The following is a 288,358-nucleotide window of genomic DNA, read 5'->3' on the forward strand; positions in this document are numbered from 1 at the left end:
ATGACTTGTAAACAACATGAAACAAAAAAAAATGTGTTCATGATATAAAAAAAAATGAGAAAAAAAAACACAAAAAATCCTACTGCTTGCTTATAGCTAGAAAAAAAAAAATTGTTTTCAATTTTGAGTTCGTTATGGACAATCTTTACAACATGAAACATGTTTCAAATCATTCCTAAAATCTATCAAAATCATCAATTTAACTTAAAACATCAAAACAAGCTCTAATTTCTCCAAGAACAAAACAGTTGACTTTTGACAATTTAACTTTGACTCGCAAATTCGAATTCGTTATTAAGAATTGGAACTTGAGATTTTGCAGGAAGTTTAAGTAAATGATTCCTAACAACTCTGCATTTTTAGTTTTTGAAATTTGTTTCGAATTTACGTTAGTGTATATTACTGTGAAGAACTCAAGAACTCAAAAATTGATTTTTAGATTAAGAGTGTTATAGGTTATGATTACAACATGAATTATGTTGCAAATCATTCCTATAATCTTTATGGATCATCAAATTAACTGGAGATATCAAAACAAACTCGAATTTAATTCAAGAACGCTTAGTTGACTTTTAAAACCAAAACTTTGACTCCAAAATTAGAGATTAATAGAAAGAATTGAGGATTGAAAACTTACAGATAGTTTAGATAGATGATTCCTAACAAGACTGTATTATTACATTTTGAAAATTCATTCAAAATCAAAATATGATGAAAAAGATAAATGTACAGAGTGTGGAGCTTATTTTCTGGGTTTTTCAGTTTTATTCAATCACTGAATGCAATAGACAATATATAGCAAAGGATTTCTGTTTTGAATTGTGATTGAAGCAGACTCATAACAAACTCCGACAGATACAAAAATCATATACAGTAGGGATGTGGATGTGAAACTGAATGGTACTAGTTCTTGATTCTTTTTTTTTATAATTAAATTAATATTAATAATTGATAATATATTAATAATAATTATTATTATATAAGTACTAATGATACAAAATTCATAAAAATGATAATAATAATACTATTAATGTTAATAATAATAAATTGTATTAGTTTCTAATAATTTGTACGTTGTCACCCGTCTTACGTCCCGGTTCCGGTTTCTCGAACGAATTTTCGTATGCTTAGAAAACTGATACCTTACATTTCGCGAATTGTACCTTTATTAATAATTAGACTTAAATTAATGGAAAACTAACCCACTCAAAGTGTAACCTAATCTTTTGAGTGTTTTGGTCATTTACTTCTATAAATCATAGTCTCGTTATTTATCAAAGCATATTTAATAATATTAAATCAAAACGTTTTATGGCTAATTTGATATTATTATTCATCACTTTGTAAAATAAAAATATATTTTCATTTAAAATATAAACTTGTACATACCGTATATAATGGAAATATTAATGTAATAATATAATATTTAGTTTTTCAAAACTAATAATAGTTCAAAAGTTTATTTTAAATTCGTTTAGAAAATCTTATAACACGTAACGTTTATACTTTAAACTTAATTTGATATAATTCATTTATGCGCCAACGTTTAGTTTAATTTCCTTAAACTTTCTAAATAATATATCTTAATATCGATCAAATCAAATAACAAGTGTTGCTATCATTTACATAAATAATTTGTAATCAGATATGTATTTAATATACATAAACACATTTTAAATACACGTTGCAAGTTATTTAAATATATCTTAACAATTAATATTCAACTTACGTTATTTAACAAAGACATTTTAATAACCAAGTTATATTACATTGGAAAACGTTTTCGCACGTTTGTAAATAGATCAATCAAGTAATATGAAATTCAATTCTCCACTAACATTTGTCTGACACTAGATAAGTGATACTTTGTTTTCATTTGAAAATCACTTTATCATTTATTCCGAATACCGTTAAAAACAAACGATTTCTCAAATCAACGTGGACCTCATAACAGAGACTCGTAATCATAATTCAATGTATCTGATAATTCAATCATATGATATTATCTTTTAATTTCGTCAATAACTATATTAACTTATATTGAAACAAAAATACGTTCATGTAAAGTATTATATGTCCAATACTTTGTTAACGTTTTCAACTAATAAGTATATATTATATATACATATCAATATACACATAAATGTTCGTGAATCGTTGAGCATAGTCAAAGGGTAATTGATTACATAAATATAGATTTCAAAACTTTCGAGACTCAACATTACAGATTTTGCTTATCGTGTCGGAAACATATAAAGATTAAAGTTTAAATTTGATCGGAAATTTCCGGGTCATCACAGTACCTACCCGTTAAAGAAATTTCATCCCGAAATTTGATCGAGGTCGTCATGCTAACTATAAAAATGTCTTCATGACGAATATGAGTCAATGAATAGAGTTTTATCATCATTGAGTAATATAGATAAAACAATTTGATTACGTGAAGAGTATAAGGGAATCTATCACAGGAGAGTGAAATGAGTAACTGTATATTCATTTTAACCGATGACGTAGTTATGATTTGTTTTCGGATTTCATGGAATTTAAAGAAAATCTTTGCGATAAGATTTGGTTCTTCGGCGATTAAGGAAATTTGGATCTTCTTTGATTAAATGCAATAATTTGTTGCGATCGCTCTGTCGGATATTTTACTATAAATCCATCCCCTTTGTTTCCTTATTTTCACAACTCACAACTTTTATTCTTTCTCCTCAATTCATACTTTAAAACATTCGTCAATATGCTCCATCCCATTTTGATTCTTGATATACTCTTAACTTTCATATCTATCATTCTTCTTTTCCATCTACCAAGAATCTATTCACTTATAATATACTCTGGGTTTTATAGTGTTCTTAGTTTTCCCGTGTCTTTATATTGCTATATGCATCGATATATACGGTTTATAAATTCTGGGTGGTTGTTGGGTTTTTATATCTTTTCTTATATTTCGATGTCCCTACTTCTGTCTCCCCTAATCATTGTCATCCATTGTTAATGCTCTCTCCTATTTGCTGCGATTTATACCCCAAATTCTATTTCAGAGTTTTGTCCTTTCGTTTCTTCTTCTTGTGATTAAGCACCGCTTGTAATGGTCCAGAATTTGCAGATATGAATTTCGGAATGAACATTGTTAATGTTCTAAGAAGAAAATCGTAATGGTACGATCTTAATTTGATAAATTACCAGAATATCCGGAAAGATAAAACTATCAAGAAGATATGTTCTTAATATGTTTAGAGATTGGGTAGAATGTAAGAGTCGTGTAAATGGCACATGATGACGATATGTTCTGTGAATTATCACGTTCCATTAGAAACTCAACATGAATTACTGTAATATAATCATGTTGATCAAATGTCATTATATTATACTAACTCATGCTTCAGTTCCCAACACTACTTCAAAATCATTTATATTTTCTACTCGAAGGTTTTAGAATTTAGAAACTAAAATAGTTTCTTTTATGATGTAACACAGATAACACGAAGAGATAACCAATTTCGGATAAGAAGAGTTTTAAAAATATCCTCAGAAATATCAAAGATATTTATGATGATATTTTCAGAATTTCTAAGATCGAAGGTTGATGAAGAAAGATTTTCCACAAGATTTAATATGAGTATAGAGCAAGGTTTTCCCTAAAGATTTCATTGGATACAGAATTATCTGTATTCTTTGAATATAGGGTTTGGTCCTTGTATTTGTCCTTGGCCTCCTTCATGGTTAGCTCAATCCGTTTTCCAGTTCTAACTTTTCTGAGCTTTTCCAACATGCTATTCTTTATTATCAAACTTCTGGCTGTTAAGATCGTTTACAGTTTTTACTGCTTCATTCAGCTTTTTCAACATTTTGAGTATTGATTCGTAGACTGGGTGCTTTTCAAAATTTCAGAATGGAAGGTCATAATTCTAAGAGATAAAGGTTATATGTATACCTATAACTGTTGTTGTAGAATTGTTGCGGGATTCAAAATACTGATTGCTGATTCCCGGTAATTGGTATGATAATACTCGTTACACGATGCAGACGAATATATGATAAGGTTTTAATGAACAGATATAATGGTTCTTCGAAGGGACTTAAGACAACGTGTAATGAAGTTGCTGGTAAGTTTACTGCTAATGTGGCAGAATATAAAAGGTTCCCCAACAACGATGGTGAAAGGCATATTTATATATCAAGGCTATAATAAGGCTAATCCGAATGAAAGTCGAAGTTGACTTGCTGGAGCTGTGACAAAATTTGCTAATTGGGAAAGAGATTGCAAAGTTATTTTCGGCAATAACAACGTTAAAGGAATTAGCACAGCTACGTGTTAAATGTTTACTCAGTTTTTGAGAGTTTTCAGGTGCATAACTATACGCATCAATCTTTTCTTCCGTAGACGAAGTGCGGTTGGTTCATCCTCTCAATTGAGGTGTTTTCAAGAAATATGAAATGTTTGAACGCAGATTGGAATCGTCAAGATACAAATGAGGTTTAAGATGAAATCAAGTGGCAACTTGAAGAATTGTTTAGTTTCATAGGTTATAATCAATATTTTAATTCATTTTAATTGTCCAATGTTTTTAGTCCACAGTCGATAGTCCACAGTTAACAATCCACTGATTCATATATAGTTTAATATATAATATTCGAATTAATTAATACGTATCGTGACCCGTATACGTCTCAGACTCGATCACAACTCAAACTATATATATTATTATAGAATCAACCTCAACCCTGTATAGCTAACTCCCGCATTACTGCATATAGAGTGTCTATGGTTACTCCAAATAATATATATAGATGCGTCGATATGATATGTCAAAACCTTGTATACGTGTCCCGATATTTAAAGTGCGTAAAATAAATAACAGAAATTAAATGACGATAAATAAAGTGCGTAAAGTAAATAACAGAAATTAAATGACGATAAATAAAGTGCGTAAAGTAAATAACAGAAATTAAATGATGATAAATAAAATTGCGAGAATGTAAATTGCGATAATTAAATTGCGATAAATAAAGTGTAATCAGTTAGCTGGGAACAATTAGTTAGGAACAGTTAGCGTGGATTCTTAACAAAATTTCTCATAGTTAATTTGTTTGTTTCTAACAAATTTTATTTTGTCCAATGTTTTCTTCATTATGCCACTTGTTGGATTATGATAAATCCAAATCCAAATATGAAATTGGATGAATGTGGTTATTCTGTGGTGAACGGATTTGTATATCGGTGGACGTAAGTAGGATAGTAAACGACTGTTGAATTAGATTCGAAGAATGTACAGTGTAACTTATTAATGTGAAATCTAAATATTCCTCGGGTATTACCTACCTGTTAAAATATTGTCACCATTAACAGTTTGTACACAAGATTTTTTTTTTTATTACAATCTTTATGAAAATATATATACATATATATCTTCTTCAGATGTAATCATGGATTTAATGAGTCAATATGATATTAAACTCATTTGATTTACCATTGGAACAAGAATATATAATCTCTAAAACATTAGAGATTACATAATCGCCATGTCGAACGAAGATAAATGATGTAGAACGATACGTAGAAAGATAATAATACTCAAGGTATAGAATGAGACGTCGAGGCATGGGTTGTTGATGGCACTGGTGTTGTTATTGATGGTACTGTTGGTGCCGGTGATGTTGTTGAAGCTGGTAATTTTTGCACCATATTCTCCAGATTGATTACTCGAGCGCGAAGTTCATTGACTTCTTCTATTATTCCGGGATGATTGTCGGTCGGTACGAGCGGATGAATAAGGTTTAGAATTTTAGATAGAATACAATTGTGGTGAGATATTCGGGAAATGGGGGTGAAAATGGTGTTTCAGACTGGTTCGCCGGTAAGTGCTTCAGGTTCATTGCCAAGAGGTAAATTCGGTTGGTGGATGGAAAGGATCGCCTTCCTCTCGTCTCCATCGGTTAAGTCAACTACGAACCCATCAGATGAATTGGGGATGATTGATTGGTTGATTCATTCTGGTGACGTTGCCTCCGGAGCTTAGGTGAACATCCGTGTCGGAATAGCTGTCGGAATAACTATCGGATTAGCTATCGAAGTCTGAGGGACTCGAACTGGTTGAGGGATTCATCTCGTACAATCAGATGAAGTATTTTCGATAAGAAACAGATTATAGGATGTAGATTAGTACCCTGCAATACATAATTCACATATGCGTATACAATACTAAAATCCCATATGTTACGGAGGAATCTACGGAAGTTGTCAGACAAAGTCTACAGTACAAGATATGCTAAGATATGAATTAGCAGATACGCTAAGATACGAATTTTGTCTATACACTATTCATGCAATCATTGCAGTAAGATGTGTCTAGACTAAGAATGATAAGCAGGTAATTTCCTAAGGATGATAAATAGATGATTTTCGACAAAAAATGATAAGCAAAACTTTTGACATGCAGACACGGTCGAAGTCCAGACTCACTAATGCATCCTAACGACTATCAGTTAGACTCACTAATGCAAGACCTGGTTAGCTAAGACCACCGCTCTGATACCAACTCTAACGACCCGTCCTAATCTACAAGGACGAATACATTACATTTGGTTACATTACGAGGTACTAGACCTCTATATGATACATTTTACAAACATTGCATTCATTTTTGAAAAGACAATCTTTCATTACATCGAAAGTTGACGGCACGCATACCATTTTATAATATATCTAACTATGATTGACTTAATAATAATCTTGATGAACTCAACGACTCGAATGCAACGTCTTTTGAAATATGTCCTGAATGACTCCAATTAATGTCTCTAAAATGAGCAAGTGCACAGCGGAAGATTTCTTTCATACCTGAGAATAAACATGCTTTAAAGTGTCAACCAAAAGGTTGGTGAGTTCATTAGTTTAACATAAATAATCCTTTCCTAATTTTAATAGACCACAAGATTTCATACTTCCATTTCTCATAATCATACGTCCCATGCATAGAGACAAAAATATCATTCATATGGATTGAACACCTGGTAACCGACATTCACAATATGTATATAAGAATATCCCCATCATTCCGGGATCCTTCTTCGGACATGATATAAATTTTGAAGTACTAAAGCATCCGGTACTTTGGATGGGGCTTGTTGGGCCCGATAGATATATCTTTAGAGTTTGCATCAATTAGGGTGTCTGTTCCCTAATTCTTAGATTACCAGACTTAATAAAAAGGGGCATATTCAATTTCGATCATTCAACCATATAATGTAGTTTCGATTACTTGTGTCTATTTCGTAAAACATTTATAAAAGCGCATGCATTCTCAGTCCCAAAAAAATATATTGCAAAAGCATTTAAAAAGGGAGTGATGAAACTCACTATAATGTATTTTGTAGTAAAAATACATATGACGACATTGAACAATGCAGGGTTGGCCTCGGATTCACGAACCTATATCAAGTATTAACACATTATAGTATAAATCAATTAAGTTTATATATTTGTTATGTATTAATTATTCTTATAATATATTATGATACTTATTTGATATTTAATTAATGTTATATCAATAATATTAGTTGAAACATAATTTTTATGTAATATTAGTATATTTTATGTTATAATATATTTACATATATATCTTTTGTTTTGCAAAATTAATAATCGTAGAAATACCTGACTAAGGGTAATAATAATAATACTAATAGTATGATACTAGTAATAATAATGATAATAATGATTATCATACTTATATGGTGATAATAATATTTATTTATAATACTAATAATAACAATCATAATAACAATACTATTAAATGATCATAAATTCTTATTTTAGTAATAATAATAGTAATAATTATATTACTACTAATAATAACAATAATAATAATAATATTAATTTTAGAAATGAGAACTACCTTCAAAGAGCTTTTCTAAAAAAAACTGCCCCAAACAGGGCTCGAACTCGAGACCTCTCGCCCACCCGCAAACACCCTTAACCATTCTGCCATCCATGTTTTTCTGACTTATAAGGCAACCCAAACATATATATCTAGTATTTCTTTCATCTTAGTTCATCATCTTCTTCACCAAGTTTAAAATCAAACGGGGGCAAAAACTCAACAACAATCGAACGGGTTTTCATTTATGACTTGTAAACAACATGAAACAAAAAAAAATGTGTTCATGATATAAAAAAAATGAGAAAAAAAAACACAAAAAATCCTACTGCTTGCTTGTAGCTAGGAAAAAAAAAATTTGTTTTCAGTTTTGAGTTCGTTTTGGACAATCTCTACAACATGAAACATGTTTCAAATCATTCCTAAAATCTATCAAAATCATCAATTTAACTTAAAACATCAAAACAAGCTCTAATTTCTCCAAGAATAAAACAGTTGACTTTTGACAATTTAACTTTAACTCGCAAATTCGAATTCGTTATTAAGAATTGGAACTTGAGATTTTGCAGGAAGTTTAAGTAAATGATTCCTAACAACTCTGCATTTTTAGTTTTTGAAATTTATTTCGAATTTACGTTAGTGTATATTACTGTGAAGAACTCAAGAACTCAAAAATTGATTTTTAGATTAAGAGTGTTATAGGTTATGATTACAACATGAATTGTGTTGCAAATCATTCCTATAATCTTTATGTATCATCAAATTAACTGGAGATATCAAAACAAACTCGAATTTAATTCAAGAACACTTAGTTGACTTTTAAAACCAAAACTTTGACTCCAAAATTAGAGATTAATAGAAAGAATTGAGGATTGAAAACTTACAGATAGTTTAGATAGATGATTCCTAACAAGACTGTATTATTACATTTTTAAAATTCATTCAAAATCAAAATATGATGAAAAAGATAAATGTACAGAGTGTGGAGCTTATTTTCTGGGTTTTTCAGTTTTATTCAATCACTGAATGCAATAGACAATATATAGCAAATGATTTATGTTTTGAATTGTGATTGAAGCAGACTCATAACAAACTCCGACAGATACAAAAATCATATACAGTAGGGATGTGGATGTGAAACTGAATGGTACTAGTTCTTGATTCTTTTTTTTTATAATTAAATTAATATTAATAATTGATAATATATTAATAATTATTATTATTATATAAGTACTAATGATACAAAATTCATAAAAATGATAATAATAATAATACTATTAGTGTTAATAATAATAAATTGTATTAGTTTCTAATAATTTGTACGTTGTCACCCGTCTTACGTCCCGGTTCCGGTTTCTCGAACGCATTTTCGTATGCTTAGAAAACTGATACCTTACATTTCGCGAATTGTACCTTTATTAATAATTAGACTTAAATTAATGGAAAACTAACCCACTCAAAGTGTAACATAATCTTTTGAGTGTTCTGGTCATTTACTTCTATAAATCATAGTCTCATTATTTATCAAAGCATATTTAATAATATTAAATCAAAACGTTTTATGACTAATTTGATACTATTATTCATCACTTTGTAAAATAAAAATATATTTTCATTTAAAATATAAACTTGTACATACCGTATATAATGGAAATATTAATGTAATAATATAATATTTAGTTTTTCAAAACTAATAATAGTTCAAAAGTTTATTTTAAATTCGTTTAGAAAATCTTATAACACGTAACGTTTATACTTTAAACTTAATTTGATATAATTCATTTATGCGCCAACGTTTAGTTTAATTTCCTTAAACTTTCTAAATAATATATCTTAATATCGATCAAATCAAATAACAAGTGTTGCTATCGTTTACATAAATAATTTGTAATCAGATATGTATTTAATATACATAAACACGTTTTAAATACACGTTGCAAGTTATTTAAATATATCTTAACAATTAATATTCAACTTACGTTATTTAACAAAGACATTTTAATAACCAAGTTATATTACATTGGAAAACGTTTTCGCACGTTTGTAAATAGATCAATCAAGTAATATGAAATTCAAATCTCCACTAACATTTGTCTGACACTAGATAAGTGATACTTTGTTTTCATTTGAAAATCACTTTATCATTTATTCCGAATACCGTTAAAAACAAACGATTTCTCAAATCAACGTGGACCTCATAACAGAGACTCGTAATCATAATTCAATGTATCTGATAATTCAATCATATGATATTATCTTTTAATTTCGTCAATAACTATATTAACTTATATTGAAACAAAAATACGTTCATGTAAAGTATTATATGTCCAATACTTTGTTAATGTTTTCAACTAATAAGTATATATTATATATACATATCAATATACACATAAATGTTCGTGAATCGTTGAGCGTAGTCAAAGGGTAATTGATTACATAAATATAGATTTCAAAACTTTCGAGACTCAACATTACAGATTTTGCTTATCGTGTCGGAAACATATAAAGATTAAAGTTTAAATTTGATCGAAAATTTCCGGGTCATCACAAGTTAATCCAATAAGGTGTAGGGTGGGTTTATAAGCCCATATTCAAGAGTCCATTACACTAATCAAAGCCCAAGTTCAATAATTAACAAATAAATTCAATTAAAGCCCAAGTAACTAACTAATCACCATAGTTAATTAAAATGATTAATAAAACTAATCATGAATGTAAATAATATTCGAAAATATTATTCGTGTAAGTTTCGCGTGTCACAAAGACGTTTCGGGCAATTAAAGTCAAGTACGGTTAATCATGGCAACACGTAAATGTAATAACATACATTCGTTTAATCACACGTATTAATAATAATAATTATTAATAAATAAACATTGGAAAAATCCAGGGTCGTTACATTCATTCATACTCTTCGATTAATCGAATCATTTTATCCATATTACTCAATGATGATAAAACTCCATTTATCAACTCATATTCGTCATGAAAACATTTTTATTGTTAACCATGACCACCTCGCTCAAATTTCGGGACGAAATTTCTTTAACGGGTAGGTACTGTGATGACCCGGGAATTTTCGACCAAATTTAAACTTGATCTTAATCTATAATCGACACGATAAGCAAAGTCTGTACTGTGAAGTCTCAAAAACATTGAACTGTGTTCATGGATACATTTGACCTTTGACTATTCCCGACGATTCACGAACAATCGGATGTAAATATACATATACATATACAAATATAAATATAAGAATATTTATAATATTTTAAAAATTAATAAAGTATACTTTAATCATTAGAATTAAAATATAAAAATAATAAATGGTATTACATGAAATTACAATTTTGAATAAAATTGATATATTAATATTATTACCATTACTATCATTATTATTATTGCTATTAATGTTTGTATTGGTAATATTGTTATGTATAAAATCTGATATGCATATGATAATATAAAAGGTACCAATATTAAATTTTATATATCCTTTAACAATAATTAAACTATTACATGATTAGTGAATCATGATATATGAAATTATAATCAAAATATGGTTACAATATTATTATTAATACTTTCATTAAAATAAATATTAAGATATCAGTAATTTTATTACATCAACATAAAAAGTTGTTACATGTAATTGGTTACATTATTAATTGTATTTACTATGATTATTCTTATCATAGTATTATTATTTTATAATATTATTGATATTAATATCATCATTATTATAATAAATAGTAAATTATGAGTTTAATTATTATTAAGATGATTAATATTGTTATAACTACCATTATTATTAAAATCATATTATTATAAAAATAATACAACATGATTAATAATACTTTTCTTTTATTTATTGTTATTGTTAATTATCATTATTAATTATTGTTATTATTTATATAATTAATATTATTAATAATAATGTTATTATTAATATATTTATTTATTTACTAATACTGATTTATATAAAGAATTAGATATATACGTGGGAAATCTATATCCCTTTCAGCTTTATTTTTTTTCCTGGCTTTCCTTCCCTGCTAGTACGATCCTGTCCCCAAATTGTTACAGGTCTTAATCCAATCCAGCATACAAGATTCGATTCTTAACAGATGAAGATAAAAATCTGTTTGATGTCATTTTCCATTTTTTTTTATATATTAATTCATGTACCTGGTAAAACTATTCTGTCAAGACTCGATCAATTATAATACAAATGTACACACTTGTTAATCCATATCATTCAACTCATCAATCCTAGTATCAATTACCTCCATCTATTATTACTGCAAATGAATTTAAACAGAAACCTTTAAAGAAAAATTGACCCGTCGACTCTGTTGTGGGTATTTTTCAGAAAAACTCGAATTCAAATCGATTTTCAAAATGTTTAAATGCATTCGTCTTTAGAATCTTCTTCTCAAACTATCTGTCAAATTTCATAGTCCAATTCATCGTATCAAGGTTTAATTTTCGAGTCAAAGTTGAATTTTAAAAAGTCAACAGCTTTGTTCATCAAGAAATTCACGTTCGTTTTTGTGTTTTAGATAAAATTGATGATTTTTATAGTTTATACGAATGATTTGAAATCTTTTTTGTTTAGGAATCTTTAACTGAAACACTCTTAAACTCATGATCAAATTTTGAGTTATTTTTTTTTACGAACAGTTTTCTGTTCTTTCTGTTATTTTTTTTATATTTTGTTTTGTTGTTGATTAACATCATAATTATATGTTATTTAAATTTCAATTTCAATACGAAATCAAACAGTAATTATTATGATGAATTGTTTGATTTTGGTGACTGAATTGATCGAAGAAGAAGAAGGAAAGGGATAAACAGAAATACGGTTTTTAAATATTAAAAAGGAGATTTAAATCAAATAATAGGTTTGGCTGAATGGTTAATTGGGTTTGCGTGTTTGTGGGAGATCTCGGGTTCGAGCCTCATCTTGAGCAATTCTTTTTATGAGGCCTTTAAGAAATGGTATATATATATATATATATATTTTTTTTTCCATTACAATTATAATTATTATGATTATTGTTATTAGTGTTATTATTATTATTGTTATTATAATTATAATTAGTATTAGTATAACTATTATTATTATTATCATTATTATAAATCTTATAGGTATCATTAATGTATTATTATTATTATTATTAAAACTATCACTTAAGTGTTATTATAAATATTAACATTAATAATAAAAAGATTATTGTTATTATTATTATGATCACTAAGTATTATGTATTTTTATCAAAAGTATTATTTTTATTATTATTATTATTATCGAACTTTTCGTTTCATTTAAAACTACTGTTATTATCTTTAAGATTCGTAATAACACTAAACATTTTTTTTTTTGTATTATTTTTATATGAAGATATTAGAAAATTAGAAAGAGTGTTATGAGATAAAAATATTATCATTATCAATAAAATTATGTTATTGTTAGAAGTATCAGTATTAACAATATTATTATTAATAAAGTTATTATTATTATTAGTAAATCATTATTATCATAAAAAAAAAACTAACTTTTCAAATAGATAAATATTTTATACATAAATATATTTATTACATATACTATAATTATAATAAAAGTTCATATAACTATATATATTCAATTTATTAAGATTGTTTATATAAATACTTACAAAAGACAAACTATCGATTTTAAATGTAACCCTAAACATCTATATATATAAATATGGATGTATTAATATAACTATACAAATATTAAATTAAATTGAATATATACATAAATCAACTATACATAATATATAAATTAAAATATATTAAATATAATTATTCAATTACTATCATATATATTAATGAATATACAAATGATATAGGTTCGTGAATCCAAGGCCAACCCTGCATTGTTTAGTTGTTCAATGTCGTTATACGTATTTTACTACAAAATACAGTATGGTGAGTTTCATTTGCTCCCTTTTAAATGCTTTTGCTATATATATTTTTGGAACTGAGAATACATGCATTGCTTTATAAATGCTTTACGAAATAGACACAAGTAATCGAAACTACATTCTATGGTTGGATTATTAAACCGAATATGCCCCTTTTTAGTCTGGTAATCTAAGAATTAGGGAACAGACACCCTAATTGACGCGAACTCTAAAGATAGATCTATTGGGCCCAACAAGCCCCATCCAAAGTACCGGATGCTTTAGTACTTCGAAATTTATATCATGTCCGAAGGAGGATCCCCGAATGATGGGGATATTCTTATATGCATATTGTGAATGTCGATTACCAGGTGTTCAACCCATATGAATGATATTTTTATCTCTATGTATGAGATGTGTATTGAAATATGAAAATCTTGTGGTCTATTAAAATGATGGAAATAATTATTTATGTTAAACTAATGAACTCACCAACCTTTTGGTTGACACTTTAAAGCATGTTTATTCTCAGGTATGAAAGAAATCTTCCGCTGTGCATTTGCTCATATTACATGGAGTCGTTCATGGCATATAGAGGTCAGAACCTCGCAATGGGACCAACTGTTGAAGACTTAGTCCGGATGGATTAAGACGGGTCACTACACCATGAATGCTACTTATAATTTTAGCCCAAAGTGAATCGGCTTCGATTTTAAACCTTCACCACCACTTTTCAAGCAACGCAATATTTTTACTTTTAAGTGAGCCGATGTTTAACCCCCCATTCCTAAAAGAAGTAATGACATTATCCCATTTAACCTAAATGAATTTAGAACCCAAATCCGACCCGCCCTAAAATAATAATGTGTCACACTTTCGAGAATTTTTAACACGCAAGGCGGGGCACAAAAGAGTGAGAAGTAGTACAACGGGAGACTAGTAAGGACCAATTTAACAAGTGTCAAACGTCCCCCAAAAGACATCGAACGCATTCTCAAACTCACGAGTTTATTTTTGAACTTTTCAATTACCACACTCTAATCCTTTGCTTTCTTCATATTTGACACGATAGGCAATCCAAGATACGTGAAAGGGAATTGCCCAACTAGACAACCGACATTACTTGCTACATTAGTGAGTTCTTCCAAACTAACCCTGATTCCGTACATACAACTTTTTTGGAAGTTTATCTTCAAACCGGACGCAAATACATAACATTTAAGTAGATTTTGAAGACTAAGAATATTTGCACGACTCCATTCACCAATAAAAATGGTTTTATCCGCATGCAAATGTGATAACGGAACTTTATCACGACCAACTTCCACCCCTTTAAATAAGCACCGTTCAATTGCCGCCTTTGTCATAATATTCAAACCCTCCGTCGCGAGAATGATAAGAAAAAGTGAGAGTGAATCACCTTGTTGTACCCCTCGTTCCAATAAAAATTCTTTCTTAGGTGACCCATTAACAAGTATGGGAATCGAAGCCGAACTTAGACAAGAGAAAATCCATTTATGCCACTTATTCTCGATCCCCATTGATTTCATAACATCAATTAAAAAATCTCAATTAAGACAATCAAAAGCCTTCTCAAATTTTGTTATAATTTTTTATTTTTATTTTTTATTTTACTTATATTATAAAGTTTTATTTTATTTTAACATTTAAAAAAGGTTATTTTACAATGTAGTTTCGTTATAGTTGAATTTTAGTCAATTATTATTTTAAGGAATGATATATCTTACATTTTTACTGTATTAAATAAAGGGTAATTTAGATTTAGATTTAGATAAATCACAAACATATCATAAATCGAAAGAAAATTGTTGGGGGACATTTTTTCGAGACCAAGTGAGTATTTAGTTACTGTTTTACGTGCACTTTTGAATAAGAGGATATTTTTTTGAACCAAGACAAATCACACGGATTGTGATCCTAACTCTCTTTGAAAACCTAATCTCCACCGTTTATTCTTACCTATACCAATCGAACGTCCAATGCTCACTGGCGCTAGTTCACCCCCAAAATTTCAAATTCCCCAAAACCCCTAAATAAATACCCAAACATTCCAACTCCAAATTCACTCACAAATCATTCAAATCCACCTCACAAACCTCATCAAATTCATAATAATTAAAATTTTCTCAAAACTAAAATGGCTCGAACAAAGCAAACTGCTAGGAAATCAACCGGAGGAAAGGCACCACGAAAGCAATTGGCAACAAAAGCTGCTCGGAAATCAGCTCCGGCCACCGGAGGAGTGAAGAAACCGCACAGATTCAGGCCAGGAACTGTGGCACTACGAGAGATCCGCAAGTATCAAAAGAGTACCGAACTTTTGATCCGTAAACTTCCGTTTCAGAGACTCGTGAGAGAAATCGCACAGGATTTCAAAACAGATTTGAGGTTTCAAAGTAGCGCGGTTGCTGCGTTACAAGAAGCATCTGAAGCGTATTTGGTAGGGTTGTTTGAAGATACGAATTTGTGTGCGATTCATGCTAAAAGAGTTACCATCATGCCTAAGGATATGCAGTTGGCTCGTAGAATTAGAGGTGAAAGAGCTTAGATGATTGATTAGGTTCAATCTTTATGTTATTGTGATATGAGAAGTTATTAGGGTTTATGTTTTTGTTGACTTTATGGTCAAACTGGTTATGCTTATGGATTGTATGTTGATCGTGGTTAATGGAATTTAAGTTAATTTCTGTTTAATTTAGTTTATATATCATTCCGTTTCATTGTTGATTTTAGTTATATATGTCAAATTCAGATTTGTATTTCCTTTCAAAATGAATCGAATCGAATCAAATAAAACATGATGATTGTGTGGATGCCGATTAATTAGTACTATTACTTTCATCTTAAAAGTACAATTTTTGTTTTTCACTGTGATGACTTTAGGTGGCATGATGACTTGAATCCTACACTTGGTAAAAAAGTGACTTATGTATAATCTTGTGTTACAATTTTATTATCCACACATAAAAATTATTTAGCTTACAAATAACATTATCATTACATTCTACTTTTTATTAATTCTACCTATCTATCTATAGTATTTAAATTAAGGGTATAGTCAAATCACAAATGGATAAAAATCATGTATTTATAGAATTGCTTCCCCAATTGTTCAGCTCCCTATCGTTGACCATTATCTCTACTGATCATGTTCGACTTTACTTGCGATTCCTTCAAATTGCCAAAACTCCGTGAATAATCACTGATGTTTATGAGTGATTTGCAGAGCACATAGGCAACTATAAAATCCCAACTTGGCACCTGGATATATCTCTAAACTTAACCAGCTTCTAACATTAGAATTTAAAGTGAATCATCGTAGGTATTTCGACACCTAATTTAGACACTCATATTGAATCATACGTGGCTTGTGGCCAAAATCAACCATTATTACCGGTATAGGTGGCAAAATAACAAGTTGGACAGGTCTCAACAGGTAAACTTTTAGAGCGAGACATGTTTGGTTACACCACCATGCAGAAACTCATGTATTTTCTTTACGTACTGATTCGATCACCGACGACGTCAATATTAGCTGTCTGATTAGGAAGTCGCAAAAAATTTTCGGACAACCGACGACGTAATGGAATTTGCAAAAAGTTCTCGGACAACCAACGATGGCAATATTCAATAAGCTGTCTGATTAGGATTCTTAAATGAAACTAAAAGGGTGTTCAACTATGAAGCCTCATGTCACATGGTAAAAGAAATCTTGATGTACTTCGCTTCGGAAGACGTGAAGAAGCTGACGACAAATGTTCGATTGGTAAGGGCAATAATGATCGACTGAATATTAATCACCCGAACATTAAACATTTATTCACTGACGACCCCATCTGAAGCATCCACCCACCAATAACCGAAATTCGACCATATATATATTTTTTTCTAAAGACATCATCAGGTGCGGCGCACTGTAGGAACGATTAAACGGTATTAATCGACCAAATCAACAATATCGAGTGCGGAATTACTCGATATTTTGGATTTTATATCCAAAACAACTTAAATACTCGTGATCTGTTGAATAAACACGACTTTTAGATGTTATAGATCGATCTTGAAGAGTGCTAGACCTGCAGAGAATCACAAATATGGCTACGGTTGTGTAAAGGTTCGTAACTCCGACAACGAACCCGAAATCAACATTATATATACTCTGCTTATGTAACCGTACGGATGCATTCTGCTTTCGTGCGGTTACACAAACAGTAAGTAAGTTAACAATAAATGCATACAATTGATCGTAATCCAAATACAAAACATAATAAACCAACAACCAATTGTCCATACACTTAAAAATATCCATTGCAGTCTCGAATACATGATAATGAACTAGGGACTTACATTATGCTTTAACACGCACCATACCTTATGAAATGTCCCGTTCTTATTGATTAAAAACGTTCCATATTAATTGATTTCGTTGCGAGGTTTTGACCTCTATATGAGACGTTTTTCAAAGACTGCATTCATTTTTAAAACAAACCATAACCTTTATTTCATAAATAAAGGTTTAAAAAGCTTTACGTAGATTATCAAATAATGATAATCTAAAATATCCTGTTTACACACGACCATTACATAATGGTTTACAATACAAATATGTTACATCGAAATCAGTTTCTTGAATGCAGTTTTTACACAATATCATACAAACATGGACTCCAAATCTTGTCCTTATTTTAGTATGCAACAGCGGAAGCTCTTAGTATTCACCTGAGAATAAACATGCTTTAAACGTCAACAAAAATGTTGGTGAGTTATAGGTTTAACCTATATATATCAAATCGTAATAATAGACCACAAGATTTCATATTTCAATACACATCCCATACATAGAGATAAAAATCATTCATATGGTGAACACCTGGTAACCGACATTAACAAGATGCATATATAAGAATATCCCCATCATTCCGGGACACCCTTCGGATATGATATAAATTTAGAAGTACTAAAGCATCCGGTATTTTGGATGGGGTTTGTTAGGCCCAATAGATCTATCTTTAGGATTCGCGTCAATTAGGGTGTCTGTTCCCTAATTCTTAGATTACCAGAATTAATAAAAAGGGGCATATTCGATTTCGATAATTCAACCATAGAATGTAGTTTCACGTACTTGTGTCTATTTTGTAAATCATTTTATAAAACCTGCTTGTATTCTCATCCCAAAAATATTAGATTTTAAAAGTGGGACTATAACTCACTTTCACAGATTTTTACTTCGTCGGAAAGTAAGACTTGGCCACTGGTTGATTCACGAACCTATAACAATATATACATATATATTAAAGTATGTTCAAAATATATTTACAATACTTTTAATATATTTTGATGTTTTAAGTTTATTAAGTCAGCTGTCCTCGTTAGTAACCTACAACTAGTTGTCCACAGTTAGATGTACAGAAATAAATCGATAAATATTATCTTGAATCAATCCACAACCCAGTGTATACGTATCTCAGTATTGGTCACAACTCAAACTATATATATTTTGGAATCAACCTCAACCCTGTATAGCTAACTCCAACATTCACATATAGAGTGTCTATGGTTGTTCCGAAATATATATAGATGTGTCGACATGATAGGTCAAAACATTGTATACGTGTCTATGGTATCTCAAGATTACATAATATACAATACAAGTTGATTAAATTATGGTTGGAATAGATTTGTTACCAATTTTCACGTAGCTAAAATGAGAAAAATTATCCAATCTTGTTTTACCCATAACTTCTTCATTTTAAATCCGTTTTGAGTGAATCAAATTGCTATGGTTTCATATTGAACTCTATTTTATGAATCTAAACAGAAAAAGTATAGGTTTATAGTCGGAAAAATAAGTTACAAGTCGTTTTTGTAAAGGTAGTCATTTCAGTCGAAAGAACGACGTCTAGATGACCATTTTAGAAAACATACTTCCACTTTGAGTTTAACCATAATTTTTGGATATAGTTTCATTTTCATAATAAAAATCATTTTCCCAGAATAACAACTTTTAAATCAATATTTATCATAGTTTTTAATTAACTAACCCAAAACAGCCCGTGGTGTTACTACGACGGCGTAAATCCGATTTTACGGTATTTTTCATGTTTCCAGGTTTTAAATCATTAAGTTAGCTTATTATATAGATATAGAACATGTGTTTAGTTGATTTTAAAAGTCAAGTTAGAAGGATTAACTTTTATTTGCGAACAAGTTTAGAATTAACTAAACTATGTTCTAGTGATTACAAGTTTAAACCTTCGAATAAGATAGCTTTATACGTATGAATCAAATGATGTTATGGACATCATTACTACCTCAAGTTCCTTGGATAAACCTACTGGAAATTAGAAAAATAGATCCAGCTTCAAAGGATCCTTGGATAGCTTGAAAATTCTTGAAGCAGAATAATGACACGAAAACAATTTCAAGTAAGATTTCCACTCGAAATAAGATTGTTATAGTTATAGAAATTGAATTAAAGTTTGAATATGATTATTACCTTGTATTAGAAAGATAACCTACTGTAAGTAACAAAGGTTTCTTGATCTTGGATGATTACTTGGAATGGATTTAGAAAACTTGGAAGTAAACTTGCAATCTTGGAAGTATTCTTGATTTTATGAAACTAGAACTTTTGGAATTTATGAAGAACACTTAGAACTTGAAGATAGAACTTGAGAGAGATAAATTAGATGAAGAAAATTGAAGAATGAAAGTGTTTATAGGTGTTTTTGGTCGTTGGTGTATGGATTAGATATAAAGGATATGTAATTTTGTTTTCATGTAAATAAGTCATGAATGATTACTCATATTTTTGTAATTTTATGAGATATTTTATGCTAGTTGCCAAATGATGGTTCCCACATGTGTTAGGTGACTCACATGGGTTGATAAGAGCTGATCATTGGAGTGTATATACCAATAGTACATACATCTAAAAGCTGTGTATTGTACGAGTACGAATACGGGTGCATACGAGTAGAATTGTTGATGAAACTGAACGAGGATGTAATTGTAAGCATTTTTGTTAAGTAGAAGTATTTTGATAAGTGTCTTGAAGTCTTTCAAAAGTGTATGAATACATATTAAAACACTACATGTATATACATTTTAACTGAGTCGTTAAGTCATCGTTAGTCGTTACATGTAAATGTTGTTTTGAAACCTTTAGGTTAACGATCTTGTTGAATGTTGTTAACTCATTGTTTATTATAACAAATGAGATGTTAAATTGTTAAATTATCATGATATTATGATATATAATATATCTTAGTATGATATATATACAGTTAAATGTCGTTACAACGATAATCGTTACATATATGTCTTGTTTCGAAATCATTAAGTTAGTAGTCTTATTTTTACATATGTATTTCATTGTTAATACACTTAATAATATATTTACTTATCATTTAATATAATTAACCAAGTGTATCAATATCTTAATATGATTCATATGTACCTAGTAAGACATTGTTATAACGATAATCGTTATATATATCGTTTTCGAGTTTCTTAAATTAATAGTCTCATTTTTATGTATATAACTCATTGTTAAAATACCTAATGAGATACATACTTATAATAAAATCATGTTAACTATATATATAACCATATATATGTCATCGTATAGTTTTTAAAAGTTTTAACGTTCGTGAATCACCGGTCAACTTGGGTGGTCAATTGTCTATATGAAACCTATTTCAATTAATCAAGTCTTAACAAGTTTGATTGCTTAACATGTTGGAAAAACTTAATCATGTAAATAACAATTTCATTTAATATATATATAAACACGAAAAAGTTCGGGTCACTACAGTACCTACCCGTTAAATAAATTTCGTCTCGAAATTTTAAGCAGTTGGAGGTGTTGACGTATCTTCTGGAAATAAATGCGGGTATTTCTTCTTCACCTGATCTTCACCCTCCCAGGTAAACTCGGGTCCTCTACGAGCATTCCATCGAACCTTAACAATCGGTATCTTGTTTTGTTTAAGTCTCTTAACCTCACGATCCATTATTTCGACGGGTTCTTCAATTAATTGAAGTTTTTCATTGATTTGGATTTCGTCCAACGGAATAGTGAGATCTTCTTTAGCAAAACATTTCTTCAAATTTGAGACGTGGAAAATGTTATGTACAGCCGCGAGTTGTTGAGGTAGCTCCAGTTGGTAAGCTACTGGTCCGACACGATCTATAATCTTGAATGGTCCAATGTACCTTGGATTTAGTTTCCCCCATTTACCAAATCGAACAACGCCTTTCCAAGGTGAAACCTTAAGCATGACCATTTCTTCAATTTCAAACTCTATATCTTTTCTTTTACTGTCCGCGTAGCTCTTTTGTCGACTCTGGGCGGTTTTCAATCTTTGTTGAATTTGGATGATTTTCTCGGTAGTTTCTTGTATTATCTCCAGACCCATAATCTGTCTATCCCCCACTTCACTTCAACAAATCGGAGACCTGCACTTTCTACCATAAAGTGCTTCAAACGGCGCCTCTCAATGCTTGAATGGTAGCTGTTGTTGTAGGAAAATTCTGCTAACGGTAGATGTCGATCCCAACTGTTTCCGAAATCAATAACACAAGCTCGTAGCATGTCTTCAAGCGTTTGTATCGTCCTTTTGCTCTGCCCATCAGTTTGTGGATGATAGGCAGTACTCATGTCTAGACGAGTTCCCAATGCTTGCTGTAATGTCTGCCAGAATCTCGAAATAAATCTGCCATCCCTATCAGAGATAATAGAGATTGGTATTCCATGTCTGGAGACGACTTCCTTCAAATACAGTCGTGCTAACTTCTCCATCTTGTCATCTTCTCTTATTGGCAGGAAGTGTGCTGACTTGGTGAGACAATAAACTATTACCCAAATAGTTTCATAACCACTTGCAGTCCTTGGCAATTTAGTAATGAAATCCATGGTAATGTTTTCCCATTTCCATTCCGGGATTTCAGGTTGTTGTAGTAGACCTGATGGTTTCTGATGTTCAGCTTTGACCTTAGAACACGCCAAACATTCTCCTACATATTTAGCAACATCGGCTTTCATACCCGGCCACTAAAAATGTTTCTTGAGATCCTTGTACATCTTCCCCGTTCCAGGATGTATTGAGTATCTGGTTTTATGAGCTTCTCTAAGTACCATTTCTCTCATATCTCCAAATTTTGGTACCCAAATCCTTTCAGCCCTATACCGGGTTCCGTCTTCCCGAATATTAAGATGCTTCTCCGATCCTTTGGGTATTTCATCCTTTAAATTTCCCTCTTTTAAAACTCCTTGTTGCGCCTCCTTTATTTGAGTAGTAAGGTTAGTGTGAATCATTATATTCATAGATTTTACTCGAATAGGTTCTCTGTCCTTTCTGCTCAAGGCATCGGCTACCACATTTGCCTTCCCCGGGTGGTAATGAATCTCAAAGTCGTAATCATTCAACAATTCAATCCACCTACGCTGCCTCATATTCAGTTGTTTCTGATTAAATATGTGTTGAAGACTTTTGTGGTCGGTATATATAATACTTTTGACCCCATATAAGTAGTGCCTCCAAGTCTTTAATGCAAAAACAACCGCGCCTAATTCCAAATCATGCGTCGTATAATTTTGTTCGTGAATCTTCAATTGTCTAGACGCATAAGCAATCACCTTCGTTCGTTGCATTAATACACAACCGAGACCTTGCTTTGATGCATCACAATAAATCACAAAATCATCATTCCCTTCAGGCAATGACAATATAGGTGCCGTAGTTAGCTTTTTCTTCAATAACTGAAACGCTTTCTCTTGTTCATCATTCCATTCAAATTTCTTCCCTTTATGCGTTAATGCAGTCAAGGGTTTTGCTATTCTGGAAAAGTCTTGGATGAACCTTCTGTAGTAACCAGCTAGTCCTAAAAACTGGCGTATGTGTTTCGGAGTTTTCGGGGTTTCCCACTTTTCAACAGTTTCTATCTTTGCCGGATCCACCTTAATACCTTCTTTGTTCACTATGTGACCGAGGAATTGAACTTCTTTCAACCAAAATGCACACTTTGAAAACTTAGCGTACAATTCTTCCTTCCTCAATACTTCTAACACCTTTCTCAAATGTTCACCGTGTTCTTGGTCATTCTTTGAGTAAATAAGTATGTCATCAATGAAAACAATGACAAACTTGTCAAGGTATGGTCCACACACTCGGTTCATAAGGTCCATGAACACAGCTGGTGCATTAGTTAAACCAAACGGCATGACCATAAACTCGTAATGACCGTAACGTGTTCTGAAAGCAGTCTTTGGAATATCATCTTCTTTCACCCGCATTTGATGATACCCGGAACGTAAGTCAATCTTTGAATAAACAGACGAGCCTTGTAGTTGATCAAATAAGTCGTCGATTCTCGGTAGTGGGTAGCGGTTCTTGATGGTAAGTTTGTTCAACTCTCGGTAGTTGATACACAACCTGAATGTACCATCTTTCTTCTTGACAAACAAAACAGGAGCTCCCCACGGTGATGTGCTTGGTCGAATGAAACCACGCTCTAAAAGTTCTTGTAATTGGCTTTGCAGTTCTTTCATCTCGCTGGGTGCGAGTCTGTAAGGAGCACGAGCTATTGGTGCAGCTCCTGGTACAAGATCTATTTGAAATTCAACGGATCGATGTGGGGGTAATCCCGGTAATTCTTTCGGAAATACATCGGGAAATTCTTTTGCGATGGAAACATCATTGATGCTCTTTTCTTCAGTTTGTACTTTCTCGACGTGTGCTAGAATAGCATAGCAACCTTTTCTTATTAGTTTTTGTGCCTTCAAATTACTAATAAGATGTAGCTTCGTGTTGCCCTTTTCTCCGTACACCATTAAGGGTTTTCCTTTTTCTCGTATAATGCGAATTGCATTTTTGTAACAAACGATCTCTGCTTTCACTTCTTTCAACCAGTCCATACCGATTATCACATCAAAACTCCCTAACTCTACTGGTATCAAGTCAATCTTAAATGTTTCGCTAACCAGTTTAATTTCTCGATTCCGACATATATTATCTGCTGAAATTAATTTACCATTTGCTAATTCGAGTAAAAATTTACTATCCAACGGCGTCAATGGACAACTTAATTTAGCACAAAAATCTCTACTCATATAGCTTCTATCCGCACCCGAATCAAATAAAACGTAAGCAGATTTATTGTCAATAAGAAACGTACCCGTAACAAGCTCTGGGTCTTCCTGTGCCTCTACCGCATTAATATTGAAAGCTCTTCCGCGGCCTTGTCCATTCGTGTTCTCCTAGTTCAGGTGATTTCTAATAATGTGGCCCGGTTTTCCACATTTATAACAAACTACATTGGCATAACTTGCTCCGACACTACTTGATCCGCCATTACTCGTTCCGACACCATTTGTTCCTTTCGTTCTGTTAACCCCTGGTCCGTAGACCTCACACTTCGCCGCGCTATGACCATTTCTTTTACACTTGTTGCAAAATTTGGTACAGAACCCCGAGTGATACTTTTCACACCTTTGGCATAGCTGCTTCTGATTGTTGTTGTTGTTGCGGTTATTATTGTTGTTGGGATGATTGTTGTAGTTGTTGTTGTTGTTGTTGTTGTTGTTGTTGTTGTTGTTGTTGTTGTTGGGCCGTTTGTTGTAGTTGAGATTGATGTTGCGATTGTTGGAATAATTGTTGCGATTATTATTGTAATTGCTGTTGTTGTTGTATTGGTGATTCTTATCACCGTTTTCCTCTCACTTTCTTTTGACTTGCTTCACATTGGCCTCTTCAGCCGTCTGTTCTTTAATTCTTTCCTCAATCTGGTTCATAGTTTGTGAGCCATTCTACATGACTGTTGTATGGAGGCGGGCTCGTGTGAACTTATATCTTCTTGGATTCTTTCCGGTAATCCTTTCACAAACGCGTCGATCTTCTCTTCCTCATCTTCGAATGCTCCCGAACACAATAGGCACAATTCTGTGAATCGTCTTTCATACGTGGTAATATCAAATCCTTGGGTTCGTAACCCTCTAAGTTCCGTCTTGAGCTTATTGACCTCGGTTTTGGGACGGTACTTCTCGTTCATCAAGTGCTTGAATGCTGACCACGGTAGTGCGTAAGCATCATCTTATCCCACTTGCTCTAGATAGGTATTCCACCATGTTAACGCAGAACCTGTGAAGGTATGCGTAGCGTACTTCACTTTGTCCTCTTCAGTACACTTACTTATGGCAAACACCGATTCGACCTTCTCGGTCCACCGTTTCAATCTGATCGGTCCTTCGGTTCCATCAAATTCCAAAGGTTTGCAGGCAGTGAATTCTTTGTAGGTGCATCCTACACGATTTCCTGTACTGCTAGATCCAAGGTTATTGTTGGTATGTAGCGCAGCATGTACTGCGGCTATGTTTGAAGCTAGAAAAGTACGGAATTCCTCTTCATTCATATTCACGGTGTGTCGAGTAGTCGGTGCCATTTCCTTCAAAATAGTCAAATGGAACAAGTTAATCATACAGAATATTAAGAGTAGTTAATAGTATTTCGTAGCATAATATGAACTCATTTATAAAAGCTTTTTCTTCATATTAGCGTTTTATAAGTTTAAATTCGGGTAGTACCTACCCGTTAAGTTCATACTTAGTAGCTAATATACAATTCAACTACTACAATTCTATATGAAAAACTGATTATAATAATATTTCGCGTTCAAACTTTTATACAATATTTTACAAACTTACAATACCGCTTATTTTACATAAAGCATGAAATATAGCACACAATAACTTTGATACAAGATAGTTGTGAAGATAATTCTAGCTAGTACACAAGTCATTCAGCAAAGGCAATAAAGACACGTAATTCATACGTCCAGAAACAAATCATGCATTCTGGTTTTACTAGGACTACTTCCCATCCTTGGTCTTGTGGAACATAACCGTTATGGCCGTTGATAAGACAGCGTGTTGTAACGTCGTCAAAGGGACGAGGGTTACGTAATGACCAACAGTCTCGTAATAACCTAAAAACCTCATTTCTTACCCCAATTACCGACTCCGTCACTTGTGGGAACGTTTTGTTTAATAGTTGTAGCCCGATGTTCTTTTTCTCACTTTGGTGAGAAGCGAACATTACTAACCCGTAAGCATAGCATGCTTCTTTATGTTGCATGTTAGCCGCTTTTTCTAAATCATGAAGTCCTATATTCGGATACATTGAGTCAAAATAATTTCTTAACCCGTTGCGTAAAATAGCATTTGGGTTCCCCGCAATATATGCGTCAAAGTAAACACATCGTAATTTATGGGTTTCCCAATGTGATATTCCCCATCTTTCAAACAAAAATCTCTTATAAACCAAGACATTCTTGGAACGTTCTTCGAATGTCTTACAAACTGATTTCGCCGTAAATAGTTGTGCCGAAGAATTCTGACCGACTCTAGACAAGATTTCATCAATCATGTCTCCGGGTAGGTCTCTTAAAATATTGGGTTGTCTATCCATTTTGTGTTTTTATACTGTAAAATAGACAAGAGTTAGATTCATAAAAAAAAATACTTATTAATACAAGCAATTTTTACATATATCATAAAGCATAAGCACACTATATTACATATATTACACCACGCGAATACAACTATCTTATTCCGACTCGCTCGTTTCTTCTTCTTCAGTTTTGGTTCGTTTTGCCAAGTTTCTAGGGATATATGATGTTCTCCTAATACGAGCTGTCGTTTTCCACAACGGTTTAGAAAAACCTGGTGGTTTAGAGGTTCCCAAGTCATTGTTACAACTTAAGGGCTTCGGGGGTTGACGATACATATAAAGTTCATCGGGGTTGGAATTAGATTTCTCTATTTTTATGCCCTTTCCCCTATTATTTTCTTTTGCCTTTTTAAATTCAGTTGGGGTAATTTCTATAACATCATCGGAATTCTCGTCGGAATCCGATTCATCGGAGAATTGGTAATCCTCCCAATATTTTGCTTCCTTGGTGGAAACACCATTGACCATAATTAACCTTGGTCGGTTGGTTGAGGATTTTCTTTTACTTAACCGTTTTATTATTTCCCCCACCGGTTCTATTTCCTCCTCCGGTTCCTCCTCTTCCGGTTCTGATTCTTCTTCCGGTTCTGATTCTTCTTCCGGTTCTTCTTCGGGAACTTGTGAATCAGTCCAATATATATTCGACTCTTTGTTATTATTAGGTGAGTCAATGGGATTTGTGCTAGAGGTAGACATCTATCACACAATATCAAATATGTTAAGAGATTAATATATCACATAATATATACATGTTAATAATATATAGTTTCCAACAAAAATGTTAAGCAATCATTTTTAAAGAAAACACGGTCGAAGTCCAGACTCACTAATGCATCCTAACAAACTCGATAAGACACACTAATGCAAATTTTCTGGTTCTCTAAGACCAACGCTCGGATACCAACTGAAATGTCCCGTTCTTATTGATTAAAAACATTCCATATTAATTGATTTCGTTGCGAGGTTTTGACCTCTATATGAGACGTTTTTCAAAGACTGCATTCATTTTTAAAACAAACCATAACCTTTATTTCATAAATAAAGGTTTAAAAAGCTTTACGTAGATTATCAAATAATGATAATCTAAAATATCCTGTTTACACACGACCATTACATAATGGTTTACAATACAAATATGTTACATCGAAATCAGTTTCTTGAATGCAGTTTTTACACAATATCATACAAACATGGACTCCAAATCTTGTCCTTATTTTAGTATGCAACAGCGGAAGCTCTTAGTATTCACCTGAGAATAAACATGCTTTAAAAGTCAACAAAAATGTTGGTGAGTTATAGGTTTAACCTATATATATCAAATCGTAACAATAGACCACAAGATTTCATATTTCAATACACATCCCATACATAGAGATAAAAATCATTCATATGGTGAACACCTGGTAACCGACATTAACAAGATGCATATATAAGAATATCCTCATCATTCCGGGACACCCTTCGGATATGATATAAATTTTGAAGTACTAAAGCATCCGGTACTTTGGATGGGGTTTTTTAGGCCCAATAGATCTATCTTTAGGATTCGCGTCAATTAGAGTGTCTGTTCCCTAACTCTTAGATTACCAGACTTAATAAAAAGGGGCATATTCGATTTCGATAATTCAACCATAGAATGTAGTTTCACGTACTTGTGTCTATTTTGTAAATCATTTTATAAAACCTGCATGTATTCTCATCCCAAAAATATTAGATTTTAAAAGTGGGACTATAACTCACTTTCACAGATTTTTACTTCGTCGAGAAGTAAGACTTGGCCACTGGTTGATTCACGAATCTATAACAATATATACATATATATTAAAGTATGTTCAAAATATATTTACAATACTTTTAATATATTTTGATGTTTTAAGTTTATTAAGTCAGCTGTCCTCGTTAGTAACCTACAAATAGTTGTCCACAGTTAGATGTACAGAAATAAATCGATAAATATTATCTTGAATCAATCCACAACCCAGTGTATACGTATCTCAGTATTGATCACAACTCAAACTATATATATTTTGGAATCAACCTCAACCCTGTATAGCTAACTCCAACATTCACATATAGAGTGTCTATGGTTGTTCCGAAATATATATAGATGTGTCGACATGATAGGTCGAAACGTTGTATACGTGTCTATGGTATCTCAAGATTACATAATATACAATACAAGTTGATTAAATTATGGTTGGAATAGATTTGTTACCAATTTTCACGTAGCTAAAATGAGAAAAATTATCCAATCTTGTTTTACCCATAACTTCTTCATTTTAAATCCGTTTTGAGTGAATCAAATTGGTATGGTTTCATATTGAACTTTATTTTATGAATCTAAACAGAAAAAGTATAGGTTTATAGTTGGAAAAATAAGTTACAAGTCGTTTTTGTAAAGGTAGTCATTTCAGTCGAAAGAACGACGTCTAGATGACCATTTTAGAAAACATACTTCCACTTTAAGTTTAACCATAATTTTTGGATATAGTTTCATGTTCATAATAAAAATCATTTTCCCAAAATAACAACTTTTAAATCAAAGTTTATCATAGTTTTTAATTAACTAACCCAAAACAGCCCGCGGTGTTACTACGACGGCGTAAATCCGATTTTACGGTGTTTTTCGTGTTTCCAGGTTTTAAATCATTAAGTTAGCATATCATATAGATATAGAACATGTGTTTAGTTGATTTTAAAAGTCAAGTTAGAAGGATTAACTTTTATTTGCGAACAAGTTTAGAATTAACTAAACTATGTTCTAGTGATTACAAGTTTAAACCTTCGAATAAGATAGCTTTATATGTATGAATCGAATGATGTTATGAACATCATTACTACCTCAAGTTCCTTGGATAAACCTACTGTAAATGGGAAAAATAGATCTAGGTTCAAAGGATCCTTGGATGGCTTGAAAGTTCTTGAAGCAGAATCATGACACGAAAACAATTTCAAGTAAGATTTCCACTCGAAATAAGATTGTTATAGTTATAGAAATTGAATTAAAGTTTGAATATGATTATTACCTTGTATTAGAAATATAACCTACTGTAAGTAACAAAGGTTTCTTTATCTTGGATGATTACTTGGAATGGATTTAGAAAACTTGGAAGTAAACTTGCAATCTTGGAAGTATTCTTAATTTTTTGAAACTAGAACTTTTGGAATTTATGAAGAACACTTAGAACTTGAAGATAGAACTTGAGAGAGATCAATTAGATTAAGAAAATTGAAGAATGAAAGTGTTTGTAGGTGTTTTTGGTCGTTGGTGTATGGATTAGATATAAAGGATATGTAATTTTGTTTTCATGTAAATAAGTCATGAATGATTACTCATATTTTTGTAATTTTATGAGATATTTCATGCTAGTTGCCAAATTATGGTTCCCACATGTGTTAGGTGACTCACATGGGCTGCTAAGAGCTGATCATTGGAGTGTATATACCAATAGTACATATACATCTAAAAGCTGTGTATTGTACGAGTACGAATACGGGTGCATACGAGTAGAATTGTTGATGAAACTGAACGAGGATGTAATTGTAAGCATTTTTGTTAAGTAGAAGTATTTTGATAAGTGTCTTGAAGTCTTTCAAAAGTGTATGAATACATATTAAAATACTACATGTATATACATTTTAACTGAGTCGTTAAGTCATCGTTAGTCGTTACATGTAAATGTTGTTTTGAAACCTTTAGGTTAACGATCTTGTTGAATGTTGTTAACCCATTGTTTATTATAACAAATGAGATGTTAAATTGTTATATTATCATGATATTATGATATATAATATATCTTAGTATGATATATATACAGTTAAATGTCGTTACAACGATAATCGTTACATATATGTCTTGTTTCAAAATCATTAAGTTAGTAGTCTTATTTTTACATATGTATTTCATTGTTAATACACTTAATAATATATTTACTTATCATTTAACATAATTAACCAAGTGTATTAATATCTTAATATGATTCATATGTGCCTAGTAAGACGTTGTTATAACGATAATCGTTATATATATCTTTTTCGAGTTTCTTAAATTAATAGTCTCATTTTTATGTATATAACTCATTGTTAAAATACCTAATGAGATACATACTTATAATAAAATCATGTTAACTATATATATAACCATATATATGTCACCGTATAGTTTTTACAAGTTTTAACGTTCGTGAATCACCGGTCAACTTGGGTGGTCAATTGTCTATATGAAACCTATTTCAATTAATCAAGTCTTAACAAGTTTGATTGCTTAACATGTTGGAAACACTTAATCATGTAAATAACAATTTCATTTAATATATATATATAAACACGGAAAAGTTCGGGTCAGTACACCTTAGGTGCGGCGCACCCTCACACTGGTGCGGCATAATTAGGGACAATCGCAGCGCACCTTAACACTCAAATTTATATTTTAGATATCAGTAGCGAAATCCAAATTCTGGTATGACCCACCTTGTATTGACCCGACAAAATCGTCATTGACGGTGCCGTCTACTTAGGTCCCGTTACGTGGTCATAAGTCTTTAAAATGACGTTTGACCAAAATATGTCGCATTCATTTCAAATGTAAAGATGTTTCAAGTTTACAAAAGTACTTCAACAACTAGTGACGTTACAACGTTTTAAGTACAAATGAAACCTATGCGACACAATTTCTAAGTAAAGTCAAAAGACGCTCCATGTATGCAAGAATACTCGACATCCAAGCAAGCATCATAAAAAGAGTGCGGAAGCATGTATCACATAGCGTTCAAGGACCTGAGAAAACATATAGAAAACTGTCAACGAAAAACGTTGGTGAAATCATAGGTGTATTAGTAACGTTGTTTTTGAACCACAAGATTTAATATTTCCATAAAGTTGATTATCTATATCGTTTTCATTCCAAAAGTTGTTGCACGTTCGCGAGCACCCAATTATCAAAAATTAACTGTTTTGTACCCTGTTACGTAGTGTTAGAACATACACTATATTCGAAAATATATTTCATCTGCTAACGGTAGCGAACCGTCCGAATGAGGGCTCGTCAAGCCCATGTGATCACATAACATAAGTTCACGTTTACACCCTGCAAGTGTAACTAATGATAATTGAATTGAGGCTTTTTGTTCTAACTCGCTGTGGAATGTTTGTTTTCGTACTTGTGTTCAAAGCATAAAAGTATGGTACGTATATGTTTCTCATCCCATGATTTAAAAGTATAAAAGTTGTTGAAAAGATGGGACTATGATCTCACCTTGAGTGCACGAGTAATTAAGGTACTTCACAAAGTAAACGTGTGCAAGAACGAATGCTAGTCTTGACCTAAACAAGTAGGTCGTATCAATAACGGTAAACACGGTTGGTCAAAGTTGTTTAATTAGTCCTATGGCTCATTACGACTCGATTATATAATATGTGAATCAAGTTGTCAAGTTTCATGCAAGAATCAAGTATAAAAGAAGATTAGAACGGTCACATAAGTATTTGGTTAAGTTTGACTAAAAGTCAAACTTGGTCAAAGTCAACATCAACGGGCCGGGTCGGGTATCTGACAATTTTTCTTAAATTAGTAATCGTATATAAACATGTTGGCCAGGTTTCATGTTAATCGGAGTTGCGAGTAAGCGGAGATTAATTTTGGAAAACACAAAATAAGTTGGTCTACTTTTTCTGCACAGGAGCGGCGCACCTAAGCCAGGAGCGGTGCTCTTGAGGACCCAGAAGTGACGCTCTTGTTTTCAGGAGCGGCCCTCTTAGTGCAGAAGCGGCGCTGCTGTACCTGGGAAAATGCTGGTTCTGAATTTTAACAAGTGCACGAACCAAACTTCAAACAAACATAACTAATGAATCGTAAACATTCAAAACACGTATCTTATATCGTTGGAAAGGTAATTTAACGAGGAATACAACAAACACCTTTCATAATCAAAAAACATCATTTACAATAATCAAATCCAAGTTCAATGCTCATTTAATGTTCATCATAAATGCATTTTGGTGACTCGGGAATTAAATGCACGCATATAATACGCCGTTTCGTAGGTAATTATGCATACAATACTACAAAACACTTACAATTAACATTGCAAAGCATTCAATGCATAAAAAAAATCCATTTTACTTCTATCAAACCCTAACTCAAAATCATAAATTTAGCAATATGTTTATGGAGTCTTTCTAAGTCAACCTACACACTAAATTGAAGCTAGTGATGCTAGTAACACATTTAATACATGCACTTTTAACATCTAACAACATTTAAGCAACCAAATCTCAAGATCAAACACACCAAATCTCAAGTTCATGCTAGTTACTTAAAATAACGAGATCGAGCATATAAATCACATATTCATGTTAGACTTGAGCCATAGACACTAATGAACACTTTTATAAGTCAAAAACATCAAGAACAAAGAATCTAATGTTTTTAGAAAGTTACCCAAATGAGATGAAGTTGGTATGGAATCGAAGAGGAAGTTGCAAGGATTTCAAATATTTAATTTGTTTTGAAGAACGCTTGCTAGATCGGATTTAGATGATGATTCTTTGATTGAGTGTGTTGAGAGGAAAAGTGGAAGTATCAAGAATGAGGAGGTGGTGAATTGAAATGTCCCGTTCTTATTGATTAAAAACGTTCCATATTAATTGATTTCGTTGCGAGGTTTTGACCTCTATATGAGACGTTTTTCAAAGACTGCATTCATTTTAAAACAAACCATAACCTTTATTTCATCAATAAAGGTTTAAAAAGCTTTACGTAGATTATCAAATAATGATAATCTAAAATATCCTGTTTACACACGACCATTACATAATGGTTTACAATACAAATATGTTACAACAAAATAAGTTTCTTGAATGCAGTTTTTACACAATATCATACAAGCGTGGACTCCAATTCTCGTCCTTATTTAAGTATGCGACAACGGAAGCTCTTAATAATCACCTGAGAATAAACATGCTTAAAACGTCAACAAAAATGTTGGTGAGTTATAGGTTTAACCTATATATATCAAATCATAATAATAGACCACAAGATTTCATATTTCAATACACATCCCATACATAGAGATAAAAATCATTCATATGGTGAACACCTGGTAACCGACATTAACAAGATGCATATATAAGAATATCCCCATCATTCCGGGACACCCTTCGGATATGATATAAATTTCGAAGTACTAAAGCATCCGGTACTTTGGATGGGGTTTGTTAGGCCCAATAGATCTATCTTTAGGATTCGCGTCAATTAGGGTGTCTGTTCCCTAATTCTTAGATTACCAGACATAATAAAAAGGGGCATATTCGATTTCGATAATTCAACCATAGAATGTAGTTTCACGTACTTGTGTCTATTTTGTAAATCATTTATAAAACCTGCATGTATTCTCATCCCAAAAATATTAGATTTTAAAAGTGGGACTATAACTCACTTTCACAGATTTTTACTTCGTCGGGAAGTAAGACTTGGCCACTGGTTGATTCACGAACCTATAACAATATATACATATATATCAAAGTATGTTCAAAATATATTTACAACACTTTTAATATATTTTGATGTTTTAAGTTTATTAAGTCAGCTGTCCTCGTTAGTAACCTACAACTAGTTGTCCACAGTTAGATGTACAGAAATAAATTGATAAATATTATCTTGAATCAATCCACGACCCAGTGTATACGTATCTCAGTATTGATCACAACTCAAACTATATATATTTTGGAATCAACCTCAACCCTGTATAGCTAACTCCAACATTCACATATAGAGTGTCTATGGTTGTTCCGAAATATATATAGATGTGTCGACATGATAGGTCGAAACATTGTATACGTGTCTATGGTATCTCAAGATTACATAATATACAATACAAGTTGATTAAGTTATGGTTGGAATAGATTTGTTACCAATTTTCACGTAGCTAAAATGAGAAAAATTATCCAATCTTGTTTTACCCATAACTTCTTCATTTTAAATCCGTTTTGAGTGAATCAAATTGCTATGATTTCATATTGAACTCTATTTTATGAATCTAAACAGAAAAATATAGGTTTATAGTCGGAAAAATAAGTTACAAGTCGTTTTTGTAAAGTTAGTCATTTCAGTCGAAAGAACGACGTCTAGATGACCATTTTAGAAAACATACTTCCACTTTGAGTTTAACCATAATTTTTGGATATAGTTTCATGTTCATAATAAAAATCATTTTCCCAGAATAACAACTTTTAAATCAAAGTTTATCATAGTTTTTAATTAACTAACCCAAAACAGCCCGCGGTGTTACTACGACAGCGTAAATCCGGTTTTACGGTGTTTTTCGTGTTTCCAGGTTTTAAATCATTAAGTTAGCATATCATATAGATATAGAACATGTGTTTAGTTGATTTTAAAAGTCAAGTTAGAAGGATTAACTTTTGTTTGCGAACAAGTTTAGAATTAACTAAACTATGTTCTAGTGATTACAAGTTTAAACCTTCGAATAAGATAGCTTTATATGTATGAATCGAATGATGTTATGAACATCATTACTACCTTAAGTTCCTTGGATAAACCTACTGTAAAAGAGAAAAATGGATCTAGCTTCAATGGATCCTTGGATGGCTCGAAGTTCTTGAAGCAGAATCATGACACGAAAACAAGTTCAAGTAAGATCATCACTTGAAATAAGATTGTTATAGTTATAGAAATTGAACCAAAGTTTGAATATGATTATTACCTTGTATTAGAATGATAACCTACTGTAAGAAACAAAGATTTCTTGAGGTTGGATGATCACCTTACAAGATTGGAAGTGAGCTAGCAAACTTGAAAGTATTCTTGATTTTATGAAACTAGAACTTTTGAAATTTATGAAGAACACTTAGAACTTGAAGATAGAACTTGAGAGAGATCAATTAGATGAAGAAAATTTAAGAATGAAAGTGTTTGTAGGTGTTTTTGGTCGTTGGTGTATGGATTAGATATAAAGGATATGTAATTTTGTTTTCATGTAAATAAGTCATGAATGATTACTCATATTTTTGTAATTTTATGAGATATTTCATGCTAGTTGCCAAATGATGGTTCCCACATGTGTTAGGTGACTCACAAGGGCTGCTAAGAGCTGATCATTGGAGTGTATATACCAATAGTACATACATCTAAAAGCTGTGTATTGTACGAGTACGAATACGGATGCATACGAGTAGAATTGTTGATGAAACTGAACGAGGATGTAATTGTAAGCATTTTTGTTAAGTAAAAGTATTTTGATAAGTGTCTTGAAGTCTTTCAAAAGTGTATGAATACATATTAAAACACTACATGTATATACATTTTAACTGAGTCGTTAAGTCATCGTTAGTCGTTACATGTAAATATTGTTTTGAAACCTTTAGGTTAACGATCTTGTTGAATGTTGTTAACCCATTGTTTATTATAACAAATGAGATATTAAATTGTTATATTATCATGATATTATGATATATAATATATCTCAGTATGATGTATATACAGTTAAATGTCGTTACAACGATAATCGTTACATATATGTCTCGTTTCGAAATCATTAAGTTAGTAGTCTTATTTTTACATATGTATTTCATTGTTAATACACTTAATAATATATTTACTTATCATTTAACATAATTAACCAAGTGTATCAATATCTTAATATGATTCATATGTACCTAGTAAGACGTTGTTATAACGATAATCGTTATATATATCGTTTTTGAGTTTCTTAAATTAATAGTCTCATTTTTATGTATATAACTCATTGTTAAAATACCTAATGAGATACATACTTATAATAAAAACATGTTAACTATATATATAACCATATATATGTCATCGTATAGTTTTTACAAGTTTTAACGTTCGTGAATCACCGGTCAACTTGGGTGGTCAATTGTCTATATGAAACATATTTCAATTAATCAAGTCTTAACAAGTTTGATTGCTTAACATGTTGGAAACATTTAATCATGTAAATATCAATCTCAATTAATATATATAAATATGGAAAAGTTCGGGTCACTACAGTACCTACCCGTTAAATAAATTTCGTCCCGAAATTTTTAAGCTGTTGAAGGTGTTGACGAATCTTCTGGAAATAGATGCGGGTATTTCTTCTTCATCTGATCTTCACGCTCCCAGGTGAACTCGGGTCCTCTACGAGCATTCCATCGAACCTTAACAATTGGTATCTTGTTTTGCTTAAGTCTTTTAACCTCACGATCCATTATTTCGACGGGTTCTTCGATGAATTGAAGTTTTTCGTTGATTTGGATTTCATCTAACGGAATAGTGAGATCTTCTTTAGCAAAACATTTCTTCAAATTCGAGACGTGGAAAGTGTTATGTACAGCCGCGAGTTGTTGAGGTAACTCAAGTCGGTAAGCTACTGGTCCGACACGATCAATAATCTTGAATGGTCCAATATACCTTGGATTTAATTTCCCTCGTTTACCAAATCGAACAACGCCTTTCCAAGGTGCAACTTTAAGCATGACCATCTCTCCAATTTCAAATTCTATATCTTTTCTTTTAATGTCAGCGTAGCTCTTTTGTCGACTTTGGGCGGTTTTCAACCGTTGTTGAATTTGGATGATCTTCTCGGTAGTTTCTTGTATAATCTCCGGACCCGTAATCTGTCTATCCCCCACTTCACTCCAACAAATCGGAGACCTGCACTTTCTACCATAAAGTGCTTCAAACGGCGCCATCTCAATGCTTGAATGGTAGCTGTTGTTGTAGGAAAATTCTGCTAACGGTAGATGTCGATCCCAACTGTTTCCGAAATCAATAACACATGCTCGTAGCATGTCTTCAAGCGTTTGTATCGTCCTTTCGCTCTGCCCATCAGTTTGTGGATGATAGGCAGTACTCATGTCTAGACGAGTTCCTAATGCTTGCTGTAATGTCTGCCAGAATCTTGAAATAAATCTGCCATCCCTATCAGAGATAATAGAGATTGGTATTCCATGTCTGGAGACGACTTCCTTCAAATACAGTCGTGCTAACTTCTCCATCTTGTCATCTTCTCTTATTGGTAGGAAGTGTGCTGATTTGGTGAGACGATCAACTATTACCCAAATAGTATCAAAACCACTTGCAGTCCTTGGCAATTTAGTGATGAAATCCATGGTAATGTTTTCCCATTTCCATTCCGGGATTTCGGGTTGTTGAAGTAGACCTGATGGTTTCTGATGCTCAGCTTTGACCTTAGAACACGTCAAACATTCTCCTACGTATTTAGCAACATCGGCTTTCATACCCGGCCACCAAAAATGTTTCTTGAGATCCTTGTACATCTTCCCCGTTCCAGGATGTATTGAGTATCTGGTTTTATGAGCTTCTCTAAGTACCATTTCTCTCATATCTCCAAATTTTGGTACCCAAATCCTTTCAGCCCTATACCGGGTTCCGTCTTCTCGAATATTAAGATGCTTCTCCGATCCTTTGGGTATTTCATCCTTTAAATTTCCCTCTTTTAAAACTCCTTGTTGCGCCTCCTTTATTTGAGTAGTAATGTTATTATGAATCATTATATTCATAGATTTTACTCGAATGGGTTCTCTGTCCTTCCTGCTCAAGGCATCGGCTACCACATTTGCCTTCCCCGGGTGGTAACGAATCTCAAAGTCGTAATCATTCAATAATTCAATCCACCTACGCTGCCTCATATTCAGTTGTTTCTGATTAAATATGTGTTGAAGACTTTTGTGGTCGGTATATATAATACTTTTGACCCCATATAAGTAGTGCCTCCAAGTCTTTAATGCAAAAACAACCGCGCCTAATTCCAAATCATGCGTCGTATAATTTTGTTCGTGAATCTTCAATTGTCTAGACGCATAAGCAATCACCTTCGTTCGTTGCATTAATACACAACCGAGACCTTGCTTTGATGCATCACAATAAATCACAAAATCATCATTCCCTTCAGGCAATGACAATATAGGTGCCGTAGTTAGCTTTTTCTTCAATAACTGAAACGCTTTCTCTTGTTCATCATTCCATTCAAATTTCTTCCCTTTATGCGTTAATGCAGTCAAGGGTTTTGCTATTCTGGAAAAGTCTTGGATGAACCTTCTGTAGTAACCAGCTAGTCCTAAAAACTGGCGTATGTGTTTCGGAGTTTTCGGGGTTTCCCACTTTTCAACAGTTTCTATCTTTGCCGGATCCACCTTAATACCTTCTTTGTTCACTATGTGACCGAGGAATTGAACTTCTTTCAACCAAAATGCACACTTTGAAAACTTAGCGTACAATTCTTCCTTCCTCAATACTTCTAACACCTTTCTCAAATGTTCACCGTGTTCTTGGTCATTCTTTGAGTAAATAAGTATGTCATCAATGAAAACAATGACAAACTTGTCAAGGTATGGTCCACACACTCGGTTCATAAGGTCCATGAACACAGCTGGTGCATTAGTTAAACCAAACGGCATGACCATAAACTCGTAATGACCGTAACGTGTTCTGAAAGCAGTCTTTGGAATATCATCTTCTTTCACCCGCATTTGATGATACCCGGAACGTAAGTCAATCTTTGAATAAACAGACGAGCCTTGTAGTTGATCAAATAAGTCGTCGATTCTCGGTAGTGGGTAGCGGTTCTTGATGGTAAGTTTGTTCAACTCTCGGTAGTTGATACACAACCTGAATGTACCATCTTTCTTCTTGACAAACAAAACAGGAGCTCCCCACGGTGATGTGCTTGGTCGAATGAAACCACGCTCTAAAAGTTCTTGTAATTGGCTTTGCAGTTCTTTCATCTCGCTGGGTGCGAGTCTGTAAGGAGCACGAGCTATTGGTGCAGCTCCTGGTACAAGATCTATTTGAAATTCAACGGATCGATGTGGGGGTAATCCCGGTAATTCTTTCGGAAATACATCGGGAAATTCTTTTGCAATGGGAACATCATTGATGCTCTTTTCTTCAGTTTGTACTTTCTCGACGTGTGCTAGAACAGCATAGCAACCTTTTCTTATTAGTTTTTGTGCCTTCAAATTACTAATAAGATGTAGCTTCGTGTTGCCCTTTTCTCCGTACACCATTAAGGGTTTTCCTTTTTCTCGTATAATGCGAATTGCATTTTTGTAACAAACGATCTCCGCTTTCACTTCTTTCAACCAGTCCATACCGATTATCACATCAAAACTCCCTAACTCTACTGGTATCAAATCAATCTTAAATGTTTCGCTAACCAGTTTAATTTCTCGATTCCGACATATATTATCTGCTGAAATTAATTTACCATTTGCTAATTCGAGTAAAAATTTACTATCCAAAGGCGTCAATGGACAACTTAATTTAGCACAAAAATCTCTACTCATATAGCTTCTATCCGCACCCGAATCAAATAAAACGTAAGCAGATTTATTGTCAATAAGAAACGTACCCGTAACAAGCTCCGGGTCTTCCTGTGCCTCTACCGCATTAATATTGAAAACTCTTCCACGGCCTTGTCCATTCGTGTTCTCCTGGTTCGGGCAATTTCTAATAATGTGGCCCGTTTTTCCACATTTATAACAAACTACATTGGCATAACTTGCTCCGACACTACTTGCTCCGCCATTACTCGTTCCGACACCATTTGTTCCTTTCGTTCTATTAACCCCTGGTCCGTTGACCTCACACTTCGCCGCGCTATGACCATTTCTTTTACACTTGTTGCAAAATTTGGTGCAGAACCCCGAGTGATTCTTTTCACACCTTTGGCATAGTTGCTTCTGATTGTTGTTGTTGTTGCGGTTATTATTGTTGTTGGGATGATTGTTGTAGTTGCTGTTGTTGTTGTTGTTGTTGTTGTTGTTGTTGTTGGGCCGTTTGTTGTAGTTGCGATTGATGTTGCGATTGTTGGGATAATTGTTGCGATTATTGTTGTAATTGCTGTTGTTGTTGTATTGGTGATTCTTATCACCGTTTTCCTCCCACTTTCTTTTGACTTGCTTCACATTGGCCTCTTCAGCAGTCTGTTCTTTAATTCTTTCTTCAATCTGGTTCACTAGTTTGTGAGCCATTCTACATGCCTGTTGTATGGAGGCGGGCTCGTGTGAACTTATATCTTCTTGGATTCTTTCCGGTAATCCTTTCACAAACGCGTCGATCTTCTCTTCCTCATCTTCGAATGCTCCCGGACACAATAGGCACAATTCTGTGAATCGTCTTTCGTACGTGGTAATATCAAATCCTTGGGTTCGTAACCCTCTAAGTTCTGTCTTGAGCTTATTGACCTCGGTTCTGGGACGGTACTTCTCGTTCATCAAGTGCTTGAATGCTGACCACGGTAGTGCGTACGCATCGTCTTGTCCCACTTGCTCTAGATAGGTATTCCACCATGTTAACGCAGAACCTGTGAAGGTATGCGTAGCGTACTTCACTTTGTCCTCTTCAGTACACTTACTTATGGCAAACACCGATTCGACCTTCTCGGTCCACCGTTTTAATCCGATTGGTCCTTCGGTTCCATCAAATTCCAAAGGTTTGCAGGCCGTGAATTCTTTGTAGGTGCATCCTACACGATTTCCTGTACTGCTAGATCCAAGGTTATTGTTGGTATGTAGCGCAGCCTGTACTGCGGCTATGTTTGAAGCTAGAAAAGTACGGAATTCCTCTTCATTCATATTCACGGTGTGTCGAGTAGTCGGTGCCATTTCCTTCAAAATAGTTAAATGGAACAAGTTAATCATACAGAATATTAAGAGTAGTTAATAGTATTTCGTAGCATAATATGAACTCATTTATAAAAGCTTTTTCTTCATATTAGCGTTTTATAAGTTTAAATTCGGGTAGTACCTACCCGTTAAGTTCATACTTAGTAGCTAATATACAATTCAACTACTACAATTCTATATGAAAAACTGATTATAATAATATTTCGCGTTCAAACTTTTATACAATATTTTACAAACTTACAATACCGCTTATTTTACATAAAGCATGAAATATAGCACACAATAACTTTGATACAAGATAGTTGTGAAGATAATTCTAGCTAGTACACAAGTCGTTCAGCAAAGGCAATAAAGACACGTAATTCATACGTCCAGAAACAAGTCATGCATTCTAGTTTTACTAGGACTACTTCCCATCCTTGGTCTTGTGCAACATAACCGTTATGGCCGTTGATAAGACAGCGTGTTGTAGTGTCATCAAAGGGACGAGGGTTACGTAATGTCCAACAGTCCCGTAATAATCTAAAAACCTCATTTCTTACCCCAATTACCGACTCCGTCACTTGTGGAAACGTTTTGTTTAATAGTTGTAGCCCGATGTTCTTGTTCTCACTTTGGTGAGAAGAGAACATTACTAATCCGTAAGCATAACATGCTTCTTTATGTTGCATGTTAGCCGCTTTTTCTAAATCACGAAGTCCAATATTCGGATATATTGAGTCAAAATAATTTCTTAACCCGTTGCGTAAAATAGCATTTGGGTTCCCCGCAATATATGCGTCAAAGTAAACACATCGTAACTTATGGGTTTCCCAATGTGATATCCCCCATCTTTCAAACGAAAGTCTCTTATAAACCAAGACATTCTTGGAACGTTCTTCGAATGTCTTACAAACTGATCTCGCCTTAAATAGTTGTGCCGAGGAATTCTGGCCGACTCTAGACAAGATTTCATCAATCATGTCTCCGGGTAGGTCTCTTAAAATATTGGGTTGTCTATCCATTTTGTGTTTTTAAACTGTAAAATAGACAAGAGTTAGATTCATAAAAAAATACTTATTAATACAAGCAATTTTTACATATATCATAAAGCATACGAACACTATATTACATATATTACACCACACGAATACAACTATCTTATTCCGACTCGCTCATTTCTTCTTCTTCGGTTTTGGTTCGTTTTGCCAAGTTTCTAGGGATATATGATGTTCCCCTAATACGAGCCGTCGTGATCCACATTGGTTTAGAAAAACCTGGTGGTTTAGAGGTTCCCGGGTCATTGTTACAACTTAAGGGCTTCGGGGGTTGACGATACATATAAAGTTCATCGGGGTTGGAATTAGATTTCTCTATTTTTATGCCCTTTCCCTTATTATTTTCTTTTGCCTTTTTAAATTCAGTTGGGGTAATTTCTATAACATCATCGGATTTCTCGTCGGAATCCGATTCATCGGAGAATTGGTAATCCTCCCAATATTTTGCTTCCTTGGCGGAAACACCATTGACCATAATTAACCTTGGTCGGTTGGTTGAGGATTTTCTTTTACTTAACCGTTTTATTATTTCCCCCACCGGTTCTATTTCTTCATCCGGTTCCGATTCTTCTTCCGGTTCCGATTCTTCTTCCGGTTCCGACTCTTCTTCCGGTTCCTCTTCGGGAACTTGTGAATCAGTCCACAAATCATTCCAATTTACATTTGACTCTTCATTATTATTAGGTGAGTCAATGGGACTTGTTCTAGAGGTAGACATCTATCACATAATATCAAACGCGTTAAGAGGTTAATATATCACATAATATTCACATGTTAAAAATATATAGTTTCCAACAAAATTTGTTAAGCAATCATTTTTCAAGTAAACACGGTCGAAGTCCAGACTCACTAATGCATCCTAACAAACTCGATAAGACACACTAATGCAAAATTCTGGTTCTCTAAGACCAACGCTCTGATACCAACTGAAATGTCCCGTTCTTATTGATTAAAAACGTTCCATATTAATTGATTTCGTTGCGAGGTTTTGACCTCTATATGAGACGTTTTTCAAAGACTGCATTCATTTTAAAACAAACCATAACCTTTATTTCATCAATAAAGGTTTAAAAAGCTTTACGTAGATTATCAAATAATGATAATCTAAAATATCCTGTTTACACACGACCATTACATAATGGTTTACAATACAAATATGTTACAACAAAATAAGTTTCTTGAATGCAGTTTTTACACAATATCATACAAGCGTGGACTCCAATTCTCGTCCTTATTTAAGTATGCGACAACGGAAGCTCTTAATAATCACCTGAGAATAAACATGCTTAAAACGTCAACAAAAATGTTGGTGAGTTATAGGTTTAACCTATATATATCAAATCATAATAATAGACCACAAGATTTCATATTTCAATACACATCCCATACATAGAGATAAAAATCATTCATATGGTGAACACCTGGTAACCGACATTAACAAGATGCATATATAAGAATATCCCCATCATTCCGGGACACCCTTCGGATATGATATAAATTTCGAAGTACTAAAGCATCCGGTACTTTGGATGGGGTTTGTTAGGCCCAATAGATCTATCTTTAGGATTCGCGTCAATTAGGGTGTCTGTTCCCTAATTCTTAGATTACCAGACATAATAAAAAGGGGCATATTCGATTTCGATAATTCAACCATAGAATGTAGTTTCACGTACTTGTGTCTATTTTGTAAATCATTTATAAAACCTGCATGTATTCTCATCCCAAAAATATTAGATTTTAAAAGTGGGACTATAACTCACTTTCACAGATTTTTACTTCGTCGGGAAGTAAGACTTGGCCACTGGTTGATTCACGAACCTATAACAATATATACATATATATCAAAGTATGTTCAAAATATATTTACAACACTTTTAATATATTTTGATGTTTTAAGTTTATTAAGTCAGCTGTCCTCGTTAGTAACCTACAACTAGTTGTCCACAGTTAGATGTACAGAAATAAATTGATAAATATTATCTTGAATCAATCCACGACCCAGTGTATACGTATCTCAGTATTGATCACAACTCAAACTATATATATTTTGGAATCAACCTCAACCCTGTATAGCTAACTCCAACATTCACATATAGAGTGTCTATGGTTGTTCCGAAATATATATAGATGTGTCGACATGATAGGTCGAAACATTGTATACGTGTCTATGGTATCTCAAGATTACATAATATACAATACAAGTTGATTAAGTTATGGTTGGAATAGATTTGTTACCAATTTTCACGTAGCTAAAATGAGAAAAATTATCCAATCTTGTTTTACCCATAACTTCTTCATTTTAAATCCGTTTTGAGTGAATCAAATTGCTATGATTTCATATTGAACTCTATTTTATGAATCTAAACAGAAAAATATAGGTTTATAGTCGGAAAAATAAGTTACAAGTCGTTTTTGTAAAGTTAGTCATTTCAGTCGAAAGAACGACGTCTAGATGACCATTTTAGAAAACATACTTCCACTTTGAGTTTAACCATAATTTTTGGATATAGTTTCATGTTCATAATAAAAATCATTTTCCCAGAATAACAACTTTTAAATCAAAGTTTATCATAGTTTTTAATTAACTAACCCAAAACAGCCCGCGGTGTTACTACGACAGCGTAAATCCGGTTTTACGGTGTTTTTCGTGTTTCCAGGTTTTAAATCATTAAGTTAGCATATCATATAGATATAGAACATGTGTTTAGTTGATTTTAAAAGTCAAGTTAGAAGGATTAACTTTTGTTTGCGAACAAGTTTAGAATTAACTAAACTATGTTCTAGTGATTACAAGTTTAAACCTTCGAATAAGATAGCTTTATATGTATGAATCGAATGATGTTATGAACATCATTACTACCTTAAGTTCCTTGGATAAACCTACTGTAAAAGAGAAAAATGGATCTAGCTTCAATGGATCCTTGGATGGCTCGAAGTTCTTGAAGCAGAATCATGACACGAAAACAAGTTCAAGTAAGATCATCACTTGAAATAAGATTGTTATAGTTATAGAAATTGAACCAAAGTTTGAATATGATTATTACCTTGTATTAGAATGATAACCTACTGTAAGAAACAAAGATTTCTTGAGGTTGGATGATCACCTTACAAGATTGGAAGTGAGCTAGCAAACTTGAAAGTATTCTTGATTTTATGAAACTAGAACTTTTGAAATTTATGAAGAACACTTAGAACTTGAAGATAGAACTTGAGAGAGATCAATTAGATGAAGAAAATTTAAGAATGAAAGTGTTTGTAGGTGTTTTTGGTCGTTGGTGTATGGATTAGATATAAAGGATATGTAATTTTGTTTTCATGTAAATAAGTCATGAATGATTACTCATATTTTTGTAATTTTATGAGATATTTCATGCTAGTTGCCAAATGATGGTTCCCACATGTGTTAGGTGACTCACAAGGGCTGCTAAGAGCTGATCATTGGAGTGTATATACCAATAGTACATACATCTAAAAGCTGTGTATTGTACGAGTACGAATACGGATGCATACGAGTAGAATTGTTGATGAAACTGAACGAGGATGTAATTGTAAGCATTTTTGTTAAGTAAAAGTATTTTGATAAGTGTCTTGAAGTCTTTCAAAAGTGTATGAATACATATTAAAACACTACATGTATATACATTTTAACTGAGTCGTTAAGTCATCGTTAGTCGTTACATGTAAATATTGTTTTGAAACCTTTAGGTTAACGATCTTGTTGAATGTTGTTAACCCATTGTTTATTATAACAAATGAGATATTAAATTGTTATATTATCATGATATTATGATATATAATATATCTCAGTATGATGTATATACAGTTAAATGTCGTTACAACGATAATCGTTACATATATGTCTCGTTTCGAAATCATTAAGTTAGTAGTCTTATTTTTACATATGTATTTCATTGTTAATACACTTAATAATATATTTACTTATCATTTAACATAATTAACCAAGTGTATCAATATCTTAATATGATTCATATGTACCTAGTAAGACGTTGTTATAACGATAATCGTTATATATATCGTTTTTGAGTTTCTTAAATTAATAGTCTCATTTTTATGTATATAACTCATTGTTAAAATACCTAATGAGATACATACTTATAATAAAAACATGTTAACTATATATATAACCATATATATGTCATCGTATAGTTTTTACAAGTTTTAACGTTCGTGAATCACCGGTCAACTTGGGTGGTCAATTGTCTATATGAAACATATTTCAATTAATCAAGTCTTAACAAGTTTGATTGCTTAACATGTTGGAAACATTTAATCATGTAAATATCAATCTCAATTAATATATATAAATATGGAAAAGTTCGGGTCACTACATGAATGAGTGGAGGAGGAGAAGAGTTTGACTAGTTGACCTAGTTAAATCTTTGGCCTCTTGGCATGTAACGACCCAACTTCGTTTTACCAAAAACACGCCTTAAAAAAAAAAAATTCTGATTCAGTACATCTGGACGGCGTCCAGTTATCTGGACGGCGTCCAGTAGTGAAGACCAGGATGGTGTCCAATCAATTTGGACGGCGTCTAAATGAACTGTAAAATTCTATCCCCGAGGTCCAACTTATGCGAACGGAAAACCCGCTTCCCGACACTTTTAAACGAAATGACTTTCACAACACATCCTATTAAGTAAAACTAGGATATTTTCACAATAAAAACAAGTTTTACTACACCGGGCCCACAACGACCCGTCTTACAATAATATAGCGATTTCGACCCATTTATAACTTTAGACGGATTAGGACTCTACAACCCAACCCGATACCAAGAGCATAGTCCCGGGGACTACCAAATCCCCAATCCGCATTAACATATCCAAAAGCTACCCCATCGAGCCCAAGCGCTCCTAAGCATCTAGTCTAACAACTAGTTAGCTTCAATACACGATACCTGTAAAAGGTAAACAACGAGAGGGGTAAGCATAAAGCTTAGTGAATGCAATAATTATATATATACATATACAATTTACCTACTTGCACCCACTTACGCAACCACGCATAAAATTCCGCATATCAATGAATACAAGCTAGCATTTTAATTAGCATACCATCGCAAGTATAACGCTAAAATCTCCGATAATATAAGCTAGCACAACAATAGCATATAACGCGAATAAAACAATATGCTACACTACAACACATAAAACATTGATGTTCACAACATCCATTAGTATTCAAGTTTCAAGGCTAGCCCTACGAATGGTATCGTCAACATCGAACTTTAACCCCATTCGTCCCAATTAATGTGGTATCGTCAACATCGAACTTTAAACCCACATATGAGGTATCGTCTACATCGAACTTTAACCCCTCATCAAAATCACTACAATAGTGGTATGGCATCGTCGACATCGAACTTTAACTCCATACATGAGGTATCGTCAACATCGAACTTTAAACACTCATCCAACAAACAATAATGGTATGGCATCGTCAACATTAAACTTTAACTCCATACATTAAATAGCAACTCGCACGAGGATATGGTATCGTCAACATCGAACTTTAAACCCATACCCCACAAGTAAATAAATCATATACATACATATATAATTATTCCACTCACCTCAAAATACCCGCACAAGTCATGTATAACATGATCTCCATCCTCAAATCCGAGCAAGTAACCACCTATATCACACATAGGTACAACATACGCATAAATAGCCATTCTCTAAAAGAGAACCCGACACAAACATTCTCTTAGCTGAGGGATCAAACCTTGCTCGTCAAAACCCGCCCATTTAACGCCTAATGGACACAAACCAATTACCAATTCGGGTGGTAATTCAAACATACTCTACAAGTACAATTTAACTCTTAAAGCACTTGATCTTACAAAACCAACCCATAAGTGCAACTTGACCCAAATTGTACTTAACCATTAAAACAAGTCAAGTTCGACCCATAAGCACCATTACTAGTGATAATGTCATAAAATCACCAATTTAACACTTAACACCAATGTTTGACTCCCATTGATCGAATTAGGTTTATCTCACTTTGGCTTGTCAATATACACCCAAAGTTCCTACAATCATTAACAACTAGTGATTGTGTCTCAAAATCAACATTTGACACCAAAAATCAAGAACACTTAACCCATTTCAACATAAAACCCATTTTGACCCATATTAGGGTTTACACCCCAAAATCAAGTCAACACAACACCAAAATCACTAGTACACAAGTGTTCTAAGGTTTAACCAACACATGCAAGATCCAAACTTACAATTTCATTAATCGAAACCCTAAGTCACCCATTTAGGCTTACTTACATGAATCTTACCCAAAACCCCCAAATTTCACAATAAATGGGTTTATAACTCTAACTAACACAAACCCTAACTCAAACAAGAATCAAACACTACAATTCGGATTAGGGTTTACCTCAAGCACCAAAACGAGCTCTAGTAGCTAGAAACACTAACAAGCACCAAGAACCACTCCAATTTGGGCAAAAATCACCACCTTCATCACCATTTGAGCTTCCTCTCTCTAGAACTCTCCTCTCTTTCTCTCTCTCTCTCTCTCTCTAAGATGTGATGAGAGAGTTGTGGATGTGAAAATGATCTAAAAGTGGATCTAAAACTGATCTTAATGCCACCAATCAGTCCATAAGCGAAAAGACCAAAGTACCTCTTTTAATTTGAGTAAAATACAGCTGCTGGCCGGTCAGGCCTTTTGGGCGGCGTCCAAATTAACTGGATCAGCTTTCCGAACTTGTTTTGGTCGTAACTTTCAAACCGTAACTCCGTTTTCGATGAATCAAATATCGTTGGAAACGTAATGAGATTTCCTTTCTAATGGTAAGGTTTTAGAACATCAACGCTAACTTTATTTGGGATCCAAATATCCGCTTACATGCCTCGTAATTCGAATGACATCTAAAACAACACGTAACTGAAAAATGGGATGTTACAACTCTCCCCCACCTAAATTGGATCACGTCCCCGTGATCTCCGTCACTTTAACAAACCGGACCCACACTCAAAGGTCCTCTGACATACCTTCAAACTTGATATCAACAACGTTTCCATTAATTTGGATATTTCACCACACGCTAATAATCACTAGCGCGCATTACCGCAAAAAACGGTATCTCATACACTCAACGTCCGAATGCCCACTTAGGAAAAATACGGAAAACACCATTATCCCTTCAAGTAATCTCGGCTACAACTCGCAACAAGCTACATCCATAACTATATCACCCAACGCGATCTACTAGGTCCACTACGCCGCGAACCAAGTGTTGCATTAATCCAAATCGAGAAGGATTCATGCCGCGTCGAAACTCAGTACTTTCAACGATCCATAACCGTAGCACTCAACGATCGCACATCCGCTTATGTGCAAACATTTATTTTCCACCCCAGAAAACCCGTGATTCGCAATTTTACAAGTCGATGCCAACGGGGCAATCGACACGCTCCTCCGACTAGTACTTCTTACAGTCACCACAACCAGGTTATTCCTTCAACGAAGAAATTTTTGGTATCGCCAAATAATTTCACTGGGAACACAAACTTTCCCATCAATCGATCTGCACACGACCACCAGTCTCTGGATTAATCCAGGACGACATTAGTAAACCACGAACTAGGAAAAACATCAACACTCGACACAAGGTTTCTCCCTTAAACCCTACAACACATCTATACACTACGACTTTCTAGTACTATCATGGAAACTATTGGTGTACTAGAATTCCGTCAACAGCAAATTATCAACATAACAATTCGTAATTCGCCACACGACCCACAAAATATTCACCAACGCCGGGTGAATCCTCCTACTTAGACCGTCCATTACGGATGGCTTTGACATTTTAATGCAACCTACGGGTCACATCACTAGGGTACACACTCTCGCAACAAACAACATCCGCATGTCTCTACATGAGACAATCAGAACCGACACTCTCCGCCTCACAATCGTCCATAAAGTGGAATAATCCACTAACAATTTCCACGATCACGTTTCCCGACAGGGAAAATACAGTATCTACCCCAATGTTGAACTCGTACCCACTCAACAGTACTATCCAAGTCTCGCACCAATCCAAGTTTATATCACGAGAGCACCCGCAATGACAGTTACATTCTCTCATGTCCGATGATCTCAAACTTCACACTTGGTCTCATACCGCACATTGGTACTACACGACCACCTTACATAGAAAGTCTTACACTTCCTTCGATCCCATCATCACAATCTTCACGCATAACATTCCAGAATTGTGACTCACAATCGTAATGCACGATCTCGAGTCGACATCAAAACCCATCACTCTTCCTTGTTAGGAACTCCGAATACCTATTGAGGCTTAGCACGGTACACTCCGACACTTCGGTATACAATACGCCACCGGATCTTCCTCGGGCTGTAGTAAAAACTCCCCCACTTAGGTTTCATCTCCACATTCTAACCGCCAAGATGATAACATCCCGCGGAATCGAAATTCCACGTCACACATGATCATTCTCTTCGTTGGTCATATACTCCAAGTCACCACGAATGCACTTTAGGCTCTCAGAGCCGACATGTACCTTTACTTGAGATGTCGTACACGCGACAACATCGTACCTTCATACCACAATTACAAATAACAGTCCTTCACCGTTCGCAAAGCGAACTCCACGAAAGTCTCACGTACACCTCTACGACTAGGCATATGCCACACCGCTTAATCAGTCGCGCATCTTAGTCGAGATCCCGACCTTCCTCGCAACGAACCTTTAATAATAATTGCTCACTCTTATGGAGAAGAGTGTCCAATCCGGAGCAATAACTATATCGAATGCAATATCAACACTTCATCATAACCTTTGGCCTATCCGACCATTAAGTCCATTACCGGCTCACCGTTCATCTTTACCCATCTAACTCTTAGTAGCAACAAGATTCGCTCATCCGTCACTTCATAAGAAGTATTTACTGCAATGCTCTTAAACTTCAACTTTCATCACCGTCGAATTACTATCACCCATCGATCACTATTGTAATCTCCGCTGCTTCCCAGGGTATCTTACGGGAACCCTAAGCACAAAGTGATCACACCACTACCAGAGTTTGACATTTCACGAGCAGGTATAAAGAGGCACCTGACGCAGTGTCATGCAGACTCCCACCACAATCTACCAAAATTTAAAAACTCGATCTTTGGGTTTCATACACCCGATCTCACCCATTTCTCCACAATAATGACCCGAAGTCATACCAACCCGACAAACCTTACGGTTTATTGTCTTCTCAAAAGTTCCTAGTGATCACACGCTACCCGCAATTTTCACAAGGCCAAACGATATAGCCTCACGAAACCTTTCATCTAACACTAAAGAGATGCTTGAAAACACCAAGTCTTACACCCTCCCTCACATCGACACATCCACCACTACAAGGGATATTTCGTTTGGAATGTTATCTTATAATCCATAACACGCTAACATACTAACGCAATCGTCGTCATACGGGTCCCACTCCCATGAGTTTAATGACCCTAAGACTCCCCGATTCGCCAATTCCAAGGCGGCTCACAACTGGAATCCTTACACGATCCTCTAACCACACACTCTACCGGGTGCAACCCCAAACCACAATCATCAGACTTTTCGTATTCCATTACGGAATTTAAGTCCTCGATGCACACACACACACATACAATAATCGGTCTTCCTAGTTACGATGGGTAACTACAACCAATGACGATCTCAAATAATGCACCCACTACGCAGGGTGACTAATTATGCGCCGAACTCGTGAGTTGGCTCACTCACTTAACTAACTGAATCCACCGTAACGATTTTCGACTCACAACAAATCTGATGTGACAACAAGCACATCACCCGAGACCACTATATCCTTGGAACCAATAAAAGATTCCTACTCGTCCCGATTATACCCCAACCATGCCACGTTTCCTCCTCTCGGTACTCATCATGTCATGCTTGGTGCCAAGATACACGGTTGTAATAATGGTGATCGGTCACTATTACAATTGCGTACCTTACCATTTTCGCATGGTCACGTAAAGTACTTTACCCGGACTGACGCGACATTCATACAAGATAACACGCGATAACTCCTAGTACCCGAATGACCAAAGTCCCTACCGTGACTTGATCACTCAAACCGCCAAACATGCGAATCTCTCAAATGGATTCGTCTCTAGGACACCGCACCAATAGATACCTGTATATATATACACACCAATATACAATATAACAACAAACGCACACAAGTACACCACAACCACCAGTCAACCTACATCCTAGGTGACTATCACTAAAACACGTCCAAGTTCGCCTACTTACATTAGGCACTAGCAAACTAAGGCACTAATTTACTCACGAAATAAGGCCCCACATAATCCCGCATTCCTACAAGTCCCGCAAATAATACATAATCGTCAATAAGTCTAAGACTAGGCACCTATTCCAAGGTCACCTAATTCCCTTAGACTATGCTCTGATACCACTTGTAACGACCCAACTTCATTTTACCAAAAACACGCCTTAAAAAAAAATTCTGATTCAGTACATCTGGACGGCGTCCAGTAGTGAAGACCAGGACAGCGTCCAATCAATTTGGACGGCGTCCAAATGAACTGTAAAATTCTGTCCCCGAGGTCCAACTTATGCGAACGGAAAACCCGCTTCCCGACACTTTTAAACGAAATGACTTTCACAACACATCATATTAAGTAAAACTAGGATATTTTCACAATAAAAACAAGTTTTACTACACCGGGCCCACAACGACCCGTCTTACAATAATATAGCGATTTCGACCCATTTATAACTTTAGACGGATTAGGACTCTACAACGCAACCCGATACCAAGAGCATAATCCAGGGGACTACCAAATCCCCAATCCCCATTAACATATCCAAAAGCTACCCCATCGAGCCCAAGCGCCCCTAAGCATCTAGTCTAACAACTAGTTAGCTTCAATACACGATACCTGTAAAAGGTAAACAATGAGAGGGGTAAGCATAAAGCTTAGTGAATGCAATAATTATATATATACATATACAATTTACCTACTTGCACCCACTTACGCAACCACGCATAAAATTCCCCATATCAATGAATACAAGCTAGCATTTTAATTAGCATACCGTCGCAAGTATAACGCTAAAATCTCCGATAATATAAGCTAGCACAACAATAGCATATAACGCGAATAAAACAATATGCTACACTACAACACATAAAACATTGATGTTCACAACATCCATTAGTATTCAAGTTTCAAGGCTAGCCCTACGAATGGTATCGTCAACATTGAACTTTAACCCCATTCATCCCAATTAATGTGGTATCGTCAACATCGAACTTTAAACCCACATATGAGGTATCGTCTACATCGAACTTTAACCCCTCATCAAAATCACTACAATAGTGGTATGGCATCGTCAACATCGAACTTTAACTCCATACATGAGGTATCGTCAACATCGAACTTTAAACCCTCATCTAACAAACAATAATGGTATGGCATCGTCAACATCGAACTTTAACTCCATACATTAAATAGCAACTCGCACGAGGATATGGTGTCATCAACATCGAACTTTAAACCCATACCCCACAAGTAAATAAATCATATACATACATATATAATTATTCTACTCACCTCGAAATACCCGCACAAGTCATGTATAACATGATCTCCGTCCTCAAATCCGAGCAAGTAACTACCTATATCACACATAGGTACAACATATGCATAAATTGCCATTCTCTAAAAGAGAACCCGACACAAACATTCTCTTAGCCGAGGGATCAAACCTTGCTCGCCAAAACCCGCCCATTTAACGCCTAATGGACACAAACCAATTACCACTTCGGGTGGTAATTCAAACCCACTCTACAAGTACAATTTAACGCTTAAAGCACTTGATCTTACAAAACCAACCCATAAGTACAACTTGACCCAAATTGCACTTAACCATTAAATCAAGTCAAGTTCGACCCATAAGCACCATTACTAGTGATAATGTCATAAAATCACCAATTTAACACTTAACACCAATGTTTGACTCCCATTGACCGAATTAGGTTTATCTCACTTTGGCTTGTCAATATACACCCAAAGTTCCTACAATCATTAACAACTAGTGATTGTGTCTCAAAATCAATATTTGACACCAAAAATCAAGAACACTTAACCCATTTCAACATAAAACCCATTTTGACCCATATTAGGGTTTACACCTCAATATCAAGTCAACACAACACCAAAATCACTAGTACACAAGTGTTCTAAGGTTTAACCAACACATGCAAGACCCAAACTTACAATTTCATTAATCGAAACCCTAAGTCACCCATTTAGGCTTACTTACATGAATCTTACCCAAAACCCCCAAATTTCACAATAAATGGGTTTATAACTCTAACAAACACAAACCCTAACTCAAACAAGAATCAAACACTACAATTCGGATTAGGGTTTACCTCAAGCACCAAAACGAGCTCTAGTAACTAGAAACACCAACAAGCACCAAGAACCACTCCAATTTGGGCAAAAATCACCACCTTCATCACCATTTGAGCTTCCTGTCTCTAGAAATCTCCTCTCTCTCTCTAAGATGTGATGAGAGAGTTGTGGATGTGAAAATGATCCAAAAGTGGATCTAAAACTGATCTTAATGCCACCAATCAGTCCACAAGTGAAAAGACCAAAGTACCCCTTTTAATTTGAGTAAAATACAGCTGCTAGCCCGTCAGGCCTTTTGGACGGCGTCCAAAAAGGTTGGACGGCGTCCAAATCAACTGGATCAGCTTTCCGAACTTGTTTTGGTCGTAACTTTCAAACCGTAACTCTGTTTTCGATGAATCAAATTTCATTGGAAACATCAACTCTAACTTTATTTGGGATCCAAATATCCGCTTACATGCCTCGTAATTCGAATAACATCTAAAACAACGCGTAACTGAAAAACGGGATGTTACATGGCAAGTTTAGTCCCTCAAGTTTAAAAACGGGTGAGTGAATTAACCAAACGAATTTCCTTAAATACGTAGAGTAAACGAGAGATGTTATAATTAAATAACGGACGTTAAATTAATTAAGCGGAATGTAAACGGAAAAAGACGGGATGTTACACACCTACTCTAGGTACGGCGCACCACCTGTTGAAACTTCAGTCTCAGCATTGAAAACTCATTTTGACCCATTTCTAAAGACCCATTCCGACACTTACCGTTTAACCAAAACATAGTTCATTTTAATTACCTTTAAAGCGGCACTTCCATTAACTTTACATGATAATCAATCTACATTTAATATTAGACCGACCCGTTACAAAATCATGTGGCAAACTTGACCCATTTGATAATACTACAACAAAAAGAGCAACGCATGATTATTGGGATATATCTATCCCACCCAAGGCACCTACCAAGGCATCTAACAATCACTAAGAGCAAGAATAACCGCATTCCAATAGCATATCATGCACAAGTCAACTGTCGCACTCTTTCCTTGCTCAAACCGAAACCTATAAAAAGGTTAAACAACAACGTATAAGCGAAAACGCTTGGTGAATACAATATATGCATATTAATCAACAAAATTCATATGGATATTCAAATCGCATACTACACGAATTAAATCACAATATCATATAACACCAAACTAAGCACAATTGCATATAACACGAAACCAATCACAATTTTGTACAACACGAAACTAAGCACAATTGCATACATCACGAAACCAATCACAATTTCACATTTGATGCTAACCTATCTCAGATTTGTACGATCTTCTCGGTTGTTTCATGAATGAGTTCGGGTTCGGTGATTTGTTTGTCGCCTACCTCGGCCCAACAAAGAGGTGAACGACATTTTCGGCCATATAACGCTTCGAATGGTATGGCGTTAATACTCGCGTGATAACTATTGTTGTAGGAGAATTCGGCGAGGGGCAAGTGCTTGTCCTAAGCTTTTCCGAAATCGATAACGCAAGCTCGTAGCATGTCTTCCAAGGTTTGAATTGTGCGTTCGCTTTGTCTGTCGGTTTGCGGATGGTATGCGGTGCTCATGTCTAATCGTGTTCCCAATGTTTATTGTAAAGTACGCCAAAATCTAGAAACAAAACGGCCATCTCGGTCGAAAATAATCGATAATGGTACACCGTGACGGGCTACGATCTCTTTAATGTAAAGTTGTGTAAGTTTCTCCATTTTTTCGGTTTCCTTCATGGCAAGGAAGTGGGTGGATTTGGTGAGACGATCTACGATATCCCAAATAGTATCATAACCGCTCGTCATTCTTGGTAGTTTTGTGATAAAATCCATCGTTATTCTCTCCCACTTTCATTGCGGGATTTCGGGTTGTTGAAGTAGTCCGGACGGTCTCTGGTGTTCGGCTTTGAATTTGGAGCAAGTTAGGCACCTTCCAACATAAGTAGCAACGTCCCTTTTAATGTTCGGCCACCAATATTGTTCCTTGAGGTCGTGGTACATCTTATTGGCACCGGGGTGAATCGAATACCTTGACTTATGGGCTTCGTCTAGAATAAGGCTTCGCAAGTCCCCATAACTAGGCACCCAAATTCTCCCGGCGAAATATCGGCGTCCGGTCTCCTTAACTTCGAATCGTGAGGCGAGGACGTTCAAGCGTTCGAGAGATATGTTTTCATCCTTAAGAGCTTCATCTTGGGCTACCCGAATTTGGTTATTGAGATTGGTGTGGATGGTGATGTTTAAAGCTCGGACACGAAGAGGCACCGCTCTTTTTCTTTTGACTTAAGTCATCGGCTACTAAATTTGCCTTTCCCGGATGGTAACGAAGCTCACAATCATAATCGTTCAAAGTTTCAATCCACCGTCGTTGCCTCATGTTTAGATGCTTTTGATCTAAGATGTGTTGGAGGCTTTTGTGATAGGTGAAAATAGTACTTTTGGTCCCATAAAGATAGTGTCTCCACATTTTGAGTGCAAAGACAACGGCTCTGAGTTCGAGATCATGTGTCGTGTAGTTCCGTTCGTGGATTTTCAATTGTCGGGAGGCATAAGCAATAACCTTCTTTTGTTGCATCAATACGCACCCAAAACCATGTTTCGAGGCATCGCAATATACAAAAAACTCATCATTGCCTTCGGGAAGTGACAAGATAGGAGCTGTGGTTAGCTTTGTCTTCCAGATTTGAAACGCGGACTCTTGTTCGGTTGCCCAAATGAATTTCTTTCCCTTGTGAGTTAATGCGGTTAGAGGACGAGCAACCAAAGAGAAATCCTTGATGAATCTACGATAGTATCCAGCAAGACCCAATAATTGACGAATGTGAGTAGGAGTAGTAGGGGTTTCCCATTTGCTAATGGCTTCAATTTTTACGGGATCGACCTTAATACCTTGGTCGCTTACGACATGACCGAGAAATTGAACTTCCTTCAACCAAAATTCACACTTAGAGAATTTGGCATAGAGTCGTTCTTGTCTCAAGAGTTCGAGCACAAGTCGAAGGTGTTGTTCGTGCTCTTCTTCACTTTTAGAATAGACCAAGATATCATCGATGAATACAATAACAAACTTGTCGAGATACGGCTTGCACACGCGGTTCATAGGATCCATGAACACCGCCGGTGCGTTAGTTAGACCAAATGGCATTACAAGAAATTCGTAACTAGCATAGCGAGTTCGGAAAGCGGTTTTGGAGACATCTTCCGCCTTAACCCTTAGTTGATGATAATCCGAGCGGAGATCGATTTTTGAATATACACAAGACCCTTGTAGTTGATCAAATAGGTCATCGATGCGCGAAAGAGGATATCAGTTCTTAACCGTCAATTTGTTTAGTTCACGATAGTCGATGCACATTCGTAGGGATCCATCTTTCTTCTTAACGAATAAAATTGGAGCACCCCATGGTGAATGGCTAGGTTAGATAAAACCACGGTCAAGTAGTTCTTGGATTTAACTTTGTAATTCTTGCATTTCGGATGGAGCAAGTCTATACGGTGCACGTGCTACTGGTGCGGCTCCCGGAATAAGATCGATTTGGAATTCTACCGGTCGATGAGGTAGAAGACCCGGCAATTCGTCGGGAAAAACATCGAAAAAGTCACTAACAATTGGCACATCATCGATATGCTTCTCGTCGATCTCGACTTTCTTAACATGAGCTAGAATCGCGAAACAACCTTTACGAAGGTATTTTTCAACTTTAAGGCACGAGACGAGGTTGAGTCCAGTGCAACTAGCATCCCACACCTCAACATCACAATCTGTACCTCGGGGATCAACGTCATATGCACTGTAGATAGCAAGGTGTACCAACAACAATAACCGATGAAGTATTGATTCATAACTTCATTGGAGAAACATTCTACGGTGATTATGTAATCTTTAAAGTCTTAGAGATTATCTATTCTAACCTTAACCATAAATCAGATGCGTGGACCGAAATGATAGAAGGAAGAGTAGAAACCCTGACAGGAATGGTGCGTGATTTGCAAGCTAGACTTGTTTTACCAACAGCATCAACAGTACCGTCAGCATCACCAGTACTGTCAGTGCCGTCAGCATCGCCAGCATCAGCAACACCTACAACATCACAAGCTCCACCAGATCTATAACCACCACGAACAACATCACTAATCAACAACAAGTATGTCAAATCAACAAGTTATGAAGTATTAACTCATTCCCACTGAAGAATTTATATGTATATCTTACATATATATAAATTTTGAAAACCATAGTATATCTTTTCATATTAAGCCATTATTGAATAAGGGTAGATACTACTCGGTTAATTCATATTACTAATATGCAATGATATGCATCATTCGTTAATGACTTAACCATTATTAACTACAATCTCTGTTCCAAACTCAATGAATTCCAATTCATAATAAAACAAGTGTATTAATCAATTACATGTTTGATTTTACACTTTCAACATTCATATCTTGCGAAGTTCCTAAGAATTCTACGAGCATCAACATCCTTCATCAAGAAATATCAATAAGAATAAATAATGAAGTATTGATTACATCAGTAAAATACTCCGTGAAGATTATGTAATCTTTAATGTTTTAGAGATTATTCATTCTAATTCCAGCTGAAAATCAAATGAGCTTAATATGATATTAACTCATTAAATCTATATTACATCTGAAGAAAATATACATATATTTTCATAAAGATTGTAATAAAAAATCTCTTGTACAAAATGTTACTTGTGAAAATTTTAACGGGCAGGTAATACCCGAGAGATATATAAATTCACAATTAATATGTTACATTCTTCGATTCTAATTCAATAAACCATCAACTATACTCACTAATTTCACAACAATATACATTCTTTCATAGAAATCAAAAGAACCATTTTCATCCAAATTCGATTACATATTATGATTTTGACAGAACATAATTCAATTCGAGATATAACCAATATCATCACTCTTAGATCCCTACAGCTTTTAAAGCTATACTTTGACTTCAAAACTGTGCCAGAACATCATTTCTATTCATAGAACCCAAAAAAATATTTGTATCATTCAAAATCCTAGAACATCATATGTATATTAACAATTACAATCTGTGTTCAAACCCCTCGAAATTCCTGAAGACACTTCAAATAATGAACAATCGAGATGATGATCCAACCACATGTTACCCATCGTCATGCACCTGAAAAACTCTCGAAACCAAAGTCATAGTTTAACACGTATCCGTGTCAGATCCTTTGGCATTTATTACCAAAAATAACTTTTCAATCCCTTTTCAAAATAGACAGTTTTGTCACAGCTCCAACAAATCAACTTCAATTGCTCATTCGAATAAGCCTTATTATAATGATTACCCCTTCATCATTGTTACCGGGGAACCTTTTATATCTCGCCACATTAGCAGTAAACTTACCAAGAACTTCATCGATCTTTAAGCCTCTCCGAAAAATCACTATACTTAGTCGTTGAAACCCTATCATGTACTCACCTGCATCTTGTAATGGTAGTTGTCATACCAAAAAGCTTGAATCATTATTCTCGAATTTCGCAGCAATTCTACGCCAACAGTTATATATACATATAACATCTATCTCCAAGACTTACATACTTCGAATGTGAAGTTTCTGAAAAACACCCTAAACTGCGAACTAGTTCTCGAAATTTTGAAAAATGCTGATGAAGCAGCAAAAACTGTAAACAAATTTAACAGCCAAAAGTTTGATGATAAAGAATAGCATGTTGGGAAAACTCAGAAAAAAGAAGGTTTAGAACTGGAAAACGGATTGAGCAGACCATGAAGGAGGCTGTGGACAAATCACAAAGACTAAACCTGCCTTCAAAGAATCCAAATGATTCAATATCTGCTGAAGTCATTAACAAATACCTTACTTTTGCCTCAAAACTTTTACGGACAAATCTTCATCATCATCCATCGATGTTAGAAATTCTAAGATATCATCGTATCTTTCATTATAAATATCCTCGATATTTCTAAAGATATTTTCATAACTATTCTTATCTGAAATAGTTTATCTTTGTGCGCTATCTACATTACATCATAAAGGAAACTGTTTAGTTTCTAAATTCTGAAACCTTCGAGTTTGAAGTATGAATGTTTTCGAAGTAGTGTTGAGAGCTGAAGCATGAGTTAGTATAATATAATGACACTTGATCAACGTGATTATATTATAGTAAGTCATGCTGAGTTTCTAAATGGAACGTGATGATTCACAGATCATAACGTCATCATGTGCCATGTTACACGACTCTTGTATTCTACTTAACTTCTAAACGTATTAAGAAAATATTTTTCTTGATGATTCGGCATTTTCTGGGATATTCTGGTAATTTGACAAATCAAGATTGTGCCATTACAATTTCCTTCTTAGAACCTTAACTATGCTCATTCCGAAATTCATATCTACGAATTCTGGACCATTACATGCGGTACTAAATGAAAAGAAGAGAAAACAAAAGAATAAAGCTCCAAAATAGAAATTGGAGTATAAATCGCAGCAAATAGGAGAGAGCATTAACTGTGGATGACAATGATTATAGAAAACAGAAACAGGGACTTTGAAATATAAGGGAAGATATAAAGCCCAACAACAACACAGAAATTACAAACCATATATATCGATGCATATAGCAATATAAAGACACGGGAGAACTAAAAACACTATAAAACCAAGAGTATAGTAGAAGTAAATAGATTCTTCTGGCGGAAGATGAAAAAGAAGAATGACAGATATGAAAGTTAGGAGTATATCAAGAATCAAAACTGAATGGAGCATATTGACGAATGCTTTAAAGTATGAATTGAGGGAGAAAGAATAGAAGGGTGAGTTGTGAAAATAAAGAAATGAAGGGGGTGGAAATATAGTAAAATATCCGACATGACAATCAAAACAGATTATCGCATTTAATCAAAATGGATCCAAATTTCCTTAATTACCGAAGAACCAAATCTTATTACAAAGATTTTCTCTAAATTCTATGAATTCCGGAAATCAACCGTGACTATGTCACAGGTTAAAACTTGTAACATCCCTTTTCTATATATATGACTTAAGGTGCATGTTTAACTTTGTGTACGTTTAATATAGTATCTATGGTCATTTGTTTATAGTTTAAATGTTTGAAAATGTAGAAAATGATTCGATCAGGCCTTATGTCGCGTTTTGGGTGGTTCCATCACGTTTTGGTCTGTCGCGATACGCGACAGAGCTGGCTGGAACGCGACAGCTTCAGGACCCCTCGACCTGTCCACTTTATCATGTTTGGTTAGTGTGTGTCATGTTTGGGTGTCGCGTAACGCGACAGATTGTCGCGAAATGCGACAAATGTCTCTGTTTGACATTTTTGACCCAAATTAAATGGCATCTTTGAGGGTGTATTGGTCTTTTCACTTATGGACGGTTTTGGGGAGTCTAAAACTGGTTCAAGCTTATCCTAAACTCATTTATCACATCTTCATCTACCTAAATTCAATTTTAGAGAGAGAGTTAAGTTTCTAGTGAGAGAGAGCTCACTTGGAGAAGAAGGAGATCAAATCTCACCCAAGTACAAGTTTTAAAGTTGTTCCTTACGTCTCTAGCTACGATTTGATAGTGTTGGTTTATGGCTAGGGTTTTGGTTACTTGAGACTTGTATGACCCATTTGGGGGTTAAATGGGCGAATTTGGGTTATATGGATGAAAGGAAAACCCTAAAAGGTATAACCTAGGGTTTGGTCTTGTAGTTTGAGATTTGTAAGTGTTAATTGTGTTGTTAGGCACTAATACACTTGCTAATTGTCGAAAGTTTTGTAAATGGGTTAAGTTTGAATAAATTTGTAAGTTTAAGTGTTAAAATGAGTCAAATGGGTAATGTTGACCTAGTTTGGGCAAGATGGGTATGAAAATACCCTAGATGGTATTATTTGTTGATATTGGACTATAATCACTAGCTTTTAGTGATTTATAATGGGTCTTGGCCATTAATGGGTGGTTTGGGTGTAAATGAGTCATTTAATGCAATCGGGTCATTAAATTCTTAAGTGATAAATGTGGTGTCAAGTCCAACTAGTTTGGTGTATTGAAATTGTATTTATTGTATTAGGTACTTCACCTTGAAGCTTTCGGAGTTGTTAATTCATCGCCTAGTCTATAAGGTGAGTGGAGTAATTATACGTATGTGTATATGACGTATTTAGTTGTGAATGTTATGGTATGAACCATCAAGCCGGTAGTGCCATAGTGAAATGTCCCGTTCATATTGATTATAAATGTTCCAATTTAATTGATTTCGTTGCGAGGTTTGACTTCTATATGAGACGTTTTTCAATGACTGCATTCGATTTTAAAACAAACCATAACCTTTATTTTATCGATAAAGGTTTAAAATACTACGACGATTATCAAATAATGATAATCTAAAATATAATGTTTTGACACAATTATTACATAATGGTTTACAATAATAATACACAACAATATATGTCTTCGAATGCAGTTTTTAAACAATATTATACAAACATGGACTCCAAATCTTGTCCTTAATTTAGTATGCAAAAGCGGAAGCTCTTAATAATCACCTGAGAATAAACATGGTTTAAATGTCAACAAAAAATTGTTGGTGAGTTATAGGTTTAAATCTATATATCAAATTGTAATAATAATAGACCACAAGATTTCATCTTTCAATAACATGCAATCTGCATAAAAATCATTCCTATGTTTGAACACCTGGTAACCGACATTTACAAAATGCATCTAGAATATCCCCATAAATAATATCGAAGTACTAAAGCAGTTCAAATTCTCTGACTGGGACGTGTCAAAGCCCATAGATCTATCTTTAGGATTCACGTCAACTGGTGGCAATTATAATAAACACCAATTCTTAGGTTACCAAGTTCAACAAGGGCGATATCCGGTATAACGATTCAACATAGAATGTAGTTTCAATTACTTGTGTCTATTTTATAAATCATTTTCAAATCTGCATGTATTCTCATCCCAAAAATATTAGATATTAAAAATGAAACTATAACTCACTTTCTCAGATTTTTACTTTGTCGGAAAAAGGATTTGGCCACTGGTCGATTCACGAACCTATAACAAATATGTACATATATATCAAAGTATGATCAAAATATATTCACAACATTTTTTATTACGTTTTAACGATTTAAGTTTATTAAATTAGCAGTCCTCGTTAGTAACCTATATCTACTTGTTCACAGTTAGATGTACAGAAATAAATCAATATATATTATCTTGAATCAATCAATGACCCAGTGTATACATGTCTCAGGCTAGATCACAAATCAAAGTATATATATTTTTGGAATCAACCTCAACCCTGTATAGCGAACTCGAACATTACAGCATATAGAGTGTCTATGGTTGTTCCAAATAATATATATAGATAGGTCGATATGATATGTCAAAACATTGTATACGTGTCTATGTTATCCCAAGATTTACATAATATATGTTAGAATACATGTATAATACAATATAAGTTAGCTAGGATATGATTAGTATAGATTTGTTACAAATTTCACGTAGCTACAACAAGCAAAATTATCCAATCTTGTTTTACCCATAACTTCTTCGTTTTAAATCCGTTTTGAGTGATTCAAGTTGCTATGGTTTCATAATGGACTGTAATTTATGAAACTAAATAGAAAAAGTATAAGTTTATAGTCAGAAATACGGGTTACAATTCATTCTTGAAAGAGGTAGTCATTTCCGTCGAAAGAACGACATCTTGATGACCATTTTGAAAAAAACATATTTCCACTTTGTGTTTAACCATGATTTTTGAATATAGTATCATGTTCATATGAAATATCATTTTTCCAGAAAACAAACTTCCAATTCAAAGATTAAGATATTTTTTATATTTCAAACCCAAAATAGCCCCCGGTTTCACTACGACGGCGTATGTCCGGTTTTACGGTGTTCTTTGTGTTTCCAGGTTTTAAATCATTAAGTTAGCATATCATATAGATATATAACATGTGTTTATTTGATTTTAAAAGTCAAGTTAGAAGGATTTACTTTGTTTGCGAACAAGTTTAGAATTAACTAAACTATGTTCTAGTGATTACGTTTTCAAATATTCGAATAAGATAGTTATTTATATATGAATTGAATGATGTTACGAACATCATTACTACCTCAAGTATAGTAGGTAAAACTACTGGAAATGACAAAAACAATCTTGAGCTTGAATGGATCTTTGATGGCTTGGAAGTTCTTGAAGCAGAATCATGACACATAAACAATTTCAAGTAAGATTATTACTCGAATCAAGATAGTTTATAGTTATAGAAATCGAATCAAAGTTTGGATATGAGTATTACCTTGAATAAGAAAGATAACCTACTGTAAATAACAAAGGTTTCTTGATCTTGGATGGCTATTTGGATTGGATTAGAAAGCTTGGTAGTAATCTAGTACACTTGAAATGATTCTTGAATGATTTTTCTTATGACGATTATAGATTAGATTTTAAAGTAGAATTTGATGTAGATGAAGAAAGGTTGCTGAATATAGATGTGTTATTGAATGAAAGTGTTTATGTAGAAAGAAAATTAAGATTAAGATTGAAATCAAATGGGTTATGGTGATAGAATTATGGACGTGAATATGCATGTATATGTAGTCAAATTTGATTAACTTTTAAGCTTGGAATTTAGTTGCAATAATTCTTACAATTAGTCAAAAGATAAACCCTACATGAAAGACTCCAAATTCCAATCAATTATGGCTGATCATGATGGTTTCCTATTGGTATATACCAATAGTAAATATATCTAGAAGCTGTGTATTGTACGAGTACGAATACGGGTGCATACGAGTAAAATTGTTGATGAAAATGAATGATAATGAAATTGTAAGTATTTTTGCTAAGTAGAAGTACTTTGATATGTGTCTTAGTTAACGATCTTATTTAATGTTGTTGAAATCTTAAAATTAAATTTTAACATATTTTTAATCAGCTCGACCCCAGCCAGGGGTTCTGCTCCTTGGACCCCACCAGGGGTTGCCACCCCTTGGACCCTACTATCGGGGGTGCTGCCCCCGAACCCCCGTCATAATCAAGATAAGTTCAAACCATTGTGCACTCCACACTTTCCCAAACTTGTTCGATATTTATCAAGGTTATTTTGGTTATCAAATTAATCCCATTACACTTAAATCATATTGGTGACACAAATCACCAACAATGAATATATCTTGATATGATATATGTACTTTAAAATGTCGTTACAACGATAATCGTTACATATATGTCTCGTTTCAAAATTCTTAAGTTAGTAGTCTCATCTTACTTGTATAGTTCATTGTTAATACACTCAATGATATACTTAATTATCATTTTATCATGTTAAATATAGTATATCAATATCTTAATACAATACATATGTATTTAGTAAGACATTGTTATAACGATAATCGTTATGTATATCGTTTCGAGCTTCATAATTCAATATTCTCATTTTTTATGTATATCACACATTGTTAATATACTTATTGAGATACTTACTTATCATAATCTCATGATAACCATATATATGTCCATATATATATCATCATGTCGTTTTTACAAGTTTTAATGGTGGTCAATTGTCTACATGAAACTCATTTCAAATAATCAAGTCTTAACAAGTTTGATTGCTTAACATGTTGGAAACATTTAATCATGCAAATATAGTTTTCATTTAATATATAATCATGGAAAAGTTCGGGTCACTACAGTACCTACCCGCTAAATAAATTTCGTCCCGAAATTTCAAGCTGTTGGAAGTGTTGACGCATCTTCTGGAAATAGGTGCGGGTATTTCTTCTTCATCTGATCTTCACGTTCCCAGGTGAACTCAGGTCCTCTACGAGCATTCCATCGAACCTTAACAATTGGTATTTTATTTTGCTTAAGTCTTTTAACCTCATGATCCATTATTTTGACGGGTTCTTCGATGAATTGAAGTTTTTCATTGATTTGGATTTCGTCTAGCGGAATAGTGAGATCTTCTTTAGCAAAAAATTTCTTCAAATTCGAGACGTGGAAAGTGTTATGTACAGCCGCGAGTTGTTGAGGTAACTCAAGTCGGTAAGCTACTGGTCCGACACGATCTATAATCTTGAATGGCCTGATGTATCTTGGATTTAGTTTCCCCTATTTACCAAATCGAACAATGATAATGCTAAAAACGAACATATATTTCATAGCATTATTCCTCAAGAAAGACAAGCTTTTAGTTGCAATTGTTCTATTTACAAGTGATATTCGTTTAAATAATAAAAGGTGAAGACAAAAGACAGATTCGACGAATTGAAGACGCAAACGACCAAAAAGCTCAAAAGTACAAAAGACAATCAAAGAGGTTCCAATTATTGATAAGAAACGTCTCGAAATTACAAGAGTACAAGATTTAAAATGCAAAGTACAAAATATAAAATTGTACGCAAGGACGTTCGAAAATCCGGAACCGGGACCAGAGTCAACTCTCAACGCTCGACGCAACGGACTAAAAATTACAAGTCAACTATGCACATAAATATAATATAATATTTAAATAATTCTTATAATTATTTATATATTATAATAAATAATAAAAACCGTCGGCAAGAAAGACTCCAAAGGGACTGAGCTGTAATTTCATTCTCCGCGACTCGCGGAGTTTGAAGGCAAAAATGCCGCGAGTCGCGGAGCCCCAAAAGTTGACTTTTCCTATAAAAGCAACCGAATTCTGATCGCAAATCATCATCTTTTTTCTTCTTCTCCTCATACGTAAAATATATATATATATATAATTTATATTTTAATTTTAATTATAATTCTAATAATAAGGGTATGTTAGCGAATGTTGTAAGGGTGTAAGTCGAAATTCTGTCCGTGTAACGCTACGCTATTTTTAATCATTGTAAGTTATGTTCAACCTTTTTATATTAATGTCTCGTAGCTAAGTTATTATTATGATTATTTAATCCGAAGTAATCATGATGTTGGGCTAATTACTAAAATTGGGTAATTGGGCTTTGTACCATAATTGGGGTTTGGACAAAAGAACGACACTTGTGGAAATTAGACTATGGGCTATTAATGGGCTTTATATTTGTTTAACTAAATGATAGTTTGTTAATGTTAATATAAAGATTTACAATTGGGCGTCCCTATAAATTACCATATACACTCAATCGGACACGATGGGCGGGGTATTTATATGTATGAATAATCGTTCATTTAACCGGACACGGGAATGGATTAATAGCCACTAGAATAATTAAAACAGGGGTGAAATTATGTACAAGGACACTTGGTATAATTGATAACAAAATATTAAAACCTTGGATTACACTCAGTTGACAACCTGGTGTAATTATTAAACAAAGTATTAAAATCTTATTACAGTTTAAATCCCCAATTAGTTAGAATATTTAACTTCGGGTATAAGGATAATTTGACGAGGACACTCGCACTTTATATTTATGACTGATGGACTGTTATGGACAAAAACCAGACGGACATATTAAATAATCCAGGACAAAGGACAATTAACCCATGGGCATAAAACTAAAATCAACACGTCAAACATCATGATTACGGAATTTTAAATAAGCATAATTCTTTTATTTCATATTTAATTTCCTTTATTTTATATTTAATTGCACTTCTAATTATCGCACTTTATTTATTGTTATTGTATTTAATTGCACTTTTAATTATCGTACTTTTTAATTATCGCAAGTTTATTTTATCGCACTTTTATTATTCGCAATTTCATTTATCGTTATTTACTTCATGCTTTAATTTAAGTCTTGTATTTATTTTTAATATTTTACATTTGGTTTTAACTGCGACTAAAGTTTTAAAATCGACAAACCGGTCATTAAACGGTAAAACCCCCCTTTATAATAATAATATTACTTATATATATATTTGTATTTTTATAAAAGTAAACTAATATATCGTTGAGCTTTGTTTAAAAAAGATTCCCTGTGGAACGAACCGGACTTACTAAAAACTACACTACTGTACGATTAGGTACACTGCCTATAAGTGTTGTAGCAAGGTTTAAGTATATCCATTCTATAAATAAATAAATATCTTGTGTAAAATTGTATCGTATTTAATAGTATTTTCGTTGTAAAATTTAATAGTATTATATACCACTCCGCTACCACATCAAGTATTTTTGGCGCCGCTGCCGGGGAACTCTCTTAAAAGCCGGAAGCGCAACACTAATATAAAAAAAAAAGATTTTTAGTTTACTTTTATTAAAATTCGTTTTTGTAAAAAAAAAAACGTTTTAAATATTCGAAAATATAAAAAGAAAAACAAAAATATAAATATTTTTAGGAGTTTGATAAATATTTAAGTTTTATAAAGTTTCTTTGTTTTTATAAAAACATAAGTTTTATTTAAGTATTTTGTTTTTATTTAAAAACATATAAATATAAAAAAAAATATATATAAATCTAGTTTTAAGATTTTTATTTATAAAATTATAAAGTAATTCTATTTTTATTTAAGTTTTAAATATAAAGTTTTATTAATACACATATTTAAAAACAGAAAATAAAATAAATAAATAAATAAAGAAAAACGCGTTGAAATTAAACCTGTCAGTTGAAATACTGAACCCCGCGACTCGCGGGGTTTGATGCATTAAATACCGCAACTCGCGGAGGTATTCTGACACGCGACAGAAGCCCTAATCAGGCATTAATTACGGAGTTATTATTATTATTATTATTATTTATTAATTAAAACCCTAATTATGTTTTTAGTTTTTAATTAGTTTTTAATTAGTTTTTATTATTATTTTGTATATTTTGTTTAAATTAGTTTAATTAATTTGTAAAATTAGTAGTTTTATTAAATAAATAATATAAAAATAATATTTTTATAAAAAATTGTAATTTTTACAACTTTTTGTATATTTTTATATTTTGTCCCTTTTTAATCGCTTTAGCGTAACTTTTGTATTTTTAGCTCATATTTAGTTTTAAACTTAGTTTTTGCCATAGTTATTTTTACTCCTAGATTTTTAGGCTTTGCCGTAGAATTCCTTAAGTGCTTTTTCTTTAGACTAAGATTTAGGTGCTTTAGAATTTTGCGACGCCTTTTTAAGTTTTAGTTTCTTTTTAAGTTATTTCTATTTGGGATTTAGTTTTTCTTGTAAGCTTTAATATTTTTAGATGACTTTTTACCTATGTATCAATTATCATTCCAATTAGTAATTTCAATTTGCGATTATAATTTTAAGTTAGTTGTAGTAATAAGGTTAGGTTAGTCAAGTATTTTTAAGTTTTATAAGTTTCTTTTATTTTTCCGTCACCTTTTATTTTTCAACCATTTTTCTTTTTCGACCTTTTTCGACGAACTCTTTTTCTTTCTTATTTCTCGCTATTCTAGTTTTAGGACATAGATTTTTATTCTACTTCTTATCTAAATTTCTTAAAATTACGAAAATTTATTTTAAGTGGTTAAATTAATAGACATCAAAATTTTCTGGTTCGTAGTAATAGTTGGATTTGTACGTGGACCGGGTTATTGGAGCCAAACAGTCCTCAATTATATTGAGACCAAACGAATCCTGCCCCTCTGCTGCATCTTTTGGCTATTCGAAACGTGGGCAAAATCAGAAAAGTCTATTAATTGGATAACTTATTATAATTTTTCTTTCCTTTTTAAAACTAATAGGATATTCAGTGAATGCACCGAGCAAGACGTTCACCACCTTTTGTACGTTCACCACCTGTAACTAGATCAAGACATTTAGCAAATATAACCGCCGTTGATTTTTCTTTAGAATCGTCATCCAGTCGACCAAGTACTTCAGTTCAAATTTCCGATAATCCATTTTTTGAACCCAACCTCACAATTGGGAATCCGGAGAATATTCAGGAACGGTTCGTAGATCCTGAACCACTAAACTTTCCTCCGGAGCCACCAATCATTCAAACAGAGATTGTTGAGGAACGAACCATTAAATCAGAATCATCTAGTGATACCGATTCAACAAATTCAATTATGGAGAATCTGGAACCTTTAAGTATGGAAGACCGAATGAGAGCTAAACGTACTGGCCAAGGTCACGCAATTACTCATCCAGACATTAATGCGCCAGATTATGAAATCAAAGGACAAATTCTACACATGGTGACTAATCAATGTCAATTTAGTGGTGCGCCGAAGGAAGATCCAAATGAACATCTACGTACCTTTAATAGGATCTGCACACTATTTAAAATCCGAGAAGTGGAGGATGAACAGATATATCTCATGTTATTTCCCTGGACTTTAAAGGGAGAAGCCAAAGATTGGTTGAAATCGTTACCTGAAGGGGCGATTGATACATGGGATGTTTTAGTTGACAAATTTCTTAAACAATTCTTTCCTGCATCTAAAGCCGTAAGACTTCAAGCAGAAATTGTTACGTTTACACAGAAACCAAATGAAACTCTATATGAGGCATGGACAAGATATGGAAAGTTGTTAAGAGGATGTCCGCAACATGGTTTAGACACCTGTCAAATAGTACAAATATTCTACCAAGGATGCGACATCACTACAAGGAAAGACATAGATATAGCAGCTGGTGGTTCTATTATGAAGAAAACCGAAACTGATGCTTACAAAATTATTGATAACACTGCTTCCCACTCACATGAGTGGCACCAAGAAAAAGATATCATTAGATCATCTAAAGCAGCTAGAGCCGATTCTAGCCATGACTTAGATTCCATTTCCGCAAAGTAGATGCTGTGGAGAGACGAATGGAAAAGATGACTAAGGATATTCACTCAATACGAATTAGTTGTGAGCAGTGTGGCGGACCACATTTGACAAAAGATTGTCTCAGTATTGAATTAACAATGGAACAAAGAGAGAATATTTCATACATAAACCAAAGGCCTGGAAATAATTATCAGAATAATTATCAACCGCCAAGACCGATTTACAATCAAAACCAGAATTATAACCGAAATATTCCATACAACAACCAACAAGGTCCTAGCAATCAACAAGTATCCAATAATACTTACAATCAGCAAAGACCGAATTTTCAAAACAAACCACCACAACAAACCGATGATAAAAAGCCGAATTTAGAAGATATGATGACAAAGCTAGTTGAAACTCAAACACAGTTTTTCACATCTCAGAAACAAACCAATGAACAAAATGCTCAAGCATTTAGAAATCAACAAGCTTCTATTCAAAATCTGGAACAAGAAGTAAGTAACCTAGCAAGGTTAATAGGTGAAAGAAAACCGGGAAGTCTACCTAGTGATACAAACGCTAACCCCCGGAATGAAACAGCTAAAGCCATTACCACAAGAAGTGGTACAACACTTAAACCACCTGAAATACCTATAACTTCTGATGAAGCCATTCCTACTCCACAAGAACCACAACCTGATCAAGATAAGGAAAAAGAACCGGTAGTTGAAAAGATTAATGAAGATAACACAGCTAAGGCTAAACCTTATGTTAAACCATATCAACCACCACTTCCTTATCCGAGTAAAATGAAGAAAGAAAAACTTGAAGCCGAGCAATCCAAATTCTTGGATATGTTTAAACAGATAAATGTAAATCTTCCTTTCATTGATGTGATTTCAGGAATGCCTAGATATGCTAAATTCTTGAAAGATCTAATCTCAAATAGAAAGAAAATGGAAGAACTCTCGGCTGTTACTATGAATGCTAATTGTTCAGCAGTGCTGTTGAATAAGATACCAGAAAAACTATCTGATCCAGGAAGTTTCACAATTCCATGTTTTCTGGGTAGTCTTAGTTCAATAGAAGCATTGGCAGACTTAGGTGCTAGTATAAATCTAATGCTGTATTCACTATACGCTAAACTAGACCTTGGAGAATTGAAACCAACCAGAATAAGCATACAACTAGCCGATAGATCAATAAAATATCCTAGAGGGATAATGGAGAACATGCTAGTTAAAGTTGGTACTTTAGTATTTCCAGTAGATTTTGTTGTTCTGGACATGGAAGAAGATTCTCAAGTTCCTCTCATATTAGGAAGACCATTCTTAAACACGGCTAAAGCAATGATAGACGTGTTCGGTAAGAAACTGACCCTAAGTATAGAGGATGAGAGTGTTACCTTTTCAGTTGATAGAGCAATGCAACAACCACAATCTGCAGATGATACATGTTATTATATTCAAACTATAGATGCACATGCAGAATTATTAGAAGAATTTCCAGAATTACAAGGAACAGGAGAATGTTCTTTAGGAGAAGGTAATGAACCAATTGATGAAGCTGAAATGTTAGCTACACTTATAGCTAATGGATATGAACCAACAACAGAAGAAATTCAAATGCTAAAAGAAGAAGACAGATATCGATATAAATCATCGATAGAAGAACCTCCGAAATTAGAGTTAAAGCCACTTCCAAACCATTTGGAATACGCTTATTTACATGGTGAATCTGAATTACCTGTAATAATATCGTCTTCTCTTACTGAAAATGAGAAATCACAACTCATTTCTGTGTTGAAAGCTCATAAATCAGCCATTGCATGGAAGATTCATGATATTAAAGGAATAAGTCCTTCGTATTGCACACATAAAATCCTTATGGAAGAAGGTCATAAAACGTATGTGCAACGCCAACGAAGACTAAATCCTAATACGCAAGATGTAGTTAAGAAAGAGATTATTAAACTGCTAGATGCAGGTTTAATTTATCCAATCTCTGATAGTCCATGGGTAAGCCCAGTTCAATGCGTGCCTAAGAAGGGTGGCATGACTGTCATTACAAATGAGAAAAATGAGCTTATTCCTACTAGAACTGTAACAGGATGGCGTGTGTGTATTGATTATAGAAAATTAAATGACGCCACCAGAAAAGATCACTTTCCCTTACCTTTCATAGATCAAATGTTGGAAAGATTAGCCGGAAATAGTTACTATTGTTTTCTAGATGGATTTTCCGGATATTTTCAAATTCCAATAGCACCCGAGGATCAAGAGAAAACCACATTCACGTGCCCTTATGGTACTTTCGCTTACAAACGCATGCCATTTGGACTTTGCAACGCCCCTGCAACCTTTCAAAGGTGCATGATGGCGATTTTTCACGACATGATAGAAGAATGCATGGAAGTTTTCATGGATGACTTTTCAGTCTTCGGTGATACATTTGAATCATGTCTAGTTAATCTGGAACGAATGCTTCTTAGATGCGAACAATCCAATCTAGTACTTAATTGGGAGAAATGCCATTTCATGGTTAAAGAAGGCATCGTTCTTGGACATAAAATTTCAAAAGAAGGAATTGAAGTGGATAGAGCTAAAGTAGATGTAATTGCTAAACTTCCACATCCCACCAATGTTAGAGGAGTTAGGAGTTTTTTAGAGCATGCCGGTTTTTACCGACGTTTCATAAAAGATTTTTCTAAGATTGCCACTCCTATGAATAAACTCCTAGAAAAGGATGCACCATTCATCTTTTCAGATGAGTGTATCAAATCTTTTAATATTCTTAAAGAGAAACTCACTAATGCGCCGATCATGATAACACCAAATTGGAATCTACCATTTGAACTAATGTGCGATGCAAGTGATTTTGCAATGGGAGCCGTTTTAGGACAAAGGATTGAAAAACGATTTCAACCTATATATTATGCTAGTAAGACGTTACAAGGAGCACAAACGAACTATACAACTACTGAAAAAGAACTCCTTGCTATTGTCTTTGCTTTTGACAAATTTCGATCATATCTCGTTCTAGCAAAAACGGTGGTCTATACCGACCATTCTGCTCTTAGATACCTATTTTCAAAACAAGATGCCAAACCACGATTAATTCGTTGGATCTTACTATTACAAGAGTTTGATATTGAAATCCGAGACAAAAAGGGAGCAGAAAATCTCGCCGCTGATCATCTTTCTCGTCTTGAAAATCCCGAATTAGAAGTTCTGAATGAATCGACCATACAAGACAACTTTCCTGATGAATATCTATTGAAGATAGATTATAAAGAAATCCCATGGTTTGCAGACTATGCAAACTACTTGGTTTATGGATTCCTTGAAAAAGGATTATCGTACCAAAGACGAAAGAAATTCTTCAGTGATATAAAACACTATTTTTGGGAAGATCCACATCTGTTTAAAAGTTATCCCGATGGAATAATACGCCGATGTGTATTTGGAGATGAAGCTAGTAAAATATTAAACCATTGTCACACAGGACCAACAGGAGGGCATTATGGGCCTCAACTAACAGCAAGAAAAGTTTATGAAGCTGGATTCTATTGGCCTACAATTTACAAAGACGCACACCTTCTTTGCAAATCCTGTGATGCATGTCAAAGGGCCGGAAAAATAAGTCAACGTGATGAAATGCCACAAAATGTCATCCAAGTATGTAAAGTATTTGACATTTGGGGTATTGACTTTATGGGTCCATTTCCAAAATCTCATAATAATCTATATATACTCGTAGCCATTGATTATGTATCTAAATGGGCGGAAACACAAGCTCTCCCAACTAACGATGCACGAGTTATAGTCAACTTTTTAAAACGTCTTTTTGCAAGGTTTGGAACACCGAAAGCTTTCATAAGTGATCGGGGTACTCATTTCTGTAATAATCAACTTGAGAAAGTTCTTAAAAGATATGGAGTAACTCATAAAATCTCCACCGCATATCATCCACAAACAAGTGGACAAGTTGAAAATACCAACCGAGCTTTAAAACGTATTCTAGAGAAAACTGTAGGATCAAATCCGAAGGAATGGTCCATTAAATTGGAGGATGCACTCTGGGCTTTTAGAACAGCCTACAAAACTCCAATTGGAACCACACCTTTTAGACTTGTTTATGGAAAAGCATGTCATCTTCCAGTAGAAATTGAACACAAAGCATTTTGGGCTTTGAAGACATGTAATCTTGATTTACATGAAGCCGGACGTCTACGATTAAGTCAACTAAATGAGTTAGAAGAATTAAGACATGAAGCATACGAAAATTCGTTAATCTATAAAGAAAGAACGAAGAAATGGCATGATAAAAGAATCAGAAGTTCAAAAGAATTTAAAGAAGGAGACAGAGTTCTTCTTTTTAATTCACGATTCAAGCTATTTCCTGGAAAATTGAAATCAAGATGGTCTGGACCATTCATAGTCAAAAGAGTTTTCCCATACGGAACGATAGAATTAATAAATTCAAATGGGATTGAATTTAAAGTTAATGGTCACAGAGTTAAACATTACATACATGGTCCGATGGAAGTCGACAACGAAGTTAATCACAATTTCGACACCACAGCTAACTAAGTGTGGAGAGAATCAAGTATTTAAAGGATAATATGTATTTCTGTTAGAGTTAGATTGTTTGTTTTCGTGTAGTTCTCGAAAATGGAACCCGAATGGTCTTTCCCTAGCAGACCCTAAAGAACTAGTCTTCTCCCCCCATTCTGAATTTTTATTTTTTTTAGGTTTTTACAAAATGAAGACTGCCTGTGAACTAAACCATGGTCTAATGCTACACGCTTTGATCACTAAAAGAAATAATGACATACTACCAAGTGAAATAGTATCAGTAATCAGAGAAAGAATGGACGAAGTTAGAAAAGAATCCAGATGCGAAGATAATAAGTTACAATTTGGTAAAGGAAAATCAAAATCCGCAGCGAAAAGAAGAGCACGACACCTAGAACGATGTCACAAATGCGGAAAATGGTCACATGGAGGTAAATGTTCAAACAATCAAACCTATTCAAATACCGAATTTGTTACTTTATGCAGAGACGGACCGTTCATATGTTTAGAAGAAAAGACACTGAATGCTCGAGGTTACGCCTATGTAGCCATGGAAAACCAATTAAACCGACTATCTTATGAATGGGATAGATCATATAACTAAGAAATCTATTTCACAGGTATGTCTGTACAGTTTTTATTTTTATTTTTATTTTTAACCTTTTGATAATAAACGCTAATTTGTTCGCTAAAAAGTATTAAATTGATATTGAATAAAATTAGGTTTGGCGACCGAAATTATTGATATCATTCAAAAATTTATTACATCACTGCGAAATTTAACGTTTATTCTTAAGGTATAAATATCTTTAATCAATCAACCCAAAATATTTCAAAAATTCGTCATGAGTTAAATTAGGTCTTGGAACCGAAATTACTTTACCGAAAAGAGGGGCGCATATTTTTGATAATATTTGATTGATTAAAGTGGGATAAAAAGCCAAAAAGATTTTTAATTTTATTTTTACCATGTTTTTAAAATTAATATATAAATCTTAAATTAATATTGTAAACTTTGTAAAAACAATATTTTTAAAATTGTAAATATTTGAAAAATTAATATAAGTTTGGTATGAATTTATAATATGAATTTTTAAATTAAGTTTGGTGTGAATTTTTAATTTTTAAAAATATGAATTTTTAATTTTATGCATTTCAAATTTTAAGTTTGGTGTGAAATTTTAATATTAATTTTGAATTTTATATTTAAGTTGGGTGAATTTAAAAATAAAAATTTACTTTATCTCATTAAGTTAAAATATGATTTTTAAAATTCGTCGTAAGTTGAAGACTAGGTCTTTGAACCGAAATTGCTTTACCCGAGGGAGGGACGAGAACTTTTATTATCATTATTTTTAATCTTATTGAATTAAAGTATGCCAAAAACATTAAAAAACAAAAAAAAATCTTAGCTTTTAAAACAATCGCTACAAAAAGACAAATTTTAAAATTTTATCGAAGGACGGACTAGGACATCGATCCGAAACGACCTCGTCCTAAATAACAAGGGAAACAAAATTTTAAAAATTAAGTACTTAATTGTTTTATAAGTTAATGATTATATAAAAAAAAAAAAATAGCAAACTCCGCGACTCGCGGAGTTTGAAGGGGAAATCTCCGCGAGTCGCGGGAGGACCAATTTACAGAAAAAAAATAAAACGCAAGAACAGCTCAAACCACACACCACAACTCAAAAATACTGCGAAAACTGCACGAAAAAAACCGAGAAAAAACCCCCAAAATTACAATTTTTAACCGTTAATCACCAAATCTTTTACTAAAATCATGTTGAGAAGGATGCTATCTAGGAATTACTCAAGAAAAACGGTAAATTTCTACACCTAAACACCATTTAATTAGAAATTAGTGTTCTTGAGCCATTTTTTTTCCCAATTTGATTTTGATGCTTTTTAGTGTAATTAGGCTTAATTTGTTTATGTATTATGCTTATATAACCTAGATTGATGCTGTTTAACATGATTAGAAGCTTTAAACTTCAAATTTTGAGTAATCTAGGGTTTGTGTTCTTGAGCAAATTTGGGGCTTTTTGATATAAACAGGTTATGGCCGATTTTTGTCATGAATTGTTGCTAAATTAAGTAGTGTAACATGTTTAGGTAGTTAAATGATCCAAACTTTGAGCCTAAACATGATTTTGAGAATTAAAGTGGACTTTTTCAAGTCTAAAATTCATGAACTTGATTTTTGAGAGATAATGCCATTTGAAACTTGTTTAATTGCTAGTAATGATTATTTTGACATGTTATTTGAATTGAATGCTTATGAACTTGGCGAACATTTTCGTATATGCTTATTTGAAAAAGTGTAGATTTGATGAAAATATGAAAATGAGCTTAAGTTTGATATAAATTGATCATGTCATTGTAATTATTTTGATTGATGATTTTGCTGACACTAATGCATATTTGGATGCACAAAAATTGTGTTTGATGTGTTTTGCAGACTGAAAGGGGAGAATCTTCATCCCAAGCCCGCAATGCTCCTGCTGAGAATGTGGAACAACAGGAGGTGGATAACTACTACAAGCAGGATATACCTCATCCAGTCATGACCTTTTCTGATATGCACTTGGAAGAGTTGCACCCGAACCTGAGATTTGACAGACTTTGGATAGATTATCCAAAATACCAAAGGGGTTTGCATACTCTTCATTCTAAGGTTGTTGAGGTACCGAGGGTCATAGAATGGGGACCCTTAGAAGCTGTAGAATTGGCCGGGCCAATTAGGGAATTACTTGTACAGAGGTATGGTAATTCTACTTTTAATGACTGGGTACGTTTATTCACCATGCGTAGACCTGTATATAAAGTATGGTGTGAAGAATTGTTATGTAGTATAGAGTTGAATGATCGGGTAGCTAGTTTAACCGATCGTTCTTTTATTAGATTTTTGTTAGGCGGTTCGATGCGCCACATGTCTTTACTGGACATGGCTCAGGCTTTACGTATATATACGCCTGAGGAGTTAGCATCTGCCGATTGTAGAGGGTTGATACTAAACGGTAGAAAGATAGATGAAAATTTTGATACACACGGTGTGTGGAGTCAAAAGACAAGCCATCACCGTTTCAAAGGGGGAAATTACTCTTATTTGGATATAGATAGAGCCGAATTAAGAGTGATTCATAGGTTTTTAGCTAATTCGATTACACAAAGGGGTAAGAACAAGGAAAAAGTAAATGAACAGGATTTGTTTTACCATATGTGTATTCGAGACCCACAAAGCGCTGTAAGTATACCATATTGTGTGGGTTATTATTTATCAGCTATGGTTCGGGGGATGCGACCGCATAGCATAATAGGAGGTGGTATTTTTATTACTTTGATTGGTGAATATCTCAGTGTGGATATAAGTCGGGGGGGATTATTAGTAGAAGAACCGGAACCCCGCGATACTATAGGTTTAAATGTATACCATGGTGCGAAAGTTTTGAAGAGGCGAAATAACGCCGCAGTACAATACCATGGTAGACATCCACAGGTGGAGAGAAACCAACAGCAAGGTAATGTAGGAGGGGGGAATGAGATGCAAGAAATGCAAAGGTTTATAGCTTCTCAGGAATACGAAAATGCTAGACAGAGAGCATTTGAAGATTGGCAAGTTCATCAGAACCAAATCATAGCTCATTGCCAACATATAGGTAGAAACTATATTCCTACACCGAAACCCATCTTCCCTCCCTGGTTTATAGAGATGCAGCCACCGTATCCTACGTATGACCCTGCCGAAGCATTCTATAGCACCTATGGTTATGCCTGGAACCCCTATTGGTACCAATATCATCCTTAGTTTACTTATTATTTTTTTTTATTTTGTAATTTGTAATGATTGATACGTTTAAAACTTTTGTTAATATTGTAATAGTTTTTATAATTGTCTAACTTTTATTCTTAGATTTTAATAATTTTTGAATGTGGGGTAATATACCAAACTTCAAAAATATGTATATATGTTTGCAGTTTATCTTATGTACACAACAGGGTAAAACAACGCATTTTCAAAGACTGGCATTAAGTTCAGCAAAAGCAACTAATTTTGACGACAAGATGCAAAATATATGTGAAATAACAACAAGACAGAATGAACAAATGATGTGCACCATTTATCATTCAGCAAACAAACGCCAATATATTTGGAAACTTTGGTAAAAATTTAATCATTTTCACACAAATCACCCTCAATAATTTAAATTGTTACTGATTTCTTGCAAATGAGGGCATTGCAAGATCTTAAGTGTGGGAAGGGGTTAAATTCTTTCGGATTTTAAAATTTTTATCTTAAACACTTGGTTACCATTAAAAATACTAGTAAAGCAGTAGTTGTATTAGAATCTAGTGCTCTCTGATAATAAAGAATAGCCCTAGTCTTATATACTGACTACCCAATTCTAGTAAAATTTTTCAAAATTTTCAATTAAATGAATTCAAAATCATATTTATACATATTTATGAACGATAAAACTAGGTTTTAACACCGAAATTATTGTTACCTCGGAAAGGACATAAATTGAGAAACAAACTAAAATGTTAAAATTCATTTAAAATGGAATAGAGGACGATAAAAAGGAAACTAAAAGCCAAGTGTGGGAAAATTTACCAAGTTATCTTAAACATATGTCACATATATCTGTAACAAATAACTGAAAATACTTTTGCTTTGGACTAAACTAAACTGTTTTACCCAATGAAAGAAAAGAAAAGATAGATCTACACGATGAATCAATTCCATCATTAAAAGGAAGTAAAGTCTTCCGAAAAAGAAACGCGCTTCTTGATCTAGGTCATGAAGTTGTCGTCCAGGCCAGCTGTAGGTTGACGAAAAATCCAGAAAAGTCATCACTAAAATCAGCAGGAAATCCACGGACCTCAGCATCAAACAGGGTCGCCAAGTGGTCAGATTTATCCTAACCATGAGAAGGATTTATCTCGTACAATGGGGGGGCACCATGCAAATTAGCTGGATAAGACTAATGAATCAGATCCCCAGAAAGGATAATCTCCTTAAAGATTAAAAATCAGCTTTTAAGACTGATATTACTCAATCCTAGAGATTGACCTTAAAGATTGAGAATTCAAACTCATGGAATTCAATGATATCTAAACTCGAGCTTGAACGAGAAAATATTTTGATCAAAATTATAAACCGATTTGTTTTCTGAAAACCCATTTTCAATGCGTTCATTACCATTGAACGTAAAATCCTAGGAATTCACCTGGAATTCATTAGGTCACCTGAACTAAATCGGGTGTCAACCGTAAGAACGGTGGTTGCATATGAAATGTCCCGTTCTTATTGACTAAAAACGTTCCATATTAATTGATTTCGTTGCGAGGTTTTGACCTCTATATGAGACGTTTTTCAAAGACTGCATTCATTTTTAAAACAAACCATAACCTTTATTTCATAGATAAAGGTTTTTAAAAGGCTTTACGTAGATTATCAAATAATGATAATCTAAAATATCCTGTTTACACACGACCATTACATAATGGTTTACAATACAAATATGTTACAACAAAATAAGTTTCTTGAATGCAGTTTTTACACAATATCATACAAGCATGGACTCCAAATCTCGTCCTTATTTAAGTATGCGACAGCGGAAGCTCTTAATAATCACCTGAGAATAAACATGCTTAAAACGTCAACAAAAATGTTGGTGAGTTATAGGTTTAACCTATATATATCAAATCATAATAATAGACCACAAGATTTCATATTTCAATACACATCCCATACATAGAGATAAAAATCATTCATATGGTGAACACCTGGTAACCGACATTAACAAGATGCATATATAAGAATATCCCCATCATTCCGGGACACCCTTCGGATATGATATAAATTTCGAAGTACTAAAGCATCCGGTACTTTGGATGGGGTTTGTTAAGCCCAATAGATCTATCTTTAGGATTCGCGTCAATTAGGGTGTCTGTTCCCTAATTCTTAGATTACCAGACTTAATAAAAAGGGGCATATTCGATTTCGATAATTCAACCATAGAATGTAGTTTCACTTACTTGTGTCTATTTTGTAAATCATTTATAAAACCTGCATGTATTCTCATCCCAAAAATATTAGATTTTAAAAGTGGGACTATAACTCACTTTCACAGATTTTTACTTTGTCGGGAAGTAAGACTTGGCCACTGGTTGATTCACGAACCTATAACAATATATACATATATATCAAAGTATGTTCAAAATATATTTACAACACTTTTAATATATTTTGATGTTTTAAGTTTATTAAGTCAGCTGTCCTCGTTAGTAACCTACAACTAGTTGTCCACAGTTAAATGTACAGAAATAAATCGATAAATATTATCTTGAATCAATCCACGACCCAGTGTATACGTATCTCAGTATTGATCACAACTCAAACTATATATATTTTGGAATCAACCTCAACCCTGTATAGCTAACTCCAACATTCACATATAGAGTGTCTATGGTTGTTCCGAAATATATATAGATGTGTCGACATGATATGTCGAAACATTGTATACGTGTCTATGGTATCTCAAGATTACATAATATACAATACAAGTTGATTAAGTTTTGGTTGGAATAGATTTGTTACCAATTTTCACGTAGCTAAAATGAGAAAAATTATCCAATCTTGTTTTACCCATAACTTCTTCATTTTAAATCCGTTTTGAGTGAATCAAATTGCTATGGTTTCATATTGAACTCTATTTTATGAATCTAAACAGAAAAAGTATAGGTTTATAGTCAGAAAAATAAGTTACAAGTCGTTTTTGTAAAGGTAGTCATTTCAGTCGAAAGAACGACGTCTAGATGACCATTTTAGAAAACATACTTCCACTTTGAGTTTAACCATAATTTTTGGATATAGTTTCATGTTCATAATAAAAATCATTTTCTCAGAATAACAACTTTTAAATCAAAGTTTATCATAGTTTTTAATTAACTAACCCAAAACAGCCCGCGGTGTTACTACGACGGCGTAAATCCGGTTTTACGGTGTTTTTCGTGTTTCCAGGTTTTAAATCATTAAGTTAGCATATCATATAGATATAGAACATGTGTTTAGTTGATTTTAAAAGTCAAGTTAGAAGGATTAACTTTTGTTTGCGAACAAGTTTAGAATTAACTAAACTATGTTCTAGTGATTACAAGTTTAAACCTTCGAATAAGATAGCTTTATATGTATGAATCGAATGATGTTATGAACATCATTACTACCTTAAGTTCCTTGGATAAACCTACTGGAAAAGAGAAAAATGGATCTAGCTTCAACGGATCCTTGGATGGCTCGAAGTTCTTGAAGCAGAATCATGACACGAAAACAAGTTCAAGTAAGATCATCACTTGAAATAAGATTGTTATAGTTATAGAAATTGAACCAAAGTTTGAATATGATTATTACCTTGTATTAGAATGATAACCTACTGTAAGAAACAAAGATTTCTTGAGGTTGGATGATCACCTTACAAGATTGGAAGTGAGCTAGCAAACTTGAAAGTATTCTTGATTTTATGAAACTAGAACTTTTGGAATTTATGAAGAACACTTAGAACTTGAAGATAGAACTTGAGAGAGATCAATTAGATGAAGAAAATTGAAGAATGAAAGTGTTTGTAGGTGTTTTTGGTCGTTGGTGTATGGATTAGATATAAAGGATATGTAATTTTGTTTTCATGTAAATAAGTCATGAATGATTACTCATATTTTTGTAATTTTATGAGATATTTCATGCTAGTTTCCAAATGATGGTTCCCACATGTGTTAGGTGACTCACATGGGCTGCTAAGAGCTGATCATAGCAGTGTATATACCAATAGTACATACATCTAAAAGCTGTGTATTGTACGAGTACGAATACGGGTGCATACGAGTAGAATTGTTGATGAAACTGAACGAGGATGTAATTGTAAGCATTTTTGTTAAGTAGAAGTATTTTGATAAGTGTATTTAAGTCTTTCAAAAGTGTATAAATACATATTAAAACACTACATGTATATACATTTTAACTGAGTCGTTAAGTCATCGTTAGTCGTTACATGTAAGTGTTGTTTTGAAACCTTTAGGTTAACGATCTTGTTAAATGTTGTTAACCCAATGTTTATAATATCAAATGAGATTTTAAATTATTATATTATCATGATATTATCATGTATGAATATCTCTTAATATGATATATATACATTAAATGTCTTTACAACGATAATCGTTACATATATGTCTCGTTTAAAAATCATTAAGTTAGTAGTCTTGTTTTTACATATGTAGTTCATTGTTAATATACTTTATGATATGTTTTCTTATCATAGTATCATGTTAACTATATATATATATCCATATATATGTCATCATATAGTTTTTACAAGTTTTAACGTTCGTGAATCACCGATCAACTTGGGTGGTCAATTGTCTATATGAAACATATTTCAATTAATCAAGTCTTAATAAGTTGGATTACTTAACATGTTGGAAACATTTAATCATGTAAATATCAATCTCAATTAATATATATAAACATGGAAAAGTTCGGGTCACTACAGCATAGTGGTCAAAGACAGGACCTTGTGCCATACCGAAAAATCATAAGGGTGAACTTTACTATTGCTTCTACCAAGGATAGTAATTGCATCCGACACGTTATAGACCATAATTAAAAGCATGTCAGGGGACATTGCCTTAACAGTTGCTTGTTCAACGCTTTCCTTTACAACCGGACGGTAGTTTACCGAAAGGTAATATACGGGACAAGTAAACTGGATGTGTTGCTTTCCAAATACAAGGTTAGCAAGTGGGTGACACAAAACCGCAAGTTTTGAGCTAAAATTTTCAAATCTGAAACCCACCAAACCCACAAAAATATTTTGCAAACACCGGTAAAGGGTTATCCCGGAAAACTTATCTAGGGTAAAAACTAGATTTAATTTTCAAAAGATCAAATGTTTTCATAAAGATCCAATTTCCTTAATGGATCTAAATTTTTATAGTCATGTGGGACTGTAAACCATATCGTTACTACCATTGTTTATACCGCCATATAGAAATCACCGATGTACAAAGTGTGAAGAATAAAGAAGTGATTCTAGTATTTCAAGACGATATTGCTTGAGGACAAGCAACGCTCAAGTGTGGGAATATTTGATAATGCTAAAAACAAACATATATTTCATAGCATTATTCCTCAAGAAAGACAAGCTTTTAGTTGCAATTGTTCTATTTACAAGTGATATTCGTTTAAATAATAAAAGGTGAAGACAAAAGACAGATTCGACGAATTGAAGACGCAAACGACCAAAAAGCTCAAAAGTACAAAAGACAATCAAAGAGGTTCCAATTATTGATAAGAAACGTCTCGAAATTACAAGAGTACAAGATTTAAAACGCAAAGTACAAAATATAAAATTGTACGCAAGGACGTTCGAAAATCCGGAACCGGGACCAGAGTCAACTCTCAACGCTCGACGCAACGGACTAAAAATTACAAGTCAACTATGCACATAAATATAATATAATATTTAAATAATTCTTATAATTATTTATATATTATAATAAATAATAAAAACCGTCGGCAAGAAAGACTCCAAAGGGACTGAGCTGTAATTTCATTCTCCGCGACTCGCGGAGTTTGAAGGCAAATATGCCGCGAGTCGCGGAGCCCCAAAAGTCGACTTTTCCTATAAAAGCAACCGAATTCTGATCGCAAATCATCATCTTTTTTCTTCTTCTCCTCATACGTAAAATATATATATATATATATAATTTATATTTTAATTTTAATTATAATTCTAATAATAAGGGTATGTTAGCGAATGTTGTAAGGGTGTAAGTCGAAATTCTGTCCGTCTAACGCTACGCTATTTTTAATCATTGTAAGTTATGTTCAACCTTTTTATATTAATGTCTCGTAGCTAAGTTATTATTATGCTTATTTAATCCGAAGTAATCATGATGTTGGGCTAATTACTAAAATTGGGTAATTGGGCTTTGTACCATAATTGGGGTTTGGACAAAAGAACGACACTTGTGGAAATTAGACTATGAGCTATTAATGGGCTTTATATTTGTTTAACTAAATGATAGTTTGTTAATGTTAATATAAAGATTTACAATTGGGCGTCCCTATAAATTAGACTGTTGAAGGTGTTGACGAATCTTCTGGAAATAGATGCGGGTATTTCTTCTTCATCTGATCTTCACGCTCCCAGGTGAACTCGGGTCCTCTACGAGCATTCCATCGAACCTTAACAATTGGTATCTTGTTTTGCTTAAGTCTTTTAACCTCACGATCCATTATTTCGACGGGTTCTTCGATGAATTGAAGTTTTTCGTTGATTTGGATTTCATCTAACGGAATAGTGAGATCTTCTTTAGCAAAACATTTCTTCAAATTCAAGACGTGGAAAGTGTTATGTACAGCCGCGAGTTGTTGAGGTAACTCTAGTCGGTAAGCTACTGGTCCGACACGATCAATAATCTTGAAAGGTCCAATATACCTTGGATTTAATTTCCCTCGTTTACCAAATCGAACAACGCCTTTCCAAGGTGCAACTTTAAGCATGACCATCTCTCCAATTTCAAATTCTATATCTTTTCTTTTAATGTCAGCGTAGCTCTTTTGTCGACTTTGGGCGGTTTTCAACCGTTGTTGAATTTGGATGATCTTCTCGGTAGTTTCTTGTATAATCTCCGGACCCGTAATCTGTCTATCCCCCACTTCACTCCAACAAATCGGAGACCTGCACTTTCTACCATAAAGTGCTTCAAACGGTGCCATCTCAATGCTTGAATGGTAGCTGTTGTTGTAGGAAAATTCTGCTAACGGTAGATGTCGATCCCAACTGTTTCCGAAATCAATAACACATGCTCGTAGCATGTCTTCAAGCGTTTGTATCGTCCTTTCGCTCTGCCCATCAGTTTGTGGATGATAGGCAGTACTCATGTCTAGACGAGTTCCTAATGCTTTCTGTAATGTCTGCCAGAATCTTGAAATAAATCTGCCATCCCTATCAGAGATAATAGAGATTGGTATTCCATGTCTGGAGACGACTTCCTTCAAATACAGTCGTGCTAACTTCTCCATCTTGTCATCTTCTCTTATTGGCAGGAAGTGTGCTGATTTGGTGAGACGATCAACTATTACCCAAATAGTATCAAAACCACTTGCAGTCCTTGGCAATTTAGTGATGAAATCCATGGTAATGTTTTCCCATTTCCATTCCGGGATTTCGGGTTGTTGAAGTAGACCTGATGGTTTCTGATGCTCAGCTTTGACCTTAGAACACGTCAAACATTCTCCTACGTATTTAGCAACATCGGCTTTCATACCCGGCCACCAAAAATGTTTCTTGAGATCCTTGTACATCTTCCCCGTTCCAGGATGTATTGAGTATCTGGTTTTATGAGCTTCTCTAAGTACCATTTCTCTCATATCTCCAAATTTTGGTACCCAAATCCTTTCAGCCCTATACCGGGTTCCGTCTTCCTGAATATTAAGATGCTTCTCCGATCCTTTGGGTATTTCATCCTTTAAATTTCCCTCTTTTAAAACTCCTTGTTGCGCCTCCTTTATTTGAGTAGTAATGTTATTATGAATCATTATATTCATAGATTTTACTCGAATGGGTTCTCTGTCCTTCCTGCTCAAGGCATCGGCTACCACATTTGCCTTCCCCGGGTGGTAACGAATCTCAAAGTCGTAATCATTCAATAATTCAATCCACCTACGCTGCCTCATATTCAGTTGTTTCTGATTAAATATGTGTTGAAGACTTTTGTGGTCGGTATATATAATACTTTTGACCCCATATAAGTAGTGCCTCCAAGTATTTAATGCAAAAACAACCGCGCCTAATTCCAAATCATGCGTCATATAATTTTGTTCGTGAATCTTCAATTGTCTAGACGCATAAGCAATCACCTTCGTTCGTTGCATTAATACACAACCGAGACCTTGCTTTGATGCATCACAATAAATCACAAAATCATCATTCCCTTCAGGCAATGACAATATAGGTACCATAGTTAGCTTTTTCTTCAATAACTGAAACGCTTTCTCTTGTTCATCATTCCATTCAAATTTCTTCCCTTTATGCGTTAATGCAGTCAAGGGTTTTGCTATTCTGGAAAAGTCTTGGATGAACCTTCTGTAGTAACCAGCTAGTCCTAAAAACTGGCGTATGTGTTTCGGAGTTTTCGGGGTTTCCCACTTTTCAACAGTTTCTATCTTTGCCGGATCCACCTTAATACCTTCTTTGTTCACTATGTGACCGAGGAATTGAACTTCTTCCAACCAAAATGTACACTTTGAAAACTTAGCGTACAATTCTTCCTTCTTCAATACTTCTAACACCTTTCTCAAATGTTCACCGTGTTCTTGGTCATTCTTTGAGTAAATAAGTATGTCATCAATGAAAACAATGACAAACTTGTCAAGGTATGGTCCACACACTCGGTTCATAAGGTCCATGAACACAGCTGGTGCATTAGTTAAACCAAACGGCATGACCATAAACTCGTAATGACCGTAACGTGTTCTGAAAGCAGTCTTTGGAATATCATCTTCTTTCACCCGCATTTGATGATACCCGGAACGTAAGTCAATCTTTGAATAAACAGACGAGCCTTGTAGTTGATCAAATAAGTCGTCAATTCTCGGTAGTGGGTAGCGGTTCTTGATGGTAAGTTTGTTCAACTCTCGGTAGTCGATACACAACCTGAATGTACCATCTTTCTTCTTGACAAACAAAACAGGAGCTCCCCAAGGTGATGTGCTTGGTCGAATGAAACCACTCTCTAAAAGTTCTTGTAATTGGCTTTGCAGTTCTTTCATCTCGCTGGGTGCGAGTCTGTAAGGAGCACGAGCTATTGGTGCAGCTCCTGGTACAAGATCTATTTGAAATTCAACGGATCGATGTGGGGGTAATCCCGGTAATTCTTTCGGAAATACATCGGGAAATTCTTTTGCAATGGGAACATCATTGATGCTCTTTTCTTCAGTTTGTACTTTCTCGACGTGTGCTAGAACAGCATAGCAACCTTTTCTTATTAGTTTTTGTGCCTTCAAATTACTAATAAGATGTAGCTTCGTGTTGCCCTTTTCTCCGTACACCATTAAGGGTTTTCCTTTTTCTCGTATAATGCGAATTGCATTTTTGTAACAAACGATCTCCGCTTTCACTTCTTTCAACCAGTCCATACCGATTATCACATCAAAACTCCCTAACTCTACTGGTATCAAATCAATCTTAAATGTTTCGCTAACCAGTTTAATTTCTCGATTCCGACATATATTATCTGCTGAAATTAATTTACCATTTGCTAATTCGAGTAAAAATTTACTATCCAAAGGCGTCAATGGACAACTTAATTTAGCACAAAAATCTCTACTCATATAGCTTCTATCCGCACCCGAATCAAATAAAACGTAAGCAGATTTATTGTCAATAAGAAACGTACCCGTAACAAGCTCCGGGTCTTCCTGTGCCTCTACCGCATTAATATTGAAAACTCTTCCACGGCCTTGTCCATTCGTGTTCTCCTGGTTCGGGCAATTTCTAATAATGTGGCCTGGTTTTCCACATTTATAACAAACTACATTGGCATAACTTGCTCCGACACTACTTGCTCCGCCATTACTCGTTCCGACACCATTTGTTCCTTTCGTTCTATTAACCCCTGGTCCGTAGACCTCACACTTCGCCGCGCTATGACCATTTCTTTTACACTTGTTGCAAAATTTGGTGCAGAACCCCGAGTGATTCTTTTCACACCTTTGGCATAGCTGCTTCTGATTGTTGTTGTTGTTGCGGTTATTATTGTTGTTGGGATGATTGTTGTAGTTGCTGTTGTTGTTGTTGTTGTTGTTGTTGGGCTGTTTGTTGTAGTTGCGATTGATGTTGCGATTGTTGGGATAATTGTTGCGATTATTGTTGTAATTGCTGTTGTTGTTGTATTGGTGATTCTTATCACCGTTTTCCTCCCACTTTCTTTTGACTTGCTTCACATTGGCCTCTTCAGCAGTCTGTTCTTTAATTCTTTCTTCAATCTGGTTCACTAGTTTGTGAGCCATTCTACATGCCTGTTGTATGGAGGCGGGCTCGTGTGAACTTATATCTTCTTGGATTCTTTCCGGTAATCCTTTCACAAACGCGTCGATCTTCTCTTCCTCATCTTCGAATGCTCCCGGACACAATAGGCACAATTCTGTGAATCGTCTTTCGTACGTGGTAATATCAAATCCTTGGGTTCGTAACCCTCTAAGTTCTGTCTTGAGCTTATTGACCTCGGTTCTGGGACGGTACTTCTCGTTCATCAAGTGCTTGAATGCTGACCACGGTAGTGCGTACGCATCGTCTTGTCCCACTTGCTCTAGATAGGTATTCCACCATGTTAACGCAGAACCTGTGAAGGTATGCGTAGCGTACTTTACTTTGTCCTCTTCAGTACACTTACTTATGGCAAACACCGATTCGACCTTCTCGGTCCACCGTTTCAATCCGATCGGTCCTTCGGTTCCATCAAATTCCAAAGGTTTGCAGGCAGTGAATTCTTTGTAGGTGCATCCTACACGATTTCCTGTACTGCTAGATCCAAGGTTATTGTTGGTATGTAGTGCAGCCTGTACTGCGGCTATGTTTGAAGCTAGAAAAGTACGGAATTCCTCTTCATTCATATTCACGGTGTGTCGAGTAGTCGGTGCCATTTCCTTCAAAATAGTTAAATGGAACAAGTTAATCATACAGAATATTAAGAGTAGTTAATAGTATTTCGTAGCATAATATGAACTCATTTATAAAAGCTTTTTCTTCATATTAGCGTTTTATAAGTTTAAATTCGGGTAGTACCTACCCGTTAAGTTCATACTTAGTAGCTAATATACAATTCAACTACTACAATTCTATATGAAAAACTGATTATAATAATATTTCGCGTTCAAACTTTTATACAATATTTTACAAACTTACAATACCGCTTATTTTACATAAAGCATGAAATATAGCACACAATAACTTTGATACAAGATAGTTGTGAAGATAATTCTAGCTAGTACACAAGTCGTTCAGCAAAGGCAATAAAGACACGTAATTCAAACGTCCAGAAACAAGTCATGCATTCAGGTTTTACTAGGACTACTTCCCATCCTTGGTCTTGTGGAACATAACCGTTATGGCCGTTGATAAGACAGCGTGTTGTAACATCGTCAAAGGGACAAGGGTTACGTAATGTCCAACAGTCCCGTAACAATCTAAAAACCTCATTTCTTACCCCAATTACCGACTCCGTCACTTGTGGAAACGCTTTGTTTAATAGTTGTAGCCCGATGTTCTTGTTCTCACTTTGGTGAGAAGCGAACATTACTAATCCGTAAGCATAACATGCTTCTTTATGTTGCATGTTAGCCGCTTTTTCTAAATCACGAAGCCCAATATTCGGATATATTGAGTCAAAATAATTTCTTAACCCGTTGCGTAAAATAGCATTTGGGTTCCCCGCAATATATGCGTCAAAGTAAACACATCGTAACTTATGGGTTTCCCAATGTGATATCCCCCATCTTTCAAACGAAAGTCTCTTATAAACCAAGACATTCTTAGAACGTTCTTCGAATGTCTTACAAACTGATCTCGCCTTAAATAGTTGTGCCGAGGAATTCTGGCCGACTCTAGACAAGATTTCATCAATCATGTCTCCGGGTAGGTCTCTTAAAATATTGGGTTGTCTATCCATTTTGTGTTTTTAAACTGTAAAATAGACAAGAGTTAGATTCATAAAAAAATAGTTATTAATACAAGCAATTTTTACATATATCATAAAGCATACGAACACTATATTACATATATTACACCACACGAATACAACTATCTTATTCCGACTCGCTCGTTTCTTCTTCTTCGGTTTTGGTTCGTTTTGCCAAGTTTCTAGGGATATATGATGTTCCCCTAATACGAGCCGTCGTGATCCACATTGGTTTAGAAAAACCTGGTGGTTTAGAGGTTCCCGGGTCATTGTTACAACTTAAGGACTTCGGGGGTTGACGATACATATAAAGTTCATCGGGGTTGGAATTAGATTTCTCTATTTTTATTCCCTTTCCCTTATTATTTTCTTTTGCCTTTTTAAATTCAGTTGGGGTAATTTCTATAACATCATCGGAATTCTCGTCGGAATCCGATTCATCGGAGAATTGGTAATCCTCCCAATATTTTGCTTCCTTGGCGGAAACACCATTGACCATAATTAACTTTGGTCGGTTGGTTGAGGATTTTCTTTTACTTAACCGTTTTATTATTTCCCCCACCGGTTCTATTTCTTCATCCGGTTCCGATTCTTCTTCCGGTTCCGATTCTTCTTCCGGTTCCGACTCTTCTTCCGGTTCCTCTTCGGGAACTTGTGAATCAGTCCACAAATCATTCCAATTTACATTTGACTCTTCATTATTATTAGGTGAGTCAATGGGACTTGTTCTAGAGGTAGACATCTATCACATAATATCAAACACGTTAAGAGATTAATATATCACATAATATTCATATGTTAAAAATATATAGTTTCCAACAAAAATTTTAAGCAATCATTTTTAAAGAAAACACGGTCGAAGTCCAGACTCACTAATGCATCCTAACAAACTCGATAAGACACACTAATGCAAATTTTCTGGTTCTCTAAGACCAACGCTCGGATACCAACTGAAATGTCCCGTTCTTATTGACTAAAAACGTTCCATATTAATTGATTTTGTTGCGAGGTTTTGACCTCTATATGAGACGTTTTTCAAAGACTGCATTCATTTTTAAAACAAACCATAACCTTTATTTCATAGATAAAGGTTTTTAAAAGGCTTTACGTAGATTATCAAATAATGATAATCTAAAATATCCTGTTTACACACGACCATTACATAATGGTTTACAATACAAATATGTTACAACAAAATAAGTTTCTTGAATGCAGTTTTTACACAATATCATACAAGCATGGACTCCAAATCTCGTCCTTATTTAAGTATGCGACAGCGGAAGCTCTTAATAATCACCTGAGAATAAACATGCTTAAAACGTCAACAAAAATGTTGGTGAGTTATAGGTTTAACCTATATATATCAAATCATAATAATAGACCACAAGATTTCATATTTCAATACACATCCCATACATAGAGATAAAAATCATTCATATGGTGAACACCTGGTAACCGACATTAACAAGATGCATATATAAGAATATCCCCATCATTCCGGGACACCCTTCGGATATGATATAAATTTCGAAGTACTAAAGCATCCGGTACTTTGGATGGGGTTTGTTAAGCCCAATAGATCTATCTTTAGGATTCGCGTCAATTAGGGTGTCTGTTCCCTAATTCTTAGATTACCAGACTTAATAAAAAGGGGCATATTCGATTTCGATAATTCAACCATAGAATGTAGTTTCACTTACTTGTGTCTATTTTGTAAATCATTTATAAAACCTGCATGTATTCTCATCCCAAAAATATTAGATTTTAAAAGTGGGACTATAACTCACTTTCACAGATTTTTACTTTGTCGGGAAGTAAGACTTGGCCACTGGTTGATTCACGAACCTATAACAATATATACATATATATCAAAGTATGTTCAAAATATATTTACAACACTTTTAATATATTTTGATGTTTTAAGTTTATTAAGTCAGCTGTCCTCGTTAGTAACCTACAACTAGTTGTCCACAGTTAAATGTACAGAAATAAATCGATAAATATTATCTTGAATCAATCCACGACCCAGTGTATACGTATCTCAGTATTGATCACAACTCAAACTATATATATTTTGGAATCAACCTCAACCCTGTATAGCTAACTCCAACATTCACATATAGAGTGTCAATGGTTGTTCCGAAATATATATAGATGTGTCGACATGATATGTCGAAACATTGTATACGTGTCTATGGTATCTCAAGATTACATAATATACAATACAAGTTGATTAAGTTTTGGTTGGAATAGATTTGTTACCAATTTTCACGTAGCTAAAATGAGAAAAATTATCCAATCTTGTTTTACCCATAACTTCTTCATTTTAAATCCGTTTTGAGTGAATCAAATTGCTATGGTTTCATATTGAACTATATTTTATGAATCTAAACAGAAAAAGTATAGGTTTATAGTCGGAAAAATAAGTTACAAGTCGTTTTTGTAAAGGTAGTCATTTCAGTCGAAAGAACGACGTCTAGATGACCATTTTAGAAAACATACTTCCACTTTGAGTTTAACCATAATTTTTGGATATAGTTTCATGTTCATAATAAAAATCATTTTCTCAGAATAACAACTTTTAAATCAAAGTTTATCATAGTTTTTAATTAACTAACCCAAAACAGCCCGCGGTGTTACTACGACGGCGTAAATCCGGTTTTACGGTGTTTTTCGTGTTTCCAGGTTTTAAATCATTAAGTTAGCATATCATATAGATATAGAACATGTGTTTAGTTGATTTTAAAAGTCAAGTTAGAAGGATTAACTTTTGTTTGCGAACAAGTTTAGAATTAACTAAACTATGTTCTAGTGATTACAAGTTTAAACCTTCGAATAAGATAGCTTTATATGTATGAATCGAATGATGTTATGAACATCATTACTACCTTAAGTTCCTTGGATAAACCTACTGGAAAAGAGAAAAATGGATCTAGCTTCAACGGATCCTTGGATGGCTCGAAGTTCTTGAAGCAGAATCATGACACGAAAACAAGTTCAAGTAAGATCATCACTTGAAATAAGATTGTTATAGTTATAGAAATTGAACCAAAGTTTGAATATGATTATTACCTTGTATTAGAATGATAACCTACTGTAAGAAACAAAGATTTCTTGAGGTTGGATGATCACCTTACAAGATTGGAAGTGAGCTAGCAAACTTGAAAGTATTCTTGATTTTATGAAACTAGAACTTTTGGAATTTATGAAGAACACTTAGAACTTGAAGATAGAACTTGAGAGAGATCAATTAGATGAAGAAAATTGAAGAATGAAAGTGTTTGTAGGTGTTTTTGGTCGTTGGTGTATGGATTAGATATAAAGGATATGTAATTTTGTTTTCATGTAAATAAGTCATGAATGATTACTCATATTTTTGTAATTTTATGAGATATTTCATGCTAGTTTCCAAATGATGGTTCCCACATGTGTTAGGTGACTCACATGGGCTGCTAAGAGCTGATCATTGGAATGTATATACCAATAGTACATACATCTAAAAGCTGTGTATTGTACGAGTACGAATACGGGTGCATACGAGTAGAATTGTTGATGAAACTGAACGAGGATGTAATTGTAAGCATTTTTGTTAAGTAGAAGTATTTTGATAAGTGTATTTAAGTCTTTCAAAAGTGTATAAATACATATTAAAACACTACATGTATATACATTTTAACTGAGTCGTTAAGTCATCGTTAGTCGTTACATGTAAGTGTTGTTTTGAAACCTTTAGGTTAACGATCTTGTTAAATGTTGTTAACCCAATGTTTATAATATCAAATGAGATTTTAAATTATTATATTATCATGATATTATCATGTATGAATATCTCTTAATATGATATATATACATTAAATGTCTTTACAACGATAATCGTTACATATATGTCTCGTTTAAAAATCATTAAGTTAGTAGTCTTGTTTTTACATATGTAGTTCATTGTTAATATACTTTATGATATGTTTTCTTATCATAGTATCATGTTAACTATATATATATATCCATATATATGTCATCATATAGTTTTTACAAGTTTTAACGTTCGTGAATCACCGATCAACTTGGGTGGTCAATTGTCTATATGAAACATATTTCAATTAATCAAGTCTTAATAAGTTGGATTGCTTAACATGTTGGAAACATTTAATCATGTAAATATCAATCTCAATTAATATATATAAACATGGAAAAGTTCGGGTCACTACAGCATAGTGGTCAAAGACAGGACCTTGTGCCATACCGAAAAATCATAAGGGTGAACTTTACTATTGCTTCTACCAAGGATAGTAATTGCATCCGACACGTTATAGACCATAATTAAAAGCATGTCAGGGGACATTGCCTTAACAGTTGCTTGTTCAACGCTTTCCTTTACAACCGGACGGTAGTTTACCGAAAGGTAATATACGGGACAAGTAAACTGGATGTGTTGCTTTCCAAATACAAGGTTAGCAAGTGGGTGACACAAAACCGCAAGTTTTGAGCTAAAATTTTCAAATCTGAAACCCACCAAACCCACAAAAATATTTTGCAAACACCGGTAAAGGGTTATCCCGGAAAACTTATCTAGGGTAAAAACTAGATTTAATTTTCAAAAGATCAAATGTTTTCATAAAGATCCAATTTCCTTAATGGATCTAAATTTTTATAGTCATGTGGGACTGTAAACCATATCGTTACTACCATTGTTTATACCGCCATATAGAAATCACCGATGTACAAAGTGTGAAGAATAAAGAAGTGATTCTAGTATTTCAAGACGATATTGCTTGAGGACAAGCAACGCTCAAGTGTGGGAATATTTGATAATGCTAAAAACAAACATATATTTCATAGCATTATTCCTCAAGAAAGACAAGCTTTTAGTTGCAATTGTTCTATTTACAAGTGATATTCGTTTAAATAATAAAAGGTGAAGACAAAAGACAGATTCGACGAATTGAAGACGCAAACGACCAAAAAGCTCAAAAGTACAAAAGACAATCAAAGAGGTTCCAATTATTGATAAGAAACGTCTCGAAATTACAAGAGTACAAGATTTAAAACGCAAAGTACAAAATATAAAATTGTACGCAAGGACGTTCGAAAATCCGGAACCGGGACCAGAGTCAACTCTCAACGCTCGACGCAACGGACTAAAAATTACAAGTCAACTATGCACATAAATATAATATAATATTTAAATAATTCTTATAATTATTTATATATTATAATAAATAATAAAAACCATCGGCAAGAAAGACTCCAAAGGGACTGAGCTGTAATTTCATTCTCCGCGACTCGCGGAGTTTGAAGGCAAAAATGCCGCGAGTCGCGGAGCCCCAAAAGTCGACTTTTCCTATAAAAGCAACCGAATTCTGATCGCAAATCATCATCTTTTTTCTTCTTCTCCTCATACGTAAAATATATATATATATATATAATTTATATTTTAATTTTAATTATAATTCTAATAATAAGGGTATGTTAGCGAATGTTGTAAGGGTGTAAGTCGAAATTCTGTCCGTCTAACGCTACGCTATTTTTAATCATTGTAAGTTATGTTCAACCTTTTTATATTAATGTCTCGTAGCTAAGTTATTATTATGCTTATTTAATCCGAAGTAATCATGATGTTGGGCTAATTACTAAAATTGGGTAATTGGGCTTTGTACCATAATTGGGGTTTGGACAAAAGAACGACACTTGTGGAAATTAGACTATGAGCTATTAATGGGCTTTATATTTGTTTAACTAAATGATAGTTTGTTAATGTTAATATAAAGATTTACAATTGGGCGTCCCTATAAATTACCATATACACTCAATCGGACACGATGGGCGGGGTATTTATATGTATGAATAATCGTTCATTTAACCGGACACGGGAATGGATTAATAGCCACTAGAATAATTAAAACAGGGGTGAAATTATGTACAAGGACACTTGGTATAATTGATAACAAAATATTAAAACCTTGGATTACACTCAGTTGACAACCTGGTGTAATTATTAAACAAAGTATTAAAATCTTATTACAGTTTAAATCCCCAATTAGTTGGAATATTTAACTTCGGGTATAAGGATAATTTGACGAGGACACTCGCACTTTATATTTATGACTGATGGACTGTTATGGACAAAAACCAGACGGACATATTAAATAATCCAGGACAAAGGACAATTAACCCATGGGCATAAAACTAAAATCAACACGTCAAACATCATGATTACGGAAGTTTAAATAAGCATAATTCTTTTATTTCATATTTAATTTCCTTTATTTTATATTTAATTGCACTTCTAATTATCGCACTTTCTTTATTGTTATTGTATTTAATTGCACTTTTAATTATCGTACTTTTTAATTATCGCAAGTTTATTTTATCGCACTTTTATTATTCGCAATTTCATTTATCGTTATTTACTTCATGCTTTAATTTAAGTCTTGTATTTATTTTTAATATTTTACATTTGGTTTTAACTGCGACTAAAGTTTTAAAATCGACAAACCGGTCATTAAACGGTAAAAACCCCCTTTATAATAATAATATTACTTATATATATATATTTGTATTTTTATAAAAGTAAACTAATATAGCGTTGAGCTTTGTTTAAAAAAGATTCCCTGTGGAACGAACCGGACTTACTAAAAACTACACTACTGTACGATTAGGTACACTGCCTATAAGTGTTGTAGCAAGGTTTAAGTATATCCATTCTATAAATAAATAAATATCTTGTGTAAAATTGTATCGTATTTAATAGTATTTTCGTTGTAAAATTTAATAGTATTATATACCACTCCGCTACCACATCAAACAACACCTTTCCAAGGTGAAACCTTAAGCATGACCATCTCTCCAATTTCAAATTCTATATCTTTTCTTTTAATGTCCGCGTAGCTCTTTTGTCGACTTTGGGTGGTTTTCAACCGTTGTTGAATTTGAATGATCTTCTCTGTAGTTTCTTGAATTATCTCCGGACCCGTAATTTGTCTATCCCAAACTTCACTCCAAAAATCGAAGACCTGCACTTTCTACCATAAAGTACCTCAAACGGTGCCATCTCAATACTCGAGTGGTAACTGTTGTTGTAGGAAAACTCTGCTAACGGTAGTGCCTCGAAGTCTTTAATGCAAAGACAACCGCGCCTAATTCCAAATCATACGTCGTATAATTCTGCTCGTGAATCTTCAATTGTCTAGACGCATAAGCAATTACCTTCGTTCGTTGCATTAATACACAACCGAGGCCTTGCTTTGAGGCATCACAATATATCACCAAATCATCATTCCCTTCAGGCAATGACAATATAGGTGCCGTAGTTAACTTTTTCTTCAACAATTGAAACGCTTTCTCCTGCTCATCCTTCCATTCAAATTTCTTCCCTTTATGCATTAATGCAGTCAAAGGTTTTGCTATTTTGGAAAAATCTTGGATGAATCTTCTGTAGTAACAAGCTAATCCTAAAAATTGGTGCATGTGTTTCGGAGTTTTCGGGATTTCTCATTTTTCAACGGTTTCAATCTTTGATGGATCTACCTGAATACCTTATTTGTTCACTATGTGACCGAGGAATTGAACTTCTTCCAACCAAAATGCACACTTTAAAAACTTAGCGTACAGTTTTTCTTTCCTCAACAACTCTAGCACTTTTCTCAAATGTTCTTCTTGCTCTTTATCATTCTTTGAGTAAATGAGTATGTCATCGATAAAAACAATGATAAACTTGTCAAGATATGGCTCACACACTCGGTTCATGAGGTCCATGAACACAGCTGGTGCGTTAGTCAATTCAAATGGCATAACCATAAACTCGTAATGACCGTAACGCGTTCTGAAAGTAGTCTTTGGAATATTATCCTCCTTCACCCGCATTTGATGATACCCAGAACGTAAATCGATCTTTGAATAAACCGACGAGACTTGTAGTTGGTCGAATAAGTCGTCAATTCTCGGTAGTGGATAACAGTTCTTGATAGTAAGTTTGTTCAACTCTCGGTAGTCGAAACATAACTTGAATGTACCATCCTTCTTTTTGACAAACAAAACAGGAGCTCCCCACAGTAATGTACTTGGTCGAATGAAACCACGCTCTAAAAGTTCCTGTAATTAACTTTGTAATTCTTTCATTTCGCTGGTTGCGAGTCTGTATGGAGCACGAGCTATTGGTGCAGCTCCTGGTACAAGGTCTATTTGAGATTCAACGGATCGATGTGGAGGTAGTCTCGGTAATTCTTTCGAAAATACATCGGGAAATTCTTTTGTGACGGGAACATCATTGATGTTCTTTTCTTCGGGTTTGACTTCATCGATGTGTGCTAGAATGGCATAGCAACCTTTTAATATTAGCTTTTGCACCTTCAAATTACTAATAAGATTTAGCTTCGCGTTGCTCTTTTCTCCGTACACCATTAAAGGTTTTCCTTTTTCGCGCATAATGCGAATCGCATTTTTGTAACAAACAACCTCTGCTCTCACCTTTTTCAACCAGTCCATACCAATTATTACGTCAAAACTTCCTAACTCAACTGGTATTAAGTCAATCTTAAACGTTTCGTCAACCAGTTTAATTTCTCTATCCCGACATATTTTATCTGCTGTAATTAGTTTACCGTTTGCTAATTCGAGTAAAATTTTACTATACAAAGGCATTAATGGACAATTTAATTTGGCACAAAAATCTCTACTCATATAGCTTCTATCCGCACCCGAATCAAATAAAACATAAGCATATTTATCGTCAATAAGAAACGTACCCGTAACAAGCTCCGGGTCTTCCTGCGCTTCTGCCGAATTAATGTTGAAGACTCGTCCACGGCCTTGCCCATTATTATTCCCTTGATTAGGGCATGCTTTGCTGAAATGGCCCGGTTTTCCGCATCCGTAACAAATAATGGAATTATTTGTTCTGTTATTTGTAGTGACCCGAACTTTTCCATGTTTATATATATATTAAATGAAATTGTTATTTACATGATTAAGTGTTTCCAACATATTAAGCAATCAAACTTTTTAAGACTTGATTAATTGAAATAGGTTTCATATAGACAATTGACCACCCAAGTTGACCGGTGATTCAAGAACGTTAAAACTTGTAAAAACTATATGATGACATATATATGGTTATATATATAGTTAACATGATATTATGATAAGTAAACATATCATTAAGTATATTAATAATGAACTACATATGTAAAAATAAGACTACTAACTTAATGATTTTGAAACGAGACATATATGTAACGATTATCGTTGTAACGACATTTAATGTATATATATCATATTAAGAGATATTCGTACATCATAATATCATGATAATATAATAATTTAAAATCTCATTTGATATTATAAACATCGGGTTAACAACATTTAACAAGATCGTTAACCTAAAGGTTTCAAAACAACACTTACATGTAACGACTAACGATGACTTAACGACTCAGTTAAAATGTATATACATGTAGTGTTTTAATATGTATTCATACACTTTTGAAAGACTTCAAGACACTTATCAAAATACTTCTACTTAACAAAAATGTTTACAGTTACATCCTCGTTCAGTTTCATCAACAATTCTACTCGTATGCACCCGTATTCGTACTCGTACAATACACAGCTTTTAGATGTATGTACTATTGGTATATACACTCCAATGATCAGCTCTTAGTAGCCCATTTGAGTCACCTAACACATGTGGGAATCATCATTTGGAAACTAGTATGAAATATCTCATAAAATTACAAAAATATGAGTAATCATTCATGACTTATTTACATGAAAACAAAATTACATATTCTTTATATCTAATCCATACACCAACGACCAAAAACACCTACAAACACTTTCATTCTTCAATTTTATTCATCTAATTGATCTCTCTCAAGTTCTATCTTCAAGTTCTAAGTGTTCTTCATAAATTCTACAAGTTCTAGTTTCATAAAATCAAGAATACTTCCAAGTTTGCTAGCTTACTTCCAATCTTGTAGAGTGATCATCCAACCTCAAAAAATTTTCTTATTTACAGTAAGATATCTTTCTAATATAAGTTAATACTCATATTCAAACTTTGATTCAATTTCTATAACTATAACAATCTTATTTCGAGTGAAAATCTTACTTGAACTGTTTTCGTGTCATGATTCTGCTTCAAGAACTTTCAAGCCATCCAAGGATTCTTTGAAGCTAGATCCATTTTTCTCATTTCCAGTAGCTTTATCCAGAAAACTTGAGGTAGTAATGATATTCATAACATCATTCGATTCATACATATAAAGCTATCTTATTCGAAGGTTTAAACTTGTAATCACTAGAACATAGTTTAGTTAATTCTAAACTTGTTCGCAAACAAAAGTTAATCCTTCTAACTTGACTTTTAAAATCAACTAAACACATGTTCTATATCTATATGATATGCTAACTTAATAATTTAAAACCTGGAAACACGAAAAATACCGTAAAACCGGATTTACGCCTTCGTAGTAACACCGCGGGCTGTTTTGGGTTAGTTAATTAAAAACTATGATAAACTTTGATTTAAAAGTTGTTCTTCTGTGAAAATGATTTTTATTATGAACATGAAACTATATCCAAAAATCATGGTTAAACTCAAAGTGGAAGTATGTTTTCTAAAATGGTCATCTAGACGTCGTTCTTTCGACTGAAATGACTACCTTTACAAAAACGACTTGTAACTTATATTTCTGACTATAAACCTATACTTTTTCTGTTTAGATTCATAAAATAGAGTTCAATATGAAACCATAGCAATTTGATTCACTCAAAACAGATTTAAAATGAAGAAGTTATGGGTAAAACAAGATTGGATAATTTTTCTTGTTGTAGCAACGTGAAAATTGGTAACAAATCTATATTAATCATATCCTAGCTAACTTATATTATATTATACATGTATTCTAATATATTATGTAATCTTGGGATACCATAGACACGTATGCAAATGTTTTGACATATCATATCGACCCATGTGTATATATTATTTGGAACAACCATAGACACTCTATATGCAGTAATGTGGGAGTTAGCTATACAGGGTTGAGGTTGATTCCAAAAATATATATACTTTGAGTTGTGATCTAGACTGAGACGTGTATACACTGGGTCGTGGATTGATTCAAGATAATATATACCAATTTTTTTCTGTACATCTAACGTTGGACAACTAGTTGTAGGTTACTAACGAGGACAGCTGACTTAATAAACTTAAAACATCAAAATGTATTAAAAGTGTTGTAAATATAATTTGAATATACTTTGATATATATGTACATATTTGTTATAGGTTCGTGAATCGACCAGTGGCCAAGTCTTACTTCCCGACGAAGTAAAAATCTGTGAAAGTGAGTTATAGTCCCATTTTTAAAATCTAATATTTTTGGGATGAGAATACATGCAGGTTTTCTAAATGATTTATAAAATAGACACAAGTACGTGAAACTACATTCTATGGTTGAATTATCAAAATCGAATATGCCCCTTTTTATTAAGTCTGGTAATCTAAGAATTAGGGAACAGACACCCTAATTGACGCGAATCCTAAAGATAGATCTATTGGGCCTAACAAACCCCATCCAAAGTACCGGATGCTTTAGTACTTCGATATTTATATCATATCCGAAGGGTGTCCCGGAATGATGGGGATATTCTTATATATGCATCTTGTTAATGTCAGTTACCAGGTGTTCACCATATGAATGATTTTTATCTCTATGTATGGGATGTATATTGAAATATGAAATCTTGTGGTCTATTGTTACGATTTGATATATATAGGTTAAACCTATAACTCACCAACATTTTTGTTGACGTTTAAAGCATGTTTATTCTCAGGTGAATATTAAGAGCTTCCGCTGTTGCATACTAAAATAAGGACAAGATTTGGAGTCCATGTTTGTATGATATTATGTAAAAACTGCATTCAAGAAACATATGTCGATGTAATATATTTCTATTGTAAACCATTATGTAATGGTCGTGTGTAAACAGTATATTTTAGATTATCATTATTTGATAATCTACGTAATGCTTTTGAAACCTTAATTGATAAATAAAAGATTATGGTTGTTTTAAAAATGAATGCAGTCTTTAATAAACGTCTCATATAGAGGTCAAAACCTCGCAACGAAATCAATTAATATGGAACGTTTATAATAAATATGAACGGGACATTTAAGTTGGTATCTGAGCGTTGTTCTTAGAGAACCAGAATTTTGCATTAGTGTGTCTTATCGAGTTTGTTAGGATGCATTAGTGAGTCTGGACTTCGACAGTGTTTACTTGAAAAATGATTGCTTAACAAATTTTGTTGGAAACTATATATTTTTAACATGTGAATATTATGTGATATATTAATCTCTTAACGCGTTTGATATTATGTGATAGATGTCTACCTCTAGAACAAGTCCCATTGACTCACCTAATAATAATGAAGAGTCAAATGTAAATTGGAATGATTCGTGGACTGATTCACAAGTTCCCGAAGAAGAACCGGAAGAAGAGTCGGAACCGGAAGAAGAATCGGAACCGGAAGAAGAATCGGAACCGGAAGAAGAAATAGAACCAGTGGGGGAAATAATAAAACGGTTAAGTAGAAGAAAATCCTCAACCAATTGACCAAAGTTAATTATGGTCAATGGTGTTTCCGCCAAGGAAGCAGAGTATTGGGATGATTAAAAATTTTCCGATGAATCGGATCCTGACAAGGATTTCGATGATGTTATAGAAATTACCCCAACACAATTTAATAAGGCAAAAGAGAACAATAAGGGAAAGGGCATAAAAATAGCGAAATTTGATTCCAAACCTGATGAACTTTATATGTATCATCAACATCCGTATTTCTTAAGTTGTGACAATAACCCGGGAACCTCTAAACCACCAGGTTTTTCTAAACCAATGTGGAAAACGACGGCTCGTATTAGGCGAACATCATATATCCCTAGAAATTTGGCAAAATGAACCAAAACCGAAGAAGAAGAAATGAGCGAGTCGGAATAAGATAGTTGTATTCGTGTGGTGTAATATATGTAATATAGTGTGCTTATGCTTTATGATATATGTAAAAATTGCTTGTATTAATAAGTATTTTTTTTATGAATCTAACTCTTGTCTATTTTACAGTATAAAAACACAAAATGGATAGACAACCCAATATTTTAAGAGACCTACCCGGAGACATGATTGATGAAATCTTGTCTAGAGTCGGTCAGAATTCCTCGGCACAACTATTTAAGGCGAGATCAGTTTGTAAGACATTCGAAGAACGTTCCGAGAATGCCTTGATTTATAAAAGGCTTTCGTTCGAAAGATGGGGGATATCACATTGGGAAATCCATAAGTTATGATGTGTTTACTTTGACGCATATATTGCGGGGAACCCAAATGCTATTTTACACAACGGGTTAAGAAATTATTTTGATTCAATATATCCGAATATAGGACTTCGTGATTTAGAAAAAGCGACTAACATGCAACATAAAGAAGCATGTTATGCTTACAGGTTAGTAATGTTCGCTTCTCACCAAAGTGAGAACAAGAACATCGGGCTACAACTATTAAACAAAACGTTCCCACAAGTGACGGAGTCGGTAATTGGGGTAAGAAATGAGGTTTTTAGGTTATTACGAGACTGTTGGTCATTACGTAACCTTCATCCTTTTGACGACGTTACAACACATTGTCTTACTATCGGTCACAACGGTTATGTTCCACAAAACCAAGGATGGGAAGTGGTATTAGTAAAACTAGAATGCATGACTTGTTTCTGGACGTATGAATTACGTGTCTTTATTGCCTTTGCTGAACGCCTTATTTATTAACTAGAATTATCTTCGCAACTACTTTGTATCAAAGTTTTATGTGCTATATTTCATGCTATATGTAAAAAAAAGCGGTATTGTAAGTTTGCAAGTTATTTTATAAAGGTTTGAATATGATATTTTTTTTTTTTTTGTGATTAGTTTTTCATATAGAATTGTAGTAGTTGAAATGGTATGTTAGCTACTAAGTATGAACTTAACGGGTAGGTACTACCCGAATTAAAGAGTATAAAACGCTAATATGAAGAAAGAGCTTTTATAAATAAGTTCATATTACGCTCCGAAATACTATTGACTACTCTTGATATTCTATATAATTAACTCGTTTCATTTGACTATTTTGAAGGAAATGGCACTGAATACTCGACACACCTTGAATATGAGCGAAGAGGAATTTTGTGCCTTACTTGCTACAAACATAGCCGCAGTACAGGCTGCGCTACATACCAACAATAACCTTGGATCTAGCAGTACAGGAAATCGTGTAGGATGCACCTACAAAGAATTCACTGCCTGCAAACCTTTGGAATTTGATGGAACCGAAGGACCGATCGGATTGAAACGGTGGACCGAGAAGGTTGAATCGGTGTTTGCCATAAGTAAATGTACTGAAGAGGAAAAAGTGAAGTACGCTACGCATACCTTCACAGGTTCTGCATTAACATGGTGGAATACCTATGTAGAGCAAGTGGGACAAGATGATGCTTACGCACTACCGTGGTCAGCATTCAAGCACTTGATGAACAAGAAGTACCATCCCAGAACTGAGGTCAATAAGCTTAAGACAGAACTTAGAGGGTTACGAACCTAAGGATTTGATATTACCACGTATGAAAGACGATTCACAGAATTATGCCTATTGTGTCCGGGAGCGTTCGAAGATGAGGAAGAGAAGATCGACGCGTTTGTGAAAGGATTACCGGAAAGAATCCAAGAAGATATAAGTTCATACGAGCCCGCCTCCAGACAACAGGCATGTAGAATGGCTCACAAACTAGTGAACCAGATTGAAGAAAGAATTAAAGAATAGACTGCTGAAGAGGCCAATGCGAAGCAAGTCAAAAGAAAGTGGGAGGAAAACGGTGATAAGAATCACCAATACAACAACAACAGCAATTGCAACAATAATCGCAACAACTATCCCAACAATTGCAACTACAAAAAACGGCCCAACAACAACAACAACAACAACAACAACAACAACAACAACAACAACAACAACATCAACTACAACAATCATCCCAACAACAATAATAACCGCAACAACAACAACAATCAGAAGCAGCTATGCCAAAGGTGTGAAAAGTATCACTCGGGGTTCTGCACCAAATTTTGCAACAAGTGTAAAAGAAATGGTCATAGCGCGGTAAAGTGTGAGGTCTACGGACCAGGGGTTAATAGAATGAAAGGAACAATGGTGTCGGAATGAGTAATGGCGGAGCAAGTAGTGTCGGAGCAAGTTATGCCAATGTAGTTTGTTATAAATGTGGAAAACCGGGCCACATTATTAGAAATTTCCCGAACCAGGAGAACACGAATGGACAAGGCCGCTGAAGAGTTTTCAATATTAATGCGGCAGAGGCACAGGAAGACCCGGAGCTTGTTACATGTACGTTTCTTATTGACAATAAATCTGCTTACGTTTTATTTGATTCGGGTGCGGATAGAAGCTATATGAGTAGAGATTTTTGTTCTAAATTAAGTTGTCCATTGACGCCTTTGGATAGTAAATTTTTACTCGAATTAGCAAATGGTAAATTAATTTCAGCAGATAATATATGTCGGAATCGAGAAATTAAACTGGTTAGCGAAATATTTAAGATTGACTTGATACCAGTAGAGTTAGGGAGTTTTGATGTGATAATCGGTATGGATTGGTTGAAAGAAGTGAAAGCAGAGATCGTTTGTTACAAAAATGCAATTCGCATTATACGAGAAAAAGGAAAACCCTTAATGGTGTACGGAGAAAAGGGCAACACGAAGCTACATCTTATAAGTAATTTGAAGGCACAAAAACTAATAAGAAAAGGTTGCTATGCTATTCTAGCACACGTCGAGAAAGTATAAACTGAAGAAAAGAGCATCAATGATGTTCCTGTCGCAAAAGAATTTCCCGATGTATTTCCGAAAGAATTACCGGGATTACCCCCACATCGATCCGTTGAATTTCAAATAGATCTTGTACCAGGAGCTGCACCAATAGCTCGTGCTCCTTACAGACTCGCACCCAGCGAGATGAAAGAACTGCAAAGCCAATTACAAGAACTTTTAGTGCGTGGTTTCATTCGACCAAGCACATCACTGTGGGGAGCTCCTGTTTTGTTTGTCAAGAAGAAAGATGGTACATTCAGGTTGTGTATCGACTACCGAGAGTTGAACAAACTTACCATCAAGAACCGCTACCCACTACCGAGAATCGATGACTTATTTGATCAACTACAAGGCTCGTCTGTTTATTCAAAGATTGACTTACGTTCCGGGTATCATCAAATGCGGGTGAAAGAAGATGATATTCCAAAGACTGCTTTCAGAACACGTTACGGTCATTACGAGTTTATGGTCATGCCGTTTGGTTTAACTAATGCACCAGCTGTGTTCATGGACCTTATGAACCGAGTGTGTGGACCATACCTTGACAAGTTTTTCATTGTTTTCATTGATGACATACTTATTTACTCAAAGAATGACCAAGAACACGGTGAACATTTGAGAAAGGTGTTAGAAGTATTGAGGAAGGAAGAATTGTACGCTAAGTTTTCAAAGTGTGCATTTTGGTTGGAAGAAGTTCAATTCCTCGGTCACATAGTGAACAAAGAAGGTATTAAGGTGGATCCGGCAAAGATAGAAATTGTTGAAAAGTGGGAAACCCCGAAAACTCCGAAACACATACGCCAGTTTTTAGGACTAGCTGGTTACTACAGAAGGTTCATCCAAGACTTTTCCAGAATAGCAAAACCCTTGACTGCATTAACGCATAAAGGGAAGAAATTTGAATGGAAGGATAAACAAGAGAAAGCGTTTCAGTTATTGAAGAAAAAGCTAACTACGGCACCTATATTGTCATTGCCTGAAGGGAATGATGATTTTGTGATTTATTGTGACGCATCAAAGCAAGGTCTCGGTTGTGTATTAATGCAACGAACGAAGGTGATTGCTTATGCGTCTAGACAATTGAAGATTCACGAACAAAATTATACAACGCATGATTTGGAATTAGGCACGGTTGTTTTTGGATTAAAGACTTGGAGGCACTACTTATATGGGGTCAAAAGTATTATATATACCGATCACAAAAGTCTTCAACACATATTTAATCAGAAACAACTGAATATGAGGCAGCGTAGGTGGATTGAATTGTTGAATGATTACGACTTTGAGATTCGTTACCACCCGGGGAAGGCAAATGTGGTAGCTGACGCCTTGAGCAGGAAGGACAGAGAACCCATTCGAGTAAAATCTATGAATATAATGATTCACAATAACCTTACTACTCAAATAAAGGAGGTGCAACAAGGAGTTTTAAAAGAGGGAAATTTAAAGGATGAAATACCCAAAGGATCGGAGAAGCATCTTAATATTCGGGAAGACGGAACCCGGTATAGGGCTGAAAGGATTTGGGTACCAAAATTTGGAGATATGAGAGAAATGGTACTTAGAGAAGCTCATAAAACCAGATACTCAATACATCCTGGAACGGGGAAGATGTACAAGGATCTCAAGAAACATTTTTGGTGGCCGGGTATGAAAGCCGATGTTGCTAAATACGTAGGAGAATGTTTGACGTGTTCTAAGGTCAAAGCTGAGCATCAGAAACCATCAGGTCTACTTCAACAACCCGAAATCCCGGAATGGAAATGGGAAAACATTACCATGGATTTCATCACTAAATTGCCAAGGACTGCAAGTGGTTTTGATACTATTTGGGTAATAGTTGATCGTCTCACCAAATTAGCACACTTCCTGCCAATAAGAGAAGATGACAAGATGGAGAAGTTAGCACGACTGTATTTGAAGGAAGTCGTCTCCAGACATGAAATACCAATCTCTATTATCTCTGATAGGGATGGCAGATTTATTTCAAGATTCTGGCAGACATTACAGCAAGCATTAGGAACTCGTCTAGACATGAGTACTGCCTATCATCCACAAACTGATGGGCAGAGCGAAAGGATGATACAAACGCTTGAAGACATGCTACGAGCATGTGTTATTGATTTCGAAAACAGTTGGGATCGACATCTACCGTTAGCAGAATTTTCCTACAACAACAGCTACCATTCAAGCATTGAGATGGCGCCGTTTGAAGCACTTTATGGTAGAAAGTGCAGGTCTCCGATTTGTTGGAGTAAAGTGGGGGATAGACAGATTACGGGTCCAGAGATAATACAAGAAACTACCGAGAAGATCATTCAAATTCAACAACGGTTGAAAACCGCCCAAAGTCGACAAAAGAGCTACGCTGACATTAAAAGAAAAGATATAGAATTTGAAATTGGAGAGATGGTCATGCTTAAAGTTGCACCTTGGAAAGGTGTTGTTCGATTTGGTAAACGAGGGAAATTAAATCCAAGGTATATCGGACCATTCAAGATTATTGATCGTGTCGGACCAGTAGCTTACCGACTTGAGTTACCTCAACAACTCGCGGCTGTACATAACACTTTCCACGTCTCGAATTTGAAGAAATGTTTTGCTAAAGAAGATCTCACTATTCTATTAGATGAAATCCAAATCAACGAAAAACTTCAATTCATCGAAGAACCCGTCGAAATAATGGATCGTGAGGTTAAAAGACTTAAGCAAAACAAGATACCAATTGTTAAGGTTCGATGGAATGCTCGTAGAGGACCCGAGTTCACCTGGGAACAAGAAGATCAGATGAAGAAGAAATACCCGCATTTATTTCCAGAAGATACGTCAACACCTCCAACTGCTTAAAATTTTGGGACGAAATTTATTTAACTGGTAGGTACTGTAGTGACCCGAACTTTTCCATGTTTATATATATATTAAATGAAATTGTTATTTACATGATTAAGTGTTTCCAACATATTAAGCAATCAAACTTGTTAAGACTTGATTAATTGAAATAGGTTTCATATAGACAATTGACCACCCAAGCTGACCGGTGATTCACGAACGTTAAAACTTGTAAAAACTATATGATGACACATATATGGTTATATATATAGTTAACATGATATTATGATAAGTAAACATATCATTAAGTATATTAATAATGAACTACATATGTAAAAACAAGACTACTAACTTAATGATTTTGAAACGAGACATATATGTAACGATCATCGTTGTAATGACATTTAATGTATATATATCATATTAAGAGATATTAGTACATCATAATATCATGATAATATAATAATTTAAAATATCATTTGATATTATAAACATTAGGTTAACAACATTTAACAAGATCGTTAACCTAAAGGTTTCAAAACAACACTTACATGTAACAACTAACGATGACTTAACGACTCAGTTAAAACGTATATACATGTAGTGTTTTAATATGTATTAATACACTTTTTAAAGACTTCAAGACACTTATCAAAATACTTCTACTTAACAAAAATGCTTACAATTACATCCTCGTTCAGTTTCATCAACAATTCTACTCGTATGCACCCGTATTCGTACTCGTACAATACACAGCTTTTAGATGTATGTACTATTGGTATATACACTCCAATGATCAGCTTTTAGCATCCCATGTGATTCACCTAACACATGTGGGAACCATCATTTGGCAACTAGTATGAAATATCTCATAAAATTACAAAAATATGAGTAATCATTCATGACTTATTTACATGAAAACAAAATTACATATCCTTTATATCTAATTCATGCACCAACGACCAAAAACACCTACAAACACTTTCATTCTTCAATTTTATTCATCTAATTGATCTCTCTCAAGTTCTATCTTCAAGTTCTAAGTGTTCTTCATAAATTCTACAAGTTCTAGTTTCATAAAATCAAGAATACTTCCAAGTTTGCTAGCTTACTTCCAATCTTGTAGAGTGATCATCCATCCTCAAGAAATCTTTCTTATTTACAGTAAGATATCTTTCTAATATAAGTTAATACTCATATTCAAACTTTGATTCAATTTCTATAACTATAACAATCTTATTTCGAGTGAAAATCTTACTTGAACTGTTTTCGTGTCATGATTCTGCTTCAAGAACTTTCAAGCCATCCAAGGATCCTTTGAAGCTAGATCCATTTTTCTCATTTCCAATAGCTTTATCCAGAAAACTTGAGGTAGTAATGATATTCATAACATCATTTGATTCATACATATAAAGCTATCTTATTCGAAGGTTTAAACTTGTAATCACTAGAACATAGTTTAGTTAATTCTAAACTTGTTCGCAAACAAAAGTTAATCCTTCTAACTTGACTTTTAAAATCAACTAAACACATGTTCTATATCTATATGATATGCTAACTTAATAATTTAAAACCTAGAAACACGAAAAATACCGTAAAACCGGATTTACGCCGTCGTAGTAACACCGCGGGCTGTTTTGGGTTAGTTAATTAAAAACTATGATAAACTTTGATTTAAAAGTTGTTCTTCTGTGAAAATTATTTTTCTTATGAACATGAAACTATATCCAAAAATCATGGTTAAACTCAAAGTGGAAGTATGTTTTCTAAAATGGTCATCTAGACGTCGTTCTTTCGACTGAAATGACTACCTTTAAAAAAACGACTTGTAACTTATATTTCCGACTATAAACCTATACTTTTTCTGTTTAGATTCATAAAATAGAGTTCAATATGAAACCATAGCAATTTGATTCACTCAAAACGGATTTAAAATGAAGAAGTTATGGGTAAAACAAGATTGGATAATTTTTCTTGTTGTTGCAACGTGAAAATTGGTAACAAATCTATATTAATCATATCCTAGCTAACTTATATTATATTATACATGTATTCTAATATATTATGTAATCTTGGGATACCATAGACACGTATTCAAATGTTTTGACATATCATATCGACCCATGTGTATATATTATTTGGAACAACCATAGACACTCTATATGCAGTAATGTGGGAGTTAGCTATACAGGGTTGAGGTTGATTCCAAAAATATATATACTTTGAGTTGTGATCTAGACTGAGACGTGTATACACTGGGTCGTGGATTGATTCAAGATAATATATATCAATTTTTTTTTGTACATCTAACGTTGGACAACTAGTTGTAGGATACTAACGAGGACAGCTGACTTAATAAACTTAAAACATCAAAATGTATTAAAAGTGTTGTAAATATATTTTGAATATACTTTGATATATATGTACATATTTGTTATAGGTTCATGAATCGACCAGTGGCCAAGTCTTACTTCCCGACGAAGTAAAAATCTGTGAAAGTGAGTTATAGTCCCATTTTTAAAATCTAATATTTTTGGGATGAGAATACATGCAGGTTTTCTAAATGATTTATAAAATAGACACAAGTACGTGAAACTACATTCTATGGTTGAATTATCAAAATCGAATAAGCCCCTTTTTATTAAGTCTGGTAATCTAAGAATTAGGGAACAGACACCCTAATTGACGCGAATCCTAAAGATAGATCTATTGGGCCTAACAAACCCCATCCAAAGTACCGGATGCTTTTGTACTTCGAAATTTATATCATATCCGAAGGGTGTCCCGAAATGATGGGGATATTCTTATATATGCATCTTGTTAATGTCGGTTACCAGGTGTTCACCATATGAATGATTTTTATCTCTATGTATGGGATGTATATTGAAATATGAAATCTTGTGGTCTATTGTTACGATTTGATATATATAGGTTAAACCTATAACTCACCAACATTTTTGTTGACATTTAAAGCATGTTTATTCTCAGGTGAATATTAAGAGCTTCCGCTGTTGCATACTAAAATAAGGACAAGATTTGGAGTCCATGTTTGTATGATATTATGTAAAAACTGCATTCAAGAAACATACGTCGATGTAATATATTTCTATTGTAAACCATTATGTAATGGTCGTGTGTAAACAATATATTTTAGATTATCATTATTTGATAATCTACGTAATGCTTTTGAAACCTTTATTGATAAAATAAAGGTTATGGTTGTTTTAAAAATGAATGCAGTCTTTAAAAAACGTCTCATATAGAGGTCAAAACCTCGCAACGAAATCAATTAATACGGAACGTTTATAATTAATATGAACGGGACATTTCATTATTTTTATATGCCTTTGGTCCATAGACATCACACTTCGTCACACTATGTCTGGTTCTGTTACACTTGGTACACACTACTACACAGAACTTATCTGGATGTTACCCTCCACACCTTAGATATTTATTGTTCTGATTGTTGTTGCTATTGTTGTTATTGATTTGGTTGTTGTTGCAATTGTTATTGTTGTTAGGACGGTTATTGTGGTTGTTGTTGTTGGGATAGTTGTTGTTGCGTTTGTTTTTGCGAAAAATGGGGCGATTGTAGTTGTGATTGCTGTGTTGGTTGTTGAAGCGATAGTTACTGTTGTTTTGTTGGTGACTCTTGTCACTGTTTTCTTCCCACTTTGTAAAGACCCGTCCTTATCCACCTGGACAAAGTCTTCAACATTTGGTTCCTTTGCGATGATCGACACCAAGTAATGTCTTTAGTATGAGCTAATGCACAGCGGAAGACTTAATTCGTACATGAGAATAAACATGCTTTAAAACGTCAACATAAAGTTGGTGAGATATAGGTTTGATGCTAGCAGCGTTATAACTATGGACCACAAGATTTCATATATTTAAACATAATACACTCGCAAGTGTATGTAAAAGTAGTTGAGCACTTGGTAACCATACTTAACATTTAAATCATCGCAGCATATTCTTAAATAATCGCTACACCGTACCAAGTGTAGTATACAGAAACGAAGTACTGTGCAACCATTGAAAACTGGTCGTCCAGCCCGGTTGGGGTTGTCAGGCCCGATAGATCTATCAACAGGATTCACGTTTACATTCCTCATGTAAATATTAGCTACCAAGTATAAAGAAATATGCCATGGTACAACTCAACATAGAATTTATTTTTTTATCACTTGTGTCCATAACGTAAATCATAAAATGCATGTATTCTCATCCCAAAATATTTAGAGTTTAAAAGGGACTATATACTCACCATACTGTATTTTGTAGTAAAAATACATATAACATCGTTGAACAAGTATAGGGTTGGCCTCGGATTCACGAACCTATATCATTTATTATATATCAAATAATGTTAACACATATAATAACTATCAAATAAGTTTAAATATTATTATTAGTAATATACTTGTTATATGATATATATAAGTTATATGTATTAAATATATTTATTAATTTTAATAGAAATCTCTTGTTAAACTATCTTAAATAATTAGTTTATTTATAATTGATATATATCTTGTAAATATATATATTTTATTAGTTAAAATATAATAATATGTAAGGTTAGTATAATTATAGTATTATTTATAACTTAATTTTTGTTATATAAATATAACTAATATCATTTTATTTAAAATATAAGAGTATGTAATATTAATATTGTTATGATAATTGTAATAAATATATTTTTATATAAATGATCTTTCCTTGTTATAATAATAATAATAATAATAATAATAATAATAATAATAATAATAATAATAATAATAATAATAATAATAATAATAATAATTTTGGTAACAGTATATACCTTCCAATACTTATATAAAAAGAAATGCCTGCGATGGGACTCGAACACGCGACCTCACGAAGACCCGATAACACCTTGGACCATTGGGCCGTTGCCCATTTTCTATTTTAAACTCCTCACAATTACTTATAATCCGTATCTATTTATGTGTCCTTCATCTTCTTAACTCGACTGACCAGAGTCCAACCATAAACCAAAAATTTCTTACTAAATTTTAGGATTTACAAAATATACTGAAATCACTAGTGATTGCTTACATCAATTTAAAACGGATGATAAAAAAAAAATTGTACATGTTGCAGATTAAAGAACTCGATATGAACTCACAATCAATTTTTGAATTCTAGGACTTTTTAAGTTATAATTATAACATGAAATATGTTCAAAATCTTTCTTAAAATCTCTCTGTATCGTTAATTTGACTTGAATCATCAACACAATCTCGAATTTCTTCAAGAACCATACGTTTGACTTTTGAAAATAGAAGGTTTGACCCCAAAATTTGTAATCGATATGAGGAATTAGGTTTTGAGATTTTGGATACAGTTTAAACAAACGATTACTAACCTAACTGCATTTACACAATTTAGAATTTATTTCAAAATCGACCTTTTGAATGTTTTGAACACGAACAGAGCAGTTAGAGTTCTACGTGGTTTTATTTTTCAATTAATCAAAATTTAAAACTGTAAAAAGGTTTTTGGTAATTTATTTAACAATGTAAGTCGACTGATACCCCTATCCCCGTGAGTATTCGAATGATTTATAGTGGAAATTGATTCGACCAGTTTATGTTCATCAGGTACATAGATAAATAAAAAAAATATACGCAGATAGAGACTTTTAACAGCATTTAACCTTATCTGCTAAAAATCGAATATTATGTACAGGTTTTCAAGACAAAAACACAATTATAAACAGATTGATAGTTACATAAATCTAAATCTAATTCCTTTCTTGATTTCTTTTTTTTTATAAAATTAATAATAATAATTTTATTAATACTAAATAATAATACAATTAATAATACTGAAATATTATTAAATACAATAACATAATAATGCTCTTAATATTAATACAATTTATAATTATAATAATATAATAATATCATTACTAATAATAATAATAACAATTACTAAAATATAATTATTAATAATAGTATTAATTATAATAATACTATATTTATATATATCAGTTTTCGTATATATTATATATTATTTGTTGTTACTAATATATCTAACACTGATTTTAATAATGATGAATAAAGATGATATTAATATTATTAATGATACTAAAAAAAATATTATTAGTTATAATAATATAATTTTTATTACTGATAATAATAATACTAACCATAATAATATAACAACTTATTCTTATCTAATTTTTATATATGTATATATACTTTATATAATCGTATTAATGATACCAATATTAATATTAATATTAGTGATATTAATATATTAATTTTTCTTTTATTTGTAATTACATATAATATGTTACCATTTATTATTTTATATCTATTAATTATATAATTTATGGAATCACTTATGTATAGAACCATATATATATACATCTTCATTTATACACAACTGTCCGTGAATCTTCAGGCTTGGTCAAAGGGTAATTGGTTACATTAATATAGATTTCAAACTTTCTAGACTCAACATTACAGATTTTGCTTATCGTGTCGGAAACATATAAAGATTAAGGTTTAAATTTGATCAGAAATTTCCGGGTCATTACAGTACTTACCCGTTAAAGAAATTTCGTCCCCGAAATTTGATAGAGGTCGTCATGGATAACAATAGGAATGTTTTCATGACGAATATGAGGTAATGATGGAGTTTTATCTTTATCGAGAGATATAGATAAAACGTTTCGATCATGTGAAGCGTACGAGTGAAGCTATCACGAAAGAGTGAAATGAGTAAATAATTATATTCGTTTCAACCGATGACATAATTACTATTGACTTCCGGGATTTAAGGGATTTAAAGAAAATCTTACGTAATAAGATTTGGTTCTTCGGCGATCAAGACCTTCTTTGATTTAATGCGGCAATCTGTTTCGATTTCTCTGTCGGATACTTTACTATAAATCCACCCCTTCATTTCCTTATTTTCCACAACTCACATCTTCTACTCTTTCTCCTTAATTCCTACTTTAAGACATTCGCCAATATGCTCCATCCAATTCTGATTCTTGATATACTCTTAATTTTCACATCCGTCATTCTTCTCTTTATCTACCACCGGAGGATTTTATTTACTTCTACTATTATCTTGGGGTTATAGTGTTTTTAATCTTCCCGTGCCTTTACGTGGTGTAGTAACCCGTCCTTATCCCCCCGGACGAAGTCATCAACATTTGGTTCCTTTGCGATGATCGACTCCAAGTATTGTCCTTAACATGAGCAAATGCACAGACTTAATTCGTACTTGAGAATAACATGCTTTAAAATGTCAACATAAAGTTGGTGAGATATATAGGTTTGATGCTAGCAGCGTTATAACAATGGACCACAAGATTTAAAGTTTATACATAATACACTCCTCGTGTATAGAAAAGACGTTGAGCACTTGGTAACCATACTTAACTAAAAGTCACAGCAGCATACTCTTAAATAAACCCTACACCGTACCAAAGTGTAGTAACGAGAACGAAGTACTGTGCAACCGTTAAATGCTGGTCGTCCAGCCCGGTTGGGGATGTCAGCCCGATAGATCTATCAACAGGATTCGCGTTTACGCTCCTCACGTAATTAGCAGTTACCAAGTATAAAGAGATATGCCATGGTACAACTCAACGTAGAATTTATTTTTGATCACTTGTGTCCATAACGTAAATCATTTATAAAAACAGCGCATGTATTCTCAGCCCAAAAATATGTAGAGTTTAAAAGGGACTATATACTCACCATACTGTATTTTGTAGTAAAAATACATATAACATCATTGATCAAGTACAAGGTTGGCCCCGGATTCACGAACCTATATCATTTGTTTCCTTATTAATACACATAATTGTAATCGAACAATATATATAAATTTATTAGTTATATCATTTTTATATTAAAAATATATATATTTAATATATTTATTTTGTATATAAATTTTGGTATGTTATATGTATTGAATATAAACGTATCGTTTGTTTGTTAAAATATAGTAACTATAATAATACCAAAACGATATTTGTAATGGTAAAATGTTAATAATAATACTTAATGTTACTAAATAAATATTAAAGTCAGTAATTTTGTTACTAACAATTTTAATGATAGTTTTAGTTATAAATCCCAAAATGATAATATTAGTAGTTTTGAATAATTTAATAATAAAGGTTGTGAAAATAATTTTTTTTTTGATTTTAGTACTTAATACTTAATAATAATTATAACAATCTTATTAATAAAAATATTAATAATGATTTTAAAATTATAACTATCTTAAAACCCCTTTTTAAAAAGAAATTGCACCAAGTAGGGATTGAACCCGAGACCCCTAAGTTAGCACCCATGCCCTTAACCCTTCAGCTATATCTGTTTTCTAACATATTATAAGACTTAATTATATTTATAATAAATGATATAACAATAATATAGATAAATAAAATAAAATAAGATAAAAAAAAACTTCTTTATACCTAATAAAAAGGAAAAGGGATCGGCTAAGAAAAACAGATCGAGGATAGCAGAAGAATGGGCAAGGCGATTCAGGGTTCTTCAAATTCCTCAATCATAAAATCGATCAAACAAAATCACCAGTGTCTTGTAGATCTTTGATTATTCCACAGACCAATCGATCCAGCAACAATTCGATGTACAGTAGGTCCTTGGGGCTCATCATCATCACCGTATCACATCATCTCTCATCATCAGATCATCATCTTTCATAAATCACGCAATCAATCTTTATCAACGGATCGCAATAATATAGGAACAGGCAAAAGTCATGGATTCCAGGTTTGAGTGATTTGTTGTTTTTTTTTTCTTTCTTTCAACCCTATCCCATAACAGTGACATGAAACGAAAGCAGTTTTATGGATGGGTTTCGACTTGAGTAGTGAGCAGGAAGGTAATTGTTCGTGTTTGATAGGTTGTGTGGTTGTTTGTGCTCAACAGAAGGAGAAAGAATGAGAAAAGTGGTGGTGGTTTAAGGTGGTTGTGTGTGTTTATTCATTGAAGAAGAAAAGAAGGAGAGAGAGATGAGAGATTGTAAATAAGTGGTGGTCGGATCTAGTGGCGGTGGACTGTGGTTGTACAGCTAGGACAAAAGACGAATAACAACAGAAGTTGAAATCGTAGTGTAATAGTTTCATTGTTTTCAACTGATCATGAAGCAGGAGGGTGCTTGGGGCATCGTTCGAAGAAGGAACAGGAACAATAACAGGAGGAACTAGTAGCAGTCGTAGGTGAGTTTAAAGGGGTGTTTTGCAGTAATGGTTATTTGATGTTAGGTTTCGATCAATTTTAAAGGTAATGACTTTGGTGGTTTACAAATGATAAGGGTGGTGGATAGTTCGAATACAAAGGGTGATTAATGGTGTTGGGTCTATTCAAAAGATTGTAACAATAGCAGCCACACAGAAATAGTAATCTTGTTCGAAGGATAGAAGTAAAACAGAAAGTATCAAGGTGGTCTTCGAATATGGTAGTTTCGTCTTTGGTTTAACAGAAGAAAATAAAAATAAAATGATATCAAGTAGCAGCAACAAGTGGGTAAGGATTTGTTGTGTGGTGTTAAATTGGGTTCATATTCAAGAAGATGATGACTAAGATGCTTTTAGAAGAAGAATTCGTTGAAAGTTGAGTGTGTGTGTTTGTAAATCTATAAGCCATGTATATATAAATATCTATTGTAGTGAATTCGGTTTTTTTTTAAAAGAAAAGGAATAAAGAAAGTCAATGTGATTCTATTATCAAAAGGAACACAACAAATGATGACATAGGTTGCAGTAAACACGAAAAAAAAATGGTTGTTGTGGATATTTAGTGTGTGGATGTAAATAAGCATATGCATATATAATATTATTGTGATTGTCAAAATAAAAACAGTATTATGATTATGACAATTATCTCATGCGAAATTAGTAATCCAGCTGTCTTTGTTTGGATTTTTAACCTTCAATGTTCATATTAAGGATATTTGCATATTGTTAGTTTAAAAACAACACAAACATATCCGCAGAGATATGAGATGAACCAGTATCTAATTAAAGGACGGAATATAAATTGTAAACATATATGTTTTTAATATATGTATAGTGAAATGTCCCGTTCTTATTGATTAAAAACGTTCCATATTAATTGATTTCGTTGCGAGGTTTTGACCTCTATATGAGACGTTTTTCAAAGACTGCATTCATTTTTAAAACAAACCATAACCTTTATTTCATAAATAAAGGTTTAAAAAGCTTTACGTAGATTATCAAATAATGATAATCTAAAATATCCTGTTTACACACGACCATTACATAATGGTTTACAATACAAATATGTTACATCGAAATCAGTTTCTTGAATGCAGTTTTTACACAATATGATACAAACATGGACTCCAAATCTTGTCCTTATTTTAGTATGCAACAGCGGAAGTTCTTAATATTCACCTGAGAATAAACATGCTTTAAACGTCAACAAAAATGTTGGTGAGTTATAGGTTTAACCTATATATATCAAATCGTAACAATAGACCACAAGATTTCATATTTCAATACACATCCCATACATAGAGATAAAAATCATTCATATGGTGAACACCTGGTAACCGACATTAACAAGATGCATATATAAGAATATCCCCATCATTCCGGGACACCCTTCGGATATGATATAAATTTCGAAGTACTAAAGCATCCGGTACTTTGGATGGGGTTTGTTAGGCCCAATAGATCTATCTTTAGGATTCGCGTCAATTAGGGTGTCTGTTCCCTAATTCTTAGATTACCAGACTTAATAAAAAAGGGGCATATTCGATTTCGATAATTCAACCATAGAATGTAGTTTCACGTACTTGTGTCTATTTTGTAAATCATTTATAAAACCTGCATGTATTCTCATCCCAAAAATATTAGATTTTAAAAGTGGGACTATAACTCACTTTCACAGATTTTTACTTCGTCGGGAAGTAAGACTTGGCCACTGGTTGATTCACGAACCTATAACAATATATACATATATATCAAAGTATGTTCAAAATACATTTATAACACTTTTAATATATTTTGATGTTTTAAGTTTATTAAGTCAGCTGTCCTCGTTAGTAACCTATAACTAGTTGTCCACAGTTAGATGTACAGAAATAAATCGATAAATATTATCTTGAATCAATCCACGACCCAGTGTATACGTATCTCAGTATTGATCACAACTCAAACTATATATATTTTGGAATCAACCTCAACCCTGTATAGCTAACTCCAACATTCACATATAGAGTGTCTATGGTTGTTCCGAAATATATATAGATGTGTCGACATGATAGGTCGAAACATTGTATACGTGTCTATGGTATCTCAAGATTACATAATATACAATATAAGTTGATTAAGTTATGGTTGGAATAGATTTGTTACTAATTTTCACGTAGCTAAAATGAGAAAAATTATCCAATCTTGTTTTACCCATAACTTCTTCATTTTAAATCCGTTTTGAGTGAATCAAATTGCTATGGTTTCATATTGAACTCTATTTTATGAATCTAAACAGAAAAAGTATAGGTTTATAGTCGGAAAAATAAGTTACAAGTCGTTTTTGTAAAGGTAGTCATTTCAGTCGAAAGAACGACGTCTAGATGACCATTTTAGAAAACATACTTCCACTTTGAGTTTAACCATAATTTTTGGATATAGTTTCATGTTCATAATAAAAATCATTTTCTCAGAATAACAACTTTTAAATCAAAGTTTATCATAGTTTTTAATTAACTAACCCAAAACAGCCCGCGGTGTTGCTACGACGGCGTAAATCCGGTTTTACGGTGTTTTTCGTGTTTCCAGGTTTTAAATCATTAAGTTAGCATATCATATAGATATAGAACATGTGTTTAGTTAATTTTAAAAGTCAAGTTAGAAGGATTAACTTTTGTTTGCGAACAAGTTTAGAATTAACTAAACTATGTTCTAGTGATTACGAGTTTAAACCTTCGAATAAGATAGTTTTATATATATGAATCAAATGATGTTATGAACATCATTACTACCTCAAGTTTAGTAGTTAAACCTACTGGAAGTGATAAGAAATGATCTAGCTTCAAAGGATCTTGTATGGCTTGAAAGTTCTTGAAGTAGGATCATGACACAAAAACAAGTTCAAGTAAGATTTTTACTCGAATTAAGATAGTTTATAGTTTTAGAAATTGAATCAAAGTTTGAATATGAATATTACCTTGAATAAGAAAGATAACCTACTGTATATAACAAAGGTTTCTTGATCTTAGATGATTACTTGGAATGGATTAGAAAGCTTGGAAGTAAATTAGTAAACTTGAAGGGATTTTTGAAGTGTTCTTGAAGTGTTCTTCCTATGATGATTATAGCTTGATTCTTGAAGTGATTTTTGATGAAGATGATGATTAACTACTGGAAAAATACGTTCATAATAGTGTGGGTGTGTTGAGAGAGAATTAGAAATAGAATTGGAAGTGAAATGGAGTGAATGATGAGTGGTAATTGGTGAGTGGTGAGTGGGGTTAAAAGGAGTTCTAGTTAGTTGACTAGCTCATGGTAGAAGTTAAAATTGATTAGTCATACATGACATAATCAAGAGTGGAATCCCATGCTAGTTCCTATTGGTATATACCCATAGTAAGTACGTTTTGAAGCTGTGTATAATACGGGTAAAAATACGACTAGAATTCTTGATGAAAGAAAAGAATGGGAAAGTAACTGTAACCATTTTCGTTAAGTATGAATGTTTTGATATATGTCTTGAAGTCTTCCAAAAGTATTTTAATACATCTAAATACACTACATGTATATACATTTTAACTGAGTCGTTAAGTCATCGTTAGTCGTTACATGTAAGTGTTGTTTTGAAACCTTTAAGTTAACGATCTCAATTAATGTTGTTAACCCATTGTTTATTATATCTAATGAGATGTTAAATTATTATATTATCATGATATTATGATATATTAATATATCTTAATATGATATATATACATTTAAATGTCGTTACAACGATAATCGTTACATATATGTCTCGTTTCGAAATCCTTAAGTTAGTAGTCTTGTTTATATGTATATAACTCATTGTTAATATACTTATGGAGATACTTACTTATCATAATCTCATGTTAACCATATGTATATCCATATATATATCGTCATGTCGTTTTTACAAGTTTTAACGTTCGTGAATCGCCGGTCAACTTGGGTGGTCAATTGTCTATATGAAACATATTTCAATTAATCAAGTCTTAACAAGTTTGATTGCTTAACATGTTGGAAACATTTAATCATGTAAATATCAATCTCAATTAATATATATAAACATGGAAAAGTTCGGGTCACTACAGTACCTACCCGTTAAATAAATTTCGTCCCGAAATTTTAAGATGTTGAAGGTGTTGACGAATCTTCTGGAAATAGATGCGGGTATTTCTTCTTCATCTGATCTTCATGCTCCCAGGTGAACTCGGGTCCTCTACGAGTATTCCATCGAACCTTAACAATTGGTATCTTGTTTTGCTTAAGTCTTTTAACCTCACGATCCATTATTTCGACGGGTTCTTCGATGAATTGGAGTTTTTCGTTGATTTGGATTTCATCTAACGGAATAGTGAGATCTTCTTTAGCAAAACATTTCTTCAAATTCGAGACGTGGAAAGTGTTATGTACAGCCGCGAGTTGTTGAGGTAACTCAAGTCGGTAAGCTACTGGTCCGACACGATCAATAATCTTGAATGGTCCAATATACCTTGGATTTAATTTCCCTCGTTTACCAAATCGAACAATGCCTTTCCAAGGTGCAACTTTAAGCATGACCATCTCTCCAATTTCAAATTCTATATCTTTTCTTTTAATGTCAGCGTAGCTCTTTTGTCGACTTTGGGCGGTTTTCAACCGTTGTTGAATTTGGATGATCTTCTCGGTAGTTTCTTGTATAATCTCCGGACCCGTAATCTGTCTATCCCCCACTTCTCTCCAACAAATCGGAGACCTGCACTTTCTGCCATAAAGTGCTTCAAACGGCGCCATCTCAATGCTTGAATGGTAGCTGTTGTTGTAGGAAAATTCTGCTAACGGTAGATGTCGATCCCAACTGTTTCCGAAATCAATAACACATGCTCGTAGCATGTCTTCAAGCGTTTGTATCGTCCTTTCGCTCTGCCCATCAGTTTGTGGATGATAGGCAGTACTCATATCTAGACGAGTTCCTAATGCTTGCTGTAATGTCTGCCAGAATCTTGAAATAAATCTGCCATCCCTATCAGAGATAATAGAGATTGGTATTCCATGTCTGGAGACGACTTCCTTCAAATACAGTCGTGCTAACTTCTCCATCTTGTCATCTTCTCTTATTGGCAGGAAGTGTGCTGATTTGGTGAGACGATCAACTATTACCCAAATAGTATCAAAACCACTTGCAGTCCTTGGCAATTTAGTGATGAAATCCATGGTAATATTTTCCCATTTCCATTCTGGGATTTCGGGTTGTTGAAGTAGACCTGATGGTTTCTGATGCTCAGCTTTGACCTTAGAACACGTCAAACATTCTCCTACGTATTTAGCAACATCGGCTTTCATACCCGGCCACCAAAAATGTTTCTTGAGATCCTTGTACATCTTCCCCGTTCCAGGATGTATTGAGTATCTAGTTTTATGAGCTTCTCTAAGTACCATTTCTCTCATATCTCCAAATTTTGGTACCCAGATCCTTTCAGCCCTATACCGAGTTCCGTCTTCCCGAATATTAAGATGCTGCTCCGATCCTTTGGGTATTTCATCCTTTATATTTCCTTCTTTTAAAACTCCTTGTTGCGCCTCCTTTATTTGAGTAGTAAGGTTATTATGAATCATTATATTCATAGATTTTACTCGAATGGGTTCTCTGTCCTTTCTGCTCAAGGCATCGGCTACCACATTTGCCTTCCCCGGGTGGTAACGAATCTCAAAGTCGTAATCATTCAACAGTTCAATCCACCTACGCTGCCTCATATTCAGTTGTTTCTGATTAAATATGTGTTGAAGACTTTTGTGGTCGGTATATATAATACTTTTGACCCCATATAAGTAGTGCCTCCAAGTCTTTAATGCAAAAACAACCGCGCCTAATTCCAAATCATGCGTCGTATAATTTTGCTCGTGAATCTTCAATTGTCTAGACACATAAGCAATCACCTTCGTTCGTTGCATTAATACACAACCGAGACCTTGCTTTGATGCGTCACAATAAATCACAAAATCATCATTCCCTTCAGGCAATGATAATATAGGTGCCGTAGTTAGCTTTTTCTTCAATAACTGAAACGCTTTCTCTTGTTCATCCTTCCATTCAAATTTCTTCCCTTTATGCGTTAATGCAGTCAAGGGTTTTGATATTCTGGAAAAGTCTTGGATGAACCTTCTGTAGTAACCAGCTAGTCCTAAAAACTGGCGTATGTGTTTCGGAGTTTTCGGGGTTTCCCACTTTTCAACAGTTTCTATCTTTGCCGGATCCACCTTAATACCTTCTTTGTTCACTATGTGACCGAGGAATTGAACTTCTTCCAACCAAAATGCACACTTTGAAAACTTAGCGTACAATTCTTCCTTCCTCAATACTTCTAACACTTTTCTCAAATGTTCACCGTGTTCTTGGTCATTCTTTGAGTAAATAAGTATGTCATCAATGAAAACAATGACAAACTTGTCAAGGTATGGTCCACACACTCGGTTCATAAGGTCCATGAACACAGCTGGTGCATTAGTTAAACCAAACGGCATGACCATAAACTCGTAATGACCGTAACGTGTTCTGAAAGCAGTCTTTGGAATATCATCTTCTTTCACCCGCATTTGATGATACCCGGAACGTAAGTCAATCTTTGAATAAACAGACGAGCCTTGTAGTTGATCAAATAAGTCATCGATTCTCGGTAGTGGGTAGCGGTTCTTGATGGTAAGTTTGTTCAACTCTCGGTAGTCGATACACAACCTGAATGTACCATCTTTCTTCTTGACAAACAAAACAGGAGCTCCCCACGGTGATGTGCTTGGTCGAATGAAACCACGCTCTAAAAGTTCTTGTAATTGGCTTTGCAGTTCTTTCATCTCGCTGGGTGCGAGTCTGTAAGGAGCACGAGCTATTGGTGCAGCTCCTGGTACAAGATCTATTTGAAATTCAACGGATCGATGTGGGGGTAATCCCGGTAATTCTTTCGGAAATACATCGGGAAATTCTTTTGCAATGGGAACATCATTGATGCTCTTTTCTTCAGTTTGTACTTTCTCGACGTGTGCTAGAACAGCATAGCAACCTTTTCTTATTAGTTTTTGTGCCTTCAAATTACTAATAAGATGTAGCTTCGTGTTGCCCTTTTCTCCGTACACCATTAAGGGTTTTCCTTTTTCTCGTATAATGCGAATTGCATTTTTGTAACAAACGATCTCTGCTTTCACTTCTTTCAACCAGTCCATACCGATTATCACATCAAAACTCCCTAACTCTACTGGTATCAAATCAATCTTAAATGTTTCGCTAACCAGTTTAATTTCTCGATTCCGACATATATTATCTGCTGAAATTAATTTACCATTTGCTAATTCGAGTAAAAATTTACTATCCAAAGGCGTCAATGGACAACTTAATTTAGCACAAAAATCTCTACTCATATAGCTTCTATCCGCACCCGAATCAAATAAAACGTAAGCAGATTTATTGTCAATAAGAAACGTACCCGTAACAAGCTCCGGGTCTTCCTGTGCCTCTGCCGCATTAATATTGAAAACTCTTCCGTGGCCTTGGGCAATCTCTACTCATTCGTGTTCTCCTGGTTTGGGCAATTTCTAATAATGTGGCCCGGTTTTCCACATTTATAACAAACTACATTGGCATAACTTGCTCCGACACTACTTGCTCCGCCATTACTTGTTCCGACACCATTTGTTCCTTTCGTTCTATTAACCCCTGGTCCGTAGACCTCACACTTCGCCGCGCTATGACCATTTCTTTTACACTTGTTGCAAAATTTGGTGCAGAACCCCGAGTGATACTTTTCACACCTTTGGCATAGCTGCTTCTGATTGTTGTTGTTGTTGTTGCGGTTATTATTGTTATTGGGATGATTGTTGTAGTTGCTATTGTTGTTGTTGTTGTTGTTGTTGTTGTTGTTGTTGTTGTTGTTGGGCCGTTTGTTGTAGTTGCGATTGATGTTGCGATTGTTGGGATAATTGTTGCGATTATTGTTGTAATTGCTGTTGTTATTGTATTGGTGATTCTTATCACCGTTTTCCTCCCACTTTCTTTTGACTTGCTTCACATTGGCCTCTTCAGCAGTCTGTTCTTTAATTCTTTCTTCAATTTGGTTCACTAGTTTGTGAGCCATTCTACATGCCTGTTGTATGGAGGCGGGCTCGTGTGAACTTATATCTTCTTGGATTCTTTCCGGTAATCCTTTCACAAACGCGTCGATCTTCTCTTCCTCATCTTCGAATGCTCCCGGACACAATAGGCACAATTCTGTGAATCGTCTTTCGTACGTGGTAATATCAAATCCTTGGGTTCGTAACCCTCTAAGTTCTGTCTTGAGCTTATTGACCTCGGTTCTGGGACGGTACTTCTCGTTCATCAAGTGCTTGAATGCTGACCACGGTAGTGCGTACGCATCGTCTTGTCCCACTTGCTCTAGATAGGTATTCCACCATGTTAACGCAGAACCTGTGAAGGTATGCGTAGCGTACTTTACTTTGTCCTCTTCAGTACACTTACTTATGGCAAACACCGATTCGACCTTCTCGGTCCACCGTTTCAATCCGATCGGTCCTTCGGTTCCATCAAATTCTAAAGGTTTGCAGGCAGTGAATTCTTTGTAGGTGCATCCTACACGATTTCCTGTACTGCTAGATCCAAGGTTATTGTTGGTATGTAGCGCAGCCTGTACTGCGGCTATGTTTGAAGCTAGAAAAGTACGGAATTCCTCTTCATTCATATTTACAGTGTGTCGAGTAGTCGGTGCCATTTCCTTCAAAATAGTCAAATGGAACAAGTTAATCATACAGAATATTAAGAGTAGTTAATAGTATTTCGTAGCATAATATGAACTCATTTATAAAAGCTTTTTCTTCATATTAGCGTTTTATAAATTTAAATTCGGGTAGCACCTACCCGTTAAGTTCATACTTAGTAGCTATTATACAATTCAACTACTACAATTCTATATGAAAAACTGATTATAATAATATTTCGCGTTCAAACTTTTATACAATATTTTACAAACTTACAATACCGCTTATTTTACATAAAGCATGCAATATAGCACACAATAACTTTGATACAAGATAGTTGTGAAGATAATTCTAGCTAATACACAAGTCGTTCAGCAAAGGCAATAAAGATACGTAATTCATACGTCCAGAAACAAGTCATGCATTCTGGTTTTACTAGGACTACTTCCCATCCTTGGTCTTGTGGAACATAACCGTTATGGCCGTTGATAAGACAGCGTGTTGTAACGTCGTCAAAGGGACGAGGGTTACGTAATGTCCAACAGTCTCGTAACAATCTAAAAACCTCATTTCTTACCCCAATTACCGACTCCGTCACTTGTGGGAACGTTTTGTTTAATAGTTGTAGGCCGATGTTCTTGTTCTCACTTTGGTGAGAAGCGAACATTACTAATCCGTAAGCATAACATGCTTCTTTATGTTGCATGTTAGCCGCTTTTTCTAAATCACGAAGTCCAATATTCGGATATATTGAGTCAAAATAATTTCTTAACCCATTGCGTAAAATAGCATTTGGGTTCCCCGCAATATATGCGTCAAAGTAAACACATCGTAACTTATGGATTTCCCAATGTGATATCCCCCATCTTTCGAACGAAAGCCTTTTATAAACCAAGGCATTCTTGGAACGTTCTTCGAATGTCTTACAAACTGATCTCGCCTTAAATAGTTGTGCCGAAGAATTCTGACCGACTCTAGACAAGATTTCATCAATCATGTCTCCGGGTAGGTCTCTTAAAATATTGGGTTGTCTATCCATTTTGTGTTTTTATACTGTAAAATAGACAAGAGTTAGATTCATAAAAAAAATACTTATTAATACAAGCAATTTTTACATATATCATAAAGCATAAGCACACTATATTACATATATTACACCACACGGATACAACTATCTTATTCCGACTCGCTTGTTTCTTCTTCTTCGGTTTTGGTTCGTTTTGCCAAGTTTCTAGGGATATATGATGTTCCCCTAATACGAGCCGTAATTTTCCACATTGGTTTAGAAAAACCTGGTGGTTTAGAGGTTCCCGGGTCATTGTTACAACTTAAGGACTTCGGGGGTTGACGATACATATAAAGTTCATCGGGGTTGGAATTAGATTTCTCTATTTTTATGCCCTTTCCCTTATTATTTTCTTTTGCCTTTTTAAATTCAGTTGGGGTAATTTCTATAACATCATCGGAATTCTCGTCGGAATCCGATTCATCGGAGAATTGGTAATCCTCCCAATATTTTGCTTCCTTGGCGGAAACACCATTGACCATAATTAACCTTGGTCGGTTGGTTGAGGATTTTCTTTTACTTAACCGTTTTATTATTTCCCCCACCGGTTCTATTTCTTCATCTGATTCCGATTCTTCTTCCGGTTCCGATTCTTCTTCTGGTTCCGACTCTTCTTCCGGTTCCTCTTCGGGAACTTGTGAATCAGTCCACGAATCATTCCAATTTACATTTGACTCTTCATTATTATTAGGTGAGTCAATGGGACTTGTTCTAGAGGTAGACATCTATCACATAATATCAAACGCGTTAAGAGATTAATATATCACATAATATTCACATGTTAAAAATATATAGTTTCCAACAAAATTTGTTGAGCAATCATTTTTCAAGTAAACACGGTCGAAGTCCAGACTCACTAATGCATCCTAAAAAACTCGATAAGACACACTAATGCAAAATTCTGGTTCTCTAAGACCAACGCTCGGATACCAACTGAAATGTCCCGTTCTTATTGATTAAAAACGTTCCATATTAATTGATTTCGTTGCGAGGTTTTGACCTCTATATGAGACGTTTTTCAAAGACTGCATTCATTTTTAAAACAAACCATAACCTTTATTTCATAAATAAAGGTTTAAAAAGCTTTACGTAGATTATCAAATAATGATAATCTAAAATATCCTGTTTACACACGACCATTACATAATGGTTTACAATACAAATATGTTACATCGAAATCAGTTTCTTGAATGCAGTTTTTACACAATATGATACAAACATGGACTCCAAATCTTGTCCTTATTTTAGTATGCAACAGCGGAAGTTCTTAATATTCACCTGAGAATAAACATGCTTTAAACGTCAACAAAAATGTTGGTGAGTTATAGGTTTAACCTATATATATCAAATCGTAACAATAGACCACAAGATTTCATATTTCAATACACATCCCATACATAGAGATAAAAATCATTCATATGGTGAACACCTGGTAACCGACATTAACAAGATGCATATATAAGAATATCCCCATCATTCCGGGACACCCTTCGGATATGATATAAATTTCGAAGTACTAAAGCATCCGGTACTTTGGATGGGGTTTGTTAGGCCCAATAGATCTATCTTTAGGATTCGCGTCAATTAGGGTGTCTGTTCCCTAATTCTTAGATTACCAGACTTAATAAAAAAGGGGCATATTCGATTTCGATAATTCAACCATAGAATGTAGTTTCACGTACTTGTGTCTATTTTGTAAATCATTTATAAAACCTGCATGTATTCTCATCCCAAAAATATTAGATTTTAAAAGTGGGACTATAACTCACTTTCACAGATTTTTACTTCGTCGGGAAGTAAGACTTGGCCACTGGTTGATTCACGAACCTATAACAATATATACATATATATCAAAGTATGTTCAAAATACATTTATAACACTTTTAATATATTTTGATGTTTTAAGTTTATTAAGTCAGCTGTCCTCGTTAGTAACCTATAACTAGTTGTCCACAGTTAGATGTACAGAAATAAATCGATAAATATTATCTTGAATCAATCCACGACCCAGTGTATACGTATCTCAGTATTGATCACAACTCAAACTATATATATTTTGGAATCAACCTCAACCCTGTATAGCTAACTCCAACATTCACATATAGAGTGTCTATGGTTGTTCCGAAATATATATAGATGTGTCGACATGATAGGTCGAAACATTGTATACGTGTCTATGGTATCTCAAGATTACATAATATACAATATAAGTTGATTAAGTTATGGTTGGAATAGATTTGTTACTAATTTTCACGTAGCTAAAATGAGAAAAATTATCCAATCTTGTTTTACCCATAACTTCTTCATTTTAAATCCGTTTTGAGTGAATCAAATTGCTATGGTTTCACATTGAACTCTATTTTATGAATCTAAACAGAAAAAGTATAGGTTTATAGTCGGAAAAATAAGTTACAAGTCATTTTTGTAAAGGTAGTCATTTCAGTCGAAAGAACGACGTCTAGATGACCATTTTAGAAAACATACTTCCACTTTGAGTTTAACCATAATTTTTGGATATCGTTTCATGTTCATAATAAAAATCATTTTCTCAGAATAACAACTTTTAAATCAAAGTTTATCATAGTTTTTAATTAACTAACCCAAAACAGCCCGCGGTGTTGCTACGACGGCGTAAATCCGGTTTTACGGTGTTTTTCGTGTTTCCAGGTTTTAAATCATTAAGTTAGCATATCATATAGATATAGAACATGTGTTTAGTTAATTTTAAAAGTCAAGTTAGAAGGATTAACTTTTGTTTGCGAACAAGTTTAGAATTAACTAAACTATGTTCTAGTGATTACGAGTTTAAACCTTCGAATAAGATAGTTTTATATATATGAATCAAATGATGTTATGAACATCATTACTACCTCAAGTTTAGTAGTTAAACCTACTGGAAGTGATAAAAAATGATCTAGCTTCAAAGGATCTTGGATGGCTTGAAAGTTCTTGAAGTAGGATCATGACACAAAAACAAGTTCAAGTAAGATTTTTACTCGAATTAAGATAGTTTATAGTTTTAGAAATTGAATCAAAGTTTGATTATGAATATTACCTTGAATAAGAAAGATAACCTACTGTATATAACAAAAGTTTCTTGATCTTAGATGATTACTTGGAATGGATTAGAAAGCTTGGAAGTAAATTAGTAAACTTGAAGGGATTTTTGAAGTGTTCTTGAAGTGTTCTTCCTATGATGATTATAGCTTGATTCTTGAAGTGATTTTTGATGAAGATGATGATTAACTACTGGAAAAATACGTTCATAATAGTGTGGGTGTGTTGAGAGAGAATTAGAAAGAGAATTGGAAGTGAAATGGAGTGAATGATGAGTGGTAATTGGTGAGTGGTGAGTGGGGTTAAAAGGAGTTCTAGTTAGTTGACTAGCTCATGGTAGAAGTTAAAATTGATTAGTCATACATGACATAATCAAGAGTGGAATCCCATGCTAGTTCCTATTGGTATATACCCATAGTAAGTACGTTTTGAAGCTGTGTATAATACGGGTAAAAATACGACTAGAATTCTTGATGAAAGAAAAGAATGGGAAAGTAACTGTAACCATTTTCGTTAAGTATGAATGTTTTGATATATGTCTTGAAGTCTTCCAAAAGTATTTTAATACATCTAAATACACTACATGTATATACATTTTAACTGAGTCGTTAAGTCATCGTTAGTCGTTACATGTAAGTGTTGTTTTGAAACCTTTAAGTTAACGATCTCAATTAATGTTGTTAACCCATTGTTTATTATATCTAATGAGATGTTAAATTATTATATTATCATGATATTATGATATATTAATATATCTTAATATGATATATATACATTTAAATGTCGTTACAACGATAATCGTTACATATATGTCTCGTTTCGAAATCCTTAAGTTAGTAGTCTTGTTTATATGTATATAACTCATTGTTAATATACTTATGGAGATACTTACTTATCATAATCTCATGTTAACCATATGTATATCCATATATATATCGTCATGTCGTTTTTACAAGTTTTAACGTTCGTGAATCGCCGGTCAACTTGGGTGGTCAATTGTCTATATGAAACATATTTCAATTAATCAAGTCTTAACAAGTTTGATTGCTTAACATGTTGGAAACATTTAATCATGTAAATATCAATCTCAATTAATATATATAAACATGGAAAAGTTCGGGTCACTACATATAGTATATATATAAAGTAAGATGGGTTCAAACAAACACATTAATCTCTCTGAAATCACAAAATATGCATAAGGAAACTGATTAAATAAATCCAGCTGTTTCTTTTAGTAGTTTATCTACCAACAGTTTTCACTGAGTAATATATCGTGCTCCATTGTTAATTGGTTACAGATAAAAGTCTATCTATAATTTTCCATCATTCTAAATTAATTATATATATTCATTTTAAAAATAAACTTTATTATATCTTATATTATTTTCTATAATTATTTCCAACAATTAAATCATATAATACTTCAAATTATTATTTGTATATATATTTAATTATATATGTATTCATTTACAAATAGTGGTTCGTGAATCATCAGGCATAGTCAAAGGGTAACTGATTATCCGAATATAGATTCCAAACTTTCTAGACTCAACATTACATATTTTGCTTATCGTGTCGGAAACCTATAGAGATAAGGGTTTAAATTTGGTCGGAAATTTCCGGGTCGTTACAGTACCCACCCGTTAAAGAAATTTCGTCCCCGAAATTTGATAGAAGTCGTCATGGATAATAATGAGAATGTTTTTATGTCGAATATGAGGTAATAATGGAGTTTTATCTTTATTGAGAGATATAGATAAAACGATTCGATCATGTGAAGCGTACAAGTGAAGTTATCACAAAAAGTGAAATGAGTAAATAAATATATTCATTTCAATCGATGACGTAATTATGATTAATTTCCGGAATTTAAGGGATTTAAAGAAAATCTTACTTAATAAGATTTGGCTTTTCGACGATCAGAATCTTCGTTGATTAAATGAAATAATCTGTTTTGATTTCTCTATCGGATATTTTACTATAAACCTATCCCCTTTGTTTCCTTATTTCCATATCTCACATCTCTTATCCTTTCTCCTTCAATTCATACCTCAAAGTATTCTCTAAAATGCTCCATCCCGTTCTGATTCTTGTTATACTTCTAACTTCCATATCTTTCATTCTTCTCTTTCATCTGCCGCCAGAAGAATCTATTCATTTCTATCATTTCCTCGGAATTATAATGTTTTGATTCTCCCGTGTCTTTACGTTGCAATACGTATGGATATACACGGTTTGTAAATTCTGGGTGGTTGTTGGGTTTTACATCCTTCATTATTTTTCGAAGCTTTATGCTTTCGTTTTCTCTCTCCGACTTTGTGTCAAGCGTGTAATGGTCCGGAATTCGTAGGTATGAAATTTGGAATGAACATAGCTGATACTCTTAGAAAGAAATGGTAATAGCACGATTTTGATTTGTCAAATTACCAGAATATCCAGGAAAAGATAGAACTATCAAGATGATATGTTCCTAATATATTTGGGAATTGAATAGAATGTAAGAGCCGTGTAACATGGCACATGATGACGGTACTGTGAATCATCACATTCCATTAAAAACTTAACATGACTTACTGTAATATAATGAAGTTGATCAAGTTTCATTATATTATACTAATTCATGCATCAGTTCCTAACACTACTTCAAAACATTCATATTTTAAATTCGGAGATTTCAGAATTTAGAAACTAACACAGTTTCTTTTATGATGTGATACAGATAGCGCGAAAAGATAGATGATTTCCGATAAGAATAGTTATAAAAATATCTTCAGAAACATTGAGGATATTTATAATGAAAGATATGATAATATCTTGGAACTTCTAATGCCGAAGGATGATGATGAAGAATAGTGTCAGCAAAGGTTTTAGAGTAAGGAGTAGGGTATGTACTAAAGATTTCAGCAGGCACTGAATCTTTTAAATTCTTTGAAGTCAAACTTATTCTTTGTGATTTGTCCACGACTTACTTTATAGTTTCTCATAATCCGCTTTTCGGTACTAAATTTTCTATTGAGTGTTTCCAATACTCCGTTCTTTATCATCATCTTTTGGCTATTAAGACCATCTACAACACGCTGCTTCGTCATCATTCTCAAAGTTAACGGATCTGGGTCATCGGTTATCAAACTGAGGTGGTTTCAGGAGAATTGTGTTTTTAGATGGTTAAACGCTGATGGTGGAATATAAAAGATTCTCCGGTAACGACAGCGAAAGAATAACGTGTATATATATCGAAACTAACCTTTCTGAGAAGTCGAGGTTAACTTATTGAAACTGTGACAAAATTGGCTAATTTGAAAAGGGATTGCAAAGTTATTTTGCGTAATAATAACACTAAAGAAATTAACACTGCTGCGTGTTAAATGTTGACTCAGTCTCCGAGAGTCTTACAGGAGCATAAGTCTTTTCTTCCGTAGATGAAACGCGGTTGGTTCATCCTCTCGATTGAGGGGTTTTCAAGAATCATGAAAGGTTTGAACGCGGATTGTAATTGTCGAGGTACAAATGAGGTTTAGGATGAAATCAAGTGGCAAACTTGAAGAATTGTTTAGTTTCATATGTTATAATCAATATTTTAATTCATTTTAATTGTCCAAAGTTAGCAGTCCAATAGTCCGATGGTTCAATGATTCATATATAATTTAATATATAATATTCGAATTAAATAATACGTATCGTGACCCGTGTACCGGTCTCGGTGTCGATCACAACTAAAAGTATATATATATTTTGGAATCAACTCCGACCCTGTATAGCCAACTCCCACCTTCACATATAGAGTGTCTACGGTTGTTCCGAAATATATATATAGATGGGTCGATATGATAAGTCGAAACCTTGCATACGTGTCCCGTTATTTATAGTGCGTAAAAGTAAATAACAGAAATTAAATGACAATAAATAAAATTGCGAGAATGTAAATTGCGATAAATTAAATGTTAATCAGTTAGCTGGGAACAGTTAGCCGGAACAGTTAGCGTGAAATCCTATCACAATTCCAATTAATTAATTCGTTTGTTTCTAACACTTTTTATTTTTGTCCAATGTTTTCTTCGTTATGCCACTTGTTGGATTATGATAAGTCAAAATTCAAATATGAAATTTGAATTGAAATGGTTATTCTGTGGTGAACGAATACGTATATCGGTAATTGTAAGTAGGATAGTAAATGATCGTTGAATCAGATTCGAAGAATGTACAGTGTAACTTATTAATGTGAATTCTAAATATTCTGCGGGTACTACCCACCCGTTAAAATATCTTCATCATTAACAGTTTGTACAAAAGAATTTTTAATTACAATCTTTATGAAAATATACTTGCATATATATTTTCATCGGATGTAATCATGGATTTAATGAGTCAAAAACTCATCTGATTTATTGTTAATACTAGATTACATAATTTCTAAAACTTTAGAAATTACATAATCACTATGTCGAACGAGGAAAAAAAATGGGGTAAAATGATACGTAAAGCGAAGATAGTCGATGTAGATCGATGTGTAGAACGAAGTTCATACTCAAAGTACAGATGGTGATATTGAGGCGTGTAATGTTGATATTCGAGGTACGGATTGTGATGTTGAGAGTTACGGCGCGGTTATGGTTTAGGGATGATAAGGATACTGTCGACGTCGATGATGGTGGTACTGATTATGCTGCTGGTGCTGCTGCTAGTGTTCGTAACCTTCGCACCAGATTCTCCAAAGTCGTCACACGAGTGCGTAGTTCGTTAATTTCTTCTAATACTACGGAATGATTGACGGTTGAGACGAGCGGTTGAGTAAGATTCGAAATATAGGATAATATATAATCGTGACGGGATACTCTAGAAATGAGAGGGTAAATGGTTTCTCGAACAGGTTTGCCGGTAAGTACTTTCAGGTTCATCACCAGAAGGACAATTTGAGAAGAATCTTTAACGTGAAATGATTTTCGAATATAGAATGATATTCTAACTTCATAGAATATCTATAATAATAGAGATTTTGTAGCCTACAGAGGATCTTACGGCATATGACAAGCAAGTCTACGGATGCGCTAAGATATGAATTATCAGATATGCTAAGATATGAATTTCGTCCATACACTATCGATGCACTAAATGCAGTAGGACGTGTCTAGACTTGAGAATGATAGGCAGGCAATTTCCTAAGGATGATAAGCAGATGATTCCCGACTAGAAATGATAAGCAAAACTTTTGACAGGCAGACACGGTCAAAGTCCAGACTCACTAATGTATCCTAACAACTATCAGTTAGACACATTAATGGGAGACCTGGTTCGCTAAGACCAACGCTCTGATACCATCTGTAGTAACCCGTCCTTATCCCCCCAGACGAAGTCATCAACATTTGGTTCCTTTGTGATGATCGACTCCAAGTATTGTCCTTAACATGAGCAAATGCACAGCGGAAGACTTAATTCGTACCTGAGAATAACATGCTTTAAAACGTCAACATAAAGTTGGTGAGATATATAGGTTTGATGCTAGCAGCGTTATAACAATGGACCACAAGATTTAAAGTTTATACATAATACACTCCTCGTGTATAGAAAAGACGTTGAGCACTTGGTAACCATACTTAACTAAAAGTCACAGCAGCATACTCTTAAATAAACCCTACACCGTACCAAAGTGTAGTAACGAGAACGAAGTACTGTGCAACCGTTAAATGCTGGTCGTCCAGCCCGGTTGGGGATGTCAGCCCGATAGATCTATCAACAGGATTCGCGTTTACACTCCTCACGTAATTAGCAGTTACCAAGTATAAAGAGATATGCCATGGTACAACTCAACGTAGAATTTATTTTTGATCACTTGTGTCCATAACGTAAATCATTTATAAAAACAGCGCATGTATTGTCAGCCCAAAAATATGTAGAGTTTAAAAGGGACTATATACTCACCATACTGTATTTTGTAGTAAAAATACATATAACATCATTGATCAAGTACAAGGTTGGCCTCGGATTCACGAACCTATATCATTTGTTTCCTTATTAATACACATAATTGTAATCGAACAATATATATAAATTTATTAGTTATATCATTTTTATATTAAAAATATATATATTTAATATATTTATTTTGTATATAAATTTTGGTATGTTATATGTATTGAATATAAACGTATCGTTTGTTTGTTAAAATATAGTAACTATAATAATAGCAAAACGATATTTGTAATGGTAAAATGTTAATAATAATACTTAATGTTACTAAATAAATATTAAAGTCAGTAATTTTGTTACTAACAATTTTAATGATAGTTTTAGTTATAAATCCCAAAATGATAATATTAGTAGTTTTGAATAATTTAATAATAAAGGTTGTGAAAATAATTTTTTTTTTGATTTTAGTACTTAATACTTAATAATAATTATAACAATCTTATTAATAAAAATATTAATAATGATTTTAAAATTATAACTATCTTAAAACCCCTTTTTAAAAAGAAATTGCACCAAGTAGGGATTGAACCCGAGACCCCTAAGTTAGCACCCATGCCCTTAACCCTCCAGCTATATCTGTTTTCTAACATATTATAAGACTTAATTATATTTATAATAAATGATATAACAATAATATAGATAAATAAAATAAAATAAGATAAAAAAAACTTCTTTATACCTAATAAAAAGGAAAAGGGATCGGCTAAGAAAAACAGATCGAGGATAGCAGAAGAATGGGCAAGGCGATTCAGGGTTCTTCAAATTCCTCAATCATAAAATCGATCAAACAAAATCACCAGTGTCTTGTAGATCTTCGATTATTCCACAGACCAATCGATCCAGCAACAATTCGATGTACAGTAGGTCCTTGGGCTCATCATCATCACCGTATCACATCATCTCTCATCATCAGATCATCATCTTTCATAAATCACGCAATCAATCTTTATCAACGGATCGCAATAATATAGGAACAGGCAAAAGTCATGGATTCTAGGTTTGAGTGATTTGTTGTTTTTTTTTTCTTTTCTTTCTTTCAACCCTATCCCATAACAGTGACATGAAACGAAAGCAGTTTTATGGATGGGTTTCGACTTGAGTAGTGAGCAGGAAGGTAATTGTTCGTGTTTGATAGGTTGTGTGGTTGTTTGTGCTCAACAGAAGGAGAAAGAATGAGAAAAGTGGTGGTGGTTTAAGGTGGTTGTGTGTGTTTATTCATTGAAGAAGAAAAGAAGGAGAGAGAGATGAGAGATTGTAAATAAGTGGTGGCCGGATCTAGTGGCGGTGGACTGTGGTTGTACAGCTGGGACAGAAGACGAATAACAACAGAAGTTGAAATCGTAGTGTAATAGTTTCATTGTTTTCAACTGATCATGAAGCAGGAGGGTGCTTGGGGCATCGTTCGAAGAAGGAACAGGAACAATAATAGGAGGAACTAGTAGCAGTCGTAGGTGAGTTTAAAGGGGTGTTTTGCAGTAATGGTTATTTGATGTTAGGTTTCAATCAATTTTAAAGGTAATGACTTTGGTGGTTTACAAATGATAAGGGTGGTGGATAGTTCGAATACAAAGGGTGATTAATGGTGGTGAAAGGTGGTTCGATGGTGTTGGGTCTATTCAAAAGATTGTAACAATAGCAGCCACACAGAAATAGTAATCTTGTTCGAAGGATAGAAGTAAAACAGAAAGTATCAAGGTGGTCTTCGAATATGGTAGTTTCGTCTTTGGTTTAACAGAAGAAAATAAAAATAAAATGATATCAAGTAGCAGCAACAAGTGGGTAAGGATTTGTTGTGTGGTGTTAAATTGGGTTCATATTCAAGAAGATGATGACTAAGATGCTTTTAGAAGAAGAATTCGTTGAAAGTTGAGTGTGTGTGTTTGTAAATCTATAAGCCATGTATATATAAATATCTATTGTAGTGAATTCGGTTTTTTTTAAAAGAAAAGGAATAAAGAAAGTCAATGTGATTCTATTATCAAAAGGAACACAACAAATGATGACATAGGTTGCAGTAAACACGAAAAAAAATGGTTGTTGTGGATATTTAGTGTGTGGATGTAAATAAGCATATGCATATATAATATTATTGTGATTGTCAAAATAAAAACAGTATTATGATTATGACAATTATCTCATGTGAAATTAGTAATCCAGCTGTCTTTGTTTGGATTTTTAACCTTCAATGATCATATTAAGGATATTTGCATATTGTTAGTTTAAAAACAACACAAACATATCCTCAGAGATATGAGATGAACCAGTATCTAATTAAAGGACGGAATATAAATTGTAAACATATATGTTTTTAATATATGTATAGTATATATATAAAGTAAGACGGGTTCAAACAAACACATTAATCTCTCTGAAATCACAAAATATGCATAAGGAAACTGATTAAATAAATCCAGCTGTATCTTTTAGTAGTTTATCTACCAACAGTTTTCACTGAGTAATATATCGTGCTCCATTGTTAATTGGTTACAGATAAAAGTCTATCTATAATTTTCCATCATTCTAAATTAATTATATATATTCATTTTAAAAATAAACTTTATTATATCTTATATTATTTTCTATAATTATTTCCAACAATTAAATCATATAATACTTCAAATTATTATTTGTATATATATTTAATTATATATGTATTCATTTACAAATAGTGGTTCGTGAATCATCAGGCATAGTCAAAGGGTAACTGATTATCCGAATATAGATTCCAAACTTTCTAGACTCAACATTACATATTTTGCTTATCGTGTCGGAAACCTATAGAGATAAGGGTTTAAATTTGGTCGGAAATTTCCGGGTCGTTACACGTGGCAATACGTATTGATATGCACGGTTTGTAGTTTCAGGGTTGTTATTGGGTTTTATATCTTTCCTTATATTTTGATGTCCCTACTTCTGTCTTCCATAATCATTGTCATCCACAGTTAATACTCTCTCCTATTTGCTGTGATTTATACTCCAATTTCTATTTTGGAGCTTCATTATTTTGTTTCCTCTTCTTGCGATTAAGCATCTCTTGTAATGGTCCAGAATTTGTAGCTACGGATTCCAGAATGAACACAGTAAATGTTCTAAGAAAGAATGGTAATGGCACGATTTTGATTTGTCAAATTACCAGAATATCCTGGGAAAGACCGAATCATCAAGAAGTATTTTCTTGATATTTTTAGAAATAGAATGTAAGAGTCGTGTAACATGGAACATGATGATGGTACTGTGAATCATCACATCCCATTAGAAATTCAACATGACTTACTGTAATATAATGACGTTGATCAAGTGTCATTATATTATACTAATTCATGCTTCAATTCCCAACACTACTTCAAAACATTCATATTTTAAACTTGGAAGTTTCAGAATTTAGAAACTAACACAGTTTCTTTTATGTTGTAACGCAGATATTACGGAGAGATACATGATCTCAGATAAGAATAGTTGTGAAAATATCTCCAGAAATATGGAGAATATGTATAACGGAAGATATGAAGATATCTTATAATATCTAAGATAAGATGATGATGAAGAATATCATCTGGAAAGGTTTAGAATAAGGAGTAGGGTTCATACTAACGGTTTCAGCAGGCACTGAATTATTTGGATCCTTTGAAGTCAAACTTATTCTTTGTGATTTGTTCACGGTTTCCTTCATAGTTTCGCATGATCCACCTTTCGGTGCTAAATTTTCTATTGAGTGTTCCTAACACTTCCTTCTTTATCATCAACTTTTGACCATTAAAATCATCCACAACATGCTGTTTTGTCAGCATTTCCAAAGTTAACGGATCTGGGTCATCGATTATCAAACTAAGGTGGTTTCGGGAGAATTGTATTTTTAGATGATTAAACGCTAATGGTAGCAGGGTGAAACATAAAATATTTTTCGGTAACAAAGGCGAAAAGACAACGTATATATTTCAAGGTTATAATAAGGTTAGTCTAATTGAAAAGTCGAAGTTGACTTGTTGGAGCTGTGACAAAATTTGGCTGCTTTGAAAAGGAATCGTAAGGTTGTTTTCGCTAATGAATGATAATGAATTCGACGTGGTACGTGTTAAACTATGACTTTGGGTTCCAGAGTTTTTCAGGTGCATAACTATATGCATAAATCTTTTCTTCTGTAAATGAAGTGCGGTTGGTTCAACCTCTCGATTGAGGTATTTCCAAGAATCATAAAAGATTTGAATGCGAATTGTAACTGTCGAGGTACAAATGAGGTTTAGGATGAAATCAAGTGGCAAGCTTGAAGAATTGTTTAGTTTCATATGTTATAATTAATATTTTAATTCATTTTAATTGTCCAAAGTTAGCAGTCCAATAGTCCGATTGTCCAATGGTCCAATAAATTCATATATAAGTTAAATATATAATATTCGAATTAATTAATACGTATCGTGACCCGTGTACCGGTCTCAGTATTGATCACAACTCAAACCATATATATATTTTGGAATCAACTCCAACCTTGTATAGCCAACTCCAACATTCACATATAGAGTGTCTATGGTTGTTCCGAAATATATATATAGATGGGTCGATATGATAGATCGAAACCTTGTATACGTGTCCCGTTATTTAAAGTGCGTAAAATAAATAAATATATATCATGACCCGTGTACAACGTATTGTCTCAGAATTATTCCGACGTATTGTGTACATGTGTCCCGATTTAAAGTTCATAAAAGTAAATAACAGAAATAAAATTGCGAGAATGTAAATTGCGATAATTAAAATGTAATACGAAATTAACAGTTAGCTGGGAACAGTTAGCTAGGAACAGTTAGTGTGGATTCTTAACAAAATTCTTTATAATTAATTTGTTTGTTTCTAACAAATTTTATTATGTCCAATGTTTTCTTCGTTATGCCACTTGTTGGATTCTGATAGGTCAAAATCCAAATATGTAATTTGAATGGAAATGGTTGTTCTGTGGTGAACGGATACGTATATCGGTAGTTGTAAGTAGGATAGTAAATGTCCGTTGAATCAGATTCGAAGAATGTACAGTGTAACTTATTAATGTGAAATCAAAATATTCCTCGGGTGCTACCTACCCGTTAAAATATTTTCACCATTAACAGTTTGTACGGAAGAATTTTTAATTACAATCTTTATGAAAATATACTTGCATATATATTTTCTTCGGATGTAATTATGAATTTAATGAGTCAATAGGATATTAAACTCATTTGATTTATCGTTATAACTAGATTACATGATCTCTAAAACATTAGAGATTACATAATCGTCATGTCGAATGAAGATAAATGAGGTATAACGATATGTAAAGCAAAGATAATCAATGTAGAACGATATGCAGAACGAAAATCATACTCGAAGTACAGATGGGGTTATTGAGGCGTGTGAGGTTGATATCCGAGGTACAGTTTGTGATGTTGAGGTTTACAACACGGTTGTAATTGGGGTGATAAGGGTACATGTCGGCGTTGATGATGGTGGTACGGATTATGCTGCTGGTGCTGCTGCTGGTGTTTTAATCTTCGCACCAAGTTTTCCAATGCCGTCACACGAGCGCTAAGTTCGTTAACTTCTGCTAGTACACCAGGATGATTGGCGTTTGGAGTGAGCGAATGAACAAGATCTGAAATTTGGTATAGTATATAATCGTGACGAGATACTCTAGAAATGAAAGAGAAAATGGTGTTTCGAACAGGTTCGCCGGTAAGTGCTTCAGGTTCATCGCCAAGAGGGCAATTTTGGTGGATGGAAAGGATCCTCGATGTGAAATGATTTTCGGATATCGGATGATCCTCTAATTACATAGAATATCTATGTATAGTACAGAAGATCTTGTAGATTACGGAGAGAATTAAGGAAACGTGTCAGATAAAGTCTACAGTAACAGATACGCTAAGATATGAATTTTGTCTATACACTATCGATGCACTAAATGCAGTAAGACGTGTCTAGACTTAAGAATGATAAGCAGGAAATTTCCTAAGGATGATAAGTAGATGATTTCCGACTAGATATGATAAGCAAAACTTTTGGCATGTAGACACGGTCAAAGTCCAGGCTCATTAATGTATCCTAACAACTACTAGTCAGACACACTAATGCAAGACCTGGTTCGCTAAGACCACCGCTCTGATACCACCTGTAAAGACCCATCCTTATCCACCTGGACAAAGTCTTCAACATTTGGTTCCTTTGCGATGATCGACACCAAGTAATGTCTTTAGTATGAGCTAATGCACATCGGAAGACTTAATTCGTACCTGAGAATAAACATGCTTTAAAACGTCAACATAAAGTTGGTGAGATATAGGTTTGATGCTAGCAGCGTTATAACTATGGACCACAAGATTTCATATATTTAAACATAATACACTCGCAAGTGTATGTAAAAGTAGTTGAGCACTTGGTAACCATACTTAACATTTAAATCATCGCAGCATATTCTTAAATAATCGCTAAACCGTACCAAGTGTAGTGTACAGAAATGAAGTACTGTGCAACCATTGAAAACTGGTCATCCAGCCCGGTTGGGGTTGTCAGGCCCGATAGATCTATCAACAGGATTCGCGTTTACATTCCTCATGTAAATATTAGCTACCAAGTATAAAGAAATATGCCATGGTACAACTCAACATAGAATTTATTTTTTTATCACTTGTGTCCATAACGTAAATCATAAAATGCATGTATTCTCATCCCAAAATATTTAGAGTTTAAAAGGGACTATATACTCACCATACTGTATTTTGTAGTAAAAATACATATAACATCGTTGAACAAGTATAGGGTTGGCCTCGGATTCACGAACCTATATCATTTATTATATATCAAATAATGTTAACACATATAATAACTATCAAATAAGTTTAAATATTATTATTAGTAATATACTTGTTATATGATATATATAAGTTATATGTATTAAATATATTTATTAATTTTAATAGAAATCTCTTGTTAAACTATCTTAAATAATTAGTTTATTTATAATTGATATATATCTTGTAAATATATATATTTTATTAGTTAAAATATAATAATATGTAAGGTTAGTATAATTATAGTATTATTTATAACTTAATTTTTGTTATATAAATATAACTGATATCATTTTATTTAAAATATAAGAGTATGTAATATTAATATTGTTATGATAATTGTAATAAATATATTTTTATATAAATGATCTTTCCTTGTTATAATAATAATAATAATAATAATAATAATAATAATAATAATAATAATAATAATAATAATAATAATAATAATAATAATAATAATAATAATAATTTTGGTAACAGTATATACCTTCCAAAACTTATATAAAAAGAAATGCCTGCGATGGGACTCGAACACGCGACCTCACGAAGACCCGATAACACCTTGGACCATTGGGCCATTGCCCATTTTCTATTTTAAACTCCTCACAATTATTTATAATCCGTATCTATTTATGTGTCCTTCATCTTCTTAACTCGACTGACCAGAGTCCAACCATAATCCAAAAATTTCTTACTAAATTTTAGGATTTACAAAATATACTGAAATCACTAGTGATTGCTTACATCATTTAAAACGGATGATAAAAAAAAAATTTGTACATGTTGCAGATTAAAGAACTCGATATGAACTCACAATCAATTTTTGAATTCTAGGACTTTTTAAGTTATAATTATAACATGAAATATGTTCAAAATCTTTCTTAAAATCTCTCTGTATCATTAATTTGACTTGAATCATCAACACAATCTCGAATTTCTTCAAGAACCATACGTTTGACTTTTGAAAATAGAAGGTTTGACCCCAAAATTTGTAATCGATATGAGGAATTAGGTTTTGAGATTTTGGATACAGTTTAAACAAACGATTACTAACCTAACTGCATTTACACAATTTAGAATTTATTTCAAAATCGACCTTTTGAATGTTTTGAACATGAACAGAGCAGTTAGAGTTCTACGTGGTTTTATTTTTCAATTAATCAAAATTCAAAACTGTAAAAAGGTTTTTGGTAATTTATTTAACAATGTAAGTCGACTGATACCCCTATCCCCGTGAGTATTCGAATGATTTATAGTGGAAATTGATTCGACCAGTTTATGTTCATCAGGTACATAGATAAATAAAAAAAATATACGCAGATAGAGACTTTTAACAGCATTTAACCTTATCTGCTAAAAATCGAATATTATGTACAGGTTTTCAAGACAAAAACACAATTATAGACAGATTGATAGTTACATAAATCTAAATCTAATTCCTTTCTTGATTTCTTTTTTTTTATAAAATTAATAATAATAATTTTATTAATACTAAATAATAATACAATTAATAATACTGAAATATTATTAAATACAATAACATAATAATGCTCTTAATATTAATACAATTTATAATTATAATAATATAATAATATCATTACTAATGATAATAATAACAATTACTAAAATATAATTATTAATAATAGTATTAATTATAATAATACTATATTTATATATATCAGTTTTCGTATATATTATATATTATTTGTTGTTACTAATATATCTAACACTGATTTTAATAATGATGAATAAAGATGATATTAATATTATTAATGATACTAAAAAAATATTATTAGTTATAATAATATAATTTTTATTACTGATAATAATAATACTAACCATAATAATATAACAACTTATTCTTATCTAATTTTTATATATGTATATATACTTTATATAATCGTATTAATGATACCAATATTAATATTAATATTAGTGATATTAATATATTAATTTTTCTTTTATTTGTAATTACATATAATATGTTACCATTTATTATTTTATATCTATTAATTATATAATTTATGGAATCACTTATGTATAGAACCATATATATATACATCTTCATTTATACACAACTGTTCGTGAATCTTCAGGCTTGGTCAAAGGGTAATTGGTTACATTAATATAGATTTCAAACTTTCTAGACTCAACATTACAGATTTTGCTTATCGTGTCGGAAACATATAAAGATTAAGGTTTAAATTTGGTCAGAAATTTCCGGGTCATTACAACTTCCTCTTGACTTGTTTCGTGTTGGCTTCTTCGGTCGCCTGCTCTTTAATTCTTCCCTCAATCTGATTTATGAGTTTATGAGCCATTCGAATTGCCTTTTGTATGGAGGCGGGCTCGTGTGAACTCACATCTTATTGAATCCTTTCTGGTAACCCTTTTACAAAAGCGTCGATCTTCTCTTCTTCATCTTCGAACGCTCCCGGACACAATAGGCACAACTCTGTGAATCGTCGTTCGTGCGTGGTAATATCAAATCCTTGTGTTTGTAACCCTCTAAGCTCTACCTTGAGCTTATTGACCTCGTTTCTGGGACGGTACTGCTCGTTCATCAAGTGCTTAAATGCTGACCACGATAATGCATAAGCAGCATCTTGTCCCACCTGCTAGAGATAGGTGTTCCACCATGTTAATGCAGTACCTGTGAAGGTATGCGTAGCGTTTTTAATTTGTCTTCTTCAGTACATTTACTTATGGCAAACACTGATTCAACCTTTTCAGTCCACCGTTTTAATCCGATTGGACCCTCGATTCCATCGAATTCCAAAGGTTTGCAGGCAGTGAATTCTTTGTAGGAGCATCCTACACGATTTCTTGTGGAATTAGTTCCACTGCTAGAACCAGAGTTATTGTTGTTATTTTGCATTGCGGCCTGCACTGCGGCTATGTTCGCAGCAAGGAAAACACGAAAATCTTCCTCGCTCATGTTCAAGTTCTGACGAGTAGTCGGTGCCATTTCCTTCAAAAATAGCCAAAAGAATTAAGTTAATCATATAGAATATTAAGAGTAGTCAATAGTATTTCGTAGCATAATATGAACTTATTTATAAAAGGTTTTTCTTCATATTAGCGTTTTATAATTTTCCATTCGGGTAGTACCTACCCGTTAAGTTCATACTTAGTAGCTAATATACAATTCAACTACTACAATTCTATATGAAAAACTAATTACAATAATATTTCGCGTTCAAACTTTTATACAATATTTTAAAAACTTACAATACCGCTATTATACATATAGCATGAAATATAACACACAATAACTTTGATACAAGGCAATTGTGAAGACAATTCTAGTTAATACGCAAGTCGTTCAGCAAAAGCAATAAAGACACGTAATTCATAAGTCCAGAAACAAGTCATGCATTCTGGTTTTACTAAGACTACTTCCCATCCTTGGTCTTGTGGAAATAACCATTGTGGCCGTTGACAAGACAGCATGTTGTAACATCGTCAAAGGGACGAGGGTTTCGTAATGCCCAACAGCCCCGTAATAATCTAAAAACCTTGTTTCTCACCCCAACTACTGAATCCGTCACTTGTGGGAAGGTTTTATTTAAAAGTCGTAACCCAATGTTCTTTTTCTCACTTTGGTGAGAAGCGAACATCACTAACCCGTAAGCATAACATGCTTCTTTATGTTGCATGTTAGAAGCTCTTTCTAACTCACGAAGTCCTACGTTGGGATATGTTGAGTCAAAATAGGTTCTTAACCCGTAGCGTAAAATTGCATTTGGGTTCCCCGCATTTAACGCTTTAAAGAAAACACGGCGTAACTTACGGTGTCCCTAATGTGATATACCCCATCTTTCAAATGAAAGCCTTTTATAAACTAAGGCATGCCTGGAACGTTCTTCAAATGTTCTACAAACTAATTTTGCCGTAAATAATTGTGCCGATGAATTCTGACCGACTTTAGACAAGATTTCATCAATCATGTCCCCGGGTAGGTCTTCTAAAATTTTTGGTTGTCTATCCTTAACGTCCATTGTGTTTTTATACTGTAAAATAGACGAGAATTAGATTCGTAACAGATAATTATCAAATAATACAAGCAATTTTTTTTTACATACAACAAGAAAGCACAAGCATACTTATATTACATATATTACACCGCATGATTACAACTCTTTATTCCGACTCACTTGTTTCTTCTTCTTCGGACTTGGTTTGTTTCGCTAATTTCCTAGGGATATATGGTGCTCCCCTAATACGAGCCGTTCTTTTCAAAAATGATCTAGAAGGACCCGGTGGCTTAGATGTTCCCAGGTTATAGCTAAAACTTAAGAAATATGAGTGTTGACGGTATTTTCCATCGGGACATTTCATGTTAACATAGAGGTCATCGGGGTTGGACTCGGGTTTTTCTATTTTATGCCTTTTCCCTTATTATTTTCTTTTACCTTTTCAAATTGTGTCGGGGTAATTTCTATAACATCATCGGAATCCTCATCGGGATCCGATTCATCAGAAAATTGGTAATTTTCCCAATATTTTGCTTCCTTGGCGGAAACACCATTGACCATTATTAACTTTGGTCCGTTGGTTGAGGATTTTCTTTTATTTAACTGTTTTTCTGTGGTTCCTAATATTTTCTCCTCCGGAACCTCTTCTTCTGGTTCCTCTTCTTCCGGTTCCTCTTCTTCCGGTTCCTCTTCTTTCGGTTCCTCTTCTTCCGGTTCCACTTAGGGAATTTGGGAATCTTCCCAATATATATTCGACTCTTCATTATTATTAGGTGAGTCGATGGGATTTGTACTAGAGGTATACATCTATCACACAATATCAAATACGTTAAGAGATTAATATATTACATAATATTTACACGTTAATAATATATAGTTTCCAACAAAAATGTTAAACAATCATTTTTAAAGAAAATACGGTCGAAGTCTAGACTCACTAATGTGAAGCGACACGTCCTAATCCATCCGGACGAAGTCCATATTGATTATAAATGATTCACAACAGTTGATTACATTGCGAGGTACTTGACCTCTATATGATACATTTTACAAACATTGCACTCGTTTTTGAAAAGACAATCTTTCATTACATCGAAAGTTGACGACATGCATACCATTTCATAATATATCTAACTATAATTGACTTAATAATAATCTTGATGAACTCGACGACTTGAATGCAACGTCTTTTGAAATATGTCATGAATGACTCCAAGTAATATCTCTAAAATGAGCAAATGCACAGCGGAAGATTTCTTTAACACCTGAGAATAAACATGCTTTAAAGTGTCAACCAAAAGGTTGGTGAGTTCATTAGTTTATCATAAATAATCATTTCATAATTTTAATAGACCACAAGATTTCATATTTCCATTTCTCATAAACATACGTCCCTTGCATAGAGACAAAATATCATTCATATGGATTGAACACCTGGTAACCGACATTAACAATATGCATATAGAATATCCCCATCATTCCGGGATCCTCCTTCGGACATGATATAAATTTCGAAGTACTAAAGCATCCGGTACTTTGGATGGGGCTTGTTGGGCCCGATAGATCTATCTTTAGGATTAGCGTCAATTAGGGTGTCTGTTCCCTAATTCTTAGATTACCAGACTATAAAGGGGCATATTCGATTTCGATCATTCAACCATATAATGTAATTTTGATTACTTGTGTCTATTTCGTAAAACAGTTATAAAAGCAGCGCATGTATTCTCAGCCCAAAAATATAAAGGGTAAAAAGGCAAATGAAAACTCACAGTAATGTATTTTGTAGTAAAATACATATGATGACATTGAACAATGCAGGGTTGGCCTCGGATTCACGAACCTATATCATTTGTATATGATAGGTCAGATCATGTTGAGATTGAGAGAAATGATAAGATAAAGAGAGATTCGGTATGTAAGCATGAGACTCGGTATTAGAGAGAATCGGTACAATTACATTCCACAGCTTCTAGAACTCGGTTACAATGCAATGGCTATCTAATGAGGACTACTTAGGTTCCTTATATAACCCTCTTCTAAGGAACCTTCATTTAAGCTTATTTTCACATTAACACTATACAACTTCGGGGTCCTAACAATCTCCCCCTTAGTGTTAAATATGAACTTTACAACATAATCCTATTTTGAAACAATTAAAGGAACTTTGTTCCTCTGAAGTGAACTTTAGATTTGAATCCCTTGAGATTCTCATATCTTCGTATATTCACTCTTGTTTTGAGACGACTTTTTAATCTTGTGAGAATGTATTTGACAATCTCAATATCTTCAGTTGAATAGCAGTTATTGATCAATCTCCATCTCATGTACTTGAAAGAATACATCAACGTTCTGTCTGAGTATCTTTTGAAATACGATATTTTCTTTGAAGCCACAAATCATCTTCATCTTTGTTGATATGTTTTCTCCACATAAACGCATACTAATTCCTTTCACTTGCTGGATGCAATCGTGAACCTATATAAGTAAACCTTTTACTCCTTGGTAATTGATGCGGAAGATCTTGTAAGCATTTTCCTCGATGAATGTGTTTCGTAACGTTATAAAATCATGTTCTACTCCCAACAATAATCTTTGCTCCTGATTCTTAAAGAATATTCCATGATTGTATTTGAATCTGGAATTCACTGTTTCACTTGATGTAGGTGTACCAGAAGTTGAACTTTCATTAGCATTTGTTGGATTTGAACTCGATGAGGGTGTAGAATTTGATGAATGACCAGTAGGATTTGTTGCATCATCATCTTCAATATGATCAAAGATCTCATCTTCATTTGGATTAACATAAAGATTGTCTTCATCGTTATCAGAAGAATCCATTTCATCATCACTTTCTATTACTGGTTCAGGATTCTCTTCATCTACAATCTCTACATCTTCCGGAATTGAAGATACTGATGATAACTTGCTTAGAATGACAAATCCATCGTCATCCGTCTCTTCAAGATAGAAATCACTCAAGTTCAAATCCTCATCTACCAGTCCACTATCAGCCTCGTTATGAACAATTGGAATTATAACTTGCTCAGGCTCCTTATCATCAATTTTATCATGTGTAGAAACCATTACTGATTCCATCTGAACTTGTTGAGCTTGTGAAGCTGATGAAGACCTTACACCACCACCCTTAGTTGAAATGTTTACCGTTAGATATTCTCCATCTACTCTTATCTCCCCCTCGTGGCTATTCTGAGGATCAGAATCGTCATGTTCAACATCACGGTGAGGACTCAATGGAGAAGAGCAGGAATTAAGTGGATATCGAACACGAGCACGAAACAATGCTTGAAGTGAAGTGCGTCGAAGAACATCTAGATTGACTCTAGAAAACATACGACTGAAATATTCTTGCTCCAAAGCATCATAGAAAAGTGGTAAACGAGAAGGTGATGGTGGAAAAGTAACAATAGGAACACCAACAGCAGCAACTGTTGAAGGCGATGTCGGTGGAAGTGTTTGAGTTGCCGTGAGGGCAGGTAAGGATGATTGTGCGGTATTATTCTTATATGTAGGGCTGTACATACTACTAGTCAGATTCGTGATATCCCCTTCTGATAGAGGTTGGGTAACAACCGGAGTTGTCATCGGCGAAGTTTCTTTCGAAGCATCCGCCTCCATGACTTTGGTCTCTTGGGACTCTGATAGAGTAGTAGAACTACCCGTATGTTTAGTTCTTGTAGAGATATTGCTATCCCCGACTCTTGAAATCATTGATATACCATGAGGTGGCACATCTCTTTCAGTTAAAGACTCTTCCTCCAGACCCTGAGATTCAGAATCCGGAAAAGAAGTGGTTTGAACCAATGGATCGCTTTCATGAACCAAGGGAACAGTCTGCTGGAAGTCTGATAAATATCCCGAAGGATTGTCATGTTGACTCGTTTCCATGGGACGCGGCAGATCTTCCTCATCAAGATAAGCCGGACCTCGAGACCCTATTGTACGTTGAAGTACAGGAGGATTTCCAGCCGATACGCAGGGTGCCTTTTCAAGATTTTTCGGCTCCCCTTCGGCCGTTCTGGACTTCAATGATTGAGTCTCCTCAATCGATTGAGTCAACGCAGACTTTACTGCAGAGGAAGACTTTACTTCTTTAGATGCCGAAGCACCTTGCTTTGTAGGATTTATTATTAAGTCCTGTTTAGATTGGATGGGCTTAGTGGTCGTTTTACCATCTGTGCGTTTAGATCTCTTGCCTACTGAAGCTTGCGCTTCATTTAGCGTAGGGCTTACTGTTATTCTTGAATGTGATACAGAGATAGGTGAGGGTGACCTAATTGGCTCTAGGTCTTGGTCCATATCACCACTGGTTGGAGTAACTGTTTGGCGGACGATGGGTGTTGAAGTCCTAGATCTAGTTACTCGTTGGGTTGGCGGAGTCTGAATCATCTCATCAGGCATGTATCGAGTTCTCTTAGGAGAATGTTCAGGAGATGATTCAGATGTTGTTGCTGAAGTGTCACTGCTTACTTCAGGTGTTGTGGAAAGGGTTGGTTCAATCCTAGTTGGACTAGGTTCCCTGATCCTCACGGGTTGAGCTTGGTGTGCTACCCTAGATCGTTTGAGGTTCACCCTAAGTGGAGGATTAGCTGGCCCGGGTGGTTGAACTACAAGTTCCTCTACAACCTTTGGGGCTGGAACCACGGCAGGTTCAACTTGTTCTTGTTGTACCGGGTTCGGAAGAGGTATTCCTACAGCCTAAAAATAAGAACGCATACGAGCGTCTTGGGGTTCAGCTAGCCTCACTAGCCAATTTGGAATTGGCGCAGTGAATTGATTATCAGACACCATAGGGGTGTTCATCTTCAGCTCTCCAAACCTTTTCATCTGTAATCCATGTGTACCTGGTACAAAGATATTTGCATTTCTGCAAGCATTGATAGCATCATGGATAAAGATACAGAAAAACCTTTCGCAAGGGATGTATGAACCCCTTGGCTTTTCAACCTGTGCCTGAACCAAATCCCATATAAGATCTGCATAATCAGGATTCTCTACTCTTGGGAATGAGTAGAAAAGTTTGAGCATCGGCACAGTTAAGCTATCAGATCTACTTCTTGTCATCAACAAGCATCTGTTGATGATTGAGAAGATCACATACCACCTTGAGTGCAGATATTTCTTCTGAAACTTAGCTGGTGGAACATTGGTAGCTCCAACATAACCAAGATCAAAGACAGAAGTCATCATTTGCTGAGTAGCAGGAAAAGCAGGAGCATTCTGTATAAGAGGAAGTCTGAATATCCTCCTGAAGTCTACTTTTGTGATACTCCTGAATCCTTGTACTCCTCTCAGCCTAAATTCAAATCTGGCTTGTTCGCCCTGTGGATTAGTAGCATTTGGTTGTGTGGCCTCCACAAATCTGATTGATCTGTTAAGAATATCCAAGTCTGTTTCTGGCACACTAACTGTGGAGCTCAGAGCAGGCCATAAAGTATGCCTCTCTAGAATTGCAGTCCAATATTTGCAGGGAATATTGGTTTCAGAGTTGATAAAGTGATTGTTCGCCATTTAGCTGTATAAATAAGAAATAGAAGACCACAAGATATTTAACAAAAAGCATATATCTCTATTCTTATTTGCCTTTGAAATCCTTTTTATATTTTTAAATTTTAAGATTTTTATGGTTTTTCAAATATAAAAGTCTTTAATTCTCAAATATGAACAAATAATTGACAACCATGACATTCATATGATATTCATCTTAGTACAAAATCATCCACAAGGAATCAAAACAACACTTAGTCAATTTCAGCACAATTCAAGCAGATTCGGTAGTTATGAAAACTTTAGATTCTGTAACCAAATAAGCTTGAGTTTTCATATCAGATAAATATAGAATAAACATGTTAAGTGTTTGAAGATAAAAATCAGAAAATTTCAAGGTACTAAATTTCAGACTCGGTATCAAGAAGGAAAACCAGATTCGGTATCTTTAACAATTAACAGAAAGTCACTCAAACATGCATATTCTATCACATATAATGTAATTTCACAACCATGATCAAACAACTATTCAATTACAAGCATATTAACATGTTAATTGTATGAACAAATTCGGTATCAAGATAAGAACACATTCGGTAGATACAGAATCCATCAAATAAGCAATTAAACATGTAATCAGGCTCGGTCAAATGATAGATCAGTCAATTTAACTCAGATTAGACAAGATTTCATGTTGATTTTCCAAATCAATTGAGTTTAATCAAAGATTAATTGAAATCGACTCAGACTCGGTATAATCAACAAGATTTCAAAAATTAAAGGTCATAATCCAGTTATTTTGAACTTTTCTGGTTGATAAAAACATAATTATCTCAGATCTACAATTATATATCTTAAACATTGATTAAAATGAACAATTACCAAGAATTTGAAGAAACAGAATGACGGACTCGGTAGAATTAGGCAGATTCGGTATAATCAACAGACTCGGTAGGTAATTAATAACACTATGAGTAATGTTTGACTTTGACTCTCCTTTTATAGATACCGAAGGTAAAATACTGAATGGGCTTTACAGAATGGGCCTAATATACCGAATTCAGTCCAATTTTTCAAAACATAAACAATTTAACTCCAAATCTTGACAAATTGATTTTTCCTCTTGAAATCCATTTCAATCTTTTCATGAAAAACAATTCTGAGACAATTTTTTTTAAAACTTTGAACATACCGAATCTGTACAGTTGGTTGTCAGACTCGGTAAAATGCTAAAAATAGCATTTATTCAGTAAAATTTAAATATTTTTGGATTTTATCTTTTCCAATTTTTATGAATTTTTTCAAAATAAGATTTGTACTTAAAAGAACTTTGAATTTTATACAAAGTACAAATCTCCAGTGATACCAATTGTTGACACGGATTGCATACTGAGATGTATACAAGCCATAGTGAATTATTTCAGATAAAAACAAAGAAATTTTGAATTCACTTTTGAAAAACAATATTTTTGAATAATTTTCTCATTTTCTCCCTTTTTCTCCCCCTCAAAATGTGATATACAAAAAGTAAATTAACATTTTGATTATGTTCCCAAGAAAATGAATCAACTCCCCCTTGAAATAGGATATCAATGAGTTACCTCCCCTTTGCGTAACCATTGAACAAATGTACCTAGGAATTTATCATGAATCTAAAGGCAGTCCCTTAAAGAAAAATTATCTAAAGCACTGAAACTTAGTTGCTCCCCCTAGAAAGTATCTACTCCCCCTAAACACAAGATCCCAAAAATAAGTCCCAACAGATCTAAGGAATATCAAGCACTATACTCTACCATGCCAATCTCTTTGATCAAGAATTTTAACCTAAGTTCATCTAAAGGTTTAGTGAACATGTCAGCTAACTGCACTTTAGTAGGCACAACGTATAATTCTACATCCCATTTCTCTACATGGTCCTTAATGAAATGATAACGAATATCTATGTGTTTAGTTTTAGAATGCTGAACCGGGTTGCTTGTTATTGCAATAGCACTTTGTGAATCACAATAGATCGGGGTCTTAGAAATCTTAAAGCCATAGTCCAAGAGTTGAGTTTGCATCCACAAAACTTGTGAACAATAGTGAGCTGCATCAATGTACTCAGACTCAGCTGTTGATAAAGACACACAGTTCTGCTTTTTAGATGACCAACCAACTAGCCTATTCCCAAACATCTGAATTGATCCAGATGTGCTTTTTCTATCAACATGGCAACCACCATGATCCGCATCAGTATAAGCAGTGAGATTGAAATCGGATCCATGAGGATACCAGATCCCAAGGTTAGGTGTACCTTTAAGGTATTGAAAAATCCTAACAACCGCTTTGGAGTGAGATTTCTTAGGGTTGGACTGAAAGCGGGCACAGACAGTTACGGCAAGTGTAATGTCTGGTCGACTTGCAGTCAGATACATTAAAGAACCAACCATGCTTCGATAAAGTGTAATATCAAAGGGTTCCCCATTAGTATCAGCATCCAGTAAAGTCCTCATTGGGGTTGTCATTGGTTTTAAAGCAGTCATTTTAAAACGTTTTAGCATATCATTGATATACTTTGTTTGACTGATAAAAATTGTGACGACCCAGAAATTTTCGACCAAATTTAAACTTTAATCTTTATATTATTCCGACACGATAAGCAAAGTTTGTTAAGTTAAATCTCAAGAATTTTAAACTGTGTTCATACATTCATTATAACCTCGACCAAATTTCGACGATTCACGAACCGTTATATATAAATAGATATGTATATGTATATATATATATATATATATTATAACTTGAGAATATTAATAAAGTATTAAACGTATAATACTTTACACGAACGTATTTGTTTCAATATGATTTTCGACGAAATTAAAAAAATATATATTAAATGATTGAATTATGATTACAAGTCTTTGTTGAGAGGTCCACTATGATTTGAGAAAATCTCTTCCTCTTAACGATATTCAGAATAATTTGTAAAGCTATTTATAAATAAAAATAAAAAGTGTCATTTACGAAAGTTAGACAAAAGTTAGTGGAGAATTGGTTTCCATAATATTCTATTAATTTATTTTCAAACGTACAAAGACGTTTTCAGTTTAAAAAGAACTGTATTATTAAAACGTATATAACTTTTATAAATATCTAGAATCACTTTTGACAACTCATTACTTAACCAGTATAATAAATATAATGATATTTATATTTTATTTCATTAAATATATATAACGATTTAAATTAATATTATATATATTTATACGCGTATTATACATACATAGTTTTTATACTTTTACTATACTTTAACTTTACTTTAACTTTACTTTTACTTTACTTTAACTTTAATAATTCATACTTTAATAATTCATACTTTAATAATTCACTTTAATAATTCAAAAATCTATTATAAATAGAATTCAATAGGTTTCATTATTTCATAGAAACTTGAAAATATATTTCTTTAAACTCTCTCAATCGATTTATATATATATATATATATATATATATATATATTGCTCTGTATTATTTCAAGATATTATTAGTATACATAAAATATTACGACGGAGTGCTGTCCGAGTGATTTCAAAATAGTTTTTTTGAATGAGTCGAAGCTAAGGAAATTATGGGTTATAGCTATGGAGGTGATGGGTATGGTTCATGGGTATGCTCGTGAGGTCAATCTAGTGTTTATCATCTCTGTTGCGTCTACGTACTTTCCTGCAATATTGAATCTCAATATTGATACGTTCGTGAATCCGAGGCCAACCTTGCACTTGTTAAATGAAGTTATATGTATTTTTACTACGAAATACAGTATTGTGAGTTTCATTTGCTCCCTTTTTAATTGCTTTTGCAATATATATTTTTGGGCTGAGAATACATGCGCTATTTTATAAATGTTTTACGAAATAGGCACAAGTACTAAAACAAATTCTAAGTGGGTTTAAACCAGAAATATACCCTTAGCTTGGTAACATTAAACTACTTGTCTATGTACGGTAGGCGCGAATCCTAAAGATAGATCTATTGGGCCTGACAAACCCCATCCCGACTATGGGATGCTTTAGTACTTCGAGGTTATTTTAAACACACCTGATCTGGTGTACTTCGGAGGGTAAAACATGAACGTTAAGGCTTGTTACCAGGTGCCTACAACTTATAGAATACTTTTATACACTTGCGAGTGTACATATATTTATAAACGGAAATCTTGTGTTCTATTAATATATTGAAATGATTGTTATGATAAACCTATGAACTCACCAACCTTTTGGTTGACACTTTAAAGCATGTTTATTCTCAGGCATTAAAGAAATCTTCCGCTGTGTATTAGCTCATTTTAAGGATATTACTTGGAGTCATTCATGGCATATTTTGAAAGATGTTGCATTCGACTCATTGAGATCATCAAGATTATTATTAAGCCAATTATAGTTGGATGTATTATGAAATGGTGTGCATGCCGTCAACTTTCGTTGTAAAGAAAGTTTGTCTTTTAAAAACGAATGCAATGTTTGTAAAATATGTCATATAGAGGTCAAATACCTCGCGATGTAATCAACTATTGTGAATCGTTTATAATGTATATGAACGGGTCCTTTCAGTTGGTATCAGAGCGGTGGTCTTAGCGAACCACGTCTGCATTAGTGTGTCTAACTGATAGTCGTTAGGATGCATTAGTGAGTCTGGACTTCGACCGTCTCTGCATGTCAAAAGTTTTGCTCATCATTTTTGTCAGAAATTACCTGCTTATCATTCTTAGTCTAGACACATCTTATTGCATTGATTGCATGAATAGTGTATACACAAAATTCATATCTTAGCGTATCTGCTAATTCATATCTTAGCGTATCTGTTACTGTAAACTTTGCCTGACATATTCCGTAAATTCCTCCGTAATCTACGAAACCTTTTGCTCTATATAATTAGAATACCACCCGATAGCCGGAAAATCATTTCATATCGAAAAATTCTTTATTCAATCGTACGAAATGGAATTCGTCATTAGTTCAAGTCCCTCGGATTCCGAAATGGAATCCCACTCAAGTTCCGAAAGCAGTGTGACCGGAATGGATCAATCAATTAGTCATCATCTATTCTGGATAAATTGGGGATGGGTTCGTAGCCTCCTTAATCATTGGAGACAAGAAGAAGGTGATCCCTTCCATCCACCACATTGCCCTCTTGGCGAAGAACCTGAAGCACTTACCGGCGAACCTATCTAAAACACCATTTTCTCTCTTATTTCTAGAGTATCTCGTCACGATTACATACTACACCAAATTCTAGATTTTATTTATTCGCTCGTCCGAACTGACAATCACCCCAGTGTAATAAAAGAAGTCAACGAGCTTCGCGCTCGGGTAGTGGCTTTGGAGAATATGGTGCAAAGGTTACAAACACCAGCAGCAGCACCAACAGCATAAACAGTACCATCACCACCACCAACAACAACATCCACATCCCACACCTCAACATCACATCTGTATCTCAAACATCAACGTCATACGCCCTGTAAATATCCAGGAATATCAACAACAACAAACGATGAAGTATTAATTCATAAACTTCATTGAAGAGATATCTCTGCGGCAGTTATGTAATCTCCAAAATCTTAGAGATTATTTAATTCTGACCGTAAATTGGATGAGTGAATGGAGATGGTAGAGTAGAAACTTTGATCGAAAATGGTGTACGATTTACAAGCTAGAATTGTTTTACCAACAGCATCAACAGGACCGTAGCATCATCAACACAGTCAGTGCCGTCATTATCGTCAGAATCAACAGCACCTGTAACATCACAAACTCTGTCAGTTCAAGAATCATTGTGGACATCATTACGAATCAACAATAAATATATTGTATCAACGAGTTATGAAGTATTAACTCATTTCCAATCGAAAGATTTATATGTATATTTTATATGTATAAATTTTTAAACCATAATAAATCTTCCCGTACTAAGCTATTATGTGTGAATCTTAACTACTCAGTTAATTCATATTACAAATATGCAATGGTGTACGTCCTTCATCCGCAACTTAACCATCGTTAATTACAATCTCTGTCTCAATTCAATAAAAATCCAATTCATAATAAATCAAGTGTATTATTCGAATATATGTTTGATTTTACACTTTCATCATAGATGTACTCGAAACTTTTCAAATAACATCATTCGTACCTTGCGAAGTTCACAAGAATTTCATGAAAACCAACAAATAACAAAGTAATGATTCATAATTTCAATATTATTGAAGAAATACTTATGCAATTTATAAAGTTTTAGGATTACTCAATTCTAGTTCCAACCATAAAACAAATGAGTTTAATTTAATATTAACTCATTAAATCTATATTACATCTAAAGAAAATATACACATATATTTTCATAAAGACTGTAATAAACTTCTTTTGTACAAAATATTAATTGTGAATTTTTTTTTAATGGGTAGGTAATACCCGAGAGATATATAAATTCACAATTAATATATTACATTTTTCGAAACTGATTCAGCAATCATCAACTATACTCCCTACTTTCACAACAATATCCATTCTTTCATATAAATCAAAACAATCATACTCATTCAAATTCAATTATATATTCTGATTTTGAAATCGCATAATTCAATTCGAAATATAACCAGTATCATCACTCTTAGATTCCTATATCTTTCAAAGCTATACTTTGACTTCAAAACTGTGTTAGAACATCATATGTATTAACGATTACAATATGTGCTCAAACCCTTCGAAATTCCTGAAGACACTTCAACTAAGGAACAATCGAGATGATGATCCAACCACATGTTACCCACAGTTATACACCTGAAAAACTCTCAAAACCCAAGTCATAGTTCGACACGTATCCGTGTTAGACCCTTTGGCATTTACTAACTAAAATAACTTTTCAATTCTGTTTCAAAATAGACAGTTTTGTCACAGCTCCAGCAAGTCAACTTTGACTTCTCAATCAAAACAGTCTTATTATAACCTCGATAGATACGTTGCCCTTTCGCCAACGTTACCGGGGAATCGTTTATATTCACCACATTAGCAATAAACTTACTAACAACTTCACTGATCTTTGACTTTCCAAAAAAAAAAAATCATTATAATTATCGAAACCCTATCATATACTCATTCGTACCTTATAACAAAAATTGCCATACCAATTATTGAGAATCAGCAATCAGTATTTTGAAACCTCGCAGCATGTCTACATCAATAATTACATATACACACAACATCTACCTCCAAGACTTACATTCTTTGAATGAGAAATTTCTGAAAAACACCCTAAACTGCGAATCAGTTCTCGAAATTTTGAAAAATGCTGATGAAGCAGCAAAAACTGTAAATGACCTTAACAGTAAAAAGTTGGATGATAAAGGATAGTATATTGGCAAAGCTCAGAAAAAAAGAAGCTTTGGAACTGGAAAACGGATTGAGCAAAGTATGAAGGAGGCTGTGGACAAATCACAAAGGCTGAACCTACCTTCAAAGAATCCAAATGATTCAGTACTTGCTGAAGTCATTAACGAATACCTTGCTCCTGACTCTAAACCCCTGCGGACAATATCCTTCATCATCCTCTGATATTAGACATTCAAAGATATCATCATATCTTTCATTATAAATATCATCCATACTTCTGAAGATATTTTTATAATTATTCTTACCTGAAATTATTTACCTCTTCGCGCTATCTGTATTATATCATAAAAGAAACTATTTTAGTTTCTAAATTCTGAAACATTCGAGTTTAAAATAGGAATATTCTTGAAGAAGTGTTGGGAGCTGAAGCATGAGTTAGTATAATATAATGACACTTGATCAACGTGATTATATTACAGTAATTCATGCTGAGTTTCTAAATGGAACATGATGATTCACAGATCATAAGGTCATCATGTGCTATGTTACACGACTCTTGTATTCTCTTTGATCTCTAAATATCAAGAAAATATTTCTTGATGATTCGGCCTTTTCCGAGGTATTCTGGTAATTTGACAAGTCAAGATCGTGCCATTACAATTTCCTTCCTAGAACATTAACAATGTTCATTCCAAAATTTATATCTACAAATTCTGGACCATTACAAGCGGTGCTTAATCGTAAGAAGACGAAACGAAAGGACAAAGCTCCGAACTAGAAATGGGAGTATAAATCATAGCAAATAGAAGAGAGCATTAACTGTGGATGACAATGATTATAGAAGAAGCAAGGACTTTGAAATATAAGGGAAGATATAAAACCCAACAACAACCCAGAAATCACAAACCGTATATATCAATGCATATAGCAATATAAAGACACGGGAGAACTAAAAACACTATAAAACCAAGAGTATAGTAGAAGTAAATAGATTCTTCCGGAGGCAGATGAAAAAGAAGAGTGACAGATATGAAAGTGAGGAGTATATCAAGAATCAGCACTGGATGAAGCATATTGACAAATACTTTAAATTATGAGTTGAGAAGGTGTGAGTTGTAAGAAAACAAATGAGGTGGATTTATAGTGAAATATCCGACAGAGAAATCAAAATGGACTATCGCATTAATTCGAAGAGGATCATAATTTCCTTAATTGCCGAATAATCAAATCCAATATAGATTACAAAGATTTTCTTTTCGGAGATCAATCGTGATGACGTCAAAAGATACGACGAATCACTATTATCTTATTTCATTCATTTACGATAACTTCACTCACACGCTTCGAGTAATCGAATTATTTTATCCATTCTTCTTGAACATGATAAAACTCTATAATCGTTATAATAACATTCTCATTGTTAATCATGACGACCTCTATCAAATTTCGGGGACGAAATTTCTTTAACGGGTAGGTACTGTGACGACCCGGAAATTTTCGACCAAATTTAAACTTTAATCTTTATATTATTCCGACACGATAAGCAAAGTTTGTTAAGTTAAATCTCAAGAATTTTAAACTGTGTTCATACATTCATTATAACCTCGACCAAATTCCGACGATTCACGGACCGCTATATATAAATAGATATGTATATGTATATATATATTATAACTTGAGAATATTAATAAAGTATTAAACGTATAATACTTTACACGAACGTATTTGTTTCAATATGATTTTCGACGAAATTAAAAAAATATATATTAAATGATTGAATTATGATTACAAGTCTTTGTTGAGAGGTCCACTATGATTTGAGAAAATCTATTCCTCTTAACGATATTCAGAATAATTTGTAAAGCTATTTATAAATAAAAACAAAAAGTGTCATTTACGAAAGTTAGACAAAAGTTAGTGGAGAATTGGTTTCCATAATATTCTATTAATTTATTTTCAAACGTACAAAGACGTTTTCAGTTTAAAAAGAACTTTATTATTAAAACGTATATAACTTTTATAAATATCTAGAATCACTTTTGACAACTCATTACTTAACCAGTATAATAAATATAACGATATTTATATTTTATTTCATTAAATATATATAACGATTTAAATTAATATTATATATATTTATACGCTTATTATACATACATAGTTTTTATACTTTTACTATACTTTAACTTTACTTTTACTTTACTTTTACTTTACTTTAACTTTAATAATTCATACTTTAATAATTTATACTTTAATAATTCACTTTAATAATTCATACTTTAATAATTCACTTTAATAATTCATACTTTAATAATTCACTTTAATAATTCATACTTTAATAATTCACTTTAATAATTCAAAAATCTATTATAAATAGAATTCAATAGGTTTCATTATTTCATAGAAACTTAAAAAAATATATTTCTTTAAACTCTCTCAATCGATTTATATATATATATATATATATATATATATATATATATATATATATATATATATATATATATATATATATATATATATATATATATATATATATATATTTGCTCTGTATTATTTCAAGATATTATTAGTATACATAAAATATTACGACGGAGTGCTGTCCGAGTGATTTCAAAATAGTTTTTTTGAATGAGTCGAAGCTAAGGAAATTATGGGTTATAGCTATGGAGGTGATGGGTATGGTTCATGGGTACGCTCGTGAGGTCAATCTAGTGTTTATCATCTCTGTTGCGTCTACGTACTTTCCTGCAATATTGAATCTCAATATTGATACGTTTGTGAATCCGAGGCCAACCTTGCACTTGTTAAATGACGTTATATGTATTTTTACTACGAAATACAGTATTGTGAGTTTCATTTGCTCCCTTTTTAATTGCTTTTGCAATATATATTTTTGGGCTGAGAATACATGCGCTATTTTATAAATGTTTTACGAAATAGGCACAAGTACTAAAACAAATTCTACGTGGGTTTAAACCAGAAATATACCCTTAGCTTGGTAACATTAAACTACTTGTCTATGTACGGTAGGCGCGAATCCTAAAGATAGATCTATTGGGCCTGACAAACCCCATCCCGACTATGGGATGCTTTAGTACTTCGAGGTTATTTTAAACACACCTGATCTGGTGTACTTCGGAGGGTAAAACATGAACGTTAAGGCTTGTTACCAGGTGCCTACAACTTATAGAATACTTTTATACACTTGCGAGTGTACATATATTTATAAACTGAAATCTTGTGGTCTATTAATATATTGAAATGATTGTTATGATAAACCTATGAACTCACCAACCTTTTGGTTGACACTTTAAAGCATGTTTATTCTCAGGTATTAAAGAAATCTTCTGCTGTGCATTAGCTCATTTTAAGGATATTACTTGGAGTCATTCATGGCATATTTTGAAAGATGTTGCATTCGAGTCATTGAGATCATCAAGATTATTATTAATCCAATTATAGTTGGATGTATTATGAAATGGTGTGCATGCCGTCAACTTTCGTTGTAAAGAAAGTTTGTCTTTTAAAAACGAATGCAATGTTTGTAAAATGTATCATATAGAGGTCAAATACCTCGCGATGTAATCAACTATTGTGAATCGTTTATAATGTATATGAACGGGTCCTTTCAAAAATCCCATTTGGTAATTGTTTTACTTGTAACCCCAAGAAGAAAGTTAACTGGTCAAGCATGCTCATTTCGAATTTGCTGGCCATAAGGTCTCCAAATTCTTTGCATAAGGCCGGGGATGTGGAACCAAAAATAATATCATCAACGTAAATTTGAACCAAGAGAATGTGACCGTAGTTTTTACGGATGAATAGCGTTGTATCAATCGTTACACGAGAGAAGCCATTGTCCAACAAATACTTTGTTAAGGTCTCGTACCATGCACGCGGTGCTTGCTTCAGACCGTATAAAGCTTTCTCCAAGTAGTAAACGTAGTTTGGATGAATGGGATCGACAAAGCCCTCTGGTTGATCAACATAAACTTCCTCTTGAAGATAACCATTCAGAAAAGCAGTTTTGACATCCATTTGAAACACCGTGAACTTCATATGAGAAGCAAATGCAAGGAAAAGACGAATTGCCTCAATCCTAGCAACCGGATCAAACGTTTTGTCATAATCAATGCCTTCTTGTTGTCGATATCCTTTGGCCACAATACGTGCCTTGTTTCGAACCACAATTCCATCAGAATCTTTCTTGTTCTTGAAAATCCACTTTACCCCTATTGGTCGTTGACCCGTTGGTCTTGGAACTAATTGCCATACTTTCAATCGTTCAAATTGATTGATCTCATCTTGCATTGCAACTAACCAGTATGGATCTAGTAAAGCTTGAGCAACCGTTGTTGGTTCAATCTTACTAAGAAAGGCTGTGAATAGACACATATTCTGAGTAGCCCTTCGAGTTGACACTGGAGCAGATGCATCACCAATAATAAGATCTATTGGATGACTTTTAGTCCATCGGGTGTGTGGAAGAAGTTGTACATCAGTGGTATCCATTGAAACATCAACCGTTGTTGACGTTGAGCCTTGATCCGCTGGATCTGATGTAACATTATCTAATGGATTCAATAGAGTTTCTGGAGAAACAGCTGGAGTTGTATCAACTGATGAATCTTGAATTGGTTCAAGATTATCAGTAACAGGAGGTTGGAGGGAGGATGAAGAAGCAACAGGTGAATTAGTTGGTGTTGAATCTTCATCAAAAAGACTTTGAAGAGTCTCCACAGTAGTTGACTGTGATGGTGTAACCGGTACGGTTTAAACATTTGAATCCCGTTGAGGATTATAAAGACTATCAAACAAGATATCCAGTTCCTCTGATGTAACCGTAGGAACACCCGTCTTCGAGAAAATTGAGTTTTACGCGGAAGAAGTAATAGCCAGGTTAGGATCGGGTTTTGAACTGAGTTGTTCAAAAGCCATTCCCGAAAATTCATCGAACTTGACGTTAATGCTCTCTTTAATCATCTTTGTCCGCTTATGATAAACACGATAATCAACTTTGTTTGAGGAATAACCAAGAAATATGGCCTGATCGCCATGAGGATCAAACTTTCTGAGGCTGTCAAAATCGTTAAGCACATAGCATATATAACCAAAAACACGGAAATATTTGACATTCGGGCATCTACCATATAATAACTCATATGGAGTTTTATCAAAACGTTTATTTACAATACAACGATTTTGGTTATAGCATGCAGTTGAAATGGCCTCCCCCCACATTTTTGGAGGTAATTTGGAGTATGCAAGCATCGTTCGTGCTGCTTCGCACAACGTACGATTACGTCGTTCGACTACTCCATTTTGTTGGGGGGTCCGAGCAGCAGAGAACTGATGTTCAATGCCTTTGTCTTTCAAATAACTATCAAGCGGGTCATTCTTAAATTCCATCCCATTATCAGTTCTGATGCTTTTAACATGTTTGTTAAAAGAGCGTTGAATCTTTTTAATGAATTCAATGATAATGGCGGGGGTTTCTGACTTAGTTCGCAAAAGAAAAATCTATGTAAACCGGGTATAGTCATCAACAATGACAAGCACATGTTTCTTGCCACTGAGGCTAGAAATACGCATGGGTCCACATAAGTCCATATGCAATAATTGCAAAGACGATGAAGTACTGGGGTTTTGCTTAAGCGGATGATTATTCCGTTTCAGCTTACCCATCGCACATGATGGACACACATGATGCTTATCATATTGAAAGGTTGAAATACCATCAACTAAATCCTTAGAGACTAGTCGATTGATACCCTTGTAATTCAGGTGTGACATCCGATGATGCCATAACCATGAATTTTCTTTGGTAGAACGAGTGGCCAAACATATGGTTGCATGTGATGGTGCATCATTGAGGTCAATAGTATATAGTCAAGAAGATCATTCCCTCCGGTGGATTGCACCGAGCATTGTCGATGTTCAAACAAAACTTTGAAATCTCCATCGCAGAATTGGCTTACACTAAATAAACTGCACCCCAAACCCTCAACATATGAAACCCGTTTGATTGTTATTCCATTTTGCACAAAATCTCCATAACCCGTTATTGTTGCAATCTCATCATTTCCGAATGTAACCGTTCCTAGGAATTTGTCAATGAAGTTGACAAGCAAGGATTTATCGCCCGTCATGTGTCGAGAACAACCGGAATCGATATACTAAACACAGACGTCGAAACCCTGTAAATGTGAATTTCCTAGAGTTTAGGTACCCAAAGTTTTTTAGGTCCTTTTCGGTTAGTACCAACAATAAACTTTGGATTAACAACAAACTTTAGATCAATGATGAAATAATCACGTAAAGCATCATGCAGTTTAGACAATAAAGCATCATTTAAAACCACATTACATGAAGCATCATACGTAATATCAATCTTTACATCGTTATCAGAAGTCTTAACACACAATTTATTCCAAGTAGATGTTTTGTTCACAGACAAAAATTGAAAAACATGAGATGATTTCCTAGGCCGACTAGAAGATTGCTTTGGTTTGGATGCTACTTTCTTAGTCGTGGACTTAGGAACCCATACAGATTTGTAATTCAAGTTTGGATTATGACCTGTGACACGAAAAACACCTTTATTAGTTAGACGTCCAAACTTTTCAGTTGACATATGAGATGACTGATTTTGCAGAATTTCCAATTTGATTGCATGTTCTTTTGCATCATAATCACTTAAATCAGGTTTAGAACTTGTGTGTGTTGTGGACTTAACTGATTTCTTTAAAAGACTCTCTTTTGAAGTTTTTGTCATAGGAATCATAGGAATCTTTTCAGTTAACACATAACCATTTGGAGAATGAACCTTTTTAACAATATACTGAGTTGTAGAAACAACTTTCGAACCATGATTGCCAAATTGAGAACGTAGAGGATTTTTAAGAATAGTAATGGGTTTTACATCCTTAGATGTTGTTGTTCCCTTCCCCTTCTTAGTAATCCCACCAGTACATTCAAGCACATTGATTGCAACATTAGACATTTGCTTAAGTGTGTTAGCCTGTTTCATTTGAATTATCTTTTGTTTTAAGCTTTTAATCTCAAGACATAATTCTTAAGCAGAAACTATCACTTCACCCTCCTTAAAAGCATAAGTACATTCTTTCTTAGGCAGTGAAGGCAATTTATCACACAAAGTAAGCATTTGTTCTAATGATTGGCACTTAAGTTGCAAGTCAATATTCTCCTGTTCAAGTTGAGCTACTATACGATTCAAATTACGTACAGCAGGCAAATGCAAGTAATAATCATGCAAAGGATCAAGTTGACTTTCAAAATCTATCAAAGGTTCAATGTTAGCTTCATCCTAAGGTTCTACTTTATCATCTAAAGAATTTTGACCTAGAGAATCTGTCTCAAAGAAGACAGTTAGTTCATGTGCTAGGTCTGCATGGAAAACATCATCTGGACATGCAGGTAAAGTTGGTAGAATTGGTTTCACATCAAAAATTGGTTCATCAAACACCTCATCTATTGCAGTAATGCTAGAACTAGGTTTGTTAAACACTTCATTCTCAAGCATTAAAATGTATTTCTCTAGCATGAGTGTTGGGATATAAACCAGTCTACGCTTAGGTACATAATCTTCACGTTGCATGTTCTTTTCAGTTTCAACAAGATTTTTCAAGAAATCAGGATTCGATTTACCTATCTTAGCATTGATTTTTTCATACATTAAGCTAATTTGATGGTATTTCCTAGATTTACGATTTATAATAATATCATCAAAATCAGCATCAGAAGCATGTACAAAATGCGATGGTAAACCAGCTTGAAAATAATCAGAATGATATAATCCTGGAATCTTTTTGGAAGCATCTTCCAAAATTTTCGGATCTTCATAACCCAACCCCCACTTTTCACCATGAATCGTTTTTGGTCTATTCATGAAAATCGTTTGTTTTGAAAGTTCCATATCCATGATAGCTTTGGATTGCTCTGTTCGATAGAGTTTTTCCTCATATCGAGCAAGTTGTGCTTTCATTTGAAAAGATTCTTTTTACACAAAGACTGCATTCATTTTTAAAACAAACCATAACCTTTATTTCATAAATAAAGGTTTAAAAAGCTTTACGTAGATTATCAAATAATGATAATCTAAAATATCCTGTTTACACACGACCATTACATAATGGTTTACAATACAAATATGTTACATCGAAATCAGTTTCTTGAATGCAGTTTTTACACAATATCATACAAACATGGACTCCAAATCTTGTCCTTATTTTAGTATGCAACAACAGAAGCTCTTAGTATTCACCTGAGAATAAACATGCTTTAAACATCAACAAAAATGTTGGTGAGTTATAGGTTTAACCTATATATATCAAATCGTAACAATAGACCACAAGATTTCATATTTCAATACACATCCTATACATAGAGATAAAAATCATTCATATGGTGAACACCTGGTAACCGACATTAACAAGATGCATATATAAGAATATCCCCATCATTCCGGGACACCCTTCGGATATGATATAAATTTCGAAGTACTAAAGCATCCGGTACTTTGGATGGGGTTTCTTAGTCCCAATAGATCTATCTTTAGGATTCGCGTCAATTAGGGTGTCTGTTCCCTAATTCTTAGATTACCAGACTTAATAAAAAGGGGCATATTCGATTTCGATAATTCAACCATAGAATGTAGTTTCACGTACTTGTGTCTATTTTGTAAATCATTTATAAAACCTGCATGTTTTCTCATCCCAAAAATATTAGATTTTAAAAGTGGGACTATAACTCACTTTCACAGATTTTTACTTCGTCGGGAAGTAAGACTTGGCCACTGGTTGATTCACGAACCTATAACAATATATACATATATATCAAAGTATGTTCAAAATATATTTACAACACTTTTAATATATTTTGATGTTTTAAGTTTATTAAGTCAGCTGTCCTCGTTAGTAACCTACAACTAGTTGTCCACAGTTAGATGTACAGAAATAAATCGATAAATATTATCTTGAATCAATCCACAACCCAGTGTATACGTATCTCAGTATTGATCACAACTCAAACTATATATATTTTGGAATCAACCTCAACCCTGTATAGCTAACTCCAACATTCACATATAGAGTGTCTATGGTTGTTCCGAAATATATATAGATGTGTCGACATGATAGGTTGAAACAGTGTATACGTGTCTATGGTATCTCAAGATTACATAATATACAATACAAGTTGATTAAGTTATGGTTGGAATAGATTTGTTACCAATTTTCACGTAACTAAAATGAGAAAAATTATCCAATCTTGTTTTACCCATAACTTGTTCATTTTAAATCCGTTTTGAGTGAATCAAATTGCTATGGTTTCATATTGAACTCTATTTTATGAATCTAAACAGAAAAAGTATAGGTTTATAGTCGGAAAAATAAGTTACAAGTCATTTTTGTAAAGGTAGTCATTTCAGTCGAAAGAACGACGTCTAGATGACCATTTTAGAAAACATACTTCCACTTTGAGTTTAACCATAATTTTTGGATACAGTTTCATCTTCATAATAAAAATCATTTTCCCAGAATAACAACTTTTAAATCAAAGTTTATCATAGTTTTTAATTAACTAACCCAAAACAGCCCGCGGTGTTACTACGATGGCGTAAATCCGATTTTACGATGTTTTTCGTGTTTCCAGGTTTTAAATCATTAAGTTAGCATATCATATAGATATAGAACATGTGTTTAGTTGATTTTAAAAGTCAAGTTAGAAGGATTAACTTTTATTTGCGAACAAGTTTAGAATTAACTAAACTATGTTCTAGTGATTACAAGTTTAAACCTTCGAATAAGATAGCTTTATATGTATGAATCGAATGATGTTATGAACATCATTACTACCTCAAGTTCCTTGGATAAAGCTACTGGAAATGAGAAAAATAGATCTAGCTTCAAAGGATCCTTGGATGGCTTGAAAGTTCTTGAAGCAGAATCATGACACGAAAACAATTTCAAGTAAGAATTCCACTCGAAATAAGATTGTTATAGTTATAGAAATTGAATTAAAGTTTGAATATGATTATTACCTTATATTAGAAAGATAACCTACTGTAAGTAACAAAGGTTTCTTGATCTTGGATGATTACTTGGAATGGATTTAGAAAACTTGGAAGTAAAGTTGCAATCTTGGAAGTATTCTTGATTTTATGAAACTAGAACTTTTGGAATTTATGAAGAACACTTAGAACTTGAAGATAGAACTTGAGAGAGATCAATTAGATGAAGAAAATTGAAGAATGAAAGTGTTTGTAGGTGTTTTTAGTCGTTGGTGTATCGATTAGATATAAAGGATATGTAATTTTGTTTTCATGTAAATAAGTCATGAATGATTAATCATATTTTTGTAATTTTATGAGATATTTCATGCTAGTTGCCAAATGATGGTTCCCACATGTGTTAGGTGACTCACATGGGCTGCTAAGAGCTGATCATTGGAGTGTATATACCAATAGTACATACATCTAAAAGCTGTGTATTGTACGAGTATGAATACGGGTGCATACGAGTAGAATTGTTGATGAAACTGAACGAGGATGTAATTGTAAGCATTTATGTTAAGTAGAAGTATTTTGATAAGTGTCTTGAAGTCTTTCAAAAGTGTATGAATACATATTAAAACACTACATGTATATACATTTTAACTGAGTCGTTAAGTCATCGTTAGTCGTTACATGTAAATGTTGTTTTGAAACCTTTAGGTTAACGATCTTGTTGAATGTTGTTAATCCATTGTTTATTATAACAAATGAGATGTTAAATTGTTATATTATCATGATATTATGATATATAATATATCTTAGTATGATATACATACAGTTAAATGTCGTTACAACGATAATCGTTACATATATGTCTCGTTTCGAAATCATTAAGTTAGTAGTCTTATTTTTACATATGTATTTCATTGTTAATACAACTAATAATATATTTACTTATCATTTAACATAATTAACCAAGTGTATCAATATCTTAATATGATTCATATGTACCTAGTAAGACGTTGTTATAACGATAATCGTTATATATATCGTTTTCGAGTTTCTTAAATTAATAGTCTAATTTTTATGTATATAACTCATTGTTAAAATACCTAATGAGATACATACTTATAATTAAATCATGTTAACTATATATATAACCATATATATGTCATCGTATAGTTTTTACAAGTTTTAACGTTCGTGAATCACCGGTCAACTTGGGTGGTCAATTGTCTATATGAAACCTATTTCAATTAATCAAGTCTTAACAAGTTTGATTGCTTAACATGTTGGAAACACTTAATCATGTAAATAACAATTTCATTTAATATATATATATAAACATGGAAAAGTTCGGGTCACTACAGTACCTACCCGTTAAATAAATTTCGTCCCGAAATTTTAAGCAGTTGGAGGTGTTGACGTATCTTCTGGAAATAAATGAGGGTATTTCTTCTTCATCTGATCTTTACACTCCCAGGTGAACTCGGGTCCTCTACGAGCATTCCATCGAACCTTAACAATCGGTATCTTGTTTTGTTTAAGTCTCTTAACCTCACGATCCATTATTTCGACGGGTTCTTCAATGAATTGAAGTTTTTCATTGATTTGGATTTCGTCCAATGGAATAGTGAGATCTTCTTTAGCAAAACATTTCTTCAAATTTGAGACGTGGAAAGTGTTATGTACAGCCGCGAGTTATTGAGGTAGCTCCAGTTGGTAAGCTACTGGTCCGACACGATCTATAATCTTGAATGGTCCAATGTACCTTGGATTTAGTTTCCCTCGTTTACCAAATCGAACAACGCCTTTCCAAGGTGAAACCTTAAGCATGACCATTTCTCCAATTTCAAACTCTATATCTTTTCTTTTACTGTCCGCGTAGCTCTTTTGTCGACTCTGGGCGTTTTTCAATCTTTGTTGAATTTGGATGATTTTCTCGGTAGTTTCTTGTATTATCTCCGGACCCTTAATCTGTCTATCCCCCACTTCACTCCAACAAATCGGAGACCTGCACTTTCTACCATAAAGTGCTTCAAACGGCGCCATCTCAATGCTTGAATGGTAGCTGTTGTTGTAGGAAAATTCTGCTAACGGTAGATGTCGATCCCAACTGTTTCCGAAATCAATAACACAAGCTCGTAGCATATCTTCAAGCGTTTGTATTGTCCTTTCGCTCTGCCCATCAGTTTGTGAATGATAGGCAGTACTCATGTCTAGACGAGTTCCCAATGCTTGCTGTAATGTCTGCCAGAATCTTGAAATAAATCTGCCATCCCTATCAGAGATAATTGAGATTGATATTCCATGTCTGGAGACGACTTCCTTCAAATACAGTCGTGCTAACTTCTCCATCTTGTCATCTTCTCTTATTGGCAGGAAGTGTGCTGACTTGGTGAGACGATCAACTATTACCCAAATAGTATCATAACCACTTGCAGTCCTTGGCAATTTAGTAATGAAATCCATGGCCACCATAACCACTTTCAGGTTGTTGTAGTAGACCTGATGGTTTCTGATGTTCAGCTTTGACCATAGAACACGTCAAACATTCTCCTACATATTTAGCAATATCGGCTTTCATACCTGGCCACCAAAAATGTTTCTTAAGATCCTTGTACATCTTCCCCGTTCCAGGATGTATTGAGTATCTGGTTTTATGAGCTTCTCTAAGTACCATTTCTCTCATATCTCCAAATTTTGGTACCCAAATTCTTTCAGCCTTATACCGGGTTCCGTCTTCTCGAATATTAAGATGCTTCTCCAATCCTTTGTGTATTTCATCCTTTAAATTTCCCTCTTTTAAAACTCCTTGTTACGCCTCTTTATTTGAGTAGTAAGGTTAGTGTGAATCATTATATTCATATATTTTACTCGAATGGGTTCTCTGTCCTTTCTGCTCAAGGCGTCGGCTACCACATTTGCCTTCCCCGAGTGGTAACGAATCTCAAAGTCGTAATCATTCAACAATTCAATCCACCTACGCTGCCTCATATTCAGTTGTTTCTGATTAAATATGTGTTGAAGACTTTTGTGGTCGGTATATATAATACTTTTGACCCCATATAAGTAGTGCCTCTAAGTCTTTAATGCAAAAACAACCGCGCCTAATTCCAGATCATGCGTCGTATAATTTTGCTCGTAAATCTTCAATTGTCTAGACGCATAAGCAATCACCTTCGTTCGTTGCATTAATACACAACCGAGACCTTGCTTTGATGCGTCACAATAAATCACAAAATCATCATTCCCTTCAGACAATGACAATATAGGTGCCGTAGTTAGCTTTTTCTTCAATAATTGAAACGCCTTCTCTTGTTCATCCTTCCATTCAAATTTCTTCCCTTTATGCGTTAATGCAGTCAAGGGTTTTGCTATTTTGGAGAAATCTTGGATGAATCTTCTGTAGTAACCAGCCAATCCTAAAAATTGACGTATATGCTTCAGAGTTTTTAGGGTTTCCCACTTTTCAACGGTTTCGATATTTGCCGGGTCCACCTGGATACCTTCTTTGTTCACTATGTGACCGAGGAATTGAACTTCTTCCAACCAAAATGCACACTTTGAAAACTTAGCGTACAGTTTTTCTTTCCTCAATACTTCTAGCACTTTTCTCAAATGTTCTTAGTGCTCTTGATCATTCTTTGAGTAAATAAGTATGTCATCGATGAAAACAATGACAAACTTGTCAAGATATAGCCCACACACTCGGTTCATAAGGTCCATGAACACAGCTGGTGCGTTAGTCAATCCAAACAGCATAACCATAAACTCGTAATGACCATAACGCGTCCTAAAAGCAGTTTTTGGAATATCATCCTCCTTTACTCGCATTTGATGATATTCAGAACGTAAATCGATCTTCGAATAAACCAACGAGCCTTGTAGTTGATCAAATAAGTCGTCAATTCTCGGCAGTGGATAACGGTTTTTGATGGTAAGTTTGTTCAACTCTCTGTAGTCAATACACAACCTAAATGTACCATCCTTATTCTTGACAAACAAAACAGGAGCTCCCCATGGTGATGTCCTTGGTCGAATGAAACCACATTCTAATAGTTCTTGCAGTTGGCTTTGCAGTTCTTTCATCTCGCTGGGTGCGAGTCTATAAGGAGCACGAGCTATTGGTGCAGCTCCTGGTACAAGATCTATTTGAAATTTAACAGATCGATGTGGAGGTAGTCCCGGTAATTCTTTCAGAAATACATCGGGAAATTCTTTTGCGACGGGAACATCATTGATGCTCTTTTCTTCAGTTTGTACTTTCTCGACGTGTGCTAGAACAGCATAGCAACCTTTTCTTATTAGTTTTTGTGCCTTCAAATTACTAATAAGATGTAGCTTCATGTTGCCCTTTTCTCCGTACACCATTAAGGGTTCTCCTTCTTCTCGTACAATGCGAATTGCATTTTTATAACATACGATCTCTGCTTTCACCTTCTTCAGCCAATCCATGCCAACTATTACATCAAAACTCCCTAACTCTACTGGTATCAAATCAATCTTAAATATTTCGCTACCCAGTTTAATTTCTCGATTCCGGCATATATTATCTGCTGAAATTAATTTACTGTTTGCTAATTCGAGTAAAAATTTACTATCCAACGGCGTCAATGGACAACTTAATTTAGCACAAAAATCTCTACTCATATAGCTTCTATCCGCACCCGAATCAAATAAAACGTAAGCAGATTTATTGTCAATAAGAAACGTACCCGTAACAAGCTCCGGGTCTTCCTGTGCCTCTGCCGCATTAATATTGAAAACTCTTCCGCGGCCTTGTCCATTCGTGTTCTCCTGGTTCGGGCAATTTCTAATAATGTGGCCCGGTTTTCCACATTTATAACAAACTACATTGGCATAACTTGCTCCGCCATTACTCGTTCCGACACCATTTGTTCCTTTCGTTCTGTTAACCCCTGGTCCGTAGACCTCACACTTCGCCGCGCTATGACCATTTCTTTTACACTTGTTGCAAAATTTGGTGCAGAACCCCGAGTGATACTTTTCACACCTTTGGCATAGCTGCTTCTGATTGTTGTTGTTATTGCGGTTGTTATTGTTGTTGGGAGGATTGTTGTAGTTGTTGTTGTTGTTGTTGTTGTTGTTGTTGTTGTTGTTGTTGTTGTTGTTGTTGTTGTTGGGCCGTTTGTTGTAGTTGCGATTGATGTTGCGATTGTTGGGATAATTGTTGCGATTATTATTGTAATTGCTGTTGTTATTGTATTGGTGATTCTTGAAAGGACCCGTTCATATACATTATCAACGATTCACAATAGTTGATTGCATTGCGAGGTATTTGACCTCTATATGATACATTTTACAAACATTGCATTCATTTTTAAAAGCCAAACTTTCTTTACATCAAAAATTGACAGGCATGCATACCATTTCATAATATCCACTATCCAACTATAAATTGATTTAATAATAATCTTTGATGAACTCAATGACTCGAATGCAACGTTCTTCAAAATATGCTATGAAAGACTCCAAGTAATATCTTTAAAATGAGCAAATGCACAGCGGAAGATTTCTTTAACACCTGAGAATAAACATGCTTTAAAGTGTCAACCAAAAGGTTGGTGAGTTCATTAGTTTATCATAATCATTTATTTCCATCATTTTAATAGACCACAAGAATTTCATTTCCAGTTCTCATAAATATACGTCCCATGCATAGAGACAAAAATAATCATTCATATGGTGAACACCTGGTAACCGACATTAACTAAATACATATAAGAATATCCCCTATCATTCCGGGATCCTCCTTCGGACATGATATAAATTCTGAAGTACTAAAGCATCCAGTACTTTGGATGGGGTTTGTTAGGCCCAATAGATCTATCTTTAGGATTCGCGTCAATTAGGGTGTCTGTTCGCTAATTCTTAGATTACCAGACTTAATAAAAAAGGGGCATATTCGATTTCGATAATTCAACCATAGAATGTAGTTTCAATTACTTGTGTCTATTTCGTCAAACATTTATAAAAGCACATGTATTCTCAGTCCCAAAAATATAAAGGGTAAAAAGGCAAATGAAACTCACCATACTGTATTTCGTAGTAAAAATACATATAACGTCATTGAACAAGTGCAAGGTTGGCCTCGGATTCACGAACCTAAATTAATTATATATATTTATATGTTGGTCAATATTTGTCTAACAAATTAGGTCAAGTCATAGTGTACCACAATCTTAATGCTCGAGACTAATATGCAAAAGTCAACAAAAGTAAATTTGACTCAAAATAATTTCCAAAAATCTATACATGATTAATATATAGTTTAAATATCGTCGTTTTATATTTTTAAATATTTTTAAAAGATTTATTAGAGTAAATAATATAATTTATTTATTAATAAATAAAATTTTATATTAAATTTATATAATAAAATATACTTTTATATATATTAAGTAATAAAATTTATATGGTTCATTTAATATCATAAAGATAATATGATAGGTATTATTAAAGTAAGTTATTACACGTAGTAAAATATGTTTGTATCACATATTTATTTGATAAAATAATATCTATAATGATAGTAAGTAAAAGTTGTATTATTTTGTAATAATAATTATTATTATTATAAAATATCAATATTTATAATTACTAAGATGACATTATGATAAAACGATAATTCTAATTATGATAACTTTAATATTTACGATAATTTTTAATATTATCTTTAAAATAATAATTCTATTTAAAATAATAATAATAATGATATTTTATAGTAACAATGACATTTCTATTAAAATGATAATTTTTGTTAAAATGATAGTTTTAATACTAACGATACTTTTAATAATAATAATAATGATAAAAATAATAAGAACGATAATTTTATCTAAATTAATATCTTATAATATTTTAATTTCATCATGATACTCTTACTCATTATTTCCTAATCATTTCGTTTAATAGCTTTTAATCGTCTTTTATACCGTGTTCATAATAATGATAATAATAGTAATCAAAATAATTAGGTGTTACAAATATTTGTTTTAATTACACTAATATTAATAATGATAGTTACTATAACATTATTAACGATAATACTAATAGTTATCTTAATGATAATATAGTATTAATAATAATAACAATAACAGTAACCATTTTTAAATAATGATATATATATTAATAATGATAATAATAATAATAATAATAATAATAATAATAATAATAATAATAATAAAAATAATAATAATAATAATAATAATAATAATAATAATTGGATAATAATAATAATACTAATTATAACTTTAACGATAATAACGATAGTAATAATAAAAAAAATAACAATTTTTAATGATAAATCCCTTTTATTGATAAAAATAATAATAATGATAATAATAAGATAAAACTAGAACGACGATAAAAATGACGATAATAATAATCATTTTTAATAAAAATATCGAAAATTCAACTGATTATAACTTCTAATCCGTTCATCGAAACCATTCGATATCTAAAGGAAAAGTTCTTAATTTTTCGCTAGCTTTCCAAGGACATGCATATCTTATACCTTATCTCAGCCGCAAGTATAACAAATTCAAGATTCAACCTAACTTGTCTAAGGGCAATATCAAAAGTACAAGCATGCATAATCCTAAATACTCGAGCACTAGTCAGGGATACACTATTAGTATGTAAAAGTTAAATTATGAGTACTCACGTATCAATATTGAGATTCAATATTGCAGGAAAGGTACGTAGACGCAACGGAAATGATAAACACTATATTGACCTCACGAGCATACCCATGAACCATACTCAATCACCTCCATAGCTATAACCCATAATTTCCTTAATCCTCTCCTACTCAAAAAACAATTTCAAAATCACTCGGACAGCACTCCGTCGTAATATTTTATGTATACTAATAATATCTTGAAATAATACGGAGTAAATATATATATGTAAATCGATTGAGAGAGTTTAGAGAAAAATATTTTCAAGTTTCTAGGAAATAATGAAACCTATTGAATTCTATTTATAATAGATTTTTGAATTATTAAAGTGAATTATTAAAGTATGAATTATTAAAGTGAATTATTAAAGTATGAATTATTAAAGTGAATTATTAAAGTATGAATTATTAAAGTATGAATTATTAAAGTATGAATTATTAAAGTGAATTATTAAAGTTAAAATAAAGTAAAAATAAAGTAAAGGTAAAGTTTAAGTATAGTAAAAGTATAAAACTATGTACGTATAATACGCGTATAAATATATATAATATTAATTTAAATCGTTATATATATTTAATAAAATAAAATATAAATATCTTTATCTTTATCATACTAGTTAAGTAATGAGTTGTCAAAAGTGGTTCTAGATATTTATAAAAGTTATATACGTTTTAATAATAAAGTTCTTTTTAAACTGAAAACGTTTTTGTACGTTTGAAACTAAATAGATCAATCGAGTCTTTATGAGATTCAATCTTCCACTATCCTTTGTCTAGTTCTCAATGATTGACAATTTGTTCTTATTTATAAATCACTTTACCATTTTCCGAATATTGTTAAAATGGAAAGATTTCTCAAATCAACGTGGGCCTTTCAACAGAGACTTGTAATCATAATTCAATATATCTGATAATTCAATCATTTGATCTTATCTTCTAATTCCATTGATAAACATTTTGAAACAGATACAATCATATAAAGTATTTAATCTAATATTTTGTTTACGTTTCAAGTTATAATATATATACACATATACATATATAATCATATTCGTTTAATGGTTCGTGAATCGTTGGAACTTGGTCGAGGTTGAATGAATGTATGAACATAGTTTAAAATTCTTGCAATTTAACTTAACAAATATTGCTTATCGTGTCGGAAACATATAAAGATTAAAGTTTAAATTTGGTTGGAAATTTCCGGGTTGTCACAGTACCTACCCGTTAAAGAAATTTCGTCCCGAAATTTGAGTGGAAAGGTCGTGAATAATAATAAGTATGTTTTCATGATGCATACGGGCTGAAAATTAGAGTTTTATCATCAGCGAATAATTTGGATAAACAATCTATTTATATGAAGAGTACGAATGAAGCTAACATAGAAGAGTGAAATGAGTAAGTGTAGATTCATCTTATCATTTGACGTAGATATGATTGATTCCCAGATTTCAAGGGATTTGAAGAAAATCTTCTTAATAAGATTTGACTCTCCGGTAATCAAGGGAATTAGGATCCGCTTTAAATGCGATCGTCCATTTTAATTATTCTATCAGAGATTTTATTATAAATTCACCTCCTTCGTTTCCTTACAACTCACACCTTCTGTTGATGCATTTTATGCAAGTCCCTAGACATCTACCTACGTCCATTGCGGGTACAACAGTTTACAGGCCACCATGATTGCTCGTTATTATCCTATCCGTGTTTGTATGTGGTTACAGGAACTGCAGGAACGAGATTTAGATGTTTGACTATGTTAGACTTAGTCAGACGTACGAGTGAAGCCTCACTAGTACGGCTGACAGGCTCATACGCACGGTTGATGCTGAGCTAAGTCACAATTACAACCTAAATGAGAAAACACGAGTGAGTGATCACCCGTACGGCTGATGAAGCCAACTCGTACGTGTGATGAGTGAATTGTATGGGTGAGTCAACAACAGGGGTATATAAAGTCTTATGTTCTTCATTTTAGGTTAAGCCTCTCATTTGTTACACACACTCAGATCTAGTGAGCTCCTCCGATTCTCTCTCAGTCCAAATCACTCAGGTGGTGAATAATAGCTCTAGATGTTGATCTAATCACACTTGATTTAGTTGTGGTTTGACTAAATTAATCAAAAAAAAAAAAAAAACTTAACCTATTCACTAGAGGGTTTGATTCACTTGTTCCGCCATTGTGTGAGTTAAATCTGTTGATTTCTAAGTTCCTAGTCATGTTTCATCACCTTCTATTCTTTCCCCCTCAACTCATATTTTAAAGTATTCATCAATATGCTCCATCCAGTTCTGATTCTCGATATACTTCTAACTTTCATATCGATCATTCTTCTTTTTCATCTACCGCCGAAAGAATCTATTTACTTCTACTATACTCTTGGGTTTATAGTGTTTCTAGTTCTCCCATGTCTTTATATTGCTATATGCATCGATATATATGGTTTATAATTTCTGGTTTGTCGTTGGGCTTTATATGTTCCCTTATATTTCAAAGTCTCTGCTTCTGTCTTCTATAATCATTATCATTCACAGTTAATGCTCTCTTTTATTTGCTGCAATTTATACCCCACTTTCTATTTCGGAGTTTTGTCCTTTCGTTTCTTCTTCTTGCGATTAAGCACCTCTTATAATGGTCCAGAATTCACATATATGAATTTCTGAATGAACATTGTTAATGTTCTAGTAAGGAAATTGTGATGGCACGATCTTGACTTGTCAAATTACTAGAATACCTTGAAAAAGGCCGAATCATCAAGAAATATTTTCTTGATATTTTAGAGGTTAAATAGAATACAAGAGTCGTATAACATGGCACATGATGATGTTATGATCTGTGAATCATCACGTTCCATTTAGAAACTCAGCATGACTTACTGTAATATAATCACATTGATCAAGTGTCATTATATTATACTAATTCATGCTTCAGTTCCTAACACTACTTCAAAATATTCCTATTTTAAACTTGAATGTTTCAGAATTTAGAAACTAAAATAGTTTCTTTTATGATGTAATACAGATAGTGCGAAGAGGTAAATGATTTCAAATAAGAAAAATTAAGAAAATATCTTCAGAAATATGGAGGATATTTATAATGAAAGATATGATGATATTTTAGAATTTCTAATATCAGAGGATGATGAAGAATATTGTCCACAAGGGTTTAGAGTCAGGAGCAAGGTATTCGTTAATGACTTCAGCAGGTACTGAATCATTTGGATCCTTTGAATTCAGGTTCAGTCTTTGTAATTTGTCCACAGCCTCCTTCCTACTTTGCTCAATCCGTTTTCCAGTTCCAAAACTTCTCTTTTTCTGCGCTTTGCCAGCACACTTCATCATTATCATCCAGCTTTTACCGTTCAAAGTCGTTTATAGTTTTTGCTGCTTCATCAGCATTTTTTTTTTTTTGGAGAACCAATTCGTAGTTCGGAGTGTTTTTCAGAAACTTCACATTCAAATTAAGTCAAGAAGATAGACGTTATATATACACATATAACTGTTGGCGTAGACATGCTGCGAGATTTCAAAATACTGATTGCTAATTCCCAATGATTCGTTGACAATTCTCATTACAAGATGCGAATGAGTAAATGATGGGGTTTCAATGAATAATTATAATGACTTTTTGGAGAGGCTAAAGTCAAAGGATAATGAAGTTGTTGGTACATCTGCTAATAATGTGGTGGAATGTAAAAGGTTCCCTAGTAATGATGGTGTATATCTCAAGGTTATAATAAGGTTAGTCTGACTGAAAAGTTGAAGTTGACTTGCTGGAGCTATGACAAAACTGGCTACTTTGAATAGGAGTCGCAAAGTTATTGTTGCTAATAAATGCCAAAGAATCTGACGCGGATAACTTTTACTTTGGTTTCAAGAGTTTTTCTGGTACATAACTGTGGTTAACATGTGGTTGGATTGTCTCGATTGCTCATCATTCGAAGTGTCTTCAGAAATTTTCGAAGGGTTTGAACATAGATTGTAATCGTTAACATACATTTGATGTTCTAACACAGTTTTGAAGTCAAAATAGAGCTTGTGAAAGATGTAAGGATCTAAGAGTGATGATTTTGGTCATATCTCAAGTTGAATTTTGAGATTTCAAAATCAGAATATGTAATTAAATTTTGAATGAGTATGGTTGTTTTGATTTCTATAAAAGAATGTATATTGTTGTGAAAGTAGGGAGTATAATGGATGATTTGCTGAATCAGATTCGAAGAATGTAACATATTAGTTGTGAATTTATATATCTCTCGGGGATTACCTACCCGTTAAAAAAAATTTCACAATTAATATTTTGTACAAAAGAATTTTATTACAGTCTTTATGAAAATATATATATGTATATTTTCTTCAGATGTATCATAGATTTAATGAGTTAATGTTAAATTAAACTTATTTGATTTACGCTTGAAACTAGAATTGAATAATCCATAAGGCTTTAAAAATTACATAACTTTTACGCAGTATTTCTTTAATGACATTGAAATTATTAATCAATACTTCGTTATTTGTTGATGTATGATGTTCGGTTCGTGGAATTCTTGTGAATTTCGCAAAGTACGAATGATGTTATCAGAAAAGTTTCGGGTACATCGATGATGAAAGTGTAAAATCAAATATATACTTGATTTATTATGAATTGGAATTTGTTGAATTGCGACAGAGATTGTAGTTAACGCTAGTTAAGTTGCGGCCGAAGGACGTACATTATTGCATATTTATAATATGAATTAACCGAGTAGTTAAGATTCACACACAATAGCTTAGCACTGAAAGATTTATTTCAATATATATATATATATATATATATATATATATATATATATATATAATATACATATAATTTCTTCAGAGGAAATGAGTTAATTCTTCATAACTCGTTGATACAATATAAACGTTATTGATTCGTAATGATGTCCACAGTGATTCTTGAACTGACGGAGTTTGTGATGTTATCGGTGTTGTTGATTCGGATGTTGACTGTACTGACGATGCTGGTAACGCTGATGGTACTATTGATGTTATTGGTAAAGCAAGTTTAGCTTGTTAATCACACACCATTTTTGTCAGGGTTTCTACTCTTCCTTCCATCATTTTGGTTCGCTTACCTGGTTTATGGTTAGGGCTAGATTAGATAATCTCTAAGACTTTAGAGATTACATAATCGCTGCGGAATGTTTCTCCAATGAAGTTATGAATTAATACTTCGTCAGTTATTGTTGTTGGTACTCCTTGGTATCTATGGTGCGTATGACGTTGATGCTCGTGGGATAGATTGTGAAGTTGAGGTTTACGACGCGGTTGTGGTTGGAGGTGGTAATGGTACTGTTGGCGTTGATGATGGTGGTACTGGTTATGCTGCTGCTGCTGCTGCTGGTGTTTGTAATCTCTGCACCATATTCTCCAAAGCCACTACCCGAGCGAGAAGCTCGTTGACTTCTTCTATTACACCGGGGTGATTGTCGGTTCGGACGAGCGGATAAATAAAATCTAAAATTTGATGTAATATATAATCGTGACGAGATACTCTAGAAATGAGCGAGAAAATGGTGTTTCGGACAGGTTCGCCGGTAAGTGCTTCAGGTTCTTCATCAAGAGGGCAATGTGGTGGATGGAAGGGATCACCTTCTTCTTGTCTCCAATGATTGAGGAGGCTACGAACCCATCCCCAATTCATCCAGAATAGGTGATGACTGATTGGTTGATCTATTCCGGTCACACTGCTTTCGGAGCTTGAATGGGATTCCATTTCGGAATCTGAGTGACTTGAACTGATGACGAATTCCATTTCGTACGATTGGATAAAGGATTTTTTTTTTGATATGAAATGATTTTGGCTAACGGATGGTATTCTAATTACATAGAATATATATATATATATATATATATATATATATATATATATATATATATATATATATATATATATATATATATATATATATATAGATCAAAAGATTTCGTAGATTACGGAGGACTTTGCAGGATATGTCAGGCAAAGTTTAAAGTAACAGATACGATAAGATATGATTTAGCAGATATGCTAAGATATGAATTTTTGTCTATACACTATTCATGCAATCAATACAGCAAGACGTGTCTTAGACTAAAAATGATAAGCAGGTAATTTCCTGAGGATGATAAGTAGTTAATTTTCGACACAAAATGATAAGCAAAACTTTTGACATGCATATACGGTCGAAGTCCAGACTCACTAATGCATCCTATCGACTTATCAGTTAGATACACTAATGCAGACCTGGTTCGCTAAGACCACCGCTCTGATACCAACTGAAAGGACCCGTTCATATACATTATCAACGATTCACAATAGTTGATTGCATTGCGAGGTATTTGACCTCTATATGATACATTTTACAAACATTGCATTCATTTTTAAAAGCCAAACTTTCTTTACATCGAAAATTGACAGGCATGCATACCATTTCATAATATCCACTATCCAACTATAAATTGATTTAATAATAATCTTTGATGAACTCAATGACTCGAATGCAACGTTCTTCGAAATATGCTATGAAAGACTCCAAGTAATATCTTTAAAATGAGCAAATGCACAGTGGAAGATTTCTTTAACACCTGAGAATAAACATGCTTTAAAGTGTCAACCAAAAGGTTGGTGAGTTCATTAGTTTATCATAATCATTTATTTTCATCATTTTAATAGACCACAAGAATTTCATTTCCAGTTCTCATAAATATACGTCCCATGCATAGAGACAAAAATAATCATTCATATGGTGAACACCTGGTAACCGACATTAACTAAATACATATAAGAATATCCCCTATCATTCCGGGATCCTCCTTCGGACATGATATAAATTTCGAAGTACTAAAGCATCCGGTACTTTGGATGGGGTTTGTTAGGCCTAATAGATCTATCTTTAGGATTCGCGTCAATTAGGGTGTCTGTTCCCTAATTCTTAGATTACCAGACTTAATAAAAAAGGGGCATATTGGATTTCGATAATTCAACCATAGAATGTAGTTTCAATTACTTGTGTCTATTTCGTCAAACATTTATAAAAGCGCATGTATTCTCAGTCCCAAAAATATAAAGGGTAAAAAGGCAAATGAAACTCACCATACTGTATTTCGTAGTAAAAATACATATAACGTCATTGAACAAGTGCAAGGTTGGCCTCGGATTCACGAACCTAAATTAATTATATATATTTATATGTTGGTCAATATTTGTCTAACAAATTAGGTCAAGTCATAGTGTACCACAATCCTAATGCTCGAGACTAATATGCAAAAGTCAACAAAAGTAAATTTGACTCAAAATAATTTCCAAAAATCTATGCATGATTAATATATAGTTTAAATATCGTCGTTTTATATTTTTAAATATTTTTAAAAGATTTATTAGAGTAAATAATATAATTTATTTATTAATAAATAAAATTTTATATTAAATTTATATAATAAAATATACTTTTATATATATTAAGTAATAAAATTTATATGGTTCATTTAATATCACAAAGATAATATGATAGGTATTATTAAAGTAAGTTATTACACGTAGTAAAATATGTTTGTATCACATATTTATTTGATAAAATAATATCTATAATGATAGTAAGTAAAAGTTGAATTATTTTGTAATAATAATTATTATTATTATAAAATATCAATATTTATAATTACTAAGATGACATTATGATAAAACGATAATTCTAATTATGATAACTTTAATATTTACGATAATTTTTAATATTATCTTTAAAATAATAATTCTATTTAAAATAATAATAATAATGATATTTTATAGTAACAATGACATTTCTATTAAAATGATAATTTTTGTTAAAATGATAGTTTTAATACTAACGATACTTTTAATAATAATAATAATGATAAAAATAATAAGAACGATAATTTTATCTAAATTAATATCTTATAATATTTTAATTTCATCATGATACTCTTACTCATTATTTCCTAATCATTTCGTTTAATAGCTTTTAATCGTCTTTTATACCGTGTTCATAATAATGATAATAATAGTAATCAAAATAATTAGGTGTTACAAATATTTGTTTTAATTACACTAATATTAATAATGATAGTTACTATAATATTATTAACGATAATACTAATAGTTATCTTAATGATAATATAGTATTAATAATAATAACAATAACAGTAACCATTTTTAAATAATGATATATATATTAATAATGATAATAATAATAATAATAATAATAATAATAATAATAATAATAATAATAATAATAATAATAATAATAATAATTGGATAATAATAATAATACTAATTATAACTTTAACGATAATAACGATAGTAATAATAAAAAAAATAACAATTTTTAATGATAAATCCCTTTTATTGATAAAAATAATAATAATGATAATAATAAGATAAAACTAGAACGACGATAAAAATGACGATAATAATAATCATTTTTAATAAAAATATCGAAAATTCAACTGATTATAACTTCTAATCCGTTCATCGAAACCATTCGATATCTAAAGGAAAAGTTCTTAATTTTTCGCTAGCTTTCCAAGGACATGCATATCTTATACCTTATCTCAACCGCAAGTATAACAAATTCAAGATTCAACCTAACCTGTCTATGGGCAATATCAAAAGTACAAGCATGTATAATCCTAAATACTCGAGCACTAGTCAGGGATACACTATTAGTATGTAAAAGTTAAATTATGAGTACTCACGTATCAATATTGAGATTCAATATTGCAGGAAAGGTACGTAGACGCAACGGAAATGATAAACACTATATTGACCTCACGAGCATACCCATGAACCATACTCAATCACCTCCATAGCTATAACCCATAATTTCCTTAATCCTCTCCTACTCAAAAAACAATTTCAAAATCACTCGGACAGCACTCCGTCGTAATATTTTATGTATACTAATAATATCTTGAAATAATACGGAGTAAATATATATATGTAAATCGATTGAGAGAGTTTAGAGAAAAATATTTTCAAGTTTCTATGAAATAATGAAACCTATTGAATTCTATTTATAATAGATTTTTGAATTATTAAAGTGAATTATTAAAGTATGAATTATTAAAGTGAATTATTAAAGTATGAATTATTAAAGTGAATTATTAAAGTATGAATTATTAAAGTATGAATTATTAAAGTGAATTATTAAAGTATGAATTATTAAAGTGAATTATTAAAGTTAAAGTAAAGTAAAAATAAAGTAAAGGTAAAGTTTAAGTATAGTAAAAGTATAAAACTATGTACGTATAATACGCGTATAAATATATATAATATTAATTTAAATCGTTATATATATTTAATAAAATAAAATATAAATATCGTTATCTTTATCATACTAGTTAAGTAATGAGTTGTCAAAAGTGGTTCTAGATATTTATAAAAGTTATATACGTTTTAATAATAAAGTTCTTTTTAAACTGAAAACGTTTTTGTACGTTTGAAACTAAATAGATCAATCGAGTCTTTATGAGATTCAATCTTCCACTATCCTTTGTCTAGTTCTCAATGATTGACAATTTGTTCTTATTTATAAATCACTTTACCATTTTCCGAATATTGTTAAAATGGAAAGATTTCTCAAATCAACGTGGGCCTTTCAACAGAGACTTGTAATCATAATTCAATATATCTGATAATTCAATCATTTGATCTTATCTTCTAATTCCATTGATAAACATTTTGAAACAGATACAATCATATAAAGTATTTAATCTAATATTTTGTTTACGTTTCAAGTTATAATATATATACACATATACATATATAATCATATTCGTTTAATGGTTCATGAATCGTTGGAACTTGGTCGAGGTTGAATGAATGTATGAACATAGTTTAAAATTCTTGCAATTTAACTTAACAAATATTGCTTATCGTGTCGGAAACATATAAAGATTAAAGTTTAAATTTGGTTGGAAATTTCCGGGTTGTCACAATTCTTATCACCGTTTTCCTCCCACTTTCTTTTGACTTGCTTCACATTGGCCTCTTCAGTCATCTGTTCTTTAATTCTTTCCTCAATCTGGTTCACTAGTTTGTGAGCCATTCTACATGCCTGTTGTATGGAGGCGGGCTCGTGTGAACTTATATCTTCTTGGATTCTTTCCGGTAATCCTTTCACAAACGCGTCGATCTTCTCTTCCGCATCTTCGAACGCTCCCGGACATAATAGGCACAATTCTGTGAATCATCTTTCGTACAAATCCTTGGGTTCGTAACCCTCTAAGTTCTGTCTTGAGCTTATTGACCTCGGTTCTGGGACGGTACTTCTCGTTCATCAAGTGCTTGAATGCTGACCACGGTAGTGCGTACGCATCATCTTGTACCACTTGCTCTAGATAGGTATTCCACCATGTTAACGCAGAACCTGTGAAGGTATGCGTAGCGTACTTCACTTTGTCCTTTTTAGTACACTTACTTATGGAAAACACCGATTCGACCTTCTCGGTCCACCGTTTCAATCCGATCGGTCCTTCGGTTCCATCAAATTCTAAAGGTTTGCAGGCAGTGAATTCTTTGTAGGTGCATCCTACACGATTTCCTGTACTGCTAGATCCAATGTTTATGTAGCGCAGCCTGAACTGCGGCTATGTTTGAAGCTAGAAAAGTACGGAATTCCTCTTCATTCATATTCACGGTGTGTCGAGTAGTCGGTGCCATTTCCTTCAAAATAGTCAAATGAAACAAGTTAATCATACAGAATATTAAGAGTAGTTAATAGTATTTCGTAGCATAATATGAACTCATTTATAAAAGCTTTTTCTTCATATTAGCGTTTTATATGTTTAAATTCAGGTAGTACCTACCCGTTAAGTTCATACTTAGTAGCTAATATACAATTCAACTACTACAATTCTATATGAAAAACTGATTATAATAATATTTCGCGTTCAAACTTTTATACAATATTTTACAAACTTACAATACCGCTTATTTTACATAAAGCATGAAATATAGCACACAATAACTTTGATACAAGATAGTTGTGAAGATAATTCTAGCTAGTACACAAGTCGTTCAGCAAAGGCAATAAAGACACGTAATTCATAAGTCCAGAAACAAGTCATGCATTCTGGTTTTACTAGGACTACTTCCCATCCTTGGTCTTGTGGAACATAACCGTTATGGCCATTGATAAGACAGGGTATTGTAACGTCGTCAAAGGGACGAGGGTTACATAATGACCAACAGTCTCGTAATAACCTAAAAACCTCATTTCTTACCCCAATTACCGACTCCGTCACTTGTGGGAACGTTTTGTTTAATAGTTGTAGCCCGATGTTCTTTTTCTCACTTTGGTGAGAAGCGAACATTACTAACCCGTAAGCATAGCATGCTTCTTTACGTTGCATGTTAGCCACCTTTTCTAAATCATGAAGTCCTATATTCGGATACATTGAGTCAAAATAATTTCTTAACCCGTTGCATAAAATAGCATTTGGGTTCCCCGCAATATATGCGTCAAAGTAAACACATCGTAACTTATGAGTTTCCCAATGTGATATCCCCCATCTTTCAAATGAAAGTCTCTTATAAACCAAGACATTCTTGGAACGTTCTTCGAATGTCTTACAAACTGATTTCGCCGTAAATAGTTGTGCCGAAGAATTCTGACCGACTCTAGACAAGATTTTATCAATCATGTCTCCGGGTAGGTCTCTTAAAATATTGGGTTGTCTATCCATTTTGTGTTTTTATACTGTAAAATAGACAAGAGTTAGATTCATAAAAAAAAATACATATTAATACAAGCAATTTTTACATATATCATAAAGCATAAGCACACTATATTACATATATTACACCACACGAATACAACTATCTTATTCCGACTCGCTCGTTTCTTCTTCTTCGGTTTTGGTTCGTTTTGCCAAGTTTATAGGGATATATGATGTTCCCCTAATACGAGCTGTCGTTTTCCACAACGGTTTAGAAAAACCTGGTGGTTTAGAGGTTCCCGGGTCATTGTTACAACTTAAGGGCTTCGGGGGTTGACGATACCTATAAAGTTCATCAGGGTTGGAATTAGATTTCTCTATTTTTATGCCCTTTCCCTTATTATTTTCTTTTGCCTTTTTAAATTTAGTTGGGGTAATTTCTATAACATCATCGGAATTCTCGTCGGAATCCGATTCATCGGAGAATTGGTAATCCTCCCAATATTTTGCTTCCTTGGTGGAAACACCATTGATCATAATTAACCTTGGTCGGTTGGTTGAGGATTTTCTTTTACTTAACCGTTTTATTATTTCCCCTACCGGTTCTATTTCCTCCTCCGGTTCCTCCTCTTCCGGTTCTGATTCTTCTTCCGGTTCTGATTCTTCTTTCGGTTCTTCTTCGGGAACTTTTGAATCAGTCCAATATATATTCGACTCTTCGTTATTATTAGGTGAGTCAATGAGATTTGTGCTAGAGGTAGACATCTATCACACAATATCAAACATGTTAAGAGATTAATATATCACATAATATATACATGTTAATAATATATAGTTTCCAACAAAAATGTTAAGCAATCATTTTTAAAGAAAACGCGGTCGAAGTCCAGACTCACTAATGCATCCTAACAAACTCGATAAGACACACTAATGCAAATTTTCTGGTTCTCTAAGACCAACGCTCGGATACCAACTGAAATATCCCGTTCTTATTGATTAAAAACATTCCATATTAATTGATTTCGTTGCGAGGTTTTGACCTCTATATGAGACATTTTTCAAAGACTGCATTCATTTTTAAAACAAACCATAACCTTTATTTCATAAATAAAGGTTTAAAAAGCTTTACGTAGATTATCAAATAATGATAATCTAAAATATCCTGTTTACACACGACCATTACATAATGGTTTACAATACAAATATGTTACATCGAAATCAGTTTCTTGAATGCAGTTTTTACACAATATCATACAAAGATGGACTCCAAATCTTGTCCTTATTTTAGTATGCAACAGCGGAAGCTCTTAGTATTCACCTGAGAATAAACATGCTTTAAACGTCAACAAAAATGTTGGTGAGTTATAGGTTTAACTTATATATATCAAATCGTAACAATAGACCACAAGATTTCATATTTCAATACACATCCCATACATAGAGATAAAAATCATTCATATGGTGAACACCTAGTAACCGACATTAACAAGATGCATATATAAGAATATCCCCATCATTCCGGGACACCCTTTGGATATGATATAAATTTCGAAGTACTAAAGCATCTGGTACTTTGGATGGGGTTTGTTAGGCCCAATAGATCTATCTTTAGGATTCGCGTCAATTAGGGTGTCTGTTCCCTAATTCTTAGATTACCAGACTTAATAAAAAGGGGCATATTCGATTTCGATAATTCAACCATAGAATGTAGTTTCATGTACTTGTGTCTATTTTGTAAATCATTTATAAAACCTGCATGTATTCTCATCCCAAAAATATTAGATTTTAAAAGTGGAACTATAACTCACTTTCACAGATTTTTACTTCGTCGGGAAGTAAGACTTGGCCACTGGTTGATTCACGAACCTATAACAATATATACATATATATCAAAGTATGTTCAAAATATATTTACAACACTTTTAATATATTTTGATGTTTTAAGTTTATTAAGTCAGCAGTCCTCGTTAGTAACCTAGAACTAGTTGTCCACATTTAGATGTACAGAAATAAATCGATAAATATTATCTTGAATCAATCCACGACCCAGTGTATACGTATCTCAGTATTGATCACAACTTAAACTATATATATTTTGGAATCAACCTCAACCCTGTATAGCTAACTCCAACATTCACATATAGAGTGTCTATGGTTGTTCCGAAATATATATAGATGTGTCGACATGATAGGTCGAAACATTGTATACGTGTCTATGGTATCTCAAGATTACATAGTATACAATACAAGTTGATTAAGTTATGGTTGGAATAGATTTGTTACCAATTTTCACGTAGCTAAAATGAGAAAAATTATCCAATCTTGTTTTACCCATAACTTGTTCATTTTAAATCCGTTTTGAGTGAATCAAATTGCTATGGTTTCATATTGAACTCTATTTTATGAATCTAAATAGAAAAAGTATAGGTTTATAGTCGTAAAAATAAGTTACAAGTTATTTTTGTAAAGGTAGTCATTTCAGTCGAAAGAACGACGTCTAGATGACCATTTTAGAAAACATACTTCCACTTTGAGTTTAACCATAATTTTTGGATATAGTTTCATGTTCATAATAAAAATCATTTTCCCAGAATAACAACTTTTAAATCAAAGTTTATCATAGTTTTTAATTAACTAACCCAAAACAGCCCGCGGTGTTACTACGACGGCGTAAATCCGATTTTACGGTGTTTTTCGTGTTTCCAGGTTTTAAATCATTAAGTTAGCATATCATATAGATATAGAACATGTGTTTAGTTGATTTTAAAAGTCAAGTTATAAGGATTAACTTTTATTTGCGAACAAGTTTAGAATTAACTAAACTATGTTCTAGTGATTACAAGTTTAAACCTTCGAATAAGATAGCTTTATATGTATGAATCGAATGATGTTATGAACATCATTACTACCTCAAGTTCCTTGGATAAACCTACTGGAAATGAGAAAAATAGATCTAGCTTCAAAGGATCCTTGGATGGCTTGAAAGTTCTTGAAGCAGAATCATGACACGAAAACAATTTCAAGTAAGAATTCCACTCGAAATAAGATTGTTATAGTTATAGAAATTGAATTAAAGTTTGAATATGATTATTACCTTGTATTATAAATATAACCTACTGTAATTAACAAAGGTTTCTTGATCTTGGATGATTACTTGGAATGGATTTAGAAAACTTGGAAGTAAAGTTGCAATCTTGGAAGTATTCTTGATTTTATGAAACTAGAACTTTTGGAATTTATGAAGAACACTTAGAACTTGAAGATAGAACTTGAGAGAGATCAATTAGATGAAGAAAATTGAAGAATTAAAGTGATTGTAGGTGTTTTTGGTCGTTGGTGTATGGATTAGATATAAAGAATATGTAATTTTGTTTTCATGTAAATAAGTCATGAATGATTAATCATATTTTTGTAATTTTATGAGATATTTCATGCTAGTTGCCAAATGATGGTTCCCACATGTGTTAGGTGACTCACATGGGCTGCTAAGAGCTGATCATTGGAGTGTATATACCAATAGTACATACATCTAAAAGCTGTGTATTGTACGAGTACGAATACGGGTGCATACGAGTAGAATTGTTGATGAAACTGAACGAGGATGTAATTGTAAGCATTTTTGTTAAGTAGAAGTATTTTGATAAGTGTCTTGAAGTCTTTCAAAAGTGTATGAATACATATTAAAACACTACATGTATATACATTTTAACTGAGTCGTTAAGTCATCGTTAGTCGTTACATGTAAATGTTGTTTTGAAACCTTTAGGTTAACGATCTTGTTGAATGTTGTTAACCCATTGTTTATTATACCGAATGAGATGTTAAATTGTTATATTATCATGATATTATGATATATAATATATCTTAGTATGATATATATACAGTTAAATGTCGTTACAACGATAATCGTTACATATATGTCTCGTTTCGAAATCATTAAGTTAGTAGTCTTATTTTTACATATGTATTTCATTGTTAATACACTTAATAATATATTTACTTATCATTTAACATAATTAACCAAGTGTATCAATATCTTAATATGATTCATATGTACCTAGTAAGACGTTGTTATAACGATAATCGTTATATATATCGTTTTCGAGTTTCTTAAATTAATAGTCTCATTTTTATGTATATAACTCATTGTTAAAATACCTAATGAGATACATACTTATAATAAAATCATGTTAACTATATATATAACCATATATATGTCATCGTATAGTTTTTACAAGTTTTAACGTTCGTGAATCACCGGTCAACTTGGGTGGTCAATTGTCTATATGAAACCTATTTCAATTAATCAAGTCTTAACAAGTTTGATTGCTTAACATGTTAGAAACGCTTAATCATGTAAATAACAATTTCATTTAATATATATATAAACATGGAAAAGTTCGGGTCACTACAGTAACCACTTAAAATAATGGATTAAGTGATACAGAAACTCAGATTCTGTATTTGATTCGGTAGTCAAATTCTGTATGAAATTGAAGTTCAAACTCAATTCACTCCTTTTGAATTAGATTCTGTAACCTTGCTGCACAAGGAAACACGTTAGTATCACACAAAATATCAAAGATACCGAAAATATAGGATACCGAATGTCAACTGTAGCAGTTGACAATACCAAGTCTAAGTTTAAAACTTAGAAATATGACAGAATCCTTTCTCAAACCACACCAATTAGCTGCGTATAATCAAACCGAATGTGATAGAATCACAATCACACCACAATCTGCAACACTTAAGATGAATTTAAGTAATGAAGCAGACTCGGTATGACAGTTACGATACCGAGTGTTGATCAAATCTTCAAAACTTAATGAATTGAAGAAATTGAACCGTCAGAAATGTGATTTAACACCTCACGAACACAACTGAATCCTTAAATCTTCACAAAAATCCAGAATCAAGCTTGAATTAAGCAATACCGAGAGTTTTAGCCACAAACTCTAAAAATCAACTTGATTCTCCATAATTGAAGTTAAAAAGCTGTAATGATGATCGAAACTCTTTCTAAAATACCTAATGCACCTTTGCTGAACTTATCACAAGAATCTGAACGTCAGATTATCAAATTCGATGATACCGAATGTGATTCAAAATACTGAGAGTAATCAGATTCTGTAATCTACAATCTCTGGATCGATATAGTGATGTAGAATCACTTCCTGGAAGCTCTGATACCAAATGATAGGTCAGATCATGTTGAGATTGAGAGAAATGATAAGATAAAGAGAGATTCGGTATGTAAGCATGAGACTCGGTATTAGAGATAATCGGTACAATTACATTCCACAGCTTCTAGAACTCGGTTACAATGCAATGGCTATCTAATTAGGACTACTTAGGTTCCTTATATAGCCCTCTTCTAAGGAACCTTCATTTAAGCTTATTTTCACATTAACACTATACAACTTCGGGGTCCTAACAGTATATATATTAAAATGTATAATCGTATTCGAACAAGTTTTATATTATAACTTGAATTATATATTATACTTATTTAGTTTTGTGTATATATTTTAAATGTTTAATATCTATATATTTGGTTATATTAATATATCTATATATATATATATATATATATATATATATATATATATATATATATATATATATATATATATATATATATATATATATATATGGTTAGTATTATATGAAAATATTCTTAATTCATTATATATAATTATTTATATATAAATAATGTTATTATAATTGGTAGGTGATATATAAACTATTAATATGATTATAATATATGTATTAAGTATATTTTAGGTACAAAATATATATTTGTAGCGAAAATGATAGTGTCGATAATAATGACTTACCAATAATAATAATTTTCTTAATATTGATAATACTAATATAAATAACGATATTGTTAAAATTGATACATATGTTAATAATAATAATAATAATAAAACTAATAATTACGAAAATGATATTTATACTAATATTAGTGAGAGTAATAATAACTTATATTGTTATATAACAATAATAATAATCCTAAACATATTCATAATAATAATAATAATAGTACAAAAAAGGATATTAATACTAACAATAATAATTTGTATTATTTTGATAATAGTTATAATAATAATAATCATATTCATACTAATGATAATAATACTAAAATGGTAAAATAATAATAACAATAACATTAATAATACTTTAATAATAATAATTGTTATAATACTTATAATTATGGTCATAATAATAATGAGGATCATAATACCAAATATAACAATAACAATAATAACAATAATACTAACAATAACAAATCAATGATATAAATAATAATAATAATAATAATAATAATAATAATAATAATAATAATAATAATAATAATAAAAATAATAATAATAATAAAAATAATAATAATAATAATAATAATAATAATAATAATAATAATAATAATAATAATAATAATAATAATAATAATAATAATAATAATAATAATAATAATAATAATAATAATAATAATAATAATAATAAATATAAATATGAAAACTACCTTAAAAGGCTTAAAAAGAAACAAATCGTCCTAGTCAGGACTCGAACCCGCGACCTCCAGTAAACCCGCTAACATCTGGAACCATGGGGCTGTGGCCCGTTTTCTGTTTTAAATTCCTTTTGTTTGATTATAACTCGTTCGAATTATCATCATCTTCTTCCAATCCAAATCGACAGGGACCAACTCAACTTCTAACATCCATTATTTTTCGATGTAGTATTGAAACAGAAACAACATATATATAAGATTTTTAATTTGGCAGACACGAAAAAAAAACGAATAGCGGTAGCTGTATCTTCGAAGAGCACCACATGAACTCAAGATCCAAATTCGAATTTAAGGATGTTTTAGACAAAACTCATAACACGAAATCGGTTCTAAATGATGCATATAAACTTTCTGGATCGTTAATTGTTCCAAAGATTCAAAAACAATTTCAAATTTTTACATGAACACTTTAGTTGACTTTTTGTAAAAAAAATTTTGACCTCCAAATTAAGAATCGATAAGAAAAATTGAACTTAGAAACGTTGCAGAAAGATTGAACACGTCATTCCTACCAAAATGGCATTCTTACATTTTAGAGTTTATTTCAAATTCCAGCTTTTTAAATTACGGAGTAAAAACAGAACCGAACCTGTTGTTCTTCTCTTTTCCAGATTGAAATTGAAAATTTGAAGGTTGTAAAGGATATTTGGTGTTGATAGTTGATAATGTAGTCGAAGGATTTCATTTACACTGATTATGCTTGAGTGGTTAGCATTTTAAGGGTCGACAAACATAAATCCTAGCAGGTACAGAGGAAAATATATATATATATATATATATATATATATATATATATATATATATATATATATATATATATATATATATATATATATATTCGATATCTATCTGCTTTTGTTTGATTCTGCTGAGTAAATTCCTAATTGGTACAGAGTTAGAGACTGAGTTATCAATCAACAATAGTTTGGTTGATACATATAACAACTTGCACGAATTGGTTGGATTCTATTAAAGTTTTACAATTAATCGACAAGTAGGAGAAATAAAAAATAAATAAATAAATAGAATAAAATCCACAAAAGATTTAATATGTGTTGGGAGTTAGATGTCGACTAGTACCAGCTCAATTGAAAGACAGAAAGTCAATTATCTGATGGGGATGTTAAACTGAGTTTGATTCCCTTAAGTATCAAACATATTTATCTATATAATTATTCTGTATTTTTAGATATACCTATATATGTATTTGAATATATACATACAGCAATTGATATCTATATATATGCATCTGGTTATAAATCTGTATGTATAAATATATATCAGTATTAATACTAAAAGTAAATATCTAAGTAATAATAACAATAAAATTAATGATAATAATATCCATGATCTTAATAATTAATGATTAATAACTAATAATTTAATAATTTAATAATACTAATTATATTAATAATAACTTTATTAATAAAATAACAAATAAGTAATATGATTGATTATAATAATTATAAGATCTATAACAATAATATTATTAATATTACTACTAATACTAATTATAATCAGATTAATAATAATAATAATATAACAATTTGTATGTATCAACTTCCATATCTATATATAATATATTAATATTAATAATATTGATATTAATATTAACATTAATAATCTTAGGGAAGTAATAGAAATTTTTGTATAATAATTATATTTTTAACTCACAACCCCATTCAATCTATTAATATTGTGTGTTATACATTATTCACTAATCGATAATAGCATATGATATGTAGACTTTTATATACAATCTCATATACATAATAATTATTTAGAGAATCATATATCTTTATATATGGTTTCGGTTTTATAATCATTTTATTATTTTATATATTATTTTACGTTCTTACTTCTACTTATTATATTGAGATTTGATTAAATCTAAGTTATTATGTATTTATATTTATATTTACTATATACATATTTATTTACAAACAATCGTTCGTGAATCGTCGGAATAGTCAGATGTCAAATGTAAACATGAACACAGTTCAAAATTTTTAAGACTTAACATTACAGACTTTGCTTATCGTGTCGAACTTATATAAAGTTTAAGTTTAAATTTGGTCGAAAATTCCCGGGTCATCACAGTACCTACCCGTTAAAGAAATTTCGTCCCGAAATTTGAGTGAGGTCGTCATGGCTAACAATAAAAATGTTTTCATGACGAATATGAGTTGATAACTAGATTTTTATCATCATAGAGTAATGTGGATAAAAAAATTCGATTATTCGAAGAGTACGAATGAAGCTATCATAAAAGATTGAAATAGGAAAAGTAAAGATTCGTCTTATCTTTTGGCAGAGTTAGGGTTGAATTCCGGAATTCAAGGGATTTATAGAAAATCTTCAAAATCGAAAAGATTTGATTCTTCGGTGAATAAAGAAATTAAGATCTCTATAATTAAATGCGATGATCTGTATCGATTGCTTTGTATGGTATCTCCACTATAAATGAACTTCTTCCGTTCCCTTATTCTCACAATTCCTATACTTTCTTTCTTAATTCATACATCCAAAAGATTGTGAAAATGCTAAATCCCGTTCTAATCCTTGATATTTTCCTAATTATCATTTATGTCATCCTTCTTTTCAATCTTCCACCAGAAAAATCTGTTTACTTCTACTATTACCTTGAAATGATACTATTCGTAATTATACTGTGTCTTTGCTATTCGTATTAATATTCACGGTTTGTAACCTCCGTGTTGTTATTGGGATTTATATTTTCTCTTATATTTTGGAGCTCTTTGCCTTTTTATTTTCCTCTCGATTCCTAGTAAAGCGAGCAACGGTCCATAATTCATAGATATTAATTTCCAAATGAACATAGTTAATCTTCTAAGAAAGAAATGGTAATAGCACGATCTTGATTCGTCAAATTACCAGAATATTCGGGAAAGATAGAACTATCAAGAAAATATGTTCTTGATATGTTTTATACATCAGATAAAATGTAAGAGTCATGTCACATGGCACACGATGACGTTATAATCTGTGAATCATCATGTCCCATTTAGAAACTTAGCATGACTTACTGTAATATAATCACGTTGATCAAGTGTCATTATATTATACTAATTCATGCATCAGTTCCCAACATTACTTCAATAACTTTCATATTTTAAGCTCGAAAGTTTACAGAATATAGAAACTAACAGTTTCTATATGATGTAACACTGATAGTACGAAGAGATTAATGATTTCAGATAAGAATAGTTATAAAAATATCTCCAAAAATATGGAGGATATTTATAATGAAAGATACGATAATATCTCGGAATATCTAAGATCAGAGGATGATAGAAACTATTGTCTGTAAGGGTTTAGAGTAAAGAGTAAGATATTCACTAAAGACCTTAGCAGACATTGAATCATTTAGATTCTTTGAAGTCAAACTTATTCTTTGTGATTTGTCCACGACTTTCTTCATAGTTTCGATAATCTGCTTTTCGGTACTAAATTTTCTATTGAATGTTTCCAATATAATGATACACAGGAAGCACGAAGAGGTATATAATTTTGGACGAGAATATTTATGAAAATATCCTCAGAAATATCGAAGATATTGATGATGATATTTTGGAATTTCTAAGTTCGATGGTTGATGGAGAAAGATTTTTCGTAAGATTTTAACATGACTTCGGAGCAAGATATTCTCTAAAGATTTCAACGGATCCAGAATTATCTGGATTCTTTGAATATATGGTATGGTCCTTGTATTTGTCCTTGGTCTCCTTCATGGTTAGCTCAATCCGTTTTTCAGTTCCAACATTTCTGAGCTTTTCCAACATAATATTCTTTATCATCAAACTTTCGATGATTAAGGTCGTTTACGGTTGTTTATGATTTCTGCTGCTTCATTCAGCTTTTTCAACATTCAGAGTATTGATTTGTGACTGAGTGCTTTTCAGAATTTCAGAATGAGAGATCATAATTCTAAGAGATAAATGTCATACATATAACTGTTGATGTAGATATGCTGTGAGTTTTCAAAATACTGATTGCTGATTCCCGGTAATTGTTATGGTAGTTCTCGTTACAAGATGCGGATGAGTATATGATAGTGTTTCAATGAATAAATATAATGATTTTGTCATAGAGATTTAAGCCAAAAAGCAACGAGGTTGCTGGTACGTCTATTGGTAATATGGTAGAATATAAAAGAATTTTCCGGCATCGAAAGGGTAATTGTATATATCAGGATTATAGTAAGGTTACTTCGAATAAAAAGTCGAAGTTGATTTGCTAGAGCTGTGACAAAATTGGCTACTTTGAAAAGGGATCTCAATGCTATTTTCGGTAATAACAATGCCAAAGGAGTTAGCACAGATACGTGTTAAACGTTTACTCAGGTTGTCGAGCGTTTTTCAGGTGCATAACTATATGCATAATTCTTTCCTTTCCGTAGATGAAGTGCGGTTGGTTCATCTTTTCGATTGAGGTGTTTTCAAGAATCATGAAAGATTTGTACGCAGATTGTAATCGTCAAGATACAAATGAAGTTTAAGTTGAAATCAAGTGGCAAACATGAAGAGATATTTAATTTCATATGTTATAATCAATGTTTTAATTCATTTTAATTGTCCAATGTCATTATTCCACAGTTCATAGTCCACAATTTGTAGTACAACAATTCATATATAGTTTAATATATAATATTCGAATTAATTAATATGTATCGTGACCCGTGTACATGTCTCAGACTCGATCACAACTCAAGCTATATATATTATTGTAGAATAACCTCAACCCTGTATAGCTAACTCCCGCATTACTGCATATAGAGTGTCCATGGTTATTCCAAATAATATATATAGATGGGTCGATATGATATGTCAAAACTTTGTATACGTGTCTCGATATTTAAAGTGCGTAAAATAAATACAGAAATTAAATGACGATAAATTAAATGCGTAAAGTAAATAACAAAAATTAAATGACGATAAATAAAATTTGCGAGAAATAAAATACGATAATTAAATTACGATAAATAAAATGTAATTAGTTAGCTAGGAACAATTAGCTAGGAATAGTTAGCGTGGATTCCTAACAAAATTCCTCATAGTTAATTTGTTTGTTTCTAATAAATTTTATTTTGTCAAATGTTTTATTCATTATGCCACTTGTTGGATTCTGATAATTCAAAATCCAAATATGAAATTGAATGAAAATGGTTATTCTGTGGTGAACGGATATGTATATCTTGTGGATGTAAGTAGGATAGTAAATGACTGTTGAATCAGATTCGAAGAATGTACAGTGTAACTTTTTAATGTAAAATCTAAATATTTCTCGGGTATGACCTACCCGTTAAAATATTTTTACCATTAACAGTTTGTACAAAAGAATTTTTAATTACAATCTTTATGAAAACATATATACATATACATTTTCTGCAGATGTATTCATAGATTTAATGAGTCAATATGATATTAAACTCATTTGATTTACCGTTAGAACAAGAATATATAATCTCTAAAACATTAGAGATTACATAATCATAATGTCGAACGAAGATAAATGATGTAGAATGTTATGTAGAATGATGATTATGCTCGAGGTATAGAATGAGATATTGGGGCATGTGATGTTGAAACTTGTGTTGTTGGTGGTACTGTTGATGCCGGTGATGTTGCTGAAGCTGGTACGTTTTGCACCATATTCTCCAAATTAATTACTCGATCGCGAAGTTCGTTGACTTCTTATATTACTCCGGGATAATTGTCGGTCGGAACGAGCAGATGAATAAGGTTTCAAATTGTGCATAAAATATAATCATGTCGAGCTACTCTGGAAATGAGGGTGAAGATGGTGTTTCGGATTGATTCACCGATAAGTGCTTCGGGTTATTCGTCAAGAGGTGAATTTGGTTGATGGAAAAGATCGCTTTCTTCGTGTCTCCATTGATTAAGTCGACTACGAACCCATCTCCAATTCATCTAGAATAAATGATGGCTAATTGGTTGACTCATTCCGGTTACACTGCTTTCGGAGCTCGAGTGAAAATCCATGTCGGAATAGCTGTCGGAATAACTACCGGAATAGCTATCGAAATCTGGGGGACTCGAATTGGTTGAGGGATTCATCTCGTACAATCAGATGAAGGATTTTTTGATAAGAAATAGATTATAGGATGTAGATTAGTACCCTGCAATACATAATTTACATATGCATATATAATACTAAAATCCCATAAGTTACGGAGGAATCTACAGAAAATGACAGGTAAAGTTTACAATAACAGATACGCTAAGATATGAATTAGCAGATATGCTAAGATATGAATTTTGTCTATACACTAATCATGCAGTCAATGCAATAAGATGTGTCTAGACTAAGGATGATAAGAAAGTGATTCTCTAAGAATGATAAACAGGTAATTTTCGACACGAAATGATAAGCAAAACTTTTGACATGCAGACACGGTCGAAGTCCAGACTCACTAATGCATCCTAACGACTATCAGTTAGACACACTAATGCAAGACCCGGTTCGCTAAGACCACCGCTCTGATACCAACTAAAGCGACCCGTCCTAATCCATCCGGACGAAGTCTATATTGATTATAAACGATTCACAACAGTTGATTACATTGCGAGGTAGTTGACCTCTATATGATACATTTTACAAACATTGCACTCGTTTTTGAAAAGACAATCTTTCATTACATCGAAAGTTGACGACATGCATACCATTTCATAATATATCTAACTATAATTGACTTAATAATAATCTTGATGAACTCGACGACTTGAATGCAACATCTTTTGAAATATGTCATGAATGACTCCAAGTAATATCTCTAAAATGAGCAAATGCACAGCGGAAGATTTCTTTAACACCTGAGAATAAACATGCTTTAAAGTGTCAACCAAAAGGTTGGTGAGTTCATTAGTTTATCATAAATAATCATTTCATAATTTTAATAGACCACAAGATTTCATATTTCCATTTCTCATAAACATACGTCCCTTGCATAGAGACAAAATATCATTCATATGGATTGAACACCTGGTAACCGACATTAACAATATGCATATAGAATATCCCCATCATTCCGGGATCCTCCTTCGGACATGATATAAATTTCGAAGTACTAAAGCATCCGGTACTTTGGATGGGGCTTGTTGGGCCCGATAGATCTATCTTTAGGATTCACGTCAATTAGGGTTTCTGTTCCCTCATTCTTAGATTACCATACTATAAAGGGGCATATTCGATTTCGATCATTCAACCATATAATGTAATTTTGATTACTTGTGTCTATTTCGTAAAACAGTTATAAAAGCAGCGCATGTATTCACAGCCCAAAAATATAAAGGGTAAAAAGGCAAATGAAAACTCACAGTAATGTATTTTGTAGTAAAAATACATATGACGACATTGAACAATGCAGGGTTGGCCTCGGATTCACGAACCTATATCATTTGTATATATATCAAAATTTATAATCGTATTCGAACAAGTTTTATATTATAACTTGAATTATATGTTATACTTATTTAGTTTTGTGTATATATTTTAAATGTTTAATATCTATATATTTGGTTATATTAATATATCTCTCTATATATATATGGTTAGTATTATATGAAAATATTCTTAATTCATTATATATAATTATTTATATATAAATAATGTTATTATAATTGATAGGTGATATATAAACTATTAATATGATTATAATATATGTATTAAGTATATTTTAGGTACAAAATATTTATTTGTAGCGAAAATGATAGTGTCGATAATAATGACTTACCAATAATAATAATTTTCTTAATATTGATAATACTAATATAAATAACGATATTGTTAAAATTGATACATATGTTAATAATAATAATAATAAAACTAATAATTACGAAAATGATATTTATACTAATATTAGTGAGAGTAATAATAACTTGTATTGTTATATAACAATAATAATAATCCTAAACATATTCATAATAATAATAATAGTACTAAAAAGGATATTAATACTAACAATAATAATTTGTATTATTTTGATAATAGTTATAATAATAATAATCATATTCATAAAAATGATAATAATACTAAAATGGTAAAATAATAATAACAATAACATTAATAATACTTTAATAATAATAATTGTTATAATACTTATAATTATGGTCATAATAATAATGAGGATCATAATATCAAATATAACAATAATAATAATAACAATAACACTAACAATAACAAATCAATGATATAAATAATAATAATAATAATAATAATAATAATAATAATAATAATAATAATAATAATAATAATAATAATAATAATAATAATTATAATAAATATAAATATGAAAACTACCTTAAAAGGCTTAAAAAGAAACAAATCGTCCTAGTCAGGACTCGAACCCGCGACCTCCAGTAAACCCGCTAACATCTGGAACCATGGGGCTGTGGCCCGTTTTCTGTTTTAAATTCCTTTTGTTTGATTATAACTCGTTCGAATTATCATCATCTTCTTCCAATCCAAATCGACAGGGACCAACTCAACTTCTAACATCCATTATTTTTCGATGTAGTATTGAAACAGAAACAACATATATATAAGATTTTTAATTTGGCAGACACAAAAAAAAAGCGAATAGCGGTAGCTGTATCTTCGAAGAACACCGCATGAACTCAAGATCCAAATTCGAATTTAAGGATGTTTTAGACAAAACTCATAACACGAAATTGGTTCTAAATGATGCATATAAACTTTCTGGATCGTTAATTATTCCAAAGATTCAAAAACAATTTCAAATTTTTACATGAACACTTTAGTTGACTTTTTTGTAAAAAAAAGTTTGACCTCCAAATTAAGAATCGATAAGAAAAATTGAACTTAGAAACGTTGCAGAAAAATTGAACACTTCATTCCTAACAAAATGGCATTCTTACATTTTGGAGTTTATTTCAAATTCCAGCTTTTTAAATTATGGAGTAAAAACAGAACCGAACCTGTTGTTCTTCTCTTTTCCAGATTGAAATTGAAAATTTGAAGGTTGTAAAGGATATTTGGTGTTGATAGTTGATAATGTAGTCGAAGGAATTCATTTACATTGATTATGCTTGAGTGGTTAGCATTTTAAGGGTCGACAAACATAAATCCTAGCAGGTACAGAGGAAAAACAATATATATATATATATATATATATATATATATATATATATATATATATATATATATATATATATATATATATATATATATATATATATATATATATATATATATATATATATATATATATATATATTCGATATCTATCTGCTTTTGTTTGATTATGCTGAGTAAATTCCTAATTGGTACAGAGTTAGAGATTGAGTTATCAATCAACAATAGTTTGATTGATACACATAACAACTTGCACGAATTGGTTGGATTCTATTAAAGTTTTACAATTAATCGACAAGTAGGAGAAATAAAAAAATAAAAAAATAAAAAAAATAAATAGAATAAAATCCACAAAAGATTTAATCTGTGTTGGGAGTTAGATGTCGACTAGTACCAGCTCAATTGAAAGACAGAAAGTCAATTATCTGATGGGGATGTTAAACTGAGTTTGATTCCCTTAAGTATCAAACATATTTATCTATATAATTATTCTATATTTTTAGATATACCTATATATGAATTTGAATATATACATACAGCAATTGATATCTATATATATGCATCTGGTTATAAATCTGTATGTATAAATATATATCAGTATTAATACTAAAAGTAAATATCTAAGTAATAATAACAATAAAATTAATGATAATAATATCCATGATCTTAATAATTAATGATTAATAACTAATAATTTAATAATTTAATAATACTAATTATATTAATAATAACTTTATTAATAAAATAACAAATAAGTAATATGATTGATTATAATAATTATAAGATCTATAACAATAATATTATTAATATTACTACTAATACTAATTATAATAAGATTAATATTAATAATAATATAACAATTTGTATGTATCAACTTCCATATCTATATATAATATATTAATATTAATAATATTGATATTAATATTAACATTAATAATCTTAGGGAAGTAATAGAAATTTTTGTATAATAATTATATTTTTAACTCACAACCCCATTCAATCTATTAATATTGTGTGTTATACATTATTCACTAATCGATAATAGCATATGATATGTAGACTTTTATATACAATCTCATATACATAATAATTATTTAGAGAATCATATATCTTTATATATGGTTTCGGTTTTATAATCATTTTATTATTTTATATATTATTTTACGTTCTTACTTCTACTTATTATATTGAGATTTGATTAAATCTAAGTTATTATGTATTTATATTTATATTTACTATATACATATTTATTTACAAACAATCGTTTGTGAATCGTCAGAATAGTCAGAGGTCAAATGTAAACATGAACACAGTTCAAAATTTTTAAGACTTAACATTACAGACTTTGCTTATCGTGTCGAACTTATATAAAGTTTAAGTTTAAATTTGGTCGAAAATTCCCGGGTCATCACATAATGCATCCTAACAAACTCAGTTAGACACACTAATGCAAATTTCTGGTTCTCTAAGACCAACGCTCGGATACCAACTGAAATGTCCCGTTCATATTGATTATAAACGTTCCAATTTAATTGATTTCGTTGCGAGGTTTGACCTCTATATGAGATGTTTTTTCAATGACTGCATTCGATTTTAAAACAAACCATAACCTTTATTTTATCGATAAAGGTTTAAAATACTACGACAATTATCAAATAATGATAATCTAAAATATAACGTTTTCACACGATTATTACATAATGGTTTACAATAATAATACACAACAATATATGTCTTCGAATGCAGTTTTTAAACAATATTATACAAACATGGACTCCAAATCTTGTCTTTAATTTAGTATGCAACAGTGGAAGCTCTTAATAATCACCTAAGAATAAACATGCTTTAAATGTCAACAAAAAATTGTTGGTGAGTTATAGGTTTAAATCTATATATCAAATTGTAATAATAATAGACCACAAGATTTCATCTTTCAATAACATGCAATCTGCATAAAAATCATTCCTATGTTTGAACACCTGGTAACCGACATTAACTAAATGCATTTAGAATATCCCCATAAATAATATCGAAGTACTAAAGCAGTTCAAATTCTCTAACTGGGGAGTGTCAAAGCCCATAGATCTATCTTTAGGATTCGCGTCAACTGGTGGCAATTATAATAAACACCAATTCTTATGTTACCAAGTTCAACAAGGGCGATATCCGGTATAACTATTCAACATAGAATGTAGTTTCAATTACTTGTGTCTATTTTGTAAATCATTTTCAAATCTGCATGTATTCTCATCCCAAAAATATTAGATATTAAAAATGGGACTATAACTCACTTTCTCAGATTTTTACTTTGTCGGAAAAAGGATTTGGCCACTGGTCGATTCACTAACCTATAACAAATATGTACATATATATCAAAGTATGATCAAAATATATTCACAACATTTTTTATTACGTTTTAACGATTTAAGTTTATTAAATTAGAAGTCCTCGTTAGTAACCTACATCTAGTTGTCCACAGTTAGATGTACAGAAATAAATCAATATATATTATCTTGAATCAATCCACGACCCAGTGTATACACGTCTCAGGCTAGATCACAAATCAAAGTATATATATTTTTGGAATCAACCTCAACCCTGTATTGCGAACTCGAACATTACAGCATATAGAGTGTCTATGGTTGTTCCAAATAATATATATAGATGGGTTGATATGATATGTCAAAATATTGTATACGTGTCTATGGTATCCCAAGATTTACATAATATATATTAGAATACATGTATAATACAATATAAGTTAGCTAGGATATGATTAGTATAGATTTGTTACAAATTTCACGTAGCTACAACAAGCAAAATTATCCAATCTTGTTTTACCCATAACTTCTTCGTTTTAAATCCGTTTTGAGTGATTCAAGTTGCTATGGTTTCATAATGGACTTTAATTTATGAAACTAAACAGAAAAATTATAAGTTTATAGTCGGAAGTACGGGTTACAATTCATTCTTGAAAGAGGTAGTCATTTCCGTCGAAATAACGACATCTTGATGACCATTTTGAAAAAACATACTTCCACTTTGTGTTTAACCATGATTTTTGGATATAGTATCATGTTCATATGAAATATCATTTTTCCAGAAAACAAACTTCCAATTCAAAGATTAAGATATTTTTTATATTTCTAACCCAAAACAGCCCCCGGTTTCACTACGATGGCGTATGTCCGGTTTTACGGTATTCTTTGTGTTTCCAGGTTTTAAATCATTAAGTTAGCATATCATATAGATATAGAACATGTGTTTAGTTGATTTTAAAAGTCAAGTTAGAAGGATTTACTTTGTTTGCGAACAAGTTTAGAATTAACTAAACTATGTTCTAGTGATTACGTTTTCAAATCTTCAAATAAGATAGTTATTTATATATGAATCGAATGATGTTACGAACATCATTACTACCTTAAGTATAGTAGGTAAACCTACTGGAAATGACAAAAATAATCTTGGGCTTGAATGGATCTTTAATGGCTTGGAAGTTCTTGAAGCAGAATCATGACACGAAAACAATTTCAAGTAAGATTATTACTCGAATCAAGATAGTTTATAGTTATAGAAATCGAATCAAAGTTTGGATATGAGTATTACCTTGAATAAGAAAGATAACCTACTGTAAATAAGAAAGGTTTCTTGATCTTAGATGGCTACTTAGATTGGATTAGAAAGCTTGGTAGTAATATAGTAAACTTGAAATGATTCTTGAATGATTTTTCTTATGACGATTATAGATTAGATTTTGAAGTAGAATTTGATGTAGATGAAGAAAGGTTGCTGAATATAGATATGTTCTTGAATGAAAGTGTTTATGTAGAAAGAAAATTAAGATTAAGATTGAAATCAAATGGGTTATGGTGATAGAATTATGGACGTGAATATGCATGTATATGTAGTCAAATTTGATTAACTTTTAAGCTTGGAATTTAGTTGCAATAATTCTTAAAATTAGTCAAAAGATAAACCCTACATGAAAGACTCCAAATTCCAATCAATTATGGCTGATCATGATGGTTTCCTATTGGTATATACCAATAGTAAATACATCTAGAAGCTGTGTATTAGACGAGTACGAATACGGGTGCATACGAGTAAAATTGTTGATGAAAACGAATGAGAATGAAATTGTAAGTATTTTTTCTAAGTAGAAGTACTTTGATATGTGTCTTAGTTAACGATCTTATTTAATGCTGTTGAAATCTTAAAATCAAATTTTAACATATTTCTAATCAGCTCGACCCCAGCCAGGGGCTCTGCCCCTTTGACCCCGCCAGGGGTTGCCACCCCCTTGAACCCCACTATCGGGGGCGCTGCCCCCGAACCCCCATCATAATCAAGATAAGTTCAAACCATTGTGCACTCCACACTTTCCCAAACTTGTTCGATATTTATCAAGGTTATTTTGGTTAACAAATTAATCCCATTACACTTAAATCATATTGGTGACACAAATCACCAACATTGAATATATCTTGATATGATATATGTACTTTAAAATGTCGTTACAACGATAATCGTTACATATATGTCTCGTTTCGAAATTCTTAAGTTAGCAGTCTCATCTTACTTGTATAGTTCATTGTTAATACACTTAATGATATACTTAATTATCATTTTATCATGTTAAATATAGTATATCAATATCTTAATACAATACATATGTATTTAGTAAGACGTTGTTATAACGATAATCGTTATGTATATCGTTTCGAGCTTCATAATTCAATATTCTCATTTTTTATGTATATCACACATTGTTAATATACTTATTGAGATACTTACTTATCATAATCTCATGTTAACCATATATATGTCCATATATATATCATCATGTTGTTTTTACAAGTTTTAACGTTCGTGAATCGCCGGTCAACTTGGTGGTCAATTGTTTACATGAAACTCATTTCAAATAATCAAGTCTTAACAAGTTTGATTGCTTAACATGTTGGAAACATTTAATCATGCAAATATAGTTTTCATTTAATATATAATCATGGAATAATCATGGAAAAGTTCGGGTCACTACACATAACATGTATGTGACAAGTGTCAAAGTGTGAACCATCGAGCTGATAACACTATAAAATAAGACGTGAACCATCGAGCCGGTAGCGCCGAAGTGTGAACCAAAGAGCCGGTAGCACTATAAAATCATGATGTGAACCATCGAGCTGGCAGCATCAAGTGTGAACCATCGAGCCGGTAGCACTATAAAACAAAGTGTGAACCACGAGCCGGTAGCACTATAAAAGAGTATGACTCAAATGCGTATGGTGTGAACTATCGAGCCGGTAGCGCTATAGCGTTTATGGTTAACCATATGGGGATTTATTGATTGTTAGCATATTATATATAGATTGTGTTGAGTATATGCTAATGCGGTTTTGTGATATTGTACAACTTGTTAGTATTACGAGTATGATGACATGCTATGTGAGTTACAAGTTTGTATACGATATTGTGTAAATGGTTGCAAGTAAGTAGGTTATATATGTATATGTATAATTATTGCACTCACTAAGCTTTAACTTACCCTCTCATTGTTTACATTTTTAGGTGCAAACACGGAGAAAGGAAAAGGGGTTATTGGGCATTAGATTCCCATGATGCTTGCTAGTTAAAGCTTTTGGAAGATGACCTAATGCTTTTGGGTAGTTTAGCCCCAAACCATGCTCAGGTGTAGTTTGGATTAAAACTATCATTTCAAATAGGTAGAACTTGTATTACATTTGATTAATGGCCTTAGTGCCTTTTGTAAACATTAAACTTGTTGTACGTTTTAATGTGTTGTATGGAATGGCTTATATCATTCCAATGGCATGTTAATGATCGTTACTATAAAAAAAAATCCATTTGAATACGGGTTGGGTTGTTTCAAGTGGTATCAGAGCATGGTCTAAGGGATTTAGGCGAGTTAAGATAGGTGCCTAGACTTAGACTTTATTGTGTATGTGTTGTATGCGGGACTTGTAGGAGACGGGTCGGACCGGGTGTGGTTAGTGCATAGGTTATGTGATCTAATCTTGTACTAATTGTTTTGTGTTGTGTTTTGAAATCATCAAGCGAGATAGACGTTGTACTAGCGAGTTAATGAGACGTCCTCGCGTAACAATGATTAGCTACCATTGTTACGGGTTCAAGTCGTGTCAAGCAAGCGATGTACGACGATTGTTGAGAAAGATGGGGCGGTGTGGTATATTTATGACTTGTCCTTCGTTTCATTGTCTAACCTATCCCATTTTGTAGAATGAAGAGAGAAATGGTCATGATACCAAAAATGGAGGCCCGAGCGAGGGCTCCGAATTCACGTTCAAGGTCGAGGCCATCATTAAAAAGCAAAGAGCGGAATTCCTTGAGGATGTCCGAAAGGTTTTCCAAGAACCAGTTGATGGGCAAGTAACCGAGTTAATAAACGAGCGAATGAATGTCGCATTCGAAGAGGCATTAGAAGCTAGAAATATTCATCCTCGGGACGAAGGGGGTGATAGTAATGGTGGATATGGGAGGTGAGACTTCCATTATAAAAATTTCAAGGATGCTCAACCTCCTATGTTTAATGGAGTGAGAGCCATTGAAAAGCACATGTTTGATCTCCGACATCGAGGGGGCTTTCCGTACCGTGGAGTGTCCTCCCGAGAAGAAGATGAGATACAGTTCTAGTATGTTGCATGAAGAGGCTAAGTTGTGGTGGGACGATAAAATTAAGTTTTATGGTGAAGAGCAATGCATGAGCTTGACGTGGGAAGAGTTTAAAAAGGAATTTTTCAAAGAATACCGAAATCCTTCCGACCTTGATAAAATTCGGGACGAGTTGCACAATTTGCGACAAGGTTCAATGGACTTGGTTACCCTCAATTCGACCTTTTTGGCAAAGACTCGTTTTTGCTCGGAGTATGTTGGCGATGATCACAAGTTGATGCTAGATTTTTATCGTACACTAAGCGATGAGTTAAAGCTTAAGATTAGTCGAGGAATGGCTAAGTCTTTTGAGGAATTATTTGAGTTAGCCCGGGGCTTCGAACCGGAAGTCCCAAAGCAAAGAGATTTCTCTTTCTCTAAGAGAACATTTGAAGGTTCGAGTCATTCGAACTTTTCGAACAAAAAGAGCAAGAAGGATTCCAAAAGTGCTAATAGTGTGAAGAAGGGTGGATCTTTGAGTTATGGACCCACGTGTTTTAATTGTAATCAAAGGGGGCATGTGATGACCCAGAAATTTCGACTAAATTTAAACTTAATCTTTGTATGATTAACATTTCCGACACGATAAGCAAAGTCTGTAAAACTGAATCTCAAAATTTTTGAACTACTTTTATATATTTAAATACCCTTCGGTTGTTTTCGACGATTCGCGAACAATTATATGTAAATAGATACATATATACTATAACTTGAAAAGGTAACAATGTATTAATTATTTGATACCGTACATTAAACTAATTGGTTTAAATATTTATTTGAATATATATGATAAGTTGAAATATTTATTATTAAAATTTATTTATAAATAACTTCCAATGTGTATTTAAAAACTGATTTATGTATATTAAAAAGATATATACATATATATAATTTCAAGTTATTTAGTAAACGATAGTAACATTTTCAAATTGCTACAGTACCCAAAATGCTACAGCGTTTTTGAAAATCACTATTTGCTACAGTGAATTGCTACAGTAAAAAAATTGACTTTGCTACAGTAACTTTGCTACAGTGGTATAGTTTATGGATGATTTAAGACTATATTTTGACAAAGGTACGAGTCACGAAATGTAAAATACAAGTTTTCTAAGCGTACGAAAATGCGTTCGAGAAACCGGAACCGGGACATAAGTCGAGTGACGACGTACGACATATCGGAACAAAAATTACAAGTCAACTATGCACGTGAATTTAATATAATATATAATTAATTATATAAATTATATATATTTATATTAATTTAATATTATGTCGACAAACAAGAAAACAAAAATTTGTGAGCTGGAATCTGAGGCCATGCGATCGCATGGCCACAAGCCTATAAATCCATGCGATCGCATGGAGGCAAAAGTCTGGCCTGATGCTATAAAATGGCATTTTGCTCGACACATTAACACACACACATACATATTACTCCGTATTTATTTTATTATTATTATTATTATTATTATTATTATTATTATTATTATTATTATTATTATTATTATTATTATTAATCTTATTATTATTATTATTAATTAGTATTATACATAAAATACTACGACGAGGTTATGAGCTTGTCACTTTCAAAATGGTTTCCAAGTGAGCTAGAGCTAAGAAAATTATGGGTTATTGCCAAGAAAATTATGGGTAATGTTCGGGGGTATTTTTGTGAATCAAACCTCGTGTTTATCATCTCCGATGCATCTACGTGCTTTCCTACAATATTGTATATCAATATTAAACAGTGAGTTTCATAAGATCCCTTTTACTCTCTACATTTTTGGGCTGAGAATACATGCAAATGCTTTATTAACCGATATACAATATTTATATGTGTGAGTTTCATTTGCTCCCTTTTTAATTGCCTTTGCAATATATATTTTTGGGATGAGAATACATGCACTTTATTTTAAATGCAATGGATACAAGTACATACTAAATTCTACACTGAGTTTGAACCGAAAATCCCTTAGCTTTGGTAACTAGTAACTACCAGTTATAAGAACTGGTGGGCGCGAGTAGTAGTATATGGATCCATAGGGCTTGATATCCCCGTCCGAGCTAGAGCACTAGCCTTTTAACGGACGTATGCTATTTGAAAAGCGTACACGTTGGTTTGCGTGTATTATTAAGATGATTATACAAAGGGTACAAATTATATAAACGTTAAAGTTTAGTTACCAGGGTGCTCAATTTTGTAGAACCGATTGATAAACATTTCGGATGAAACAACTGAAATCTTGTGATCCACCTTTTATGTAAAAACTATTGATAAACGTTTTGAATAAAACAACTGAACTTTTGTAATCCACATTGATATACAGATTATGTGTAATATTAAAACTATGAACTCACCAACCTTTGTGTTGACACTTAAAGCATGTTTATTCTCAGGTTTCTAGAAGTCTTCCGCTGTTTGCTTATACGTGATACAAGATATGTGCTTGGAGTCATACATGCTATATACAAGAAACTTGCATTCACCAAACCATTACCATGTATCTTATTTTAACTGTATTGTCAACAGATGTATTATTGTAAACCATTTAAATGGTGATTGTCTATACGTAGGAATCATCAGATGTTAAAAACCTAGAATTTATATATTCATTTATGAGATACCTTTTCAAACGAATACAATGTTACAAAATGTATCACATAGAGGTCAAATACCTCGCAATGAAATCAATGAATGACGTGTTCGTCCATATGGATTTGGAGCGATCATCACAGTTGGTATCAGAGCGTTGGTCTTAGCGAACCAGAATTTGCATTAGTGTGTCTAACCGGTTATTGTTAGGATACATTAGTGAGTCTGGACTTCGACCATGTCTGCATGATTAAAGTTGTTGCTTATAATTTTTTTTGTTAGAAATTACCTGCTTATCATTCCTTGTGTGGAAAATTACCTGTTTATCATTTGTAGTGTAGACACACCTTATTGCATGGATTGCATGACTAGTGTATAGACAAAATGAATATCTTAGCTTATCTGTTACTGTTACCTTTACTTGACAGTTTCCGAAAGTTTCTCCGTAATTTGCGGAACCTTTGTACTATATATAGGTATTCTATGTAATTATAATATCATCCTATATCTGAAAATCATTTCACATTGAAAATTCTTTATCTAACCGTGTAAGATGAATTCTGCAAGTAATTCGAGTTCTTCGGATTCCGATATGGATTTCCACCTGAGTTCCGAAAGCAGTGTAACCGGAATAAATCAACCAATCAGTCATCACCAATTCTGGATGAATTGGGGATGGATTCGTAATCAACTTAATCAATGGAGACAAGAGGAAGGCGATCCTTTCCACCAACCAAATTCACCTCTTGGCGAAGAACCTGAAGCACTTACCGGCGAACCTGTTCGTAATACCATTTTCTCTCTCTCATCTCCAGAGTATCTCATCACGATTATATACTATCCCATATTCTAAATCTTATTTATCCGATCGTCCGAACCACCGATCATCCCGGAATAATAGAAGAAGTTAACGAGCTTCGCGCTCGAGTTGTGGCTTTGGAGAATATGATGCACAATTTGCAGGCATCACAGGCACCACCGGTACCACCAGTACCAGCAGCACAACCAACAACATTACCAAGACCACCAATAACAACATCCGCACCGCAAACCTTAACCTCACAATCTGTCCCATGAGTATCAACCTCATACGCACCATAGGCACTAAAGAATACTAATAACCATAAACGATGAAGTATTGATTCATAACTTCATTGGAGAAATATCCTGCGACGATTATGTAATCTTTAATATAGAAGAGATTATTCGTTTCTAGTTCCAACCGAAAACTAAATGAGTTTAATAACTTATTAAATCTATATTACATCTGAAGGAAATATACATACATATATTTTCATAAAGATTGTAATTGAAAATCCTTTTGTACAAACTGTTAATGATGAGAATATTTTAACTGGTAGGTAATACCCTAGAAATATATAAATTCCACATTAATATGTTACACTATACATTCTTCAATTCTGATTCAGCAATCATTAACTATACTGCTCAAACCTACAGATATACGTATCTGTTCATCACAGAATAACCATTTTCATTCAATTTCATATTCTGATTTCGATAAATCAGAATCTAAGTCAAGATTAAACGGAAAACATCACTCTTAGATTCCTACATCTTTCAAAACCATGCTTCGAAAACCATGCTTTGAATTCAGGACTGTACTAGAACATCATATGATTACATTTTGCGTTCAAACCCATCGAAATTCTTGAAAACACTTCAACTAATGAACAAACGAGAAGACAAACCAACAACACGATATCTACAAGAAGAAAGATTTGTACTTATAATCATACATCTGGAAAGCTCTCGAAACCTAAGTAAAACTTTAACACGTATCTGTGATAAATCCTTCGGCATTATTATTACTGAAAATAACCTTACAATTCCTTTTCAAGTATCCAGTTTTGTCACAACTTCAGCAAGTCAACTTTATCTGGATAAGCCTTAATTAAACCTTGACATATACGATTACCCTTTCTATTGTTGTTACCGGGGAACCTTTTATATCCCACCATATTAGCAGTAAATGTACCAGCGACTCCGTCACTCTGCAATTTGAATCTCTCCGGAAATCACTATATATACCTTGAAATATGATCATGTACTCATTATCGCATTGTAACGATATTTGTTATACCACACACCGGGAATCATCAATCATTACGTCTCAATTTTCGTAGCGATTCTACGTCAACAATTATATATATATATATATATATATATATATATATATATATATATATATATATATATATATATATAAAACATCTATCTTCTGGACTTATGAGCTTAATTCTGAACTTCTGAAAAGCACCCTAACTTACCAATCAGTTTTTCGAGTTTGAGAAAGCTGATGAATCAGCGAAAACTGAAGACAATGTTAACAGTCAAAAGTTTGATGATAAAGAATAGAATGGTGGTAAAGCTGAGAAAAATAGAAGGTTTGGAACTGGAAAACGGATTGAGTAAAGTATGAAGGAGGCTGTGGATAAATCACAAAGACTGAACCTGCCTTCAAAGAATCTAAATGATTAAGTATTTGTCGAAGCCATTAACGAATACCTTGCTACTAACTCAAAATCCGTTACGAACAAATCTTCTTCATCATTCTTCGATATTAGAAATTCTAAGATATCATCGTATCTTTTATTATAAATATCCTCGATATTTCTGAAGATATTTTCATAAGCATTCTTATCGAAAATCATTCATCTCTTCGCACTATCTGTGTTACATCATAAAAGAAACTATTTTAGTTTCTAATTTCTGAAAATTTTGAAAAATGGATGTTTTTGAAGTAGTGTTGGGAACTGAAGCATGAGTTAATATAATATAATGACACTTGATCAACGTGATTATACTACAGTAAGTCATGCTGAGTTTCTAATGGAACTTGATAAAAGTTCACATATAACACCCTCATCATGAACCATGTTACATAACTCTTTCATTCTATTTAATCTCTAAATATATCAAGAAAATACTTTTCTTGATGATTCGGTCTTTTCCAGATATTCTGGTAATTTGACAAATCAAGATCGTGCCATTACAATTACCTTCTCGGAACACTAACTATGTTCATCCAAAACTCCATAGCTACGAATTCTGGACCATTATTCGCTTGACTTGAAGTCGGGAAGGAAAAATGAAAGCATGGAGCTCCTAAATATAAGGGAAAATATAAAGCCTGACAACAACACATATATTATAAACCATGTATATCAATGCGTATAGCAATATAAAGACACGGGAGAATGATAAATACAACAATCCCAAGAGCATAATAGAAATAAACAGATTCTTCTGGTGGGAGCTGGAAAAGAAGGATGATTGTGGCAAACGTCAATATTAGGTCAAGAACCAGAACTGGATTGAGCATTTTCACAATCTTTTGAATGTATTAATTGGGGAAGAAAGAAGATTATAGGAGTGGTGAAAATAAATGAAACGGAAGAGGTCAATTTATAGCGAAATATCAGACATAGCAATCGAGGTAGATTACGCATTTAATCAAAGGAAATCATAATTTCCTTAATTCCCGAAGAATCAAATCTTATTTAGATAATGAAGATTTTCTATTCCTTAAATTCCGGAAATCAATCGTTACTACGTCAAGAGATAAGACGCATCTCTATTCTCCATTTCACTCTATTACGATAACTTCTCTTATACGCTTCGAGTAATTGGATTGTTTTATCCATATTACTCAACGGTAATAAAATTCTATTTATCAACTCATATTCGTCATAAAAACATTTTTATTGTTAGCCATGACGACCTCACTCAAATTTCGGGACGAAATTTCTTTAACGGGTAGGTACTGTGATGACCCAGAAATTTCGACTAAATTTAAACTTAATCTTTGTATGATTAACATTTCCGACACGATAAGCAAAGTCTGTAAAACTGAATCTCAAAATTTTTGAACTACTTTTATATATTTAAATACCCTTCGGTTGTTTTCGAAGATTCGCGAACAATTATATGTAAATAGATACATATATACTATAACTTAAAAAGGTAACAATGTATTAATTATTTGATACCGTACATTAAACTTATTGGTTTAAATATTTATTTGAATATATATGATAAGTTGAAATATTTATTATTAAAATTTATTTATAAATAACTTCCAATGTGTATTTAAAAACTGATTTATGTATATTAAAAAGATATATACATATATATAATTTCAAGTTATTTAGTAAACGATAGTAACATTTTCAAATTGCTACAGTACCCAAAATGCTACAGCGTTTTTGAAAATCACTATTTGCTACAGTGAATTGCTACAGTAAAAAAATTGACTTTGCTACAGTAACTTTGCTACAGTGGTATAGTTTATGGATGATTTAAGACTATATTTTGACAAAGGTACGAGTCACGAAATGTAAAATACAAGTTTTCTAAGCGTACGAAAATGCGTTCGAGAAACCGGAACCGGGACATAAGTCGAGTGACGACGTACGACATATCGGAACAAAAATTACAAGTCAACTATGCACGTGAATTTAATATAATATATAATTAATTATATAAATTATATATATTTATATTAATTTAATATTATGTCGACAAACAAGAAAACAAAAATTTGTGAGCTGGAATCTGAGGCCATGCGATCGCATGGCCACAAGCCTATAAATCCATGCGATCGCATGGAGGCAAAAGTCTGGCCTGATGCTATAAAATGGCATTTTGCTCGACACATTAACACACACACATACATATTACTCCGTATTTATTTTATTATTATTATTATTATTATTATTATTATTATTATTATTATTATTATTATTATTATTATTATTATTATTATTATTATTATTATTATTATTATTGATCTTATTATTATTATTAATTAGTATTATACATAAAATACTACGACGAGGTTATGAGCTTGTCACTTTCAAAATGGTTTCCAAGTGAGCTAGAGCTAAGAAAATTATGGGTTATTGCCAAGAAAATTATGGGTAATGCTCGGGGGTATTTTTGTGAATCAAACCTCGTGTTTATCATCTCCGATGCATCTACGTGCTTTCCTACAATATTGTATATCAATATTAAACAGTGAGTTTCATAAGATCCCTTTTACTCTCTACATTTTTGGGCTGAGAATACATGCAAATGCTTTATTAACCGATATACAATATTTATATGTGTGAGTTTCATTTGCTCCCTTTTTAATTGCCTTTGCAATATATATTTTTGGGATGAGAATACATGCACTTTATTTTAAATGCAATGGATACAAGTACATACTAAATTCTACACTGAGTTTGAACCGAAAATCCCTTAGCTTTGGTAACTAGTAACTACCAGTTATAAGAACTGGTGGGTGCGAGTAGTAGTATATGGATCCATAGGGCTTGATATCCCCGTCCGAGCTAGAGCACTAGCCTTTTAACGGACGTATGCTATTTGAAAAGCGTACACGTTGGTTTGCGTGTATTATTAAGATGATTATACAAAGGGTACAAATTATATAAACGTTAAAGTTTAGTTACCAGGGTGCTCAATTTTGTAGAACCGATTGATAAACATTTCGGATGAAACAACTGAAATCTTGTGATCCACCTTTTATGTAAAAACTATTGATAAACGTTTTGAATAAAACAACTGAACTTTTGTAATCCACATTGATATACGGATTATGTGTAATATTAAAACTATGAACTCACCAACCTTTGTGTTGACACTTAAAGCATGTTTATTCTCAGGTTTCTAGAAGTCTTCCGCTGTTTGCTTATACGTGATACAAGATATGTGCTTGGAGTCATACATGCTATATACAAGAAACTTGCATTCACTAAACCATTACCATGTATCTTATTTTGACTGTATTGTCAATAGATGTATTATTGTAAACCATTTAAATGGTGATTGTCTATACGTAGGAATCATCAGATGTTAAAAACCTAGAATTTATATATTCATTTATGAGATACCTTTTCAAACGAATACAATGTTACAAAATGTATCACATAGAGGTCAAATACCTCGCAATGAAATCAATGAATGACGTGTTCGTCCATATGGATTTGGAGCGATCGTCACAGGGCACTTGGCCCGTGATTGTACCAAGGCGCCGAGCAAACTCACTTGTTATAATTGTGGTAAAGAAGGGCACTGAAGGCCGGAGTGTCCCAATTTGAACACCGATCATGTTAAGAAGTTGGAGAAGGCGGTGGGTATGGCTCGAGGACGTAATTATTTGATGACCCATGATGAGGCCAAGCAATCCAACGAAGTTGTCTCAGGTACTTTCATGGTTAAATTTAATCCGGCATGGATCCTATTTGATAGCGGTGCTAATTTATCGTTTGTTTCTCCAAAATTTGTGCCTAAACTTAATAAGCCGCTAGCTAAGTTAAGTCATCCGGTAGAAGTTGAAATAGCGGATGGTAAGACGTGCTAGGGGTTGATGTTTGTAATGATTGTGATATTGTGTTCGGTTCCGAAACGTTTAAAATAGATCTCATTCCGATGACTTTGGGTGAGTTTGATGTTGTCGTTGGTATGGATTGGCTCGGTCGTTATAGAGCCGATATTGCATGCCATGAAAAGTCTGTTAGGGTAAAGACCCCATTTGGGGGAGAACTAATTATTCATGGCGAGAGACGGAGAAGACTTGTGCCGATATGCACTCTTGCACGGGCACGTCATTTTCTTAATAGAGGTGGTATGACTTTTCTTGCCCATGTAGTTGATACTCGTGAAGATCCACCATCCATTCGTGAAATTCCGGTGGTTAGTGAATTCGAAGACGTTTTTACGGACGAATTACCGGGCATTCCAGCGGAAAGACAAGTTGAATTTCGCATTGAGTTGGTTCCGGGTGCTACTCCCATTGCTAAAACTCCTTATCATTTAGCGCCAACCGAAATGCAAGAATTGTTAAATCAAACCCAAGAGTTGCTCGAGAAGGGTTTTATTCGACCGAGTGCTTCGCCATGGGGCGCTCCGGTTTTATTCGTGAAGAAGAAGGATGGTAGTATGCGGATATGCATCGATTATCAGGAGTTGAACAAAGTTACGATCAAGAATTGTTATCCATTACCTCAGATTGACGATTTGTTTGATCAACTCCAAGGTGCAACGTATTTCTCTAAGATTGACCTACGGTCCGACTATCATTAAATGCGGGTTCGTGAGGAAGATATCGAGAAAATGGCTTTCCGAACACGTTATGGGCATTTTGAGTTTGTAGTTATGCCTTTTGGTCTTACGAATGCACCGACGGAATTCATGGATCTTATGAACCGAGTGTGCCAACCTATGTTGGACAAGTCGTTAATTGTGTTCATTGACGACATACTTGTCTATTCGAAGAGTATGAAGGAACATGAACATCATTTGCGTGGTGTGTTGAAGACGTTGCGGAAGGAGGAGTTGTATGCAAAATTCTCCAAATGTGAATTTTGGCTAAGGAAAGTTCAATTCCTTGGCCATATTGTGAACAAAGATGGTATTCAAGTAGATCCGGGGAAAACTGAGACGGTGAAAAGTTGGGAACGACCGACTACGCCCACAAAAATTCGAAGTTTTCTCGGATTGGCCGGTTATTATTGTCAGTTTATCCAAGACTTTTCTAAGATCGCTTCGCCATTGACGAAATTGACGAGAAAGAACGCGAGATTTAATTGGGAAAACGGGCAAGAAATTGCTTTTCAATTGTTAAAAGAGAAGTTATGTCAAGCTTCGGTGTTAGTATTGCCTGAAGGGGCAGAAGATATGATGGTTTATTGTGATGCTTCTTTAAATGGGATCGGTTGTGTTCTAATGCAATGAGGTAAAGTCATCGCGTATGCCTCTCGACAATTAAAGGAACACGAAATGAGATATCCAACTCATGATCTTGAGTTAGCGGCGGTTGTTCGTGCATTGAAAATTTGGCGCCATTACTTGTATGGTGTCAAGTGCACGATTTATTCGGATCACAAGAGCTTAAAACATCTTTTTGATCAACGAGATTTGAATTATCGTCAACGTAGATGGATGGATGTATTAAAAGATTACTATTGTGAAATACTTTATCATCCGGGCAAGGCGAATGTGGTCGCGGATGCGTTGAGTCGAAAGAGTCAACATCCATCAATACGAGTAGAATCGTTACGTATGATTATTACTAACGATTTTCTTGTGAAGCTTGATGAGATTCAAATTGAAGCTTTTGTTAACAACAAGCATGAGGAACGAATCGTAGGGCAAACAGAGTCTATTACTTTAGGCCCGCATGGTTTGTTGTCCTTTCAAGGAAGAGTGTGGGTGCCTAAGATGGGGGATAATCGATGAGTGCTACTCAATGAAGCACATAAGTCAAGGTATTCCATTCATCCGGGGGCTATGAAAATGTATCTTGATTTAAGAAAGGAGTATTGGTGGCCAGGCATGAAACGTGATGTTATTAAGTATGTTGAATAATGCGTCACGTGTTTGCAAGTTAAAGCCGAACACCAAAAGCCGCATGGTATGTTGCAACCGTTAGAAACCCTGAAATGGAAATGGGAGCACATTTCCATGGATTTCATTACAAAGTTACCAAAGACAGCGAGGACCCAATTTGATTCGATTTGGGTGATAGTTGACCGGTTGACGTAGAATGCCTTGTTTCTTCCCATTCGGGAAGCGATATTGTCGGAGACTTTGGCTAAGTTGTTCATCAAGGAAGTGATATCAAGGCATGGGGTTCCTATATCTATTATTTCGGATCGAGATACTCGTTTCACATCTCGGTTTTGGGAAAAGTTTCATGAAGATATGGGTACACAATTGAAATTGAGCACGGCGTACCATCCTCAAACGGACGGTCAAACCGAGCGTACGAATCAAACTTTGGAGGATATGTTACGGGCTTGTATTATTGATTTTGGTGGTAGTTGGGATGAGCACTTACCCTTGATGGAATTCTCGTACAATAATAGCTATCATGCTAGTATTGGAATGCCACCGTACGAGATGCTTTATGGGCATAGGTGTCGAACCCCGATTTGTTAGGGTGAGGTGGGTCAAAGAGAAATCGGGAGTACTGATTTGGTTTTAGAGACGAATAGCAAGATCGAGATGATTCGGGCTCATTTGAAAAAGGCTCAAGATAGATAAAAGTCGTATGCCAATAAACGAAGGTCACCGATTGAGTTTCTAGAAGGCGACATGGTGATGCTTAAAGTTTCGCCATGGAAGGGTGTTATTCGGTTTCGAAAACGTGGAAAGTTAGCTCCTCGGTTTATCGGTCCTTTTAAAATTTTAGCTCGTGTTGGTGAAGTTGCATATCGTTTGGAATTACCCGAAGAGCTTGCGGGGATCCATAATACATTTCATGTTTCCCATCTCCGTAAGTGTCTTGCGGATGATTCTTCTTGGGTGCCGTTAGACGAGATTGAATTAAACAACAAGTTAGAGTATGTTGAGAAGCCGATTGCTATACTCGATGAAAAGGTAAAGAGGTTGAGAAATAAAGAGGTAAGAACTTTTAAAGTTAAATGGATTCGTAGTAAAGGTTCCGAGTTTACATGGGAACCCGAAGAATTTGTATTGGTGTATCTTCCGGCTTGTCATGCGGCTTGGATCGCGAGGACGCGCTCCGATTCAAGTGGGGGAGAGTTGTAACATCCCGTTTTCAATATATATGACTTAAGGTGCGTGTTTAACTTTGTGTACGTTTAATATAGTATCTATGGTCGTTTGTTTATAGTTTAAATGTTTGAAAATGTAGAAAATGATTCGATCATGCCTTATGTCGCGTTTTGGGTGGTTCCATCGCGTTTTGGTCTGTCGCGATACGCGACAGAGCTGATTGGAATGCGACAGCTTCAGGAACCCCCGACCTGTCCACTTTGTCGCGTTTGGTTAGTGTGTGTCACGTTTGGGTGTTGCGTAATGTGACAGATTGTCATGAAATGCGACAGATGTCGCTGTTTGACATTTTTGACCCAAATTAAATGGCATCTTTGAGGGTATATTGGTCTTTTCACTTATGGATGGTTTTGGGGAGTCTAAAACTGGTTCAAGTTTATCCTAAACTCATTTATCACATCTTCATCTACCTAAATTCAATTTTAGAGAGAGAGTTGAGTTTCTAGTGAGAGAGAGCTCACTTGGAGAAGAAGGAGACCAAATCTCACCCAAGTCCAAGTTTTAAAGTTGTTCCCTACTCTAGCTACGATTTGATAGTGTTGGTAAGTCTTAACTCTATGTTTTGAATTTTAATTGGTTTATGGCTAGGGTTTTGGTTACTTGAGACTTGTATGACCCATTTGGGGGTTAAATGGGCGAATTTGGGTTATATGGATGAAAGGAAAACCCTAAAAACTATAACCTAGGGTTTGGTCTTGTAGTTTGAGATTTGTAAGTGGTAATTGTGTTGTTAGGCACTAATACACTTGCTAATAGTCGAAAGTTTTGTAAATGGGTTAAGTTTGACCAAATTTGTAAGTTTAAGTGTTAAAATGAGTCAAATGGGTAATGTTGACCTAGTTTGGGCAAGATGGGTATGAAAATATCCTAGATGGTGTTAGTTGTTGATGTTGGATTATAATCACTAGCTTTTAGTGATTTATAATGGGTCTTGGCCATTAATGGGCGGTTTGGGTATAAATGAGTCATTTAATGCAATCGGGTCATTAAATGCTTAAATGGTAAATGTGGTGTCAAGTCCAACTAGTTTGGTGTATTGAAATTGTATTGATTGTATTAGGTACTTCACCTTAAAGCTTGCGGAGTTGTTAATTCATCGCCTAGTCTATAAGTTAAGTGGAGAAATTATACGTATGTGTATATGACATATTTAGTTGTGAATGTTATGGTATGAACCATCGAGCGGGTAGTGCCATAACATGTATGTGACAAGTGTCAAAGTGTGAACCATCGAGCCGGTAGCACTATAAAATAAGGCGTGAACCATCGATTCGGTAGCACCGAAGTGTGAACCAAAGAGCCGGTAGCACTATAAAATCATGATGTGAACCATCAAGCCGGTAGCATCAAGTGTGAACCATCGAGCCGGTAGCACTATAAAATAAAGTGTGAACCACGAGTCGGTAGCACTATAAAAGAGTATGACTCAAATGTGTATGGTGTAAACCATCGAGCCGGTAGCACCATAGCGTTTATGGTTAACCATATGGGGGTTTATTGATTGTTAGCATATTATATATAGATTGTGTTGATTATATGCTAATGCGGTTTTGTGATATTGTACAACTTGTTAGTATTATGAGTATGATGACATGCTATTTGAGTAACAAGTTTGTATACGATATTGTGTAAGTGGTTGCAAGTAAGTAGGTTATATATGTATATGTATAATTATTGCACTCACTAAGCTTTAGCTTACCCTCTCGTTGTTTACATTTTTAGGTGCGAACACGAAGAAAGGAAAAGGGGTTATTGGGCATTAGATTCCCATGATGCTTGCTAGTTAAAGCTTTTGGAAGATGACCTAATGCATTTGGGTAGTTTAGCCCCAAACCATGCTCGGTGTAGTTTGGATTAAAACTATCATTTCAAATGGGTCGAACTTGTATTACATTTGATTAATGGCCTTAGTGCCTTTTGTAAACATTAAACTTGTTGTACGTTTTAATGGGTTGTATGGAATGGTTTATATCATTCCAATGGCATGTTAATGATCGTTGCTATAAAAAAAAAATTTCCGGTTGAATACGGGTTGGGTTGTTTCAAAACTAACCTACATTTACTGATAATGCTAAAAACGAACATATATTTCATAGCATTATCCCTCAAGAAATACAAGCATTTAGTTGCAATTGTTCTATTTATAAGTGATATTCGTTTAAATAATAAAAGGTGAAGACAAAAGACAGATTCGACGAATTGAAGACGCAAACGACCAAAAAGCTAAAAAGTACAAAGTACAAAGTACAATCAAAGTGGTTCAAATTATTGGTGAGAAACGTCTCAAAATTACAAGAGTACAAGACCCCAAACGCAAATACAAGATATTAAATTGTACGAAAGGACATTCGAAAATCCGGAACTGGGACCAGAGTCAACTCTCAACGCTCGATGCAACGGACTAAAAATTACAAGTCAACTATGCACATAAATATAATATAATATTTAAATAATTCTTAAAATTATTTATATATTATATATATTTATAAACCGTCGGCAAGATGCAAACAAAGACATGTGAGCTCTCCCAGCTGGCCATGCGATCGCATGGCCTGGAAGAGTAAAATCCATGCGATCGCATGGCCCCATTTTGAGGGTCAGGTCCTATAAATTCGCAGTTTTGGTTGATAAAAAAAACATCTTTTTCTTCTATCTCTCTCACGTATACATATATATATATATATATATATATATATATATATATATATATATATATATATACACATATATATATACATATGTATATATATATATATATATATATATATATATATATATATAGATATATATATACACATATATATATACATATGTATATATATATATATATATATTATAATTTTAATTTTAATTTTAATTTTAATAATAATAAGGGTATGTTAGCGAATGTTGTAAGGGTGTAAGTCGAAATTCTGTCCGTGTAACGCTACGCTATTATTAATCATTGTAAGTTATGTTCAACCTTTTTAAATTAATGTCTCGTAGCTAAGTTATTATTATGCTTATTTAAGCCGAAGTAATCGTGATATTGGGCTAAAATATTTAAAATTGGGTAATTGGGCTTTGTACCATAATTGGGGTTTGGACAAAAGAACGACACTTGTGGAAATTAGACTATGGGCTATTAATGGGCTTTATATTTGTTTAATTAAATGATAGTTTGTTAATTTAATATAAAGATTTACAATTGGACGTACCTATAAATAACCATATACACTAGATCGGACACGACGGGCGGGATATTTATAAGTACTAATAATCGTTCATTTAACCGGACACGGGAATGGATTAATAGTTATTGGACTTATTAAAACAGGGGTGAATTATGTACAAGGACACTTGGCGTAATTATTAACAAAGTATTAAAACCTTGGGTTACACGCAGTCGATATCCTGGTGTAATTATTAAACAAAGTATTAAGACCTTGTTACAATTCGAATCCTCAATTAGTTGGAATATTTGACTTCGGGAATAAGAATAATTTGACAAAGACTTCCGCACTTTATGATTATGACTGATGGACTATTATGGACAAATCCGTATGGACATATCGAATAATCCAGGACAAAGGACAATTAACCCATGGTACTAAACTAAAAACAACACGTCGAACATCATGATTACGGAAGTTTAAATAAGCATAATTCCTTTATTTCATATTTAATTGCACTTTTAATTATCGCACTTTTATTTACTGTCATTGTATTTAATTGCACTTTTAATTATCGTACTTTTTAATTATCGCACTTTATTTATTGTCATTTTATTTTATCGCAATTTCATTATCGTTATTTAATTTCCGCTTTAAATTAAGTTATATTTATTTTTAATATTTTACATTAGGTTTTAACTGCGACTAAAGTTTTGAAATCGACAAACCGGTCATTAAACGGTAAAAACCCCCTTTTATAATAATAATATTACTTATATATATATTTGTATTTTTACAATTATAAGTTAAAACTAATATAGCGTTGAACTAGTTTATTAGATCCCTGTGGAACGAACCGGACTTACTAAAAACTACACTACTGTACGATTAGGTACACTGCCTATAAGTGTTGTAGCAAAGTTTAGGTATATCCATTCTATAAATATATAAATAACTTGTGTAAAATTGTATCGTATTTAATAGTATTTTCCTTGTAAAATATAAACTATTTTATATACACCTCGCAAAAACATCAAGTATTTTTGGCGCCACTACCGGGGACACTAAAACGCCGAAAGCGCAACGCTATATATATATATATATATATATATATATATATATATATATATATATATATATATATATATAATTTAGTTTACTTTTGTAAAAATACGCTTTTATAAAAAATACTTTTTAAATATTGAAAATATAAAAATATAAAAATATAAAAAGAAAAGAAAAACAAAAATTATATATTTTTAATAGTTTGTTAAATATATATAAAGTTTTTATTTTTATTTAAAAATTAAGTTTTTATTTAATTTTTATATATATTTTGTATAAATATAAATCAGAAAAAAAATACATAATAAACTGAATTCGGGCCCGGTACTGTCGCAGCCCAATTTCTGGCCCGAAACTCTACTCCATGCGACCGCATGGATTTATAACGCGAAGACCATGCGATCGCATGGCTTGATTTGACCCGCCTGAAACCTCAACCGACCAGTTTAGGGTTTAAATTATTAATAATTATTATTATTAAACCCTAATTAGGGTTATATTTAATAATAATTTGTTTTAGTTTTTAATTAATTTGTATTATTTAGTTTAATTAGTTTTATAAATATATAAAATTAATACTTTTATAAAATAATAATATAAAAATAATATTTTTATAAAAATTGTACTTTTTACAACTTCAAGTTTATTTTTATATTTTGTATCTTTTTATTTATTTTAGCGTAATATTTGTATTTTTCGTTCGTACTTAGTTTTAAACTTAGTATTTTGCCATAGTTATTTTCATTTCTAGATTTTTAGGCTTTGCCGTAAAATCCCTTAAGTACTTTTTCTTTAGACTAAGATTTAGGTGCTTTAGAATTTTGCGAAGCCGTTTTATAAATTTTAGTACTTTTTAAGTTTATACTGTTTTGAATATAGAATTCCTTTTAAGCTTTAATATTTTTATACGCAACTTTTAATTCTTAGTTTTAAGACTTTTAAGTTTCGACGCGCTACGTTCTTTTTATTATTTTTCGACCTTTTATTTTTTGACGTTTTTCGACGCGCTCTTTTTCTTTCTTATTTCTCACCGCTCTAGTTTTTAGGACATAGAATTTTCTATTTCTTCTCTAAAATTTCTTTAAATTTCGACGAAAAATTATTTTAAGCGGTTAAATTGATAGACATCCAAAATTTTCTGGTTCGTAGTAATAGTTGGATTTGTTAGTGGCTGAGTTGTGAGCTTCCGATTTAAACGGTTCTGTCTCCCTGCTGCATCTATTGGCTATTCGAAACGTGGGCAAAATCAGAAAAGTCTATTAATTTGATAACTTATATAATTTTTATCTTTTATAACTAATAGGATATTCGGTGAATGCACCGAGCAAAACGTTCACCACCTTTTGTACGTTCACCACATGTAACTCGATCAAGACATCTAGCAAATATTGTCGCCGTTGATTTTTCTTTAGAATCGTCATCCAGTCGACCAAGTACTCCAATTCAAATTTCTGATAATCCATTTTTTGAACCCGACCTCACAATTGAGAATCCGGAGGATATTCAGGGACAATTCAGAGATCCTGAACCATTAATCTTTCCTCCGGAACCACCAATCATTCACACAGAGATTGTAGAGGAACAACCCATTAAATTAGAATCCTCTAGTGATTCAGATTCAACAAATTCAATCATGGAGAATCTGGAACCTTTAAGTATGGAAGACCGAATGCGAGCTAAACGCACTGGCCAAGGTCACGCAATTACTCAACCTGACATTAATGCGCCAGATTATGAAATCAAAGGACAAATCCTACACATGGTAACTAATCAATGCCAATTTAGTGGTGCGCCGAAGGAAGATCCAAACGAACATCTTCGTACATTTAATAGGATCTGTACTCTATTTAAAATAAGAGAAGTGGAGGATGAACAGATATATCTCATGTTATTTCCCTGGACTTTAAAGGGAGAAGCCAAAGATTGGTTAGAATCGTTACCTGAAGGGGCGATTGATACATGGGACGTTTTAGTTGAAAATTTTCTTAAACAATTCTTTCTGGCATCTAAAGCCGTAAGACTTCAAGGAGAAATTGTTACGTTCACGCAAAAGCCAAATGAAACTCTGTATGAGGCGTGGACAAGATTTGGAAAGTTATTGAGAGGATGTCCGCAACATGGTTTAGACACTTCTCAAATAGTACAAATATTCTACCAAGGATGCGACATCACTACACGAAAAGACATAGATATAGCAGCTGGTGGTTCCATTATGAAGAAAACCGCAACTGACGCTTACAAAATTATTGATAACACTGCTTCCCACTCACATGAGTGGCATCAATAAAAAGATATCGTTAGATCATCTAAAGCAGCTAGAGCCGATTCTAGCCATGACTTAGATTCCATTTTCGCAAAGATAGATGCTGTCGAGACACGAATGGAAAAGATGAAAAAATATATTCACTCAATACGAATTAGTTGTGAGCAGTGTGGAGGACCACATTTGACAAAAGATTGTCTCAGTATTGAACAAACAATGTAACAAAGAGAGAATGTTTCATATCTAAACCAAAGGCGTGGAAATAATTATCAGAATAATTATCAACTGTCAAGACCAATCTACAATCAAAATCAGAACTATAACCGAAATGTTCCATACAACAACCAACAAGGTCCAAGCAATCAACAAGTATCTAACAATACTTACAATCAGCAAAGACCTAATTTTCAAAACAAACCACCACAAACCGATGATAAAAAGACAAATTTAGAAGATATGATGTCGAAGCTAGTTGAATCTCAAACGCAGTTTTTCACATCTCAGAAACAAACCAATGAACAAAATGCTCAAGCATTTAGAAATCAACAAGCTTCTATTCAAAATTTGGAACAAGAAGTAAGCAACCTAGCAAGGTTAATAGGTGAAAGAAAACCGGGAAGTCTACCTAGTGATACAAATGCTAACCCCCGGAATGAAACAGCTAAAGCCATTACCACAAGAAGTGGTACTACACTTAAACCACCTGAAATGCCTGTAATTTCTGATGAAGCTATTCCTACTCCACAAGAACCACAGCCTGATAAAGATAAGGAAACAGAACCGGTAGTTGAAAAGGTTAATGAAGATAACACAGTTAAGGCAAAACCTTATGTTAAACCATACCAACCACCACTTCTTTACCCGAGTAAAATGAGAAAAGAGAGACTTGAAGCCGAACAATCCAAATTCTTGGATATGTTTAAATAAATAAATGTTATTCTTCCTTTCATTGATGTGATTTCAGGAATGCCTAGATATGCTAAATTCTTGAAAGATCTAATCACAAATAGAAAGAAAATGGAAGAACTCTCGGCTGTTACTATGAATGCTAATTGCTCTGCAGTACTATTGAATAAGATACCAGAAAAATTATTAGATCTAGGAAGTTTCACGATTCCATGTTTTCTGGGTAGTCTTAGTTCAATAGAAGCATTGGCAGACTTAGGTGCTAGTATAAATTTAATGCCGTATTCACTATATGCTAAACTAGACCTTGGAGAATTGAAACCAACACGAATAAGCATACAACTTGCAGATAGATCAGTAAAATATCCTAGATGGATAATGGAAAACATGCTAGTTAAAGTTGGTACTTTAGTATTTCCAGTAGATTTTGTTATTCTGGACATGGAAGAAGATTCTCGAGTTCCTCTCATATTAGGAAGACCATTCTTAAACACGGCTAAAGCAATAATAGACGTGTTCGGTAAGAAACTGACCTTAAGTATAGAGGATGAGAGTGTTACCTTTTCTGTAGATAGAGCCATGCAACAACCGCAATCTGCAGATGATACATGTTATTATATTCAAACTATAGATTCACATGCAGAATTGTTAGAAGAATTTTCAGAATTACAAGGAACAGGAGAATGTTCTTTGGGAGAAGGAACTGAACTAATTGATGAAGCTGAAATGTTAGCTACACTTATGGCTAATGGATATGAACCTACAACAGAAGAAATTCAAATGCTAAAAGAGGAAGACAGATATCGATATAAATCATCGATAGAAGAACCACCGACATTAGAATTAAATCCACTTCCAAACCATTTGGAATATGCTTATTTACATGGTGAATCTGAATTACTTGTAATAATATCGTCTTCTCTTACTGAAAATGAAAAATCTCAACTCATTACTGTGCTAAAAGCTCATAAACCAGCTATTGCATGGAAGATTCATGACATTAAAGGAATAAGTCCTTCGTATTGCACACATAAAATCCTTATGGAAGAAGGTCATAAAACGTATGTGCAACGCCAACGAAGACTAAATCCTAATATGCAAGATATTGTTAAGAAAGAAATTATTAAACTGCTAGATGCAGATATAATTTATCCAATCTCTGATAGTCCATGGGTAAGCCCTGTTCAATGCGTACCTAAGAAGGGTGGCATGACTGTCATCACAAATGAGAAAAATGAGCTTATTCCTACTAGGACTGTAATAGGATGGCGTGTCTGTATTGATTATAGAAAATTAAATGACGCCACCAGAAAAGATCACTTTCCCTTACCTTTCATTGATCAAATGTTAGAAAGATTAGCCGGAAATAGTTACTATTGTTTTCTTGATGGTTTTACCGGATATTTTCAAATTCCAATAGCACCCGAGGATCAAGAGAAAACCACGTTCACGTGCCCTTATGGTACTTTTTCTCACAAACGCATGCCATTTGGACTTTGCAACGCCCCTGCAACCTTTCAAAGGTACATGATGGCGATTTTTCACGACATGATAGAAGAATGCATGGAAGTTTTCATGGATGACTTTTCAGTCTTCGGTGATACTTTTGAATCATGTCTAGTTAATCTTGAACGAATGCTTATTAGATGCGAACAATCAAATCTAGTACTTAATTGGGAGAAATGCCATTTCATGGTTAAAGAAGGCATCGTTCTTGGACATAAAATCTCAAAGGAAGGAATTGAAGTGGACAGAGCTAAAGTAGATCTAATTGCTAAACTTCCACATCCCACCAATGTTAGAGGAGTTAGGAGTTTTCTAGGGCATGCCGGTTTTTACCGACGTTTCATAAAAGATTTTTCTAAAATTGTCACTCCTATGAATAAACTCCTAGAAAAGGATGCTCCATTCATATTTTCAGATGAATGCATCAAATATTTTAATATTCTTAAAGAAAAACTCACTAATGCGCCGATCATGATAACTCCAAATTGGAATCTACCGTTTGAACTAATGTGCGATGCAAGTGATTTTGTAATGGGAGCCGTTTTAGGACAAAGGATTGAAAAACGATTTCAACCTATTTATTACGCTAGTAAGACGTTACAAGGAGCACAAACAAATTACACAACTACTGAAAAAGAACTCCTTGCTACTGTCTTTGCTTTTGACAAATTTCGTTCATATCTCGTTCTAGCAAAAACGGTGGTCTATACTGACTATTCTCCTCTTAGATACCTATTTTCGAAACAAGATGCCAAACCACGATTAATCCGTTGGATCTTACTCTTACAAGAGTTTGATATAGAAATCCGAGACAAAAAGGGAGCAGAAAATCTCGCCGCTGATCATCTTTCTCGTCTTGAAAATCCCGAATTAGAAGTTCTGAATGAATCGGCCATACAAGACAACTTTCCTAATGAATATCTATTGAAGATAGATTATAATGAAATTCCATGATTTGCAGATTATGCAAACTATTTAGTATGTGGATTCCTTGAAAAAGGATTGTCGTACCAAATACGAAAGAAATTCTTTAGTTATATAAAACACTATTTTTGGGAAGATCCACATTTGTTTAAAAGTTATCCCGATGGAATAATACGCCGATGTGTATTCGGAGATGAAGCCAGTCAAATCTTAAACCATTGTCACACAGGACCAACAGGAGGGCATTATGGGCCTCAACTGACAGCAAGAAAAGTTTACGATGCTGGATTCTATTGGCCTACAATTTTCAAAGACGCACACCTTCTTTGCAAATCCTGTGATGCTTGTCAAAGGGCCGGAAAAATAAGTCAACGTGATCAAATGCCACAAAATGTCATTCAAGTATGTGAAGTATTTGACATTTGGAGTATTGACTTTATGGGTCCATTTCCAAAATCTCATAATAATCTTTACATTCTCGTTGCCATTGATTATGTATCTAAATGGGCGGAAGCACAAGCTCTCCCAACTAACGATGCACGAGTTGTAGTCAACTTTTTAAAACGTCTTTTTGCAAGGTTCGGAACACTGAAAGCTTTAATAAGTGATCGGGGTACTCATTTTTGTAATAATCAACTTGAGAAAGTTCTCAAAAGATATGGAGTAACTCATAAAATCTCCACTGCTTATCATCCACAGACAAGTGGACAAGTTGAAAATACCAACCGAGCTTTAAAACGTATTCTAGAGAAAATCGTAGGATCAAATCCGAAGGAATGGTCCATGAAATTGGAGGATGCACTCTGGGCTTTTAGAACTGCCTATAAAACTCCAATTGGAACCACACCTTTTAGACTCATTTACGGAAAAGCATGTCATCTTCCAGTAGAAATTGAGCACAAAGCATTTTGGGCTTTGAAGACATGTAATCTTGATTTACATGAAGCCGGACGTCTACGGCTAAGTCAATTAAACGAATTAGAAGAATTAAGACATGAAGCATATGAAAATTCGTTAATCTATAAAGAAAGAACGAAGAAATGGCATGATAAAAGAATCAAAAGTCCAAAAGAATTTAAAGAAGGAGACAGAGTTCTTCTTTTTAATTCACGATTCAAGCTATTTCCTGGAAAATTGAAATCAAGATGGTCTGGACCATTCATAGTCAAAAGAGTTTTCCCGTACGGAACAATAGAGTTAATAAATTCAAATGAGATTGAATTTAAAGTTAATGGTCACAGAGTTAAACATTACATAGATAGTCCAATGGAAGTTGAAGATGAAGTTAATCACAATTTTGACACCACAGCTAACTAAGTGTAGGAAGGTTCGAATCTTTTTAGGGTAATATGTATTTCTGTTAGAGTTAGATATTCTGTTTTCGTGTAGTTTCCGAGAATGGAATCCGAATGGTCTTTCCCTAGCAGACTCTAAAAAACTAATCTTCTCCCCCCATTCTGAATTTTTATTTTTTTTAGGTTTTACATGTAACAACCCAACCCGTTAACCAACCATTAACGCGAAATAATTTTTTTTTTGCTGGAACAGCATATGGCGCGGCGCGCCAAACTGGCCTGTCCAAAAAGTCATGAAATGCGAAAATGTTTGACCACTTCCCGACATATTTTGACAAAATGCTTTTAACCATACATTAATATATGTAGAACTAACACGTTCCATTAATAAAATTAGTTTTAAGAAGACCAGGCCCACATCGGCCGTTTTACGACTTTCGTACGAAAATACAAGTTTTCAAACACATGATTTGTAATACAAAATAAAGGCCGAGCATGGCGATTGGGGATACGCTACCCAATCCTAATCAATCCAAAAGCAAGCCTTTTAAAGCAACTACGCAAGTCCACTAGTCCCCGTTTACCCGAGCCTCCGCATCCATGCAATCTATAAAAAAGTCAACAACGAGAGGGTAAGCTAACGCTTAGTGGGTGATAACATACTACATACATATATATGCATAAAATGGACACGCCACACAAAACCAAATACCGCATACCGGAGCATCCAAGCATAAAGGCAAGCTAGTCTAAGCATACCGTAAGATCACTAAGCAACGAGCTAAAGATACATCAACAAAATATAAGTTCACCAACAACGATGTGAACAATGCCAATAAGCTACACCCGGAGGGTTAGCTACATCACGATAATACAACATTATATGTATACAATATATATATATATATATATATATATATATATATATATATATATATATATATATATATATATATATATCTCGAATAACATAATTTGCTTACGCTTACAACACAATAACCATGGTTAACCAATCGCACAAGGGAATGGCGCTCGCGAAAACGCCATCGGTGTTCATAACATCTGTTAGGGTACTTAACACCTCGTATCACTAACCCCTAGGATGGCACCTTAACACCTCGGTACTTCACCCCGAGTGGCATCTTAACACCTCAATGCTTCACTCATTATTTTACAAAGTGGTGTCTTAACACCTCGACACAACACCCCTAGGTGGCATCTTAACACCTCGATGCTTCACCTCGAGTGGCATCTTAACACCTCGATGCTTCACTCATTATTTTACGGAGTGGTGTCTTAACACCTTGACACTACACCCCTAGGTGGCATCTTAACACCTCGATGCTTCACCCCGAGAGGTATCTTAACACCTCGATGCTTCACTCATCACGTGAAATGTGGTGTCTTAGCACAAACCTAGCACAAACCTAGCACACTCCTATCAACCCAAATTGACAACTAGTGCAATTTCGACCAAATGCACTTCCAAGCACAAACCGCGCCCAAACTAACCAATAATCACTAACACAAGTGAGAATGGTCCTAATATGACAATCAAACCCAATCATAGGTGTTAAACACCTATCTTGCCCAAAATGACACTTAAACCCTAATTTGACCCATAAGAAGTCAATATCACGCCATTAGCAAGTTTTGACACCAAGATATATTTAACTCGGTTCTATGCTTCAACTTAATCCATTTTAAGTTTATAAAACTTATTAAATTGGCAATTGAGTCATAATCATTAACAAACCCTAATTTTGACTCTAGTCAAAGTTAGTCAACCATAAGAACCCTAATGGTTTCCAAAACACCAATAATCACTAACACTAGTGATTATACACCATTTACAAGTCTTAAACATGGTTAAATCATTAACCAACCCAAAACCCGCCAAATATCAAAATAGCAAGTTTCCATAAACCCTCTTCATCAACCAAATGGGTTTTACAACTAACAATCTCAAACCCTAACTTGAATATCAAATCTAACAAATGAAATTCGGAGTTAGAACTTACCAATACTACCAAAACATAGCTAGGAGCGAGATGAACAACTTTAAAACCCGAGCTTTGATGAGAATCCAACTCCTTCTCCAATTCAAGCTCTCTCACTCTAGAACCCATCCTCTCTCTCTAGCTATGGATGAGAGTGTTTGTGTGGGTGAGAAATGAGCTCCAATGGAGTTCTAGATCAGTTTTGGTGACCCTAAACCGACCCTAAATGAAAAGACCAAAGTACCCCTCATTTAAACCTTTTAAAAATGCTGAAAATTGCATCAGACGGGATCGGCGCGCTGCGCCAAAAGGTGGAGCGCCGCTCCAACCTACAGGTCAGTTTTCAGAAACTTGTTTTGGCCATAACTTTTTGACCGTAGCTCCGTTTTCGATGAATCAAATATTGTTAGAAACGTAATAAGATTTCCTTTCCAATGGTAAGGCTTTAAAATATCAACACAAACTTTATTTGGGGTTGAAAAGATACGTACACCCCTTGTCACCTCAGACACGTCCAGTTTCCCTCGACGTTCGATCAAGCAACACGTACATGCGTCGTACACTTCATACACGCATCGTACACCATAAATACATTATGTACAATAAATATTTGGGTCTTACATTACAAGATGAAGAATTCCTTTGATCTGAACCATGGTCTAATGCTACACGCTATGATTACTAAACGTAATAATGACACACTTCCGAGTGAACTGGTATCATTTATAAGAGACAAAATGGATGGAGTAAGAAAAGAACTCAGAAAAGATCATCATAAGATACATTTTGGTAAAGGAAAATCAAAATCCGCAATAAAAAGAAGAGCACGACACCTTGAAAGATGTTATAAATGCATAAAATGGTCACACGAAGGTAAATGTTCAAATAATCAAACATATTCAAATACCGAATTTTTTACTCTATGCAGAGAAGGACCGTTCATATGTTTAGAAGAAAAGATATTGAAGATTCGAGGTTATGCGTACGTAGCTATGGAGAACCAAATCACACGACTCTCCTATGAGTCGGCTAAAGCAGGTCTCTGAGAATTCTTTCTCATAGGTAAGTATGTACAGTTTTTATTTTTTTATTGCTTTTAACCTTTTGATAATAAACGCTGAATCGTTCGCTATAAAGTATTAAATTGGTATTCAATAAAATTAGATATGCGTAACCGAAATTATTGATATCATACAAAAATTTATTACATCACTGTGAAATTTACCGTTTATTCTTAAGGTATAAATATCTTTAATCAATCAACCCAAAATATTTCAAAAATTCGTCAAGAGTAAAACTAGGTAATATAGCCGAAATTACTTTACCGAAAAGAGGGGCGTATATTTTTGACAATATTTGATTGATTAAAGTGGGATAAAAGACCAAAAATATTTTTATTTTTATTTTTACTTTGTTTTTAAAATTAATATTAAATTATTATTGTAAATTTTTTTAAAATCAATATATTTAAGTTTGTGAGTATTTGAAAAAAATTAAAATTTTTAATATAAAGTTTGTATGTATAAAAATATTAATAATGTGAATTTTTAATTTTATGTATTTTAAATTTAAGTTTGGTGTGATGTTAAAAACAAAAATTTACTTTATTTCACTAAGTTAAAAAGTTGATATTTAAAATTCGTCGTGAGTTGAAAACTAGGTCGTTGAACCGAAATTGCTCTACCCAAGGGAGGGACGAGAACTTTTATTATCATTATTTTTAATCTTATTGAATTAAAATATGCCAAAAACATTTAAAAAGCCCAAAAATCTTTGCTTTTAAAACAACGCTTAAAAATGACAAATTTTAAAATTTTGTCAAGGGACGGACTAGGACAACGATCCAAAACAACCTCGTCCTAAAAAGGAAAGCAAAATTTTAAAATTTAATTTATTTATTTTGTGTTAAAAGTAAAAGGTTTTATAAAAAAAATAAATAAATAAAATAAATAAATATCAGACCCCCATGCGATCGCATGGGGTTTGGCCTTCAACCTCATGCGATCGCATGAGGATTGAAATCAGGTCAGGTTGCAAGAACCAGCTCGTCTGTTCTCTGTCTCACTCCACACATACACAAACACCCGAAAATTCTCCCAAATCACCTCTAAAATTCGCAATTTTTCACCATAATTCGTCAAATTTCTCGCTCTAATCATGAATTTGATAAGAAGTTTATCAAGAAAGGTAACAATTTCACCCCTAAACCTCTTTAAATTTGATTTTTAGTGTTCTTGAGCTATAATTTACCTAATTTGATTTTGTTAATTTCTAGTGCAATTAGAGTTAAATTGTTAGTATATTATGCATGTATAACCTAGATTGATGCTATTTAACATGATTTGAAGCCAAAAACTTTAAAAATTTTAGAAATCTAGGGTTTGTGTTCTTGAGCAATTTGGGACTTTTTGATATAAACAGGTTATGGCCGATTTTTGTCATGAATTATTGCTAAATTAAGTAGTGTAACATGTTTAGGTAACTAAATGATCCAAACTTTGATACTAAACATGATTTTTGAGAATTAAAGTGGACTTTTTAGGTATAAAATTCATGAACTTGATTAAATTGATGTAAATGCCATTTGAAACTTGTTTAATTGCTATTAATAGTTGTTTTAACATGTTATTTGAGTTGAATGCTTATAAAATTTGTAAACATTTTCATATATGCTTATTTGAAAAAGTGTAGAATTGTTAAAATTGTGAAAATGCGTATAAGTTTAATTTTGATTGAACATGTTATAGTAATTGTTTCAAGTTGTTATTTTGCTAACACTAAGGCATACTTGGATGCACAAATTTTGTGTTTAATGTGTTTTGCAGAAATATACTGAAACTGGAGGTGCTTCATCATCATCTAGACAACCACAACCGGAACCTGAGCCAGAATTGCAATACGAACTAGAACCCGAACAAGAACCACAATAGGAATAACAACATCAACCTGATCAACACGTGCCTTATTATGATCCGCTACAATTTGTTGATGCCTTTATAGTATTTCTGATGCATCCGCCAGTAGAATACCCAACGATTCCTGAACACACGTTGCATCCTAATCTGAGATTCGATAGAAGCTGGAGAGATTACCTGACATATCAAAGTAACAAATTCAAACTGATACCGAAAAATGTAGAAGTGCCAAGGGTAATCGATTGGGAGCCTTTAGAAAGGGTCCAACTAGTTAACTCAGTTAGGGAGCATCTGATCCAAAGGTATGGCAGCTCTTCTTTTCACGATTGGGAACGTCTATTCACCATTCGTAGACCTGTATATAAGGAATGGTGTATTGAGCTTATGAGTACTATAGCATTAAATGCATATGTAGATAGATTAGATGATAGAAGTTTTCTTAGATTTATACTTGGCCGTAGGTTGTACAGGATGTCCATGCTGGACATGGCCAGGGCTTTGCAGATATATACTCCTGGTGAATTACTACTACCCGATTGTATGAATTTGATTTATCGTGGTAAAAGGGTAGATAGGAATTTTGACGCGAACGCCGTATGGAGGCGTATGTCAGATTATAATGTTTTTACGCTGGGAGGAAAACACTCCTACTTACATATTAACAAAGCCGAGCTTCGTATAATTCATAGATTTTTGGCTAACTCGATTACACAGAGAGGTCACAACAAGGAGAAAATGACCTTACATGATTTATTTTACCTAAAGTGTATTCGAGACCCAAGACGCTTTGTTAATATCCCTTACTGTGTTGGTTTTTATTTGTCTAAGATGGTGGAAGGAATACAGGAAGGGGGAATAATAGGAGGAGGTATTTTTGTTACTCTCATTGGAGAGTATTTGGGTGTAGATAGGGACCAAGGGGGTCCACTTTTGGAATGTAGGGAACAGGTTGAGCCTTTAGGATTGAGGGTCTATCAGGGTGCTAAGGTATTAAAAAGCAGACGCAATCAGGCAATACCCTATGTTGATAGTCATCCTCAGGTAGAGAGAGGTTCAGATGAGGAAATGGAGGAAGCGGATGACATTAGGGATGTCATTAGGGAGGCTATGACTGACGTCTACCAGCGTGTAGATGAGGTGAAAATGACAAACGAAGAGAGATTTAGTCGGATGGAGCAGTGGCAAGCCCGGAATGATTACGAGCATTTCAGGCAATGACATCATGATAGATTGGACTATCATCAGCGTCAGATCATGAGCCGGCTGTCACCTCAGGATCACTATGTCCCAACCTGACCCGCTTACTATCCTCCACACCAGCCCGAGATAAGACCACCATATACTCTCTACGACCCTAACCAGGCCTACCAGTACACCTATCACCAACCATGAAACCCGAACGACGACATGAACTGGAACCCCTATCCAGATTGATATAGTTCCTGTTGGTGATTTCTATGATTTTTATCTTTTTATTATTTCTATTTATTTATGTTTAAACACATTATATTTTGATACTTTTATTGTAATGTTTAATATTTTTATTATGTTGTACTAATATTTCATATTTGATTTGAAAGTGGGATTTTAAGTCCCATTTCAAATTATCATGCATGTTATTATTTGTATGTATGTATATTGTCAATTGTACACAATAGGGTAAAACAGGGCATTTTCAAAGACTGGCATTAAGTTCAGCAAAAGCTACTAATTTTGACGACAAAATGAAAAACAAATGTGATGTAACAACAAGACGGAATGAACAAATGATGTGCACCATTTATCATTCAGCAAACAAACGCCAATATGTTTGGAAACTTTGGTAAAATTTAATCATTTTTCTACGCTAATCACCCTCAATAATTTAATATGTTACTGATTTCTTGCAAATGAGGGCATTGCAAGATCTTAAGTGTGGGAAGGGTTTAAATTCTTTCGGATTTTTAAAATTTTTAATTTAAACACTTGGTTACCATTAAAAAATACTAGTAACACAGTAGTTGTATTAGAATCTAGTGCTCTCTGATAATAAAGAACAGCCCTAGTCTTATATACTGACTACCCAATTCTAGTAAAATTTTCAAAATTTTCAATTAAATGAATTCAAAATCATTTTTATACATATTTATGAACGATAAAACTAGGTGTTAACACCGAAATTATTGTCAACTCGGAAAGGACATAAATTGAGAAACAACCCAAAATGTTAGAATTCATTTAAAATGGAACAGAGGACAATAAAAAGGCAAAGAAAGGAAAATAAAAGCCAAGTGTGGGAAAAATTTACCAAGTTATTTAAAACATATATCACATATTTTTGTACAAATAATTGAAGATACTTTTGTTTTGGACAAAATTAACCGTTTTACCCGGTAAATTGTAATATATTTGAAAGAAAGATGGATCTACACGATGAATCAATTCCATCATTAAAAGGAAGTAAAGTCTTCCGAAAAAGAAACGCGCTTCTTGATTTAGGTCAGGAAGTTGTCGTCCAGACCAGTTGTAGAGTCTACGAAAAACCTTGAAAAGTTTTCTCGAAAATCAGCTGGAAATCCACGGACCTCAGCATCAAACAGGGTCGCCAAGTGGTCAGACTTATCCTAACCATGAGAGGATCTGTCTCGTAAAATGGGAAGGGCGCCGTGCAAATTAGCTTAATAAGACTAATGAATCAGACCCCCAGAAAGGATAATCTCCTTTAAAGATCAAAAATCAGCTTTTAAGCCTGATATTACTCAATCCTTGAGATTGAATTTTAAAGATTGAGAATTACAAACTCATGGAATTCGATGATATCTAAACTCGAGCTTGAACAAGAAAATATTTTGATCAAAATTACAAACCGATTTGTTTTTCGAAAACCCATTTTTAATGCGTTCATTACCATTGAACGTAAAATCCTAGGAATTCACCTGGAATTCATTAGGTCACCTGAACCAAATTGGGTGTCAACCGTAAGAACGGTGGTTGCATAGCATGGTCGAAGACAGGACCTTGTGCTAGACCGAAAAACTATAGGGTGAGCTTTGCTATTGCTCCTACAAAGGATAGTAATTGCATCTGACACGTTATAGACCATAATTAAAAGTATGTCATGGGACATTGCCTTAACAGTTGTTTGTTCAACGCTTTCCTTTACAACCGGACGGTAGTTTATCGAAAGGTAATATACGGAGCAAGTATACTGGACGTGTTGCTTTCCCAATACAAGGTTAGCAAGTGGGTGACACAAAACCGCAAGTTTTGAGCTAAAATTTTCAAATCTGAAACCCACCAAACCCACAAAAACAATTTGCAAACACCGGTGAAGGGTTATTCTGGAAAAATTATCTAGGGTAAAAGCTAGATTATATTTTCAAAAGATCAAATGTTTTCATAAAGATCCAATTTCCTTAAGGATCTAAATTTTCATAGTCATGTAGGACTGTAAACCACAACGTTACTAACATTGTTTATACCGCCGTATAGAAATCACTGATGTACAAAGTGTGAAGAATAAAGAATTGATTCTAGTGTTTTTATTTTAAGACTATATTGCTTGAGAACAAGCAACGCTCAAGTGTAGGAATATTTGATAATGCTAAAAACGAACATATATTTCATAGCATTATCCCTCAAGAAAGACAAGCTTTTAGTTGCAATTGTTCTATTTACAAGTGATATTCGTTTAAATAATAAAAGGTGAAGGCAAAAGACAGATTCGACGAATTGAAGACGCAAACGACCAAAAAGCTAAAAAGTACAAAGTACAATAAAAGTGGTTCAAATTATTGGTGAGAAACGTCTCAAAATTACAAGAGTACAAGACGCAAAACGTAAAATACAAGATATTAAATTGTACGAAAGGACATTCGAAAATCCGGAACCGGGACCAGAGTCAACTCTCAATGTGACGACCCGGGAAATTCCGACCAAATTTAAACTTAATATTTAAATAATTTTGACACGATAAGCAAAGTCAGTACTGTTGAGCCTCAAAAATTTTGAAATTTTATTCATGTAATCAATTACCCATTGACTAGTCCCGACGATTCAAGAACCATTAATCGTAAATAGAAATATATATATAAATAATTATATATTATAGACTAAACCATTTTGTGCTTAATTATAATGAAGGATAACTTAAGTTACTGTTATATATATATATATATATATATATATATATATATATATATATATATATATATATATATATATATATATATATATATATATATATATATATGATCCTATTAAATATATATATATATATAAAATATATAAATATTAACTATTCGGTAAATGTCATCTTAAAATATTACATAAATAATAAATGGTATCATAACAAATTTAATTGTAAGGTTGAAAATAATTGTTACATTAATACTATTATCATTACCTTTATTATTGTTAATATCAATAACTGTAATATTAATATTATTATTTTTAATATATATAAAAATTTGATATGTATAAGTTATCATATTATTATTAATATTACTATTTTCATTAATAAAACTAATAAGATTATTATTATCATTTTTATTATTATTATCCTTATTAGTAATTAAACTTATTAAAATTATCATTATTGTTAATAATAATATTATTATTTGTCATCTATTAATACTAGGCTCTTTATTAATAATATTATTAATGATATTATTATTAGTCTTATTAATAACCTTAATATATTTATACTTATTAAATATCAAAATTTAAGAAATTGATATATATACATATATAAAAAGTTATATAAACACATATACATATAAATACATATACATATACAAAATAGTAGATTTATGTATGCAAATGCGTATACAAATATAGATATACATATAAATTACGGATATATATAAATGAATTAATATATATATACAAAAATATAAATACAGATATATATATTCAGTTTTCTGTTCCTCTCACGATCTAGTTGTTGATGAATTTTGATTTTGTCTCTAATTTGTTATCTATCTTAATCTAATCCAGTACGAATTGATTCCATATATTTCATTAGCAAACAAATCTTGTTAAGGGTCGATGTCTGTGTTTGTTTTTTTTTTTATATTTTCTGTTGTACTGATGAACAAATTGTCGACCTTTATAGCTGTAAAATAATCAAGTGGGTAGTGTTGAAATCACTTATTCGATTATTCATAACCTTTATCAAGTATAACCACTTGTAGTCTCCTTTTATTGAGAAATTAAACATAAAATTCATAAAAACAATCAACACCCCTGTTAGTGGTATCATTTTCCAAACAATTCAATTATTCAATCAATTTCAAAAATTGGAAGTGCAGAGATGTTAGGAATAGTCCTTTCAAACTATCTGAAAAATATCAAGCATTAATTTTTCAGAATCAAGTATGAATTTTGAAGTCAAAGATAAATTTTAAAAAAGTCAACGAATCTGTTCTTCGTTAAATTCGAAATCGTTTTGATGTTATAGGTTCAATTAAGGATTCAAACAGTTTCTAACTATGATTTAGAACTTACTTCATTTAGAAATCTTGAGCTGAAACTTCCAAAAATTTCGTATTCGATTCCAAGTTCATACGAACTTTACAGTATCTGTTTCAACTTCTGTTTTTTTCGTTCTTCATTTGTTTTAAAAGGTTTCAGCAATCGTGTAAAGGTTCTGTTTATAATTTTAAATCCAAAAACAAATTCCATAGATTATGATTGTGGTTGAATGGATCTCTGGTCGAATTGGACAAGTGAAGAAGATAGGAAATAAATGATTTCGGTTTATATAAATTAAAAGGGCTCTTAAAACTAAAAAATGGGCAATAGCCCACTGGTCGAGGTGTTAAGAAGTATACGGGAGGTCTCGGGTTCGAGCCCGGTTCGGAGCATTTTTTTTAGAATGACTTATTAAAGGGTATACTTTCCTATTTCATTTTCTAATTATTATTATTATTATTATTATTATTATTATTATTATTATTATTATTATTATTATTATTATTATTATTATTTATTGTTAATATTAATTATATTTATTATCTTAATTATTAGTAATGTTGCTATTATTATTTCAACTACAAGTATTAATTATCACTACTAGTATTATTATGAGTAAATACAAAATTGAATATTATTATTATTATTATTATTATTATTATTATTATTATTATTATTATTATTATTATTATTATTATTATTATTATTATTGTCAAGTTAGTTGTTATGATTTATTAACATACTACAATTTATTAATATTATCATTTAATAGTAGTAATATCAATATAATTACAATTGATAGTATCATTATTATTATCACTATTATTATTATCCCTAATATTGTATTAGTATCATTTTTAGTACTATTATTATTATTAACAAAGGTATTAATAAAATGATTATCATTATTAGTATTGTAATATTAAAAATTATTATCATTTTTACAAAACTTGTTATTTTGTTATCTTTACAACTATATAATTATTATTAGTATCATTATTATGATATTTTTTTATTAAAAACTATCATTAACGTTATCGTTAATAGAATTATCAATACTATTATCATTATTATCAATATCGGTATTATAATTATTTTACCATCTTAAATATTATTTTGAATTACTAAATTACTGTTTTAACAAAAGAATAATATAAATATATGTATTTCATATAACATAACAAAATTATAATTTTACTTAAAAATATAAAAAATGATAATATAATGAAGTAAATAAGTTATTGATATAAAAATCTTATCATTAATAATAATATATAACATGTTCGATTACAAATATGTATATTAATAAGTACACAAATGATATAGGTTCGTGAATCCGAGGCTAACCCTGCATTGTTTAGTATCGTCGTATGAATATTTTTACTACAAAATATTAGATTGTGAGTTTTCATTTGCCTTTTTACCCTTTATATTTTTGGGCTGAGAATACATGCGCTGTTTTTATAACTGTTTTACGAAATAGACACGAGTAAATGAAACTACATTCTATGGCTGGATTATTAAACTGAATATGCCCCTTTTTAGTCTGGTAATCTAAAAATTAGGGAACAGACAACCTAATTGACGTGAATCCTAAAGATAGATCTATCGGGCCCAACAAGCCCCATCCAAAGTACCGGATGCTTTAGTACTTCAAAATTTATATCATGTCCGAAGGAGGATCCCGGAATGATGGGGATATTCTTATTATTAAACCGAATATGCCCCTTTTTAGTCTGGTAATCTAAGAATTAGGGAACAGACACCCTAATTGACGCGAATCCTAAAGATAGATCTATCGGGCCCAACAAGCCCCATCCAAAGTACCGGATGCTTTAGTACTTCGAAATTTATATCATGTCCGAAGGAGGATCCCGAAATGATGGGGATATTCTTATATGCATATTGTGAATGTCGGTTACCAGGTGTTCAATCCATATGAATGATTTTTGTCTCTATGCATGGGACGTATGTTTATGAGAAATGGAAATATGAAATCTTGTGGTCTATTAAAGTTATGAAATGATTATTTATGTTAAACTAATGAACTCACCAACCTTTTGGTTGACACTTTAAAGCATGTTTATTCTCAGGTATGAAAGAAATCTTCCGCTGTGCATTTGCTCATTTTAAAGATATTACTTGGAGTCATTCATGGCATATTTCAAAAGACGTTGCATTCGAGTCGTTGAGTTCATCAAGATCATTATTAAGTCAATTATAGTTAATATATTATGAAATGGTATGCATGTCATCAATTTTCGTTGTAATGAAAGATTGTCTTTTCAAAAACGAATGCAATGTTTGTAAAATGTATCATATAGAGGTCAGGTACCTCGCGATGTAATCAACTGTTGTGAATCATTTATAATCGATATGAACTTCGTCCGGATGGATTAGGACGGGTCTCTACAGTTGGTATCAGATCGGTGGTCCTAGCGAACCAGGTCTTGCATTAGTGTGTCTAACTAGTAGTTGTTAGGATGCCTTAATGAGTCTGGACTTCGACCGTGTCTGCATGTCAAAAGTTTTGCTTATCATTTAGTGTCGAAAATTATCTGTTTATCATTCTTAGTCTAGACACGTCTTGCTGCATTGATTGCATGAATAGTGTATAGACAAAATTCATATCTTAGCGTATCTGTTACTGTAAACCTTACCTGGCGTATCCCGTAAATTCCTCCGTAATCTACGAAACCTTTTGTTCTATATATATGGATATTCTATGTAATTAGAATACCATCCGTTAGTCAGGAAATCATTTCATATCTAAAAATTCTTTATTCAATCGTACGAAATGGAATTCGTCATTAGTTCAAGTCACTCGGATTCCGAAATGGAATCCCACTCAAGCTCCGAAAGCAGTGTGACCGGAATGGATCAACCAATCAGTCATCATCTATTCTGGATGAATTGGGATGAGTTCGTAGCCTCCTCAATCATTGGAGACAAGAAGAAGGTGATCCTTTCCATCCGCCACATTGCCCTATTGGCGAAGAACCTGAAGCACTTACCGGTGAACCTGTTCGAAACACCATCTTTTCTCTCATTTCCAGAGTATCTCGCCACGATTATACACTATACCAAATTCTAGATTATATTTATTCGCTAGTCCGAACCGAAAATCACCCCGGTGTAATAGAAGAAGTCAACGATCTTCGCGCTCGGGTAGTGGCTTTAGAGAATATGGTGCGAGGGTTACAAACACCAGCAACAACACCAGCAGCATAACCAGTACCACCACCAACGCCAACAGTACCATTACCACCACCAAAAACAACCGCATCGCAAACCTCAACTTCACAATCTGTCAAGCGAACATCAACGTCATACGCACCATGGATACCAAGGAGTACCAACAACAATGAACGATGAAGTATTAATTCATAACTTCATTGAAGAAATATTCTGCGAAGAATATGTGGTTTCTAAAAGTTTTAGAGATTATTTATCTTAGCTCAAACCAAAAATTAAATAAGTTTAATATCATATTGACTCATTAAATTCATAATTACATCTGAAGAAAATATATATGTATATATATTTTCATAAAGATTGTAATTAAAAATTCTTTCGTACAAACTGTTAATGGTGAAAATATTTTAACGGGTATGTAATACCCAAGGAATATTTAGATTTCACATTAATAAGTTACACTGTACAATCTTCGAAGCTGATTCAACAGTCGTTTACTATCCTACTTACATCCACCGATATACAAATCCGTTCACCACAGAATAACCATTTTCATCCAATTTCATATTTGGATTTTGATTTATCAGAACCCAACAAGTGGCATAGCGAAGAAAACATTTAACAAAATAAAATTTGTTAGAAACAAACAAATTAACTATGAGAAATTTTGTTAAGAATCCACGCTAACTGTTCCTAGCTAATTGTTCCTTGCTAACTGATTACATTTTATTTATCACAATTTAATTATCGCAATTTACATTCTCGCAATTTTATTTATCGTCATTTAATTTCTGTTATTTACTTTACGCACTTTATTTATCGTCATTTAATTTCCGTTATTTATTTTTATGCACTTTAAATATCGGGACACGTATACAAGGTTTTGACATATCATATCGACGCATATATATATATATATTATTTGGAATAACCATAGACACTCTATATGCAGTAATGATCGAGTTCTCTATACAGGGTTGAGGTTGATTCTATAATAATATATATACTTTGAGTTGTGATCGAGTCCGAGACATATACGGGTCACGACACGTATTAATTAATTCGAATATTATATATTAAACTATATATGAATTATTGGACTGTCAACTATGGACTATCGACTGTGGACTAATAACATTGGACAATTAAAATGAATTAAAATATTGGTTATAACATATGAAACTAAACAATTCTTCAAGTTTGCCACTTGATTTCATCTTAAACCTCATTTGTATCTTGACGATTACAATCTGCGTTCAAACTTTCATAATCCTCGAAAACACCTTAATCGAGAGGATGAACCAACCGCACTTCATCTACGGAAGAAAAGATCGATGCATATAGTTATGCACCTGAAAACATTCGAAACCTGAGTTAACATTTAACACGTATCTGTGCTAACTTCTTTGGCGTTGTTATTACCCAAAATAACTTTGCAATCCCTTTCCAAATTAGCAAATTTTGTCACAGCTCCAACAAGTCAACTTTGACTTTTCGTTCGGAACAACCTTATTATAACCTTGATTTATATGTGTGCTCTTTTATTGTTACCGGGGAATTTTTTTTATTAAATTCCACCATATTACCAGCAGATGTACCAGCAACCTCGTCGCTCCTTGGTTTAAATCTTTCCGACAAATCACTATATTTATCTATTGAAGTCTCATCATGTACACATCCGCATCTTGTAGCAAGAATTGCCATACCAATTACCGGGAATAAGCAAATCTGTATTTTGAGTCTCGCAACGATTCCACATCAACAGTTATATGTATTCATATAACATTTATCTCTTAGAACTATGATCTTCCATTCTGAAATTCTGAAAAGCACTCAGTCTACAAATCAATACTCTGAATGTTGAAAAAGCTGAATACAACAGCAAAAACTGTACATGACCTTAACTGTCGAAAGTTTGATGATAAAGAATGGAGTATTGGAAACACTCAATAGAAAATTTAGTACCGAAAAATAGATTATGCGAAACTATGAAGAAAGCCGTGGACAAATCACAAAGAATAAGTTTGACTTCAAAGAATCCAAATCATTCAATGCCTGCTAAAGTCTTTAGCGAATATCTTGCTCTTTACTTTAAACCCTTGCGGACAATAGTTTCTATCATCCTCTGATCTTAGATATTCTGAGATACTATCGTATATTTCATTATAAATATCCTCGATATTTATGAATATATTTTATTAACTAATCTTATCTGAAATCATTAATCTCTTCGTGCTATCAGTATTACATCATATAGAAACTGTTAGTTTCTATATTCTGTAAAATTTTGAGCTTAAAATATGAATGTTATTGAAGTAATGTTAGGAACTGATGCATGAGTTAATATAATATAATGACACTTGATCAACATGATTATATTACAGTAATTCATGCTGAGTTCTAATGAAACGTGATGATTCACAGACCATAACGTCATCATGTGCCATGTTACATAACTCTTTCATTCTACTTAACCTCCGAACATATCAAGGAAAATATATTCTTGATAGTTATATCTTCTGTAATTCTGGTAATTTAACAAATCAAATTGTGCTATTACAATTCTTCTGCTTAGTATATTATGATCATTCAAAATTTCATACATATGAATTCTGGACCATTATTCGCTTGACTTGGAGTCGGGAAGAGAAAACAAGAGCATGGAGTTCCGAAATATAAAAGAAAATATAAAGCCTAATAACAACACGGAAATTACAAACCGTGTATATCAATGTTTATCGCAACATAAAGACACGGGAGAATTAAAAACACTATAACCCCAAGGGCGAAGTAGAAGAAAACAGATTCATCCGGTGGGAGTTGAAAAAGAAGAATGACAGATACGAGAGTCAGGATAAGGACAAGGATTAGAACTGGATTAAGCATTACTATAATCTTTTGGGTATATGAACTGAGAAAGAAGGTGTAGGAGTGGTAAAAACTAATGGAACGAAATAATTTAATTTATAATGGAAATATCAGACAGAGTAATCGAGGCAGATGATCACATTTAATTAAAGAGATCCTAATTTCTTTATGAGAAATGAAAATATGAAATCTTGTGGTCTATTAAAAATGATGGAAATGATTATTGTTGATAAACTAATGAACTCACCAACCTTTTGGTTGACACTTTAAAGCATGTTTATTCTCAGGATTGAAAGAAATCTTCCGCTGTGCATTTGCTCATTTTAAAGATATTACTTGGAGTCATTCATGGCATATTTCAAAAGACGTTGCATTCAAGTCGTTAAGTTCATTAAAGATTATAGTTAAGCAAATGACAGATTAGGTCATTTATAGTTGGATATTATAAAATGGTATGCATGCCTATCAACTTTCGTTGTAATGAAAGTTTTTCTTTAAAAATGAATGCAATGTTTGTAAAATGTATCATATAGAGGTCAAATACCTCGTAATGTAATCATATGTTAATGTATTCGTCCTTATGGATTAGGACGGGTCGTCTCATAGGCCCCTTTTGAGCGACGGGGGTGGCACTTCTACAATCGTTGGCCACATGACCACTTCTTTGGCACCGGTGGAAAAACGGCTTGTCACATTCACCATAGTGATGTTTGTGGCATTTGTTGCAAAAAGGTTTATTTCCGACATAACTTTTCTTGCCGTCGGAGGTGAAAGGTTTCTTGGCGGGTTGTTGTTGTAGTTGCTTGATTGAGTGGCTTCCCATTTTCTTTTGTTGCCACCCAATTTATCCTCGGCCTTAGGTGCCGGTACTACGATTGCATCCACTGTTTCTATCAATTGGCGGGCCATCTTTAAAGCTTCTTGTAGGTTAGCGGGTTTGGATGACATTACCCCGTGTTTGATGCTCTTAGGGAGGCCATCCATGTAAAGTTCAACTCTTAGGGACTCGGGAGTCACGAGAGCTGGACACATTAAGGCTAGCTCGGCAAACCGTTGATTATAAGCTTTGAGGTCATTTCCGACCGCTTTTAAAGTCCTTAGCTCTTGTTCGAGCTTGCGGGTCTCTTCACGTGGGAAGTATTCGGTGATCATCTTTTCCCTTAAATCGGCCCAAGAGAGTGCGTGGGCTTCATCGGTACCCACCGATTGTACATATGTGTTCCACCAAGTGAGAGCAATACCGGCGAAAGTGTGAGTGGAAAACTTGACCTTATCTTAGTCCCGGCAACCGCTTATGCAAAAAATGGCTTTCGTTTGTTCAAACCATCGGGTGAGAGTAACCGGTCCCCTGGTTCTATCGAAAGTATGAGGTTTTCACCCCATGAAAGCTTTGTAGGAGCATCCCTCGTTTGAATTACCGGCTCCATTGTTGTTGTTGTTGTTGTGGTTGTTATTGTTGTTGGAAGAGTGACCGGCCATGGCCGCATCTACGGCGGTGGCTATCATTCATTGAAGAGCTTGTTCGGGAGTTTCATTGCAGGGGACTCGGTGAGGAGGCATTGTTCCTTCAAGACACAAGAATATCGTTGATTAGTATTCTCAATAATACTAATCGTGATATGGAATAAAGATAGATAGAAATTTTCCTTGACTCGCCCTAAATTCTTTATGTTATAATGTCAGAACGTCCATATGAGTCACCGTAATATAATCCCGGCAATTATATTACCCTAATTCATATGTGCATTCGACATTATTTCATATAGTCAAGGTGGCGTGTCAATCAAATTAAACAACATGAGGTTAAGATGGAATAAGAGTTAGATATGAATAGAAGAGTTCGAGTAATAATGCACAAGTAGTCAAGTAATTCCTACTTCAAGTCTATATGCCGGTTGTAGTCTAGACTCACTAATGTACCCTATGACTCGGGGTTGACACCAATGAACTCTAAATCCCTACAACCAACGCTCTGATACCATCTGTAGCGAACCGACAAAATCGTCATTGACGGTACCGTCTACTTAGGTCCCGTTACGTGGTCATAAGTCTTTAAAATGACGTTTGACCAAAATATGTCGCATTCATTTCAAATGTAAAGATGTTTCAAGTTTACAAAAGTACTTCAACAACTAGTGACGTTACAACGTTTTAAGTACAAATGAAACCTATGCGACACAATTTCTAAGTAAAGTCAAAAGACGCTCCATGTATGCATGAATACTCGACATCCAAGCAAGCATCAAAAAAAGAGTACGGAAGCATGTATCACATAGCGTTCAAGGACCTAAGAAAACATATAGAAAACTGTCAACGAAAAACGTTGGTGAAATCATAGGTGTATTAGTAACGTTGTTTTTGAACCACAAGATTTAATATTTCCATAAAGTTGATTATCTAAATCGTTTGCATTCCAAAAGTTGTTGCACGTTCGCGAGCACCCAATTATCAAAACTTAACTGTTTTGTACCCTGTTACGTAGTGTTAGAACATACACTATACTCGAAAATACATTTCATCCGCTAACGGTAGCGAACCGTCCGAATGAGGGCTCGTCAAGCCCATGTGATCACATAACATAAGTTCACGTTTACACCCTGCAAGTGTAACTAATGATAATTGAATTGAGGTTTTTTGTTGTAACTCGCTGTGGAATGTTTGTTTTCATACTTGTGTTCAAAGCATAAAAGTATGGTACGTATATGTTTCTCATCCCATGATTTAAAAGTATAAAAGTTGTTGAAAAGATGGGACTATGATCTCACCTTGAGTGCACGAGTAATTAAGGTACTTCACAAAGTAAACGTGTGCAAGAACGAATGCTAGTCTTGACCTAAACAAGTAGGTCGTATCAATAACGGTAAACACGATTGGTCAAAGTTGTTCAATTAGTCCTATGGCTCATTACGACTCGATTATATAATATGTGAATCAAGTTGTCAAGTTTCATGCAAGAATCAAGTATAAAAGAAGATTAGAACGGTCACATAAGTATTTGGTTAAGTTTGACTAAAAGTCAAACTTGGTCAAAGTCAACGTCAACGGGTGATGTCAAAGCAGAGGGGTATAAAATACTATTAAATTTTATTAGAAAATACTATTAAATACGATACAATTTTACACAAGATATTTATTTATTTATAGAATGGATATACTTAAACCTTGCTACAACACTTATAGGCAGTGTACCTAATCGTACAGTAGTGTAGTTTTTAGTAAGTCCGGTTCGTTCCACAGGGAGATCTTTAAGCAAAGCTCAACGCTATATTAGTTTACTTTTATTAAAATTACAAATATATATATAAGTAATATTATTATTATAAAGGGGGGGTTTTTACCGTTTAATGACCGGTTTGTCGATTTTAAAACTTTAGTCGCAGTTAAAACCTAATGTAAAATATAAAATAAATACAAGACTTTAAATTAAAGCGTAAAGTAAATAACGATAATGAAATTGCGAATAATAAAAATGCGATAAAATAAAATTGCGATAATTAAAAGTACGATAATTAAAAGTGCGATAAAATAAAATAACAATAAATAAAAGTGCGATAATTAGAAGTGCAATTAAATATAAAATAAAAGAAATTAAATATGAAATAAAAGAATTATGCTTATTTAAACTTCCGTAATCATGATGTTTGACGTGTTGATTTTAGTTTTATGCCCATGGGTTAATTGTCCTTTGTCCTGGATTATTCAATATGTCCGTCTGGTTTTTGTCCATAACAGTCCATCAGTCATAAATATAAATTGCAAGTGTCCTTGTCAAATTATTATTATACCCGAAGATAAATATTCCAACTAATTGGGGATTCGAATTGTAACAAGGTTTTAATACTTTGTTTAATGAATACACCAGGTTATCGACTGCGTGTAAACCAAGGTTTTACTACTTTGTTAACAATTACACCAATTACCCTTGAATGTAATTTCACCCCTGTTTTGATTATTCTAGTGGCTATTAATCCATTCCCGTATCCGGTTAAATGAACGATTACTCGTACATATAAATACCCCGCCCATCGTGTCCGATCGAGTGTATATGGTAATTTATAGGGACGCCCAATTGTAAATCTTTATATTAACATTAACAAACTTTCATTTAGTTAAACAAATATAAAGCCCATTAATAGCCCATAGTCTAGTTTCCACAAGTGTCGTTCTTTTGTCCAAACCCCAATTATGGTACAAAGCCCAATTACCCAATTTTAGTAATTAGCCCAACATCATGATTACTTCGTTTTAAACAAGCATAATAATAACTTAGCTACGAGACATTAATATAAAAAGGTTGAACATAACTTACAATGATTAAAAATAGCGTAGCGTTACACGGACAGAATTTCGACTTACACCCTTACAACATTCGCTAACATACCCTTATTATTAGAATTATAATTAAAATTAAAATTAAAATATAAATATATATATATATTACGTATATATTGAGAGAGAGATTGAAAAATATTGTAAAATTCGATCAGAATTCGGTTGGCTTTATAGCCAGAAATGAATTTTGGGGCTCCGCGACTCGCGGCAAAAAGCCCTTCAAACTCCGCGAGTCGCGGAGAGGTATTTTCAATTTACTCCCTTGGAGTTTCTGGCTGCCGACAGTTTTTAATATATATATAATATATATATATAATTAATATAATTAATTATATATTATATTATATTTATATACATAGTTAACTTGTAATTTTTAGTCCGTTGCGTCGAGCGTTAAGAGTTGACTCTAGTCCCGGTTCCGGATTTTCGAACGTCCTTGCGTACAATTTAATATCTTGTACTTTGCGTTTTGAATCTTGTACTCTTGTGATTTCGAGACGTTTCTTATCAATAATTGGAACCTTTTTGATTGTCTTTTGTTCTTTTGAGCTTTTTGGTCGTTTGCGTCTTCAAATCGTCGAATCTGTCTTTTGTCTTCACCTTTTATTATTTAAACGAATATCACTTGTAAATAGAACAATTGCAACTAAAAGCTTGTCTTTCTTGAGGAATAATGCTATGAAATATATGTTCGTTTTTAGCATTATCAAATATTCCCACACTTGAGCGTTGCTTGTCCTCAAGCAATATCGTCTTGAAATACTAGAATCACTTTTTTATTCTTCACACTTTGTACATTAGTGATTTCTATACGGCGGTATAAACAATGGTAGTAACGATATGGTTTACAGTCCCACATGACTATAAAAATTTAGATCCATTAAGGAAATTGGATCTTTATGAAAACATTTGATCTTTTGAAAATTAAATCTAGTTTTTACCCTAGATAAGTTTTCCGGAATAACCCTTTACCGGTGTTTGCAAAATATTTTTGTGGGTTTGGTGGGTTTCAGATTTGAAAATTTTAGCTCAAAACTTGCGGTTTTGTGTCACCCACTTGCTAACCTTGTATTTGGAAAGCAACACGTCCAGTTTACTTGTTCCGTATATTACCTTTCGGCAAACTACCGTCCAGTTGTAAAGGAAAGCGTTGAACAAGCAACTGTTAAGGCAATGTCCCGTGACATGCTTTTGATTATGGTCTATAACGTGTCGGACGCAATTACTATCCTTGGTAGGAGCAATAGTAAAAGCTCACCCTTATAATTTTTCGGTCTGGCACAAGGTCCTGTCTTTGACCATGCTATGCAACCACCGTTCTTACGGTTGACACCCGATTTAATTCAGGTGACCTCATGAATTCCAGGTGAATTCCTAGGATTTTACGTTCAATGGTAATGAACGCATTGAAAATAGGGTTTTCAGAAAACAAATCGGTTTATAATTTTGATCAAAATATTTTCTCGTTCAAGCTCGAGTTTAGATATCATCGAATTCCATGAGTTTGTAATTCTCAATCTTTAAGGTCAATCTCAAGGATTGAGTAATATCAGGCTTAAAAGCTGATTTTTGATCTTTAAGGAGATTATCCTTTCTGGGGATCTGATTCATTAGTCTTATCCAGCTAATTTGCACGGTGCCTCCCCATTGTACGAGATAAATCCTTCTCATGGTTAGGATAAATCTGACCACTTGGCGACCCTGTTTAATGCTGAGGTCCGTGGATTTCCTGCTGATTTTAGTGATGACTTTTCTAGATTTTTCGTCAACCTACAGCTGGTCTGAACGACAACTTCATGACCTAAATCAAGAAGCGCGTGTCTTTTTCGGAAGACTTTACTTCCTTTTAATGATGGAATTGATTCATCGTGTAGATCCATCTCTTCTTTTCTTTTATTGGGTAAAACAGTTTAGTTTAGTTCAAAGCAAAAGTATTTTCAGTTATTTGTTACAAATATATGTGGCATATGTTTAAAATAACTTGGTAAATTTTCCCACACTTGGCTTTTTATTTTTCTTTTTATCGTCCTCTATTCCATTTTAAATGAATTTTGACATTTTAGTTTGTTTCTCAATTTATGTCCTTTCCGAGGTAACAATAATTTCGGTGTTAAAACCTAGTTTTATCGTTCATAAATATGTATAAACATGATTTGAATTCATTTAATTGAAAATTTTGAAAAATTTTACTAGAATTGGGTAGTCAGTATATAAGACTAGGGCTGTTCTTTTTTATCAGAGAGCACTAGATTCTAATACAACTACTGCTTTACTAGTATTTTTAATGGTAACCAAGTGTTTAATATAAAAATTTTAAAATCCGAAAGAATTTAACCCCTTCCCACACTTAAGATCTTGCAATGCCCTCATTTGCAAGAAATCAGTAACAATTTAAATTATTGAGGGTGATTTGTGTGAAAATGATTTAATTTTTACCAAAGTTTCCAAATATATTGGCGTTTGTTTGCTGAATGATAAATGGTGCACGTCATTTGTTCATTCCGTCTTGTTGTTATTTCACATGTATTTTGCATCATTGTCGTCAAAATTACTTGCTTTTGCTGAACTTAATGCCAGTCTTTGAAAATGCGTTGTTTTACCCTGTTGTGTACATAAGATAAACTGCAAACATATATACATATTTTTGAAGTTTGGTTTATTACCCCACATTCAAAAATTATTAAAATCTAAGAATAAAAGTTAGATAAATATAAAAATGATTACAATATTAACAAAAAATATTAAACATATCAATAATTACAAATTACAAAATAAAAATAAAAATAAGTAAACTAAGGATGATATTGGTACCAATAGGGGTTCCACGCATAACCATAAGTGCTATAGAATGCCTCGGCAGGGTCATACGTAGGATATGGTGGCTGCATCTCTATCGACCAAGGAGGGAAGACGGGTTTCGGTGTAGGAATATAGTTTCTACCTATATGTTGGCAATGCGCTATGATCTGGTTCTGATGAACTTGCCAATCTTCAAATGCTCTCTGTCTAGCATTTTCGTATTCCTGAGAAGCTATAAACCTATGTATTTCTTGCCCCCCTCCTACATTACCTTGTTCCTGGTTTCTCTCTACCTGTGGATGTCTACCATTGTATCGTACTGCGGCGTTGTTTCGCCGCTTCAAAACTTTCGCACCATGGTACACATTTAAACCTATAGTGTCGCGGGGTTCCGGCTCTTCTACTAATAATCCCCCCCGACTTATATCCACACCGAGATATTCACCAATCAAAGTAATAAAAATACCACCTCCTATTATGCTATGTGGACGCATCCCTCGAACCATAGCTGATAAATAATAACCCACACAATATGGTATACTTACAGCGCTGTGTGGGTCTCGAATACACATATGGTAAAATAAATCTTGTTCATTTACCTTTTCTTTGTTTTTACCCCTTTGTGTAATCGAATTAGCTAAAAATCTATGTATTACTCTTAATTCGGCTCTATCTATATCCAAATAAGAGTAGTTTCCCCCTTTAAAACGGTGGTGGCTTGTCATTTGACTCCACACACCGTGTGTATCAAAATTTTCATCTATTTTCCTACCGTTTAGTATCAATCCTCTACAATCGGCAGACGCTAATTCCTCAGGCGTATATATACGTAAAGCCTGAGCCATGTCCAGTAAAGACATGTGGCGCATCGAACCGCCTAACAAAAATCTAACAAAAGAACGATCGGTTAAACTGGCTACCCGATCATTCAACTCTATACTACATAACAACTCTTCACACCATACTTTATATACAGGTCTGCGTATGGTGAATAAACATATCCAGTCATTAAAAGAAGAATTACCATACCTCTGTACCAGTAATTCCCTAATTGGCCCGGCCAATTCTACAGCTTCCAAGGGTCCCCATTCTATGACCCTCGGTACCTCAACTACCTTGGAATGAAGAGTATGCAATCCCCGTTGATATTTTGGATAATCTATCCAAAGTCTGTCAAATCGCAGGTTCGGGTGCAACTGTTCCAAATGCATATCTGAAAAGGTCATGACTGGATGAGGTACATCCTGCCTGTAGTAGTTATCTACCTCCTGTTGTTCCAAGTTCTCAGCAGGAGCGTGACGGGCTTGGGATGAAGATTCACCCCTTTCATTCTGCAAAACACATCAAACACAAATTTTGTGCATCCAAATATGCATTAGTGTCAGCAAAATCATCAATCAAAATAATTACAATGACATTATCAATTTACATCAAACTTAAGCTTATTTTCACATTTTTATCAATTCTACACTTTTTCAAATAAGCATATATGAAAATTTTCGCCAAGTTCATAAGCATTCAACTCAAATAACATGTCAAAATAATCATTACTAGCAAATAAACAAGTCTCAAATGGCATTATCTTTCAAAAATCAAGTTCATGAATTTTGGACTTGAAAAAGTCCACTTTAATTCTCAAAATCATGTTTAGGCTCAAAGTTTGGATCATTTAACTACCTAGACATGTTACACTACTCATTTTAGCAACAATTCATGACAAAAATCGGCCATAACCTGTTTATATCAAAAAGCCCCAAATTTGCTCAAGAACACAAACCCTAGATTCTAAAGATTTTGAAGTTTTTGGCTTCAAATCATGTTAACAAGCATCAATCTAGGTTATACATGCATAATATACTAACAATTTAACACTAATTACACTAAAAATTAACAAAATTCAAATTATGAAAATATGCTCAAGAACACACTAAAATTCGGATTTAAAGGTGATTTGGGGTGTAATTGTACCTGTTTTCTTGAGTAGTTCCTAGATATCATCCTTCTCAACATGATTGTAGTGAAAAATTTGAAGATTAACGGTGAAAAATCGAGTTTTTGGGATGATTTTTGTGGGTTTTTTCGGGTTTTTTCGAGTGTTTATGCAGTATGTTTGTGTGTGTTGTGTGTACAGATCGTGTGCAGCTGTTTTATTTTTTTTCTGTAATTTGGTCCCTCCGCGAGTCGCGGAGGTTTTCACTGAAAACTCCGCGAGTCGCGGAGTTATTTTTTTTTTTTTTTTTTTTTTTTTTTTTTTTTTTTTTATTTTTTTATAATCTTTAACTTATAAAACAATTAAGAAATTAATTTTAAAATTTTGTTTCCCTTGTTATTTAGGACGAGGTCGTTTCGGATCGATGTCCTAGTCCGTCCCTCGACAAAATTTTAAAATTTGTCTTTTTGTAGCGATTGTTTTAAAAGCTAAGATTTTTGGGTTTTTTAATGTTTTTGGCATACTTTAAATCAATAAGATTAAAAATAATGATAATAAAAGTTCTCGTCCCTCCCTCGGGTAAAGCAATTTCGGTTCAAAGACCTAGTCTTCAACTTACGACGAATTTTAAAAATCATATTTTTAACTTAATGAGATAAAGTAAATTTTTGGTTTTAAATTCACACAACTTAAATATAAAATTCAAAATTAATATTAAAAATTCACACCAAACTCAAAATTTAAAATGCATAAAATTAAAATTTCATATTTTAAAAATTAAAAATTCACACCAAACTTAATTTAAAAATTCATAAATTCATACCAAACTTATATTAATTTTTCAAATATTTACAATTTTTAAAAATATTGTTTTTACAAAGTTTACAATATTAATTTAAGATTTAAATATTAATTTTAAAAACATGGTAAAAAAATAAAAAAAATCTTTTTGTCTTTTTATCCCACTTTAATCAGTCAAATATTATCAAAAATATGCGCCCCTCTTTTCGGTAAAGTAATTTCGGTTCCAAGACCTAATTTAACTCATGACGAATTTTTGAAATATTTTGGGTTGATTGATTACAGATATTTATACCTTAAGAATAAACGTTAAATTTCGCAGTGATGTAATAAATTTTTGAATGATATCAATAATTTCGGTCGCCAAACCTAATTTTATTTAATACCAATTTAATACTTTTTAGCGAACAAATTAGCGTTTATTATCAAAAGGTTAAAAATAAAAATAAAAATAAAAACTGTACAGACATACCTGTGAAATAGATTTCTTAGTTATATGATCTATTATATTCATAAGATAGTCGGTTTAATTGGTTTTCCATGGCTGCATAGGCGTAACCTCGAGCATTCATTGTCTTTTCTTCTAAACATATGAACGGTCCGTCTCTGCATAAAGTAACAAATTCGGTATTTGAATAGGTTTGATTATTTGAACATTTACCTCCATGTGACCATTTTCCGCATTTGTGACATTTTTCTAGGTGTCGTGCTCTTCTTTTCGCTGCGGATTTTGATTTTCCTTTACCAAATTGTAACTTATTATCTTCGCATCTGGATCCTTTTCTAACTCCGTCCATTCTTTCTCTGATTACTGATACTATTTCACTCGGGAGTATGTCATTATTACGTTTAGTGATCAAAGCGTGTAGCATTAGACCATGGTTTAGTTCACAGGCAGTCTTCATTTTGTAAAAACCTAAAAAAAATAAAAATTCAGAATGGGGGGAGAAGACTAGTTCTTTAGGGTCTGCTAGGGAAAGACCATACGTGTTCCATTTTCGAGAACTACACGAAAACAGACAATCTAACTCTAACAGAAATTCATATTATTCTTTAAAGACTTGATTCTCCCCACACTTAGTTTGCTGTGGTGTCGAAATTGTGATTAACTTCGTTGTCGACTTCCATCGGACCATGTATGTAATGTTTAACTCTGTGACCATTAACTTTAAATTCAATCCCATTTGAATTTATCAATTCTATCGTTCCGTATGGGAAAACTCTTTTTACTATGAATGGTCCAGACCATCTTGATTTCAATTTTCCAGGAAATAGCTTGAATCGTGAATTGAAAAGAAGAACTCTGTCTCCTTCTTTAAATTCTTTTGAACTTCTGATTCTTTTATCATGCCATTTCTTCGTTCTTTCCTTATAGATTAACGAATTTTCGTATGCTTCATGTCTTAATTCTTCTAATTCGTTTAGTTGACTTAATCGTAGACGTCCGGCTTCATGTAAATCAAGATTACATGTCTTCAAAGCCCAAAATGCTTTGTGTTCAATTTCTACTGGAAGATGACATGCTTTTCCATACACAAGTCTAAAAGGTGTGGTTCCAATTGGAGTTTTGTAGGCTGTTCTAAAAGCCCAGAGTGCATCCTCCAATTTAATGGACCATTCCTTCGGATTTGATCCTACGGTTTTCTCTAGAATACGTTTTAAAGCTCGGTTGGTATTTTCAACTTGTCCACTTGTTTGTGGATGATATGCGGTGGAGATTTTATGAGTTACTCCATATCTTTTAAGAACTTTCTCAAGTTGATTATTACAAAAATGAGTTCCCCGATCACTTATTAAAGCTTTCGGTGTTCCAAACCTTGCAAAAAGACGTTTTAAAAAGTTGACTACAACTCGTGCATCGTTAGTTGGGAGAGCTTGTGCTTCCGCCCATTTAGATACATAATCAATGGCTACGAGTATATATAGATTATTATGAGATTTTGGAAATGGACCCATAAAGTCAATACCCCAAATGTCAAATACTTCACATACTTGGATGACATTTTGTGGCATTTCATCACGTTGACTTATTCTTCCGGCCCTTTGACATGCATCACAGGATTTGCAAAGAAGGTGTGCGTCTTTGTAAATTGTAGGCCAATAGAATCCAGCTTCATAAACTTTTCTTGCTGTTAGTTGAGGCCCATAATGCCCTCCTGTTGGTCCTGTGTGACAATGATTTAAAATTTTACTAGCTTCATCTCCAAATACACATCGGCGTATTATTCCATCGGGACAACTTTTAAACAGATGTGGATCTTCCCAGAAATAGTGTTTTATATCACTGAAGAATTTCTTTCGTCTTTGGTATGATAATCCTTTTTCAAGGAATCCACAAACTAAGTAGTTTGCATAGTCTGCAAACCATGGGATTTCTTTATAATCTATCTTCAATAGATATTTATCAGGAAAGTTGTCTTGTATGGCTGATTCATTCAGAACTTCTAATTCGGGATTTTCAAGACGAGAAAGATGATCAGCGGCGAGATTTTCTGCTCCTTTTTTATCTCGGATTTCAATATCAAACTCTTGTAAGAGTAAGATCCAACGGATTAATCTTGGTTTAGCATCTTGTTTTGAAAATAGGTATCTAAGAGCAGAATGGTCGGTATAGACCACCGTTTTTGCTAGAACGAGATATGATCGAAATTTGTCAAAAGCAAAGACAATAGCAAGGAGTTCTTTTTCAGTAGTTGTATAGTTCGTTTGCGCTCCTTGTAATGTCTTACTAGCATAATATATAGGTTGAAATCGTTTTTCAATCCTTTGTCCTAAAACGGCTCCCATTGCAAAATCACTTGCATCGCACATTAGTTCAAATGGTAGATTCCAATTTGGTGTTATCATGATCGGTGCATTAGTGAGTTTCTCTTTAAGAATATTAAAAGATTGGATACATTCATCTGAAAAGATGAATGGCGCATCCTTTTCTAGGAGTTTATTCATAGGAGTGGCAATTTTAGAAAAATCTTTTATAAAACGTCGGTAAAAACCGGCATGCCCTAGAAAACTCCTAACTCCTCTAACATTGGTGGGATGTGGAAGTTTAGCAATTACATCTACTTTAGCTCTATCCACTTCAATTCCTTCTTTTGAAATTTTATGTCCAAGAACGATGCCTTCTTTAACCATGAAATGGCATTTCTCCCAATTAAGTACTAGATTTGATTTTTCGCATCTAATTAGCATTCGTTCCAGATTAACTAGACATGATTTAAATGTATCACCGAAGACTGAAAAGTCGTCCATGAATACTTCCATGCATTCTTCTATCATGTCATGAAAAATCGCCATCATACACCTTTGAAAGGTTGCAGGGGCGTTACAAAGTCCAAATGGCATGCGTTTGTAAGCAAAAGTACCATAAGGGCACGTGAATGTGGTTTTCTCTTGATCCTCGGGTGCTATTGGAATTTGAAAATATCCGGAAAATCCATCTAGAAAACAATAGTAACTATTTCCGGCTAATCTTTCCAACATTTGATCTATGAAAGGTAAGGGAAAGTGATCTTTTCTCGTGGCGTCATTTAATTTTCTATAATCAATACATACACGCCATCCTGTTACAGTCCTAGTAGGAATAAGCTCATTTTTCTCATTTGTGATGACAGTCATGCCACCCTTCTTAGGCACGCATTGAACTGGGCTTACCCATGGACTATCAGAAATTGGATATATCAAACCTGCATCTAGCAGTTTAATAATCTCTTTCTTAACTACATCTTGCATATTAGGATTTAGTCTTCGTTGGCGTTGCACATACGTTTTATGACCTTCTTCCATAAGGATTTTATGTGTGCAATACGAAGGACTTATTCCTTTAATATCATGAATCTTCCATGCAATGGCTGGTTTATGAGCTTTCAACACAGAAATGAGTTGTGATTTCTCATTTTCAGTAAGAGAAGACGATATTATTACAGGTAATTCAGATTCACCATGTAAATAAGCGTATTCCAAATGGTTTGGAAGTGGCTTTAACTCTAATTTCGGAGGTTCTTCTATCGATGATTTATATCGATATCTGTCTTCTTCTTTTAGCATTTGAATTTCTTCTGTTGTTGGTTCATATCCATTAGCTATAAGTGTAGCTAACATTTCAGATTCATCAATTGGTTCATTACCTTCTCCTAAAGAACATTCTCCTGTTCCTTGTAATTCTGGAAATTCTTTTAATAATTCTGCATGTGCATCTATAGTTTGAATATAATAACATGTATCATCTGCAGATTGTGGTTGTTGCATGGCTCTATCCACTGAAAAGGTAACACTCTCATCCTCTATACTTAGGGTCAGTTTCTTACCGAACACGTCTATCATTGCTTTAGCCGTGTTTAAGAATGGTCTTCCTAATATGAGAGGAACTTGAGAATCTTCTTCCATGTCCAAAACAACAAAATCTACTGGGAATACTAAAGTACCAACTTTAACTAGCATGTTCTCCATTATCCCTCTAGGATATTTTATTGATCTATCGGCTAGTTGTATGCTTATTCTTGTTGGTTTCAATTCTCCAAGGTCTAGTTTAGCGTATAGTGAATACGGCATTAGATTTATACTAGCACCTAAGTCTGCCAATGCTTCTATTGAACTAAGACTACCCAGAAAACATGGAATTGTGAAACTTCCTGGATCAGATAGTTTTTCTGGTATCTTATTCAACAGCACTGCTGAACAATTAGCATTCATAGTTACAGCCGAGAGTTCTTCCATTTTCTTTCTATTCGTGATTAGATCTTTCAAGAATTTAGCATACCTTGGCATTCCTGAAATCACATCAATGAAAGGAAGATTTACATTTATTTGTTTAAACATATCCAAGAATTTGGATTGCTCGGCTTCTAGTTTTTCCTTCTTCATTTTACTCGGGTAAGGAAGTGGTGGTTGGTATGGTTTAACATAAGGTTTAGCCTTAACTGTGTTATCTTCATTAACCTTCTCAACTACCGGTTCTTTTTCCTTATCTTGATCAGGTTGTGGTTCTTGTGGAGTAGGAATAGTTTCATCAGAAGTTACCGGTATTTCAGGTGGTTTAAGTGTTGTACCACTTCTTGTGGTAATAGCTTTAGCTGTTTCATTCCGGGGGTTAGCATTTGTATCACTAGGTAAACTTCCCGGTTTTCTTTCACCTATTAACCTTGCTAGGTTACTTACTTCTTGTTCCAGATTTTGAATAGAAGCTTGTTGATTTCTAAATGCTTGAGCATTTTGTTCATTGGTTTGTTTTTGAGATGTGAAAAACTGCGTTTGAGTTTCAACTAGCTTCGTCATCATTTCTTCTAAATTCGGCTTTTTATCATCGGTTTGTTGTGGTGGTTTGTTTTGAAAATTCGGTCTTTGCTGATTGTAAGTATTGTTGGATACTTGTTGATTGCTAGGACCTTGTTGGTTGTTGTATGGAATATTTCGGTTATAATTCTGGTTTTGATTGTAAATCGGTCTTGGTGGTTGATAATTATTCTGATAATTATTTCCAGGCCTTTGGTTTATGTATGAAATATTCTCTCTTTGTTCCATTGTTAATTCAATACTGAGACAATCTTTTGTCAAATGTGGTCCTCCACACTGCTCACAACTAATTCGTATAGCATGAATATCTTTAGTCATCTTTTCCATTCGTCTCTCGAAAGCATCTATCTTTGCGGAAATGGAATCTAAGTCATGGCTAGAATCGGCTCTAGCTGCTTTAGATGATCTAATGATATTTTTTTCTTGGTGCCACTCATGTGAGTGGGAAGCAGTGTTATCAATAATTTTGTAAGCATCAGTTTCGGTTTTCTTCATAATAGAACCACCAGCTGCTATATCTATGTCTTTTCTTGTAGTGATGTCGCATCCTTGGTAGAATATTTGTACTATTTGACAGGTGTCTAAACCATGTTGCGGACATCCTCTTAACAACTTTCCATATCTTGTCCACGCCTCATATAGAGTTTCATTTGGCTTCTGTGTGAACGTAACAATTTCTGCTTGAAGTCTTACGGCTTTAGATGCGGGAAAAAATTGTTTAAGAAATTTATCAATTAAAACATCCCATGTATCAATCGCCCCTTCAGGTAACGATTCCAACCAATCTTTGGCTTCTCCCTTTAAAGTCCAGGGAAATAACATGAGATATATCTGTTCATCCTCCACTTCTCGTATTTTAAATAGTGTGCAGATCCTATTAAAGGTACGTAGATGTTCATTTGGATCTTCCTTCGGCGCACCACTAAATTGGCATTGATTAGTCACCATGTGTAAAATTTGTCCTTTGATTTCATAATCTGGCGCATTAATGTCTGGATGAGTAATTGCGTGACCTTGGCCAGTGCGTTTAGCTCTCATTCGGTCTTCCATACTTAAAGGTTCCAGATTCTCCATAATTGAATTTGTTGAATCGGTATCACTAGATGATTCTGATTTAATAGTTCGTTCCTCAACAATCTCTGTTTGAATGATTGGTGGTTCCGGAGGAAAGTTTAGTGGTTCAGGATCTATGAACCTTTCCTGAATATTTTCTGGATTCTCAATTGTGAGGTTTGTTTCAAAAACTGGATTATCGGAAATTTGAACTGAAGTACTTGGTCGACTGGATGACGATTCTAAAGAAAAATCAACGGCGGTTATATTTGTTAAACGATGTCTTGATCGAGTTACAGGTGGTGAACGTACAAAAGGTGATGAACGTCTTGCTCGGTGCATTCACAGAATATCCTATTAGTTTTTAAAAGGAAAGAAAAATTATAATAAGTTATCCAATAGATAGACTTTTCTGATTTTGCCCACGTTTCGAATAGCCAAAAGATGCAGCAGAGGGGCAGGATTCGTTTGGTCTCAATATAATTGAGGACTGTTTGGCTCCAATAACCCGGTCCACGTACAAATCCAACTATTACTACGAACCAGAAAATTTTGATGTCTATCAATTTAACCACTTAAAATAAATTTTCGTAATTTTAAGAAATTTAGATAAGAAGTAGAATAAAATTCTATGTCCTAAAAACTAGAATGGCGAGAAATAAGAAAGACAAAGAGTTCGTCGAAAAAGGTCGAAAAAGGAAAAATGGTTGAAAAATAAAAGGTGACGGAAAAATAAAAGAAACTTATAAAAACTTAAAAATACTTAACTAATTTATCCTTATTACTACAACTAACTTAAAATTATAATCGCAAATTGAAATTACTAATTGGAATGATAATTGATACATAGTAAAAGGTCTAAAAAAAATTAAAGCTTACAGGAAAAACTAAATTCCAAATGGAAATAACTTAAAAAGAAACTAAAACTTAAAAAGGCGTCGCAAAATTCTAAAGCACCTAATTCTTAGTCTAAAGAAAAAGCACTTAAGGAATTCTACGGCAAAGCCTAAAAATATAGGAGTAAAAATAACTATAGCAAAAACTAAGTTTAAAATTAATTATGAGCTAAAAATACAAATATTACGCTACAACGATTAAAAAGGTACAAAATATAAAAATATACAAAAAGTTGTAAAAAGTACAATTTTTATAAAAATATTATTTTTATATTATTTATTTAATAAAAACTACTAATTTTACAATTTTAATAAAACTAATTAAACAAAATACCTATATATAAAGTAAAAAGTAAAAATAAAACTAAAATTAATAATAATAATAATAATTAAGTAATTAATAATAATAATAATAAATTAAAACCCGTGATTAGGGTTTTGTCCGTGTGTCAGAAACCCTCCGCGAGTCGCGGCAAATAAAGAGCAAAACCCCGCAAGTCGCGGGGTTCAGGAATTCTGTTGACAGGTAGTACTTTTTACGCGTTTTTCTTTTTTTATTTTTATTTATTTTTCTGTTTTCTGTTTTTAATTTAAATAAACGATTTTTAATAAAATTTATATTTTTATAAATTAAAATAAAGATAAAGAAACTTATAAAACTTAAATATTTAACAAAATCCTAAAAATACTTATATTTTTGTTTTTCTTTTTATATTTTTGAATGATTAAAACGTAATTTTTACAAAAACGACTTTTAATAAAAGTAAATAAAATCTTTTTTTTTTTTATTAGCGTTGCGCTTCCGGCTTTTAAGATGTTGTCCCCGGCAGCGGCGCCAAAAATACTTGATGTCAAAGCAGAGGGGTATAAAATACTATTAAATTTTATTAGAAAATACTATTAAATACGATACAATTTTACACAAGATATTTATTTATTTATAGAATGGATATACTTAAACCTTGCTACAACACTTATAGGCAGTGTACCTAATCGTACAGTAGTGTAGTTTTTAGTAAGTCCGGTTCGTTCCACAGGGAGATCTTTAAGCAAAGCTCAACGCTATATTAGTTTACTTTTATTAAAATTACAAATATATATATAAGTAATATTATTATTATAAAGGGGGGGTTTTTACCGTTTAATGACCGGTTTGTCGATTTTAAAACTTTAGTCGCAGTTAAAACCTAATGTAAAATATAAAATAAATACAAGACTTTAAATTAAAGCGTAAAGTAAATAACGATAATGAAATTGCGAATAATAAAAATGCGATAAAATAAAATTGCGATAATTAAAAGTACGATAATTAAAAGTGCGATAAAATAAAATAACAATAAATAAAAGTGCGATAATTAGAAGTGCAATTAAATATAAAATAAAAGAAATTAAATATGAAATAAAAGAATTATGCTTATTTAAACTTCCGTAATCATGATGTTTGACGTGTTGATTTTAGTTTTATGCCCATGGGTTAATTGTCCTTTGTCCTGGATTATTCAATATGTCCGTCTGGTTTTTGTCCATAACAGTCCATCAGTCATAAATATAAATTGCAAGTGTCCTTGTCAAATTATTATTATACCCGAAGATAAATATTCCAACTAATTGGGGATTCGAATTGTAACAAGGTTTTAATACTTTGTTTAATGAATACACCAGGTTATCGACTGCGTGTAAACCAAGGTTTTACTACTTTGTTAACAATTACACCAATTACCCTTGAATGTAATTTCACCCCTGTTTTGATTATTCTAGTGGCTATTAATCCATTCCCGTATCCGGTTAAATGAACGATTACTCGTACATATAAATACCCCGCCCATCGTGTCCGATCGAGTGTATATGGTAATTTATAGGGACGCCCAATTGTAAATCTTTATATTAACATTAACAAACTTTCATTTAGTTAAACAAATATAAAGCCCATTAATAGCCCATAGTCTAGTTTCCACAAGTGTCGTTATTTTGTCCAAACCCCAATTATGGTACAAAGCCCAATTACCCAATTTTAGTAATTAGCCCAACATCATGATTACTTCGTTTTAAACAAGCATAATAATAACTTAGCTACGAGACATTAATATAAAAAGGTTGAACATAACTTACAATGATTAAAAATAGCGTAGCGTTACACGGACAGAATTTCGACTTACACCCTTACAACATTCGCTAACATACCCTTATTATTAGAATTATAATTAAAATTAAAATTAAAATATAAATATATATATATATTACGTATATATTGAGAGAGAGATTGAAAAATATTGTAAAATTCGATCAGAATTCGGTTGGCTTTATAGCCAGAAATGAATTTTGGGGCTCCGCGACTCGCGGCAAAAAGCCCTTCAAACTCCGCGAGTCGCGGAGAGGTATTTTCAATTTACTCCCTTGGAGTTTCTGGCTGCCGACAGTTTTTAATATATATATAATATATATATATAATTAATATAATTAATTATATATTATATTATATTTATATACATAGTTAACTTGTAATTTTTAGTCCGTTGCGTCGAGCGTTAAGAGTTGACTCTAGTCCCGGTTCCGGATTTTCGAACGTCCTTGCGTACAATTTAATATCTTGTACTTTGCGTTTTGAATCTTGTACTCTTGTGATTTCGAGACGTTTCTTATCAATAATTGGAACCTTTTTGATTGTCTTTTGTTCTTTTGAGCTTTTTGGTCGTTTGCGTCTTCAAATCGTCGAATCTGTCTTTTGTCTTCACCTTTTATTATTTAAACGAATATCACTTGTAAATAGAACAATTGCAACTAAAAGCTTGTCTTTCTTGAGGAATAATGCTATGAAATATATGTTCGTTTTTAGCATTATCAACGGGTCGGGTATCTGACAATTTTTCTTCAATTAGTAATCGTATATAAACATGTTGGCCAAGTTTCATGTTAATCGGAGTTGCGAGTAAGCGGGGATTAATTTTGGAAAACACAAAATAAGTTGGTCTACTTTTTCTGCACAGGAGCGGCGCACCTAAGCCAGGAGCGGCGCTCTTGAGGACCCAGAAGCGACGCTCTTGTTTCCAGGAGCGGTGCTCCTGACGTCTAATGAAAAACTCCACAAAAGGCTGACCAGGAGCGGCGCTCTTAGTGTAGAAGCGGCGCTCATGTACCTGGGAAAATGCTGTTTCTGAATTTTAACAAGTGCACGAACCAAACTTCAAACAAACACAACTAATGAATCGAAAACATTCAAAATATGTATCTTATATCGTTGAAAAGGTAATTTAATGAGGAATATAACTAAACACCTTTCATAATCAAAAAACATCATTTACAATAATCAAATCCAAGTTGAATGCTCATTTAATGTTCATCATAAATGCTTCAAGTTCATAAATGCATTTTGGTGACTCGGGAATTAAATGCACACATATAATACGCCGTTTCGTAGGTAATTATGCATACAATACTACTAAACACTTACAATTAACATTGCAAAGCATTCAATGCATCAAAAAAAATCCATTTTACTTCTATCAAACCCTAACTCAAAATCATAAATTTAGCAATATGTTAATGGAGTCTTTCTAAGTCAACCTACACACCAAATTGAAACTAGTGATGCTAGTAACACATTTAATACATGCACTTTTAACATCTAACAACATTTAAGCAACCAAATCTCAAGATCAAACACACCAAATTTCAAGTTCATGCTAGTTACTTAAAATAACGAGATCGAGCATATAAATCACATATTCATGTTAGACTTGAGCCATAGACACTAATGAACACTTTTATAAGTCAAAAATATCAAGAACAAAGAATCTAGTGTTTTTAGAAAGTTACCTAAATGAGATGAAGTTGGTATGGAATCGAAGCGGAAGTTGCAAGGATTCCAAATATGTAATTTGTTTTGAAGAACGTGTAACGACCCAACCCGTTATCCAACCGAAAACACGCTTAGATTTTTTTTTTTTTTAACAAAGATCCACTTTTCAGGCAATTGGAGCGCCGCTCCATATAGGGGCGCGCCGCTCCAAACCCTACTGTCCTAATTGTCATTTTCACGCAAAAAGATCTCATACTTCCCGACACTTTTGGACCAAATGCTTTTCACAACACATTATAATAGTTGAAAATAACCCGTTTCAATACTAAAATGAGTCTTACGACACCGAGCCCACATATGCCCAAATTACCCTTTAAGTACAAGGTACAAGTTTCGACCCCATGACTTTAAACACAAAATAAAAGCCGAGCATGGCGATTGGGGATACGCTACCCAATCCTAATCGAATCCAAAAGCAAGCCTTCTAAAGCAACTACGCGAGTCACTAGTTCCCACGCTTACCCGAGCCACCCCATCCAAGCAAATCTATAAAAAAGTAAACAACGAGAGGGTAAGCTAACGCTTAGTGAGTGAAAATATACTACATACATATATATGCATAAAATGGACACGCCACACAAATAATCAAATAACGCATACCGAAGCATCCAAGCATAAAGGCAAGCTAATCTAAGCATACCGTACGATCACTAAGCAACAAGCTAACAACATCAACAATGAGTAAGTTCACCAACGACAAAGTGAACAAATGCCAATAAGCTACACCTAGAGGGTTAGCTACATCACGACAATACAACATTATACGTATACAATATTTAACATGATAAACAATCACAAACACAATATGGTTAACCATAAACGCTATGGTGCTACCGGCTCGTGGTTCACACCATACGCATTTGAGTCATACTCTTTTATAGTGCTACCGGCTCGTGGTTCACACTTCGACGCTACCGGCTCGTGGTTCAAGCCTTGTTTTATAGTGCTACCGGCTCGTGGTTCACACTCGATACTACCGGCTCGTGGTTCACATCTATTTTTATAGTGCTACCGGCTCGTGGTTCACACTCAATGCTATCGGCTCGTGGTTCACATCTATTTTTATATTGCTACCGACTCGTGGTTCACACTCGATGCTACCGGCTCGTGGTTCACATCTTATTTTATAGTGCTACCGGCTCGTGGTTCACACTCGATGCTACCGGCTCGTGGTTCACATCTATTACTCGTCACATACATGTCATGGTACCACCGGCACGTGGTTCATACCATAACATACACAAACAAATACGCCATAAACATGAACGCATAATTATTCCACTCACAATATTAACCCTTCGCCATTGGGGTTATATAATCCACATCACACGCCCATGTGATAACGTATGCACAAAGTGTGCACCTCGTCAAAGGTGGTCAACCAAAATGCACAACCGTGCCAATTGGACCTATACACAAGTCCATCAATCCACATATATGTGAAGTGAGCTCTATGACCGAGAACCACTTCACCTGACCCGCACCCATCCTACACATACATATGCATATAGGATATAAACACTCACCTTGAAGTCTTGATGGATGCCAAACCAAAATCCACAATCGCCGATGGAATGTACCTATTCCATTTATCACAAATACAAATAACACAATTAGGGTGGATATACCAATCAACCCAAATTGACAACTAGTGCAATTTCGACCCAAATGCACTTCCAAGCACAAACCGCGCCCAAACTAACCAATAATCACTAACACAAGTGAGAATGGTCCTAATATGCCAATCAAACCCAATCATAGGTGTTAAACACCTATCTTGCCTAAAATGTCACTTAAACCCCAATTTGACCCATAAGAAGTCAATATCACGCCATTAGCAAGTTTTGACACCAAAACATATTTAACTCGGTTCTATGCTTCAACTTAATCCATTTTAAGATTATAAACCTTATTACCTCGACAATTGAGTCATAATCATCAACAAACCCTAATTTTGACTCTAGTCAAAATTAGTCAACCACAAGAACCCTAATGGTCTCCAAAACATCAATAATCACTAATACTAGTGATTATACACCATTTACAAGTCTTAAACATGATTAAATCATTAACCAACCCAAAACCCGCCAAATATCAAAATAGCAAGTTTCCATAAACCCTCTTCATCAACTAAATGGGTTTTACAACTAACAATCTCAAACCCTAACTTGAATATCAAATCTAACAAATGAAATTCGGAGTTTGAACTTACCAATACCGCCAAAATGATGCCGTTGATGAGATGAACAACTTTAATACTTGAGGTTTGACCCGAAACACTCTTCTTCTTCTCTAATTGGAGCTCTCTCTCTCTAAATCCCTCCTCTCTCTCTAGGGTTTGAAGATGAGAGTGTTGATGAGTGAAAAGAGGTGAAATGTGATCCACAATGATCAATGGATCAGTTTTGATGACCCCAAATCGACCCCAAGTGAAAAGACCAAAGTACCCCTCATTTAAACCTTTTAAAAATGCTGAAAATTGCATCAGACGCGATCGGAGTGCCGCTCCATAAGGTGGAGCGCCGCTCCAACCTTCAGGCCAGTTTTCAGTAACTTGTTTTGGCCATAACTTTTTTGACCGTAGCTCCGTTTTCGATGAATCAAATATCGTTGGAAACGTAATAAGATTTTCTTTCCAATGGTAAGGCTTTGAAACATCAACACAAACTTTATTTGGGGTTAAAAAGATACGTACACACCTTGTCACTTCAGACAACGTCCAGTTTCCTTCGACGTTCGAGCAAGCAACACGTACGTGCTCCGTACACTTCATACACGCATCGTACACCATAAATACATTATGTATGATAGTGCTCCAAATGAACATATATTTAGTAGCAATATCCTCCCAATATGTAAATTATTTAGTTGTAATTGTCCTATTTTAAGTTTTAATCATTTATATTAAATAAGTGCGAAGACAAAAGGCGAAAACGACGATTTAAAGACGCAAATGACCAAAAAGCTCAAATGTACAAGATACAATCCAAGTGGTTCAATTTATTGATGAGAAACGTCTAAAAATGACAAAAGTACAAGTTGCGGAACGCAAAGTACAAGATATTAAATTATACGAAAGGACGTTCAAAAATCCGAAACCGGGACCTGAGCCAACTATCAACGCCCGACGCAACGGACCAAAAATTATGAGTCTACTATGCACAAGAATATAATATAATATATATATAATTATATAAAATAATATATATTATATTATATAATTAAATATAACGTCGACAAGCTAGAAAACAAAGCAATTGGGCATGGCCAGACTGGCCATGCGATCGCATGAGATTAACACTGAGAACCCATGTGATCGCATGGGCCTCAGGATCAGACCACATCTATAAAAGGCAACGAGTTTTGGCCATAAAAAATATAATAATAATACTCTATAATAAATAAATAAATAAATATATTATATATATATATATATATATATATATATATATATATATATATATATATATATATAATATATAGTATAGGGTAGTTTTATATTAGATTAGTTCGGGTTATGTAAAGGTTATTTTACGGGTTTTAAAGTCGGAGCTCTGTCCGTGTAACACTACGCGATAAATAATCAATGTAAGTTATGTTCTCCTTTTTAAATTAATGTCTCGTACTTAAGTTATTATTATGCTTATTTGAGCCAAAGTAATTATGATGTTGGACTAAATATTAAAGACGGGGTAATTGGGCTTTGTACCTTAATTGGGGTTTGGACAAAAGAACGACACTTGTGGAAATTAGACTATGGGCTATTAATGGGCTTTATATTTGTTTAACTAAATGATAGTTTGTTAATTTTAATATAAAGATTTACAATTGGACGTCCCTATAAATAACCATATACACTCGATCGGACACGATGGGCGGGATATTTATATGTACGAATAATCGTTCATTTAACCGGACACGGGAATGGATTAATAGTCTATGGAATTATTAAAACAGGGGTGAAATTATGTACAAGGACACTTGGCATAATTGATAACAAAGTATTAAAACCTTGGGTTACACGCAGTCGATATCCTAGTGTAATTATTAAACAAAGTATTAAAACCTTGTTACAGTTTAAGTCCCCAATTAGTTGGAATATTTGACTTCGGGTATAAGGATAATTTGACGAGGACACTCGCACTTTAAATTTATGACCGATGGACTGTTATGGACAAAAACCAGACGGACATATTAAATAATCCAGGACAAAGGACAATTAACCCATGGGCATAAAATTAAAATCAACACGTCAACCATCATGATTACGGAAGTTTAAATAAGCATAATATATTTTATTTCATATTTCATCGTACTTTTATTTACTCGCTATTTTATTTAACGTCATTTATTTATTGTCATTTATTTTTCGCTACTTTAATTATCGTCATTTATATTTTGCATTAGGTTTTAATTGTAACTTAAAATATAAAATCGACAAACCAGTCATTAAACGGTAAACCCCCTTTTATATATTATCAATATAATATATTTTGTACAAATATAATTGTTTAAAAATATAGTGTGCAATAAGCCCGCTCCCTGTGGAACGAACCGGACTTACTAAAAACTATACTACTCTACGATTAAGTACACTGCCTATAGTGTTGTAGCAAGGTTTAGGTATATCCATTTTGTAAATAAATAATTAAAACTTGTGTAATATTTCGTCGTATTTCGTATTTAAATTAATACTATTTCGTACACCCCGCTGCACACATCAAGTTTTTGGCGCCGCTGCCGGGGACTCGGCGAAACGCTATATTTTTAATATATATTTGTATACATATATTTATATATCATTTTTAGAAAAACAATAAAAAAAAAAAACAAAAAAAAACAAAAAAAAACAAAAAAAAAAACCTGGAACCCAGACCCATGCGATCGCATGAGCCGGGTGTTGTAAAGCCATGAGATCGCATGGCCTGATCTGACACGCCAGAAACCCTATTTCAGCATTTATTACGGGGTATTATTTATTATTATTATTATTTAGGGTTATTTATAATAATATTTAGTTTTAGTTTTAATTTAATTTATAATTTAAGTTTTAATTAGTTTTATAATTATAAAAAAAATTAATACTTTTATAAAATATATAATATAAAAATAATATTTTTATAAAATTTATATTTTTATCATTTTAATTACAATTTGTATTTTTATCGTTTATTCGTAATATTTGTATTTTTATCGTTCGTAATTAGTTTTAAGACTAGTATTTTGCCGTAGCTTATTTTATATTTCTAGATTTTTAGGTTTTGCCGTAAAATCACTTAAGTGCCTTTTCTTTAGATTAAGATTTAGGTGCTTTAGAATTTTGCGACGCTGTTTATAAATTTTAGTACCTTTTAAGTTTCGACGTTTTTATTTCTTATTTTTATTTTTCGACGTTTTTCGACGCGCTTCTTTTTCTTTCTTATTTCTCGACGATCTAGTTTTTAGGACATAGAATTTTTTATTTCTTCTCTAAAATTTCAAAAACGAAAAAATTATTTTAAGCGGTTAAATTGGTAGACATCCAAATTTTCTGGTTCGTAGTAATAGTTGGATTTGTTAGTGGCTGAGTTGTGAGCTTCCGATTTAAAGGGTTCTGGCTCCCTGCTGCATCTATTGGCTATTCGAAACGTGGGCAAAATCAGAAAAGTCTATTAATTTGATAACTTATATAATTTTTATTTTTATAACTAATAGGATAATTAAGTAAATGCACTACATTGTAGCTAAAATTTGGTAAAAAAAAGCGCATTATGGAAAATTTCGAGAATATTTTGGAAACTCTTTATGACATCCGAAATCAATTTAATCAATACTCTCAAACGGGTGTTGATGACAATTCGTTCGGTCAATCTTGGATCACAAATGACGAAACAATAACTGGTTGTGAAATCTGTGGAGATTATCATTCAACATGGGAATGTTATTATTATGTTCCTATGGAAAATTACGCACCCATGGAACCTGAATGGAATGATTATGAGGAATACAATTCAAATTGGGATTATTCCCAAGAATATTTCCAAACTTAACAACCAGAAGACGAGGAAAATTATGTGTCTGAAAATTCTTTAGATTATATAAAAATCAAACTCGAAGAACTTGATGCTCAAAATGAACAAATGAGAAAGTTTGTAAATAGGCAAGCTGAAACTCTATCAGACTACACACCTGTTGATCTGAGGAGTCATGTACAAGAAAATCTCATATCATCGAATTTTGTTGAATTCGAGAGCTCCGAAATCACCAACTATCCCGATAATACTTTTTATTCAGCTTTACCAATTTCACAACATATCGACACATTAGCCTCTACCGACGAAATCATCGATCAATCAATGAATGAAGAAGAAGTAAGGGTGACAAATTTTTACTCATGGGAAAATGATAACGTTGAAAATTTTACCCCCGAGACCAAAGTGGTGGAACCGATAAGTACCGTTAAAGAAGAAGAATCTACTTCGATCCCGGAATTCACCATTCCACAACCTTCCAACCCAATATTCTCAATAGACGAGTCATCTACTGGAGATGAACTACGGGCTGTAATAGATAATGACACCTTGGATTTCACCCAATTGGGTAATAGAGGTGAAACCTTTGATCCCGAGAATAAAAGGAAGAAAATGTTAGGAATTTTCCACCCTATAGTATGTATGTCGGTGTATATCGATCCATTTGACCAAGAACCAGAAAAGAGACATATCCATTTACTAAAAGCTACACTTAAAAAAGAATTAAGTAGTGAAGATCGGGTGGGTTTAAACTTTAAACCCATTGATATATTTTATACCACCCGAGATGTAAATAACTGGCTCACTATTTTAATTCGTGGAACTTATTCTACCAACTTCACATGTCGTCAGCTAAGTATGGGGAAGTCTAACCCCACTTAACGTTAAATTAGGGGTTCAGGTTAGTGCATAAATCGTTAATAAAAATGCATGATTAGGGTAAAAGACGCTTTTTCAATTATTAGTAAACAGTTCAGAAAATCAGCCGTTTTTGAAAAAAAAGCATGTGTGATAAAATAAGAAGGAATGAACGATGAGGCGCGCCATCTATCATTCGATGAGCTTTGTAATTACAAAATGGATTTTTTTTTATCATTTTTCTACACTAATCTTCCTCATGAATTTATAATTATAGTCTGATTTCATGCTAATGAGGGCATTGCATGATCTCAAGTGTGGGGAAGGGTTATCAATTCTCTCGGGTTTATACTTGGCTTATTTTCTAAATTTTATGAAAATTTGAAAAATTTTAAACTAAATGAATTCAAAATCATGTTTATACATATTTATGAACGATAAAACTAGGTGTTAATGCCGAAATTATCGTTACCTCGAAAAGAACATAAATTGAGAAACAACTAAAATGCTTGAATTTATTTATTAGGATATAAAAAGAAGCATGAAAAAGCCAAGTGTGGGGAGAATGTACCAAGTTATTCAATTAAAAACTATCTATCACATATTTCCGTAAAGTTATTGCAGGTGCTTTTGTTTTGGACTAAATTAACTGTTTTACCCGATTTACTGTAATGAAAGATGGATCTACACGATGAATCAATTCCATCATTAAAAGGAAGTAAAGTCTTCCGAAAAAGACACGCGCTTCTTGATTTAGGTCAAGAAGTTGTCGTCCAGACCAGCTGTAGGTTGACGAAAAATCTAGAAAAGTCATCACTAAGATCAGCAGGAAATCCACGAACCTCAGCATCAAACAGGGTCGCCAAGTGGTCAGACTTATCCTAACCATGAGAGGATCTGTCTCGTAAAATGGGGAGGGCGCCGTGCAAATTAGCTTGATAAGACTAATGAATCAAATCCCCAGAAAGGATAATCTCCTTAAAGATTAAAAATCAGCTTTTAAGACTGATATTACTCAATCCTAGAGATTGACCTTAAAGATTGAGAATTACAAACTCATGGAATTCGATGATATCTAAACTCGAGCTTGAACGAGAAAATATTTTGATCAAATTAAAACCGATTTGTTTTCTAAAAACCCATTTTTAATGCGTTCATTACCATTGAACGTAAAATCCTAGGAATTCACCTAGAATTCATTAGGTCACCTGAACCAATTCGGGTGTCAACCGTAAGAACGGTGGTTGCATAGCATGGTCGAAGACAGGACCTTGTGCCAGACCGAAAAAAATTATAGGGTGATCTTTACTATTGCTCCTACAAAGGATAGTAATTGCATCCGACACGTTTTAGACCATGAACAAATGCATGTCATTAAACATTGCCTTAACAGTTTCTTGTTCATCGCTTTCCTTTACAACTGGACGGTAGTTTGCCGAAAGGTAATATACGGGACAAGTATACTGGACGTTTTGCTTTCCCAATACAAGGTTAGCAAGTGGGTGACACAAAACCATAAGTTTTGAGCTAAAATTTTCAAATCTGAAACCCACAAAACCCACAAAAACATTTTGCAAACACCGGTGAAGGGGTATTCCGGAAAACTTATCTAGGGTAAAAGCTAGAATGAATTTTCAAAAGATCAAATGTTTTCATAAAGATCCAATTTCCTTAAGGATCTAAATTTTTATAGTCATGTGGGACTGTAAACCACATCGTTACTATCATTGTTTATACCGCCGTATCAAAATCACTAATGTATAAAGTGTGAAGAATAAAGAAGTGATTCGTGTGATTTAATTTCAAGTTCTGTATTTCTTGAGGACAAGCAACGTTCAAGTGTGGGGATATTTGATAGTGCTCCAAATGAACATATATTTAGTAGCAATATCCTCCCAATATGTAAATTATTTAGTTGTAATTGTCCTATTTTAAGTTTTAATCGTTTATATTAAATAAGTACGAAGATAAAAGGCGAAAACGACGATTTAAAGACGCAAATGACCAAAAAGCTCAAATGTACAAGATACAATCCAAGTGGTTCAATTTATTGATGAGAAACGTCTAAAAATGACAAAAGTACAAGTTGCGGAACGCAAAGTACAAGATATTAAATTATACGAAAGGACGTTCAAAAATCCGAAACCGGGACCTGAGCCAACTATCAACGCCCGACGCAACGGACCAAAAATTATGAGTCTACTATGCACAAGAATATAATATAATATATATATAATTATATAAAATTATATATATTATATTATATAATTAAATATAACGTCGACAAGCTAGAAAACAAAGCAATTGGGCATGGCCAGACTGGCCATGCGATCGCATGAGATTAACACTGAGAACCCATGCGATCGCATGGGCCTCAGGATCAGACCACATCTATAAAAGGCAACGAGTTTTGGCCATAAAAAATATAATAATAATACTCTATAATAAATAAATAAATAAATATATATATTATATATATATATATATATATATATATATATATATATATATATAATATATAGTATAGGGTAGTTTTATATTAGATTAGTTCGGGTTATGTAAAGGTTATTTTACGGGTTTTAAAGTCAGAGCTCTGTCCGTGTAACACTACGCGATAAATAATCAATGTAAGTTATGTTCTCCTTTTTAAATTAATGTCTCGTACTTAAGTTATTATTATGCTTATTTGAGCCAAAGTAATTATGATGTTGGACTAAATATTAAAGACGGGGTAATTGGGCTTTGTACCTTAATTGGGGTTTGGACAAAAGAACGACACTTGTGGAAATTAGACTATGGGCTATTAATGGGCTTTATATTTGTTTAACTAAATGATAGTTTGTTAATTTTAATATAAAGATTTACAATTGGACGTCCCTATAAATAACCATATACACTCGATCGGACACGATGGGCGGGATATTTATATGTACGAATAATCGTTCATTTAACCGGACACGGGAATGGATTAATAGTCTATGGAATTATTAAAACAGGGGTGAAATTATGTACAAGGACACTTGGCATAATTGATAACAAAGTATTAAAACCTTGGGTTACACGCAGTCGATATCCTAGTGTAATTATTAAACAAAGTATTAAAACCTTGTTACAGTTTAAGTCCCCAATTAGTTGGAATATTTGACTTCGGGTATAAGGATAATTTGACGAGGACACTCGCACTTTAAATTTATGACCGATGGACTGTTATGGACAAAAACCAGACGGACATATTAAATAATCCAGGACAAAGGACAATTAACCCATGGGCATAAAATTAAAATCAACACGTCAACCATCATGATTACGGAAGTTTAAATAAGCATAATATATTTTATTTCATATTTCATCGTACTTTTATTTACTCGCTATTTTATTTAACGTCATTTATTTATTGTCATTTATTTTTCGCTACTTTAATTATCGTCATTTATATTTTGCATTAGGTTTTAATTGTAACTTAAAATATAAAATCGACAAACCAGTCATTAAACGGTAAACCCCCTTTTATATATTATCAATATAATATATTTTGTACAAATATAATTGTTTAAAAATATAGTGTGCAATAAGCCCGCTCCCTGTGGAATGAACCGGACTTACTAAAAACTATACTACTCTACGATTAGGTACACTGCCTATAGTGTTGTAGCAAGGTTTAGGTATATCCATTTTGTAAATAAATAATTAAAACTTGTGTAATATTTCGTCGTATTTCGTATTTAAATTAATACTATTTCGTACACCCCGCTGCACACATCAATGTACAATAAATATTTGGTTCTTACAACTCTCCCCCACTTAAACTCGATCACGTCCTCGTGATCTTCTCCACTTAACCAATCCGGACCTACTCAACGGTCCTCAATCATAAGTCCCAATCCGAACTTTCCTAGACAAATCTTCCCAATGAATCCTCTTTAACAACTAAAATCGTCACCTGCGATTTATCAAAACCACAATCCGAGCACTAAAACCTGCTCAATTCCCCATATCGGGAAAAACTCAACCAATCTCATACCGAGATATCAATTCCTTAGCGTACCTTTACTAAGGAGAACGCTAAAAGCGACCAAGTCTCAACCTAAAGTCAACAATCCGAATGTTGAAGATCGAACCACATGAATCCTTACGGATTACACTTACCACTAAACATCCTTTGTAGTGCGCAATACAAACAATACGCCACTATCCTAACATCATAAGCAACGGCTAAAACCAAAAACGCCCAAAATGACTATGGCAATGCTAATCCTAAGGTGTACAAAATCGACTATTGTCACACCCGTAACAACATGTGAGCGAAACACGGCTATCGCATCACTAATCACACAACATGGTCCTCACGATCCCACCATCGGTGTATAAAACAACCGATAGATCACACCACACGGTCCTTACGACCCCACCATTGGTGTATAAAACAACCGATAGATCACTCAACACCGGATGAAGTCAGAGGACCCCGTCAACGGTCATGCTTCATCGATATATCACTACTCCCATGATGAAGTCAGCGGACCCCGAACGGTCATGCTTCACCAATCACATACGCACTTTTGACCTCGAACAACGAGTAGTGCAACATCGCGCTCTGCTACACTATAGTGAACCCTTACGGATACCACTAACCATCCACACAATCGAGCAAGAACCACCTATATCAAACATAGGTACAAAACAATAATTCTCTAAAAGAGAATCCGATACGCACATCCCTTAACCGAGGGATTTCACCTTGCTCGCCATACACGTCCATTATCTCTCAACGAGATTTACCACATTACCACCTCGGTGGTAATTCAAACCCCAAATCATAAGTACAATTTAACCGAAATTGTACTCTACCACAAATCGACCAAAACTAGATCCCAACACAAGTTTCGGATCTACCAAAAGCGTTATCCAAAATCTCACACTAAAACTTCCTCGTGCAGGAGTGTAACTCCCCCACTTGGAACTACGTCCCATAACTGCATCTCGTACAACCGTACAATGCTACCAAAGGTAAACTTTACCACAATTGGGCTCACACGACCCATCACCACATCTTGCTCCAACCTTGAGCACCCGAAGGATTTTAACCAATCCTTAAACACTTTGAACGAAAAGTGTCCCGCAAATTACACAAACTCTACTCTCGCAATCATCCAATTGCTATAGTTTGTCAACTTCCACCCGATCACTCATGTACCTAAGGGTTTCACTTCGGTACCCTAAGTACAATGTAACCGCAATATAAACGGAGTCGAACACCACGCTAGTAGGTATGAGAGAGGCACCTAATGTCGCGTCACGTAGACTCCTTTACCAACATACATCGAGATCAAACACTCGATCTCTTTTGGGTTCCAAACCACCCGACGAACCTCATGGTTCATCAACTTCAACACAAAAGCGAACACACGCTTAACAACCGAACACCAAAACCCATTTCCATGGCTTAGTAGAAACATTTCCCAAATACTAAGGAATGCTTGGTTGCACCAAGTCTTACGCCCTTCGCCGGACAATCAAATGTCACCATGGGGTACTTCCATTAGGAACGTCACCCATATCAATAACATGCACGACACAATGTATCTAATAAACCCGAATTCAAACGGCACTTAATAAACAATCAAAGGACATATTTATTACAACGAAACGTACCTTAACGTCTCCTTGCCGCACCCGTCCCTGCTAACTTGGGACATTCCGACTTACGATGTCCTTCTTCTTGGAAATGGAAGCACACCATGCCATCACCCCTTGGCACCGAACATTCCCAAGACTTGTGACCCCTCACGCCACAATTGTAACACCTAGACACACTAGAACCCGGTATACCCGTCCGCGTACCACCCGTGCTCACACTCGGACCCTTAGTCCTCTTACTCGGAGCACCATACGAAA

General features: G+C 33.3%; 1 protein-coding gene across 1 annotated transcript; it reads left to right on the forward strand.

Annotated features, from left to right (window-relative positions):
- The first annotated feature begins 15,916 nt into the window (after positions 1–15,916).
- On the forward strand, positions 15,917–16,494 carry LOC139852736 (histone H3.2-like). The gene has a single exon (XM_071842067.1). It carries the CDS (start codon positions 15,972–15,974, stop codon positions 16,380–16,382), a length of 411 nt encoding a protein of 136 aa, XP_071698168.1. The 5' UTR covers positions 15,917–15,971; the 3' UTR covers positions 16,383–16,494.
- Positions 16,495–288,358: the final 271,864 nt, after the last annotated feature.

This window comes from Rutidosis leptorrhynchoides, chromosome 6 (assembly GCF_046630445.1).
Source record: "Rutidosis leptorrhynchoides isolate AG116_Rl617_1_P2 chromosome 6, CSIRO_AGI_Rlap_v1, whole genome shotgun sequence".
Classification (NCBI taxonomy): domain Eukaryota; kingdom Viridiplantae; phylum Streptophyta; class Magnoliopsida; order Asterales; family Asteraceae; genus Rutidosis; species Rutidosis leptorrhynchoides.

Coding starts and splice junctions, on each gene's coding strand:
- LOC139852736 (XM_071842067.1), top strand. CDS start 15,972: ATGGCTCGAACAAAGCAAACTGCTAGGAAATCAACCGGAGGAAAGGCA.